Source organism: Molossus molossus, unplaced genomic scaffold (genome assembly GCF_014108415.1).
Source record: "Molossus molossus isolate mMolMol1 unplaced genomic scaffold, mMolMol1.p scaffold_m16_p_13, whole genome shotgun sequence".
In the NCBI taxonomy this organism is placed as follows: domain Eukaryota; kingdom Metazoa; phylum Chordata; class Mammalia; order Chiroptera; family Molossidae; genus Molossus; species Molossus molossus.
Window position 1 is genome coordinate 56,216,415 of NW_023425348.1, and position 288,358 is coordinate 56,504,772.

A 288,358-nucleotide genomic window follows, 5' to 3' on the forward strand; every position below is an offset into this window, starting at 1 on the left:
ATTGGAGGGTGAAAAGGAGGTTGAGAGCAAGGGGATGGCATTCCAGGTTGAAGGAGCAGCATGAATAAAGAAAGTAGAGCTGACCGTCTGGTGTTTTCAGAAAATAACTGAAGCAAGTGTGAGAAGGTCAGGGAGTGGCTGGTGATGAAGCTGAGAGTTAGGCAGTGGGTCATGGAATGGAGGGCCTTGAATGGCTTAGGAGAACTTCGGAATTTCTCTTGCAGTGTGTGTGGGGAGGGTTCCCTCCAAGGTTTGGAGGAGAGATGTGATCAGAGCAGTGTTTAGTAAGATCATTCTGACTGCTGGGTGGAGGAAGGACCCCACCCTCACCCCTGCCTGGCCTCTGTACCCCAGTGAGCTTAATGGGGGATAAGAAAAACACCAGTCAGCCTTTGCTCTTCCTCCACACCCTGCACACCCACCTTGTCATTTTCCCTAGGGATGAGAGGAATCGGGGGGTGGGGCTCTGTCCTCCCGCTGGCCCCTGCTCCGGAGGTGCCTGTAGGCTCATCTTAGGCTCAGACAGAGCTGAGACCTGGCTTCAGGCTCCTTTTTAGAGGGAGCAAAGAGGAGGCTATCTTTTATGTGCCCAGGAAAGAATCCAGTTTGGTGCTGGGCTATTTCCTAAGCTGAGCTTTCTTGATTAGTTTATATTTCGAATCGGGAAAGCCTCTGTCATTTAGAAGCTATTTTTCTGGCTGCAGATAACAGTGGCTAACATGGACACTGGGAACAGACCCAGAGTTGTCCAGAAATGATTAACATCCTGTGTTGTGAGAGGTCAAAACACACGGATAGCCAAAGCCTTTAGAGAGCCAGGCGGTGCAGCGTGATGGCAGCCAGCCCCTTGATTCACTTGGGGGAAAGATGCTCTAATTCCTGTACTAAGTCAATGAAATTGAATAAAGGATCTGGAAATAAACCTCATGGACGTTCACTTTCAGGAAATGCTCCAAGTTGGTTTGCTGAGCTCCAGTTATCCATGGATTCTCCAGGGAAGCTCAGTCATCCCAGGTTTATAGTTCTCTCATCATAGACCTGATCACTTGCTATGGCCAGTTGCAGCCCTGCCTCTCCAGACTTGCACTTTATCAATTGCTTTGTTTATCTAATTGTCTGCCTGTTTTGGAAACATTCTCCTAGACTCTTGTCTGACTCATAGGTTAAGGAACATGAGTAATTCTTCTGGAACTCACTTGGAACAGGAGGGAACCCTTCCCATTTGATTTCCGGTCCTAAAAAAAGACAAGATAGTTCACACAGGATGCTAATTAGTTTTCCTATTCAACAGTGAGCATGGCCTAGCCCTGCTTGGAAAACTGCCTTTGTACTATAGGGTTTACAAAGCTTAATACCTCCAGCTTTTATTCAGGATTCTAAAATGACGCCAGAATATCGTTTTTGTTGTGATTAGTTTTCCTGCTGAAGTTGTAGTTTTGCTACAGAGGAAACTCAAATGATATCTTTTAATGAGACGTGGAAATGAGAAGGAACGAACATTCAGATTTTGCCTCTAAGTTTTTCTGGTTTGCTTGTCGGTGGAGGTAACCTCTCATTGTCCTCTTCCTGCTATTTTTGGCCTATCCTTCAAGTAGTGATGTAAACTCCCTAAAGTTCTTTCACCCCAAATAGGTGTGGCTCCTTTTGCAGCCAGAACAATTTGGCATCCACTTTCAGCAGCAGCGATGGCAAGAAAGTGACTCCATGTTCCTCTGTTTCTAAACCAGCTTCAGAGAGGGCTAGGCCCTTCAGAGGATCTGGGAATCTAAGAACTTTTCAGTATTGCTCATGTGAAGTATTCCAGCACCGCTGGGGGCAAAACCATAGTAAAAGTTCAAAATCACATCTGAGAGGCAGTATTATGGGGAGCTGTAACTTTCTACTTTGTTCAGTTATGTACAGTGGAAATTTTCCATTAGTATGAACAACATTCGGGAGAAAAAAGCAATCAAAGCCTGACCATGTTTATTTGGAAATGATCTCTTTTTTTTTTTCTTAGCAGCTGTGTGACTTTGAGCAACTTAATCAACTTCTCTGTTCTCACCGTGAAATAATCATATATCCCTTTTTGAGCATATACATGTAAGTATTCATATAGAGTATAAATAGTAACACTCAATAAAGCTGTACTGTTATTAATGATGCTGCTGCTACTCATTACCAATGCCTAAGACCCTCTCTCTCTGAAACATAGCTATAACCCTTTGGGTAGAAGGGAGAATAGCAGTCCTAATTAGAAGGACATTCTATTAGAAAGATGCTAAAAGGTGAAGGTGAATTCGCCATTTCCCTCACTTCTCTCATTCTTTCTCCAGAGAACAGCTGGGAAGATCGATGTCCACTCCATCATTCCTCTGAGTGGGAGTTAGACGAAGCCACTCCTCACATGAATCTCCCTGAAGGCTTCCACAGCACTTTGGATGAAGTCAGACTCCTTGCTCGTCCTCCTGGTCCCACATAACCTTCCCCTGCCCCTTCTGTCCTGGCCCTCCATTCTCCCAACAGTTTACTAGGCCCCCAGAGGGCCTCAACCCCACCCTCCCCCACCCCCTGCTCCTCACAGGTCTCAGCTTAAATGTTGCTTTCTCGGAGAGGCCTTTCCTGGCTGCCCCCTTCTCTACATAGCCCCTGTTTATTTATTTCACTGCACTTGTCACCAGTTCATTAGTTTATTTGCTGGCTTGTTGGCTCTCTCTCTTTTCTAGAATAGAGGCTCCAGGAAGGCAAAGGTAATGCATGTGCTGTCATGTAGTAAGTGCTCAATACATTTTTGTGGCAACAAGAAGAGGAGAGAGAGGGAAAGAGAAAGAAAGGAAGGGAGGGAGGGCGGGAAGGAGAGAAATTGCAAAGGAAGAAAGAGATTCCATACTCAAGTGGGTAGGTTTGAAAGCCGATGACAGAAACAGTAATAGTTCGGGAGGGAGAACGAAGCTAGGGAGAAATCGGTGAGCTCAGTTCAAACATGTTGCATTTTAAGTGAAGGCAGGACACCGGGGAGGTAAATGCAGTAGTGAAACTCAAGGCCAGACCAGGGCTAGGGCGGCCAGTTGGAGAATCATGGACATGTTATGGAAAGCCTCAGAATGGAAGAAATCTTTAAAGGGTAGGGAAGGAAGGAAAAGAGGAGCCATTTCTGGGAACCAAAGTCTTTGGGTTCCAGGGGGGATATGATTTCAAACTGAAACGTAAAGGAATCCATGAAGGGCCACATCAGGCGTGGCGCCTGCAGCTTAATTTGACCCAGCATGGGAAACCACAGCCAGCCCAGCCACCGACAGGATCGGCAAATTGATTCAGGGTCAATGAAGGTAGCTGAGAAGGCACCTTCAGACAGGAGAAGATGGGAGATGGTGTGATGGCAGGGTGAATGGAAAGGAGGAGGGTTCTGAAGAAGAGACTAATAATGGTGTAAATGCTAAGAGCCATTGCTAACAGGTTAAAGACTGCTCAGCTCCGTGTCCTGACCAAATGTGTAGAAGCGATGGTGGTGATGAGAGGCAAAGTTATGGTTAAAACAGTTTGTCTTTTCCTTGGGTCTTTCTGTTTTATTTGGCCCCTCCCTGGCTGCAGGTGGTGTTCATTAGGGACAAGAGTAAGGACTCTGAAGCCAGAAAGCCCTGGTTTGTACCCCCCACCACCAGCGCTGTGGCTCTGGGAACACTCCCTCTCTGAGCCTCAGTTTGTTTGTTTTTTCCTTCATTAATTTTTTTTTTTTTTAGAGAGAGATGAAGGGAGAGGGAGAGAGACAGAGCATTGATGAGAGAGAACATTGATTGGCCGCCTCCTGCATGCCCCCCACTGGGGATCGGGCCCACAACCTGGGCATGTGTCCTGACCGGGAACCAAATCGGCGACCTCTTGGTGCATGGGTCGATGCTCAACCACTGAGCCACACCGGCCAGGCTAAGCCTCAATTGTCAGATCTTTCAGGAGAGGATGCTAATAGCTACTCCTGGGGTTGTTGTGAAGATATTAGAAAGACTCTAGAAAGCACCTTGCACACAAGGTGTTGAGTTAGTGCTCAACAAATGTTACTTCTCTTTCCTCCCAGGTCCTCTCACATTCTGCCCCTCCCATTCCTATCAGACATTTAAAATTTCATGGAATTCCATTAGTTCCTCTAGGAATATTGGCACTTGAGGCCTTCTACACACTTGTGGAATTAATTTTTTAAGTACCCATTCATTCTTTCTTCCTACAAACATTTATTGAACACCCACTGTATGTTCACTGTTGGCTTAGTGATGGGTGTACAAAGGTGAACAAGACAGATGCTTTTTGGAAATGAGCTCTACTGTTCTAAAGCACATAGAGAAGAGTAAGTGTAAGGTTATCAGACTCTGGCATGCATCATAACCTGGAGGGAGTATTAAGACAGCTTTCTGGGTCCCACTCAGAGTTCTCAATTCAGCAGATCTGGAGTGGGGTCTAGAACTTGCTTTGCTAACCAGTTCCCAGGTGCTGCTGATGCTGGTCCAGGACCCACACTGTGAGAACCACTGGAAAAGAGTATTAGGGAGGAAGGGGAACAGAGCATTAATAGAGTATTAAATCAAAAGAATCTGATACCTCTTATCTCTAAGATATGCTTTTCTCCTTGATGAGGACAAGCCAGCAGGTATTCCAGTGAAGCACACAAACTCCAGAAATGTGGGAGGGACAGAGGAATCTGGAGGCTTAGTAACATCAGCTTCCAGATGCTGGAGCCCAGCTGCCTTTGATCCCAGGCCGTCTCTCTGCCTGCAAACCTGTCCTTGTATCTTCAAGTCTCTACTTAAAACCCTTTTCTGACAGCTTTCCTCATTTTCCCTGGCATATTTTGGCCATTCTCCACTCTCACAGCACTTAATACATTTATTATGATAACTACCTTATAGGTTTATGAATTTGTTTATTGAGCTATTTTCCTTACTAGACCACGAATGCATTGAGAGGTGGGACTGTGTCTTACTGATCTTAGAATCTTATATAACACTCAAATGTTTATTGACAGCCAGACCAACTAATTGGCTCTATGGGTATATTTAACAAGTATTAAAATGTATGTGATGCCAGGAAAAACTGTCACAGTTGACACTGTGTGCAGGTGTTGAGAGTTGGGAGCAAGTACTTTTTTGTCTGACAAAGACAAGTTCAGATCTTAGCTCCACCATTAGCCATGTAATCTTGGGTAAATTAATCATTCTGAGCCTCCTTTTCATCATTGGCATAATAAGGACAATAATTTTAGCACATATGTAAGGACTAAATAAAATAATATGTATATACTTTTTAGCACAGTGATTGGCACATAGACAACATAAAATTCAATGTTTGATAAAATAAAGCAGAAAGGACAACTGAACAATGAAAATTGATTAGGCTGGGTAAAAAGTAATACTATTATCTACAGCTTTTTACAATATGCATTTAATATTTATGCCCAGTTACTGCACAGCAAAAATACTATTTTGAGTATCACTTAATATATGTCAAAGTAACTTTGACAATGATTTTTCCAACATTAAACTCTGTTCATGTTTGTTGTTAAGTCAAGGAGACTGAGGACTAAGGAAAAAGCCAATTTGACTTTAGGATGTCATTCAGAAAAATGGGTAGATAGGAGGATAAGGAAGGATTCTAAAGTGAATAACAGGAAGCCACAAATATAGACAACTTATTTTGAGACGTGTGCTAACAGAGAGAGAGAGAGAGAGAGAGAGAGAGAGAACCATTCTTTCTTGAACAGCGTATCTTTAGGAAATAAACGTTTCCATTAACATTAGTAATACACATACACCATAATTGAAATGGTTTTTAATACAGATTACCAGGCATTCTTAAATCTGAGCCTTACCATTTTTGTGTGTGTGTCTATATTCTGTGAAGTAAATGTCCAATACACATATAACTCATCTTAATGTTTCATTGCAAGGGTGGTTCCTTTACCAATGGATTGATTCCCAAGCATATTTTTTTTAACCAGCACTTAAAATGCTTCAATTTTAAGGTTTGTAGTGGTTTTAAAGGATAGATATTTTTAAATGGGCAGTACCTTATAAGAGGAAGAACACTGTTCAATAAATCAAATTTAATGACCCAGTCAGGAGAGAGCAAACAGGACACTTCCATTGGCTGAATTGGCCTTAAAAACAGTAATGCACAGGAAACGGTGACGGCAAATTTCAAAGCACAGCAAAAGCCTCTTTAATGCTGAACATGGAAGTCGCACTTCAGCTTAAAATGTGCTGAAACAGAAATAAAAACACACACGAGGCCCTTTGGGTCTTGATGTGTACAAAAAATATGAGTGATATGTTATTCCACAGGGTTCTATGATAATCAGGTTTGACTGCTTGTTTTTCAAGGAGCTTTTATCTTTAGATTTGTTCTCGAGGCAAGCTCGTGTAGTGCCCTCTCCCCAGTGTGTTCAAGTGTGCACCAAGGACTTTGCTGCGAACAGAAACTTGGAGAGGGAAGCTTAAAAGAAAAAAAAAAGAGAAAAGCTTTCTGTATTGCAGTTAATGGCCTCTCACTGCTTGCTTTGCAGAGGATAAGCACAGTTTAGAAGCACAGTAATGAATCAAAAAAATATTAAAGCATTATTTATGTTTTTGGTTTTTCTATTCTTTGTTTCATTTTAGAGAAAATGTGTTTTTCTCATTCAACCAACCTGATAGACCCTTTCCAGAATAAGAAACAAAAATGGAATGTTTGCCTTTCAAAAGACTGTAGTACCTAACATTTTAGAATAGGATCTTATTTTCTAGTCTCGATTAATCCATAACTTCCAGATGTAGTAAATTGCAAACAGTCATTATAAGGTGATCCTTTGGAAGTACAAAAACATTTTCTAATGGGAAAAAAAAAAAAAAGGTTCTTTGCAATGATTGGATTTTGACACTAGTCCACACAAGTCTAGTTAAGCCATGATCCACTTAAAAAGACAGTCAGAATAAAAAATGCTGAGGCAGTGTTATTAAGGGGATGAAAAGAACACAAATATTAGAGCCAAAAAGACCTGAAGCCTGGGTTGAAATCTAGGTTAGCTGCTTACCATTTTTACAAGGCTGAGTAAGTAACTCTGCCTACCCAAGCCTCAGTGGCCCCACCCATAAATTGTGGATAATGGTGAAATCCCAGGGTTGCTTCTGCAAGGACAGAAGATGGATTGAGAGCAGAAACTCTGAAACCAGATACCTGGTTTTGATTTCAGGTTCCCATTTACTTGCTAGTAACCTTGGACAAGTTCCTTGCCGTCTGTATGCATCAGTTTCCTTATCTATAAAATGAGGATAAAATAGAGACTTACCTGCAGAGTTGTTGTGTCAGTTGTGTTGGGTTGAGACCATATATAAGAGTTTTTAGAATAATACTTGGCATACAATAAGCACTATAAAAGTATTAGTCGTTGTTATTCTTAGATATGTTTCCTGTTCTTTTTTTTTTTTTTTTTATCCTCACCCGAGGACATTTTTGCATGTATCTTCAGATAGAGAGGGAGGGAGGGAAGGAGGGAGGAAGAGAGAGAGAGAAACATCAATATGAGACAGACACATCCACTGGTTGCCACCCATACGACCCCAACTAGGGCCGGGGTCAAACTGCAACTGAGGTACGTCCCCTTAACCGGAACCAAACCGGGGACTCTCTGGTCTGTGGGTCGACGCTCTAACCGCTGAGCCAAACCAGCCAGGGCCTGTCTTTTCTTAATAATAGCAAACTATCCTAAACTTTAAAAAGATGTACAGATAGATAATAGAATTATTATTAAGTCAAGGAGACTGAGGAATAAGAAAAAGCCATTTGACTTTAGAAAGTCATTCAGAAAAATGGGTATATAGGAGGGTAAGGAAGGATCAAGAAATTGTTTTGGCTCCTAGTAATTTACCATCATATATGAAAAAGAAATTTTATCCCCCAGAATGTGCAAGTGAAGAAATGGAGAAAGAAGGGAGGATTGTGGCTAGCCAAAACCACAATTTTAGATGTACCATTCACTTGGTTTTAGAAGAATGTCAGTGTTACCTATTCTTCACCAGAAGCAAAGTAAGCAACAAGTCTCTGCAAACCGGACACAGAAAGCTATTGTTTTGAGAAAATGGAAAGAGATCTCAGGCATGCTTGGGCAAGGTTATCATTCCATTGCCTTTTATGTATGATTACCATTCTAAACATAGCTGCGTTGTACTTCATTAATTCATCGTTGTTCAATAGCCCCACTTGTGGAATGTGAAAATATCCAATGCCTTGCAGATGAAAACAGCTGGAGGCTTAAAACCCAGTCTGAAGAATTAGGTAGACTGGGAGTCAATGTATTCTCTTTCCCTGGTACAGTGAAATTATTGTTTATCGGGTATATCCTTAACTCCTAGGATTGGGGAGGGGGGCAGAAATGTGATTTTAGTAGGGAGGTTGCCAAATATTTTAGCTTCATCTACTTGGAAAGGTTTATTCTTTTTCTTTCTTTTATTTTTAAATCTTTATTGTTGAGAGTATTACAGATGTCCTCCCCCACCCCCATTGCTCCCTCCACCTGGTTTCCATCCTTCTCAGGCCTTCACCACCCTATTGTCTGTGTCCATGGGCAATGCATATGTGCATATACATTCTTTGGTTAATCTCTTCCCTCTGCCCCTGCCCTTCCCTCTGAGGTTGGTCGGTCTGTTCCATGTTTCCATGTTTCCGCGCCTCTGGTTCTATTTTATTCACAAGATTCCACATACAAGTGAAATCATGTGATGTTTGTCTTTCTTTGACTGGCTTTTTTCACTTAGCATAATAATCTCCAGGTCCCTCCATGCTGTCTCAAAGGGTAATAGATCCTTCTCTTTTATATCTTCATAGTATCCCATTGTGTAAATGTACCACATTGACCCAGTGATCCCACTTCTAAGAATATATTCTAAACATCCCGAAACACCAATCAGAAAGAATAAATGCACCCCTATGTTTGTAGCAGTGTTATTTACAATAGCTAAGATCTGGAAATAGCCCAAGTGTTCAATAGTAGATGAGTGGATAAAAAAGTTTATCTTTTAAACACTGTAATGAACCAGGAGTCGTGGTCCGCCTTCCCAGATGCCAATATGGCACGTGAGACAGGAGAAGAGAATAGAGGAGTAAATTAGGTGGGATTACATCAGAAGAGCTAGTCACCTTCATTTTCTAAATCCCGCTGTCCTAAAGAAGCATGAAATCACTGAGACCATGGTGAAATATACCTTCTTCTTTGGGGCCCAGACTGGACCCTTGGGTAAGTCAGTGACTTGATGTAGGGTGTGGAATTATGGTGTTATAGTGTGGACGTCTCTCAGCTTCAAATGCAGCAGGGTGTCATTCCCAGAAATAGGGCTTCAAGCTGGAAAATATCCAAAAATAAAAAATAACGCTAAACACCACTAATACACTAAGTTATTTTGCATTTCATCTTAAAACTAAAGCTCCACAATGCAACTGTTGGTTATTTCTCAATTAGTTTATTGAGACAAAAAGGGTCTTCAGGGCCTAAAATCAGATCACAGTGAAATTTTCCCGAGAGCCCAGCCCAACTAGGAGACGTTCTCAAGGCTGTAGAATTTGAAGGTGAATAACTGGTGACTTGCAGGGGAAGAAACCAGAATAACATAAGGTGATGGCAGAGAACAAATGAAGTGTCCCAGGACACTTGGCTCTACTTTCTTTTTAAAATTATTTTTATTATTACAAACAACTTTGCAGAAAGTGTATCCCATAACCTATTCAATAAATTATTAATATGTCTCTATGAACACTTACAACTTTGTTTACATGTATATATCTTACTTATAAAATTTTAGTCACTCTGTATACTGGGGCATGGGGGGCAGTTTATTCTTCATGTGGCATTATTTATAATGTTAAAAAAAACTTTTTCTATATATTCAAGGTCAAAAACTTCATACTTAACATTTTAAAGGTTGGCATAATATCTTATGCAGTTGATATAACTTATTTTCTCCAATGGTGAATCAAATTCTTGTCCCTTACTGTTGGACTCTCTGACCAAAAGCATAACAAAACAAAAACCAAAAAACAACAGTCTCACTATAACTCACAGGAAAGTTTGTCGTTTGCTTCTTTTTATACCCATGAAATATTTCATTTGAATATACTGTCAACTCACTATCAAGCAATAAAACATAAAAATATTGATAGTGGCAAGGCAACTCTAAAAATGGCTAACAAATGGTAAGAACAGTGCAACTAATTAAAGGGAAAAAAATGAAGAGCCCTGGCCTGTTTGGTTCAGCGATTAGAGCTGCGGCTCGTGGACCAGGGAGTCCCGGGTTCGGTTCCCGCTAAGGGCATGTACCTCGGTTACAGTTTGTCCCTGGCCCAGTTGGGGTTGTGCGGGTGGCAGCCACTCAATGTGTCTCTCTCATATTGATGTTTCTCTCTCTCTTCCTCCCTCTCTCCCTCCTGCTCTATTTGAAGATAAATGCAAAAATGTCCTTGGGTGAGGATAAAAAAAAGAAAAGAAAAATTTGTTTATTCTTTTAGCCTTATATAATACTATAGTGAATTTTGCTGAAGTCTGATGAGAGCACTAGAAATTGGTCCAATTGTGTTTCTGTCTGGAATCTCATTCATTCAGCTAATATTTACACACCTATTAAAGCTAGAGACTATGGTAGGTGTGGGAGATATAGCAGTAAAAATACCCCTTCCCTCACAGACCTCGTTGCAAGGAAACATACAATAAATTAATAGATGCATAACAAAAGGTCAGGTAGCAGGTGTTACAAAGAAAAGTCAAGCAGGGGAAGGGGGTAGAGAGTGATAGGGTGGGCTGAAATTGTGAGGCTGCTATTTTAGAAAGGGTGGTCTGGGGAGTTTTCTCTGATGAAGGTTAATTGAAGGAAGTGATTCCTACATTTTTCTATGAAAGGAATGGTCTTTTGTGTATCTATGGAAGAAGCACAGCTCACTTTTACATCTCTTCATTGTTTTTAATTTTTTTTTGTCTCACCAGAGGACACTTTTGCATTTATCTTCATATAGAATGGGAGGGAGAAAGGGAAGAAGAGAGAGAGAGAAACATCGATGCAAGAGAGACACATTGACTGGTTGCCACCCACATGACTCCAAATGGGGCTGGGGACAAACTGCAACCGAGGTACGTGCCCTTAGTGGGAACCGAACCCAGGACTCTGGTCCGCAGACCGACGCTTCAACCGCTGAGCCAAACTGGCCAGAGCTCTTCATTGTTTTTTATTCATCATTCCAGCAATATTCATTTGTGTTAATGAACTACTACTTTGATAGCTATGAAAGACACGAGTGAACCAACCATACAGGCATGATTTATAGAAAGACATGAAATTACAAGGGTGATAGTGCTTTGAGAGAGGAAGTACAGGGTGCTTTTTATGGCTGGGAGGTCAGGGAAGGCTTCCCTGAGGAAGTGACCTTTAAGCAGAGAAGCAGGTGTGAGCCAGATTAATGTGGACATAGGCACCGAGAGAGTGAAATTTATAATCATGCGGGTCACTGTACAACCTTGTTTTGCTGATGACTTTCACCTTTGTCGCCTATCCAATCTCCCAAAGGCTAAAAGTAACATCATTTGATCATATTTCCTTGCCTCTCTCTGGCAGATGTAAAAATGTACAAAGAAATGACTTAGCAGTAGATAAATAAAAGAAAAGACAGCATAGGGGCAAAAATAATAACAATATGATTAAAACTAAATGACTCTATTTGTACTGAAGCTTTGTATATCTCTATTTACAGTAAGTTTTATTGCCAATCAATCCTTTTGCTAGCTGGAGTGCCCTTTGAAACACAGAATTGGGTAATAAATTTTCAAAACACACTCATCAACCTGTAGTCATTTCTGGTTTTATTTTTAATTGGACAGCGCCATACATTTTCTTGTGTCTTTAACGTAAGATTTATGATAGAGAAGCAGTAGCAGAACACAAAATCCTTAGAAAAATATGTAAGTTGTATTTCTTGTCTGGACTAATGGAGTCTTTGAAACCCAGTATGATAATCATGTAGGGTGGGAAAGCTGTGTGAGCCCATCCCATAAGCCTATGCTCTACTCAAAACTGTTCATAATAGAGAAAAAGTAGAAACAATGTGAGGGTTTTGTATAACAGTGTATGGTTCCTTCATACAATGGAATATGCTGTGGCATTTAGACATCATGTTGTAGAAAAAGGATGAATGTCTTAAAGGAATGTTCACAATAGATTAATTTTAAAGAGCAGGATGTCAAAAAAATTCAGTATGATAAAAATTAGATCACAATATAAGTACAAAGAAATCTTGACAAAGAAAATACATCAATATTTTAACAGGGGTTCTATATGCTTAATAAGATTATAAATTATTTTTAGTTTCTTCTTCATGTTTGTGTTTTCCAATTTTTTTGTCACAAGCATATTGATTTTATAATCTGAAAAGAGGCAATGGATGTTGTCTTTGTTTCTTAATTGCAAAGAGAAGGGAGGGATTTGTGTGCAAGATGAGAGTTTCCCTAGGGTAGGTTTTGAATCAGTAGCTTTTCTATGAGTCGAATGAAGGACCCAGAGTTGCTGCAGACAATCCAAATGGGCTTTGTTGCATGGGACAGTGCTTGGAGAGTTGGAGTATTGACTTTTATTGAAAGAAAGAAAGAGGGAAGAGGGGAGCAAGAGGGGGGGGGGGGGGAGAGAGAGAGAGAGAGAGAGAGAGAGAGAGAGAGAGAGAGAGAGAGAGAAAGACAAATGGGTGAATGAAATAAAACAGCTTTATAAGAAGTAATGATTTATAACATATAATTCTTCTATTATGAATGACAGGTTTAAAATAGCACTTCTAGAAACATCATTTACATCTCACTACCCTCATTTCTGACTTTTTAACTAGAATGTGTATGGTGCATTCTGTGTGGGCCTGTTTGCTGGTTGTCCCTTCTTTTGTTCATGGTGTGTGTGTGTGTGTGTGTGTGTGTGTGTGTGTGTGTGTGTGTGTGTGTGTTTAATTCACCTTTATTTTTATGGCTTCTAAATTTTGTTATGCTTAGAAAGGCCTTCAAGGTTATAAAAATTTTACTCACATTTTTTTCCAGTGTTTTTATAGATTTCACTCTTTACATTTAAGTCCTAAATAACAGTGAGTTATATTTTAGTGTAAGGATTTGGATAGAGAACAAGCTTTACATGTTTCCAAATGGCTAGCCAGTTGTTTTAATAGCATTTATTGAAAAACCCATCTTTCCCCCAAGAATTTAAAATTCACTTTTATATGATACTCAATGTTTATGTCCTTTGGGTCTGGATGCTATCGATGCCTTTTCATTCATCTATTGGTCTGTTTCTAAACCAATACCAGACTATTTTAATTACCACAGTTTTGTAGTATACTTTGATAATGTTAGGTCAAATCCTGCCCCTCCCCACCTCCAGTCCATCTATCCCCTCTTTTCTTTTTTAAAAGCACATTGTAATTTTTTTTTTTTTAGGTAATGAATTTCTTGCATGGCTTGACTTAACACCCCACTTTGCTTTACTAACTAAAATGAATTCTTCTCTTAAAAAAAAAAAATATCCAGAGAGCAGATTTTAGTGCTGCTCATTGTAGTGCAGTAGGGCAAAACTCGGCCAGTTTTGTAAAGACAGTGTCTTTTTGTTCTCCAGGACTTCTGTTGAGAAATGATGTGGTCACTGGTGCTTTAGCTCCCTCTAGCAAACACCCATCAGCCAAATGGAAAAGCCCCTTTGACATTTGAGCACCCAGACTTCTGGAATCTTGGCCTTGTCTGCAAACAAGATCTAGTCTAAAGCTTAATTACATGGTCTAGGGCATATTCCAAGTGAGGTGCTACTGCTCTCTCATTCTGAGTTGCAATGACCTTCCCATTAAAAATAAAAAAGAGCCAAGGAAGGTCTTTTAAAAAGCAGCGAACCCTGGCCAGTTTGGCTCAGCGGTTGGAGCGTTGGCCTGCAGACCAGTGAGTCCCCAGTTCAGTTCCCGCTGGAGGCACGTACCAAAAAAAAAAAAAAAAAAAAAAAAAAAAAAGCAGCTAAAAGAGTTATAAACAGTGGCCTATTAGTCTGTTTTTTAAAATTCCCATATTTGTATGCCCAGATATGTCAACCTTGATTTTAAAAAATCAAACTACACATACACATATAAACATAAACTACCTTCTACTGGGCTGCTATGATTTGTTTTCTAATTGTCCCTTAAATAACAGATGTCTTCCAAAAGTGATCTGTACTCTCTGGCACCATGAGGTCTTCACTTGTTTCTGTCCCTGATTTCCCCAACATCCTCTGCTAGATCTTCTGGCTTTAGAAGCAGTTCTAGTAAAACAGCTTTCTTACAGTCAAATCTCTGTTGTTCTAACCAAAACCTTTTTCTCAAGCGTAAGTTTCCTTTATCGTGTTCCAAACTTGTCTGTTGAGACTTTCCTCCAAAATTTTCCAAATCTGACTTTTCACTTCTTGCTTCTCCTTCTTTTGCTCTTATCCCTCTGTATTTTCTTCTGTTAGCACCTTTGGAAACTCTTGCTCAGCCCATGCCCCCCATTTTGAGAATTACCTGTCTGAGCTTCTCCTCTCCTCTCCTCCCCCTCCCTTCTTCTCCCCCCTCCCTCTCTTCCTCTCCCTCTTTGCAGTTGACAGCATTCATGAAGACCCATGTACAAATGGCTTGAAGGGTGGAGACCTACAGAAAAAGAGAATCATAGCATAGACAAGCAGAGAGACAAGCCCAGAGGCCACGTGACCCCAGAGAGATGAGATGGGAACTGCTTCATACCCACAATGCCACAGTTCCAGTAGTCCTTCCTTTGTGAGGACTTGCTGGGCTTCTTCCTCTAGGGTTCCATGAGCTACCCTTGTCTTCTCTCATTAAATCTTCCCTGTTGGGCTTAAGTTCATTGAAAAGGCTTCTGTTTCTTACATTCCCTAAATATGCGACAACACCCTTATCTTTGGGAAATAGTCTCATATATTCTTCTTTTCCTCTACTTGAAACCACAATCAATTGGAGAATTTTTTTAAATAATACTATTACCACCTTTGAATTGACGACTCCTGAATATATAGGGTGGGGCAAAAGTAGGTTTACAGTTGTTGCTATGGAAAATAATATAATAATAATAATACAAGAATAAACTCTGTTTTGCATACTCACAACTGTAAGCCTACTCCCCCCTCCCCAACCATATGTCTCTAAAGTATTAAGTTTCTTTGTTTTCCAGAGGAATTGTCCAAAGGATGAGGCAAACAGAAGTAGGTAAGACAGTGAGCTCTGGGGTCAGACTGCCTAAGTAGCCTGAGACCTTAGGACCTCTCTGCGCTTTCATTTCTCCATCTGTAAAATAGTTTGTGAGAACTGAATGAGGTAATGCACATGAAGCTCTTAGAACAGTGCTTGGCACATCATAAACCTGCAGTAAATATTGTTGTTATTTATAGCAACACATTCCTACTTAGTTTTCCACAAGCACTTTAACGTGTCCAACTCAGGACTTCCCAGCTTCCTTCCAAAGAGAACATAATTGCATAACTCCCTCGCCCCGCCATGGGCTTCTCCATTGACCTCAGGTCTGTTGGACTTCAGATCCTATGCTTATTCCCTTAGACCAGCAGTTCTCAAATGTTACTGCATCTCAGATCCCAACAATATTGAATCCCAATCTTCCTGACTGGGACTTTGGAATCTGGAGTTTCAAAAACTGCTCAGTTAATTCTAATTGCCCTGACCATTGAATCACAGTTTGGGGAACTACTGTGGATTGCACTACTTTATCCTCACTTTATGTCTAAAATGGTGCAGTAAAAAAAAAAAATAACAATGACATTTCATATCATTGTTAAACTAATAAATATTGAATCTTTACTGAATGCCAGGCCCTATGCTAAGGGCTATTATTTCATTTAATTCTCACAACAGTTTTGTGAAATAGATACTAGATTATTCCCATATTACATGGAATAATTATATGAATAAACTGAGGTACAGAGTGGTTAAATCAATTGATAAAAGTCATTTCAGCTAGCCTACGTGGAGAACGAGCATGTCAACTGCTGGGGTTATTGTGAAGATTATATTAGATAATGTATTTAAAGTACCTGACACACAGTGGGTGTTGATAAATGTTTTATTTTCCCCTCATTTTATCCATGTGATTCTGTTTATGCTCAGTGAATTTTAGATTGAGGACAATATTATGACCTTTAACAGTGCCCAAAGAACTGAAAATTCAATATTCTAGAAGGCAGATAATAAATGAGAATTAGGTACCAATGGGATATGGAGGTGTTTGGGATCTCTAACATAGAAAAACACAAAGTTAAAGTATAATTATATATGGGAGAACAGGTGCATATGAACAGAAATAGCAGCATGACCACTGAGGCCACAGGATTATTATGAGGACAGAAAAAGAGGGAAATCAAGGTATAAGGATAAAACCACATCATCTCAGGGGGCAGAGTCCTAAACAGACACCTGTTCCAGCCTCACTCCTGCCACATGGTGATCGAGTTCTTACTTGGGTACTTTCTGTGACAAGAAACTTAACTTGTCAAGACAGAGGAAGCTCTAGTTGTTAGAACATTCTTCATATTTACTCATTCTAGAGTTTCTACCTACAGGCCCCCTTTACACCCCTAAGGGCCATGAAGAGTAAGTCTAATTTCTGTTCTATTTGACAGCTCCTCAAATATATGAAGACAGTTACCTTGTACTCTTTGGGGCAAAAACTTTTGCTTCCTTTAATGTTTCCTCATATGACATTCTTATATCACTCTCTTTACATCCCAACCTCTTTACATTCCTCTCTCAGTGCATGTAGAATATTTCTCTTTGCCAAGCCTTAATTGAAGACAATATTCCATGTGCATAATGACCAGCACTGGGCAGCACTGTAACACCCATCTTGTTTTACATATCACACTTCTATCAATGCAGTCTAAGACAGTATTCATTTATTTTGGCAGCCACACTTCACTGAAGACTCAGATTGAGTTGTCTGTCACTGAAGATCCTTTTTAGTCTTGCTTTTACATGCAACTATTAATAAACATCAACCCCCGGTTTATCTTTCAGTAGTTGGTTTACCAGGACAGGACCCCCAACATTTATCCCTGGTAGAGTCAGTCCATTGCTACAACATTGCATTTGGCTTATGTTGTGTAATGGTGTCTCTTCCCCACCTGGCTTTGTGTCATCTGGAAATGTGATGCAAATCCTCCAGGGTTTCATTCAGACCACTGATAAAAGTCCTGACATCTGGGCCCTGGAGAGAGCCTTATGTCATCCTGATGGTAACTGATGTGGTATGAAGGTTCTGAAGTCAAATAAACCTCATTTGAATTATGGCTCTGCCACATACTGTGTGACCTTGGGCCATTTGGCTAAACTCTGAGTTTCAGTTTCCTCATCTGTAAAATGGGGCTGTGAGGATTAAAGGAGAAGATGCAGGAAAAGCATTTAGCACAGAGCAGATGCTGCACAAATGTTGATTCTCTCCACATGGATTTATTAATCAGTATCTCTTGGTTATGGTTACTTAACCAGTTATTCATCCATCTAATTATACTAAAATCCAGGCCCATATTTCTTCATCTTATCTACAGTATCTTTAAAAGTGCATTGCTAAAATCCAACTTACATAGAGTAGTCTCCTCTTGAAATCATGACAAAGACAAAGTAAACAGCAGTGTGATTCCACTTGCATGTAAACTTAGGAAAAATAATAAGCTACCAGTGAAGCTGGTTGGCTTTTAAAACTGTCAACACTCAGGCCATAAGCACTCCTGGGCAACCAGTCTGTGCCTGGCAATGAGCTGGCAATATGCAAAAGTTTTACAATGACTAAAATGTGTTCAAGGAATAAGGCTAGAATTCTAGTCATCGGGCTAGTCTGGGTCACAGAATTGAGTGCAGTGATTTAGTTTCATTTGTTCACTATCCAGTCAACAAACATTTATGGAGGGAGCTCTTACTCAGTGCCATCTCACTCCTGTTAGGTGCTAAAAGGGATATGGGTGAGTATAACAACAAAGAAACCACCCTGGTATTCAGGGAGTTTAACATCTGGAAGGGTTTCAGCTCTTTGTGCCAAAGGCCCTCTGCTAAGTGCTTGAGATGCAGAAATAAGACAGATTCTGTCCTCTCAGTACTTAAGTTGTATCTTGTTATGAAATATTTATTCTCTGTAACTATTTATTTCCTTCTGTCTCACTCCGGGTACGGATGTTTGCGGTAGAGACTGTGGCTGCTGAGATGGTGGCTGCCACACAGTAGGTAGTCAAAATGCAGCTCCTGGAAGAAAATGCAGTGGTATGGCTCCAGGTTTCAGTTTACTTTTTGAACGAGAATGACAGCTCCAGCGGGACGCTTTGAGGTCAGAGTAACGAAAAGGAGGTAAGAACACTTGGATGGAAAAGCCTTCTAGAAATACTAAGTATTCATTCTTTCGTTTGGACTTTGGCAAACCCAGGGTGTTTTAGGCACTCGTGTTCCTAAAATTGATTTCCTAGATGTTGGAGGAAGGGGAGTGAGGAAATGCTTTTCTTCAGGGTGCCCCAAGTGAAGAAGGGGAAGGAGGAGAGGTGAGAGCAGTGAGCCAGACGCAAGCCACGGACCCAGGGAAGAGGTACATCCCAGGCGACAGCAAGGACCGCGGAGTCTGCACTCGCAGTGGTCAACGCGAGTGACAGACCTGAGGGGAAAGGGAGAGGGCAGGGGCGAGGAAATCCAGGGAAAGCGCACAGATTGGCCCTCTGCTCGGGGCGTGCGCTTCTGTGTGCCAAGCGATTGGTGGCGGGAAAGTAGCAGGTAAACCAGCCCCCGCCGCCTCGCCATTGGCCAGAGGCCTTTTCAGCAGCCACACAACTGGCTAGCAGGACGCCAAGCCGCTCGCGGATTGGCCGGGGGCGACGGCCGAGCCCGGCTCCTTTCGGGTGCTCTGATTGGCTGGCGGAAAGAGGCAGGTATCCGGGCCTCGCGTCTCCTCCATTGGTGGGCGGGGAAGGGGGGTTGGGCACAGCGATTGGTGGGCGGGGGGCCGGGCCTGGGCCGGCGGGGAGCGGATTGGTCGGAAAGTAGGTTAGTGGTGCGACATTTAGGGAAGGCAGAAAGTAGGTCAGGGACGGAGGTGCCTGTTTACCCGCGCCGGACTCACCGCCGCCGCCGCCGCGGGATCGGAGTGGGGGAGCGGGCGCGGGCGCTCCTGGAGAGCCACGGTGAGTGTCGGGCTGGCCGCGGTCAGCGGCACGGCCCCGAGCACCCCGGCGGGGGCCGTTAACACCTTGGCAGGCTCAGCGACCTGCCGCCGCCCGGGTCGCTGCCCGGCCGCTAGGGAACCTTGCCCGACGTGCCCGCTGCCGGCCTTAAAGGGCCCGTGCCCGCTCCCTGCCCCCACCCGGGCTGAGGGGAGGCTGCGCCCCTTAAAGGCGCCGCGCCCATTCGCCCTCATCATCCCTCGCGGGGGCTGGCCCTGCTGGGTAGGGAGGGCAGAGGTACCGCAGGCGTCCCTAAAGTACCTATATCTTCCTTCCGCGGGCATCGCTACCTGATGCGGAGAGGGAGCAGCCGGCTGCCTCTTAAAGGAACAACTCCGCCTTTTGGGAGCAATGACCCGCTGAGGGCGAGTCCTTGGATGTATCCCTGGGAGCTGCGGGGACGCCGGAGGGGACTATCCTTGACGGCTGCACCCCCAAGGGCGTTGGGCGAGCGATGCTGCTTCTGTCTTCCCTCCTTCTCTCCTTCACTTCCCTTTTGGGAGCCTGCAGGGCTGGGTGGGGGTGGGGAGGGCGTCTCCGTCGGGATTAGGGAGTCCGAGCCTACCCGCCCCTTCGGCCCCATCGCGGAGACTGGCGATGCACCCGGGAATCCCCGGCCTGAGCCGTCTGGGTACTGGGCAGCCCCGGGAAGAGCCCCCATGGTTATGCGAGCAGGTGCCCCACGGCGCGGGGATGTCGCCCGGCGTCCAGGTGTGGTCCCGCCGCGGGTCCTGGAGCCCGGGCCCGCCGCGGAGGGCGCTGCGAAGCTGGTTTTAGCACCAGATTTGACAGATGTCAGAGAATAAAAAGGTTTCTGCTCCTGATTGCCGGGCGTTGACAGCCAAAAGAGCTTTCGTTTGCTGGGAGTAAGAAGTAGAAGAATAGAAATTAATGCCGACTTTATGGGGCACGAGTCAACCACCCCGAAGCCGCTGCAGGGCACACACAGGTGCAGGAGGGCAGGCGCAGGGGAAGGACGGGCTACACCGGCCTTTGGCGTCTTTTGTCAAGTTTATCCTGGCCAGCGGAGGAAACCAGGCTGACACCCTTTACACCACATTCCTTGTCCCCTTTTCCCTCGCTCACGGGCTAGGCTCCTTCCCGGGCATCTAGCGTTGTTTTGGCATTTTGGCGCTTGCGGTCTCTTCTCACCGCTTATATAGTTGCTCCTCAGCAAGGAATTATTAGCCAAGTATTATCTCCCAGCTTCCAGAAATAAGATTCGATATTTATAAAGAATCATTTCTTGATTGTACCTGTATTTCCAGGGTCGTCTTCTTTTTTTTTTAATCCATAAAAAATGTCGATTAAACATTTCCCCAACATTGCTTGTCATTTGCCCTTCTGACATCTGCTGCTGTTTCCCCCCACCCCTTTAATCTATTTTTATGTGACTATAATTTTAATTCTTCTGGTCCCATTGATATCAAGATCTGTCACTTTTGGTTGGTGGAGTTTTTAATGTACTGGTTGAATCATGAGCTTAAAATAATCATTGCTGCTCCTGAGCAGTTTTGAATAATCTCATGCTCTCTGTGCTTGCAAGAAAAAAGAAATCACTGCTGTTAAATTTGATTTTCATATCAATGAAATTCCAAAATTATTTTTAAGCACAAAATGGAATCTTGCAATCCATGTTCTGTTACTGGGTTCACTTTATTAATAAGTCTTTAAAGCAGTTTGTTGAACATATTAGAAGGCTTTAAAATTTCCTGGGCATGATTTGAAATTGTCTGTATGATCTGAAGTTGGATCTGTAGAGGCATTTTGGTTTAGATTGTAAATGTAGCCAGTGAATAATGATAATAATAAGTTAAAATTGTAGTTAAATAATGTACATTATTCCAACCCATAAAGTTTAAAACGAGGGAGAGAGAAAGGAGCAGGTGTGGTGGAAGAGCACTAGCCTGAGAGTTAAAACATCCTGGTTCCAGCCCAGATGTGGGCTTTCATGGCTGTGCCGTTTGCGGCAAGTTGCTGAACCTTTCTGGGTTCTAGATGCCTCAGATGGAAAGTAAAGCAGTTAAACTAGGTGATCTGAAAAGTTCCTTCTGCAATAAAGTTCTATGTGTCTCTAAATATTTAATACATTTGAATTTAGGCTGGTATTTTAACTGCTAGAACCTCTGGAATATCTGACCTGAAGTCTTATTTTTATTGAAACTTAAACAGATAGTTTTAAAATGGTTTATAAAATGATGACTTCTTAGGAATTTGTCTGCTATTTGCCAAAGAGGTTTGCCTACCACAGGGAGGGAAAGGAAGTGGCCGTGCTTTCAGATTTATCCCTGCACAACAACAATCTCTACCTAATTTATATACTAAATGATGGGCAGGCACTGTAGAAAGACTTAGCTATGTTAACAAAACTCTGCAAGAATATGTAAAAACTAAATACTTAATTTCTCTTTGATCTAAGGATTTCTTTCCTTCTATGAGCTTACTTTTATTTGTGATTCCATAATCAACTTTCATTGTGGTAGAAGAAAGTCACTATTGAAGAAACATTGCCCCTTAAAATGTCACAATTACAGGCAGTGATTTTAGTTAGTGTCATGGTAAACATTTGCAGGGAAGTAAAAAAAAAAAAATCCATTGTAGACAGTAAGGTTTAGTTAGGAGCCCAGAAACTAAGGCATGTTGCCCTTCTTTACAGTCCTTTCTCTCCTCATTGCTACTTTATCACATTTCCCAGACTTACTCCAGACTTCACCCTGGTTTCTCTCCCCTCCCCTCCCCTCCCCTCCCCTCCCCTCCCCTCCCCTCCCCTCCCCTCCCCACCCCTCCCCTCCTCCCCTCCCCTCCCCTCCCGTCTTCTCTCAGAACTGCTCTGACTTAAGTACCCTCCCTATCTCTTTCTTCGTGCCCATAATGTCCTGTCTTCTTCTCCCATGTCTCCTCTCATCTAGTTCAGAGAAAGCAGGTGGATCTCTCCTCTGTTTCTTCTTCTTGGACCCTCACATTGAGTGGGAGCCCAGAGTCTGGTAGCAGTACCTAGGACTTGGGTTCAGGCTGTGTGGCCTTGGACAAGTGCTTGACTCCTCTGACTGCAGGCTCCTTTTCTGTGGTGTAATGCAGTGCCTGCCTCGAGGATTCTGTGTGAAGATTAAGGGAGCAAAGGAGATGATGCATGTAAAATGCCTGGCACACAGAAAGCTCTCCCTCAGTGCCTGCTGCCACTCCCTCCCACTGCTGCCAGAGTCCTCTCACCCCAATATCCTTTGTACTGTTTTTCTCCAGCCTCCTCACCAACCCCAGAAAAACCTTTGTCTTGATTTAGGAGAGGAAGGATGGAAGGGAAAGAAACAGTTATGTTATGGGCCTGCTTTCACATGTCTACACTTGGTCCCCCAAGTCTGTATGTTCCTCACCCTCCTCCCTGCCTGGCAACCTCTTACAGGGCTGTGAACATTCACCTCCTCCACTCTGTCATCTGCTCCATCCTTAGCTCCTGCCCTCTGGCTTCTCTCTCTACCACCCTTCTCTATTTCTTCTCAAAGATCTCTAAAAATGTTAAATCTTGAATTCCAGAGGCAGCTTTAGTCCAAAATGGTTGTTCTTGGCCCCCTTGCAGCTTTTGCCCTGTCTGTCTTTTCCTCCTTGTAATCCCTTCCTTCCTCTGCCTTTGGGTCATGATGCCATTTTTGTTGTCGTTGTTCTCTTCCTGCATACCCTAAAGGTAGGTGTCTGGCCTCCACTCCTCACATTATCCCCCTAGCCTAGAGTCCCATTTCTAGTCCTGATCTGTCTCTCCTGCTTCAGCTGCCAGCGGATTCACTGCGCACACTAGAGCAGCCTGTAGCCAGCACTGTGGCCGTGGGGTTACAGATGGGAAACTGCGTGCAAGTGCCCGCATCCCCCTAACATCCTGGTGCCTGTACCCTTTCACCCCCATGCTTTTCTGAGAGGTAGTTTGGTTGGGTGGTTAAGAGTGTAGACTTTGGAGACTTATTTCCTACACTGTTTCATACTAGGCTTGTGATTTGTGGTCAAGTTGCTTTGTTCTCTGTGTCTGGGTGTCCTCATCGATAAGATGGATCACTGTAGTCCCTATTTCAATGAGTTGCAGTGTGGATTAAATTAGTTAAAACATTAAAAATATGTGAAACTATTCATAACACATAGTAAGCACTCAGTGAATGTTAGCTGTCCATATTGCTGCTGCTTCTTGACTCTGCATATCCAGCCTGCCTGTCTACCAGGCTTTGCTTTGTGCATAGGACTGTCCAGACAAACTGAAGGACTGTCCATTCCCTGGACTGGCCCTTGGCCCATTCCACACCCCAAACTTCTCATGTCCAAATCCTTCTCCGCTTTAAAACCCGGCTCAAATGCCTGGTCCTCCACGAGCTATTTCTTCATTTTGTTTTTCTTCCTCCCTCTGCCCGGCAGAAGTGTGCCTCAGCCCTTGATCTACCTAATTCTCTTAGGTACTGCTACATTCCATGTTGTGTTGGGCTGTCTCTGGGAATATCTCACCAGTTTGCTCAGGGCAAGCAAGCACCTTGGGGGGAGTCCATCTTGGTTTCCCAAAATGACAGGCACAGAGAGCCTTCAGGATATGCTTGCCCAATTCTAATGAACTATCTGGAGAAGGAGATGGGGTGGGATAGGCACACAGGGACTAAGCAGGTAGAGGGAAGGGGGTATGCCCGTGGACAGGTGGGAGCATGAGATGAGGAATGTAACAGGGGCACGAGTGGACATGGTCAGGAGTAAAGAGGTCTACATGGACAGAGGGTTTGAGTTGGGGGCTTAACCTCTGGGGAGATGGAATAGGATAAGCTTTAGTCATTTTTGTTTCAGGAAAATTTTGAGTGCTGACATTTGAAGACAAATGATTTTTATGTTAGTACATGCTGTTCTTTTACGTAGTATAAATTCTTGTTTATCCATCCTGGTTAAAGAAGGGGTTGGATGGTCTGCCTAATTTAATATTCTGGTTAATACTCTACCCATTGGATTTTGTACATTTACTTGTTTTGAAAAGGCAAGAGAAATCTTATAGAGCTAAATGCTTCTAGCTGCCAACCACTAGTTTGAAATGTGTGACCTAGGCAAATTAGTGGGCTTCTTTGAGTCTGATATACCTCATTTGCAAAATAGGAATAATAATAATGATGGTGATAGCAGCTAACATTTATTGAACACTCTCTATGTTAGTCATCTTATGTTTATTAACTTGTTTAATCCTCATAACAACCCCATGAGGTAGGTGCGATGATTATCCTCACTTTTCCACAAGTGAGGTGGTTTTGTAAACTGCTCAAGGTCACTCAGCTGGTGTGGGGTGGGGCAGGATTTGTTTGTGTGGACTCCAGAGTCTGCTTTCTAACCACGGTAGCAGATGTCTCCTGGGAGGAATCATTGGATTAGATCCTGTATGTGAAACGCCCAGCACCATGCCAGGAGCCTACTAGGCCTGCATTAATTGATGACCAATCTAATTGTTGACAAATGTGGCACACATCTCCTTTTAGGCAGGACTGAAGTCCTTGGCAGTGGGACACAAGGGGTGCGTGTTTGGCTATCACCCTAGTAGCAGTTACAAGGGCTTATGAGCATTATTCACACATCCTGTTGTACATTTCTGTCTCTCTTGCTTATTCCTGCCATTCTGCAGTATTGCTCTTGCACGAGCCTCATGTAGCTCAGCCACCCCTCCTCAGGCAGCTTCTCCTGTGAACGCAGCTCATTACCCCCACCCTTTGGCCCCCATCATAGCCATCCTCAGAGCTCCTCACTGGGGAAGAGACCTTTTCAAAGTCTCTCACCTTCTTCCTCCTCTCCCCAGCCCCTTGCCTAAAGACAGACATTTACAGCCTTGGGTGTGTGTGTGTGTGTGTGTGTGTGTGTGTGTATGCACGTGTGTGTATGTATATATGCATGTGCATGTGTGTGTATATATATATAGGTGTGTGTGCGCATACATATATACATATACATATGTAATTAATGCCAGTTGTTCCCCAAATACATTTACATTTAGATAATAAGGGAAACATTGTTTTATGTCAAGAACCTGTTACATAAAAGTGTGTTATATAATGTTCAAATATATACTGCACAGGGAAATTAGATACCACTTTTTTTTCCCAAAGAATAAAAAGACAGTCAACACAGTCTATACTGAATATAATTCATCTTGGATTTGGGAGGCATGGAGAGTCATGCTCTGCCCTCACAGCAGTCCTTTCAAGCCTGTTGTCCTCCTCGAGTGCTCCAAGGGTAGGATGTATGGGAAGTTGACCTGAATCTGCTGTGGAATGTATTGTGAAATACTCTGGAAATTCTCTTTTTAGGGGGAAAAGTGCCTTGACATCTTGCTCACTAACATCTCTCTCATGTCTAAGCAGAAGGAAGAAGCTCTTTTTATCCTTCTTACTTAGACCACGCAGGTCATCTTCTAACCAGTTTTCTGCTCTACCCTCGACTTCCTTCAGTTCTTCCCACACACTATGGCCAACTTTGCCTTTCAAGAACAGCCCTGTTGCCAGCGGCTTGTGATTGACACCCCAGTGTCCAGTCCCCCAGCTTCTCCAGTCTGACCCTGTTTCTCCCAACCCTCCCCCCACTCTCCCCACATTCCCAGAAGGAGCCTGGTGCCCGAGGTTCAGTTCTGCTCTTTCTGCCCTGGCTGGGCCATCCCATGCCATACCCTCTCCTGCTGTATGGATTTGTTCACATCGCTATGTTGACCGAGAGGCTCTCTTCTTTGCCTTAGTCTGCCTTGAGTCTCACTTCTTTGGAAGCCTCTTCTGATGGCATTTGTCTCTTTTGTGCATTCTCTTTTTCTTCTTTCGATTGCCAGCCATTCATTCAGAAGCATTGGTACTTCATATTTAGCAAATTACCATATTGTATCTAATCAGGATGGCCAGTTCTCTCATTTTTAAATTGTATCTCTCATGAATAATTATATTATCTTCACTTCCCACTCTCCAACTCTACTCATTTACTCATTCAGTGAAGTTTATTGGATGCCTACCATATGCATAGCACTGAGAATACAGCAGTGAGCAAAACAGTTCCAGGAGGAGGAGAGAGACAATAAACAGTTAAACATGTTAACTCCTGGCAGTGATAGATGCTAAGAAAGCAATCAAATAGAGTAAAACAATAGTGACAATGAATGGTAGGAAGGAGGTTGCTTTAGCTGAGTCTTTCAGGGAGGCCTCTCTGAAGAGGTAACATTTGAGCTCAGCTGCAGGAATATCTAGGGGAAAGTATCCCAGGAAGAGGGAACAACAAGTGCAAAGGTCCTGAGGTTGGAGATAGCTTGATTGTTTTTGAGGAAAATAAAGGCCCATGTAACTGGATTTTGAGTTCCTATGTATAGATGTTTTATGCTCCCTGTAACCCTTGGTCCAGTGCTAGAAAGGCCTTGTAACTACTTGCATACAGAATTGGAGCATTTGCCCGTGGTTATACATTGTATAAATAGCAGTTTACTGTACTCTGTTCAGAAGACTTTTACTAAAACAGTGCGTATAAACAAATTAAGGGTTTGAAGGGCTTTCTTATAAATGTACTCTTAGCATGTATCACCAATTATTACTGTTTTAATTATGTTTCGTGAAGAGCTTCAGACATTAGAATTCTATCTCACATGCGCAGCCATCTTAAAAACGGGTTTGGTTCCAAAAGTTCATTTGTAAGGCAGTTGAAGGAAATTTAGGATACATTTTTCTACAGAAATAAAAATAACTAAATGGTGGTTTAGTTCCCAGGCAAGCTTACAAAAGCCATTTAGTCCTGACTGTAGCTGAAACCATACTGTTTAATACTAAAGCATTCCCAGAACTATTTAAGCCTTCTGAACCTAGACCCCCTCATCGACATAGCATTATAGGTCATTTGCTTTTAGCATTAAGGGGACTCATTTACCTTTGTCTCATCTCCTAGTCTTCCAGTTTGTCAGAAAGTTTTATAAAAGGGATTTTACCTTCGTGCCTCTAATCTTTTATTTCATATATTATCTATAAATGAGAAAGTGGTGTGGAGGGCAGGGAGAGGCCAGAAACTGGGAGCTGGCAGAGGCCCAGGCTCCATTCTTGGCCGAGTCACCAACTTGCTGAGTAACTTTGACTAAGTTGCCCTCATTGAACTTTGATTTCTCAGGTTCTTCTTGGCTATAAAATCTTGTTTTCTGACTGTGAGAGGAGAATATATATTATATTATAATATCATATAAGTATATATATATATATAATATATTATATATATAACTTCATCGTTTAAGCCTGCCTTTATATGGCTGCCTCAAACTTCTTTGTGATGAAGGAGACAGCACACAAAAATGAGGAACCCAAGAAGTTCGCATGCATAGTGCTCAGCAGTTACACATTCAACCTGAACCTTGATTTTGATTTGCTATCTTTCTTGATGAGTTGAAAGAAATTTTGTCCTAGAACTTTTGGTCCAGATAAGATTCCTGTGTTCTTGGCCAACTTATCATCCATATAATTATGTAAATTATTTTTATTATGTAAATCATTTTTCTTTTTCACTGTTCAGGATAAAAATGGTGCCGATGGTTTGTTGATTGTGAAATATTCTTATAAGTGCCCTTAGGGAACAGAATGAGTTTGCAGGAGAGAGCAGAGCTGAAAGAGTGTGGGATCAAAACAATCTTAAATGTTAAATGCAAAGCTATTTTCAGTATCCTGCTGGAAGGAAAAAATAATTCTTTTAAGGCTTTAGATGATACAAGAGGTTTCTGCACCAAAGAAAAAAGCCTGACATTTTGCAGTGGTGAAAACTACCTGATCCTTTAACTCACTACCACTCCTCCCGCTTTTGCTACCTCCTAGTTTTGCTTTTGGCATCAAGTGCTGCATTTGCTGTTCAAGAGGTTTGATATTTAAATAACAATAGTGGCGGAGCTCAACTGGGACTTAGGGTGTTAGGAACGTAGAGTTTAAGTGACTGAGGGTGCAGGATGTGATGTTGTGAACTTCTCCCAGAGATTCCAGAGTGAGGGAAGCCTCTTTGGGAGGGACAGAGCACTTTTAGCACTGCCTCTGTTTGGTTGGTCGAGAATGGTACATTCCATTATTTTCTTTTTTCTTTGCTTGAAGGCATAGCAAGGAGTCTGTGAAAAAAATTGTTGGTCTTTGGATCCCACTTTGGAGCTAGAAGGTGGCATTATACCTAGCCTTCCTCCTTAGATGCTGGAATATGAGCAGGTATTTTGTCTGGTTGCTGTATCCCTAGCAACTAAGACAGTACCTGTGCAGCATAGTCACTCAATAAATAGCTGTTGAATGAGTGAATTCAGCTTGGAAAAACCTCAACTCTTTTTCACTTTCTGATAGTACAGACTTGTGAGCTTGGTATTACAAGGGACTTTGGAGTGTAGGTCACCATTTCCTTTTGACATTTTTATTCTTTGGGTTGGCCGTATATCAGTATCTTTTATTGATGATCAGGAATTCACTGGCAGAGGTTGTCCCTGCCCTGCTGATGCTCATTTTTATGTGATCTTGACTTGGCTTCAGAGTACAGCAAATTAATCACTTACTGAGCCACATCAACTTAAAAACTTACTGTGTATTTGTTTGGGCATAGTACTACACATTTATTTATTCAGTCAACAAATATCTGAAGGGCCATCCATATACCAGGCACCATGCTAGACCCAGAGAAAGAGCAGAAATAGTTGTGGCCAAGGAGCCCGCAATTTCATCTACTGGTAGAAGATAATCCGAAGTCATGTATGATGCCAATAAAGTGGTCTAGACTATCTGTAAGTGCCACAGAAATTTAGAGACCAGAAGGAGTTTTGTGAGTTGTCACAGTAGGAAGGAGGTGATCGGGTTTAATCCCGACCTTTAAGGATGGATAGGATTTAGACTCACACACAAGGGAAGCACAGGTATTTCCTGGGAATGGATGGGTGGCAACATAACGCAATTAAAAGCCTGGAGGTCGGAATGACCAGTTGGTGTTCAGGGACATAGACTTACCTAGAATGAATTGTTCACATGATTGCAACTTAAGTTTGGAAGATCATTCAAGGCCTAAACAGGAAACATGTCATTTCAGATTATAATAATTGCTAATATTGAGAGAGTTTTTATCATGTTTCTAGCATTTCACATGTGTTATCTCATCTAATTCCTACAAAACTCCACAAAGTAGGTCTTATTATTAAACCTTGTTTTAGAGATGACAAACTGAGGCACAGAGTGACCTAGTAACCTGCCTAAGGTCACATAGCTGTTAAGTGGTAAATTCGGTGTAAAAACCAGGCCATGAAGGCTCTTGACCAATGGACTCTGCTGTCTCCTTAAGTCCTCCAGATGCAGGATTTGGGCTTGGTTGGGGGCAGTTTTAGAAGCATGTGCTGGAAGTGGACAAGACTATATTTAACCTACTCCTTCATTTTGTAGATGAAGAAACTCAACGAGGTTAAGTGGCTGGTAGGCAGTGGAGAGCTACTGAACTTTTTTTATTATGATTATTGTTAGTGACATGAAATAATTCTTTTTTTTTTTTTGGTACGTGCCTCTAGTGGGAACTGAACCCAGGACTTTCTGGTCCGCAGGCCGACGCTCCAACCTCTGAGCCAAACCGGCCAGGGCCTGAAATAATTCTTCTCAGAGCATTAGTCCAGTGTAAGTGTTCCTGCTGGATTGGAGCAGAGGGACTAACTGCAGCAGAAACCTGATAGGCTGCTAGCCGAATGCAGGCAGAGGGTGAGAGGGAGACAGAACCAGGAACTGATTGTCACTTATGTTAACCGGCAAGGCTGTTTTCAGTCACCCTTTAGATTTTAGAGTGCAGGGAGCATCTGCCTGTGTGAGTGGCTTTTAAGCATGTGAATCTGCACTGCACTGTGACTGCGATACCTTGGTTAATGAATTCTCCAGAAGTAAAGCACCATTATGACAGTCGAATGTTTAAAAGCAAATATACACATTTTCTGGGATGAGCATTGAATTGGGAACCAGATAACCTGCTTCCGCTACTTAAGTAACAGATAGCCTAAGCCAGGTCACCTAATGCCTCGGATTGGCTGATTCCTTATCTGTGAAACAGGTATAACAATTCTTGTCCAGTCCCTTACAGTGTGGTTCTGATGCTGGAGTGAGATAAGGAAAGGTTTTGAAATCTGTGAAGTTGCTCCATGGTTGTAGGGAGCAGCTTTAACCGGAAGGTGTACTGGCTTTACAGGGATAGCCTGGAGGGCGCAGAAGGAAGTGCCTGCCTCCAGGGCACTGCTAGGGACCTGGCGCTGTCCAGCAGGTGGGTGCTGACAGGCCTCACTTTGCTGAGTAGGGCCATATTTTAAGGGTGATACGACATTTCACCTTTAGACATGGGGAGCCACAGCCTGAGCATGGATGGAAAAGTTATACACAGACATCCAAGTTCATCTATTCTCCTCTGCGTATACTTCTCAGGATAGTAATGTTCCACTGTGAATCAGAAAAACAAGTGTTAGGATCTAGCCAGCTGGCCAGTTGGGCATTCTTGGATGTTTTACTTATCCTGGGGCATAAGACAGAAGTCCAGAAAAACCTTAATTAGCTTCAGGGATTAATGAGTGAGCCAATAAGCTGCCCAGGTAATATCTGGTTGCAAAGTGTGTAACAGAGTCTTGACATGAAGGATGGAAGATTTGCAAATCTTTACTTTTGTTAGTATTGCATGATGTATCTATTAGTATTATTAATGTTATTACTAACAACACCTAACCTTTGAGTATTTATCATCTGCCAAGTACTGTGCTAAGTGCTTACATGCCCTTTCCCATTAAATTCTCACCACATTCCTGTGGGGGAGGCAACATCAGTCCCACTTTCCAGTTAGGCAAACTGAGACCTAGAGGTGCCTCCAAAGACAAGTAGAAAAGCTGTGATTCAAACCCAGGACAGTGTCTTTCCTGAGCCTGCACTCTTAACAGCAGCAATCTCCCCCCCTTTTTCTGGCTCTGAAATACTTCCTGTCTCTGGTTTTGGGGTTTCTGACAGCACAGGGGGTCTTCGGGAGGCATTTTGGTTGATAGACATGTCGCCACACAGTGGTCTGAGCTCACTGCAGCTCTCTCTCCTTCACAGCCGAGGCTGACATCCGGCAGCTCCACTGGCTGCTCGGTGGCTCATGAGCAATGGACGCCAACAACAAATGCAGCGGATTGACTAACTCTTGCCAGCTAATGCACGTGGGGGGTCTTAAAGAGAGGAAAAGAGGACAGTAAGAGAAATTGCTTGGTCAGTTTTGCAAAGTGGCTGGGGGGTAGCTTGTAGTCTGCTCAGTTTTCATGTTGATGATTGTCAAAATCTCCCCACAAAAAGCCTTTTCAAATGTCATGATCCTGATGACACCATTCACCTCTGTGATTTAGAGAGCACTTTTTACTGCACTGTCTTGTTTGGTCCTAACCACAACCCTATGAGAAGAGGTGAAATAAAGAAATAGAGTTTAGGCTATTGTCCAGGATCCCAGAGCTAAGTGGCAGAGCCAGGATTTAAACCCTGTTTTTCTGACTTTAACTTCTCTCTTCCCAAGTTCCTCTTTGGTTCCTGTATTGAAGATATTCTCAAATGTTATGATTTACTGTATTTAGAAGTCATCATTAAAGTGAAGTATTTTTGGCTACACACTGTTACTGAATCAGGATTACTGATTCAGAATAAATAAAAAGTCATGTGATTGGTTGTTGTGTTGGGTTTAATTGCTTTGCACCTGCTTTATATGGTTCAGACTATACATAGATTCTTTGTGGTACATTATTGGGTCAACAGCCCTTCTCACATTAAAAGTCCCAAGGCTTTGATAGATAATAAAACATGGAGTTGACGTAATTTATTTTAAAAGTTGACCATGGAGTTCTTGGTTAGGAACACAAGCTCCGATTATCACATTGTTTCCATGGAGAAATTAGCCTTGGCTCACATCATGTCAGCTCTCAGTGCCTTTTCTAGGAATGAACTGCTGAAGGAGAGAGGACTGGCCATGCTTATTACTTAGAGATCTGCCCCCTCCTGTTACTGAAGGAGACTGATTTTCTTTTCTGGGGCCTCACAATTTTTCCTGTGACCTGAACGTAAATCATCTTTGAGGTCCTGGTTTCATTTTTAAAAAAAGTTTTCCATGAAATATACTTTAATGGAACCCTTTCTTATATAATTTTGAACATCCCCTTTAGAGTATTTCATTGGTGACAAGGGGCTTTACTAGGGGAATGTAAAACTGGTCTCACTCAAACTTCTTGTGTTAGTTGGGACACAGAGCAAGTTCCTGTATTAAAGAGATACACAGACACAATGGCTGAAACCAGGTGGAAGCTCACTTGTCTCTTATGTACCAGTCTAGAGTAGATAGGGATCCACTATCTACCTTTAGTGTGTGACTTCCATGTGGTGGGTAAAAGTAGAAGCTTTGGTTTTTACCATCTCCCAGAGGAAACGCCAGGGGGTCACATGGTCATTGCAGGGATGGGGAACCTTTCTTTCTGCCAAGGGCCATTTGGGAATTTATAACATCATTCGAGGGCCATACAAAATTATCAACTTAAAAATTAGCCTGCTACATTCCGTCAGGTTGATTTGGTGAGGTGTGTGATGTTAGCTGGTATTGATTTTGCTGGGGGCCTGACGTTCCCCACCCATTTTAGGGGCTAGACCTGGAAATAACACATTCTTTTATCCCTGTGACCAGAACGTAGTCATATGGCTACATTTACCTGCAAAGGAGGGTGGGAGATACCTTGAGTTGAGAGGCCATGAGTCCAGCAAAATCTCTGTTGTTAAAGGATGAGGAGGAGATAGGATGTGGTGGGAAGTGAGCAGTCTGCTACATCATGGTACCAGTGGGATGGAGTATGTCAAATTTGAAGTGCTGCCTGGATAGCTGGGAAGATATAAGTCCAGGGTCAGAATCTCAGCAGGCACACAGGGCATATGCAGCCATCTAGAGGTCAGGGCAGCTCATTACTCAGGAACTAGGCAGCCAGGTAGAACCCAGGTGCTGGAGGGAATATGAGTAATCCAGAAGACTTCAGTATTAGCAAGAGGAAATTCATCAGTGTGAGTGGTGTGGTAGGAAGAGCACTGGACTAGGAGTCAGAAGACCTTGGTTCGAATCCAGCCCTACCACAGAATAACCTGGGGCAAAATAGTTCAATGAATATTTGCTTTATCATCTAGAATATGGGAATAACGGTGATGGCCTTTCCTGTCTCCCAGGCTAAATGTGAGAATAATGGATAGGGAAGTGTTGTACCAACCGCAGCCCCATGGAAATGGGCATAGCATCTATGGTATTCACCTTTGTGTCGCCAGCACCCTGCTGAATGCCTGGCACGAACATATTTGTAGGATGAAGTATGAACTATTATGACAGGTGGGGGAAATGCATTGTACTGAGGAGATCTTGATCCCAGATAGTCTTCTCTGCTAGGCAGAAAGTTCTGCTCTCCACTGGCCAAGGCCTTGGGCCTACATGTAAAACCAGGTACCCCACCAGGACACGAGGACAACTCCTTGGCAAGACAATTTGCATATGCCACTGTTTAGGTGTCAAGTAAAACAAAACTGGTGATAGGACTTTCATTTGGATGTCATGGTCCATGAATATGAACTGATCATTTAAAAAATTTTTTAAAAATCCTCACCAGAAGATCTTTTTTCATTTATTTTCAGATAGAGGGGGAGGGAGGGAAGGAGAAAGATTGAGGGAGAGAGAAACACTGACGTGAGAGGGACACATTAACTGGTTGCCTCTCACACGACCCTAACCAGTGCCGGGGACAAACCACAACTGAGGTATGTGCCCTTGACCAGACTCAAACCCATGACTCATTGGTCCACAGGCTGACGCTCTAACCACTGAGCAAAACTGGCCAGGGCTGAACTGATCATTTTTAAGTGGTTTGGTCCACCTGCTGTTTGGAAATGAAATCTACCCAAGACAACCAAAACTTTATTTTGTACTTCAAAATAATCAGGTGAAATTATACAATTCTGTTGATTTGGGGGAAATGTGTGGCTTATTCAAAACAGTAAGTATCTGTTGACAACGTGATATAATAAGAGGATATAAAGACGAGCTTAATGTTTTTATCTTACGGGTTATTTCTGTTCTAGCAATAGGGTTTTTTTCTTTTGCTGGGAAAATTGGGGCTCAGTGGAATAATAAGGATTTTTTTTAACTTCATGAAGGGTTTCTTTCATTTATTTTGTTATTTAATTTGTTTATTCACTATGGGTGAACTTCTTTCTTGGAACTCATTGGAGTATTTTTAAATGGACTTCACTGGAAAAAAGCAGGAATTGAAATTATATTCACAGTACGCACTTGACTCTGTTAAACTCTCAGGCATAGAAGGAGGGAAAGGCACCAAGATGTTCATAGTTGTTCTCATCTTGTGCAGTTGGAGGTGATTTTATTCTCATGTCCTTCTCTGTGGTTTCCTGTTTTCCAACAATGAACACGTATTACTTTTATAATCATAAAAATTCAGTGAAAAAGTAGTCCCACAAATGAATACTCTCCTGCCAAAGCAAAAATCTTTATTTTTAGCAACCTGGCCTGGGCTATAAACTCTCATGTTAAGTCAGACCTATTCTGATTATTTTATGACTAAGGTATTCAGGAACTTGTTATAAAGAGGATGTTTTCCTTCTGAAAATCAACATAGAAAGCTAAGGGTTTATGATGTATGAGTAACTCGCCTCCTAAAATTTGACTAATTTTATTACAGTCACTTAAGGAAATGAACTTTGCAGAGCTTTCCCACTCACTGTGGGCCTGTGTTTTCCTTTATCCTGTCCTCCCGTGTCCCTCAGGTACCCCTGACTTCGTTTTCCTGGGACTGGGTGTCCCTGTCCTGCGTTCTTTCAGGCTCCTTCCATTTCTAGTGTTCTCAGTTTATATCCCCATCTGTTCATGACTCTATAGATTTGCTTGTGGCTCCTTCCCACCAACATTTTTATAGGCTGAAGATTGCTAATTGTTGTTCCTTGTCATTGCTCACGTGAGTAGTCTGAGCACTGCTCCTGGGATGCGGTGAAAAGCTGCGGTCAGGACTGCAGGGAGGGGTGGGGACACTGAGCTGGCTGAGAACCTTGGGGAAGGCACTGGGCCATCCTTCCAGCACGTGGCCCACCCTTGGCAAGGCAGGCTCAGGCATGGCTCTTGGAGATGACTGATTGGTATTTGAAGTCAGGCAACCTCTGAATCATGGATTCACCTGTTGAGATCCTGCAATGTGGAAGCCACTATTCTAGATGCTGGATAGGCACAGCGATGAGCAGGTCAGACCTGACCTCTGCTCTCAGGCTTATAACCACAGATTGAAGAAATGGTCCCAGAAGTGGTTATATGTGCCCACTTGTCATAGAGCAGGAGGGTCAGAGTTGGGATGATTCCAAGGCCTGGCTCCTTGTATGTCCCCAGTACTTTCTGTTGGGGAGGGAGAAAACCAAGGAGACCTCTTGGTGAAGCTGAGCCGCCTCTCACACGCAGTCAGCCTAGACCCAGCCAGGACCTGCAGGAGAAAGCAGAAGCTGAGGGCATGAGCTCAGGGGCTGGCTCTCTTGGTCACTCCACCTGCCCCTCTCTGACTGCCTCAGGAGGATGTTTGTCTCTTCTGAAGGGTGGCAAGCCAGTTTGCACACAGGGATCCAGATTTGTGCATGCTGCAGCTTTATCCAAAGGTGAGCTTATGTTATGTTTTTTCCCTTACTTTCAACTTCTAATGAGGAGCAGCCTCCCCGTGTCCCTCCAGTAGGATACTGGGCTGTTGACCCCTCCTTGCCTCCTCATCACCAGCCACCCCCAGCCCTTTTCCTGGTGGCTCTGAGTCTGGCATGTATTTACAATATTTTCCTGTGCTGTCGCCATTTCTAAAACTCTTGCTGATCAACTCTCACAGGTTCTTTCTGCATCACTGAATGCTTTGGCTTTTGACTACCCAGAAAAGCCGGAGTTGGGCAGATGTGAGTGATTTCCCTGAGCATCCTTGTTGAGGCTTCTTTGACATTATACTTCTCTGTCAGATCTAGGACTTGGCCACCCATCCTGCTCTTTGTGTCCCCCTCTCTGAAAACCAGGACAAATGGGACCTTCACCCCCATGGAGACGTAGCATCCTTTTTCCTATGGACATTAATGGCTGTGCTTTCCAGGGCCTTCTCCTCCCACCTTTCTATTCAAACAACAAAGTCTTAGAAGCTTGCCTCACCCGTTTGATGCAGTATGGAAAACTCAAGTCGTCTGCCTCCTGAAGGGGTCTGGGGACTCACTTGGCTCCCACAGCTCCCCACTCCCCACCACCCACCCATGAACTATGGCATTTAACCAGAGAACAGGCCATTCATGCAGTGATCACTTCACACTCCTACCAGGGCCCATTAGGAAGGCTCTTTGTTACTAAAGTTTCTTGGGTGGGTGGCGGGGAAACTTGTTACTATTCTAAGTCCTTTGGGGTTATTACCATTACTTTAAAAATAGATCTACATACATGCATGTGTATGTCTGTATGTTTATATATCTCCCTTTACATATAACAAAGGTCTTTAGAATGAGTGGCCCTCAAGGGCCTGGATTTCAACCCTGAGAGTGGTAGTGATCCTTTTGGAAATAAATTTTTTTTGTTCCAAATATTTGTCGGCTGAAATTTGTGAAGTTTTATTTCAGTTTCATAGCTCTCCCTGGTTTCTGAGAGAACTTTGGGCTTCACTGTATTCAGGATCCAGAAAAGTATGTAGTCATTGGATTCACCCTTTACATTCAGACGTGGGGAGGCAGGCCCGGTGCCTGTGGCACCATCGGCTTTTAGCAGCCCTTCCTCAGGGACATCGTCACATCGTCGTCCCTGAGAGTGTTGTCAGGAGCCATGGGGACCCAGAGGGCCAAGGCTCCTGTTTGCAGTGTGCCCATTGCAGGGATCACAGCCCAGGCACACCTGTGGACCACCTTTTACTGGGCCACAACATGATGAAGTGTGTCATCTGGCCCCGAGTAAGTTTATTTTTTGAAAGTTTAATCCAAAGGTTGTCCCTAAGGTGTTCTGAATGGCTGTCATCTCGTGTGTTTTGACTGGCTAATACTGTGGCCTAGCCTCGGTCTGCCTGGCCACACCTGGCTGGCAGGCACTCTCGGCGTGGGGTCACCTCTCTCTGCTAAGAAGAAGAGGACAAAGTGATTCTTTCCCGTTTGGAGGCAGGACAAGCCTGCATAGGGGAATCGTCCATTTATTTAACGTTAACTGAGGATCTGACATGATGGGAAATCACTGGAGTGTTGAGAGCAAGAAAATAATATCTGAGTTAGGATATTTTCAGGGTTCTTCTGGCTGCCTGTGGATTGATGTGGGGAGGACAGGCGTGGAGCAGGGAAGCAGATTAAGAGGTGATTATTCTGGTCCAGGAAACCATGCCGGCCTGAATGCCGCTGGGTGGCATCGGGCGAGCGTGTGCAGGGCACAGACAGTCCTTCACTGGCTGCCCTGGCTATCTGCCCCGGCTATCTGCCCCGGGCTCTAGCCGCCTGGACCACGAGCCTTCCCTTCCCCAAATGTGCCAGGCCCTGTTCCATGGCCGATGCTGTCGCCGCACCTGGAATATTCTCACCCCCTGCATCCCATCCAGGTGGTTCTGCCACTGCCTCACTGAGTAACCGTAGGCAAGTTACTAGCTCTCTCTTGAGCCCCAATCTCTTTTTCTGTGAAAGAGTGATCACTGAGCCTACCTCAGGGGATTGTGAGTGTGACACAATATACAGCCGAGTGTGATTGCTGCTGTAGCTCTAAAGTGATCTGCTTCCATCCTCGCCCCACAACCGTGTGCTCTTTGCTCAGTGAGCCCATGAAGAAAGGGTCAGGTCAGGGCATGCCTCCGGCTTAGAACCCTAGACAATGGCTTCCGGTCTTACTCAGAGGAAAAGCCAAATCCTCAGGATGGCCCACAAGGCTTCCCGGTTCTGACCTCATCACCCACCCCAAGGCTTAGGGTGTAGTCAAGTAGGCCGGTTCTGCACAGCTCGCTGTGGTGCATGTGAGTGGCGCCCCCTGGGGGATCAGTGCACGGCTGTGTGGCCGTATGCTGCTGCTGCCTGCCCCTCTCTTGCCCGACGCCAGCTGTTCTTCAGACATACCCGGCATGCTTCCTGTTCAAGCTCTTTTCCCTGACTGCCCCTCTGCCTCAAAGATTCTTTTCCCCAGTGTCTCACCTTCTTCAGCTCCTCTCTCAAACGTCAGCCTGTTTCAAGTTATACCACCCAGCCCACTGTCCCACAGATGTTCCCTATTTCCCTTGTCTGCTTTCATTTTTCTCTTAGAACTTATCGCCATCTAAACTTATTCTACAGTTTACTTATCTACTTTGTTTCTTATCTGTCTTTTCTCAATAGAACTAAGTTCGAAGGCAGAGACTAGTGTTTATTTTGTTCCCTGCTCCATCTCCAGTGCCTAAAACAGTGCCTGGCAAATAGGAGGGGCTCAGTCAGGAAGAGTGATCACATTTGCAGTCAAGCCGGTGAAGTGTTTGGCAGTGCTTAGCACACAGAAAGCACCCGATGGCTGCCTTTATTTCACTGCGCTGGTGATTACCCTGCGGGGACCAGCTCCACTTTGGCTTTCTCTGCGCCCTTGCTCAGTGCCTTCTCTCTCAGTGGGGCAGTTTTCATGCTGTGTTAGTGGGGATCATCTCCCTCCTTTCCCTGCTTGAGTCTGATTTCTGCAGGGCAAAGACAGGCTTGTTGGGATTTGTGTCTTCTGGTCGGCACGTAGTAGGAGCTCAGGAAGTGCTCACTTCGGGCAGCCAGGACAGAGGGAACAGCTCTGGACCCTGTCAGGACCCTTACTCGCGGTCCTGGCTCCAGCATCGCTGCCTAATGTTTGCTCCCCTCTCCCACGGGGGCGCAAGGAGAGTTTGACAACCGCTTAAATGATGGGATTACTAAGGTTATATTTAGAGCAAATTTTGGGGAGGAGAGGGCCTCCTGTGCATTGTTCTTTGAGTGACAGCGTCTGGGTGACCTGCTTGTTCCACGTGGGAGAGTCCAGCCCTTTGGCTGCTCAGGCCCCGAGGGGCTGGGGTTATTCAGTGGAGACAGTGTGAGCAATACCAATGTGTTTGGAAGAGGACGAGGAGAATGAGAGAGAGCTTGAGCTGGCTCTTAGGGGGCTTGGGGTTGGGGAGGAGAGCATGGCTTCTGGGGGTGACATAAAGATCAGGGGAGCAGCCCCTGTCCATTCTGGGGAGGGGGGTGAGTGCCTTGGGAGGCTTGATTAGGTAGGTGGTTTGGACCACATGAGGGAGGACCTTAAGTGCCAGGGCAATGAGTTTGGCCGTCTGTATTTGGTGGGTGTGGGGTGGGGGTGGGTTCCAGAGTGGGGATTCTGAGGGGGTAGGGGTAGGAATCAAGGGGGATGGGGGATGTGGAGAGGAGCCCTGGAGTCATTTTTCTCCTGTCCAGACATGAGGCTGGCATCGGCCATGCCATTAGGGACCTGCACTGGTGCCCACAGGCAGCAGCGCTTCAGCTGAGCCAAAAATGTGCAAGGGACGGAAGGGAGTTAGAAGTGGGGGTTTGACATGAGCTGGGGTGGAGGAGAGGGCTTTTCCCCTTTGGGGCAACCGTGGTGTCCTGACGTCACTGGGATTCTCCCGCCCTGCTCTGGTTGGGCTCGCCTGTTCGCGAGCCAGTGTTTCGCTGCATCAGTTGAGCCCTACACTGTGCGCCGGCCCAAGCGGTCCAAGTCATCAGTCTTGTACCTGGTTGCTCTCCAGAAAAGCTTTAGACCGAGAGACAGGCAAACTCAGATTCGAGTGTTAGCCCAGCCAGCAACTCTCTGTGTGGCGTTGGCCAAGATGTTTGTTCTCTTGGGGGTTCACTTTCTTTATCTGCCAGAGTAGTAGCAAGCAAACTAAATCCCTGGGTTCTAAGCTAGAGCCTCTTAAATCCCTCCTTCCTTGGGTCAGAATTAGCCCCGGAGGGTTGGGAGGGACTGAGCTTTCAGGTGGGAGCCCAGTAACCACACTATGGAAAGGACAAGGCTTGACATTGAGTGTCTTAAGGGTTATGAAAATTGTTTACTCACCCAGGGATTCATACATTCTGCAAAACTAGAGAGGGCTGTCTGCCCACTCCCCTTGTCTACTGTGGGATGGAATTCCTGAAATGACCTTGGCCAGGTGGAGCCTTTCCTGTCTCCCATGCTGCATTTCTAAGCAGGGCTCCTGCCCCATGCCAGCGGTTCTGATTTCCCGTGGCTGCCGCCATCCTCTTTAGCCTTGTTTTCTGAGATTTCATCTTAGCTTTTCCGTAACTTTCCTCGCATCCAACTGTAAACCCTGGGCCTAATCTGTTCAGCCGGGGCAACCCTGATGGCATGAACATGTATGCCTACACATTTGCATGCCCTTTACTCTGAAAATCATGACCTCAGCCTTTTTCCATGGGGCTCCCTAGTTTTCATTATGCTCATTTAAGACGGCTGCATAATATTCTATCAGGGGAACGTCTTCAATAAGCCATGAGCTGGTAATGGGGCATTTAGATTGCTTCTAATTTTTGCTCTTTCAGCTAATGCTGCATTAAGCCATCTTGTGTATTACAGAATCATTTCATTAGGTTGGCATTTATCTAGCTAATGGCAATGGCCCAAGATTAGATTGAGAATCAGAATTTTATTTTCAAGAAGAATGTCATGAGTCTATATTAAATTTTTACTTTAAATGCCAGGAACACCTTTGTTGTGTTTTCCATGAATGAAGAAGCAAGGTAACGATGATGTGAAATTAGCTGTAAGTGAAAGGCTGTGTACTTACAAGCAATGCATGACTTTCTGCTTGTTCCTAAGTGTGGAAGTGAGCGAATACATTCTCTTAAGGAGTAACCTACTTGATCAAATAGAGGAATTCTGTATCCCTATATTTTTGATGCTTTGATTCAAACAATAACAAAATATAATAAACAGTGATCTTTTCTTAAGGATGTTTTTAAGAAATGTCCTTAAAAAGGACAATTAAACAGAATAATGTGTCTCCCTAAACGAGAGTGAGCCTCTCAGAAAGTACCCTTAGCAGTGGAAGCAGCTTGCAAACTTGCTGAAAGGATTTGGCTTTTTCTTGGCCATTAGGAAATGACTAAAATGAAGCTGACAGACAAACGCCATTGACTTGGTCCCCAGCACTCTTGAGCTGAAATCTCTCTGCTGCTGATCTGCTGTTTCAGCCTCTGCTGTTGGCTTTTGCATTGTAACTTAATCTAGCACATGTTTACCGACTCTTTACATTATCAAAGTTTACAGGGAATGCAGATTTGGGAAGAAAGAGACCCACTACATCCTTGTTTCTGAGGAGCTCATGAACTGGGAGTGGGAAGGATAAAAACAATTCTAGCCCGGCTGGTATGGCTCAGTGGTTGAGCGCCGACCCATGCACCAAGAGCTCGCCAGTTCGATTCCCGGTCAGGGCACATGTCCACGTTGTGGGCCAGATCCCCAGTGGGGGGCGTGCAGGAGGTGGCCAATCGATGTTCTCTCTCACTGATGTTTCTATCTCTCTCTCTCTCTCCCTCTCCCTTTCTCTCTCTCTCAAATCAATAAAGAAAAAAAACGTTAAAAAAATAAAAACAAGTCTAAAATGGATGATTATTCAAGAGTGGTTAAGAAGAAGGCCCTTTAGAGAAGGACCCCAGCCTATTAGAGCTGGGGGGTGGGGGGCTGGATTTCATCTCACTGGGCAACTGGGACGGGGGATCAAGAAAGGTGTTATGAAGGTGCTTTTGTCAACAATACCTTTTAACAGACTGGCTGAGATGGAGGCTGGACATTCTCAGCAAAGGAAAAGGCCTGAGTAGAGGAAATGGAGATGGGAGGACATGGGGTATGTTTGGGGTTTGGCTGAAGCAATGGGCACATGTTTTAGTGGTCCTAGGTAGCACTTGATACCAGGCAGGGTTCTGAGAGCTTAATGTATATTAACTCATTTAATCCCTACAGTGATCCAATGAGGTACTATCATTGTTTCCATTTCACAGATGAAGAACTAGACATAAAGCAATTAATTAATTGCCCAAGATCATACTGATATAGGGCTAAGATTAGATCTGGTTGGCCTGACCTCAGAATCTGTTTCTAACCTGAGACAGAGGAAGAACAGGCCCTAGAACCACAAAGGTACGCAGACATTGTATTTTGTAGGCACTTAGCACCAATATTTAGGGGTGCAAAGATGGAAGAGGACCTCAGATGGAGGTGAGGGGCATTGCAGAGGTAGGGATGGGGGAGTTTGATGAGAACCTTGAGGGACCACAGGAAGAAAGAGTTTCATAGTCGGGGTTTGTCAGCAAGGCCCAGGGCTACAGTGAGTTCCAGGAGTTGAGACCAGAGCAGGTCTGAGCCAGGGAGAAAGCCAAGAGGCCTTTGGAGAGGGAGCAGCTGGGCCACGCACGCGAGGAGCTGCTGCCCAGGCTCTCCTGACCTCGCAGTGCCGCTCATTCTGGGAGAGTTCTATATTTTGAAGATGGTGAAGCAGGTGCAGGCTTTGGGTATCATTGTCTGTGTCCTTTTATCAGCAGAAAGAGGTGAGCATGACAGAGAGGGGCAGATGAGAGCTGGCACTGCGAATTTGGCAAACCCCATGGCTTTCCTGCAGCCTAATGATTTTTGAAAGCTGTTTGCTGTGCTGAGGCACAAGTGTGACTCTCTCATCTGAGCTCTGTGGCAATTGCTATTTTTCCTGGAAAATTGGGCCCATGTGGGCCCTGTGTGTGGTTTATTTGAGTTCCATTTTTATAGCCTTATTACCTTGTTCCCATGATGCAAGAGGCCTCTCTTTTCTCGAGCTTTGCTGTGAAAATCGTTTCTTAAAAGGCACAAAGTGATCTCTCATCATTTGGGTAGTGCTCTCGCCCCAGCAGCACTTTTCTGCAGACTCGACACACACTTTTCATCACCCAGACACCAGTTGTCATGTTTTTCTAATCGCTGGCAATTTACTGAGAACTTTTAGGCAGCTCTTGACTCTCACTACCTAGGTGTTTTCCACAATTTCTTCCCAAAGAGTTTGTGCATGTAAATATTCATTCAGTGCCTTCCTCTCTGAAATGTGGCCCTACCACATTTCAGAGAGGAATACCCAGTCTTGTCCTCTGGCCTTGAGTCGATGACAAAGCAGTTAGCATTGTGGAATCTGAGCTGTTACACGCACTGTGCTCAGGGACTTATGTTCATGATCTTAATTATTCCCAGTCTCTATAAAGAAGGTGCTATTACCTCCCTCATTTTACAGAGCCTTAAAGAGATGGAATAACCTGCCCATGTCACGCAGCTAGTAAATGCCAGAGCCAAGACTCAACTCAGGCCTTTCTGTCCATGGAACCCATGTACTTCATTCATTCATTCATTCATTCATTCATTCATTCATTCAACAATGGACGTTGTTTATGACATGCAAAGCACTGTGCTAGACACAGGAGACACAGCAAAGGGGGAAAAAAGCTCACATTCAAACTTGGAGATATAGAGAAAAATAATAAACAAAATATGCATTATGCTATATAGCAGTGATTTTCAACTGGCGTGCTATGGCACACTGGTGTGCAGCAAGAATTTTTAAAACATGCAATACCTTGTTATTTAGTCAGGGGCACTGACCTCTTGTCCCTTCAATCAACAAATAAAAATATGACAGCCAACCCAACAATAACCATCTGGTGTGAATAAATATAAACTATGCCTATTTTTTTGTCAGATTGGCAAATAATATATTTTTGGTGTGCTGCAGAATTTTAGTAATTAGTATATGTAGGCCATGTGATGAAAAATGTTGACAGTCACTGCTATATGGTACTAAGGACTATGGAGAAAACACAGGAGGTCTGCTTAGAGGTGTTGGGAGGATTTTAAATAGAGTAGTCAAAGAAGGCCTCACAGAGAGGGAAACAAAATTGTTAGGTTAAGTAGCAAAGCTCAGTGTATCAACCCAAGATAACTTTATTTCTTGTATAGAAAAAATCCAGTGTAGCTGTTCCTGGTTAGCAGTCATATTTCTTTATGATTATTGAGGGACCCACACTCCTTCCATCTTGTGGCTCTGCCCTCTTTAAAGCACTTACATTTCTTTCCATTCAGCTGGAGGATGGGGATAAAGACAGAAGGTTTTGTGGCAGAATTTTTATGGCCTAGTCTGGAAGAACTCCCTCCCATCCATTGGCCAGAACTCTGTCACATGTTTACTTTAAACTGCAAGGGAGGCTGGGAAATGTAGTCTAGCTGTGTTCCTACAAAAAAAAAAAAAAAAAGGAAATGAGTTTTGGTGAACTTATAGCAGAGTGGATGCCATAGTGAATGTGGTGAAGCAGTGAGTCATGTGTTTAGCTGGGGGAAGAAATTAGGCACTGGGAACAGCAAGGTAACAGTGGCCAGGGTGGCTGGAGTGGAGTGAGGAGAAGGTGAGGAGGAGAGAGGTAGAAGGTCGGGCCAAAGGAGTAATGGTGGCCAGGTCACTGAGTTATTGTCAGGACTTGGATCCATTGTGAATGATGAGGTGAGCCAGGAATGTTTCAGGATTTTGAAAGAGGAATGGCATGATCTGAGTTACATCTTGAAAGGATCAGTTTTGCTACTCTACTGAGAATAGACTGAGGGAGCAAGGAGGATGCAGGGAGAAAAGTCAGAGTTTATTGGCGTTATCCGGGTCAGTGATGAGAGAAGCCAGGTCCCAAGTGGTGGTAATGATAGAGACGGTAAGAAGTGGTTGGATTTGCGACCCATCATAAAAGTGAAACATCAGGCTTTACTGTGGGATTGGTGGTAAGGGTGTGAGAGAAGAAGAGGAATCAGGATAGTTCTGAGGTTTTGGCTTTTGCTTAATGACTATTATTCTCACTTTCTACCCTCAGAAGCAAGAAGAAAAGATATCTGAGTGTCCTCTGGGCCCTGACCTGTCTCCCATAGCCTTTTCTCCCCCACAGCACTTTCTTCCACACAGATAAGAACTTCTCATTGATAACTGAGCTGTCAGACTCCGCTGGGGCGGGGTAGGGAGCATTACTCCTCCCAGCACAGGGCACGGATGAGACAACAGTGGCCGTGGTCTCACACCATTCTCTGGGGTCTTGGGGCCAAGCCTTGGGGCCCCCTTGGACTGATGTACAAAGGGCCTAGTTTCCCCTCTGGGTGACTGAGAGATGCCTACAGAAGCCGCTTCCAATCCCTTTTGTCTGTATATAAGAACATAAGTGTGTTTGGGAGAGGGAGCAGAGAGTTTCCCTGTTTCTTCCCTGGCAATCGTGACCTGCCAAGATAGAAACTAGAGATGGCACTTTTTAATAGTCAGTGATCTCACTGGAGCACAGAGGGGAAGAAAGTCTGTGTTCAGCAGAGCAGGCTATGGGCTGTGGCAATAAATACTGCATGTCTAAAGTGCTGGGCAGTGGCTGGATATGTTGGTTTCGTTAGAGAGGAAAACAAATATACTGTTCCCACCCTCAAGACAGAGGTAGACTCATGTGCCTTGTTCACACAGATTTGTTGGAAGAAATTATATTTATACCTAAGCATTTAGTTCTTTATTTTTTCAGTGATAGTAAATGATACTGTATTTCTAACTTCAGTGTCCACATGTTCATTGCTAGTACATAGAAATACAAATGCTTTTTTTTTTTTTAATGGAAGAGAGGGGGTGGGAGAGAGAGAGACATCATTGTGAGAGAGGCACGTCCATTAGTTGCCTACCACTTGACCCCAACTGGGACAGGGGATCGAACCTGCAACTGAGGTACATGCCTTTGACCAGGAATCGAACCTATGACTCTCTGGTCCACAGGCTGATGCTCTAACTGCTGAGCCAAACTGGCCAGAGCAATTGCTTATTTTTATCTTGTGTCAGGACACATCCTTGTTACTCACTAATTAGCCACAGGCATTTTTATTTTGTGTATTCCTTGGGATTTTCTGCCTAGATATTCATATCATTTGCAAATAAAAATTGTTTTCTTTCTTTCTTTCCAATCTATATGTTTTTTATTTCTTATTGTTGCCTCTTCTGCTGGCTAAGACGTCCAGTACTATGCTGAATAAGAGTGGTGGACATCATTGCCTATTCCTAATTTTGGGGGGAAACATTCAGTCTTTCACCATTAAGTATATTGTCAGCTCTAGGGTTTTTTCCAAATGTCATTTGCACCTTGCTGGTAGGGGTGTGGGTGGGGCATGAGGTTTTCTGCAGTGTTTGGCTGAAATAGAGTACTTATCTAAAAGTTTTCTATCTTGCTGGAGGGAGCAAGCTTTTGTTGGGGCTTTTTTTTGTCTATGCCTGTTGGCATTCCCAGGTTGCCGGCTTCTTCCGCTTTTAAGTCTTGGATATGTGAGGCAACGAGAAAACGCAGGGAACTCACCACAGTGTTCTGCCTGGAGTCTGGAGTTCCCTAACCGGTCCGCCTTCTTCACTCTGTCTTTCAGAGTCTTCTCGTGTGTGTTTCATATAGAGCGTCCAGGTTTTTAGTTGTACATAGCAGGTGGAATAGAAAAAAGTACGTCTACTCCATCTTCCTGGAGGTAGAAATGGTTGTGAGAACTTAGAGAACATAGGTTGGGGCCAGTTTGTGAAGGGCCATAGTACCAAGGGTTTGACTCTGTAGGTGGCAGGAGGGCTATGGGCTGTTGCCTGGGTCCAGGTAGGAGATAATGAGGTTCTAGACTGTGACAGTGGACATGGGGCAGGAGGAAGACGAGGAAAGTCTATATGGGCAAAGTGGGAGTGCGAAGAGATGAGGTTGAGTCTGCAGTTTCTTTTTTTCTTTCTTTTTTTTTTTTTTGGTACGTGCCCCTAGCGGGAACCGAACCCGGGACTCTCTAGTCCACAGGCTGTCCCTCCAACCGCTGAGCCAAACCGCCTAGGGCAAGTCTGCAGTTTCTAGTGTGGGCAACTAGCTAGGAGGTGGGAAGGCGGGGGAGGAGTGTCAGTGCAACAGAGGGGTACAATCTAGGCATTTTATTTTTATTTATTTATTTTTAATTCTCACCCAAGGATATTTTTTCATTGATTTTCAGATCGAGTGGGAGGGAGGGAGGGAGAGAGAGATAAACCTTGATGTGAGAGAGACACATCCACTGGTTGCCTCCCACACGATGCAACCAGGACTAGGGATCGAATCGCAGCTGAGGTACATGCCCTTGACCGGAATCAAACCCGAGACTCTTTGGTCTACGGGCCAGCACTCTAACCACTGAGCCAAACTGGCCAGGGTTAGTGTAGGCATTTAGCGCACACCCAGAAATGTGAACTGTGCTCCCCTTCGGAAAAGGCTCCCCGGAGAAAGCCTGACTGCTATGTGCAAATCCAAGAGTGCGTCCTGGGCAGGAAAAGCACAGATCTGGGAAACAGCGTGGTGGGCCTGTGTGGATTCCAGCTGGGGTAGATGAGGGGAGTTATTGGTTCCCTAACTGGGAAGGATGCTGTAGGAGGTCACAAAAGAAAGGTTTCACAGTGGGAGCTGCTGCTGCTGCTGGTCTGTCTGGCTCCTTCCTTCTGTTGTGGGTATGTTGGCACAGTCTTTTCCACTACAAACAGGCTACCCTCTGTGGGGGGCTCCCTGCTAACAACCTCAGTTTAACAATTCCCGTGAAGGGAGAATTCCTTTCTCTGAATCCATACCTCAGTTCCAGAGGAAGGCTTGGTTGCCCCAGCTCGGGCAGTGTGCTTATCCTTCTGGACCAGTCACTGTTGCTAGGGAATGGAGTACTCTAACCTGGACTGGGTTATTGCCCACCCCTGTTGGGGCAAGCAAGGTCCTTTTAAGAAGGATGCAGAAGTAAAGCATCCAGGAAAGATTTTTTTTAAAGAATATTTACTGCCCTGGCCAGTTAGGCTTAGTGGTTAGAGCGCTGGCCTGAGGACCAAAGAGTCACGACGGGTTCCATTCCGGTCAAGGGCATATGCCTCGGCTGCAGTTCGGTCCCCGGCACTGGTCGGGGTCGTGCAGAAGGCAGCCAGTTGATGTGTCTCTCTTGCATATGTGTGTATCTCTCTCTCCTTCCCACTCTGTCTGAAGATAAATGGCAAAATATCCTTGAGTGAGGATTTAAAAAAAAGAAAAAGAATATTTACTATGGCTTACCGTAATCTGTTTTTGAAAAATACATAGCATGACAATGTAGGGACTCTTTGGAGAGTTTTTAAGCAGAGGACTTGATCAAATTTAGGTTTACTTAAAACCATCCCAGACACTGTATGAGGCTGTAGTTGGAATAAGTAAATGACTAGAAGTGGGGAGACTGGTTAGGAGGCTACTGTAGCTCCGAGAAGAACTGAGGAGACCTCAGTGAATTCATTTGGATTTCACCTCCAGCCACAGCATCAGTAAGGTGGAAGAGAGGAATAGAAACTGGAGACAGTAGGCACCCCGGGCTGGGTGACCCGCTGGAGGGAGCAGGGGGAAGAGGGGCTTAAGGAGCATTCGCCACCGCCAAGGGGGTAACGACTATTCTCTGGAAGGCTAGCCTTATCTTCGGAAACCAGTTATTAACTGGTGGCAGACTCGACATATCTTACTGCTTCTCGAGAAATGTGAGTGTTGCTGGCTTCTTGTGTGCACAGACTGAAAAAGGAAGCTGATTGATTGTATTCTTCTCCCTTTAAAAATGTTCCTTTCTATAAGATATCAGATAATAGGAGATGCAGTCAGGACTGTCAGTCAATAAATGGATGGATGGGAAGAGGACACTAGTCGGAAGACCCTACCCCCTCCACCCAAGCCTACCCCTGGGCCACCGTAGAAACATTTATTCCTTTGGCATTGTCCTTGCTAGGAAGACTTTGAAGAATGTTAAGCAAAGAAATTATATAATCTGACTTACTTGTTGCAGAGCCCCCCTTATTGAGAATAGACCATGGCTGGAGGTCAGAACGACCTCAGGTGTGGAAGCTGGGAAGCACGGACACCAGTTGGGTGGCTGTTGCATTAATCTAGGATGGTAATAGTGGAGGGGGTGAGAAATGGTCATACTCTGAATATATTTTGAAGGTAAAAAGCAGTTATAGTGAGGGTTGAATGTAGCGAAAGAGAGAAAGAGAGGAGATGAGAAAGACGCCGAACCTGTTGGCCTGGGCAACTGGAACACCACTGCATTCAACTGAGATGGGTGAGATTCTGGGAGGAGCAAGTCTGGAGGAAGGTCTGGGGTCTGTGTTAGACACGCGAAGCTTGAGACGTTGAACGTGTCTTAGACCTCTTGTCCACTTGAGATTTACCCGAAGCAGACAATAGGATATACTAGCCAGGAGTTCAGAGGGAAGGTCCAGGCTTGGAGAGCAATCTGGGCATCATCAGCATATACCTGATATTTGAATTCCTGGGACTCGATGAGATCATCAAGGGCGTGATTGAGGGTATTCAGAGAATAGATGAGAACAAGGATGGAGCCCTGGGACACTCTGACATTAAGAGGCAGGGAGATAAAGAAGAACCAACAAAGGGAAAGAATAGTTAGTGAGGTGGGTAGGAAATCAAGAGTGCTATCCTGGAAATCAGGTAAAGAGAGGAGTCAAACGAGGGAACGATTAACTGGTAGCAGAAGCTGTAAGGTGAGGACAAAAATCTGCCCATTGGATCCAGCAACATGAAAGATAGGTCTGTGTGTGCCTGTGTGTGCCTTTCAAATAAGTCCCGCCTTGAAGGACAATTCCCTTGTGCAAATAAGGGTCATTTAAGATTGATCGATGGGGAGAGTTGAGGTCAAATTCATTGATGTTTTTATTTGTTCATTCATTCATTCCACAAGTATTTTTGGGTACCAGGGACTAGGAGGAAGGGAGAAGGCAGAGTTATTATTAAAAGGTATAAAGTTCCGTTTTGCAGGTGAAAGTTCTAGAGATGAATGGTGCTGGTTGTACAACAAGATGAGTGTAGTTAATAGTTGTATAGTTAAGAAATGGCTAAGCTTGTCAATTCTGTTATGTGCGCTTTATCACAGTAAAAAAGAAAAAAAAGTATTGCTCGCCCCCACCCCCATGAACTTGGTTAGGAATATGATGTTTGAAATGGATGGCCTTTCAGTAGAAGGAAATAATGTGGAGAAAAGCAGAGGCAGACATCCAGTCAGAGGGAATGCTGCGACGGAAGGACTGGCTAGCCGTCCTTTTTGCCTGGATATAGGGTTCATGGTGGGAAGACCGTACAAGCTGAATTTGCAGAATCATGTTGGGCCAGTTGGTACAGGCCTGGCAGCCTGGCTCTAGAATTGGGCTTGCCTTCTTAAATTCTGGGAGCCTCTGGAAGCTTCTGCCCGGGGGAGTGTCATGCCAAAGGTGTGCATTTAGGAGATTAATCTCATTAATTCTTCCTGTTAAACCATTGCCTATTAAAAGCAGTGGGATTGAGGCATGCATTTGTATGGTGAAAATTGCAGGCTAGCAGAATGTTAGTGACCCAGGCATGTTTTAATGAATTGAAGAGGTTATTTTTCCACCCACTTTACAAATATTTATTGAGGACTATCTAAATGCCTGTAGTGTGCTAGGCAGTGGCGGAAAGGGAAGGGATGGATTTACTAAATGTCTTTTCTTGATAAGTCATTCCTAAATAATAAATATGCTACATTGTGCCAAAGTGTTGCCGTGAACATCTCCCCAGAGTTCAATGGGAGCTGAGAGGGGGGTGTGCCCAGCCTGCCTGGGACACTGGGGAGACTTCCAGGGAAAGACTGTTCAGTGGAGGTGAAGGATGAGCAGTGTTTCTAGGCAGAGAAGCAGAGATGGGCATCCTGGGAGGAAGGTAAATAAAAACTTATTGGGAATTCTAAGTTTAAAGAAAATGTGTACATATTTTCCTTTAAAGCTAAACTCTTATTTCATTGGCTTTTAGGTGGTGCTGACTAGAGTGCATGCTTTTGGACCCAGGCCTAATTTTTCAAATGTGGAATCCTAGGCATTCATTGGTAAGTTTGTTTGATGTCTTCTTACCAAATTGTGCTATCGAGGATCCATAGTTGTCATTGGTACTGCTTTGTGGAAGTTACCAAGCCTGGACCCCAGCGAAGCCTGTAGTCGAGGTGGAAAGGATCCACAGGAGAAGTGGAATCTCGGTGTAGGCTTCTGTGGTCGCTGCAGAGAGCAGGGCCAGAGGAGGCCCATCCAGGGAGGCAGAGGATGGGTGTAGCTGGCCACGTGGAGAGGTGGAGCTTTTTGGCTTTGGTGGAAGGAAAAGTCCGGGGAGGAGAGACATACGCTTTCTGGGCTTGAGACTGCAGGTGTAAGATACAGTGAAAGTGGGCTCCGCAGCGATGCTCAGGAGCAAGAACTTCATCCAGAGAAGTCGTGGGCAAGAACTGTAGCAGGATCCGCTGGTGTCTGATTCCTCTAGACCAGGGTCAGCAAACCTGTCTATAAAGGATGAAATGGTAAATCTTTTTGGCTTCAAAGGCCATGTGGTCTCTGTCATAGCTACTCAGTTCTGCCACTGTAGCATGAAAGCAGCCATAGATAATACGTAAATAGTGGGTGTGGCCGTGTTCCAACTCAGCTTTATTTACAGAACAGGCCGTGGGCTGGAGTTGGCCCCGGGCTGGAGTTTGCCCACTCCTTTTCTAATCCCCGAATGCCAGGCTAGGCACTTGGTCTTTTTCCTGTAAGCAGTGGAGAAACATTGAAGTTATTTTGGGCAAAGAAGTGAAATGGCTGAAGTGACATGTTAGGAACATTCATCTGATACCTGGACAGGAGGCATGGGCCCTTTTCAAAGGCAGCAGGAGCAATCCAGGCATGAGGTCACGTGGTTACCAGTGGTTAAAATGAAAGCAAAGGACCAATTGAAGAGAGATTGCAAAGGGAGAACCATAGGATTTTCAGTCTTCTTAGACTTTACAGACAGGAGCCAAAGAAGATGAAAATGTAAACTGGGGAGTTGACCGTGACACCATTGACAGAAGTGTGGATATCAGGTGTGGAGAAGAGTGGTCGATGTGTCTGGCTTTAGACGCATTGAATTCAAGATGACAGTGGTTCATAGGCGATGTCCAGCAGACCACTGGAGATGCAGGGCTGAAGCCTGGACTGAGAAGGGAGGTCTGGAGATGTAGAACAGGAGCCATCGGATTAAATAAGTTCTCCCCGTGATGAGCAGAGGCTGAGCCTTGGGGAGCGCACGTGACTCTGGGATGGAAAGAAGAAGGTGGAAGAGAACCAGAGGCCAAGGAGAAGAGAAGGGAAAAGGACCAGGGAGAAGGGACCTGAAGGAAGGCTGCCGCATTTGTGACAAGATGGCTGTAGATGGCCTTGAGGAATGTGATGCCATGAGAGGGGAGCAGAGGAGGAAGACGCGGGAAGGAAGCCGGGTTGCACAGGATTGGACAGAAATAAGGAACAAAGATTCAGAGATGTTAGTCAAGTAGACGACTCATAGAGTTTGGGTGGTAAAAGAAGGGGAGACACCTAAGATTTCATATTTGCATGTCAAAATAACCTGTTCTTTAGCTTTGAGGCAGGCAAAGCATGCTGTGACCAGTTCTCATTTCCTTCTCTGGAGCCCAGCGGTGTTTGGGAGTTTGTGTGTACATTGGGCTTGTGTTGTGTTATGCTCCCTTTGAGGTGTGGTGTTCACAGCTCTGCCACAACTTGCACTACGGAGTCCAGCCCGTGTCTGGACTCTTGCCATGAGACAAGATGTGATCTGTTGGGGAAGTACTTGCATTTGCCTAAGTTTGGAGGACCAAGAAATTGGAATAAAACTGTTTTTTACTACAGAGACTGCTCAAGTATAGTAATTTGAAATAATTCTTCAAGTCATTCAAGTAGATATCAGTTTATGCTCAGATTATTTCAAGTGCACCTTCTTTGATTTGAATTCTAAATAGTTTTTGGCTTGGTTTACGTGAATACAGCAGTTCAAAGATAGAGTAATAGCCCGGCCGGTGTGGGTCAGTGGTTGAGCATCGACCCATGCACCAAGAGGTCGCTGGTTTGATTCCTGGTCAGGGCACGTGTCCAGGTTGTGGGCCTGATCCCCAGTGGGGGGCATGCAGGAGGCCACTAATCAATGTTTCTCATCAATGTTTCTATCTCATCAATGTTTCTATCTCTCTCTCCCTCTCCCTTCCTCTCTATCTAAAATCAATAAAGAAAAAAACTTTTAAAAAAAGATAAGAGTAATAAAAGCAACGGGTGAGCCACCATTTACCCAACACTATGTACCAAGTACCGAGCTGAGTGCTCTCTAGCTGTCACTTATTTTTATCTTTGCAACAACGTGCGACATGTGAAGTAGTATTTTCATTTCAGCAATAAGGAAATTAAATCATAGGTTGAATAACCTGCCCAAGGTTACAGGGGATTTGAACCCAGCTCTGTGGGACCCCCGGTTTACGCTGCTCCCTGTTTTCTCCCATGTCCGTCTGGAATTTCTCCTCCTTACTTACAGAGAAGTACAAGAGACAGATTGAGCTCTTCCAGTTAAATATTCAGAGACTCCAGTGGGTGTTTCCACTTCCTCGGCATCTACTGAAAGGGTGGAAGGAGAGTGTGGGATCTCTGGAAGAGACCGAGACCGAACTTCACACTTACTTCAGCTGTTTCACCAGAGAAAGTTCTCCTTGCGTTGGGGAAGGTGGCAGCCTTGGGCTCGGAAAGGAAACATGACAGTCGGATTTCGGTCTCAGTTCTATTGCCATTATAGTCCACTTCCTGTCCAGATACTTGGTATTTCTCTCTGCTCACCTCCAACTTCCAGCTCGGAGCCCAGGGTCCTGTATTGTCTTGTTGACCTCTGAGCCCCCAGCATCTACATGGTATCAGACATGTCGTATGTGCTCACGAAATAGTTGTTGCTTTAATGAGCCAGGCGACGTGGAGCGAGGTGTTGAACCTCTCGGCAGTGTGGTTCTAGAAGTGACAGGGGACAAGTGCTCTGTCCTCATTAGGCACACGTCCCAGTAGGGGAGACAGACAGCGCAGATGTATGAGATGTGCAGTGCTGTAAGGGCCGGTAGGCCTGGGAATGCCCTGAAGTGAAATAAAGGGAGAGAAAGGGGTGGAGGGTGATGGGGCTGGTAGGTTGGTAGGTTCCTCCGGAAGTCCTCACCAAGAGCTGCAGTGAGACAGTGAGGCTGTTGGGGAAGGTATCGTAATGCTGCTGGATTTAACTCTTTTGCTGGCTGTGGTTGTTAACGCCCAGCTAACTGTTGCCCTCAGCAGGGGCTCCCTCCGGACCCCTGTCTCTGGCCGTGTTGGGGTTCCCTGGCGCTCCTTGTCTGGCCTGCCCGCTCCTGGTCCTCCAGCCTGGAAGACCTCAGCCTTGCAGTCGGCTTGGCCAGTTTTCTTTTCTTTGTCCTTAGCTTGCTCAGGTTTTGCGTCGTCCCTTTCATGCCACCTAAGTGTGCTCCCTGGGTGCGCTCATTCACTGCTTCCCTCCATCTGGAGTCACCCAGGTCCACACATTCAGCCGGGCTGCCCTGCAGGCCCCTCAGCCTCTCCCTCTCCTGGTGCTAAATGAGTCTGTCTGCTGCCTGCCTTGGGTGGGTCTACTCTCCCTCAGTCTCGTCTACTGTAGGAGGTATCCTTGGCGTTGTCCTTTCCCTCAGCTGTCATCGTCCACCAGTGACCATGTCCGTCTTCTGATTTGTCACCTCACACCTTCTCCCTTTGCGCACCTTGCTTTAGGGACTTATCGTAAGGATTTTTTTAAAACGGCCTCTTCATCGGTCTCCCTGTGTCCATCTTCGTCCTCCCTTATTCCACCCCCACATCCCTATCGTGAGATATTTCTAACTCACACATCTGACCATAGCTTTCTTCTGCTTAGAGCTCTCCAAGGGCTTCTCGTCGCTTCTAGAATAAGACCAAAGCCCTGTCAGCAGGCCTGAGTCCTTTCATAATCTGGCCTCCGGCACCTTCCTCATTTCACTTGTTCCTTAACCCAGATTTCTAACTCAGCCCACCCCTCCGACAGCCATCGGCCCCTGGTGCCTTTGCCGGTGCTGGGCCCTCTCCTGGCAGGGACCCACCCTTGCTCCCCACTTTGGCAACTCACCGAAGTTTCCATTCTTCTGGATACCTTCCTTCCCCAGCCTGCACTTCTCTGTGACCTAGAGACGACCTTCCTCCTGGTCGGTTCTCTTTCTCCCAAAGCGCTTATCAGCAGAACTGTTGATTTACTTACTATCTGTTATGTTCAGTAAACTCAGCTCCTTCAGGGTGGGGACCCCCCCCCCCTTTTGTGTGTGTGTGTGTGTGTGTGTGTGTGCGTGCGCGCGCGCACACCGTTTACCTGCCGCAGGAAGTGTTTGTTGAAGGAGTGAGAATAGCAAAGTCTGTTTGTGTAGCCAGCAGCAGGTTTATAACATGATCTGGAGGTTCACTGGCCATTGAATTTGGTGGGGCCCTTTCTTCTCAGTTTTGAGTGCAGCATAGGTTGTTCTGGGCTTGGGTCTGTGGCTACCTGTTGTGTCTCCCAGTGTACCGAGGCCTTGGGATTAGAACCTTTCTGTGTTCTTTATTCCTGTCTTAAAAAGACAAAAACAAACAGACTCCTGTTATTGATGGGATAGTAATAGCAATTCCAAATGAAAAATAATTCCTCAAGAAATGCTCAGAAATGAGGTCTGCCCAGTTTCTTCCTGGATGAATCCCACATTTTCTAAATTAGCTGAAATAATTCTTGCTAACTGCTGACAGCTCCCCCAACCCCACTCCCCACCCCCAGTTCAGCTGAGAGTGCTCTTCTGTCTGGGGGATGATGATAGCTAGTGGTCCCTGGTGGACGTGCCCAAGAGCCTCTGTATCTTCATTAAGTCCTCAGTGGGACTAGGGAGGAGGCTCTGGCCCAGGGATGCCAGGCCACGTCTGGGTCGCCATGGCGCTGGCACAGGGCACCTAGGACATAGCCAATACATTCTCACGTTTTCCTCTGGGGCCTTCTGCTTGATACTTGTTACGTCTTCTTCCCTTCCTAGTTCTGCCACAGAACTGGGAGATTGTGCAGAGAATGCTGCTTTTATTTGGGGGTTCACCGTAATCTGGGAAGACTTTCTAGAAGAGAAGCCCTTCTTAACACAGAAGTGTCCTGCTGACCAGGGCGCTCCAGCAGGCACTTGGAACGGCTGTCCTTGCCTGGAAATACTTACGATGTGTCTTTCCTTTTCAGGGACTTTCCATTCCCTCAGCATGGAATGCCTTTTCCTTCTGATTTGCCTGTTCACCCTTCAGATATCAGCTGCTTTGCCTCTTGTTGGGAAGCCTTTCCCACCTCCCTGATAACGTCTTATCATCACCGTTGCCGTTAGCATTTTATACTGTTGAGTGATTGCTCACCATGTGGCCAGGCTTCTTGGTGAGTAACCACTTAGTATTAGGGCCTCAGTAGGTGTTGGCTGAGGTGTTATCATTAATATCCCAAAGGTGTCATTTGAGGAAACTGAGGCCCAGATCAACTGAGGACATGTCATCCTTTTGTAAGGAAATGGCCCCTTTCTCCTCCCAGGACAGAGCCAGGCTTTCCTCTGCCCCTTTGGACTGGTACACACTCCCCGGGATGGCTCTGACCACCACGGGTCATCATGACCTGTGTGCCGGACTCCCTCGTCTTTCCGGAGCCCCTGAGGACCAGCCCTGGTGTGGTCTCTGTGGCGGGGCAGAAGCTCGTACAGCCAGGCTGAGGGGTCTGCAGAAGGGGTGAGGGCGGGCAGAGATACTGTGCCGTGCTGGCGAGTGTGTGCGTACGTTTGTGTTCCTTGCTCAATGTTTTACTGGCATTATTCATCCTTGTACACATTAGAGATGATGTCTCCCTCTCTGAGGGGTCTAATGTGGCACTTTGAATAACAGGTATTTCATAGCTGATAGCTAAATAAATATTTTCTCCTCATCCAAGCCAAAGGTGCCTCCTCATTCCCCCACCCCCACCTTGGTACTGTGGCGACCATTTCACAGGGTTGTTGTGACTGTCAGGACCGTTTTCCCAGACCCCCTTCAGGAAGCAGTGATGTGAAAGCCCTGTCTCAACTCCAGCAGGCTGGGCAGGGGACTGGCTACTTTGCTTCGCGGCCAAGAAGCCCGGGCCCCTAGAATCCTCTAGGGCCAGGCTGACTGAGCAACGAGTGACACTGGTTTTGAGTGGGCGAAATGAAAATTAAAAAATGGCTTCTAACCAAGTGGGGAAAGGGGGCAGGAGGGAGGAGCATTTGCCTTTGGTGCATTTGTTAGCCGCCAACTGAGATCGGCTTCCAGGGCAGATGGCCTCCGGGTGACGGTGTCTTTAAAGGGCACTCGTCACACTGTCTCCGTGGCACCTGCTTCCGAATGTCATCTCTGTGCCTGGTAGGGATGTGACTTAAGACAAACCACACAAGCTCTCAAAGCCTCAGTTTCCTCACCTGTAAAATGGGACGGTGATCATCGTAACCACCTGTATGAGGTTCTTGTGGGGGTGAAATGAAAACACACTTAGCATGGTACCTGACACGTAGAAAACACCAATATAATGTTATCATTATTGTTGTTTTGAAAAAGTTGTGTTGTGAATAGTAATTGTAAGAAGACTTTGCATGAGACACAGAGTCTGAATGCAGTTGGAGGCTGTGAGGAGTGAGGGTACAGGAAGAGCACCATGTGAATTTCAAATTATGTGCAGTATTATTATTAGCACAAAAATAGCTGTTACCATTTTGGCTTTGGGAAGAATGAGCACAATTTTATATGTTAAGTCTAAGTTTGATTTTTGTTTGTTTGTTTTGTTTTGTTTTGGAGGGAGATTTTTCAGATAGGCCTCTGTTGGAATCTTGCCCAGAGGCTGTGTTGATGATCCTGGGGGCCGGATGAATAGCACCTGGCACAGGGGAGCGTCCTCTGGGTGCTGTTAGTATTTTAAATATTTAATGATGAACATTTAATACATTGTAGTATAGTATGTTCTTGTAGGTTCACTGACAGTAAACTGGAGGAATTATCTCTGGACCTGAGAAGTTCTCAGAACTTTGTGCCTTGTACAGCAAATACATTTGAATGATTTGTTCAGAATTTGATATAGTCAATGACCATTGTTTTCTCAGTGTTAGAGATATTTTTACTATCAACTGCTCCTGTGTTTATCTCCATTCTCTACCCTGTCCTTGTCTCCACCCATCTTTCTGAAAATAATATTGAACAAAAATGATTGTAAAACATGTAGATGCTTTTTTTTTTTTTTTTTTATCCTCACCCGAGGACATTTTTCCATTTTTTGTTCAGGTAGAGTAGGAGGGAGAGAGAGGAACATCGACGTGAAAGGGACACATCGAGTGGCTGCCACCCGCACAACCGACCAGGGCCAGGGACAAACTGCAACCGAGGTACATGCCCTTAGCGGGAACCGAACCCGGGTCTCTCTGGACCGCAGGTGGACACTCTAACCCCTGAGCCAAACAGACCAGGGCCATGTAGATGCTTTTAAGCGGAGGTTGAAAACCTCCTCACTGGCTGCATCTGGCCTGCAGATGTATTTTGTTCAGTACTCAGTGTTTTAAAACTTGTAAATTAGTGCTAACATTTAGAAGTTGGTAGATCTTGTCTAGAAATCTGGATTTACAGATCTTCATGAGAAATCGAAGGTCCTGCAGCACGGGGTCCACCCTCCCTCACAGCAGAGCTGAGGATGCTCCGGTGTCCCGGCCCCGCCCGGCTGCTGCACCTTTACCTGGCCCGAAGGTCATCGAGTCTGTTCATTGTAACCGGCACCTCGTGGACACTGTGCATTAATTTAGAACATACTCACTATAACTTCGATCACAGAGAGGAAGATTGTTTCACTTGCTAAGTTGACGTTTTCATGATAGCCCGAGTGGCTATTACAGTGTTTTATGTAGGACCTTTGGGGTTTAGTGGAGTCACCTTCTCTCCTCCCTGTGGGAATTTCTCATTAACAACTTTTAAGAAGTCTTCAGCAAGACATATAAGCCAGCATAAAATGTTGGGTAATGCAGGGTATAAATTTTGATTGCCTCTATTTAAGGGAGGTTGAAAACGTGTACTGCTTTAATTCAGTAATTTATGATGCTATAAATTTGAGCAGTTAAAGACACTTAGCCCTTTTTATTAGCCATCTCGTTGACACGGTTTTAATTTGGCAGAATCCTTATTGAAATAGGTGAGGAGCCTGAGGTTCTCCTCCTGGCTACCACCCCGTAGCGTTTTCTCAGGCCAGTGCCTCCCTGCTCCAGCCACAGGCGCTGGCGCCCCACCGTGGCTCCTTCAGGGAGTCCTGGCAAACACTGCAGTTTGAAAGCATTATTATCCTATGAGCTTTTACATGTTTTTGTTTTTGTCATCATGAAAGAGCACACACTTGCAACAAATTCAGGCAACACTGAAAGTGCATTAACTTAAAGGAAGAAAGTCTCCTGTGACCGCCCCCCTCCATCTGCCCTCACATTGGCAGTTTTGCGACTTTGTTGGGTACCATTCTGGACTTTTCCATTTTCTCGTGCCCCCTCCCCCTCTTTGCCCTCACCCGCAACATGCTGGAGTTTACTTCTGCTCTGTAATAAAGCCTCTCTGCACACTGCTCTGCAGCCAGCGTCCAGCCAGCCTAGTACCCTGCCAGTGGATACGCACAGATAAATGTGCCTCGTTATTTTAGCAGCTGTGCTCCATGGTATGGGTGCGTTTTAAGTTTATTGACTCGGTCCCGTGTTGGTAGACTCCCGGGTTGTTTCTGACATTTTGCCGTTGCAACCACGGCTGCTGTGGACATTGTCGCACACACCTGTGAGCTTTTGCATGAGACTTTTTGTGCTGTAGATACCTAGAAGTGGGACTTTTGGCTTCACTAGTTTGCCATTTAAATTTTAAATCAATATTCCCTAATTGCCCTCCAGGAAGGCTATAGCAATTCATGCTCCTCCCAAGAGTGTCCAATAATCTAGTTTTTGCTTAGACATGTAAACTTTAGAACTCACAAATATGCTGTCAAAATGATACCTTCATCTTAGGAAAGCATTCAAAATACATAAAGCTGTAGATGTAATCAAATGATTTTTGTACCTTGATTTTGGTGATGATTATCATCTTGTAAGGGGAAAAAAGTGTTCCCCAACAACTGTAATCAGGTATGTTACTAAATACTCGCCTAAGGGTCACACTTGCATGGGTAGCCTTTGGAAGAATAACAGCCAAATCGCAGCTTCCTTACAACAGCTGTCCCAGCGCTGCCTTGTCCTTCCTCCCAAGGCGGGGTCAGCATTTCAATGGCTGCACCAGAGAGTGCCAGGCCTTAGGCCCAAGAGACTTGGGGAGAGGGAGGTGGCAGGTGATGGAGTGAGGTACGCAGGGCTCCCTACGTCACCTTACGCCAGGATGCCAGGTTCTTCCCATGAGTGTTCCTCACAGCATCCCTATGACCTCCCTGTACAGCAGGCACTCCCCTCACCTTGTATGTGGGGACACTTGAGCTCGGAGGCCTGAGTCACTGAGTGTCACACAGACAGTGCACTGATTCCGGAGGTATGGAGTCAGACCCTGTGGGCTTTGTGCACGCGGCACGCCGTGGGTGTTTTCTTCACCAAGCTGCGGGTGGGGAGAGGAAAGGGAAGTGACATGCCCAGGCTTCCTGTGGCCACTTTTATCTACAGCTTTCTCCTCAGAGTACAGTACTGACAATTGTGGTCATGTTTTAGAACATTTCCTCAGCACTTGGCAAGGGTCTGTGGATTCCTGATGAGGGGCCTTAGATGATCACACGTGGTTGAGAACCACTATCTGGAATATCTTTTTCTCCTTAGAAAGGACAGGGCTCTGGAGATGGTTAGCTTACCACCTGCTGACTGCATGTGAAATGTTGAAATTCTGTCTTCTCCAGAGGCCCCCTCTCTGCTTCTCTGACCTGGTGTCTAGCTTCTGTTAACAGGTCAACCTGTATTGGCCAAAGCTCCTTAGCACTAACCTCGCTTCCACGCCTGACAGTAGATTTGATGCCCGTCTCCACCCAGGTTGCCTTCAACTTCATTAGACCCGGGCAAGGTGGTCTGGTCTAGTGAAAATGGGGATCTGGGGTTGGATAGACCCAGGTTCAAACTCTTCACTTGTACTAGGAGCATGAACCTTTGGCTGTTGACCTCACCTCTCTGAGACGCAGAGTCCCTTTTCTAGAAAATAAGGATAATTCCCTCATAGGGGCATTTTGAGGAATACATGAATTATGATTCGAAAGGCACCTCTGAGATGTTCAGCACAGAATAGACACTTTATAAATGTAAGTCCTCTCTCATTTTCTTGCTGTACAGAGAAGCTTCTCCTCTGGGGATGCCCTGAACTGGTAGCTGCTGGCTGGGGATCCTGGAGCCAGGGGAAGGCCACCACATGAGCCCTGAGATGAATCATACACAATGTGTACTCTCAGGAGGTCCTTGGTAGGGGATCCCAGTGAGCAGAGATGGTATAATATGTGAAATAGTAAGAATCAATTAATAGAGCGAAGATTAATTAAGCCCCAGGTGGGGTGGGATGGAAGAAGTCACCAAGCAAGTAGGGTATTGAAGGTTGAATAGGAGCTTGAAAGAGAAGATAGGACCATATATAATTAATAGGCAACTTTATCCATTAGTAATAAAGTTACATGTTTTTATATATATATACTTTAACTTCTCTTGACTCTTACCAATACACTGATGCATTCAAATTCATCCTCTTTTCTCTTTTCTCTTATTCTGCCTCTCCTTCTCCCTACCCTTAAGATACTCAGACACTAAAAGCTTCTTTAAGAATTTCTGTATGCTTTAGTAAGTTCTCAGATTATGGTGCTACTTCATTCTGCTAAGTTTTTCACAAGAGCTTTGTTATAGCTAATTTTTTCCATCCCTTTTTACTACAGTATGAGTAAGTTCCTTTTCTTTCTTGGCAGTGGACAAACTGCCAGCCACTTGATGTTTACTGAGTCACTCCTGTATAGCAGGGCCATGTGTCACCCCACTTAGTTGCCAGAACAACGCTGTAAAACAGGGGCTCTTTATTCTTTCCTACAGATGAGGAAACTGAGGCTCAGAGAGGTTACTATACTGAATATTACACAGGAGGGGAGCCATAGTTCAACTCAGGGTTCTTTTTCCTTTCCTCTGCTCAGGGTCTTGCACACAGTAGGTGGGCAGCAAACATTGGCCTGAAGGATTGAGAGGGCTGCCACATGCTGCTGGTTCCGTAACCCACTCGGTGAGGTGACCGCCCATGTCACTTAGCTTCCTCCCTGTAAATGGGGCCCCAGACTCACACAGCAGTAATAATAGGTGAAAAATACAATTTTCCGTCCTCTCGCTTTTATTTCTAAGGTACTTGTAAGCAGATAAATTAGATCATTAAAACATTATTTGTTTGCTCTGTCTCTGCCCCGTGAGGACTGGATGAGGGGGTCAGGCGCAGTGCTCAAGAGCCGGCCTGGGAGTCAGAGACTCAGGTTCCGGTGCCGGTTCTGCTGAGGGCTTCTCAGTCACCGGGTAAATCACACCCCCTCCGCAGAGGGACATCCCCGTGCAGTTTGGGGTTCGGGTGGTTCCTAAAGACCCTGCTCGCCATATGACCTCCTCATGGAGTGTGCCGGGAGGAACACAGGCATTGGTGCTGAGAAGACTTGAGTGTGAATGCTGGCTCCTGTCTTTGCAGTTCCGTGACCCTGGGCAAATCACCTGACCTCTCCGATACTTGTCCACATCTGTAAAGAGGGCAAATAGGATCTACCTGCAGGATCACTCTCGGGATTACGGGAGGCTATGTAGACAGCCAGTGTCCTTCCCTCGGTCTCCAAGTCCTGAGTGCTTTGACTTCGACTCCCTGGGTGTTTGTGCAGTGAAACCTGCAACACCTTCATCAGGGGCAGTTACACCTTGCACCGCCCTGAGATACTCAGTTCTTAGATTTCTTGAAGCTCTTTTGTGTTGTTAAGAAACTCCTCAAAGGAAGATACCATTCTGCCCCACGGAGCTGTATTGGTGCTTCAGAGACAGCCTTGTTTTTCCACCTTTCCCCCCTTGCACCCAGCACCTGGAGTGTGAGTCTGTTTGCATGTATATTCTTTCTTTTGCACTTCTTTGCAAAGAGAACTCTATTTACTAAGCCGGTGTTCGCCACGCCCAGGCCTTATGTTGGGAGGTGGGACACAGAGGGGCATAGATTTACATCACTGCCCTCAAGGACCTCTCAGGGAGCAAAGGTGCAAACAGACTGTGGCGAGACTTGGGCCCATGACATCATCAAGGCATGCAACAGGGGCTGTGGGGAAAGGAGACCAAATGGCTGTCTACTGGGGGAGCAGGAAGGGCCTCGTAGACAAGAGGTGACTTTGAGCAAATCCTAAGAGAGGAGCAGGAGAGAGAGATCAAATGATTGTCAGTCCAATGACGAATACCGTTTAGTGATTTGTAACCAACCTCTCCTCTGCTTTATCTATCACTTAGGACAAAGCGTGGCATACCGTACACCCCAATAAATAGTTGTTGAAGGAGAAAAGAAAAACCAAACCCTTTCCAATCAGAAATCCAGTGAAAAGTGTTGACTTTACATAATCAAGACACCATTTCACTAAGTATTCAAGGTCCATATAGAAATGTACCATATCTTAAAACAAGAAAAATTTGACAATTTGAAAAAAATGAGAGAGGAGGAGGAGTCTGTGCTATGAAAGTTTAGGTGAAGCATTCCAGCCAGTCGGAGCCACAGGGGAGGCCAGGGCCCTGGGGAGTGGCACCTGGGCATGTGTCTGGAGCTGGGGCCACGAGGTGGAGGACCTGAGGTGCCATGTCCTTGTGGTCATACCTACACTGACGACTCCGGACCTTTCTCCCGAGCCCGCAGCTGACGCACCCATTGCCCACTCAACGTCCACACTTCCATGTTTAAAAGGCATCTCACACCCAACATAACTAAAGAGAAGTTTAGTTTTTTTCTTAAAGAGAACAAAAAGGCAGAAATATAACCCTGCTCCTCCCCAGTCTCCCCCATATTATGGGCACACTACTTACCTGGTTACTCAGGACCACAATGTAGGTATCTTTTTTTTTTTTTTTTTTTACTGCTCCAGTCAACAAAAGAGAAACTTTATTGAGGTCCTAGAGTCACAGGGTTCAGACAGAAGGCTGTCCTGTGGGCCCGAGAGGGGGTGGAATCTTATTTAACCTTCTTGGGGCGAAGGTTGTTGGTGTGGCTACACTTCTGCGGCAGCGGACAGCACGGGGGGGTAGCGGGCATAACACTTGCGGCAGATCCTCTTGTCGCAGTTGTTCTTCTGGGCGAGCTGGCGGAGGGAGGGTTCAGTGATGCCACCCCTCAGACGAAGCACCAAGTACAGAGTGGACTCTCTGAATATTGTAGTCTGAGAGAGTACGGCCATCCTCTAGCTATTTGCCTGCAAAAATCAGACGTTGTTGGTCAGGCGGGATGCCCTCCCTATCTTGGATTTTAGCCTTGACACTCTCAGTGGTGTCACTGGGCTCAACCTCAGGGGTGACGGTCTTGCCAGTCAGGGTCTTCACAAAGATCTGCATCTCTGCATCCGCTGGGGAGGCTGCCCTACCGCCTCATTGAAAAGCAGGTATCATTGTTGATCCTGCTCATTCCTTCAGTCCTCACACTCTCTGTTTGCAATTCTTGATAGCTGTTCCATCAGAGTTCATCTTAAAAGCTATCTCACCTCCTGCCCTCGTCCAGATGCCCCCATCTCGTAGCAGGTCTCCCTATTTCCACTCTGGCCTTGCTGCTTCAGTCTTCCACACGGTCTGGCAGAGTGGCCTTTTAAAAAGTAAATGAGATTGGCCCTGGCTGGTGTGGCTCAATTGGTTGGGCATTGTCTCGCACACTGAGAGATCACCAGTTCGCTTCCCAGTCAGGGCACATGCCCAGGCTGCTGGCTCAGTGCCACGTAAGGGGTGTGCAGAAGGCAGCCAATCAATGCTCCGCTCTCACATCAATGCTTCTCTCTTTCTTTCTCCCTTCCTCTCTCTCTAAAAATTAATAAACTAGTCTTTAAAAAATAAGTAAATAAGATCACATCACTTCTTTGCTCAGAACTCTCCAGTAGTTCCCTAGCATCCTTGGAATAGACTCTGAACTCCTTGCCATGGCCTGCCGGCCCCTCCTATGTCTCATCTCTAGGCACTTATCACTTTGCTCACTCTGTTCCAGCCACTGTGCTTCTTACCTCAGGGCCTTTGCACTTACTGTTCTCTGTCTGAATTACTCTTCCCCAATATTTTTGCCTGGCTCACCTTTACTCCATTCTGGTCTCCCTTAAAGTGGTCTTTCACCTATCTAAAGAACACCCTCTTGCTCTGGCCGGTTTGGCTCAGTGGTTAGAACGTCGACCCGTGGACCGGAGAGTCCCGGGTTTGGTTTCCACTAAGGGCACGTACCTCGGTTGCAGTTTGTCCCGGGCCCCGGTTGGGGTTGTGTAGGTGGCAGCCACTCGATGTGTCTCTCTCACATCGATGTTTCTTTCTCTCTCTTCCCCACTCTCTCCCTCCTGTTCTATCTGAAGATAATGCAAAAATGTCCTCGGGTAAGGATAAAAAAAAATTAAAAAAAAAAAAGAAAAAAGAACACTCTCTTACCCATCCCTTTTCCCATCACTCTGTCTTCTTACCCAGCTTTATTTTCTTCATCAGTACTCATTACTACCTGACTCTACATTATATGTTTGTCTTTGTTGTTGTCTTACCCCCTAGAATGCAAATCTTTGAGGATGGGTCTTGTTTTATCTGTCCTGTTGACCACTCTGTCTCCAAGGCCTGAAACTGTAGGCAATTATCATACATTAGACGGGTGAATGAAAAAATGAATGAGTGTATGCAAGTTAAGGCTTTGGTGTTTATCCCGTGGGCAGTGCGAATCTAGTAGACATCTTTCAGCAGGTGAGTGACGTGGTCAGCACGTTTATTTTAGAAAGCCAGCTGGTGTCAGTGTGGGGGCTGGACTGGAGAGGAGGCAGCAGAACTAGTTAGAAGCAGTTAAAATGGTCCAGGAAATTGCTACTGAGCCCTGGGTAAAGCTGTGGGGATGGAGAAGAGGGGACCAATGCCAGAATGTAAAAATCTTTGAGTATCTTTGGTTTCTATTCAGAGAACTTGGTAGAGCGATTCCTTTATAAGAAAAACAGGAGGGGACTGGCTAGTCTGGGGAGAGGCTGGCAGCACTCCACGATGAGTGCCCCCCTAGGCAGACGTCAGCCCCAGGATGCATGTCCTGAGCTGTGCTGCTGGCTCTCAGGGGTGACAGCCCCCACTCAGTCTTCAGTAAGAGTGTTGTCAAGGTGGTGATTGTCAGTGAGTCTGATTCTCTTTCCTGCAGATGCTCCCTGATCTTACACGAAACCACACTAAGTCATTGCAATGGGCACATTTCTCCATATTTAACATCGAAGAGCACTTGCTCTAACAAAAGCTCCTTTTTTTTTTTTTTTTTTTTTTTTAGAATGCCTAGGCTTTGCCAAGTTTCAGCCTAGGTTTACTGTAACTTGGGGACTCAGCATCTCCCTTACCACAAACATGCACAGGAACTCTTGTGCTCTGCAGGGTACCAGGGAGTCAGACGACAGTGGGTGCCCATCCCTAGCCAGGCACAGGCACGTGGTCTGGTACTGCCCCCTGAACACTGTTTTCTTGAGCTTGAGTTATTTCTTCTTCCAAAAGGCCCCAATCCTCTCCAAGTTTTGATGAAGAGCCTTTCATCTTGGAGGAAACGCATTCTGCCCATCTTGCTGAGGTGCCCGCTCTGTGCCTCGCCGTGTACGCCGTCCCAGGCCTTGGTCCACAGTTCCCAGTCCTGTTGCTGCGCCCTGTGAAGTGAAATGCTGTCCATCTGTATAGCCAGATGCCCACCTCCCACATCTCCCCCTCTCTTCCAAGGTCCAGATGTCATCAGAATAATATTAATAGTGACACTGTGGAGCTTCTTGTGTGCCAGGCACTGTGCTAAGCACTTTACATGCATTCTGTCTAGTCGTCCCCACCCTGCGGGGATGCATCTCATTCTCCTTTTTGCAGATGAGGAGGCTGGGGCTCCGCACGACAGTGGAGCCTAGTGGTTAAGAGCGTGGACTTGGAGTCACACAGACCCGGGTTTGAATCCCAACTAGCTGTGGACCTTGGGCATACTGCTCAATCCTTTTAACCTTCTTTTTCCAGATGTAGAAAATGGAGATAATATAGAGAGGGTTCGTTGGGTTGCTGTGAAAATTAAATGAAATAACATGTTATTGTATAAGTACATAGTACTTGTTTGCTGTACGCTAGACTTTGTGCTGTCAGTAAATAATAGCTCGTCACAGATCCTGTCGTCTTCCCCATCCACGGCCACGTGGCTAGTGTGTAGGTGGAGCTGGGGTTTGAGCATAGCCCTGCCTCGCTCCCAAGCCTATGTTTTTCTCCTTCTTATACTCACTAAACTCGTGCCTATTGACTTTCTGGTCCCAAGTTTGCTCTCTCGGTCTTTTCTGGTTGTGCCTCTTGTTCCTATCTGCGCGGTGGGGTCGTGCGAAGGCTCAGCAGTTCTTTGGTCCCTTCCAGCCAGTGCCCTCTTCTCGGTCATTGATGAAGCTGTCCCAATGGCAGGGCTGTTCAGACAAGAGCTTGGACACTGTCCCCTGATTGTCCATGTCATCTTGCCTACTGTGAAAGCCAGCAGGGCTTCCTACATAGTTGTTTTTGTCAGCAGGATTGTTCAAAGAAAGCAGGAGCAGCAACAGAAGGGGCTGATGGGTGTCCCTGTCTTTTGGGGTCACAGATCGCCTTGTAAATCTGGTGAAATCTATGGAGCCTCTCTCCAGAAAAATACACCTGACAAATGCCTCACATGTTTCACGAGCGATCTTCCCCAAAGCCCACCCAGAGGTCCCAGCTGAGAAACTCAGCTCAGGAAGGATGGCTGATGTGCTCTCTTGTCATCCCGCCGCTCATCATTCACAGCCACGAAGGGTTTCTGTTTCAGTGGGACGTTGTTTCCAAAGGTCGTCAGGCCATCCTGTTTGTCATTTTTGTCCCTTTCCCGTATTTGAGATCTGTATTCACACACTAGAACTAACCTGGCTGTTTGATGAGACCAACCTGCTGGTTTGCACATACGTTCAAGCCATAGCCTGCATCTAGCAGGCAGAGAGGTGTCTTGGGCCCCAAATATCAGACTCATAGGAATTTCATTGTGATAAATAGATTATAAAGGTGCGAAGCTTAGTCCAGCCAGCATGGCTCAGAGGTTGAGCGTTGACCCATGCACCAAGAGGTCGCTGGTTCGATTTCTGGTCAGGTTCACGTGCCCAGGTTGTGGGCCCTATCCCCGTTGGGGGGCATGCAGAAGGCGGACAATCAATGTTCTCTCTCCTTCTCATTTCCTCTCTCTCTAAAATAAATAAAGGGAAAAAAATTTTTTTAGAAGTGCATAGCTTAGCTTCATAGGGGTTTACTATTCTAAATTCAGGTACATGTAAATCTCTACTCTTCAATTTAAAATTTTTTGAAATTTCAATACTAAGAAATATGCTCCCCTCCCCCTTTGAAAAAAATTTCAGTTATTAAAGTATGGGTGAAGGCAAATTCCTCAGGGGAAGCAAATTCCTGGGAGAAGGTGAACCGCGCACCTTCACTCCCCAGCCTTCTGACTTGCCTGTGGGTCTCTCCCTGCAACTTGTCCAGCAAACCGCAGAGTAAGCCTGCTGTTCTAACAGCGAGGAAATGCGGGTGTTCCTGCCGGCATCCGTTACCATCCCAGCCTGGCCTTTGGGGTCCCACAGACATACTCCGTAAAGAGGCTCCCAAATTCGTCCTTCTGCTCTGGCTGCAGTCCCAGTGGCCTCTGCAGATGGACGTGACACTTGGATTTGGGGCACAGGCACTGAATCCATCACATATAAGATCATTTGATGTAAAGCCTTTTCTGATGGTGTAGTTTTTCCTCTAAAGTTTTTCTTTGCCTTTCCTGAATTATAAAAGCAACAGATGCTCACTTCAAAGTCAGGATTAGAACTCTTCACGCCTGGGTTGGAATTCTAGCTCCATCAACTTGTTAGATGTGTGGGCCTGGGAAAAACACACACCCTCTCTGGGCCTTGATTTTCTCCTTGTACAAGAGAGATAATGATTTCGCCTGATAACACCGCTGTGAGGATTGAGGGAGACAGGGATTTGTGGACTCGGTGCATATTTATTGAGCACCTACTATGAGCCAGTTGCTGGTCTAGTTGCTTTAAAAACACTGGAGAACAAGATAGAAGAGGCTCTCTGTTCTCGCGATGCTCATGTTCTAATCAGAGGAGACACAAAGAAACAAGGTCATTTCAGAAATTAGCAAATCAGAACCCACAGGTGTGTGAGTCATTGGAACGGCCACTTTAGGCTGGACACCTGGAGGAGGGCTCTCCGAGGAGGCTACGTGCTTTGTGACCCTCAGGTCTCCAATTTTTCAGGACAGTCCTGCTTTTAACAATTCTGCCCCTTCAAGTAGAGGTGCCAATTTTGAGTTTGGAAAAATCTGACCACAGCACATATCAGTTCTCTTTTGGGTGGTACTTGTTTAAAGATTGGCTCCCCATTCAGACTTTGAGCTCCTGGGGCTGAGAACCATGTTGTAGGGCCTTTTGAAGAAGGCTTCTTGGCAAGCCAGGGGTTCACAGTCCTCTGGGAGCACTCGCCCAAGTTCAGCCGACACTGAATGAAGGCCTCTGTGTGGCGGGGGAGGGCGGGTAGTCTCTAGCCAGAGCCATTTTGTTCCAGGGCTGCTGTGAGCATTCTGGAGTCTAAGGAGTTGGAAGTCATCTCTCTCGGCGAGACTGGCACGCTGCAGTCTCCTGCTTCTCTGTGTGCATTTTTTAAGGGCTCGCTGAAAACTGGGCTGCCGGGGACAGTCCCAATTTGTGCATTGGCATTTGAGCCACAAAGCACGCAGTTGGACACCAATGCCAACCGCGTCGCCCTTTGTGGAGATAGTATAGATTTTTAAACGACCATTCCAGCCTGCTGCATTGGGCAGCAGTGACCCAAACCAGTGAGGGAGGAGGCCACTGAGCAGAAGGGCAGGCTGCCTCTGACTCACATGTCATGTCCACAGCTGACCTACTTTTGTGTGACCTTGATTTGCTCAGTGCAATTAAAGACACTGTTGTGAATGCGCTCCTGCTGTCTGATTTAAGTCCACCGTGGGACAGCCCAGGATCCTAACACTCACGTGACCCAGACATATGGGTGGATGGATGGGTGGGTAGTTTTCACTTACCGCTGAATTGGAATTCGACTGCAAGGAAAGGGCTTAATTTCAAGAACATGGAACAATTATTTGAGACTAGTACAACGCCAAAGCAGCAGGCGTTGATGCCTTGCTACAGGGCCGCTTAATCAGGAAGTGGCCTAGATGGCTGCCTTTCAAGTAGGTCCTTGCAGTAGCTTGGCAACTGGCACAGGGTCATAATTGGAAGAATTTGGCTCTGAGTGTCTGTGGGTGTTTACAGTGCATTATAGGGCAGGGTTTCTTTTATTTATAGAATACTGTGAGCAGCGAGCAGCAGAAGGCTGAAAAGCCACTAAATCTCAATTTATTTTTAACAAATTCCATTTTCCCCCTCATCCCAGAAGGAGAACTGAGTTATTAAAAAACAGTAAAAAAAATACATCATCGCAGAGCATGCCATATCTAATTATGGGGTTGCCAGCGTCAGCCTGTAGCCACACGTTTCAGGGGCTTTGTGAATCAACCAGCCATTCAATTGTGAACTTATATGACTCCTTTCTTCATTTGGATGCAGAGCAAAATTATTGGCAAGTGAGGGCTGATCAGAAAAAGTTCTGCATTGTCTAAATTAGGCGCTGGAAGATGTAAATATAGAATCGTGTACTTATGTTCCCTGAGGGAGCTAAAATCATTCTTCATTGTCCATTATACTTAGCTATACATGCACACTTTCCGGCGCACTAAGTATCCACTTGAGGGTGGTTCACGGATTCAATGGCGGCTCTGTGCCACTGTATTGTAATATCTCACCGAGCCCAATCCTGAGTGATTGTTACCCATGTAGTCATGAAAAGACATGAATCCAGTGCTTTTTGGTCTGTGTTCTCACAGTGCATTAAAGCTGGATGAGACTTCAGAGACCCTCTCGTTCAAGTACATCTTTCTGGAGGTGGGGAAACTGAGGCCCAGAGAAAACAGTGACTTGCCCAGGGCCCAACAGTAAGTCGTGGCAGAACTGGGCTGGGGCCATAGTCTCTGTGCTTTTCTCTGATGGTGCCCTGATGTGCTGAGCTCAGAGCCAGTCAGTTAAACCGGTCTGGTTTCTGCCCCTCAGGGTTCACAGTCGCAGGTAGGCAGGCATCAGGAGAGTTGAATAATGTCCATATGCAGAAGTAGACCAAGTTACATGTGTACAACAAACCGCTAGTTGAGCGGGGGAGCTGGAGAGGATGCAGAATGTTGGCATCTGTGTATCTGGATACCAAGGCAAAGGTAACATCGGTTGCTCTCTGACCCACTTGGGAAAAGCTTTACAGATGCCGTAAAGCTTCTAACGGAGAAAGGTGAGCACATTTGCGGAGTGCTGGGGGAGGAAAGTGTGGTGCCGTGATGGGTGCCAGTGAAGGAAATACGGCAGTTTGGGAGGAGCCTGGAAAGTGGCTCATTGAGGACCTGTCACGGGAACACCTAAGGGAGTGAAGGACTGGGCACGGGCCCGGACAGCTGAGTTCTGTGGAATGCTCTGCCCTGGGCTGGGGCAGAGTGTGGGTGGTGCTAGGGCTGCCATTTCCAGTCCTCTGGGCCCAAATAGAAGAGTAATAACTGTGACCTTAGAATCCTTCCTTGAGCAGCACTCTGAGCAGCCAGCCTCTATGGAGAGAGCTTGCACGGGAGCTGGAACCTGTCTCTTTATTGTCTGGGCTGATGCCCTGGGTGTTAGTTCTCTTTCTGAGGCCGGGAGGGGGCAGAGGGAGTGAGAGAAACCTTTGAGGAAGGATAGCCTGTGAAAGCTTCTGGAAAAGTCATCGCTTGGCGATGCTGGAGGCCAGTGGTTTTGGAGGATGTGAGGAGGCCAGCAGGAGGTGACCCGGGCCTAAGTTAAGGCTGTCACAGTCAGCGTGCAGAGGAGCAAGTGGGAGAGGAGCGATTACAGGCGGGGAAGAAGCCGTGGGAGTTAGCTACAGGCAGACAGCCAACTGGAGGGTAAAGGACGGTGACGTCCTGGGACAGGAACCTCCTGCAGAGGGGGTCTGTGGCAGGCAGGGAGGACTCGGCCCATCAGATCCGGCAGCTCGGGAGCCCGAGTTTCTGGAGCTGGGCCTTTGGGTCATTGAGCACATTCCCTCTGAGAAGAGATGGTCTGTCCTCCTGGCCAGTGAGTTTCTAGCCACCCTGGACAGTGGTTAAATATGTTGCCAGGTGTCTTCAGGTGGTGAAGAATGAAATCAGTACATAGAGTGTCCTCAGTGTCATCTTTATGAGTTTTTTTCTTAATCTTTTTTTTTTTTTTTATCCTCACCCGAGGACATTTTTCCATTTTTTGTACAGATAGAGTGGGAGGGAGAGAGAGGAAGAGAGAGAGAGAGGGAAACATCGATGTGAAAGGGACACATCGAGTGGCTGCCACCCGCGCGACCAACCAGGGCCGGGGACAAACTGCAACCGAGGCACATGCCCTTAGCGGGAACCGAACCCGGGTCTGTCCGGACCGCAGGTGGACGCTCTAACCGCTGAGCCAAACCGGCCAGGGCTTTCTTAATCTTTTGATACCTCCAGCCACTTTCCTGCTTTTGACTTCTCAAAGTTGAAAATATATCAATTTGCAGTTTCCAATACTTAGAAAATGGATGATGAGCTTTTAGTGTGAGAATTTTATATTTTTTCTTGGATTTGTATTATAGTTTTAATACAGTCTAATAATATTTTTGTTAATAAAATCGATTCTAGTTTTAAAAATATTTTTATTTCATTTAGCATAATACTCTCCAGGTCCCTCCATGTCATCTCAAAGGATAAGAGATCTTTCTTTCTTACAGCTGCATAGTATTCCATTGTGTATATGTACCACAGCTTTTTTATCCACTCATCTACTGATGGACATTTGGGTTGTTTCCAGATCTTAGCAACTGTAAATAGTGCTGCTGTGAACATAGGGGTACATATATTCTTTCTGATTGGTGTTTCAGGCTTCTTAGGATATACTCCTAGAAGTGGGATCACTGGGTCAAATGGCAGTTCAATTTTTAATTTTTAGAGGAAATACCATATTGTTTTCCATAGTGGATGCACCAGTCTGCATTCCAGAGAAAGACAAATACCACATGATCTCACTTATTTGTAGAATATAATAAACAAAATAAGCTGATGAACAAAATAGACCCAGAGACATAGAAAGGAGTATGGTTCAGACTGACAGACCTCAGAGAAGGGGGCGGGGGGGGGGGGAGATAAACCAAAGAACTATGCATGTTTGCATAACCAATGGACATAGACAACAATGCTGGGGTGGGGGTGGGGGCGGGATCAGGAATGAGGGTGACTAGGGGGGACAAAGGAGAAACATCTGTAACAAAAATTAATAAAAAATAAAATAAATACATTTTTTAAAAAAGACATACCTTATGACTTGTCAATAGTTACTTCTAGGTACTTATTTTATAGAAATCATTAAGCCAATGTATAATAAATAAGTAAATAAAAATATTTTTATTTTTAGTTTATAATATTTAGGTGATATTTCATGGCAGAGGATACCTCCTGGGTGTCCCACCTCTGAATCAACTTTCAAGGAGCAGATTTTCCTGCTTCTCTCTCCTGTCTCCTGCTCCCGGTCACTTCCATGTCCTTTGGTCTTTCGCTGTGTGTGGCTGGGCCCAATACACCAAGTTCCCAGGTCAGGGGGTTGTGTCAGAAAAGGTTCGGCGGTCAGAAGGCTGAAACCTTTTCCTCAGAGGAGGTGGGAAGTTGCCTGTGAACCGAACTGACCCCCAATCTTCCTGTCTCAGCCCCAACTGTGGAGTCGGCCGGCCCGATCACTTCATGTTTTGTGTCCCACGAGTAACTGATGCTGCCTCTAAATTCTCCAAAGTAAGAAAACGTTGATAGCTTGTTGCCACGGCCCTGTCCTCTCACACTTTCTCTGAATGACTTTGCCAGGCACCCAGCAGGTGTTTAAGAAACACGTTTGGTCAACTGACCCACTGCTGGTCACAGCCCACCTCTGCCACCACCTCAGATGGTGTTCTGGGAGCATTCAGTGACAGTCCTGAAGGTGTGTACGGTAGGACTCGTCCAAAGTGCATCCTTCTTCCTTCTGGCTAATCAGCCACACCCTGGCTATCAGCACTTATTTGCTCATTATCAGAGTAGATGGAATGGTCCAGTGGGAAGGGACATCAGAGGTCACTTTCTCTGGCCACCCTCCTGTGCAGGAAACTCCCATCAGTACTGTCCATGACAGGTAGACCCTCACCTCCTCAGGCCCCACACGCCAGGCATCCTGTGCCCCCTTTAGGGACTGGTCTGCCTGCTAGAAAATCCTTCTTTATTCTAATTCAAATCTGCCTCTTGGCACTGTTTCTTCATTGACCTAGTTCTGCCCTTTGTAGCAACACAGAGCAAAGGTCTGTAGGTGTGGCGTGATTCATTCCACTTTCGAAGTTTGGCAGTCAAGTTGGGCTCATGGACCCCCTTTCTCTTCCCCGCTCTCTTTATCTTCCTGCCCAGGGTTTATGCTCTTCAGTGCCTCCAACACTCTTTAGGTGACATACACTCAATATTCATGTTAGTGATAGGTGACATTAACTGGGTGCTTACCCTGTGCCAGGCGCTGTTCTGTGCTCTTTGTATAAATGGTTGTATTTACTACTCACAACCACCCAGTGAGGTGGATAATGTCAATATCCCCATTTACTAATGAAGAAACTGAGTGATAGACGTCAGGTCTTGTCCACAGTCACACGAGTGAGTGGCAGAACATAGGTTTGGTCCAGACAGTCTGACTCCGGCACCCGTGCTCTTGGTTGTGGGCTGCATCTCAGGGCCTTAGCTCTAAAAGTAAGCCCATGTGCATTCGACTGGGCCGGCCCGGCTCCCACTTATTTTGCAAGAAATCATTTGATGGGAGCCTTAGTTGAACCATTTTCCTATGAACCTCCTCAGAGTTTGTTTTGACAGAATAGACTGTGGGGCAGAGGACTTTGCTCTGCCACCAACAAATGGGTTCATCCTAGCCCTGCCAGGCCCTGCAGGGTTTAGATCAGGGTGACAAATACGGGTATCAGTGTTTATTGTCCTGATGTGCATACATCAGCAAGTGTTTGTTTGTTTGTTTGTTTATTTATTTTTATCCTCACCCAAGGACATTTTTGCATGTTATCTTCAGATAGAGGGGGAGGGAGAGAAGGAGGAAGAGAGAGAGAGAGAAACATCAATGTGCAAGAGACATATCGAGTGGTTACCACCCACACGACCCCAACTGGGGCCGGAGACAAACTGCAACCGTGCCCTTAGAGGGAACCGAACCCAGGACTCTCTGGTCCACAGGCTGACACTCTAACTGCTGAGCCAAACCAGCCAGGGCTCAGCAAGTGTTTTCAAAGGTACAGAAGAGGGAGGCTGTTGGGCCGATCGCACCAGGGCTTGAGTGTTGGCCCTGCCCCTCACCAGCTGTATAACTAGGTGCCAGTCCCTTGTGGTCTCAAGTTCCTCTTCGGTGAGGTGGAAATAGCCCTCTCTTTCCATAGGGATGCTTTAAGGGTTAAATGAGCAGCGGTGGATGTGCCATGAGGCCGCGGTGACTGTTGTGGACTGTTCCCCATGCCTGATACCTCAAGGTTTGGTGGCCACGTCGTCGTCCACTGTCCAGCCCTTCCTGCATTTGTGGCGCGGGCCCCAGCCCTGTGCTGCCGCCGTCTTGCGGAGCCGGAGGGACTGGGGAGGCACGGGCCTTCCGGCGGGAACAGCCCTGCAGTCACGTTGGCCGTCCTTCCCTGACCCCTGGCAGCTCAGGCCAGGCTCTCCCGGGAGTCTAGGGAGAGATGACCCGTGACTTCATCAAAGTCTGCTTCCTGTGCTCGGGGGCCCTTGGGCTTTTTTGGTCAGGGCACTGGCCCCAGGTTGGCTGAGCCGAGAGGGTTGAGAGGCTGGGGCTGACCATCTTTCTCTCTGTCAGTTGCTTTTCAGATAGCATGCGTCCCAGTTACTGTTTCCTAGAGATTTAAGCCGTGAAGTCAGGAGCCTACTGCGTGGGCCCAGAGGCCTAGAGGGAAAGCTGTTCGAAGTGATAGAAAAACGACTGGATAAAATCTGGTTCTATCATTACCAAAAGTGGGGCCCTGAGCAGTAACCTGACTTCCTGAAATGCAGTGTCTCTATGAAAACTGGGGATGGTAACAACACTAGCACCTAAGGTTAATAGGAGGGTTAGATGAGATCCTGTATGGGCATAACACATGGCCTAGCAATTCATAAAGATAAATATTAGAAGGACATTTTCTGCCACTGTCTGCTCTCTCTCCCTTTCTAGTCCTGACTGCTGTTGATTTTCTATACGGCTTTGGGTAAATATCTTAACCTCTCTTTGCCCCTTCTCTCTTGGCAGTAAAGAAAATTGAACCACACTAGGGGTTCTAATGGATACATAGTGCCCCCTATAGGACATCTTGGGAATGTGCGGGGTGATTGGCTGTCACCATGATGGGGACAGGGCTTTCACTGGGGGGCCGCAGGAATGCTCGAAGTAACATGTGGAGAACAAAGGATTGTCCAACATCCCACACAACTTCTTACAGTTCACTGGGCATTCATGTAGATGAAATGCTGTTTATCATTTTCTGAGCCTGGAATCTGACTCCATTTGTACAAATGAACATAAATCATTTTATTATACATTAAGTCCTCACTTAATATCATTGATAGCTTCTTGGAAACTGTGACTAAGCACAATGACCTATGACAAAACCTATTTTGCCACAGGCTAAGTGATAGAAACAAGAGTTAAGTTCCGATAGCATATATCTGGTCACAAAAAAATCACTGAACTTCTAAATAAATACCCCAAACACTTCTATTATTAAACATTGAAATAAATGTGAACTGTATATACCTTTAAGAATGGTTAATAAAAACAAGTAAGAGAATTCTTCTCCAACCTGCTTATTCCAGTTCAGGGTCGCAGGTGGCGACAGCCTCTCCTGGCAGCTCAGGGCACAAGGTAGGCACCACCCTGGACAGGACACCTCTCCATCGCAGGGCCCCTCACACGCAGTGAACGGGGACAACGCAGACCAGCCAGTTCACCCCACAGGTACAGTTTTGGGATGCGGAGGAAACCCTAGTACTGAGGAAAACTCTTGCGGACATGGGAGACGGTGCAGACTCCATGCAGACAGCCAGCCTAGCCAGAAGTTAATTTTGTTTTTCTCATCAATGTAGTAACGAAATGACATTGAACAAAATGACGTTATTCAAGGACATACTGTATATGGAATTTTCCAGGAACACAACCACCAATTTATATGAGGTTTACTTTTTGTTATAAATAGGTGTAAGTATCCTGGCCGATTTGGCTCAGCGGTTAGAGTGTCAGCCTGTGGACCAGAGAGTCCTGGGTTCAGTTCCCACTAAGGGCACGTACCTCGGTTGCAATTTATCCCTGGCCCCAGTTGGGGTGGTGTGGGTGGCGACCACTCGATGTTTCTCTCTCTCTCTTCCCCCCTCTCTCCCTCTTGCTCTATCTGAAGATAAATGCAAAAATGTTCTCAGGTGAGGATTAAATAGATAAATAGATAAATAAATAAATAGGTGTAAGCATCTTTCATTGTCCTCTGGGTTTGCTGTGTGCTTATTGACAGACATTATCTTATTCTAACTAACTTTATTTTCTTTCTTTTTTATTATAGTAAGGGTATTACATGTGATATTTTAAAAATTATAAGTGTTGGTAGGTTAAATTATTTACAAATTTCATTTCAAGAGTGAAAGGAATGTTAAAACTATATGTAATGAATCTCTGAAAGTACAAGAAAGAGAATGTGTGTGTGTGTGTGTGTTAGCTTATAAATTAGTTGGAGAAACCTTAATATAAATTTGAAATTAAGAAATGGTTTTATGTCTCTTAGATGTGTGATGGAAATCAGAATTTTTATCTACGTGCATTGTCAGAGAAATAGTGTTTTGATGTTTCCCGTCTCTTTTAGAAAATGCATATCTTAAAGAGTCTGAAACAGTTTTTATTCTCATCATCTCTGTTTTTTCACCCCACCCACCTGCACATGTACTTTTTAATGTTCACGCGTGGATTCTTATGGAAAGGAAAACCAGCCAGGCTCCCTGCTCTGTACCAAGTTTGCTTTGGTTGTTGGTGGCCTCTGCCGGCACAAACGAATTGTGTGAATTTCATGCATTCCCTGTTCCTGTTCTGTCCTTCTTTGTCCACTGAGGTATTTGTCTTTTTATTGATTCATAGGAGGTTTATTTTTTGTCTTAATTCAATTCAGAAAGAATAATACTCCTTCACTTGCTCCGGAGTCTAACAGACGTGGGCTTGGATCCTGGCTTTCCCGCTCAGAGCTGAGCAATTTCAGGCCGGTTACTCGACCCCTCTGAGAATTAGTTACTCCTCCTCTGAGAGCAAGATGGAACAACACTGACTGGCACAAAATAAAATCCCAGTGTGCAGTCTCTGCTGCTACTGGTTTTGCATTGTTGTTTCTACTGTGATTCCTGTACTGAATATTTTCTCAGAAAAAGCATCTGGAGCACTGATGCCCATGGTTTCTAAGATCTTAAGATGTGTAGCACTTGCTGGAACCAAAGCTCAGGAAAACGAAACTGAAATCACCGAACTATTTTTTTAATTTCTCCTGTAGGAAGGAGACAGATGAAAGAAAACAAGTCAGTTTCGTTTCAGTTAAGGAGGAACTGGCTGGGTTGTTCCTGGGGTCAGAGCACACTCGGCTGAACATCTTAGGTCTGGGGCCCAGCCGGAAGGGCTTGAGACTCGTCACAAGATTACATCGTCTTTCTCACACTGTGCTGCCAGGGCAGGCAAGTGGGCAGACGCGTGTCAGAAAAGTTTCCAGTCGCTCAGAGTTGACGCGGAAAGGATCATCTGGTTAACTGTGCGTCAACCAGTTAAACACCTGTCATCCCCCCAGCTCTTCTGGTTGATTCGTGTCCTTGTTATCGGTTTTGGCATCTTTGCAAGGTAGGCAGGGGGTGGATGGGCACAAGCCTGCCCTGCCCTTTTTCTCCTACTTGGGACAGAGCTTTTGCTTTTTTTTTTTTTTTTTTTTTTTTTTGCTGAGTCACTGGGGCAGCAAAGCCTGTGTGGAGTCTCAGCTGTGGAGGTGGTCACATCTGGGTTCAGTCCCTCTCCCTCATCTCCTGGCTGTGTGATCTTGGACAAGTTGCTGCATCTCTCTGAGCCTCAGTGCCATCTCTTAAACAAGGTTGATAATAATGCGTTCCCATAAAGGTCATTGGGAAGACCAAATGAGCTGTGTGAGGGCCAGCACCACCCCTGGCACGTCTGAGGCTCGGTCAGTGGGAGGTAGTCTCTGCTCCAGCAAGGCGGATGGCAGGTGGACTGCGGCCGTGTGGTCTGTGATGCAGCTGGGATGTCTCACAGGCACCTCTCACTGAAGCCGTTGTCCCAGACCAGCAGCTCCTGCCCCTGCTGGATGAATCCCTCCAGCTGTCACACAGGGCACACAGCCTGGCGAGTCCCGTGGGCTGCATCCCGCCCCCCGCCCCCCGCCCCATCGTCCCCTTGCTGGGGGCCTTTGTGCAGTTCACAGACTGGCTGGCCCCCTCACGTCAGAAAAAAGCAGTCAGGAAATCCCGTTGGCTGTTCCTTCAGAGAATACCAAGAATCAACAACTTCTCATCACCCTACCACGGCCGCTCAGCCTGGGCTCGGTATACCTCATTCCCGTCGATCAGCCCAGCCTGCCCGAAAATACGTCTAGAATTCAACGGCTTCTCACCACCTCCACTCCCAGGCCGGGGCTGAGCCGTATCATCTTCTCCCCAGACTATTCTAGTCATCTCCTTCACGGGTCTCCTTGTGTTGCCTTTATCACACCGCCACGTATACACGCACTGGCATACCCCACACGCGTAAACATACAAGTCCCCCCAACTCATGCACGTGGTCCCTCCTCCCCTCGTCATACATGGCCCCCTTCGGAACCCCCCTCTGCACAGTCTCTTCTCAACAATCTAGTCAGGCTCAAATGCAAGTGGGATCAGTCGCCGGTCCTCTCTCCGCCACTGCCTTCGCCTGGCCCTCCGAGGCCTGACCTGCTCCTTCCCTGACCCCTCACCTCCTCGTGTTTAGACTGCTTTCCTCTCCGGTGCGCTTCCTGCCCTGTCTGGCTCTCCTCCCAGCACCTACACCTCCCAGCACTAGTCACTCATGTGTCGTCTTTGCTCGCCTTCCTCACCAGAATGTGCGAGGAGGAGGACCCCTGCCCGCCCCCCACGTGTCCCCTCCCCCGCCCCAGCCCGCCATGGACAGCAGTTCCTGGCACTTGGACGCCCTCAAAATATTTGTTGAAAGATGAAAGAATGGTTGTAGGCAGCACACTAACAATGCATTCTTTATTACAAAATTGTCCTGAATTGGAATTTGACTGCTGCGTTCAATTTGTGCTGGAAATCTACTCAAATGACCAATTTCTTCACCATAGAAATTGCCTGGCATGTATGTATGGGTACTCAGTAGATTGTGTTAGATGGATTGCTTTAGGGCGTTGGGGTTGTGGTAGCCTCTGAGGCCTCCTTACCCATCAGCCAAAACCTATGGTGGGCAGGACATCAGAGGGACACAGGACATCTCCCTGTGTCCCCAGTACCTCTTAGCCAAGTGTTGCTGTTTAACAGAGCCCTGGGTGCAGCCCAGCTCCAGCCAGCAGCTGGCTTTTTCTTCTCTTGTGGGCTGCATTTCTGTGGGGAAATCATGGTCCTTTGCTTTCGCCATCTCATCTCCCTGGGCAACTCCATAGTTCTGTTATTATCACCCATTGGGTCAGCGTTTTCATTATCCTATTCCCAGCTTTCCGTAGGAGGAGGTTTCTCCATATTTTAGTTTCACTGACCATAAAATGAAGGGATTGGACTTTTAAAATACCACGTCCAGCTCGGGCCGGTTTGGCTCAACGGTTAGAGCATTGGCCTGCAGTTCGGAGAGACCCAGGTTCGGTTCCCGCTAAGGGCATGTACCTCAGTTGCAGTTTGTCCCCGGCTCTGGTTGGGTCGTGTGGGTGGCAGCCACTCGATGTGTCCCTTTCACATTGATGTTTCTCTCTCTCTCTCTCCCCCTCCCACTCTATCTGAACAAAATATCGAAAAATGTCCTCGGGTGAGGATTTAAAAAAAAAATACCACATACATCTGGCTGGGTGGTGCCGTTAGTTGGAGCATTGTCCATACACCAAAAGGTTGTGGGTTCGATTCCCAGTCAGGGCACATACCTAGGTTGTGGGTTCCCTGGTCAGGGCATATACAGGATGTTTCTCTCTCAGATCGATGTTTCTCTCTTGTGATCTCTCCCTTTCCCTCTCTCTCTAAAAATCAATAAAAACATATCTGGGTTGATGAGGGTTAAAAGAAAAAAATAAAAGTAATTAAAATACCGCTTACTTTTCAAATTCTTAACGTCTTCAGTACTTCCTGCTACAAAATGCTGAGCTCTGGGATGTTCTCCAGCATCCCTCCAGCCTCTGCCCCGTCACCCTCATCAACTCCTCCTGGCCCGCAAGCTCCCTGTCCTGGAGCCCCTCAACTTTACGTTCCTTCACATACACTCGCCAGTCAGTCTCCCCCCTCCCCATGCTTCTTTCTCATCATTTCTGAGCCCCTTTGTCCCAAGATTTCTTTGACATCAGTGCTTACCTTCCCACAGCCTTCTGCCCTCCCTTTTTCACCAGCCCGAGGTCATCCACTTCGGTGACCAGTTACCCTGACGAGCGTTCTAAGTGCTTTTCATATATTGAGCTCATTCAGTCTGTGAGGAGGTCCCCTCCCCCTTTTACAGGTGAGGAAACTGCAGCTCCCAGAGGTCGCAGAACTGGCCCGGGACACACAGCCAGTAAGTGACAGAGCTGTGCTTGAACCCGGGCTGTCGGGCCCCAGAGACCCTGCACTGACCACCATTCTGTCCTGCCTCTCTTCATGGGGATCCTTCATCCTCTAGCCCTCCTCTCCACACCCCGCCTGCCCTGCTCCAGGGAGAGAATCCCAGCTCTGCCTCTGCTGCTTGTGGAGGCGCCAGGGAGGTCACAGGCTGCTTGACAGTCTCTGCCTAATTGCCTGCCGTGTGGCCTCACCTGTGAGGCTCTGCCGCTGTGCACCCCTGCCCCCTGCACCCCTTCCTGGCCTGTCCTCAGGGCCCTCCCCTGCTTCGCAATTGGCCTTGCTCTCTGCTGTGACACAAGGCGAAGGCTGCTCCATATACGATTCCCCTCGGTATCCCTGTTCTCCACTGCCTAATATTCTTCCCATTTTCTCTCAGTCTTCCCCATGATCTCAAAGAAGGCCGATCTCTTTCGTCTCTGGTCTCAGCCCTCCTTGGGTCCACCCCCTGCTGCCTGTCCCAGCTGCCTCTAGCCGCAGCCCGGCCAGCAGCACCGAGCACCTGTCAGGCCGCCCACTCTTGACTCCGCTGTCCCCACCGGTGTTTCTCTTTAACAGCAGTGCATCCTTTTGTTTCCCTTAGAACAAGATGCAGATGTTTCCCAGAACTTTCTTCAACTTCAGGCAGTAAGTGTTTTGGTGGAAAGTGTTCTTCTCCTGAGTCTTTAGGACCAGGCTCTCTTCTCTTATTCTGTAGCATTTTAAAAAAGAAGAAAGGAAAAAATAAAAGAAATCAGGAGCCAGGCTGATCTGTCTTTGGTCAATGAGCATGACTCACTGATCCTTCCTGGAATGGGGAGGGGTGGGCCATCTTTGAATGCGGGGCCATGTTGAGGCTAAGGGTCAGGAGAGCTTTGCCCTCGGGGGGCTGCCTTCCAGAAAGGACATGGCAGGATAGTCAAAATGTGGCAGATACAGAATACACCCCGCCAACACACACACACGACTTTAAGCATCTCTGTGCCAGGGTCTGTGCTGGACCCTGGGGTGCAGAGGAGATAAGGCCTGGACCCTGCCTGGGAGAGGCAGCCCCTGTGAGCTCCCTTCTGATTGCATGCCATCTTGCAGGTAATGAGGAGAAATCTTGGGTCTAGGCTGGAGGAACAACCCCTGGGGCACAGGGAGTGAGCTGAATGCCCATGGGCGCTGAGAGGAAGAGGGCAGCTTGAGGCAGGGGTCATGCACGGGCAGAGGATGTGGCCAGAGACCACTCATGGGAAAAATTGGAGTAGGGACCTCAGATCTCAGGCTGGTCTCGGAGGAGCCGAGAGGCTGATAAGGCCATACAAGCACCTCCTGGCAAGGAAAGTGGCAGGGAGGGAGGGGAAGCAGGGTCACAGGGAGGGGTCCTTCATCTGAATGGTTCTGTAGAACAGGTTCCCTGCCCCACCGCACCTGTGTGTGCAGATGTTAGAGGAGAAAAGGCGTGTGAACAGGCATGTGCGGGGGATTGAAGACTCCGCAGCTCCAGGACCTTCAGGGCCATGTTTAAGGTTCCGAGAAACCCTGCAGAAGAGAAACCTAACTATTTGAGCCAGCATTCCCCATACTGCTTTGGCCACTGATGTTATTCCCCAGGTAGCATCACCACGGAACCAGTGTTCCATGGCGGGCCTTTGGGGAGTGCCTGCTTTGGAATGTGCCCACTTCTTATTTTGTGCAGGGCACCATGCCGTTTAGTGGAAAGATGATGGGCGTTAGAGAGGACTGACTTGGTTTAAATCTACCTTCCTGTAAAACCACCAGCCTCGATGAAGTTATTAAACCGCTCTGAAGTTTCGTTTCCCATCTGTACAATGGGAGTAGTGACGTTAGCCATGCTGGAGGGCTCTTGTGGTGGTTAGATGAGAAAATAATAATAGTCAACACTTACAGAGGGTTTATTACATGCCAGACGCCATTCTAAGCACTTTGTATACCCCCAGCACAGCTTCGAGGTAGGTGATGTCGTCTTCGTGTCGCACAGGCGGGAGACTGGTGCATACAAAGTTCAGTGTCATGCGTATGTTGGAATGAGGTTGCTCCCCAGGCACTAGTACACGGCGGGGTCAGGATTTGAGACCTGACCAGAGCACTCTTCACCACTGTGCCATAAAGGGCCTGGTACATTAAAAGCAATAAGTAATATCAGTTCCCTCCAAAATATACTCATACAACTCAGCACCAGGAACACAAGCAATCCAATTAAAAAATGAACAAAGCCCAGCCGGTGTGGCTCAGTGGTTGAGCATTGACCCATGCACCAAGAGGTCACTGGTTCAATTCCCGGTCAGGGCACATGCCCAGGTTGTGGGTCCAATCCCCTGTGAGGGGCATGCAGGAGGCGGCCAGTTGATGTTCTCTCTCATCGATGTTTCTATCTCTCCCTCTCCTTTCCTCTCTCTCTCAAATCAGTAAAGAAAAACTATTAAAAAAAAAAAAGAACAAAGGACCTGAATAGACACTTCTCCAAAGAGGACATACAGATGGCCAACAGACATATGAAAAAATGCTCAAGGTCACTAATCAGCAGAGAGATGCAAATTAAAATGACAATCAGGTACCACCTCACACCTGTCAGAATGGCCGCCATCAATAAATCATCAAACAAGTGCTGGCGAGGATATGGAGAAAAGGGGACTCTAGTACACTGCTGATGGGAATGCAGACTGGTGCAGCCACTATGGAAAACAATATGGAGTTTCCTCAAAAAATTAAAAACGGAACTGTTTTTTGACCCAGTGATTCCATTTTTGGGAATATATCTTAAGAATCCTGGAACACCAATCAGAAAGAATATATGCACCCCTATGCTCATAGCAGTGTTATTTACAATAGCCAAGATCTGGAAACAGCCAAGTGACCATCAGTAGATGAGCGGATAAAAAGCTGTGGTACATTTACACAATGGAATATGACATGGCTGTATAAAAGAAGGAACTCTTACCCTTTGTGGCAGCATGGATGGACCTGGAGAGTATTGTGCTAAGCGAAATAAACCAGTCAGAGAAAGACCAATACCATATGATCTCACTTACATGGGGACTCTAGTGAACAAAATAAACTGATGAACAAAATGGAACCTGAAGCATGGATACATGGAACAGACTGGCAGGTGCCAGAGGGGAGGGGTTTTGGGGGTGACTGAATAAAGAAGGTGAAGGGATTAGCTAAAGAACATATATGCATCCCCCATGACACGGACAACAGTGTGGTGAAAGCCTAGGGAGGGGGAGGCAGAGATGGGTGGAGGTGGGCAAAGGTGAGGGAAACGGGAGACATCTGCAAGGTCAACATTAAAAAGTTTTAATACAGAAAAAGTAATATTGGTGCCCTTCTCAGGTGGTGCATGGATGGTTAAAGGGGCTTAGTCTTCCCTGAGATTCCAAGCATATCAAAGGAATCATCTGTGTCTGCTTGCCCACATCATTGTTCCAGGTCTGAGCCTTCTGTTTGCTCCACCTCCACATCCTGAATCACCTCAATGTGGACAGTGGCTCCAGTGTCAGCTGGAGTTAGGTTACTTCCCACTGGTCCCATCAGTGGTCTGTACCTCCCCATCCAGGACCACTGAAAGCCCACAGGGACCTTTGCTTATTCCAGGTTGTTCTCCTTCCTGTACTTCAGGGATAGACTTGGCAAAGGTCTAAGAAGGCATCCCTTTTATCATTCATTCAACATTCACTAAGTGCCTTTACTAGGCTAGGTGCATGCCTTGTTTTGTCACTCTTAATGCACCCCTCTAACAGCCCTTAGTTGTCCTCCAAGACTGGAATTCTGGGGACTCTCCTCCACCAATGGTATTAGGGGGTCTTTTCCACAAGGACCGGCCTTGTTTGATTCACAAAGTATTCCAGGATTCACAAAGTATTCCAGGATTCACAAATCTGCCCCGTGAGACCCCCTCACTCAGCCCTCCAAGCCCTGTAATTCCAAAGGTAATCTTGATTTATGTTTGACTGCAGGACTCCCAAGCATCCAGGGTTACCAGTAGGGCTGCATGCACAAGTGCCACAGGCAGGGTTCTCCCCCAACCACTGACAGCCACCACAAGCACTGCTGTCCTCTGCTCAGAATATACTCACCCCCATCCAGTCCACCGGGCACATATCTGCAAACCTAATTCAAGTCTTACCTCCTCCCTGGTCCCTTCTCCTTCCATTACTCCCCAGCACCCCCCCCCCCCCACACACACACACACACACACACACACACACACACACACACACACAGGAGCCAGTGACTTATTTTCTCCTCTGTTCTGCTCCTATAATTTACATATGCCCCTCAGCTAAGACAAAAAGGCACACTTCCTCAAAACACTTGACTGCCACCTGCTGGAAGTTTGTTATAATGGCTCCACAAATCGCCGCCGCTTACAAAGAGGAAGAAGGCACATGCTGGATTCTGGTGCTGCTCACAGCTGTGAGCACGGCCCTGCCTGTGGCAGGGATCATGCCACCACGTCTTTACTCAAACACTGTCTCTCCAGCCAGACTGGGGGGATCCTAATCATAAGGACTCTGATTCCTCTGTGTGTTTCCAGTGCCCTGGTTTCCACTAGGGGCTAGAGAAATGCTTGTTGAATAATCCTGGTGCAGACATCTAGGCTCACGGCACCTGGTCTCACGGGGTGATGTTCTCTCAATCTGTCTGTGGCAAAGGCAGCCACACTCCCACAGGCTGTCAGAATAACCAGAGGGTCAGGGGGCCTTGCAGACGGGACAGGGCCCCTTTAGCCTCTGCTCCAAGGCCACCAGCATCTGCACGGACCCGAGCAAGTCCGCATCCATCCCTGCAGTAAATGTGGGAGTTTGGGGTGGTGTGCGGAAGTAGATCGACTCTCACACAGCTACTAGACAAGGGTAGTCAAGATGCTGATTCACCATCGTCCCTTTTTTCCTAAGCCACATCATCGAAAGCCATTACTCCAGTGACATCCTGGAGCTTCACAAAGTGGTCTTAACAGAACTCTATTCAGCTGTCACACCTGGGAGTGGGGGTGAGAGGGTGGGGCAGGTTTTCCCTGAGGCCCCATTTTAAAAAGGGGGAACACTGGCTGGCTGGTGTGGCTCTGTGGATTGAACGTCCTCCCATGGACTGAGAGGTCCCGTTTGATTCCAGGTCAGGGCACGTGCCCTGGTTGCAGGCTCAATCCCCAGTTGGGGGCATGCAGGAGGCAGCCAATCGATGTTTCTCTCTGACACTGATGTTTCTATCTCTCTCTCCCTTCCTCTCTCTCTAAGAAATCAATAAAATATATATATTTAAAACCAAGGGGAGGGACCTGTGTTCTCTCCCGGATCATGTTTCTCCGGAGCCAGTCCACACACAGCACTGCTCGGGGCCCGTGGAGACCCTCCCTGCAGACACGCCTCCTTGCTCATGCTGTTTCCGTGAACCAGCTGATACACTTCAGAGCTGGGTGGGGCAGAAGGCAGCCTGTGTGAGGACGTGTGTTTCCCCAGAGACAAATTGTTTGCTGGTCCCTGTGGTATTCCTGGACCAGCATTGCTCCTTCTCACTTCCCCTCATTCTGTCCCCAGGAGTCCTTGTTTGGGGGTCTCGTGTGTTACTCTGTGGGGTGGTTTAGGAGGCAGGACCAGCAGCAGCGTGGTGGTTAGAACCAATGGCCAGACACACCTTGGGCCGGTCCTCACTGCCAGCTGTGTCAGCATAAGATAATGTGCTCTCTTCAGTCCCTAGTTCCTCCCCTGGAATACTGGGATAGAGATCAGTTAGTGGGTAGGTTATCGTGAAGATTGAACTAGTTCGGTGTGAATGCCGCTGCTCCCTTTGGCTCCTCCAGGTCAGCTGGGTCTTGGCTTCGGGATCCTGGTCTGTATGTCCCTCCTCCTGCCCGTGTCGGGCGGCTTAGGAGGAGTGGTACAGCGGTAAGAACCAGGTGCCCAACCATCCCAATTTCTCTGGGACAGAGAGGTTCCCTGGGATGCAGGACTTTCGGTGCTAAACGGGTAGGTCCCAGGCAAAAGGAAGACTTGGTTACCCCAGTGACCGACCTCAGCATCTCAATGGTGTACGGTAGCAAAGGTTTATTTCTTCCTCGTGTTGTTATCCATCCAGAACCTGGGCTAAAGGAGGAGCCTCTGTTCAGAAAATTGTTGGTGCGGCACAAAGAAACGTGTCAAAGGTTCTGTTCCAAACTCGCGGCTGTCCTGCCCAGTCGTATTCATGGGTCAAGTCACAGGGCCGGGCCTGATGCCGGCAGCCTGCAGACTCTCCCCACAGGGAGGGGCAGCTAGTAGTTAGACCTCAATGTAGCCTACACAAGCCCCTTCTCTTCTTGCAGCGTCTGGGGCCCCAGGGCAGGGAGAGGGAGCAGAGAGAGACGCCTGGTGTGTGACTGGTGGTCATCTTCCTGGAGACAGCGTGTGTGGGTTTCTTAGTTGCGATCAGCCTCGCCCACCTTGCTCAGAGGAACAGCTGTGTCTCCCCTGGGCGTAGGTACCCCTCATCCTTCTCAGCTGCTCTGACATTGCTGCAGGGGCAGCCTGAGCTGACTCCTCTTCCTGCCCCCTTGCTTCTTCGTGGAGCCCCTGAGATTCTTCTCCCTGTGCTCTGAGGAGCTCAAGGGGACTGGGGTGCCCCAAGTTCCTCCCAGGCACACGGCACACGTCCCCTTGTGCCTTGCTTTTTCTGGCTGGCCATTGAGCCTCCCCCACTTCTGGACTCTCTAACTCAGAAGTGGACACACATGTGGCCCTGTCCCCCTTAACAAGGGCCCTCTCATAGGTACCTGTCAGTTGGAGCACCCTCCGTTGGGTCAAATCTCTTTTGGAAGTAGGTTGCCCAGAAAGAGGGTTTTTTTTTTCTTCTTTTGTTGTTTCTTTTATTGTCTTACATTTAAGAATACTTTCTTGGAGAGAATACAGTTTTCCAAAAATAATTGTTAAGTATCGCAGCTGATTTAGTTTCCTTATCTTGTCCAACTATGTAAGAAAGGTCTTTTGATTTTTGTTTTGTAAAATATAGTGCCAAAATTCGTTAGCATGTATTATTTCTATAAAGTAAATGTGAGCATTGAAAAAATTGATCAAAATAAGAAATTGTATATGGTATTTAGTGCTTAGAACCTTCATCTGAGTCTCAGAGTCGGGAGAGGGAGGGGGGGGGGGACTGGGAGACACCTAGCAAGGAGACCGCAGGGGGCGGGGCAGAAGGCAGAGCAGAGGTGCGGGTGTGCAGGGAAGGGCAGGAGCAGCATGGGAGAGCGAAAAGGTTTCCTAGGAAGTGGCACGTGATGCACTCGGAAGGAGAGCAGGAGTTCACGAGGTGATGGCGCGGCTAAAGGGAGCCTCACTGGCAGGGCAGTGTGGCCACAGCTGTGGCCACGCGCTCTTGGGAACTTCAGTATCTCCGTGGCCTGGAGCAGCAGATGAGGAAGGTTAGGCTGGAGAGTGAGCAAGCCACGGCGGAGGCCTGGCATTTCCTGCAGGGAGCTGGAGGTTTTCTCTGGAAGGCGTGGAGCAGAGCATGAAGCCACTGAAGCGTTCTGAGCAGGAGGGTGTCCCATCTCTGACCACAGTGAGGAGGGCTGGGGCTGGAGAGGAGAGCGGTCTGGGCCCATCCATCGGGGCTATGTGGGGGCTGTGAGGTGTGGGAAGGAGAGAGAGGAGAATGCCCAGGGTGGACCTGGGATGCTCATTTGGGGGGTGGGAGGATGGTGTGGGACCTGGACTGGGAATCGGACGCAGATGGAATCATGTGGTAAGCCTGCCTCCAGCAGCGCTTCCGGGGCCTCAGAGTGCATCTACCGCGGCTGTCCCCTGAGGCTCGGGGACTCAGGTGCAGAGCTCCTGGTCAGGTTGTTTGCACAGGCCCAGAGACGAGTTATCAGTCAGTCAGTGCCGGCGTCTGAGTCAGGCTGCAAAGGGAATCAGTGCTATTCCTGGATATGCATCCGAAGGACTTTATGATGACCAAGACAAAGACAGATAGTCCACAGATGGCACGAATTAGCCAGGGGAACGCGAACTCTTGCTTTAGCGAGGTCAGGGCAGAGCGGGGAGGGAGGAGGAGGGTGCCTGCCCCTCTGGTCTTCCTTAGAGCCACTTCCTCCCGGCGCAGGAACACGGGGCAGAGAGGAGACCCTCTGTCCTGGAGCAGGACACGGGCAGGACAGCGCCCGGTGAACACGAAGGAGCAGGCGCCTTTTCCGAATCGATTTCTCCCTTAGCTTTGTGTGTGTTCAGACCTGCCTGAGCTTTGTGGCCATTTTCCAAACCTTCTGGGGCCAGCTGAGATGCTTCAGGTATTGGCTCTGCTGGCCTTTTGTTTTGGCCCAGTGTTTTCTGAAGACGTTTCCCGTTCTCCTTGTCTGTGTTGGGTAACTAACTCCCGTGGGAGAGGGGAGGGACGTCATCAGCAGGGAGCGGAGCCTCTGGAGTCCCACCACACCTGCTGTGTGACCCCGCCTCGCTCCCTCACCTCTCTGTTCCAGCCTTCTCCTCGGTAAAATGAAGAAGACAACAGTATCTGCCTCGCAGAGTTATTTTCAGGTTTGAGTGAGTTAATCTACATAATGCAGTAAGACCAGGGCTCAATACAAAGTACACTCTTAGTAAATGTTCACTGTTATTATTGTTCGTCCCAGAGTGAAAAATGAAAAATGTAACTCTCTTTCTTCTCTTTAGGCCATATCCCGAAATCTGTGTTTAGTCATTTAAAAGCCCTTGTTTTTCACACAAAATATCTCCTGCTAAAAAAATCTCCTGTTAAACCAGTGGTTCTCACCCTTCCTAATGCCGCGACCCTTTAACAGTTCCTCATGCTGTATGTGGGCGTGTCTGCATGTGGGTGGGCCCCCCTGAAGACCGATAGAGGAGCCGTGTCTGGGTTCCTACGACCATCGGAAATATGTGTTTCCCAAAGGGGTCGTGGCCCACAGGTTGAGAACCGCCGTGTTAAACTAAACCACCAACACGCTGTCCCTTCCTGTGTCTTCAGTTTTAGTCTAACAGGCAGCTGAAGGATGGGATTGAGCCGTCCAGTCACTCCCTGTAATTCAGTCACGAGCTAGCTCCTCCATCTCCCTCAGCTAACATGAGATTATAAGACTTATTAACCCCATGCCCTGGCCGATTCTGCTCAGTGGTTAGAACATCGGCCCACGGACCAAAGAGGCGCAGGTTCGATTCCAGTCAAGGGCACGTACTCGGTTGTGGTTGGGTCCTCAGCCCTGGTTGGGGTTGTGCAGGAGGCAGTCAATCTATGTGTCTTTCTCACATAGAAGTTTCTCTTTCTCTCCCTTCCCTCCCTCCACTCTATCTGAAATAATCAGTGGAAAAATATCCCCGGGTAAGGATAAAAAACAAACAAACTTATTTACCCCAAAGTGAACTGTCTTCTTCTCCCGTGGGTCTGCTGTAGGTTTCTGAAAGAGGTTGACTGCCTGAAAGCGAACTGCAAACCATGAAAATCGCTCTGAGGTGACCAACAAGTCCAGTGGCTCCCTACTCCTCCCAGGGTGCATCTGAGGTTGAAGAACTGTAACTTCAGGTAATAAATCACCATATTTCCTGCCAGCCCCCTCGCCCAGCTGACTCATCGGCAGCTTCCATGGTAGTTCTTTCAGGAAGTGTGGTCGCTTCCAGGACCTGAAACGTCAAATATTCCACCTCGTGCAGTTGTCCAACTGTTCCAAAGGAGAGGGTGGGCGAGAGGAGGCACTCGTGTCTGATGTGCAGCCCAAAGGGCCACCAAGACCCTGGCGGTAGGGCTGTTCTCATTCCTGCCCTCCTTCTCTTGATGTCAGTAGTAATGTAATGGCAGGCACCCAGCAAGGCCTTTAACATGATTAAATGATTGTAAATGCTTCTGGAAGAATAAATCAGAATAGCCAGGAAATGCAAAGTAATGAGGGAAAGGATTTATTCTTCCAGATAGTAAAATGTCTTATCAAGCCACAGTAATAAATAGTGTGGATTAGAATGGGAATAACTAGATCAAAGGAACAGAATAAAAAGCCAAGAAATAGGCAATGAATTAGTAAAGGTGGCATTTCAAATGATTGGTAACAGGGTATGGAGTCCAGTAAATTTTGTTGGAACACTTTTCTATTCATTGAAGTGAAATAAGGTTGGGCATTTCTTAGGTAGTGTACCAAAAATCATTTCCAAATGGACTGAAGAGCTGAATAAAATAAAATTATAAAAATATTAGTAAAGAGTTGCAGGCTTGGGCCCCAGTGGAGAGTATGCAGGAGGCAGTCGATCGATGGATCTCCCGCACACCGATGTTTCTGTCTCTCCCTCTCCATCTCTCTCTCAAATCAATAAAAACATATTTTTTTTAAAAAACCACAATTTTCATCTTAATGTTTTCTGAGGATCAGGAGGCAGCTATTGTTTAAAGCTGAAATACATAGAAATTTTCTCTAATGAGTCTCACTTTTTATATTGTCACATGCCCTGAAGCTCCTGGGATGAGAACATTTTTGCAAATCTAAAATAAATAACTGGAGTAGGTCTGTAACTCACAGAAAAACCGCATGTTTACATGAATACCTCTTCTAGTTGATTCCTTTAATCTGAGAACATGAGTGAAACTGAAAAAGCTAATATATATATATATATATATATACACACACACACACACACACACACACACACACATATATATATTAGAAAGAAAATATTCTTATGATTTGGGGGTGAGAAAACGCTTTTTTGAATGTCACTTTTATAATCACATACAAATACCATAAGCAAAGTTAAAAGGCAAAGCTGGGGGCTAGTATTTACAACATCTATGATGAACAAAGAATATATTTCTGCCCAGCTGGTGTGGCTCAGTGGATTGAACATCATCTCATGGACTGAGACGTCCTGGTTCAATTCCCTGTCAGGGCACATGCCAGGGTTGTGGGCTCGATTCCCAGTAGGGGGTGTGCAGGGAGCAGCGGATGAGTGTTTCTCTCCTTACACTGATGTTTCTTTTTTTTTTTTTTTTTATCCTCACCCGAGGATATTTTTCCATTTCTTGTACAGATAGAGTGGGAGGGAGAGAGAGGAAGGGAGAGAGAGAGAGAAACATCAACGTGAAGGGACACATCGAGTGGCTGCCACCCGCACGACCAACCAGGGCCGGGGACAAACTGCAACCGAAGTACGTGCCCTTAGCGGGAACCGAACCCGGGTCTCTCCGGACCGCAGGCCGATGCTCTAACCGCTGAGCCAAACCGGCCAGGGCTACACTGATGTTTCTATCTCACTCTCCCTTCCTCTCTCTAAAAATAATAAGAACATAAAAAATAAATAAATAAAAGAAAATATTTCTAATATACAAATTTATTCATTCAACAGCTATTCATTGAGTACTTTCTGTATGCTAGAAAGTGTTCCAGGTACTAAGGGTGGAAGCAGTAAACCAAACAAAATCCCTGTTCTACTCATGCTTATAGTCTAATGAAGAAGAAATAAAGCAGATTATGGTAGGCCAAATTTGGAAAGGGCTATAGTAAAAATTAAGCAGGGTAGGGGTGGTTAGGGAGGATTGGCAGGGGGTTGTATGATATGGATATCCAAGGAAGCATCATTGATAAAAGTGATATTTGAGCAGAAATAAAAAATTAAAATAAAATGGAGAAGTGGTTGAATTTTGGATTATTATTATTATTTTTTAATGTTGAGCTAATAGGATTTGTAATGGATTGGATGCAGGTTGTGAAAGGAAGGAAGAAGTCAGGAGTGACGTCTAGGTCCGGGGCCTGAGCAGCCCGAAGGATTGAAGCAGTGTTTACTGACACGGGCATGACTGAGAGGGTTGGCGGGGGAGGGCTGGGGGCTTGGTTATGGATGTTTCAGTTTAAGATCTTCGTTGTATATTCACAGGAAAATGTCAGGGAGATGGTTATTACGAGCTTGGAATTCAGGGAGAGGTCTGGGCTGGAGATACAAATTTGGGGGTTGTCATAACATAGATAGTATTTGAAGCAATGGAACTAGACAGATCTCCGAGGGAATGAGTATAGACAGAGAGGAGGTCCAAGGACATCCATGGGACCCTCATTTAGAGGTGAGGGAGATGAGGAGGAACCAGCTAAAGAAACCGAAAAGGAGAGGCCACTGCAGTAGAAGGAGACCATGAAGACAATGAGGAGGGAAACATCAGATCGATCAGATGCTACTATTGGGTCAGATAGGGAGTGGATAGAAAATCAGCCATTGGACTTAGCAGTGAGGAGGTCACTGGTGACAGCAGAGGCTGTCTTTTTGGAACGATGTGGACAAAAGCCTGATTGGAATTGGTTTATAGAGACTAAGAGGAAAGGAACTGTAAACAGAAATGGGGCAGTAACTGGAGGGGAATGGAGTTCAAAGGTTTCTTTTCCTCCAGTTCAGGAGTTGTTGCAACCTGTTTATATCCTCAGGAGAACGACCCGGGAGACGGGAAAGCGGATGGCGCAGGACTGGGGGAGGGAGAGCCTTCTGGAGTGATGGCTGAGTTGTGAGAGAGGGTGAACTGGCACAGGCTGTGTGGGGTTCCTGCCTGCAGCTCGAGGTAGGCCGGCCTCTTTTCTCAGTGAAGCAGAAAGCCAGGTTCTCAGCTGAGATGAGGATCTGGGCGATGTCGGAGGTCTGAGGAGCAGAGAAGGTGTGATGTCCTCGATAGCAGAGTGGAGAAGAACTGGAGCACGGAGTCCAGGACTGCTGGGCAGCACTGGGCCTCTGGGCGAGAGGTGGACGGAGAGGGAGAGCCGACCGTTGGCTCAGGTACCCAGGTGAACAGGTCAGGAGGTCCATCGATACTGAAGACAACTTGGTCCAAAAACAGGACATGAGTTGGCACAAAGGAAAACAGAAATGCCTGTAACACAGGAACACCATCTGTAGTAAGTTAAAAATTCAAGTAAAAACAGTGAGGTTTTGTTACCTTCAGATTGACAAGAGCTCTTGCTGAGGATATAAATTCCGGAGTTTTCTGGAGCACATCGCAGGGCGTACCCGGCATACAGTGTGCGTCCCCTTTTGCTCTGTGAGGCCTAGTTTTAGAAATGTATCCTGAGGTCAGAGCTCAAATGCATGGTGATAGGCGCACCGAGATGTCCACTCCAGCAGTGACTGTGGAAGGGAAAGCTGGCGCACACCTCACCGGGAGGGCCTGGTTCCCTCGCTGTGAGCATAATCGTGGTAGTGAAAATAAGCACTCACACTGATCTGTCGCTTTGCAGATGAGGAAGCTTGGGCCCAGAGAGAAGGAGTGAGCCCCAGTCACACCACGTGGAGCTCAGACCCTGACTGCGGGCAGCACACGGCCCCTTCAACTTGGTTTGGAGCTGGAGTTCCTTGTAAGGTACTTGTCAGCCTCTTTTTGGGGGCCCACTCACTTCGTGCTTCTAAAATATAAATTCGCACCTGGCCGGTGTGGCTCAGTGGACTGAGCATCATCCCATGGACTGAGAGGTCCCTGTTGGATTCCCGGTCAGGGCACATGCCTGGGTTCCGGGTTCAATCCCCAGTAGGGGGCATGCAGGAGGCAGCTGATCGATGTTTCTCTCTCACATCAATGTTTCTATTTTTCTCCCTCTCTAAAAAAATCAATAAAAACACATTTAAAAAAATACATATATACATATATAAAAATTCTCAAAATGTTTTGCAAATATAAAATTTATTTATAGTGTCTTCATGTCATTATGCGGGGTCTTCCTTACAAGGTGTGCTGGGTGAGAAAGGACAGTCAGAGAAGACAGGACAGACATTTTTCCTGGGCCGCTGATAGAGAGGGACCATACCAGTAAAAGTAGGTTTACAACTGTGCGTACGTGAAACACAGAGTTTATTGTATTGTTATTCATTAGTTATTGTATTGTTTTCCATAGAACAGCTGTAAACCTATTTAGCCCCACCCTGCATAGTCCGAGGAAGTATGTGTTCTGCTTTCCTATGACTTTTAACAAAAGTTGTAACAAAAATACAAAGATAGCCAGTAAATCATGTATTTCATTGATTCAGTTTATTGGTTGGAAGAAAATGAAATTAGAACTGTCAGAGAACATCTGGGACACATGGTCCCTCGGGGAGAAGCACGGGGCTGTACCTCCCCACACCTTGAGCTCCAGTTTAGTCCTTCCAAGCTCCTCTGGGCTTTTCATCAGATAAACGAACGGGCGAGCCTAAATGACCTACGCTAACCCTCGAGGAAGTGCTCTTCCCTGCCCTTCCGTTCCTGCGGCGGGTGAGGCGTTGGTGCGTGCACAGCGCCCTGGCCCTGCCCAGCGCCACCCGGGCCCTCCACCACTGTAGAAGAGCGTGTAGAAATAAACACGACTGTGTCTCCTTTACCAATTGCAGACCTCCAATGGCGGACCAGAGGATGGACATTTCTTCGACAATCAGTGATTTCATGTCCCCGGGCGCCGCCGACCTCCTCTCCAGCTCGCTCGGCACCAGTGGCGTGGATTGCACCCGCAAACGGAAGGGCAGCTCCACCGACTACCAGTAAGGCCGGCAGGCTCATCCCGGCAGGCTCATCCCGCTCTGGCTTAACCTGGTGTCCGTCCACGGGCGTGGCGCGTCCAGGGCCAGCCGCTGCTTCTGGAAGAAGGGGTCCCCTGTGGAAAGGGACGGGAAGGAAAAGATGCAGCTCCAGGCGGCCACACAGTTGGCTTTTTCTTTATCTGTCCCCCTGGAAGCAAGCAGGGGGGCCTCCAGCTCTGCTGAGGCATTTACTCCCCCTTTCTGTCCCCAAACTGTTCCGTATCAATAGAAACAGAAGAGCCCTAGAGCCGAGCTCTGCCTTTACCCCGCCTCTGTCTTCCTTTGCCCCTTTGAGCAAGATGGCTGAGCCCGTGGATGTAACCTCAGTGGTTTCAGAGAGAGCTTTGCCCGAGGGCCTCTCCCTGAGGAAGACATCAGTGGCTTAACTAATATTTGCAGAATAAGTAAGTAGTGGTCATCTCTGAAAACAGTATAGGGACATTGATACTGTCCTTAAACATTATTGAAATTAGTATGTTCCTGTTATATTAAATAGTATTTTTGTTTGTTTGTTTGTTTTTTAGACTTGATGACTTTTCTTTTGAGTAAGTAAACTTTCACACTTACAGTCAACCCCCCTCTATCCGTACGAACACTAGGGAATGAGGCAGGGAACGCAGGACATGCAAAGGCACATTTTGTTCGGTGGAGGCCTCTGCGTGGAATCTTGCCCGAATGTCCGTTCCAGAGGTTTACTTTTGTTTAATGAGAGAAAATCTCCAAGGAGGTGTCTCCCCTACAGCAGATGTCCTTTCTGCTGAAGTTCACAGGTCGAATTTGGGGAGCACAGTGGCTGGAGGTCAGATGCCCACTAGGAGATGCTATGATTAATATGTAAGTTATCCCAGATGACTCAGAGAGCAAACACCCAGGGGATGGAGAGTGGGTGTGAGGACCAGAAGGGTGTTCCTTCGCAGCAGTAGCTCCCCACCAGAGAGCCCAGGAGATGTGTCCTATGGACCATTGACATGTTCTAAAATCTCCGCTATCTGTGATTTCCAACCTTGTCACCACCTAACCTTCGGGTTTGCCTCAGGACCCCAGTTTGCAAGTCTTTTGTAATTCATGGAGACCCTATTAATTGAGTAACCATAATCCCTTTCCCTATAATTTTGCCATATTAAAGCCATAGCAGTGAGGCAGAGGGTCTCTGTACCAGAGATGACCACTCTGGCCTCAATAAGCAGACATGAGTCTAGACAGAAGGGGAGGGGCAGTTTTCATTTGCCTGTGTGGCCTGTAGGATTTCCTCCAGACTTCAGGACCAGTTACCGACACTCTCCCTGCAAGGAAATCCGAGGTTGCCTGGTTGGGAACCGCTGTTCTAGAATGCCCATGATGCGATCCAGCGCTCCCAAGAAAGTCGCTTTCGCCCTTGATTTACATTGTTTGTATACTGCCTCCTTTCTTGTGGGAGAAAGGAGAAGGGGGAGAGGTCCAGGTGGTAGTCAGTGCCCAGCTGAGAAATTTAGGAGTTGAAGAAGGCTGTGAGCTGACCCTAGGGGGATTTGGAACTCCTGCCTCTGAGAATTTTAATTTTAATCTGTCTTCTACGGAAACACGTGATTCCATGAAACCTGGATTTCTGGAGTCTGTTAAAGGGAGGCAAATTCCCGCTGTGACCCCAGCACCCTCTTCAGAGCCAACCCGGGTTCCATGCCCTCGCCCCAGTCCTCCGTTCTGTCCCATTTCTCAGGGCTTCCCACTTGCTGAGAACTGGACCACTGGGCCACAGCCCTTGACAGGCTGCCTGGGGCTTTGCTCAGCACTTTGTTGGTACCTGGACTCCCCTCCTCACTTCAGGATCCCACACACCCAATGTATACATATGCACACACGTTTGGTGCTTGATGTTTTGCAAATGAATAGGCTCCATTTATCCAGAATGATGGGGGAATGAGGTGTTGCCGATATTCAGATACTCTGGTTAAGGAAGTTACCGTTAAGTGCTATGTAGTCCCAATTTTCACACGATCGAAATATGGTAAAATATGTTAACATGGAAACTCTATTGAGACTATATATAAATTTTGTTTGATAATCTGGAAAACCAGTCCCAGTTTCATAGTAGCTGCAAGTTGTTTTCCTTTCTTTGTTTGGTTATTATACATCCACAATCAATACCATGCTAATTTGAGCTTTCTAACTGACATCTGGATAAATGAGAGCCTTCCGTATTATGATCAGAAGGTATTTTGTATGCCTTTAATGGTCACGTTCTCTTTTGTTTTTGTTTTTTCAGGGAAAACATGGACACAGACAAAGATGACCCTCATGGAAGGTACCATGAACCTAGTCATTTGAACTTCAGGGTCCTGATAGCCATCTCCTTGCATGAAGACAAATTCTGTTATTTGGGGCAGGTCCCACCATGTCCTGCGTGGGGGATAAACTAGGAGGCCATGAGCCTGTGGGCTCAAGATGGTCTCCCTCTAGCCCCCAGTTTGGTTAACAAACAATGTTGTGTGTTGTAGAGAGATGTCAGATAGTAATTAAACAGGGAAGAAAACAGAGATATATAATTGCCACGAATAATAATCTCCAGGGGACTGTGTTTTTATCTTTTGCTTTTTCCGCCCCCCCAGGTTAGAATACACAGAGCACCAAGGAAGGATAAAAAATGCAAGGTAAGGAGAGGCCCTCGTTCTGTTTATAAACTGTCCTGGTTCTTGGTTTCTTTGAGTGCAACCAATTAGGCTCCACATATCTGTCCCTGTCTAACAGTTCTTTAGACACTGTCACATCCGTAAGGAATAAAGGGGGCAGTGGACTGTGCGTGAGGTGGCCTTTCGTCCCTCACTCTCTCCAGGCCACACTGGCTTTCACTCTTTTTAACCTGAAGAGGACTTTGGAGGGAGAAGAAAAGAAATCAAGGCTAAGGTCCCCCCGCCCTCAGGCTTTGGCAGGTTACTCCTTCCTGACTCTAGGGCCCTCCGGAGGAAACTGGGCTGCGCCTCCCCTCTGAAAGGGGTCCTTATTGTCCTGAAAATTGAACTGAAGACTAAACGGGGGACACCCTGCTCCCTTGAGTAGATTCTCTAACTTGGTCCGTCCTGCCTCCAGCCACACTTGCTGACCCCTTTCCATGTGGGTCCTCAGCCCTCCTGCTCGGAGGCTGTGCCATAACCCAGAACCGAGGGCTGCAGAATTCAGCTAACCTGAGACTTCCAGCTTTTCTCTCGCAGACCCACCCTGGCAGGAGCTTGCATGGTTCTGTTGCTATGGCAGCAGCAGCAAACTACATTTCCACCGCAGATGCTCCTCTTTAGGGGTACTGTCACAGATGGCAGGTGCAAACCAGTCAGGGAGAGTGTGTGCCAGTGGCACCATCACGCTGCCTTGGAGGAAGTTCTGGGGACACAGGTAGCATCTGCTTTATCTATGTGGGTCACGTCTGATCCAAGGATGGCAGCGTTAGTTACCTGGAGACTCAATCAGTGAATCTCTAGCAGGCCACACAGCAGGCTCCTCCCAGACATCAGAGATCGCTCATCTTGGACCACAGGACCCTTGCTGACGCTCTTTAAAAACTCCACCTCCCGCCCTGGCCGGTTTCATTCAGTGGTTAGAGCGTTGGCCCTTGGACCAAAGAGTTGCAGATGCGATTCCAGCCAAGGGCATGTACCTCAGTTGGGTTGGTCCTCAGCTGGGATCATGTGGGAGGCAACCAATCAATGTGTCTCTCTCACATCAGTGTTTCTCACTCTCTCTCCCCACTTCCCACTCTATCTGAAGATAAATGGAAAAGTATCCTCAAGTGAGGATAAAAAAACAAAAACCTCTGCCTCCCTCCCTTTTTCTCCTGCCCCCATCATCAATTCCAACTTTACAGAGGCTGAGAGGAAAAATAAGTGAGAAATTAAGAATGTAGTTTATTCTGAAAAGACTGTTTTTGTAATATTTCCTTTTAATTCTGAGCATGAGGTAAGCATTTAAAAAAAGCTAATACTGACCTGGCACTGAGGCCACGTCTTTAGTGACTTCGGTAGAAAAGTCTAGTTTGAATCAGCCTGCAAATTCTGAATTTTTCTTGTCAGGTGAATTGTCATTGTTTCCTTGGCACAGGGTTACATTTGATCAAATTCATTTTTCATATTGTTGTTCAGGGAAGCTCACAGTCAAATTGAAAAGAGGCGACGGGATAAAATGAACAGTTTTATTGATGAATTGGCTTCCTTGGTACCAACGTGCAATGCGATGTCCAGGAAGTTAGATAAACTCACCGTGCTGCGGATGGCTGTTCAGCACATGAAAACATTGCGAGGTGAGACCCCAGGTGTTACTGTCCCTGATGCCCTTGCCCATAATGTACCTCCCTTGCCTAGAATGTTCTCCTAAGTCCCAAAGGCAAGTGTTTATGACTTGCAAATGGTAGCCTTGAGTAATATGCCTGTAATTTTCAGCAATACACACGATGCCAAATGAAGTGATTAGTGAGTTTATGTGAGTATCACGATGCAGTTTTGCAGCCCTACCTCCCCAGAGGGTAGAGGCCGTGAGCATGTCTGTGTGTGCATGTAATCAGACTATGTGCACACAAGAGAGGGCACCACTGATGTCCCATCTTTTGGGTTGTGTGCCTGGACTGCACCCGTACAGTGATAAATATCAGAAATCCAGGTGCACTTATTGACCCAGAAAAGTCAGTGTCAGTGTTTAAGAGGAAAACCCATCCTGGTTCCTTTGAGAACTGAAGCACTGGTTCGTGGTCTTGCTGCGTTTTATTGTCAGGAACGAACACTGACATATTCATCTTCCTGGAATTTTCCCAACCTGGCTACACCCTTTATGAGGGAGGCAGTGTATTTTTCTTCTTTTCTGAGGTTGAGAAAACTGGGGCAGAAATGTGGAAGTGACTTATCCAGACCGCAGGAGGAATCTGAAACATATCGGGCCTCTTAGTGAATGCTGTTCCTGGAATTTTCCATAGCTAGTCTCGGACTATTTGAGGAAACTGGAAAGTGGGCGCTCAGTCAGATCTCTGAGCTGTGTGGTAAAAGAATTGCATCTTTTTATTCCTACAAAGCCGCCAGAAATAAGAAGTGGCTGGTTTTGTCCGACTTTTGATCATCATTCAAAAATACAATTGTTGTATCCTATCCCTGGAGAATGGCACTTAAAAGTGCACATTAGCTAAGATAGTAGAGACTAAATTACTATAAGCCAATTTCTACTCAATTGGAAGGGAGAGGGAACATCTCAAGTTACCACAAAAGCAGGGATATGGATCAATCATCCTTCCTTGTTGGTTGATATGCAGGTCACAGACACCTTCTGTGTACCTCCTTCCCCATGGGACTTTGAATTGTTATGGACCCGTTTCATTTTATTTCTCCCCTCTTCCACTAACCATTCTGCAGATCCCAAGTCATTTACTGCTGTCATTTTTCTCTGTTAAGTTATTGTTCTTCTGAAAGATGCCAGATTGACAGCCTTTTAAACATAAGTCTTGTTCCATTTCAGTCCCAGGAGCTAGAGTTGCATTGACTGAAGTCATGCATTCCGCCAGGTTGCCAATCGCCACTGATGAAGGGGACCTCACACTGCATGCCTTCTGCAATAGAATTACTAGGGCTTAGCAGGCTGGACGGCTTTCCAAGAACGTCGAGCGTGGTGATTGGAGGGCCTGCTAGGCAACCCATTAAATATACCTAGGAGGGAGCCCCCCTGGTGCCTCTGCCGGTTCGCCCCTAGAGCTGCCCTCTTTCTTAGAAGCAGATGTGTACCTCCCTTCGGTTAGCTCTCGGTTTTCCCCGTAGTGATGAAAGCAAGCTTGTTACGTCTCCTGGGAGCAGCAGTGTCCTCTTTTCAGTGTTCTCTTCGGCACTGCAGAATTCGGTTCAAAACCAGGCTTTGCCTTGTCGCAGTTTAGGGAGAAGGAGGTGAAACGGAAATCCCAGGAGGGAGGGACGAGGCTGGAAGGGCTGAGGCAGTGATGTGCAAGGAGACATTATCTGAACATAAAGTGAGCCAACTCTTTTTCTCTTTCCCCCGAAGGTGCCACCAATCCATACACAGAAGCAAACTACAAACCAACTTTTCTGTCAGATGATGAATTGAAACACCTCATTCTCAGGGTATGTTGCAATGATGGGGTGGTTTTACACAACATTTACTTTGACAAATTTCAGAGTTAAGTACCAGCATGTGGGAATTCCATGTCTCAACACTGAATTTTTTGTAGGCCTACTTCCTCTTTATCTTACTGTTTGGACAGGCTTCGCATTCCTTCCCGAGACCCATCTCTTCCTCTTCTGCCCTTTTGCTGAGGCAAACATTGAAGATCTGTGCTACTGTGGTTTTAAGTCAGAAGAGGCAGCATTTCGTTAAAAATAGGAGGTAGTTAAGAATCACATTCCTGCAGGAAGGTTTTAGAAAGGGACTGAAACTGAGAACAATTGAGAATGTCTCTGATTCTCACTTAATCACTAGCACAAAGCATCCACCAAAATCTTGACACCAGAATCCCTTCAAAATAACAAAACTTCCAAAGACTCCATGACCCAGCGAGGAAGACAACTGGAGGAGGTGATGCTTTCACCTGCTTGACTGGGGCTCTTCATCCGCCCTGCAGAGGGCGCTGGAGGCGGCACCATAGGACCGGCCTCCCTGCAGACTTGGTCTGCACAGGCTTCCAGGCATGTTCCCAGCAGAGCGAGGTTCAAGTGAAGGGAAAGAAGACGAATTCAGAAACATGTTCTCTTGCAAATTGTAACAAGAAAAATAGAAAACCATGCTAAAAGGAAAGACACCTGCCGCCCGGCCCCACAGCCAGGGCTGACTGGCTTGCTGAGGTGGACTCTGAGTGGACGTTTGCCAGGCCCCAGGACTGAGGACAGTCAGGTAGATGTTTATGTCCTCACTACCCGTTTTCCGCTCAGCCTGGCTGCACTGTAGGTCTGGCCCTCCCTTCGCGACATGTGCTGTACTGATTGGACAGCTTTCACCTGCGAGGAACAGAAGTCCTGGTGAACAAGCAGGGTTGGGTGAGGGTATTTTCTTTTTCTTTATTAAAAAAAAAATTTTAATTACACTTTGCATGAAATATTATTTTGTATTAATTTCGGGTGTATAGCATAATGGTCTGAGTAGCCAAGCCAGCTAGAAAAAACAGGCAGGGAGGCTCCCGGCCCCGGTGTTCCTCTTTATCAGGAAAGGAGACGCTTCCTGAAGCCTGTGAGTGGGCCTCCTCTTAGCACGAAGGTTGGCCCGGTCACCCGAGCAGCAGGGCAGGCGGCAGAGCAAGGGCTTAGATTTCCCAGCCTCCCCAGCAGAGGCGGGCAAGGGAGAGGGGGGTTAGGAATTGGCCCCCCAGCAGCGTTTGCCACACACACTTTCCAGAGCCACCTCTGTTTGCTAGATTTCCCTCCAGAAGTGGCTCTCACAGCCCCAACAGGACCCCAGGGTGGCCGGCCGGTCTGGGGTTGAATGGGCCTGGTTGGTACCTCCCTCGCCGTGGGAGCCGTCTCAGTTCCGCCTTCGGGCAGCTGAGATACTGCCCCTCCCCAGCTCTCTTGTCCATGAATATTTTGGGGCCAGGTCTCTCCCACCTCATATAGATGCTGTTCATTTTTTGGAACTTCTTTTATCTCTGTCCAAGCGTGTTTATTGGGTGGTCCTGCAGTCTAGCTCGTCACTGAAGATCCTTTGAGGCTTCATGTGACTTATACATCTGATAGGCGTGCCTTTTGTGTCTTTCACTTTGCACTCATTCACTCGTTCAACAAACATTTTTGAGGACTTACTCTACAGGCATTGCACTATTCTAGGAACATCACTCACTGGTAAACCTGTTGAGTAGGGCCGAGGTGCCCCTGCACCCCAGTGATGATCTGTCGTGACCACTCTCAGGGCAGTTATTCAGACCCAACTCTGCCCTCGCCTCCCCGGCCCTTTCAAACAGATGTCCTCATTCTCAGAGGGTCTTCGCTGAAGTTAGGTCTACACCCTGTCTGCTGCATCTCTAGAGAAACCAGCAGGCCGGCCTCCAGGCCACAGGACCGGCCCAGTCACACGGGCCCAGCGCTTGGCTTCAGGGCTCTGCTGTTGCCATCTTGAAAATGGTAACTTTTGTACAAGAGGTCCTGCGTTTTCATTTTGTGCAGAGCCTTACGAATGATGTTGCTGGCCTTGATTGCCATACTGGTAATGTGATGTTTTTAAGGAAAAAATAATTGTATATATAATTTGTTATATATAAAGCCAGCTCCTTTGATAGTGACAAATGCTTAGTAATTTTCTTGTTGCTGCATTTCTAAATAATTTCCCATCAGATGTCCAGACTATCAGGGTATAAAACAAGGATTTTAATGCCATTCAAGCCAAATATTCATCTCGGGGTTCCTCTTCTGCTTTTCTGTTTCATACAACACTCGTGACGACCTGTCTTCCCATATGAATCCCTTCTTCTCTAGCATATTTCAGAAGCTGTGAAGTCCTGTCCAATCCCCTGCTAATTCCAGGTCTCCAGGCCCCAGGAATTGGCTTTAACAGAAGGCAAGGGCCGCTCGGCTTGTGTTTGAACAGTCTGGCAGCAGAGACTGGGCTTCTGCTTGTCCTTACACTGCACATCTGACAATCGCCTGCTTCACTAAGTGCTTTCAGATTATCTTTAATGGTGTGCCCGGCAGCAGCCCACCTGATCACTTTGTAATGTCTAGATACTCCATTTCCCCCTGGTTTGAAAAGTAGGCAGACCCTCCCAGGGCTCTGTGTCCCTGCTAACACCGTCGTCCCCGAGGACAAGCCGCCCCAGTTCCAGCGTCCCCACAGCGCTCGGGAAGGGGTCCGTCGGCCCGGTGAAGCAGGGTCGCAGTGTTCTGAGCCTCCCCACACTGACTGTTCACTGGCCTTTGGAGACCCCGGATGCGTTGGACCCGCGTCCCTCATGTCGTCGGTTCAGGCCTGACTCTGCCCAGATGTCGGGATGTGGCCCCTCTCCACGGGCACCTTTTGTGCCTCGTCACTTCATCAAAGTACTTTTCTTGTTGGATATTAGACTGCCTGCAAGGCAAATGAGGAAGTTATTAATACCCTATTTTTTGACAGAATGAGTCTTCCGGCAGATGGTGCTTGGAAAGTCGCTTCCCCCTCCCGTCACTCCTGGGCCTGGACCAGCCTAGAGGCCTCACTTAGGAAAGGGTACCCCTGCTCCCTCCGGCCGGTGGCCCGCCGGCTTCCCTCACAGCCACTGCTGTCGTTCCCCTTCCTTCACGCTGCCACCCCAGCACCAGGGCACGCACTGGTCTGTAGCCTCCCGGCACATGAATTCATTTCCTAGCTCTCTGAATTACACCGTATGTATCCCAAGACCCTTTTGTGGAACAGAGAATGGAGCTTCTCTTTATTTTTCCAAAGAACAGACTGAGCGTTAGTGAATAAAGCAAGATGTTGACCCATTGTGTTAGAACTGTGGGAGCTCAGTAAAGAGCAGGGATGTGATAGACTGGGGACACTGGTCACTAGAAATACCCCAGCGGGACTTTGAGTAGTTGCCCGTCTGAAAAGTTGTGGACAGGAATCACGCATACAGACGAAATAGTCTAAGCTCTCAGGTATTACAGCTTTGGTAGTTACCTGCTTCCGTCTCTCTGACAAGTATTGTCCTGTCTCTATACCTGTTTTTATTGGGACTTTAAATTTTTACTTGTATTTAAAATGAAAAGTGGTAAAAAGAGTCTAAGGAGAAATTTTTGCTTTGCGTTTCTTATCTCAGGAACAAACAGCCTGGCCCTGGGTCAAAGGGTAGGATTTGAGAGTAGTAGCTTTCAACCCTGTGTGCATTGGAGTCACTCTGGGCAGAAGGCAGGGTTAAAACAATAGCAGGATGCAATCCTACTCCCGATGTCAGCACAAAACAAAGCAAACCCCAGCTCCGAGTGAGAGAACCACCGCCCAGTGCTCCCTGAACACGGAGCGGTTCAGGTTGAGGACAGATGTAGCCAAGACATTGGAGAGGGCATTTTGACCTTCAAGGTTTCTTCCAATCTCAGATTCTGTGATTCTACATAGAGCTATTTTCCTTAGCACAATAAAATATGACTTCTCTGGACCTTAATGCAATCAAAAGAAAATTCTTAAGCTGAATTCTGCTTTGAAATGGAATTTATATAATTGGGCTTTCCCCGTTACATGATATAGAGATAGAGATATAGAGATGAGATAGATATAGATGATATAGATATAAATATAAATATATAGATCTGCCTTAGATCTTATTTTCTCATAAGGCATTTGTTTTAAGCATCCTATTCTCAGGATAATTAGGAAACTGTCCATGAGAGCAACCCTATGCTTTGGTTACTTAGAACACAGATCCTTATTTGCTATCAGTGATTGCAATCATGTTTCTCGAAGTGTGATAAATTGATTATCCATTTCTCCTGATTAGGCAGCAGATGGATTTTTGTTTGTCGTAGGATGTGACCGAGGGAAGATACTCTTTGTCTCAGAGTCTGTCTTCAAGATCCTCAACTACAGCCAGGTATGGCTCATGCTCCTGTCGGTGGTGGGCAGCCACAAGCAGCCTGAAAGGTCTCCCCACTTTTCAGAATAATTGTAGCATACGAGTCACATGTAAAATGCTTATATTGCCCCTCGACCCAATCCTTCTTCCAGAAAATGCTTTACTTGTTAACAGAGAAATGAATTAAACCTAGAAAAATCTTTTAATATACGTATGATCCACGTTTCTACCATTTGAAAGGCTCGACTCTGATCTCAGCAGCAGCTTTATAAGTTTCTTATTGCTGCAAAATAAATATCCCACAACTCTGGGGTAGGAGTGGAAGGGGCTGAGGGGCACAGGAGAGAGGTAGGCAGAGAACAGGAAAATTGGGGGCCCACCCATGCTGTGCTTGCAATGACGTGTCACTTGGTAGCTCTGTTGAACCTCAGCTTCCTCTAAAAACTGATTGTACCGATCCATACCTTCCATGCATGTTCGTAGGATCAAATAAGATCAACATTATGAAAGTGTCTAGAGCACAGCTTTTCACCTGTTATGTCCCTCGTTTTTGTTCACTCGCTCATTCATGCCTTCATTCCTCACATGCTGCTGTTTGCATGAAAACTGGGTAAGGCAGAAGAATGAGTCAAAATAACATTTGTATGAATTAGACTTAATGTAAATGTCACGTTTCCCAAATGTTTTACTCACTTGAGTCTTACAAGAAAGTCATGGAGGAAGTTTTTTATGATCTCTGCGAACAGAATAGGCTATGGGAGCATACGGACGACCCGACTTGCTTAAGAACAGGGAGGCTTAGAAGAGGGAGAGGCAGAGCCCATGCTAGATCTTCCTCCTGGGGTCTCAGAAGGGACTTGGTGGGAATCAGAAATAAAAAGGAATGCACAGAGCCGTAAGATCCTTGCCTTCAAGGAGCATGGACTGTTTATATAATTGAGCCCTTCTGCCCTCCAGTGTTATCAGAACCAAACTCCCAACGCCTCAGTCATTGTGTTCATATCTAGGCAAAGTGATTGCACACATGTGCGTGTTCACACATGAAATGTTTGACGTTGTCATGCTTAAAAATACAAAATAAAGGCAAAGCACTTAGTTTATATTCTACATGCTGTCGACTTGCCATTCTTGACGTTTCCTCCCCGCAGAATGATCTGATTGGTCAGAGTTTGTTTGACTACCTGCATCCTAAAGACATTGCCAAAGTCAAGGAGCAGCTCTCCTCCTCCGACACGGCACCCCGGGAGCGACTCATAGATGCAAAAAGTGAGTACAGAGGGGCTGCTGCTTCCTCAGCGACCGCTGCCCGCTCAGGCCTGCGCGAGCGAAGATCGCAGAGTGCTCACGGTGGTCTCAGCTTCGGTCCCTGCCTCCTGCCCTTTATCTGGGTCCTACGCGCTGTCTTTGGCCAAATGGAATTATCTACGTTCTTTTGTGTTTGTTTTTGTTTTGTTTTACATAAAGAAGAAAAAACTCAATGTCCAAATTCATTGAGAGGAAAAACAGCTACTTTGATTTGATTCTTTCTGATTTGTAGTCGCTTTAAAAAAAAAAAAAAAATCAGGAAATTCCCAGCTGTATGCCTTTAAGTTTAAAGGTCTCATACCAGTTTGGTTTGTTTCCCTGTCCTCCCCCCCGCCAAAATCTCTGTTTTTCTGAGTTGCACACACATAAACTCACAAAAGTAAGAAAACTTAAAATGTAGATAAGACGTTTCTTTGACTAAAGTGGTTCCTTGTCGGATTGGCTGTCCTTCCAGGCTTCCTCCTTGCAGCAGTAGAACCACTGTTCACATTGTCCCCAGCTTCCTGGTCCTGCCTCCTCTCCCGTGCCTCCCATGTGAGGCCCCTGTGGGTCCCTTCTCCTGAGCCCTGTGGCGAGGCTGCGCACCACAGCGCTTAAGAGTGTGGGCTCTGGAGTCAGATTGCCGGGCTCCCGTCCTGGCTCCACCATGGACCAGCTGTGTGACCTTTAGCAAGTCACTTAACCTCTCTGTGCCTCAGCTTCCTTATATGCAAAACAGTACCTATTTCATTGAGTTCTTGTGAGGATTAAACATGTTAATCTACTTAAAGCACATGGGACAGACAGTTCCTGGTACATCTAAGCACAATCTCAGTGTTGGCATTCACCTTGGCCCAGGGCAGTCATGGCCTAACTAGTGTCCTGCTTCCAAGCTCCCCATTTTAATTCCTGGAGGGAAATACCACCAGCAGAATCTCCTTGAAACCATCCTTTCATTAAGGCACTCCTCTTTGTCCTAAAAGTACAGTGCAGTTTTGGGTACTTGTCCTTTACAGTCTGGCCCTTGCAACGTTTTAGTGACCTCAGGAGAAAAAGAATGGTGTTTGGTCCCTGCCTTTAAGGCTCTTACCATCCAGTCACGGAGACAAGGAGTCAGACAGCTCCCTGCATAATAGGTGCAGCCATAGAAATAGTGCCAGGCATAGAGAGCAGATGATTCATTCTCATGTGGGCGCCGGGACAGGCATCACCGAGCAGGTGACAGCGGAGGTGGGTTTGCAAAGATGAATTAATGCTTGCCAGGTGAGGAGAGGACGAGAGGAAAGGAGCCGAGGACGTGATCTGTGGGTGGCGCAGAGGTGTGACACCCCCGTGCGCCTGCTTGATGCCCCTGGAACAGGACATGCAGCGGGGAGGACGGGCGGGAAGGTGAAGACCCTTCTGTCCGTGAGGACACAGCAGAGGGCTCTGAGCCCGGTGGGACGGGCTCGGGTTGGCATTCTGGAGGCAGGTTGCAGGGGTGAGACCCAGGAGGAGCCCAGGGCAACAGCCTTTGCCCTGCGGGCTGCTCCCGAGGGGGCAGTGGGGCACACGTCACCCCCAGGCGTGATCTGCAGCACCAGCTTCTGCAGCGACAAGTAGCCGGCGTTTGTGTCAGGATCGCAGTCATGCTCCCCTCCACAGTCTCTAACTCAGCTGGTTTAACAGGGCACAGTCCTACGGAAACACAATGCAGACCTCAAATAGGGGCCCCGTTTGTAATCTAAAATTTTCCGGCAGCCACAGTAAAAATAGTAAAAATAAACGTAAAACTAGTTTTACTGCTATATTTTATTTAATTCAATAAATCCACAGTGAGATCTCTTACCTGTTTTTGCACCACGGCTCTGAAGGGCTGTGTGGGTCCACACAGCGCGCTCCTCCGGAACACCTGTTTCAGGTGTGCCACAGCTGCACCGGGCTGGTGGCTGCTGAACGGGACAGTCCAGATCTCAGTGGGGCCCAGCAGCCTGGGCTGAGAACTGAAGGCTGTTCTGCTTCATCCTTTCCATTTAGGATCCAAATCCTGCCCACCCTGCACAGGTTGTCTCTGCCATTCGCTTGGCACGAGTCATACATCACCTTGTCTTACTAATATTTTCGTGCTGAACTTCCATTCCCCTGCTCTGCCGTGAGCTCCTGCTAGACAGGAACCCTGTGCTGTACTTCTTCTTGTCCCCAGAGCACCCAGTGCATCCTGCGGTGGCTGCATTCCACGTGACCTAGAAACACGCCCAGACAACACACCTGTCCATAGCGCATCTTGTAAGGTCTAACCTGAGGAGAAATGTCATTCTCCTGTCGTTATAAAACAGGGAGGCAGGAAGGAAAAGGCTTTCTTCAAGGTCACACTCCCCCTCCTGACAGACAACACTACTCTCAGTTTATCACATTTTGTGTATTGATTTGCAGCTGGACTTCCAGTTAAAACAGATATAACCCCTGGGCCATCTCGTTTATGTTCTGGAGCACGACGTTCTTTCTTCTGTAGGATGAAGTGTAACAGGCCTTCAGTAAAGGTTGAAGACAAGGATTTCCCCTCCACCTGCTCCAAGAAAAAGGGTAAGCCTTTCACAGTTCTGTAAAACCCTCTCTCAGGTGCGGCTTGCTTTCTACACGGGAGCGCTCAGAGGTGTGGGCTCAGCGTGCCCCAGCTGCCCAGCGGCAGGGCCCAGACTGCAGCCAGGACCCTGCCATCCCCCCACCTGCCCTACAGGACAGTGACAGCCCCAATGTGCTGTCATGGTGGCAGAGTCATGGGAAGCCTTCCACTGTTTCATTCTGCTTGTTGTAGTTGTTTGGGAAAGAATCTTCTCATCCACAACTCTCACTGCCTCTTGAGCAACCCACCAGTCCATCAAAATTACTCTTGCTAAATTCACCAATGGCCTTCATGCTACATGAAGTGGTCACTTTTCATGTTCCTTCCACCTTGAAGTGTTCTCTTCCTAGGATTCCAAGAAACCACCCTCTCCTGGTCTCCCCGTCCTCGGTCCCTGCAGGCTCTCGTCTTGGCCTCTGTCGCCAGCTCCTCTTCTGTCCTGGGTGGCCTCCTCTTTTCCCTCTCTTCTCGAGCCATAGGTGACATCGTCAGCTCCCTTAGCTTTCAATGCCGTTTCTATGCAATAACTTCCAAGTTTATATTTCTAGCCCAAACTTCTCTCTTGAACTCCAGAGATCCATAAATTAACTACTTAGTAAATCTACCTGCTTAGTTAGGGCCCTCAAGGGCATCTCAAACACGGTAACAAAGACTAAGCCAACATGTAAGCTGCCATCCATCTAGTGGTACTTACTAGAAGCCTGTGAGCACCCTCACCCCACTTTCACCCCCCAGCCCCAGTCACGAAGCCCTGACACAGTGAGTTCCTTCTGCAGAAGGGATCTGAAATGTGAATCCACCTCCATGTCTACCGCGATCACTAGACCCAGGCCACACTCGGCTCTGCCCCGGGCTTTGTAAAGCAGGCTCCTCACACTTTCTATCTCTCCACACAGCAGCCAGAAAGATCTTTTTTAAAGCAAATCTTTTTATCAGTTCCCTGCTTAAAACCCTTGGGTGTTTCCCAGTGCTCTTGAAGAAAAGTTTAATGCCTCACAGGCTTTGTTTTCCACAGTGCCCAGTAACTCGCACAGACCCGACCAACCCTTGACAAGCACTCCGTAAGGATTTTATTGTTGAAATCCAAGGTGCTCCACACTCCATATGTCCCAAAGTGAAATCCTGTCTTCCTCTCCCTAGCACATAACTTTCTTTCCTGAGTCCAAGGACCGTTCCAGCAACCACTCAATCTAAAAAAATTGGGGTCGTCTTCATTGGCTTTCTTTCATGCCAAATATTTGGATATTCACACCGAATCCCAGGAATTCTCAGAAGTCCATCCCGTGTCCTCCCCTGCCGCCTCCTCACGGCACCGCCAGGGTGCAGTCCTCAGCTCGCTGTGATTGTCCTCGCTTCCGTTTACCTGTCCCTCTGCTTCTAGGGCCTCCAAACCCTGACTGGACTGTGCTGCGTCCCCACTTAAACACCCTTGGAAGCTCTTATGTCCTATTAGAAGAGACTAAACCAACTGTTGCAAGGAATCCAAGGCCCCCATCTGCCTTTCCAGCTCCACCCCCAACCCCTCCCTGTCACGGAACTGCACAGAGCTCCACTGGTTCTCGTCCAGGATGTGCGTCTGTGCCGTGTGTGTCCTCGCCTCTTCACACCCTCGGCCCTTCGCTAGTGCTCATCCTTCTTGATCGAATTCCTACATTGTGTTTCTGGGCAGCCTTCCTTTCCCCAGGTAGACTCAGGTACCCCTCCCTTGGTTTAATTAACCAGCTCTTTGAAACACACGTGACTGGGTGCTAGTTGTTTTCCGTCTCCCTATCTCACTGGATGCTCACTTTTATTTTATTTTATTTTTTTTTATCCTCACCCGAGGACATTTTTCCATTTTTTGTTCAGGTAGAGTGGGAGGGAGAGAGAGGAACAGAGAGAGAGAGAGAAACATCGATGTGAAAGGAACACATCGAGTGGCTGCCACCCGCACAACCGACCAGGGCCGGGGACAAACTGCAACTGAGGTACGTGCCCTTAGCGGGAACCGAACCCGGGTCTCTCTGGACCACAGGCCGACGCTCCAGCTGCTGAGCCAAACCGGCCAGGGCTGGATGCTCACTTTTAGAGAGTAAGGCCTCGGTTTTAATTTTTTGACTCCTGCCGACATCCCAGCCCACCACAGGCTGCCCATGCCTCCACACCCCAAAGCCAGCGGGCACTAACCGTGGACTTTGCTTTCTAGCAGATCGAAAAAGCTTCTGCACAATCCACAGCACAGGCTATTTGAAAAGCTGGCCGCCCACAAAGATGGGGCTGGACGAAGACAACGAACCGGACAACGAGGGCTGTAATCTCAGCTGCCTCGTCGCGATAGGACGACTGCATTCTCACGTGGTTCCGCAGCCGGTGAACGGGGACATCAGGGTGAAATCCATGGAGTATGTTTCTCGGCACGCAATAGATGGGAAGTTTGTTTTTGTAGACCAGAGGTAAGCGTCTGCATGTTCCTCCTGAACAGTAACGGGAACTTTTCTACCCTAAGTAAAGCAAAGACAACTGAGCAACCAGCTGGCTTTCCTAAGAACAGAGAGGGAAGGACGTGATGGGGATTGCTGATAAAAAATGAGATCCATAAGAATATCACTATATGTACAGAGATCTTTCTCTCATTCTTTGGCATGTAGAGATGGTTAAGTGGGGTGGTTCGATGCCCGTGGCCAAGAGAGAAACAGCAGGCACAGCATATGCGGAATGACTGGAATTCTGGAACAGAGCACTTGGAAAGGGCATCTGGTCCTGAGGCCATGGGTAATTCCATATGGCTAGTCAAGGTTTAATTTAATCAATTAACACTCAATTCTTCAGGCACTCTGGCCACATTTCAAGTCCTCAGTAGTCACGTGTGCTCATGGCACAGATACGGAACATTCCCATGGTCACAGAAAGCTCTGTCGGGCGACACTGACCTGGTCCGGCCTCACTTCTAACGATGGAGGACCTGAGGCCCACCTGGACTGCTTCTCCAGGAGTCACACTAGTTGGTAGTAGACCTGGCCAGGCACCCAGAGGCCCCGGGTTTCCCGCTGCTCTCTGCTGCCCTTGAAGAATATTCTTGGCCTAATCATTTTTTGAGCTACTGGAAAGTCACTAAATGCTGGAAAAGAAGACATCCATTTTCCAAGGTCCTTCTGGCTCCTGCTGCTGGAGCCTTGGTGTGTGGTTATCCTGAGAAGAACTAGGCAGTAAAGTGGAGAAGCTCTGCACATATATACATATGTATATATGTGTATGTATGTATGTATATAAGTATGTATGTATATATGGTATTTATTTATATACATAAGTATACATAAAATCTTCACAATGTAAAACCCTCTGAAAATCCATCCAGCTTTGACCTTGTTCTCATTGGCTGCAGCAGGGTTAGGGTTCATCCACCACAGAGATGCCATTTTCTGAATGGCTTTTTTTTTTTTTTTTAATATTCCCTTCTAGGGCAACAGCTATTTTGGCATATTTACCACAGGAACTTCTAGGCACATCATGTTATGAATATTTTCACCAAGATGACATAGGCCACCTCGCAGAATGTCACAGGCAAGGTAAGCTGGGCTGTGCAAAGGGACTTGTTGACAGTGTCCCCCTGCTTCTAGACCAGCCCACACGGTCTCCCGGAGAAACCTGCCCCGGTGCGGTGGGAGTCAGCGGCCCAGGAGTCTCCAGGCCAGGACAGCAGGCAGGACGGGGGGCGGCCCCGGCCCTGTTCATCCCCTCACAGATAACCAGCCCTGGCTGCCTGCCGTGCCTGCGCGTGGGCCAGGCTCATTTCTCCAGGGCATCTCTTATTTGGGGGATGGATGTGCCTGGACCCATAAAGATGTAATCAATTGAAATTAAATTTTAATTTGATTTTGGTACAGCCCAAAGAGCTCTGATTCTCTTTTCCATAAAATCCTGCATCGCTGCCTGTATTTTCCTGTTGGTTAATGGCACAGGCTCCTCTGGGGCCTCCTCAGAAACCCGTATTGACGCCTTCCTTCACGTCATCGCCCACCAGACCGGTTCATTCACCTCACACGCGAATGCCCCAAGAGCACCCTTCTTGCTACCTGCACTGTCCTAGTTCCGGCCCTTGTGCCCACCTGATGGTTGTGAGCCTCCCAAAAGGCCCCCCTGCCCCCTTCTGCCCCAGTCCATCTTTTGTCTTCCATAGCTAACCCACCTCTGTTCTGGTAGATCGAGCCTGATAATGTCACATTCCTGCTTAAAACTTGCTTTGACACTCAAAGCCAGGTGCCTTCAATAGGCATTGGAGACCCTTTACCTCCTGGCCCCGACCTACCTCCTCTCACCCCCATCCTACCTCCTCTCACCCCCATCCTTGCCTGCAGAGGCCTGTGCTGCAGCCCCTTGACCATCTCACCGGCCCCACCCCAGCCACACTGCTGCGTCCCTCTCCCCCTCCTCCTGGCAAACTTGTATTCACCCCTCAAGGCCCCAGTGTCCTCTGCATAGCCGCCTCTCATTCCTCTCCTGAGGGCAGGTGTCAGCCTGTCTCCTGTCTCCAGGCCTGGCCCAAGAAGGCTGCTCGTTAGCTGTTTGTTACATAAAAGAATAGGTTTGAACAGGCGCGGGACTCCTTGGACGCAGGCGCCTGAGAGTGCAGGCCTGCCTCCGGCTTTGTGATGGGGCAGAACAGTCCCCTCGCGCCTTCTCGTTAGCGGGTGCCCACCCCAGACTGAGTCCAGCTGGATGACATGCAGCCGGGCGTCTCCTGCCGCCTTCGTTTCATGCGCGGTGGAATGGAAAGGCTCTGAATGAGCCCTCAGAAGTGACCTGCCCTCCGAGGGGCCAGCTCCCGTGGCTTATTGGAGAGGGAGGGGCGGCTCGGAGCCTGATGCACTTAGCACTTGGGGAGTTGAATACCCTGATCCCAGGAAACAACAATGTTCATGGTTTCTTTGCATTTCCAGTTTTACAGACGAGAGAAAAGATTACAACTAACTGCTATAAGTTTAAAATCAAAGATGGTTCTTTCATCACACTGCGGAGTCGATGGTTCAGTTTCATGAACCCTTGGACCAAGGAAGTAGAATACATCGTCTCAACCAACACAGTTGTTTTGTAAGTGTTTTTCCTGTATCAGAAGTTCCTTCGCTTCCAAATGGAATGCCCTGGGCTCCTTACCTGGGCAAGGGGTACAGGCAGCAGCCACATCACACGCCACTTTGCTAATATCCCACGAAGCCTCAGGTTTGGCAGAAGCCAAACAGTCCGGGGTTGTTAACAAAGGACAAGTTTCAGTACTCATACCACGCAGGCCCCGGCCTGGGGAACGGCTCCAGGAGCGGCAACATTTCCTTCCATATACAGCAGCCAACCTTTGAGTTCTGCAAGCCCTGCACCCCGGCGTCCACTGGTACTCTGGAGGGAGGGTTGGCAGCCCATGAAAGGCTTGTACAGGCAGCAGCTCAAACTGGCCTTGGCTAATGGTGGGCGGCTGTCCATGCCCACTAGGCTGGTGGCTTGAGCATGGGCAGCTGGAGTGCCGGCTCCAAAGCTGCCACCTGCTAGGTGAGCAGGAAGGGAAAGACCTTTGCGTTGGCCGGGCCTACTCCCCACATCTCCTTTCCCCTGGTGTCCAGACTCCCACCTGTGGTGAGAGCTGAGTGAGGGGTCGGGCTGGTGCCCTGCAGGCTGGCAGGAGGCCGGCCCTGCTGCCGTCCCCGCCTCTGCTGGTCTGCGTCCCACATGGACTAGGAAGGCCCAGCCAGGCAGGGAGGCCAAGGCCAGGATGCTGTCCATCGTGTTATCACACAGCGAGAGACCTTCTGAGCCACTCAGACAGACACTTCATTTTCTGGCCTGTCCAGGTCCAGAGTGGACACCGGGCACCTTGGCCAAGGTGAAAGGTGCACGGTTCTGAGCAGGCCTGACTCACGTTTCCTTATTGCTGGGATGTTCACAGAGCCAGCGTCCTGGAAGGCGGGGACCCAACCTTCCCACAGCTCACAGCGTCCCCCCACAGCATGGACAGCATGCTGCCCTCTGGAGAAGGTAACTATGCACTGAGGGGCATCGGGCTTGCCCGCGAGAAGCTGCTTGTGACCAAAAGACTCTCCCCCAAGTATCCGGGGTCCCCAGCCCCCAACCATATTCTGTGGAACAAGGGAGGCCTCTCAGGGATAAGCACTAAGTACGCAGTCTCCTCACTTTCTCTGTTGAGCCTGGAATACCAGGAACTCGATTCTGTCTCTCCCGAGGCTGCTGGCTCCTGGAAGCTCTCGAAATAACAAACGCCTGCTCCTCTTGTGCTTTTCCTCCCTTCCTGTTGCCCACTGGCTGTGACATGACGTGCTCTTTGATGACTGTCACTGGCTCCTGTGCTGGGAGAAGGGTCTGTCAGCACTGGGGGTGCCATACCTGGGGGCTCCCTCCCAGGGCTGGCCTCGGCCCCTGCTCTCTGTGCCTACGCGTCCTCTGTGGGACCGCCTCTGCTCACATGACTGTGTCCCCACCTCTCCCCACGGGTGACTCCTCCATCCAGGCTCTCGCAGGCTCCAGATCTGTCTCTCCAACCGCCTCCTGGGAAGAACCACCCGGAGTCGCAAAGGCACCAGACATCCAGCACATCCAAACTGACACTCCGCACACCCCATCTGGTTGGTTAGGCCAGACACATCTGCCTCTCTCCCATCCCCCTAAACACGAAATCTGTCCTTCTGTCCAAACCTCTGCACCACCACTGTTGCTGTTTGACCCTGTCCACCGGCTGCCTGGGTTATTGGAGGTAACTGCCCAAGCCCAGTCTCACCCTCCCTGCCCCCATCCGCACTACAGTTAGTGTCCACGCAGTGGACTTTCTGATGACCAAATCCGAGTCGCTGCCCTTTCTGTGTAAAGTCCTTTGGTGTCTTGATCCCTTTGCGGGTCTGTCCAGATCTGTAGTGCGCCATCCAAGGCCCTTCATGATCTGACTGGTACCCGCCTCTCCCATCTCACCTATTACTGCTTCAGTTTCTTGGAGTAGTCTCCCAAATTTTGTCCTGCCTCAGTGCTCTTGCACATGTTGGTTGCTATGCCTCGAATACTTCCCCCTCCTTCCTTACCTCTCTGCCAAGCTAATTTTTACTCCTGTCTCAAGACTTGGCTCAAAGTTGAAATCTTCCAGAAAGCTGCACCTGGCTTGGCTGAGTTGAGGGTCTCATGCTTACCTGTCAAATGTACCCCACTTTGCTCCAGCCATTGTGTATCTCGTCTGTCGCCCGTTATACTGTGAGCTCCTCGGGGGCAGGGACGCTGCCTTGTCTCTGCCGCACAGTGGTGTTCAGTAAGTGTATGCTGAGCGCTTGAGGGGCCTTCATATCGACACCCTGGCCTCTGGACCTGGAAGGAAACTTGAGCCTTGTCCTGCCAAGCTATGGCTTTCGCGTCCCTCAAGGCACAACCCTAAGGTTGAACTTCCAGTGGATCATAGGATGAACTGATTTTAATGTAACATATGGCAGCATCTCTACCTTGTCCCCTCTCACTCTGATTCTCTTGTTGTAGGTGGCCCAAAGAGGGCCCACCCCACTGTTCCAGGGATTCCAGGGGGAACCAGGGCTGGGGCAGGAAAAATAGGTCGAATGATTGCTGAGGAAATCATGGAAATCCACAGGCAAGTAACATTTTCCAGTTGCCCCCTCAACCCAGGCCCCCCTCCCCCCATCCCACCCCTGACCCCAGGGGACGGTTTTGTAATGTCTGGAGACATTTTTGGTTGTCACAACTGGGTGGGAAGTTGCTAGTAAACATCCCTGGGTAGAGGCCAGTATGCTGCTTTCTACACATCCTACATCGTCGGATAATTTCTAATTACTTGGTCTATGACCGGTGACGAGGAGCTTCCCAGTGAGGAGGAGGACCACAGGGCTGCAGGGGAGAGCCGGGAGCTGCCTGGGCGGCTCTGAGCCTTGCCAAGCATTGGCCTCTTCCCGTCACGAAGCTGCCTGGAGACCGGGCCGCTCAGCCCCTAACAGAAGCTCCCTTGGGCAGGCCTTTGCGAAGGGGAAGTTCACCTGAGTTCGAGTCCTGGGCCTCTCCCTCAGCAATTTTCACCCTTTTTCATCTCGCACACAGAAACCCATCACTAAAATTCTGCAGCACACCAAAAATATATAGAGTGTCCCCCCAAAATGTATACACTTTGAATAATTATAAAGCCAGGGTTTATTAAAATACATTTCATTTTCAAAATGTAGTAGAATCTACAGACACCCTGGGTACATTTTGGGGGGGACACCCTGTATTTTTTGCCGATCTGATAACAAAAAATAGGTTTAATTTTGATTCATTCACACCAGATGGCTACTGTGTTGGCTGTTGTCATTTTTTTTTTTTTAATTTGACAGTTGAAAGGAAAAGAGGTCAGTGCCCCTGACCAAAGTCAGGTGTGCATGTTTTAGAAATTCTTACGGCACACCAGGTGAAAACTGCTGCTGTGCTTGGCTGTGCTTAGGAGATTCGCTTCGCTTCGCTTCTTGGTCTCCGTTGGCTTAAGCCATAAAAGGGAACCAACAGCTGTCTCACAAGGGTTGCTTTAGGATTGTGAGGGAACTCAGGAAGGGTCTTGGAACAGAAACCGACGTAGAGAGAGAGCTCAAAAATTGCTAAGTCTAAGTCGTGAAGAGCAGTCATTGAGAGGGAAGTTGTTTTAAGTCCATTTGAAGTTGGGGAAGGGAGAGGGTGGTAACCAGGTCCTTAGGAATGCAAACTCAATGGAACATAATCATAGGAAAAGGGAACATGACCGCTATTTCTTGCTGCCACTGGATTCTCTTGGGAGAATTGGAAGTTGGCCTCGTTCTCTAGTTGGATACAGTGGGGCTCTTATCCTGGGGCTCTGTTCCAGCCCAGCAGGAACGAGGGATGTGACTTCAGTCTACTTCAGGAAGACTGGGGTCGTGTGCAGTGGTGACCAGGTGGTCATCACTGCTGCACACCCTGCGCTTTGCTAGTGACCCTCCAAGAACAGTATAAAACAGTCCTTTACCTCAAGGACCTTATGATCTTTGACAAGTCTATTTTTTATGGCAACAGAAAAAAAGGGGAGAGTGCACGGGCTGAAGAAAGCAAGCAAGGAAGATTCTGTACTTGGTTGAAGCTGGGGTTGGTGAAGAAGGTGGGCATTCCTTCTAGAAAAGACAGGCATACGCTGGGGTGGGATGTGAGTGGCATATTCGGGGTCAAGAAGTGGGCCACCTTACTGGGCAGTCTCTTTATAGAAAGGAGCTACAGAGCTACGATGGGAAATTTCTAATGTTATTAAGAAATGATGCTGAGTAGTTTAGACTGGAAAAAAATTATAATGCCCCGTTCATTATGGGATGCTAACCAGGTGTTAATAAGCATGTGGAAGTTGGACTGAAATAGGAAGAGATGAAGGTGAGCCTGTTGATAACCGAGGGATGAGGCCTATCCTACATTGATGATACTCTCCAAAAGAGAAATGAGTAATGTAAGGACTGCATACTAAAGATGAAACAAGAAACAATGAAAAGGCAATTCCAAGATGGGGAACCTGGGGAAATGTTGGTTTCACAAAGGTAAGGGAGGAAAGGTGGGAGACACTCGGCACTTTTCAGTAAGCAATTAGTAGGCCTCTGTATGCCCTTCCAGGGCATGGTATGTAGTGTATTCTGCCTTTGAGATGCTTATGGTCCAGGAGAGAGAGAAAGCTTGTTCACTCACAATCTACAGAAGTAGGCAGTACAGGCCAAGAGCCGAAAGGCTGCTGGGCAGTGGGAGAGAGATCCCTGGGGGCCCAAGAGCCGCATCCATCGAACGCAGAGCTAGGAGCCTGGTGGTCACACAGCTGCCACCGTTCTCGCCCTAAACTCGAGCTTCGGTGCCAGGCCATGGCCACTTCCCGAGCTCCTCCAGCCGGACAAGGGTTATGTGGATTTGTAGTTCTAAGTCTTTCCCTCCGTAAACTGTGACACTGAGAAATGTGCTAGCTGAGGGGGGCCTGGGCCCTCTTTCACCTCCTTTGCCTTGGAGGATGATACTACTGCAGCGCTCCCTTCTGCGGTGGCCGAGCCACCTCGGCAGCCCGTTAGCTAAACGGTGTTTGCAGGGAAGAAGGTAAATCATTTGCTTTGGGTTCTAGTTCATGGTGTCAAAGATAGAGACTGAACTTCGAAAATCCCCTCCAACTCTGAGATCTGGATTTTGTGAGGAAATAAAACTGGCCGCTTACTTGAAATTCCAACCTGAATTCCAACCTCTAATCCAAGGGCTGTGTCAGTGAGATGCTTGACTCCAGGGTCCACATTCTAAATCAGGCCCCTATGGGGTAAATCCCGTTCCTCACCTGTTTTTGTAAGTAAAGCTTTGTTGGAACACAGCTACACCCATTCATCTACAAATTGTCTATGGCTGCTTTCAAGCTACAATGGCAGAGTTGAGTGATTGTGACTAAGAGCATAGGACCTAGATAGTGTAAGGTAGTTACCATCTGGCCCTTTACAGAAAAAGTTTGCCGATTTCTATTCTAGAGCTTCATCCTTCTTTTTATCTCCACCCCTCAACAAAACACACACACACACTCCACTGAAAAAAGGGAAAGGCAGTGTAACTAACTCCTCTCTTTTCTGACAGGATAAGAGGGTCGTCGCCTTCCAGCTGTGGCTCCAGCCCACTGAACATCACAAGTACACCCCCGCCTGATGCCTCTTCTCCAGGAGGCAAGAAGGTAAGGCTGATGGCTCTCAGGCTAAGGGCCTTCTTAATTTAGAGAACCTCTTACCCAAGTTCTGAAATGTTGGGGTGAGAGTATATAATCACTATTGTGGTTGCTAAAATGTTTTTCCTCCTTGAAGTAAATGCATGATTGTGAGGCTCGGTACAAAGTGTACTGATCGAGCTGGGTGGCTTGCTGACATCCTGTAATTCCCTGTGAGGGGGGAAAGCAGAAAGATCATTCTAAGGAATGGGGGGCTATCAGTCCACTGCATTGGGGGAGCAATTCAGGAGCTCCCATGAGGGCAGGATTGGTGAGTACCACACATAGAAAACTATCCAGTTCTCTGCCAGGAGTTTTTCAGGGAGAAAATATCATTAGTGTCTAGTGCAGGGACTGGAAACAGCGATACCACCAGAGGGCTTTGGAAGGTTGCAGAGTGCTTGGGGCTGTGCCACCTGGGTGTCCTGTGCTGTGACGGCATGGATGCGCATAGTTGATCAGTCGTCAGTCCTCAAGGCTACACTGGGACCAGGCTTAGAAACCACCCATCTCTTTCATCTTTGCCAGAGTTTACAAGTCTATGCCCATGTTACTTGTAAATCATAAATCTGTATATAGTGCCTGATGTTCTTACACATTAGCATAAGCCAAGGGCCAGCATCTTTAGACATAAAGTTTTCCTTCCCCTATCTTCCAAGACAGACACAGAAAGAGTATTAGTAATTTACATAGATGGGACTCCTAGGGCACAAACTGTAGCAAAAGCAGGACATGGGTTTTTAAACTGGGCTCCTCAGAGGCTCAGGCAGCAGGACTGTGGTGCTGCCAGGTGGAATGCGGGCAGGGCCAGCTGGTGAGAAGAGGGTAAGGTCAGGACTCCTGTGTCTTCTACCAGGGCAGCTTAGTTCTATTATGTATGAACCTTCTGTAAAAGCTTGAAACTTTGCTACCACCCTCAAAAAAGGAAAAGTTTTCCAATTAATGGGTAAGAGCATGGTCAGGGTAAGATAGACCTGGGTGTGAAGTCTGGCTCTGTCATACGCTAGCTCTGGGATCCTGTACAATTTTTAAGCCCTGGTTTTCTTTATAATGGGGCTAATATAGGTCGGGACAGCCAGAACCTTTGCACGTGAACTCCTACTATGAGATAACATGTGAATGGGCCTGGCCCTTGCTGATGACACAGAAAATAGCACCGATTAGATGAAGTCTGGGCTGCAGGCTGAGCTCTTGGCTCCATTCTCCTGCTGTACCCCTGGGTCCCTCCTCCACATTGGACCCACTGTCGTCTCAGGCTGGTTTCCCCTTCTCGACTTCTTAATTGAACTTTTAGGCACTTGACTTCCTAGTATTACCAAGAATCCCACTACTCTATCAATCCATCATAATGCTTAAATATTACTCAGGGAACTTTCATATATTCTCGCATCTTATCCTGACAACTTTATAGAGTACAAAATCCAGGCTCCCAAGTGTTATATGATTAGCCCAGCATTTCTTAGTAAGTACGGTTGCAAACTACATTCAGGTCTCTTGATTTCCGATTCTTTTCACACCAGTAACTGCCAGAGGTGAAAGAGCCCCATGTATTTTTAAAGCATTTATGGGGGGAAAAATGTTCCTTTTCTTTGAGCTTATAAAAGTGGGTGTGAGAGAAGAAATTCTGAATGTATTCTGAGTCCTTGGCAGCAAGACTTGTAAGAGCAGTCTAAACAACATGGAGTTAAAATGACAGCAGCAGTAAAGTGCACCAAAGCCACAGTGCTTCCAGCCCTTCCCCGTCACTTGCAAAGCTGGCAGGTCTGAAAATGAGCCATTGAGCTAGTTGTTCCAGTGGGGGCTCAGTTGAGGGGGGGGGGGGGGGCTAAGTGAGCCTCATGGTTTCCAGGCGAGTCTGGACATCCAGAGGCAGTAGGTTCAGACAAAGTAGCAGTTCCTTAAGGGTCATCTATGGCCTTTTTGGGGGGAGTGGAGCAAGACCCTTTCGGGTTCTGCAAGGTCCGAAGTCTTCGTAATAATGCTAAAATATTACTTTTTTCTACGTTGATATGGGAACTGATAGTGCAAAAGCAATGTTGGGTACAACTGCTGGTGCTTTTGCAAAAATCAGGGCAGTGACACCAAACTGCGTTAGCAGTAGTCACTATTTTTTTCACCGCCATTCACTCGCAATAAAAAAGGTAATAAAAATTTTTTAAGTTTTATTTAAGAATGTCCTTAATGAAGCAGTAAAAATAACTGCTTTTATAAAACCCCTGAGTAAATCTTTTTAATACTGTGCCACAGTGGGAAGTACGCATAAAGCACTTGTGTGATCGTGAAAGTTCTGAGCTGGACAAACTGCTTTCTCTACAGAACACTATTTTCCTGTTGTAAACTGTGGCTATTCGGGCTTGGGTATTTAGCATATATCTTCTTAGAAATTAAGTGAACTGTGACTTCAAGGAAAACCTGACAGTATTTGTTGCCAGTGATAAAATTACATCTTTTAAGCAAAAATTAGAATTTTTGGAAAACTTTTATCTGCTACTTTGAGTTTGACAGCTTTCTAAAACTTAAAAGGTATTTCTGATGACTTAGGTAGTATTAACAATGGCGATATTTTGATGTTGTACAATGAAATCTATCAACATTTGGACGATCTTAACAATTCAGTGAGCCAGTATTTTCCAAATGACCATGGAAGGTGTCTTGATTTTTACTCTGAGTATGTTTATTAAAGCTAGGGATCGTGAAACAAGGAAGGGCTTAGGACAGAAGCAGCAACAGGAGCGCCTAGGCAGGGCTGCTGTCAGCTCCCTGGAAAGTCAGAGAAAGGGGGCCTTGGAGACAGGCGCAGGGGGTTGGCCTGGGACGAGCTGCCACTGGCCATTGCTCCCCTGGTTGCAAGTCTCGTGGGGTCCCTCCGAGTTTAGGGGGAAGGAGAGCGGGATAGGAAAAGGTGCGGGCTTGCTCCCAGGAGGGAGAGCACACCCAGTGCAAAGTATTTTAAAATTATGTAAAGGTAAAAAAAAAAAAAGATCCATCTTAAGATGGATATATCAATGGATTTTAATGTAAATGTACGAAAATTTCATTGATACGGTTTTAGATTCCATGGTGCAGCTAACCTTTTGAGAAACTTCCACTTACTGAGTTTAGATGTAATACCAAAGATTAATACCACAATTATTTGAAAAAGCTATTAAAATGCACCTTCCTTTTCTAACTATGTAACTAGGGGAGGCCAGATTTCCTTCATGTATTACAATCAAACAACATATCTGAACAGACTAAATGGAGAAACAAATATAAGAATCCAGTAAAATTCTATTAAGGCAGACACTGGATTTTATTAAAAAGTTAAAACAATGACACCTCCACTAATTTTTTTGTTGTTTTGGAAAATATTTTTCATTAAAACGCTATTCATGTTTATTTAAAATTTTTATTAGTTTTAACTTTAAATACACTAAATAATAAATATGGCCTACATAAACAAAAGTTATTTGACGTCCTCAATTTTTAAATTGTGTAAAGGGGTCTCTAGAGCAAAAATTTGAACTGCAGAGATAAGGTTGTAACACCACCTACTGGCAAGGCCTGAAACCACCGCCTCACCTGAAATCCAAGGAGCTACCACAGTTGTTTCCTCACCAGCATCCAAATACTTCTCCAAGATGCTTTTCTGTAAGACTCAGACAGGAAAGGAAGCAACATTATTGGCAACATCTGTTGCTATAAAAAGGTTTACTCCCTTGCAGGGGAACTGAGGTTTAGTCCTTGGCCTTAAAGGAACATGTGAGCAGCATGATCTAAGGTAACTGGATGCTCTAGGGATTTTATTCAGCCTATAAACTGCCTGAGTGGGTTGAATCTAATGAAGAGAAAAGGATAGTTTTGGGGAAAGGTTTTTTTCCCTTACTGTGACCATTCTTAACAGTTTCTTGTCTGAAATCACCCAATAGGAAACTGAAGCCACTTGAAGCTGTTTTTCTCCTACTCTCCTCTTTTCAACATGATTCATATTCTTGGTGACATTGCATGTGATACTGATTGAAACTGTTGGTGATGTGAAAACTTCACTTTTGTTTGTAGATTTTAAATGGAGGGACTACAGACATTCCTTCCAGTGGCCTATTACCGGGGCAGGCTCAGGAGAACCCAGGTTATCCATATTCAGATAGTTCTTCTATTCTTGGTAAGTGGCTTTCTTATTCTTTCCCATTACAATGAGCCTGCAACACACCTGGCACAGATTCAGTTTTAATAATGTGAATGTAAATGTACCATATAAGCTAGTTCTAGATAAATCCAATAAGAACAAAGTAAAAGTTTGAAATTTGTTTAAATCTTTACTTCAAAGTCTAGTTTAATAGTTGAGTTCTGATGGAGGAACCAAGTTTGTCCCTGGAGTAGTCTAGACACAGGCTTTCTCCCATGTTAGGATATAACCTCTTCAGAGGCAAGGCCGATGAAGGTTTAGAGATAAAGCCTAGAAGGATAATCAGTAAGCATTTCAGAGATATTAAAAGTTATTTAGAAATGAGGCATCTGCCTTCTCCCATCCCACCCATGTTGTTCTTTAATTATCTTTCTATATCTTTTTTCCTAATCTCTACCTTATTTTTTATATAACTCCATCCTTATCATTGGTTATATCAGAATATTAAAATGAAGTCAACTCAAATGCTTTTAATCTTTATTACATTTTAAGTACTGTGTTTCTAAAAATTGGTTCTTCCCTCTGAAAACCCCAAAGGTAAAAAATATATATATGGCAATGTAGTACCAAAAGTTGCTGTTCTCATCCTCCTGTTAAGTATAACTTTCTTAAAAGTGTGCTTAAGAATTGCTTACTAACCAGTCTTTATTTCCTCCCACAGGGGAGAACCCTCATATAGGCATAGACATGATAGACAACGATCAAGGCTCAAGTAGTCCCAGTAATGATGAAGCAGCAATGGCCGTCATAATGAGCCTCTTGGAAGCAGATGCTGGGCTGGGTGGCCCTGTTGACTTTAGCGACTTGCCATGGCCGCTGTAAACACTACATGTTGCTTTAGCAACAGCTACAGTATCAAAGTGCATTACTGGTGGAGTTTTACAGTCTGTGAAGCTTACTGGGTAAGGAGAGAACAGCTTTTATGTACTGTCTTCATAAAAGCCATTTCAGAGCCATTGATACAAGTCAATCTTACTATGTGTAACTTCAGACAAAGTGGAACTAAGCCTGCTCCAGTGTTTCCTCATCATTGATTATTGGGCTAGCTGTGTATAGCTTGCATTAATTGTATATTTTGGATTCTGTTTGTGTTGAATTTTTTAATCATTGTGCACAGAAGCATCATTGGTAGCTTTTATATGCAAATGGTCATTTCAGATGTATGGTGTTTTTACACTACAAAGAAGTCCCCCATGTGGATATTTCTTATACTGATTGTATCATAAAGCTGTTTATTCTTCCTTGTAAGAATCCTTTACTATAAATATGGGTTAAAGTATAATGTATTAGACAGTTAAATATTTTTAATAAATGTTTCCCTTGTTCTATAAATACTGTCCACATATCAAATAATTAGAAAAAAATGTCTACATGCTACAGGGCTAATCAATTTTCTCTAGTGGGTATTAAGAAAGATCCATGACAATAACATTTATACCTTTCTGGCCTTCATAACAATTCTGGGACTAACATCATTCCCCTGTGTAAAAAGCTTAGCTATTTTGCTGAAATGGTTATCTCCAAATTGTTGCAATTTTTATTTATGTGAGAACAAAGATGTTACTGTTTAAACATCAACTTCAGTCCTCTTAAATTAGAAATTCAAGACTGGATGTAACAAACTGGCTTCTCTACTACAACTCCTCTCTACCAGTACTCACAGCTTGGCTTCTAGCACTGTGACCCCAGACCCAAAGCACCTCACTACTTCTGATTCCTTCTTGAATTGGGTCACAGAATATTTCAAAATAGCATTTGTATGAGTAATATGCTATGCAGAATGGCACAGTATAATGGAAAAAGCACCCAACTAGTGTCAGCAATTGGCTCTGAAACTTAAGCTTTCTGTATAACCTAATCTAGTCAAGGTATTTCACCCTTCATATCTGGTTGAACTAGAAAGTGTTCTCTTCAAATATAACATTGTTTTGGATTTATAGTACTTTATAATTAGTAGAGAATCTAACTGCCTCATCACACACGTACCAAATCTGTGTTCATGAGCTATTTGTTTTCTAGTTATATTGACACCAAGAAGACAAGAAGTCTGCTAATTATGAGACTAAAATGGTCAAGGTTATAAAGTTGATCAGAAACATTAAAACAATGGAATTTTATTTTGATGAAAAACTTGAGTTTACAATCATTTAGTAAATGAAGAGCAAACACTTCATTTTCCTAGCTCATAACTCAAAAAATCATTAGTAAATAAATATCTGTGAACGGATTAAGGGTAAGGCAGACTGGATAATAAACCACCCCTGATGTTCACACTCCCTGCGTGTGACTCACTCTAAAAGGGTGAAAACGGCACTGGAGATAACTGAACTGTTAAGATATGGGCATTGAATCTCATTCTAATCATTCAAATAAGCCCAATGATAAATATTCATTTTTTGCTCATCATGGGCAGTAAACTATACACATTTTACTGAAGGAATACTTTGATAGAAGCACTTATTTAAGTTACATTGTGCATCACAACTATAAAAATGGCTTGAGCAGTTCCATTTAACCACCATTTATAAAGTGCAACTATATAAAATTCTGCATTTTATCTGGGGTATGACATATCAATCTAGACTGAAAGTACCACAGCTGCCAATTTCCACCACTTCTGAAAAGATCTAGATGTGTGAAAAAGGACTGTCCCCCATACAAAGAACCAATTTCACAAACCTACTGGTAAACAAATACATTTATATAACTGGAACCTCAGTATGCTAGAGTTTTACTCATTAAAAAACCATTCAGCTACCTTTGGTCTTTAAAAAAGCCTACACTGCAATATCCTAAACATTGTTATGTGCATCTCACGATGAAGAAAGTGGCCTTGCAGTGCAGAATGAGGAGAGTGCAACGTCACTGTGAAGAGGAGCATGCTATGGTTTCAAGGAACATCAGCATCTCACAGCACTGGATTCTGTGCATCAGGATCGAGGTCATTGTTGCCCGAAGGGGGATGGATGGGGAGAATATCCAGTTCATCCACTTGCGGAGTTGGGTGCATGACTACCAGCTGGTCCTGGGGAATGTCTGCAGCAGCTGCTGCAAGGTTGGTGATAGATTTACTCTTTACACACTGAAAGTCTACATGCCGACTCTTTCCTTCTTCCTTCTCCCAAGACATTCGAATAAAGGGTCTTTGGACATAGTTGTAAATCACTTCTGGGCGGCCCCCAGGCCTTTTCTTTATTTTTTCTTTATAGGTAGGATAACCTGGAGGAAAAAAAGGTTTTAAAAACTGAGGATACACACTCGCACACCCACACCCCCCCCCCCGACACACTTCTCATCCAATCACCTAGAGGGCTTTTTTGCTGTAGCTTCTGAACAAAACAAAGAAAGGAAACCAATATTCCATCCCCTTAGTCATCAGTTCAACAGCCAGAAACTGAAATCCTGGTATAATTCATAAAACTGTCTACCATCCTATCTGAGCTACTTAATTCACCAACCACCAGAAAAACATTCTTTAGGAGCATGGAAAGGATGGGTATGTAAAATAAAGTGGTATGTAAGCTAGTGCATCTTGGGCTGTAGCTGTGTATCCTTAATATCCCTGAACCCTTCCTCCTCTTCACAGGATTATCTGGCCTCAAGACATGCCATACACTGCCACATTTACCTTCTACTTTCCTTAAACCTAATCACATTTTCATATTGCTCTGGTTTTTTTCTTTCTTTTCTGGTTAAATGACAAAGAGCTGTAGGGCTCTCCGGCTTCACTGGTTCTAGGTACTCCTGCACCTACGTAAGCAAAGCCAATATTTAAACCCCATATATCATTTTAATGTTTCTACTACCAACAACCAAGCAGTTCATTCAGATTGGCAATTCTAAAGCAGCTCTTCCTAACTAATTATACCTTCCTTCTCTTGAATCATAATCACTGAAAAGAAACAACTAGTAAGGACAATCCTGGTTTTGGGAAATTTTTGGTCATTCTCCAAAGACATCATATTCTTAGAAATTATTATGCATCTCTTTCTTCCTTCCTACTATCAAGAATTGCTAGTTTAGACCAGGGACTGGCAAACATATCCTGTAAAAGGCCAGACATAAGTACATATTTGAGGCTTGAGGACCATACATTTGCTATCTCAACTACTCAACTATGCCACTGTAAAATGAAATCAGCCACAAGCAATACATAAATGAATGAGTATGCCTATGTTCCAATAAAACTTTATTTATTAAAAAACAGGCAATAGGTTGGATTTGGCCCATTGGCCACAGTTAGACCATAGTTAGAATCAGAAATAAATAGAAAGGCCTCACATAATGGGGACTCAATTAATGATTATTGCATAAGGGGATGTACATAGACAGCACTAGAAGCTAGTACATATATTTAGCCATATGTGGAATGAGTGTATGTGGTTGAGGTGAAGAGGGCACAGGGGCAAGCAGAGCTAAAAACCTTCTGAAGACTCGGAGAATGTCTTGTATGTTTCACACTTCCAATCAGCTACCACCTGAAGGACAGCACTAGAAATCAGAAAGCTCTCCCTCTCTAGTCCCTTGTCCTGAATTCCTCTTGGACTATCACAAAATCTTTAAATTCCCATCTTATTCTCCACACAGAATCACCACTCAAACACAAGTGTAATCGTATTACATCCTTGCTTAAAAACTACCAATAGTTTTCTCATGCTTAAAGGAGAAGGTACATACTCCGTAACGTAGTATATAAAGCCTTTTTTTTCCTTTATTGATTTCAGAGAGAGAGAGATAGAAACATCGGTGAGAGAGAACACTGACTGGCCGCCTCCTGCATGCCCCCCACCGGGGATTTAGCCCACAACCTGCGCATGAGCCCTGATTGGGAATCGAACCGGCAACCTCTTGGTGCATGGGTTGATGCTCCCCTACTGAGCTACACCGGCCGGGCTATAAAGCCTTTTTTCACCCCTCACCCGAGGACATTTTTTCATTTTTTGTTCAGATAGAGTGGGAGGGAGGGAGAGGAAGAGAGAGAAACGTTGATGTGAAAGGGACACATCAAGTGGTTGCCACCCACACGACCAACCAGGGCCGGGGACAAACTGCAACCGAGGTACATGCCCTTAGCAGGAACCGAACCCAGGTGTCTCTGGACCGCAGGCCGACGCTCTAACAGCTGAGCCAAACCGGCCAGGGCTATAAAGCCTTTTTTATAACCTGGTTCCAACCTCCTTACTATCAGACTTCAACTGAAATGCCTTCCCTTACAGAGGCCATCCTTGTCTTTCCAATTTAAAGTAGCTCCCAGTTGCTTTCTCTCTAGCTCTGAGACCAAGCAGCTAAATTCCATTGTTTGCAAAATGCAGAAGACACACACTGGTAAAACTAATGAGTCACCAATTTCACCCTTTTTTTTTTTTTAAAGCCCAAAGTCTCCTCCTCTTCCTGCAAAGACCCTGCAAAGGTCATTCTTCCCCATATGTCTCAGCAGCCCGTTTTTAGTAAGTCTTCACTTAACAGTGTCTATAGGCTAATTGATATAAACAAGAGTTAAGTTCCTCCAGCATCTCACCAATGTTGTGATAAAACAACAAAACAAAATTGTTCAAGGATCTGCTGTACTGTGATCTCCAACAGCTTGACTGGGTCAATGAGCAACACCATTATCTTCATTATCACCATCACAAACATATACTGAGAAATTAATACATGCCAGGCTCTGGTTTAAGTGCCTTTCATGTATCAACTCATTCTATTGTCACAATAACCTTATAAAGTATTTATTAATGCCCCAATTTTAGATGAGGAAATTGAGGCACAGAGAAGCTAAATGCCTTGGCCAAGGTCATACAACTATTAAATCATAGGATTTAACACGAGCAATCTGGCTCCAGAACCTTTATTCTTTGTTTTTTTTGAACCTTTATTCTTTTTGTTTGTTTTTGTTTTGTTTTTCATTAATTTATTTTTGTTACAGATGTTTTTCCTTTTTCCCCCACGACACCCTCCTTCCAATCCCCACCCCACACCCGCACCGTCCCCAGTATTGTTGTCTATGTCCATGGTTATGCATACACGCATATCTCTTCTCTCCCCCACCCCCCTCCTTCTGAGGTTTATCAGTCTGTACCCTACTTCTATGTCTCTGGGTCCATTTTGTTCATCAGTTTGTTTTAGAACCTTTATTCTTTATACTATGCTATGTTATGCCAAGAAAGATATTTTATTCTTACTAAGGACACTTTAAAATAAATGCAGCATCTGACATGACATCTGGAAAAATTCATTTAAGTCATAAAGTAAAAAGCAATCTATAAATATATGGGCTCAGTCAAAAAATCATTAGGGTGAGCTATAGCAGAAAAGATAAATTCATATATCTTATAATGCTAGGGAATCTTGTGGAATAAAAATTTCTAATGGCTGTTTTCTCAGATAAAGGATGATGATTTTTGTTATTTGTAGACCTACTGCATGATCATTCAATATAATCATTTATCTGAATTTTTCTCACAGTATTCAAACTATATTCTAAATGAGATTCAATTTTTTAACCTTGTTTTCTCCAAAAGAAAACTAACATAAAATACTGAAAATGTCTTACCTTCTATTCCCAGTCTAATCTTCTTAAGACCCCTCTCCTTCAGAACTGATTTGGCCACATCTCTGTTTTCAATGTACTTGAAAAATCTATATAATTTTGTGCTATAAATAACTGAAATCAAAAAGATAAAAATATTATTAAAATCAAAGTACTTGGATATGAAAAATGTATAATAATCATCAAATGGGGCTGACACCCTAAAAGCCCAAGTAGTGGATGCAGTGATGCCAAAGGATGACTAGCCAACATGACAGGACAATTCAGTACAGTTAATGTATAAGCAATACTTAAGTTGAAACAAGAAAAGCTTTAATAACCAATCAGGTAACCCAATCCATAGGAAGAATCTCCTTCTGAAAGATATATCATATATAAGCTTATTGGCATAGGATCTACCCCAATTTCTTCAAATAAGAGAACCAAAAGAAGATATCAGGATCACATCATTATCAAACAGGCAAAGTCAAGTACTTTGCTATGATGCCTACAAGGCCTCATCTGGAAAGGGGGAAAAATGCCTTGTCAGAGACTACCAAATGGATACATCTTACATTTCATGGATTGAGCAACTATTAATAGCTCCCCCAAAAGGCAAAGACCCTCCCCACAAACTGTTTTCCATTCAGGCGAACAGCCCCATTTAATACTGATGTTAAAAATGGCAGATTCGAGCATGTTCTGCCTAGGTTAGTCTGTTTAGAGCAAACTGCTTTGCAAAGGACAGACATTCCACTGACAACATGTTGAGTCTTCCAAATGTGCTCGGAACTTCAGGGAGTTAGATTGATGGACCTTCCTCGCCTTCTCTCTTTCAGGTGGAGTTATCTCCCTTAAAAGGTGAACTGCAAAGGTTTTTTCAAAACAAGAAAAAAATACTCACAAACCAAACATGCTGGTTTAAGAGCCAATAAAAGGAAAATACTTATACAGATGCTACTCATGGAGTAAATTTGTGGTTATTAACTACATCCTTAAGATTAGTGATATTTTAAGATAAATATTTTTTGACATCTCAGAATGAATGGTGTCATAATGTCACATTTAGGAAAATCAGGCTGAAGAGGCTATCTCTATATCCTCCAATGAATCTACTTTAGGTTGGAAGATCTTGGCATGAAATGAAACATATTTAGACAAAATAAATAAAAATGTTTTCAGTCCTTTTAAGCTTCAAAGCTTATGATAAAAACAAGAAGGAGAAGAAGAAGGAAAAAACACATTGTAATGGAAAGCTCACCAATTAAGGAAAAGCCAGATATATTACAATCCCTACATCCCTATAATGTCATTTCTGTGTTCTATGTTTGCTGTACTCTCTTTGAGTGAAACTTTTTGAAAACTAAATTACAAATATTAAGTTTGTTCATTCCGGTAGTTCTCTTAATTTTTGGTAACCTTTCATTTTTCCTTGTGTTTTGTTCAACTTTTTATTTCACATATTATTATAGAAAACCATTGTCAGCAAAGGGCCTAGGAATGAAGAAATAGCAACAGAAATGTCTATTACTACAACTGTTCACAAAAGAATCACTCATTTAAGAACATCATGCAATGAAAACGTCTCAATATAAACTCTAAAAAGTGCTACCATGATTTGTGTTAAAATAATCTTTGAAAATCTTTAGAAGTCAAAAAGAATACCACTTGGAGTCTGTTTTGTTTTGTTTTTACAGAAGGGTAAGTAAAACAGAAAAATCATTAAAGGGTTTTGGTACTTTCTTTATTGTTGTGCTTTTTATTTAAACCCTAATCCTTACTGAGTCAACCCAGACTGGAGTACAGAATAAGATGCTGGGCTATTACCTAGCTCATCAAATGATTCATCTGACTCTATCTTTTCTCAATCTATGAAACTGGTCAAAAATACTCTATTGGGTTCATCAAGATAAACAATGTAAGATAAATTTTCTAACAAAAAAAAAAAATCAAAAAGCTCTAATTAGAAAAAGTCTGAAAGTGCAGTAAAATAAAAAGGTTGATCACTGCTATTCAAGATATGCTGTTTTGGTCAAAATACCTAACTATAGTTCCATAAAACTTTCTGAAGGCTCACTGTATCCTCCAAACATATATATATATATATATGTTAAATCTCAGAAATGAAAGTCATTCTCGAAATCAATGAGTTGAAGCTTCTGATTTTATATACAAATAAAAATTCACCTTAAAAAAGGGCTTATTTTTTATGATGTACTCCAGGATCTACTTCTCTAGGATGCTTCCAAATTGAAAGAAAAAAATCCATCAAGATCCAGATATTCAACAAAGAGCAAACCATCTCTGTGCATGTCAGGAGTGGGCAAACTCTTCCTGTAAAGGGCCAGATAGTAAATATTTTGGGCTTTGCGAGCCATGCAGTCGCTGTTGCAACTACTCAACTCTGCCATTGTAGCGCAAAAGCAGCCACAGACAATACAGAAAACTTTATAAAAACAGGCAATAGGCTGTATTTGGTCCATAGGCCATACTCTGCTGACTCCTGGTATAGTTAAAAGTTTCTTTATAAAAACTGTCCTTTAGTCAATATTATAAAAAACAGAATTTGCAATGATTCAAGAGAGAGAAAACATGCCATAATACTTACTTTGTGAATATTCTTCTCCCATCTGGGGTGGATACTCTTCATCCCAATCAACCACATCATCGTCCGTAAGCACCACTATGTGACATTCTCGTTCCCCACTCTGGGCACTAGCTACCATGAGAGGCAGGATCATTTCTTCTAGATAAAATTCAAACTGTCTACGAGCACCATCATTTGATAACTCATGCATTAGGGCACCTGAAATTAAACCCACAAAAAAGTTCTTGATGTTTTGGGGGCTGCTGACTATAAGTAAAAGAAGAGAAGAAGCAACACACAGAACATCACATTAGTTCAGCATCTATTTTTAGACCCTATAGACAATATTGTGGTTATTCTTTAGTAAACAAAACTTTTCCTAGGAAGAGTTCTTATGGAATTTTAGAATTATACTTCAAGAAAGGGCCAATAAAGGCATCCAACAACAAGCCCCTTCATTTTATACATCATGAAGTAATCTGCTTAAGGTTACAAAACTAATTTGCAAAATCAAAACTAAATCCACCCACACCCCCATCCCTAGCCCAGGGCATTTTTCTTTTTCCTTTCTTTTTAACTATATCATGTTGTCTTACATCAGTATATGCAATTTTATCTTAAAGTAGGTATTGAGGATATTTTTCAGATCATTAGTATAAACTAAAATAGCTCCCTTATTATTCTACCTTCCACATGTTTTCTTTCTCAGAAATTATTCACCAACAGCAAATACCACTAATATTTCAGTGTAGAAAGGGGTTAGATGAGAAGGGTCAACTGGCTTGGGATAAGGGAAGGAAAGGGCCAAGCAAAATATAGCAAGGTGCAGGAATTACACAGCAGACCTTTTACCCTTGAGAAATGTAAGATACACTTCACTTCATCCTCCTTACATAAAGACATAATGAACAACTTCAACTTCCCAAATACACAGCCACACAAATTTACCTTAATTGACCTAATGTTTTTTCTTTTATTCCTATATCAATGGCAATGTCCTATCTCCTACCTAAGGCTCTACCACCTCAGGAACTACTGGGAGGGTTAGAGAAGGACACTAGAACTCTAATCTGCAGTCTCTCTCGAGTGTGTTTCCCCACCCACAACATGGGGTCTAATTATATAATAAATATTAATAATATATAATTATAATATTGTACATGATTGATCAAATAATTAATCTATATTATTATTTTAACCATGCCTCTCTCTAGGCTAGCTACTTCCCTTTTTTGCTGCTGCTGTTGTTAATCCTCAAAGATATTTTTCACATTGATTTTGGATAGAGTGGGATGGAGGGAAAGGGGAGGGGGGGGGAGAGAGAGAGAGAGAGAGAGAGAGAGATCTACGTAAGAGAGACACATCAATTGATTGCCATCTACACGCTGATGTGCCCTGACCGGGACCATGATCAAACCTGCAACACCCATAAGTGCCCCCGTCTGGGAATCAAACCCAAGACGCTTCGGGTGCTGACTCTCTAGCCACTAAGCCAAAGTAGCCAGGGCATACTTCCCACTTTTTAAAATTTCATTTGCAGCCAAACTCCTAGATGTATCAACACATTCTCTTTGACCTCATTTCTGAACCAATTCCAATCTGGGTTCCATACTCATTACTCCTCAAAACTGCTCTTACTTTTAGTCTTAAAATTTAGATTGTTAAAGACAATGAACCTCCTTTCATCTCAGTCTTATCTGGCCTCAGGTGAATCTCTCTCCCTCGTCCTTAAAACGCACTCATCCCTAACAATCTCTGCTACCTGGTTTTCTTTCTTCTCTCTGGCTGTTAACAATTTTAAGTTCTTTTCTCCTCTCACATTATGCTGACAATTCCCAAATCTATTCTAATTCTGTCTTCTGTATTCTAGATGCATTATATTCAACTGCCTTCTGGAAACCTCCACTTGGATGCCACCTCACAGGTACATCAGACTCACTCGATACATCCAAAATTGAATCGAATCATCTCTACATCTTTCTGCAGTGTTTTCAAAATCAGTAAATAGCATCACCATCCACTGAAGTTTTCAGAATCATCTCAAAAGAGTGCTGGGCATTGACAGGCACAGACACTTAAATAGTTGTGGAATAAATGAATGAGTCCTTGATTCTTCTTCCATCTCTTAATTCAATCATTCCCCAAGTGCTATTAAGTTCACCTCTTAAATTATGTAATTTCCTTCTCTGGAAGATGATATTTTCCAAAGATGCCAAATAATCTCCTATGTCACATGCTTTTCTACAATGTGACCTTCACATCTCCCTGAATGAAATCTAATTATCCTCCCCTTTACCTAGGCAGGTCATACTGACCTGCTTGCAACCAGGGGAGCATGGCAGAGATGATGGTATATGACTTGCTGTGGTCTGGGGATTGCTCCAGATGCTTCCTCTCTCAACCCAGTCTCCAGGCTAGGAGAAGGCCAAGATATACTGGAGAAGGCCTAGACACATGAAGAGGCCACATATAGGTACTTTGATAGTCCTAGCTGAACCCAACCTTTGAGTCACCTCAGTCTTTCATTTTTCACAAGAATAAGGCCTCTGTTGTACCCTGTCTGAATTCTTGACCCACTGAACAAAAATGATTATACTTTATATAACTAAGTTTGGAATGGTTAAATAGCAATAAACAAAACACATTCCACCCCTACTGCCCCTACCACAGATCAAGTTATTAACTTTCACACAAACTACTGTAAAACCTTCTAATTACCCCCAATATTTGCTTTTGCCACTCTATACAGTAGTACTCCTCTATCCATGATTTCACTTTCTGCGGTTTCAATTACCCCAAGTCAACCATTGTCCAAAAATATTAAATGAAAAATACCAGGAGCGTTTGAGATCTTGCTCTCTGACATGTGTCATCAGTTTAGTTCAAATAAACTTTAAAAAAATAAAGAAAATTCTAGAAATGAACAATTCATACATTTTAGATTGCATGCTGTTCTGAGCAGCATAATGAAATCTCACACTGTGCAGCTCTGTCCCACCCAGAATGTGAATCATTCTTCTGTCCAGCATATCCACACTGTACATATCACATACCCATTAGTCACTAGTAGCTGTCTAGGTTATCAGGTCGACTGTTGCAGTATCACAGTGCTTGTGTCCAAGTCACCCTTATTTTACTAAATAATGGCCCCAAAGTACAAAGAGTAGTGATACTGGCAATTCAGATATGCCAAAGAGAAGTCATAAAGTGTTTCCTTTAAGTGAAAAAGTGGAAGTTCTTGACATAAGGAAAGAAAAAATCACATGCCAAGGTTGGTAAGATCTATTGTAAGAACAAATCTTCTGTAAAGAGGGAAAAAGAAATTCATGCTAGTTTTGTTGTTGCACCTCTAATTGCAAAAGTTACAGTCACAGGGCGTAGTAAGTGCTTAATAAAACGGCATGAAATTTGTGGGTGGAAGACTTGAACAGAAAATGTGTATGTGTGTGTGTATGTGTATGAAGTTCAGTACTACCTTCAGTTTCAGGGATCCACAGGGGATGGGGGTGGGGATCTTAGAATGTAGCTGCCTCAGATAAGGGGGGGAACTAGTGTAATTCACTTTCCCCACAGCAGTCAAATCTAATTATGTGCCTCCTAGTTTAAGCCTTTTGTGGCTTGTACTATCCTTAGAATAAGTCCCAAATCCTCAACTTGATCCATAAAGTCCTATTATTTGAAAGAGGAGGTTATAGATAAGTATGTACAGTCCTTTTAAAAATATATTTTCTCTAAATACTATTCATATATTGATGACTCCCACTTATAAATATCTAGCCCACATCTCTCTCCTGAACTTTAGACATGTATATGCAATGTCCCACTCAACAAGTAGCCGCCACCCACATGACCCAACCAGGGCCGAGGACAAACCGCAACTGAGGCACATGCCCTCAGCAGGAACCGAACCTGGGTCTCTCTGGACCGCAGACTGATGCTCCAACTGCTGAGCGAAACCGGCCAGGACAGGCATCCACTTTTATAAGACTATTTCTGTCTGTTTACATTCTATATAGTTTTGTTTTAATAAAGTCTATGAGAATCTCTAAATTTTTAGTAACATATATGACAAGTAATCTAGAAACAATTATAAGTATGATTTAAAAGTCAGAAGTCTAGAAAAACCATACTACGTATATTCTTTTAAATAAAGACCTTTACCTTTAATCCCATAACAAAAAAATGAAACTTCACAGTGATGACAAGGTAAACTATGTCCAGAGGATTACAGAACTAAAATCCAAATCATCTGTAATAAATTCTAGTGTTTTTTTTAATCTGACAGTCAACAAAATTCAACATCCAATTATATGAAGTTAAATTAAAATTGTCCATGAAAAAATACACTGAACTTAAAGTCTACAATCTATAATTAGAATAATGAATCCTCATGGTTTCAACTAAAAAACTTCTTTTTAAAAAAACATTTTTTCTTTACTGGTTTTAGAAAGAGAGGAAGGGAGAGGGAGAGTGTGAAAGAAACATTGATGAGAGAGAACATCGACTGGCCGCCTCCTGCATGCCCCTCACAGGAGATTGGGCCCACAACCTGGGCATGTGCCCTGACCGGGAATCAAACCAGCGACCTCTTGGTGCATGGGTCGACACTCAACCACTGAGCCACACCGGCTGAGCTAAAAAACATTTTTTAAGATGTGAAAAATGGCAATTTTGTTCAAGTTTACAGCAGTATGTTCCAGCTCTCCAACTATTTTACTTTCAACTTTTAAATATAATTTACAGAGAAATGGACTCAGAGTTAGATCATCCATGGCTTTATCCCTACTAATATTTTTATAGATACTTTAAAAAATGTTTGGCAAAAATAAAATGGTACTGCCCTGGCCAGTATGGCTCAGCAGTTAGAGCGTCGGCCCACGGACCAATGAGTTGCGGGTTTGATTCCAGTCAAGGGCACATACCTTGGTTGAGGTTCATCCCTGGCCCTGGTCAGGTTGTGCAGGAGACAACCGGTAGATGTGTCCCTCTTGCATCAATGTTTCTCTCTCCCTCCCTCCCTGACTCCCACTCTATCTGAAGATAAATGGAAAAGTTATCTCAAGTAAGGATTAAAAAAATAAATAAAATAAAATGGTATTTAGGGAGAAAATAAGGCCACTCATTTTCAGAGCTAGATGATAACTAAGCATGAAGGAGGACAATTATATTTTAAGTACACAAGAGGTGCCTTAAAAATTTTAAATAAAATTCCCCATTCACAGTTCTAACACACCAATCTTTCAAATGGTGACACCACTCTGCCAACCTAGTGTTGAGTTTAGGTGATAAAGATACCATTATGTCTGGGCCTAACACAAGTCTATAACCACGTATAGGAAATTTTAAAAACAGCTTCCTACAGTATATAAAACAAATGTAAGAACATTAGTTTAGATTAAAAGCCTTACATAATCTGGCCCACCTATTTCTTTCTATTTCCCTTTGGTCCTGATTTAAAGTCTCTGCTCCAACTAAGTTATTTGCAAAGTATATATTTTGCATCTTTACTCCTAAAATTCCAGCTCTCAGAATGACCTCTCTATTCTTTCTAAATCTTTTCTATTCATTCTTTACTACCTACATCCTTTGAACTCATCCCCAAGCCCTCTTGCTCACAATAACAATTCCTTCTTTTGAAATTCTCCAACCACTTAATATCCAAGTCAACATTAGCTAATTCTCATATACTATTTTGACTTTTCTGTATATAATCATCTTTTCTTCTTAGGCATGGCATAATGGTGAAATGGCAGGGGCTGAGAAGGTTGTGATCTAAGATCTTTAATGACAAATAGTGTTTTTGAGAATTATTTGTATCTTCCATAGTGGCTTAGAATATATCTTACATGTTAAGTACAGAAACTCTATAAAATTTTGGTTGATGTGATCTGAGAATAAAGCCAAACACCACACTTCACCAAAACCAGGGCTCTCAAACTGGGAGACAAAAGAATATAGAGGAAACAGTCAATTATAGAGGAAACAAATTATAGAGGAAACAGTCAATGAAGAAATCTGGAAAAGTCTATCAAAAAAATAAATTATTAAAGTTGAAGAAAGGTTTTGGAAAACTGCACAAGGGGTTTATAAATATCTCTGTAAACCTCCGTAGGTGATCTTCATGGTACTAGAATGTTTTATAATTCTGTTAAACAAATATTTGAAGTCCAGGTAAACAACAATATTTCAGCCATTCCATTCCAATACAGTATAACTCTACAAACTATTCACACACAAAATAGCATACTTACTGAGATCTCTACATTTAATAGTACTATATTCAAAAGAGATACAAAGATAGTCACATGCTTCTCTCAGTTCAGGAATAGATATGCCATCAGGACAGCGGATTACTCCTGTTTTATAGTAATCCTAAAAAAAAGAAAGAAAGAAAAAGCAGGAATATGCATAAAACATTTGGAGCATTGGGTAGCCAAAATTTATTATTAAAGTCCAATTGGCTTACTGACTCACCCAGTCATGGAATTATTTAATAGCGGAGGTAAGATAAAAACCCAAGTCTCCCCATTATTTATACATCTCTTCTCTCTGCTATATCACGCTAATTCATTTGTATTTTCCCCCTACAAGTTATTTTTCTATATAACTACCAAAAATATTTAAAGCTTTTTTGAATAATACATTTTAAATTACCTTAAATATTACCTAGAGAATGGAGCAAATTTAAAGTTCTTGGTAAAGAACTGCAAAGTCATATATCCATGTATTAAAATATGTATAACAGAAGGCACAATTAAATATTAATCTTCCCAATACTATTCTTTGGTGTTTCCCACATTACTATAATCAATCAATAGTAATTATTTCCAAAATCTACTTAAAATGTTATTAGGGGCTCACCCCAGAATCACAAATTAAGTTACTCCATAGCTGAGTTATAAAAATTCCCTTGTCAATTCCACTGGGGGTCAAATGGAAATATGGGCAGCTGAAAGAAGCACTCCCCCCCCCAAATTAAGATCTGCCTCAAGGTTCAGAGCCACAGTAACACAATTTCTAAAGCTGCTGCATCAATGGAAACAAGATATTGTCTGGTACTAACAATTGGTTGTCTGAGTACTAACAACTCAATCACGATCAATTACAGTTGATCCCTGAACACCACCAGACTTAGGGGTACCAACCCACTGTGCAGTTGAAAATCTACATTTAACTTCTTTTTTTAAAATTTTTTCTTTCTTTATTGACTTTAGAGAGAGAGGAAAGGAGAGGGAGAGAGAGATACAAACATCAATGAGAGAGAACATTGATTGGCTGCCTCCTGCATGCCCACCACTGGGGATCAGGCCCACAACCTGGGCATGTGTCCTGACCGGGAATTGAACCGGAGACCTCTTGGTGCATGAGTCGATGCTCAACCACTTAGCCACACCCACCGGGCTGCATATAACTTTTGACTCCCCCAGAACTTAATTAACAATAGCCTACTACACACCCAAAGCCTTACCAGTAACAGTCAATTTACACATATCTTGGATGCTGTATGTATTTATACTGTATTCTTATAATAAAGTAAGCTAAAGAAAGTAATTAACAGCCCTGGCCGGTTTGGCTCAGCACTTAGAGCGTTGGCCCGCGGTCCTGAGAGACCCGGGTTCAGTTCCCGCTGGGGGAGCATACCTCGGTTGCAGTTTGTCCCCAGCCCTGGTTGGTTGTGCGGGTGGCAGCCACTCGATGTGTTCCTTTCACATTGATGTTTCTCCCTCTCTCTCTGTTCCTCTCTCTCCCTCCCACTCTACCTGAACAAAAAATGGAAAAATGTCCTCGGGTGAGGATAAAAAAAAAAAAAGAAAGTTATTAACAAAACCATAAGGATGAGAAAATGCATCTACATTATCTAATGAAAAAAAAAACCACCCGGGCCGGTGTGGCTCAGTTGGTTGGGTGTCATCCCATGCACTGAAAGGTTACTGGATCAATTCCTACTCAGGGTACATGCCCAGGTTTCAGGTTCAATCCTCAGTAGGGGGCGTGCAGGAGGCAGCCAACTGATGTTTCACTCTCACAAAGATGTTTCTCTCTTTCTCCCCCTTCCTCTCTCTCTAAAAATCAATTTAAAAAACCTTTTTAAAAATCTGCATATAAGTGGAACCAAATTTGTGTTGTTAGGGGTCAACTATATTTTTCCCGTCTTGTATCTCAGAATCCTCCCTCTTTTCCCCCCAAATTATTTGAGGAAACGGTATTTTCAGACTGTAGCATACACTGTCACACACTATAATCAAATCTTTATCATTTATTTGAAATTACAAGTAGGGACTCTTTAAGAGTAATTCAAATATTCCTCAAAAATAAAAGGTTAAAACCGCAAAATAAAAATAAAGGTTTAAAACACGGATGCTAACAAATATATTTTAGAGATTAATTATAAATGTCCATATTGCTGATTATGTACAATAAAATATCAGAATTCAAGTAGCTACATTCATTCTCAGGTAGCAAAAAATGACTGACTTATTTGAGAGAATTAAGGAGAGAGGAATAACAAGACTCCATTTTTGTTAACATTAACTGCCTACATAGACCTAAGAGGTGAATCATCCACTATCCTATCTCCTCAAAGGTCATAAAATTCATTTATTTATATTATTTTATTTTTTTGTAGTAAAATATAGATGAATTAAATGTTATTTTTTAAAATATACACACACAGTATCCTGCATACTTACATAAAGATATCCAAATAGAACTCTGATTTCAATTCAAGTACTTACCAAAAAGGTGTCATATGATTAAGTAAAAACACAAAAGAAACAAAATCTTACCAGAATAGCTCGAAATACAGTGGAGCCAATTCCCTCTGCCACCTCATACTCTCCCTTCTCATTGGGACGTGTAAAGTTATGTTCTCTGCCAGATCCAAACATCCTATAATAGCAAATAATTAAGAAATATATCAATAGGACACTTCCTTCAAAAGGAAAAATTGATTTCATGCATAAAACTAAAAAGGAATTACAATTTAAGTATTAAATTATATCATTAAATTAAGTCAAGAATTTTTATCAGAAATTCATTCTGGCAAATGTAATTAACAAAGGAATATTGAAAATACTTCCTTTTTGATGGGGTGGGGCAAAAGGAGGTTTACAATTATACATATGTGAAACACAAAGTTTATTCTTATATTATTATTTATTAATTATTATATTATTTGTATTATAAATGTAAACCTACTTTTGCCCACCCTTATAGATTCCCTATAAGCAAATAATATCAACTGATAAAATTCAGAAGCTAAAGAACTTTCCAGCAGCTCCTTCTCCTTGGGGTGGGGGGGTGGGGGAGGTGGGATCAATTCATCGAGGGGGAAAGGTCACTTTTATACTAATCTTACAAGGAAGGAAAAGGAAAAGGAAAACTATATTGTTGATGCCTTTTCCTTAAAACTGTCTTCTTCCTTGCAAAGTTAACACTATAATGCAGCACATACAGTAATCTAAACTAGGAAAAAGCAAATAGTATGAGCAGGGTTAGTGGTTTTACTTTTCACAATCTTAACTATAGATATAAAAAAGTTTTGCTCAAAATTCTTACACTTGCATCCTAGAATTGAAAAATAAGTACTCAAATGCTGGAGTTAGAAAGAAATGAAGTTAAGAGGAGAAAACTACTTTTTGAGTAAAAAGTTCTTAATATTAATTTATACATTAGAAAAATACAAATGGACTTTATTTTTTCAGGTCATATTATTGGCCTTTAACAGTAACCATTTAGAAAAGAGGCAATTTTTAAAATAAGTCCTTTAAAAAAAATTAATGCATTACTCCCAAGAAAAAAATGTAAATGTGATTTAAAAAGGTAAAGCCTCCTGCCTGGCCGGTGCTGCTCAGTGGCTGAGCGTCAACCCATGTACCAAGAGGTCGCCAATCATGGCACATGCCCAGGTTGTGAGCCAAATCCCCAGTGCAGGGCATGCATGAGGCAGCCAATCAATGTTCTCTCTCATTGATGTTTCTATCTCTCTCTCCCTATCCATTCCTCTCTCTCAATAATATAAATAAAAAAAAGGTAAAGCCTCCTCCAGAAACACCTAGTCCAGAGATTTCCAGATTTGAGCATTTCACTGATCACAAAATTTTGGAACAAATTTAGGGTATTGCCAAAGGACTGCTAATGTTAAATTAGGTCATTATGTACCATCTGCTATCACTATATTTTCATTAAAAACAGGATATGCTGCCCTGCCCGGTTTTGCTCAGCAGTTGGAGCATCGGACCACAGACCAAATAGTCACGGGTTTGATTCCGGTCGAGGGCACATACCTCAGTTGCGGTTTGGTCCCCGGCCCTGGTTGGGGTTGTGCAGGAGGCAGCCAGTTGATGTGTCTCTCTCACATTGATGTTTCTCTCTCTCTCTCTCCCTCCAACTCTGTCTGAAAATAAATGGAAAATATCCATGGGTGAGGATTGAAAAACAAAAACAAAAAACAAAACAAAACAAAAAAAACAGGACGTACTAGTAAGAAAAAATTAGTAGGACATAATCTCTGCAAAAATGATAGTCTTTAAATTGTACTTAACTACATAAAAAAAACAGGAGACCCTCTGAACCTGCTATCACCATTACTAAAGTAAAGATGTCTGATCTAAGTATTCTACTCAACAATTTCCCAATTTAAATGGTTTTCCATTTTGTTATAACACATAAACCTATAAAGAACAAAGCTTTTTTCAGTTTTCAAAAGAATGTAACTGCTTTTTACAGTTCCCATGAATATTAATTTTCATCCCCAAAGATACTTTCATTGATGTAAAAAGTAGTCTTTCAAGAATCACGTCATGCAATTTTCTCAAATACTTGAACTTTTTACAAAAAGAGAAAATATACTTTTCAGATTAATATGAACACACAAACACACAAAAATAATCTTTGGAAGTTTTTAAAAAGAAAACCACTTAAGAGCTGAAGCAAAATATCAAATATCTACTTATTAACTGTGTTTCTTTAAAGTGCAGGTAAAAAGTAAAGTATTAATAGTGTCAAGTCATCCTCCTAATAGCTTACATCAAATAATCTCCGCCATGCTATTAAAAAATACACAAAAGCCTATAGTTCAAGTATTTTTCTCTCACAGATGCAAAGCCAATGTTAAAAAAATATTTATCCGCTCAAAATGTAGTGTCATATGCTAGCATTTATTCTGTCTTCAGGCACTGACAAATCACACACATACACACACACAAGCACACAAGCATCCAAACACTCATATATAACCTAGAAAAAAAATTTTTTTAACCTCATGTAAACTTCTACTTCATATCTATACCCCTTCATTTTGTATTAGAGAGAACAGAAAAAGATAAAGACTTTAAGTTTTGGACAGGTTGAAAAATCATGTCAAGTATTATTCTTAGCTTGCAGTTCCAATAATCACAAACTTTACATTAATCTGTTATTCTAGATGAGCACAGCTTAGAAGACAACTACTTCTAATGACTACTTCTTCATTCTATTTACTGTTGTTAGGAACATTTCTTTTTTTTTTAAGTATCGACATCAAACTGACAAATGCTGACTTTTTGATAACCAAACTGTTGGGGTTTTTCCCCTTCCAACAAAACTGATACCTGCTGTATTCGATGGCTGAATTGGGGAATCCCAAGTAAAGGAAACATTACCAGTGTTAAATTCACCTTGTTAGATGCACTCTATGGGTTTAGCCTGTAGAAATCTTTTAGTATTTTACCTTCATTAGCTAATACATTTGCTATTCCCACTGGTACAGCAACGATTGTTAAAAATAAAACCATGCTCAAAAACTGACTCTACCACTTTCTAGCTGTATTAACGTGAGCAAGTTATTTAACTTTCAAAAGCTCAGTTCTTTCATCTGTAAAACAGGAACACTATATTCCAACAGAGAATTATTATAAATATAAATGAAAAAAAAATAATGTGAAAGTGCTTTAAAATTAATAATACAAAGAACTGCAATTATACAAACCTGCCCAACATCGTATTTGGCTGTGCAGTAAAAATGGATGGGTCTACAACAAATCTAGTATTATCCACTATCAGTGTCACTCGTTCTGACGTTCTTACACTCCGGGCTCCTTCTTTTGCATTTTCATATACAAACACCATCTCCCCAGATGTCTTACAGCTACCATCTGAACTTGACTGACTACTATTTCTGCTGCTATTCCCAGCACTGCTACTGGAACCATTTGGAGATGTTTTCTGAGGACGAGGACTGCCTGGACGAGAGGAACTGTGATCTTTTTCTCGTTCTGAAATAAAGATGTTAAAGAAAGTCATGCAAGTTTTCTTCTAAAGAATTCAGAACCATATATATGTCTTTAAATTTTTTATTTAGATCACAGCATTCCTGCTTTTTTTAAATCTCAAGTAACATTTTCATAGAACACCTTAAATATTAATTTATTTCTCAGGAAAAATAAAATAAAATGTTTCCTAAAATAATTAATCTTGCCTGGCCAGTGTGGCTCAGTGGATTGAGCATTTACCCATGGACTGAGAGGTCCCGGTTCAATTCCCAATCAGGGCACATGCCCAGGTTTTGGGCTTGATCCCTGGGAGGGGGGCATACAGGAAGCAGCTGATAGATGTTTCTCTCTCTCATTGATGTTTCTCTTTCTCTAAAATAATTAATCTTTGTGGACCAAAAAAAAAAGTCTAACTTACTATATTGTTGACCTAAAATAAGATTAAGCCCTGGCTGGTTTGGCTCAGCGGTTAGAGCGCCTGCGGTCCAGAGAGACCTGGTTTGGTTCCCACTAAGGGCACGTATCTTGGTTGCAGTTTGTCCCCGGTCCTGGTTGGGTCGTGCGGGTGGCCAGCCACTCGATGGGTACCTTTCACGTTGATGTTTCTCTCTCTCTCTCTCTCCACCCCCCCTCCCCACTCTATCTGACCAAAAAATGAAAAAATGTCCTCGGGTGAGGATAAAAAATATATATATATAAACTAAGATCAAAATTAAGGTAAATTTTATATTACTCTGCTTAAAAATATATAGAAACCCAAGGAGCAGAATCACAAGCCAAATAATAAGCACTGAAAATTAGTAAAAGATTAGTAAGAATACCAATTTAAACTCTCCTAAATACTAAAAATATTCATACTATTCTGAGAACACAAAGTACAAATTTTGGAATCTCACTGTGTTAATAAAGGCATTTCAAAACCAGTAATTTATCTCACAAAAGGAAGGTGTGAGTGAAGGAAAAAAAATTAATAAGGCTAGCAAGAAGTATTTATTTATTTATTTATTTATTTATTTATTTATTTATTTATTTATTTATTTTTATCCTCACCTGAGGACATTTTTCGATATTTTGTTCAGATAGAGTGGGAGGGAGAGAGAGAGAGAGAAACATCGACGTGAAAGCGACACATCGAGTGGTTGCCACCCACACGACCCAACCAGGGCCGGGGACAAACTGCAACCAAGGTACGTGCCCTTAGCGGGAACCGAACCCGGGTCTCTCCGGACCACAGGCCGACGCTCTAACCGCTGAGCCAAACCGGCCAGGGCAAGAAGTATTTATTTTTTAAATGACTTTTAATGTCTACCAAATTAAGTGGCTTTAATAGCTGATATGTTACTTTCTTTTCATTTTCACTTTTGTTGAATAAAGCACTACTATAAATTTTAGAGGATCACATAGTTATTATTTATAATTTTAATAGGTAGGTTCCAATATTCTATAAAGGAGATATCAAAACTAAGATTTTGTGATTAAAGTTTCCTTTAGAGGCTAGATCACTAAACTTTAAAGGTGAACTAAAAATGTACCTCTATCCCCTCAGTTTCATCAGCTTTTGCCAAATTCCTCCATGACTCAGGCTACTTAGAACACTCTGTACAGCAGCTTTACTGATTATATAATTAGATTAGCAGTATCTCCAGAGATAGTCTGACACCACCATTCTATTGCCTGTTTCTAGAATGCTGGTAGCATCCCCAAAGTAGAATTTACTAAAGTAATAAAATAATTACATTCTTCTAATACCTTCCCATATGAACTTTGTATATAGCAAACGAAATTTCTTATTTATTCTTTTTTTTTGGCTTATCAGTATTAGTTCGACTGTAAGGACCTACTTAGATAATGACAACTTCTACACATACTTAGACCCTAATAGAAATGATTTTGCTTTATAATAATCATATAGTAAGTCAAGGTATTTAATTTGCCCCTTCCCAGGGGAAAATGACAATCAGCAAGTTCACATTGATTACACACCTCTGTTTCAGACTAGTGCTTTATAGCGACACATAATTTACCTGGGGTAATAACATCCATTTATAACAGTGGGTAGGAAGAGAAAGACCTGAGCTAGTTGCCAAGAAAGCAAAACATTTCACACCTTCTCTTTCATCTTCTATTTTTATTATTAAATATATTGTCAAAAATCAAAATAAATTACTCTGATGCTATTCTAGTTTTCAATTCCTTTTTCCACGATGATTAACCAAGAATTCCTATCAATAATTACTATTGATAATATTTATTACAATAATTCACAAACTATTTTAAAATAAACTGCTATATATCTCATAAGATAAAAATCAACTTGAAAAATTTGAAATCTATGTATCATAATTATAAAGGCTTTTCAAATTACTTCTTTCATAAGTCTGTCTCAGATTCTTTAAAAAATTCGTTTAGGTTTCATTTAATAAGTTATTTTCAAGAGCAAGAACCAAGCTAAACTAAAATAGAAGCAACTGAATAAAAGTAAAAAGTTAATTTTACTCTGAAATATTAGATACCATTCATTGTCATTACTACTTTTAAAAGGTAAATACATGCTTTAAAAATTGTTAGGAAGGTTAGTTGATATACATACCAACATTGTGCTGTCGTGTTGGAGAAGTAACATTTCTAATACAAGGAGTGAGCTGAGACTCTGTTCTTTCATGAGATGAATCGCGTGATCTGTCACTTGACCTTCGTCTATCTCTTGATCTCTCATGTCCCCCACTAGCACCATGTAGGCTCATTTTGGTGTGGTCGACAACTCCTTTAGCAACACGTGTGGGAGTACTGATAAGTTACAAAAGAAAATAAACCATAAAAGTAGAACATGAGATAAAAACATTTTTTTAAAAATCAGTTAACATAAAACTACTAATATTTTGAAAAACAAGAATCAAATGCTACTTTACAATTCTGAAATAAACCTAATTTACCTCAAACTTCTAGGTTTTATACAATCTGGAGCACTATATCTTAGGGTCACATAATCCAACTCAGTTTTAAGGATAAGAAAACGAAAGCCAAGAAAGGTTAACTTTTGAGTAAGTAGCAGTAGTAGCAGCAGCAGCAGCAGCAGTACTAGTTGTAGCAGCAGCAGCAGTAGTAGCAGCAGCAGCAGCAGCAGCAGCAGCAGCAACCACCCAAATCACATAATTATTACTCAAAATGTTCTTTTGATTTAATTGTGGGAGAAAAAGAGAGAAAAGAGCACCAGCTCTGGAACTCTTACTGAGGTATGTATGGGGCAAAGTAACTGGTCTCTCTGCCAAATAAAATAACTCTACATGCTAACTTCAATCAACTCATTTTGATTTTGATTGAACTCTTTTTAAAATTTTTAAAAGCATTTATCTAAAAAGCTTATCAGCATCAGCTGTGTAAAGTCACAGAATTAAAAATTTTAAAACAGCATGTGTAAAGTGGTCCATGAGAAGTTAATAATGGAAATGATGATTAACTCAAATTGTCTAGTTGACAGAATTCTTGCACGCTATTATTTCTTAAGCTATATGTACTATGTGTACAATGCTGTACTGAGAAACTTCCTCAAGGAGCTTGATTTAAGTGTAGTAGTAACACATGAACATGTGGAAATTTAAACAATTCAAGAGTTATCCCAAATTTCAAATATAAAATGACTAAATATATCTCAAATACATATATAACTAATAAATAAATGATGGATAATAAACACTTCAAAATCTCAGAAGAAGAAATCACTGTAGATTAGAGTTAGTCACTGCTGAACTAGGAGGTAAGATTTTTAATAATCAGAATAAATTGCAGGTAGGAAAACTGACAATAACAAAAATGAGAGAGCCACACTTAAGACATTTTAGAAATTTACCATTTTGGTTTATACCATGGTTCATGGTTTTAAAATAGTAAAGTGTTTATAGAAATAGAAGAAACAGCCCTGGCCAGTTTGTCTCGGCGTTTAGAGCATCAGCCTGCGGTCCACAGAGACCTGGGTTTGGTTCCGGTTAAGGGCGCGTACCTCGGGTACAGTTTGTCCCCAGCCCTGGTGGTCATGCGGGTGGCAGCCACTTGATGTGTCCCTTTCACGTCAATGTTTCTCTGTCTCTCTCTTCCTCTCTCTCCCTCCCACTCTATCTGAACAAAAAATGGAAAAATGTCCTCGGGTGAGGATTAAAAAAAGAAACAGAAGAAACTTCATGGCTTTAGTATAATAATGACTTAGAATCAAATCATCCTTTAATAGATAACTGCTCGACATTTTGGAAGCTTTTTTCTTTATTGATTTTAGAGAGAGAGGAAGTGAGAGGGAGAGAGAGAAACATCGACTGGCTGCCTCCTGCATGCCCCCCTATGGGGATCTGGCCCACAACTTGGGCATGTGTCCCGACTGGGAATCGAACCGGCGACCTCTTGGTGCATGGGTCGACGCTCAACCATTGAGCCACACCAGCCAGACAATCCTATTTATTTTCTAACATTAATATGAAGATTAAATGGCCTGGCAGGTGTGGCTTAGTGGTTGAGCGTTGACCCATGCACCAAGAGGTTGCCGGTTTGATTCCCAGTCAGGGCACATGCCCAGGTTGTGGGCCTGATACTCAGTGGGGGGCATGCAGGAGGCAGCCAATCGATGTTCTCTTTCACTGATGTTTCTATCTCTCTCTCCCTCTCCCTTCCTCTCTAAAATCAATAAAAAGAAAAAAAAAGATTAAATGACGTATATATAAGTTGAGCAGCCTTTTGATTTATTCCAGTTCCCCCTCCATAATATTACTCTGCTCTCCTTCACTATTTAAAATTTAATCTTCCACTAAAATGTAGTTTCTTTTATTATGAAAATCAGTTGTCACTTCACTGTAACAGACTACAAAGACAAAAGACTGGGATGACTTTTTATTTACTTTAAGTTTACTTCTAGGGAAATAAAAGCAACCAACCTACCAGCCTTTATCTGTCATTTGTTTCTCATAAACCTACAAGAAAAATTCTACTCCCACCTACTTTCTGGTGAAAAAGATCAGAGTAGGATTGTATCTTTGTAACATACTCTTTTCTTGATATAGAACAAACCAGAAGATCCTACTGCACTTACATTAAAAACTTTAGACTAGACCTGGCCAGTTTGGCTCAGCAGTTAGAGCGTCAGCCTGTGGACCAGAGAGTCCTGGGTTCAGTTCCCGCTAAGGGCACGTCTCTTAGTTGCGGTTCGTCCCTGGCCTCGGTGGTTTGGGTGGCAACCAGTCGATATGTCTCTCTCACATCAATGTTTCTCTCTTTCTCTTCCTCCCTCTTTCCCTCCTGCTCTATCTGAACATAAATGCAAAAATGTCCTCAGGTGAGGATAAAAAAACAAACAAAAAAAACTTTAGACTACAAACAATGGATTTTCTGGTTCCTGTCCTAAAGCAGGAAAAAAAAAAAGAGATCCATACAAGTATAGCAGGAATTAGATATTAAAAAAATAACGCCTCAAATTCTTCTGGCTGCTAAGTTATAAATATGCTAAAGCACATTTTCTAAATATGAATCTAATGATGATTCAATGTACAAACACAACTACAACTAAGGCAAATGCAGGATAAATGTTCACTCTGAGGGCCAATCAAACTGATTAATTGAAAAGCATTTCCACCAGACATCTCTGTGTATGTGAAAGATTAAGTACTGTTCTGTTAAAATATTGGCTTCATTTCTAAATTGTTTAGATTTTAAATGGATTCAAAAGATATAATGCACTTCCATGCTCTTTTCATTCCCACATGGAAAGCACTCTGAATAAGACCTTGAAAATCAAATTGTCGTGAAAGACTAATTATGTCCTACTCTATTTAATTAAATAATTTTAGATCAGGAAAGCATTCTAAGGGTAAAAATAATGTGTGCAAAATAAAATGAGGACAAGCACATTTGGAGGAGATATTTCTGCTTCACTGTGCATATAAAAGAATTTGAGATATATGAATTGAGGACAGGTAAGGAGAAGAAAATTACATCAGCTCCAAAATCTACTTCTAGCCCACAAAAGGTAACAAAGACAGTGGTTCTTCACCTGGTGCGGTGACCTAAACCCTCATTCCTGAAGCATCAGGGCAATTAGTAGTGCTGCCTGGATTGGTTTTTTATAGTTTTCCATTGACCTTAATTACAGGGCACAGTAATACTAAGAAATGCCCTAAGGGATGTTTTGTATTCTTCCGCACCTCCATTGTGGAGTAGTAGTCCAATCCCCCCTTGTGAGGAGCAATTACCCTAGCCAGCACAGTAACTCCCTTCTTTGCCTAGTGATTCAGAGGAATGAGGATCATGAAGTGGCCAGCAGGAGAGCAGTGTTAACTTCCAACTCAATGGAGTCACTGTGGTGTCTCTGATAGAAGCACTCCTTCACCTCTGGAATCAAATCCTCTAGGCCAGCAGAGCATAAGGTTGAGGGGACAGAAAGCAAAACTTTTGCCAATGGTTCACTAGGGGTAGTACAGTGAGTGGTACCACTCCCGTTTCTACTCCTTGATTCCTGGATCCCATGAATCTAGGCTATAAGAGAAAAAACACTGTATACTGGATATTGATTCAGTATGAAAGTTGTTCAAAAAATTAAAACTAGAACTACCACAAGATCTAGCAATCCCACTTCTGGAAGGATATCTAAATGAAAAGAAATCACTGTCTTGAAGATATCTGTACCTCCAGGCTCACTGCAGCATTATTTACAATAACCAAGACATAAAATCAACCAAAGTGTCATTAACAGATGGATGAACAAATAAATTATGGTACTAGATATATGGATAACATGGATGAAGCTTAAGGACATTATGCTAAGTGAAATAAGTCAGACACAGAAAGGTAAATATTATATGATCTCACTTATATGTGGAATCTAAAAACTAAACTCATACAAACAGAGAAGAGAATGGTGGTTGCCTGGTATGAGGAGTAGGGGTATGAGAAATGGGTGAAGGGGATCAAAAGGTACAAACTTCCAATTATAAGATGAATAAGTTCTGGGGATATAATATACATCATGGTGACTTTGGTTAACAATAACACTGTAGTGTATATTTCAAAATTGCTGAAAGTGGATTTTAAAAATTCTCATCACCACCACCAAAACAAAACAAAACAAAAAAAACTATCTACATGAGGTGACAGATGTGCTAACTAACCTTATAGTGTTAAACATTTTTTATATTAAATACATGTACACTTTAAACTTACACAATATTACATGTCAATTATATCTCAATAAAGCTGAGGGGAAAAAAAAATACCAAAATTACCTAGATGCCAAGTAAATTATGGAACATCTATACAATGGTAAAATGTTCTTCAGCCATTAAAAATAATGCAATAGACAAAAGAATATATGCACCTCTATGTTCATTGTAGCATTTTTTACAATAGCCAAGATATAGAAGCAACCCAAGTGTTCATCAATAGACAAATGGATAAAAAAAAGTAGTGGTATGCCCTGGCTAGGTGGCTTGGTTGGGTGGAGCATTGTTCTGTACACCAAAAAGTTGCTGGCTCGCTTCCCAGTCAGAGCACATACCTAGGTTGTGGATTCAGTCCTCGGTTGGGGTGTATATGGATAGATGTTTCTCTCTCTCTTTTTCCCTTCCTCTCTCTAAAAATCAATAACCATATCCCCAGGTGAGAATTTTTTTAAAAGGGTGGTACATATACACAGAAAAAACAACAACAAAGTAACAAGAAATTTACTTTACTGTCTGAAACAATCCCCCAAAGTCAACAAAAGATATGAAACAATGGTTTGCACAACATAGTACATCATGCAAAGAGACAGTGACGCTTCAAAGATGAAAAACAAATAACATAAGCCCAACAATTGTCCAAATTATTAATCTGAGAGAGTAAATATAATGAGGCAAAACCTGGTGAACTCTGAGTTAAGGATATAGGGTTGAAAGGCTGGGACAATAGGTGGCTAGAGTTCTCAGGAAACAGTACCAGAGAGGGGGAAGCAGCACAGACAGAAAATCTCAGAGATCTACAGGGAGTCTTCCTCAAATATTGAGCTTAGTCCCAATTAGCACACACATGTGAAGAAATTACATGAGGCTGGGAAAAAGAACCAACTCAAATAATTAGAGGAAAAGGTGCCCGGGACTCACAAAGAGCCCATTCTTCCCAGTCAGGCTGGAAAACCTCATAATTCATAGGACACTGGGGAGAGAATCTAAAGGGTCTTGGCTCTGAAACAGGATATAATTACACCTAAACTCAGCACTGCTCTAGTCACATCTAATAAATCATTAATAGCAAGACTTGAAAGACGATTTCAAATAGTCTATTTGAAAGACTATTAGTTGTTTCCAAGTAACTAAACTGAGCCTTAACAAAGTTCAAAAGTATTTTTAGGAATACACAAATATCCAGCACACAAACAAGATAAAATTCACATTGTATGGTGTCCAATAAAAAATTACCAGGTATGCAAAACAACAGGAAAAGAAAACCTATAGGGAAAAAATATCCATCAAAATAAACCCAGAATTGACACACATCTTACAATTAGAAACAAAGACATTAAAACAGTCAATATAACCACATTCCTCCAAAACATTATGGAGCTATAGAAAATTTTTTAATTATGAAAATTACACTTCCAGAGATAAAAATGAAGAGATCTAAGATGAAAAATACATTAAATGGAATTAATGAAGATTATACATTATAAAAGAAGAGATTGGTGAATTTAAAGACATAGTAATAGCCCTGGCCCATGTGGTTCAACTGGTTAGAGCATCAGTCCATACACCAAAAGGTGGTGGGTTCAATTTCCAGTCAAGGCACATGCCCAGGTTTCAGGTTCACCACTTGGGGGGTGTGTAGAGGCAACCAATTAATGTTTCTGTCACACTGATGTTTCTGTTTCTCTCTCTCTCTCTCTTTCTCCCTCTCACTCCTTCCCTCCCTGTATAAAAATAAACAATAAAATAAAAAACATTAAAAACAAAAAAACAAAGAAACAGCAATAGAAAATATTTAAATGAAACATAGACAGAAAGTAGAAAACTAAAGAGGGGCATGAGTAAGCTTGTGTAAGCTATGGGTCAACTTTAAATGCCCTAATATAGGTATAAATGGAGTGTATAAAGAAAAAGAAGTGGGGAAGAGAATAAATATTTGAACAAATAATGTCTTAAAATGTAATGAAAACCTCAAAACCACAGATGCAGCATGCACAACAAATCCTGAACACATTTAAAAAAAAACACACACACAAAGAAGAATAAAATAAAACCTGTCAATCTGAATTTGTTATATCCAGTGAAAAACATTTTTCAAAAATAAAGAGAAAATGCCTTTACAGACACACACAAAAATAAAATGAATGAATTAATCATGTGCAGACCTGCACTATAAGAAAAATTAAAGGAAGCCCTTCAGGCAGAAGACAAAATAATGGTAGATGAAAATATGAATCTACACAGAGGAATGAAGAACATTGGAAATAGTAGCTACATGGGAAAATAAATAATTTTTTCTTATTGATCAAATATTTTTAAAAAGATTAGTTTAATAATTATCACAACACAGTAAAGGGTTTATAACATAAAAGTACTGTTCTTTGAAAAGATAAATAAAATTGATAAACCTATAGCTAAACTGGGTAAAAAAATGAGAAGATACAAATTACCAATATTAGAAATGAAAAACTTGATGTCAACAAAAAGGTTACATATATTAAAAGAATGATAGAAGAATATTACAAACAACTTTATGCAAATTCATCAACTTGAAAGAAATGGACAAATTTCCAAACTACCAAAACTCATGCAAGAAGAAATAGATAATGCAGCATGCACAACAAAACATTAAATTCGTAGTTAAAAACTTTTCCTCTAAGAAAATGTAAGGCCAAGATGGCTTCACCTATAAATTCAACCAGGCTTTTTTTGTTTTAATCCTCACTTGAGGATATTTCTCCATTTTCCTTCAGATAAAGTGGGAGGGAGAGAGGGGGAGAGAGAGAGAGAGAAACATTGATGTGAGAGAAACACATCAATTGGTTGCCTCCCACATGACCCGATCAGGGCCAGGGACAAACCGCAATCAAGGTACATGTCCTTGACTGGAATCGAACCCGCGACTCATTGGTCAGCAGGCCAAAGCTCTAATTACTGAGCCAAACCAGTCAGGGCCAACCAAGCTTTTGAGATAAAGTAATACCAATTCTATACAAACTATTCAGAAAACTGTAGATATTTTCTAACTCATTCTCTGAAGCCAGCATTACCCAGATACCAAAACCAGACAAAGACATTACAAAAAACTACAAACCTACATCTCTCAGAACACATATGCAAATATTTTATATATAATTTTAATAATTCAAATACAGCAATATATAAAAATGTCAATATATCATGACATAATAATCTTTACCCTAAAAATACAAGGTTAGTTGAATATTCAAAAATCAATGACCCTGGCCTCTGTGGTTCAGTTTGGTTGGGTGTCATCCTGCGCACTAAAAGACCGTCAATTTGATTCCTGGTCAGGGCATAGGCCTAGGTTTTGGGCTACATCCCCAGTAGGGAGTGTGTAGGAGGCAGCCAACTTATGTCACATCTCTGTTTCTCTGTCTCCCTCTCCCTTCCTCTCTCTAAATATCAATTTTAAAATCTTTAAGGAAAAAAAGCAATCAATGTAATTCACCACATTAAAAACTAATAAAGAAGCCCTGGCCAGTGTGGCTCAGTTGGTTGAGCGTGTTCCCATGCACCAAAAGGTCATGGGTTTGATTCCTAGTCAGGGCACATGCTCAGGTTGCTGGCTTGATCCCTAATATGGGGTGTACAGGAGGGAGCTGATCAATGTTTCTCTCTCATATCAATGTTTTCCCCTCTCTCTCCCTCACCCTTACTCTCTCTTAAAAAAAAAAAAAAAAAAAAACAATAAAAATATTTTTAAAAATAAAGAATTTTTAGCTCAATATACATAGGAAATGCATTTGACAAAATCCATTCCTGATTTAAAAGGAAAAAAAACAAACAGCAAAATAGGAATATAATGGAATTTTATCAGCTGAATAAAAAATATCTATGGAGCCCAGCCAGTGTGGCTCAGTGGTTGAGCATAGACCCATGCACCAAGAGGTCGTCAGTTCGATTCCTGGTAAGGGCACATGCCCAGATTGTGGGCCAAATCCCCAGTGGGGGTCATGTAGGATGCGGCCAATTGATGTTCTCTCTCATATATGTTTCTATCTCTCTCTTTCCCTTCTTCTCTCTCTAAAATCAATAAAGAAAAAAAAAATCTATGGAAAACCTACAGCCAACATCACAGATAGTGGTCAAAGATCAAATACTCTCCTAAGATTAGGAACACGACAAGAATTTCTACTCTCTCCACTTCTATTCACAAATGTACTGAAGATCCTAGCTAGAGCAATATGTATGGAAAGAAAGATATAAAAGGCATCCATATTGGGGGAAAAAGTAAAACTGTCCCTAACATGATCATTTAATGATCATTTATTATTGACTCTAGTTCAAAAAGTGATTAGAACAAATGAGTGAGTTTAGCATGGTCACAGAATACAAGATCAATATATAAAAATCAACTGTATTTCTATATACTAGAAAATCTGAAAACAACATTTACAATGGCATCAAAAAACAAATATTTAAGAATAAATCTGACAAAATGTGGAAGACCTGCATGCTAAAAACTACAAAACATTGCTGAGAAAAATTTTAAAAGACCTAAATAAAATGTACTATGTTCAGAAGTCAGAAGACTCAACACTGTTAAGATGTGAATTCTCCCAGAGGTGATTTATAGATTCAACATTATTCCAAAAGAAAACTTAGTCGGTGTGATTGTCAAAAGCGACAAACTGTTTCTAAAATTCATATGGAAATGCAAAGCTACAGAAATGAATATAGTGTGCTTTGTGCTACTGGCATAAAGACAGACAAGTAGATCAATGGATCAGAAAAGGACCCACCACATATATATGGACAACTCATTTTCAACAAGGGTTCAAAGTCAATTCAAGAGTCTTTTCATCAAATGGTGCACCTCTTAGGAAACAAACAAAAAGAGCAATTATCTAATCTAAAGCTCACATCATATACAAAAGTTAACTCAAAATGGATCACCAACTTAAATTTGAAAACTAAAACTATAAAAACTCAGGGGAAAAAGTTACAATTCATTAAAACATAAATTGATAAATTATATAAAAATTGAAAACTTTTGTTATTTAAAAGACACTGTTAAGAGAATGAAATCATATATCTGATAAAGGACTTGTTATCTAGAATAGATAAAAAGCTCTCTCAAAGAAATTGACAACATATTTGAGATATACAAGTGGGGAAAAAAGTACATGAAAAGATGATGAATAGCATTAGTCATTAAGGAAATGCAAGTTCAAACCACAATGTGACACCATTCCACATCTATTTAAATGGTAAATAAAAACAAGAGCCCATATCAAGTGTTGGTGAATATGTGTATGAAATAAGAGTTCTCATATACCCCTGGTGGTAAGGTAAAATGGTACCACCACTTTGGAAACTTCTGGAAAACAGTTTGACAGTTTCTTAAAAAGTTAAAAATACACTAGCCATATAATCCAACCATCTCATCTTAGGTATTTACCCAAAGGAATTAAAAGTATACCTTCCATGAAAAGATACAAGCATTGTTAGTATCTTTATTTGTAATAGTCCCAAACTGGAAATAAACTAAATGTCAATGAACAGGTGACTGGATAAACAATTTGTGGTATATTCATACAATGGAATAGTATTCAACAATAAAAAGGAATGAACTGTTGATACAAGTTATAACATAGACCAAGCTCAAATTATGTGGGTAAAAAAAGCCAGATCCCCTCCCCACCCAAAAAAGGGTATACTTACATCAAATTCTAGGAAATATGAACTAATGTACAGTATCAGAAAACAGATTGGTGGTTGTGTATGGAGTTTGGGTGCTGGAAGGGAAATAAGGAAAGGGTTACAAAGGACCCCAAGGAAACTTTTGAGTGTGACGGATATGTTCTTACCCTGACTGTGGTGAGGTTTTATGAGTGCACACATGTCAAATCTTAATCAAATTAGACTCCAGAATAGGCCCCTTGGCCTCCTTATACGAAGAGGCTACCCTTCCAGGATGTTGCTACTTAGTCATTTCAATTACATTTAATAAAAGCCATACCTTTCTTCTCCTAACAGTTAATATTTTTCTCTCATGCTTTCTTCACCAGAGTTCACTAAAATCCCTTTTACCAATCTACAGAGATTCTTGCATCCCCCTCTTACAGCATGGTTCATGTTCTCATGAAACCAAGTCTTCTATAATCAGATTAAAAGCAAGTATATTCTCCAACTGATCACCACTTGAAAACCTCACAGATCAACATTTATTATCTAATTAAGTTATTACAGAAACCCAAATCAGAATCCAGAATCATGAATCCTCTAAGATCACAGTTTTCATCAATTAAAGAACATCACTTCCAGCACCCCTAGTTATATAAGTAAACCCACCTTAAACACACACAGACACTTATTACCAAAAAGAAATGTTGCCATTTTTAAATTCAGCAACTATATGAGCTAATAATTCTTATTTCTTTATCTTATACCAAAATTAAGCTTTGAAGCATAAAGCAAACCAACAGGTGATAAGTCTTTCCAAATAATTTTAAATTTTACTAACATGGTCACTTTAATAAGTTAACATCTCTTTGCACCAAACTCTAGAACAATAGTTTTTGTATGAATTTATGCATATGATTTTGCCACCTCATTTGTTAAAAAATTCTAATTATGGAAGAGCTTCCAATGGCAGGCAGGTTCTTAAGGACTAGAGAAAAATGTAAGGGTTCCTGTCATTTTGTTCAGTGAAACTACAGACTCTATGGGGAATAAAACACTACTAAAATAATATATGTAGAATTTTAAAAATCCAACATTACAAAGCTTGTAACAAAAAATATGCCACTCTCTGAAAGGGTAAATAAACTGTGGTAATCCATACCATGGAATACGAATCACAAATAAAAAAGAACAGGAATTCCCAGTCAAGATGGCAAAATAGGTAAACCCTGTGCTTACCTTCTCCCACAACCACATCAAAATTATAGAATAACCATCACTGAGAACTACCTGAAGACTAAGAGAACAGAACTCCTCTAACTAAAAATATAAAGAAGCCACAATGAGAACGGGAGGAGATGCTGAAACACGGAACGGGCAAGTCCTACACCCATGGTGAGGTGACCATAATTATGAACTGAGAGGGATGTCTCAGCATCACTAAGGAGCAAGGGGTCCCAGCTCCCACACCAGAATCCCCAGACCAGGACACTAGTACCAGGAAGAGGAATACCCACAACATCTGGAGGTGAATACAAGCAAGAACTGTGTCTGAGAGGACAGGTGGCTGGAAACTGAGATGAACCCATCAAGGGTCCTGCACACAGGCCAAATCTGTGCTCTCCATTCACCTGGCTAATACCATTTACCCTGCCCTTGTAATTCCAAGACCCTATCCCATCCAATTTGCCTGCACAGCACAAACCTCTTTCAGAGGCTCTTCCACATAAGCACCCTGCCTCAGCTGGTACTGCAAACTTTCCCAAAATCCCTCAAAGGTCCACAAACTCAAAAACAAGCAATGGCATGCCTTCCAGCTCTTGCTAAGTAGCCCCACGCCCAGCATAACTCGCAACCAACCACAAACACTTTGTAGCTCCTACCAAAAGTCACTAAGCTTGACACAAGTGGCAGCTGACCTTAGCCTGCACCAAAGAACCCCCCTAAGAGATGCCAGAACTAACATAGCCAATGCTCACCTCAGGCCACACCAGATCACCACACAACCAGCTCCACAAATTACACACCCTAAAGGCAGACTCAGCTGGCATCAGAGCCCCACTAAAGTGACCCCTGCTCCATGGCAACAGCCTCTACACAACAGCACATCCGCCCCTCACTGTCAGTCAGCCTGAGGGGCAATCAATCACACTGACGTGCCAACAGCAATCAAGGCTCAACAACAACAAGAGGGCACACACAACCCAAATAGGGACACCTCTGGAGAACTTGGCTTACATGACCAGGAAGACTGCCTCACTGATCCCCACAGAATACCTTCTACATAAGGCCACTCTGTCAAGACCTGGAGATGTTGCAGACTGACCAATAAGTAGAAACAAACACAGGGGGTCAGCCAAAATGAAGAGACAAGAAAAACTTGTTCCAAATGAAATAACAAGACAAAAATCCAGATAAAGAACTAAACAAAATGTAGACAAGCAATTTAGCAGACATAGAGTTCAAATCACTGGTCATAGGATACTCAACAAACTTAAGGGAAGGATAGATGAACTTAGTGGTAACTTCAACGAAAAGACAGAAAACATAAAAAGACAGACACCATAAAAAAGGCAGTCACAAATGAAGAACCTAGTAACTGAAATAAAGAATATATTAGCGGAATCAACAGCCAATTAGATGAACCAGAGGATCAAACCAGTGATCTGGAAAGAAAGGTAGCAGAAAACATCCAACTGAAATACCAAACAAACAAACAAAAAAAACATAACAGAATTTCTTAAAAATGAAGATAGTTTAAGGGACCTCTGGGACATCAAGCATACCAACATCTGCATCACAGGGGTACCAGAAGGAGAAGAGAGAGAAAAGAATTGAAAACTGATTTGAAGAAATAATGACAGAAAACTTCCCTAAATCCAGAAAACACAGAGTCCCATACAAGGTGAACGTAAAGAGGCCCATACCAAGACACATCATAATTTATATGTTAAAGGTTAAAGACAAAGAGAGAATATTCAAAGTAGCAAGAGAGAAGCAATAAGTTACTTACAAGGTAGCTCTGATAAAACTGTCAGATGATTTCTCAACAAAAACTCTGTACACCGGAAGGAACAAAAGGAAATATTTAAAGTGGTAAAAAGCAAAGTCCTACAACCAAGATTACTCTACCCAGAAAGGTTATTTAGGGTAGAGTCAAAGGCAAGATAAAGAGCTTCCCAGACAAGAATCAGCTATAAAAGTTCATCACCACTAAGCCAGTATTACAAAAAATGTTAAAAGAAACATCTTTAAGAAGAAAAGATAAAAAATATGATTAAGAAAATACAGAAAAGGAATTCTTATTGACAAAGATAAACAGTAAAAGCAGTGGACCAACAACTATAAAGCTAGCACAAAAATTAAAGACAAAAGTAGGAAGATAATGTGTAAATATAACAAGATAAAAAGATACACACAAAAGAGGTAAAAAAGAATGACAAAAACATTAACATGGAGGGGTAAAACTGTAGTGATTTTAGAATGTGTTCAAACTTAAATGACCATCAACTTAAAACAGACTGCTATAAACATTGCTTGATATATATATATATCAAGGGTTGCCTTTCACACGACCCTGACTGCAGCTGGGGATTGAACTTGCAACCCAGGTACATGCCCTTGATCGGGAATCAAACCAAAGACCCTTGGTCCATAGGCTGATGTGTAACTGCTGAGCCAAAGTGGCTAGGGCAACAAAATAGACTTTAAAACAAATGTTGTAATAAGAGACAACAAAAGGCATTTCATAATGATTAAAGGGATTGTTCCAGCAAGATAGAACTCTTGTAAACACCTACACATCCAACGTAGGAGCACCTAAATATATAAACACAGCCTTACATGACACATTAGACCAGATTGACTTAATTGATATCTTTAAAGCATTTCACCCACACAAAAAATACACTTGTTTTTCAAGTGAACATGAAACATTTTCCGGGATATACCACATGTTAGGGCACAATATAGTAAATTTAAAAAGCCTGAAATCATATCAAGCATTTTCTCCGATCACAGTGGCATAAAACTAGAAATCAATTGCAAGAAAGCTGAAAACAAAACAACACAAACCCATGGAAGTTTAATAACAAGCTACTAAACAATGAATGGGTTAACAATGAGATCAAGCAAGAACTCAAAAGATACCTTGAGCCAAATGAAAATGAAAACACAATAACCCAAAATCTATGGGACATAGCAAGAAATTCTAAGAGAAAAATGTGTAGCAGCAGTACAGATCTATCTCAAAACACACAAAAAATCTCAAATAAACAAATGAACCATACACCTAAAGGAACAAAGAAAGAAAAACAAAACCCAAAATGAGTAGAAGGAAAAGAATAATATAAATCACAGCAAAAATCAATAAAATAGATTTTTATTTTTTACTTTTTTTATTCCTCACCCGAGGATATTTTTCAACTTATCATTAGTTAGAGTGGCAGGGAAGGAGAGAGAGGCAGAGAGAAACATTGATGTGATAGAGCCACAGAATGATGTGATTGCCTCCCACAGAATCCGACCAGGGCCAGGGATGCATTGCAACTGAGGTACATGCCCTTGGCTGGAATCAAACCCAAGACACATTGGTCTATGGTCTGACACTCTAACTGCTAAGCCAGATTGGCCAGGGCTGAAATAGAGATTTAAAAAAAAAAAACAACAGAAAATCTTAGTGAGACCAAGAGCTGGTTCTTTGAACACATAAACAAAACTAATAAACCTTTAGCCAGATTCATCAAAAAAAAAAGAGTTCAGCCCCAGCCGGTTTGGCTCAGCGGTTAGAGCATTGGCCCGCGGACCAGAGAGGCCCAGGTTTGGGTTCGCTAAGGGCATGTACCTCGGTTGCAGTTTGTCCCTGGCCCAGTAGTCATGTGGGTGGCAGCCACTCGATGTGCCTCTCTCACATCGATGTTTCGCTCTCTCTCTTCCTCCCTCTCTCCCTCCTGCTCTATCTGAAGATAAATGCAAAAATGTCCTCGGGTGAGGATAAAAAAAAAAAACAAGAAACAAAAAGAGAGCTCAGATAAATACAATCAAAAATAAGAGAGAAGTGACAATGGATATCACAGAAATACAAAGGCTTACAAGTCCTAACCACAATAATCACATAAGAAAAAGAACTAAAAGGCATACAGACTGAAAAAGTCTTTATTTGCAATTAACATGGTACTATATAAAGACGCCTTACATTCCATCAATAAACTATTAGAACTAATAAGTGAATTATGTAAATTATCAGGATACAAAATTAATATTCATGAATCAGTTGTATTTTTACACACTACTAACAAACTATCAAGAAATTTAAAAAATCTCATTTAGAATTGCATCAAAGAGCCTAGGAATAAATTTAACCAAAAGGGTAAGGGACCTATATCTAAAAAACAGTACAACATTGAAAAAAGAAAATGAAAAAGATATATAATAAATGGAAGCATATATCACTGCTCATAAACAGGAAGAATTAATATCATTGAAAAGGCTCACACTGTCCTGGCTAATTTGGCTCAGCAGTTGGAGTACCGGCCGGCGGACCAGAGAGTCCTGGGTTTGGTTCCCTCCAAGGGCACATACCTTGGTTGCAGTTTGCCCCCAGTCCCGGTTGGGTTATGTGGGTGTCAACCAGTCAATGTGTCTCTCTTACATCAATGTGTCTCTCTCGCTCCCTTCCTCCCTCTCTCCCTCCTGCTCTATCTAAAAATGCCAAAAATGTCCTCGGGTGAGAATTGATTAAATAAATAAATAAATAAATAAAGTAAAATGGCCATACTACACAAAGCAATCTACAGATTTAATGTGATCTCTATCAAAATGCCAATAGCATTTTTCATAGAACAAGAACAAATAATCCCAAAATTTATATAGAAACATAAAAGACCCCAAATAGCCACAACAATCTTAAGAGAAAATAAAATTGGAGGTATTAATCATAAGACCTGATATAAAACTACACTACAAGGGTATAGTAATCAAAACAGCATGGTACTGGCATAAAACAGACATATAGATCAATGTAACAGAATAGAGAGCCCGGAAGTAAACCCACAACTATATGGTCAACTAATCTATGACAAAGGAGGCAAGAATATACAATGAGGTAAAGACAGTCTCTTCAATAAATGGTGCTGGGAAAACTGGACAGATACATGCAAAAAAATAATAATAATAATAGCCAATAGACATATGAAAAGATGCTCAACATCACTAATCATCAAATACAAATTAAAACCACAATGAGATACCATCTCATACCTGTTAGAATGGCTATCAATAAATCAACAGACTAGTGTTGGTGAGAATGTGAGGAAAAGGGAACCTTTGTGCACTATTGATTAGTTTAATTGTAAACTGATAAAACCATTATGAAAAACAGTATGGAGGTTCCTCAAAAACTTAAAAATAGAACTACCATATGACCCAGAAATTCTACTTCTGGGTATTTATCCAAAGAAATCCAAAACATTAATTCAAAAAGATATAGGCATCCCTATGTTCACTGCAACATTATTTACAACAGCCAAAATATAGAAGCATCCTAAGTGTCCAATGGTAGACAAACGGATAAAGTAGAATACAAATATACAATGAAATATTACTCAGCCATAAAAAAGAATGAAATCTTAACATTTGCAACAACATGTAAAAACTTAGAAGGTATAATGCTAAGTGAAGTAAGACAGAGAAAGACAAATACCATATGATTTCACTTACATGTGGAATCCAGAAAACAAGATAAAGGAACAATAAAACAGAAACAAAGTCATAGATACAGAGAACAAACTGGTAGCTGTCAGGCGGGAGGGGTATTAGTGGACCAGGTAAAAAAGGTGAAGGGATTAAGAAATACAAATTGGCAGTTACAAAATAGTCTCAGGATGTAAAGTACTGCACAGGGAATATAGTCAATAATACTGTAATAATTGTATATGGTGTCAGGTAGGTACTATACTGGAGGATCATTTTGTAAGTTATATAAATATCTAACCACTATACGTACACCTGAAATTGATATAATAGTGAATGTCAACTATAATTTAAATTTTTTTTTTAAATATTTAAAATGCAAGTTGACAGTTATTAAAATAGGGGGATGTAAAATATAGTAGAGAGGCCCTGGCCAGTTTGGCTCAGCGGTTGGAGCGTCGGCCTGCGGTCCAGAGAGACCTGGGTTCGGTTCCCGCTAAAGGCACTTGCCTCAGTTGCAGTTTGTCCCCAGCCCTGGTTGGTCGTGCGGGTGGCAGCCACTCAATGTGTCCCTTCACGTCGATGTTTCTCTCTCTCTCTCTCTTCCTCTCTCTCCCTCCCACTCTATCTGAATAAAAAATGGAAAAATGTCTTCGGGTGAGGATAAAAAAAATAAATAAATAAAAATAAAATAAAATAAAATATAGTAGAGAGAATATAGTCAATCATGTTATAATAACTGTATGGTGTCGGATGGTTGGTAGACTTATCAGGAACAACACTTCGTAAAGTATATAAATGTCTAATCACTATACTGTCTACCTAAAACTAATATAATATTTTATGTCAATTTTAATTGTAAAAGAAATTTTTGAAAAATAAAGAACTACTGATACACAAAACAATGCAAATGGATCTCAAAGGCATTACACTTAATGAAAAAACCAAAATCCCAAAAGTTTATATACTATCTAATTCCATTTATATAATATTCTCAAAGTGATGGAGAACAAGTTAAAAATTGCCAGAGGTTAGGGATGAGGAAACGGTGTTATTCTAATGAAGTAGTAGCATGAGAGAGTTTCTTTGTGGTGATAAAATAGTTCTGTATCTTTACTGTGGTGGTAGTTACACGAATATATATGTGATAAAATATCACAGAATATATACCAGAAAAAAAGAGTACATATAAAAACTAATGTCTATAGTTCAGTTATAAAATTGTACCAAGGTCGATTTTCTGATTTGATAATGTACTACACATTTATGTGAGATGTTATCACTAAGGGAAGCTAAAGGAAGAGTACCTAAGAACTTACACTAAAATTTTTGTAACTTATTAATCTATAATTATTTCTCAATAAAAATTTTAAAAATATAAGTTATAAAGGCAATAAACAATAGAGAAATAAACAGTAGAGAAAGAAAGAAAGCAAAACTATAATCAGTAAGTTCAGTGATATATAAGACATTAAAACAAAAATGTGGTGCTATTTTATTTTTTAATTTACAGAATGTAAATGTTTCTATCTCTCCCTAAAAAACAAAAATCAATAAAAAACATATGTTTAAAATGCTTATAAAAAGCAAATGCAAATTAATTGCTTCAAAAATGTTAATATGAAATCATTTAAAAGGTTTAGTTAAAAAAGCTTGAACATAAGATATTTGTCATAGTAATAAAAACAGCTTATTTTTACCCAGAATAAAAACAGAATTTAAAATATAACTTTTTAAAAATATATGTGATTGATTTTTTAGAGCAGTAGCTCTCAACCTTCCTAATGCCATAAAATTATTTTTGTACCCTGACTGGAATTGAACCAGGACCTCTCAGTCCACAGGATGATGCTCAATCCACTAAGCCACACTGGCTGGGTTTTCTAAGCATTTTTAATGTAAGAGTTGGCAAACTATGGCCCACCAGCCAAATTCGACCCATTACCTAATTTTGTAAATAAAGTTTTATTAATAAGAACACAACCATGCTCATTCATTTACATAGTTTATGGTTGCTTTCACTCTGTAGTAGCAAAACTGAATGGATGTGACAGAAACTGTGTAACACACACAGTAAAAAATATTTACTATCCAGCCCTTTACAGAAAATGTAGTAAGAGGAAGTAATTGTGATGAAATAGAAAATGCTATCAAACGTCTATTTTCAACAGATTTATGCAAATTTCTCTCATCTTTTCCCTTTTTTTCAATTAGCCTTTTCTATAAGCTTTTTGTTCTGCTTAATATATGGTCAGTTTCCCAAGGAACTAAAGCTAACACTGAAAAGGGCAGTTCTCAAGTGAGCAATGGGTTAAGCTCTCAAAGGTCATCTGAAAATCTTTTTTTGATAGAAATATTTTAAATGTACTTAATCCCAGATTACCTCCACAAAAGACACCTTTAGCAAGAAATATAGCCTAAGAATAGTTTTACTACTAGTCCCAAATCTTGACATCTTTCTCTTCTTCCTAAAATCCCATTGTCAGATATGCCTGCAACTCTAGTGAGGGAGGAGCAGTAGCAGCAGCATGTTTGATATACTGCTGTACAACAGCTCTAAGAGCATCTGTTCTTTGAAATCAAATGAAGACCTAGGTATTAAAATTTTGACAGAAAAATACTGTTTAATTGTCAAACTGCAACAGTTTACTCTCAAGGTAAAAGTTTCCCAACTGATAAAAATTAATAAATTTCATGCAAACAGTAAAGGAGATATGTTTCTTTTGCTTTTAAATATGCCTATTACTGCCCTGGCCGGTTTGGCTCAGCGGTTAGAACGTTTGCCCGTGAACCAATGAGTCGTGGGTTCGATTCTGATCAAGGGCACGTACCTCGGTTGCGGTTCATCCCCAGCCCTGGTCAGGTCATGTGGGAGGCAACCAGTCGATGTGGCTCTATCACATCAATGTTTCTCTTTGTCTCTTTTGTGCACGCTCTCTCTCACTCCCCCCCCCCCCATTCTGTCTGATGATAAATGGAAAAATATCCTAAAGTGAGGAATTAAAAAATATAAAAATAAAAAATAAATAAGCCTATTACCTTGTTCTGGCTTTTGAACTTTTATAATAAGCAAAGACATTGCTAGGAACCTCTATAAATTGAGGAGTCTGTGAAATGAAGCTATAATATTTAATTCATCATACTGCTCACGTTTTTAGTTCTAAAATACTATAGTTTGAAATCAATAGGTATCAAGTGCTTGCAATGTAACTAAAAACCCTGTAATAACTAAAACTAGTATCCTCCCCACTAGCAAGGTTTTTAGTTTTATCATGCATTCACTCTACCAAATATTCACTGAACACCTATTTAGCCCTGGTGGATATAACCAACCAAGTCTCGCACTTCTAAATTAATAAATTCTAGTAGAGAAAAACATAGAACATATAAAATAAATACACTAAATATCATATGGTGATAAGTACTATGAAGTTAAATAAAGCTAAGCAAAAAAGGGCAGAGTCATCATTTTAAGGTGAGAGATTCTATTTTACAAAGAGTGGTCAAGGTAGGACTCTCTGATGAGACGATGTCTGAGCAAAGACCTAAAAAAGTGAGAAACAGAGAGGGAAAAGTAGGTTCAAAGACCATGGCCAAAATAATTGTCAGCTTTTCTCAAGGCATTCCAGAGGCCAAGATAGCTGGAATACAGACAGCAAGAATAGTTTTAAAAGATGAGCTCTGGGAGACAAGATCAGAACGAGATCATGAAGGACCTTGAAGTAATATTTAAAGAGGTTTTGCTTTTGATCAGTGAAATGGACAACACTGAACTATAAATTAGATCAAGTGGACAATAGAAAAAAGGGGGCAAAGGTAGAATTCAATAACCAATTTGGAGGCAACTGAAAATAATTCAAGTGAGAGCTAAAAGTGACTTAAACCAGGGTTGTAGCAGTAGTATGTGGTAAAGAGTGCACTAGACTATATATTGAAGAACAAGACTGGAATTTGATTAATTAAATGTAGGAGTGAAAGACAGGAGTGAAGAATGACTATGATTTTCACCTGAGGAAATTCTAGTTACTGAATAAGAATGAAAGTGAAAGGATTAGGTTTGGAAAGTGTAGGTATATTCTTTTGGTTGCAATTGCAAAAGGAATTTTTCATTTCTATTTCTCAAGTTTCACTGTTAGTATATAGAAAAGCAGTGGATTTTTATAAATTGATTTTGTACCCTGCAACATTACCCTAATAGTTTTTTGGTGAAGGCTTTAGGATTTTCTAAATACAGAATCATGTCATCTGCAAAAAGTGACACTTGCTGCAGTTAGTGTTGGCCTACGGACCAAAGAGTCACAGGTTCAATTCCAGTCAAGGGCACGTACCTCAGTCCCCTGTCCCGGTCATGCAGGAGGCAACCAATCAATGTGTCTCTCTCACATTGATGTTTCTCTGTGTCTCTTTCTCTCCCTCTCCCATTCTGTCTGAAAATAAATGGAAAAAAATATCCTTGGGTGAGGATTTAAAAAATAAAAAAAGGGCCAGTACCAGGCTGTTTTGATTACAGTGGCTTTGTAGTCACTATGGAAGACAATATGGTGTTACCTCAAAAAATTAAAAATTGAACTGCCATTTGACCCAGTGATCCCACTTCTAGGAATATACCCTAAGCCTGAAACACCAATTAGAAAGAATGTATGTACCCCCATGTTCATAGCAACACTATTTACAATAGCTAAGACCTGGAAACAGCCCAAATGTCCATCAGTAGACGAATGGATAAAAAAGCTGTAGTACATATACACAATGGAGTACTATGCAGCTGTAAGAAAGAAAGATCTCTTATCCTTTGAGAGAACATGGAGAGACCTGGAAAGTATTATCCTAAGCGAAACAAGCCAAACAGAGAAAGACAAGTATCATATGATCTCACTTATTTGTGGAATATAATGAACGTTAACAGTCTGAGGAATGGGGTAGTCCCAGAGACGTGGAAGTGGGGTACAGACTGACAATCCCCAGAAGAGGGGGTGGTGGGAGAGAGATAAACCACAGAATTTATATGCATGTATGCATGAACAATGGACATGGACAACAATGCTGGGGAAAGGGAAGGGAGGGAGGGGGAGGGGGGAATCAGTGGGGGGGGAAAGGAGAAACATCTGTAACAAAACTAAATAAATTAATTTAAAAAATAAATAAAATAAAAAATAAAAAAAGTGACACTACTTCTTCCTTCCTGAATTTGGATGCCTTTTATTTCTTCCTCTTGCCTGGTTGTTCTGGCTAGGACTTCCAGAACTAAGTTGAATAAGAGTGGTGAGAGTGGGCATCCTTGTTTTGTTCCTGATTTTAAAGTAAAAACTTTCCGTTTTTCACCATTTGAGTATATTGGCTAAGGGTTTGTCTAGCCTGTATCATGCTAAGTTACTTTCCCTCAATACACATTGTATTATTAAGTGTTTTTAATCATAAATGGATATGGTATCTTATCAAATGCTTTTTCTGCATGTAAGGATAAGGTCATAGGATTTTTATCCTTTGTTTTGTTAATGTGGGGTATGACACTGATCGATTTGTGAATTTTGAACCATCCCTGTGCCTCTGTAATGAACCCCACTTGACTGTAATGTATTGTTTTTAATGTATTGTATTCAACTTTCTAATATTTTGTCCAGGATTTTTGCATCTGTATTCACCACAGATATTGGTCTGTAGTTTTCTTTTTGTGTGTTATCCTTGCCAGTTTTGGATATCAGGGTTATGTTGGACTCATAAAATGTGTCTCTTCAATTTTTTGGAAGATTTTGAGGAGGACAGGTATCAAGTCTTCTTTGAATGATTGGTAGAATTCAATACTAAAGCCATCTGGTCCTGCACTTTTATATAGACCCTTCAGTGGGTCTAGCCAGGTGGTTGTCAATTTTATTAATCTTTTCTAAGAACCAGCTCTCTGTTGTATTAATTTTTGTATAGTCTTTTTGTTCTCTATTTCATTCCATTCTGCTCTAATTTTTATTATTTCCTTTCTTTTGCTGACTTTGGGTTGCTTTTGTTATTCTTTTTCTAGTTCTTTAAGATGTAATGTTAGGTTGTTTACTTGGGATTTCTCTTGTTTCCTGAGACAAGCCTGTAGTGATACAAACTTTCCTCTTATTACTGCTTTTGCTACTTCTGAGAAGTTCTGGTATGTTGTACTGCCATTTTCATTTGTCTCTATTTCATCTTTTATTTCTTCTTTGACCCAGTCATTTTTTAGTAGTATGTTGTTTAATCTCCACATATTTGTGGTTTCTTTACTTCAATTTTGCAATTTATTTGTAATTCCAAAGCATTTGAGGTCAAAGAATATGCTTAGTTTCATTTCAATCTTGAATTGGTTTGTGACCCAACATATAACACCTAGGCATAAACCTAACAAAGAATGTGAAGGACAGCCCGGCTGGTGTGGCTCAGTGGCTGAGTGTCCACCCATGCACCAAGAGGTCGCTTTTTTGATTCCCAGTCAGGGCACACTCCCAGGTTGTGGGCCAAATCCCCAGTAAGGGGGCGTGGAGGAGGCAGTCAAACAATGTTCTCTCTCATCGATGTTTCTATCTTCTCTCCTTCTCCCTTCCTTTCTCTCTCTAATATCAATAAAGAAAAATTTTTTTAAAAAAAAAAAAAGAATGTGAAGGACATATATACTGAAAACTTCAAAACATTATTAAAAGAGATTGAGCCCTGGTATGCACGGCTCAGTGGTTAGAGTGTCAGCCCATGCACCAAAGGGTAGCGGGTATGATTCCCAGTCAAAGGCATGTACCTGGTTTGCAGGTTCAAATCCTGGCCCTGGTCAGGGTGTGTGTGGGAGGCAACCAATCAATGTCTCTCTCATACTGATGTTTCTCTCTCACCCCACACCCACTCCCTCCCTCCCCTCCACTCTCTCTAAAAAATCAATGGAAAAAAAATCCTCAAATGAGGATTAACAAAAAACAAAAAAGAGCCAAGCCGGTGTGGCTCAGTGGCTGAGCATCGACCCATGCACCAAGAGGTTGCTAGTTCGATTCCCGGTCAGGGCACATGCACAGGTTGTGTGCCTGATCCACAGTAGGGGGCATGCATGAGGTGACCAATCGATGTCCTCTCTCATTGATGTTTTTATCTCTCCCTCTCCCTTCCTCTCTCTCTAAAACCAATACAGAAAAAAAAAAATTTTTTTTAAAAAGAGTGAAAAGAGACAATGAAATGGAACGATAGTCTGTGTTCATGGGTTAGAAGAATCAACATAATTAAAATTGCCATATATATAGATTTATTACAATCCCCATCAGAAACTCAATGTCACTTTTAAAATAAAAAGAACCACAAAACCATCAGATTTGAATGGAACCACAAAGACCCCAAAACAATCCTGAGAAAAAAGAATGAAGACGGAGGTATCACAGCACCTGACTTCAAATTATACTTCAGAGCTACGATAATGAAAACATCCTGGTATTGGCAGAAAAAGACACACACAGTCCAATGGAACAGAACTGAAAGCCCAGAAAAAAACTCACATGCATATGGGTAAATAATTTTTGACAAAGGAACAATAAACGCACAATGGAGATAAGAAAACCCCTTCAATAAATGATACTGGGAAAATTGGAAAGCTATATACAAAAGAATGAAACTAGATTACAGTTCATCCCCATGTACAAAAATTAATTTAAAATGGATCAAAGAGCCCTGGCCAATTTGGCTCAGCAGTTATAGCATCATTCTGCAGACCAGAGGTGCAGGTTCAATTCCCGGTCAAGGGCACATACCTTGGTTGCGGGTTTTATCCCTGGCCCCAGTCAGGGATTGTGCAAGAGGCAACCAATCAATGTGTCTCTCACACTGATATCTGTCTGTCTGTCTGTCTGTCTCTCTCTCCCCCTCCCTCCCACTCTATCTTAAAAAAAAAAAAAAAAATCAATGGAAAAATATCCTCAGGTGAGGATTAAAAAATAAGTAAATAAATAATAACAAAAATAAAATGGATCAAAGACCTAATATAAGATCTGAATAATAAATTTCATAGAAGAAAATATGGGTACCAAACTTATGGACCTTGATCTTACAGAACATTTTATGAATTTGACCCCAAAGGCAAAGGAAGTAACAGCAAAAATAAATGAATGAAACTTTTATCAAACTAAAAAGCTTCTGCACAGCAAAGAAACTGCCAACAAAACAAAAATGCAACCAAACAAATGGGAGATAATATGTATTTGCAAACAATAGGTGTGACAAGGGGTTAATGTCCAAAATATATAAAGAACTTATACAACTGAATAACAAACTAATAAATGATCCAATTAAAAAATGGGCAGAAGAGCTATACAGATATGTCTCCCAAGAAGACAGACAAAGAGCCAACAGATACATAAAAAGATGTTCAACTTCACTAGCTATTAGGGAAATGCAAACCTCACACCTGTAAGAACGTCTATTATCAACAAGACAGGTAATAACAAGTGTTGGAAAACTTGTGGAGAAAGAGGAACCCTCATTCACTGCTGGTGGGAATGTAACTGGTACATAGCCACTATGGAAAACAGTATGGTGGTTCCTCAAAAAATTAAGAACAGTACGATATGATCCAGTAATCCCTCTTCTGGGTATCTACCAGAAAAACTAGAAAACATTTATTTGCACCCTGGCCAGTTTGGCTCAGCAGTTAGAGCGTCAGCCTGCAGACTAAGGGTCATGGGTTTGATTTCCAGTCAAGGACACATACCTGGGTTACAGGTTCGATCCCTGGCCCTGGTTGGGATCATGAGGGAGGCAACCAACTGATATGTCTCTCTCACATCAATGTTTCTTTCTCTCTCGCTTGCTCGCCCGCCCTCCCTCCCTCCCTCCCTCCCTCCCTCCCTCCCTCCCTTCCACTCTATCCAAAAAAATCAATGGAAAATATCCTCAGGTGAGGATTAACAAACAAACATAAAAAGATATATGCACCCCTGTGTTCACAGCAGCATTATTAATGGTGGCCAAGACATGGAGACAACCAAAGTGTCCTTCGATAGAGGACTAGATAAAGAAGATGTGATACATATATACCATGAAATACTACTCAGCCATAAGAAAAGATGAAATACTGCCATTTGCGACATCATGGATGGACCTCAAAATATTATGCTAAGTGAAATAAGTCAGTCGTAAAAAGCTAAGAACCATATGATTTTATTCATATGTGGAATATAAAACTGAAACTCACAGACACAAACAACAGTATGGTGGTTACCAGAGGAAAGGGGGTGGGGTGGGTAGTAAAGGGTAAAGGAGGCCAAATATATGGTGACAGAAAATGATTTGAGCCCTGGCCGGTTTGGCTCAGCAGTTAGAGCGTCGACCTGCAGTCCTGAGAGACCCGGGTTCGGTTCCCGCTAAGGGCGCGTACCTCGGTTGCAGTTGGTCCCCGGCCCTGGTTGGTCGTGCGGTGGCAGCCACTCGATGTGTTCCTTTCATATCGATGTTTCTCTCTCTCTCTCTGTTCCTCTCTCTCCCCCCACTCTACCTGAACAAAAAAATGAGAAAATGTCCTCGGGTGAGGATTAAAAAAAAAAAAAAAAATGATTTGACTTTGGGTAGTAGGCACACAATGCAATATACAGGTCACATATCACAGAAATGCTCACTTGAAACCTATATGATCCTATTAATTAAGTCACCCCAATAAATGTAATTAAAAAGAAAAAATAGAGTATAGTATATCTTAGACATGTTAAGAATGAGATGTTTATTAGACATCCAAATAGAGATAATAAATAGGATGTCTAAAGTTCAGGGGAAAGGTTCAGGCTAAAGATAAAAATTTGGGAGTTGGAATCACTATATACTTAACATTCTCAAACAAATCCTCACCGTAGAAAATAATAAAGTATTTCTAAAAACCAGCTAACCACTATTAATAATTATGAAAATCTAAATTAATGGTCAGACAATATTTTGTAACTACTGATTAGTCATTCATTCAGCAAATGTTTACTAAATGATACTTTGTGCCAGTTATTGCTTTGGGTGTGTCTCATGATTGAAAATAATATTATAATGCATATATAATCAAGTACTTTAATGGTGCTTTTAAATTTTATACTTTTTTAAAAACCTTGTGGAGCATACTTTCTACTTATTAAAGGGGGGGATAAAATCAATTAAAAAAGATATGAGGTACAACTAAAAGATTTAGTTTTAGAAATATTTATCAAATGATTGTGAATATTTTGACAAATTAGTTTCACAAAACAGGTTTTTGGAGAGAATTACATCAATCCCACAATCACTCATACTTCCAAATGGTCTTTTGAGAATATAAACTGACTTGTTCCACTAAATTCCTGCTATGCTTCATACTAAAATTTTAAGCATTGTAAAAGAATTAAAATTAAAAATCTAAGCTATACTGCAATTGGATTGATCAAATTAAATGAGAGAATGTTGTTGGTCATTCAATATGCCTAACTATTCTCAGAAATACCCACAGAAACACAAAATCTAAGTTTAGAAAATCTAGCCCTAACACCTAATTTCTGAATCTCATCTACAAAGTCCCCATGAATTAGCTGACCTATTGCTGTTAATGACAAGGAAGGGTAACTTGTTTTTTTTTTCTTCTTCTTTTTAACAGTTTAGTTCTATCTTTGGAAAGCTCTGACACTTGGGCAGTTTTTTCTTAACATTACAGCTTAATTCAACTTTCTAACCTGACCCCAGTTCGGCGTTTTGGCCCAGTTGATTCTTTGTTGTGTGAGGGGAGCTGTCCCGTGCACCAGAGGACATTTAGTAGCTCCCTGGCCTCCACCTATCAGATGCTAGTAGTACTCCCTCCCCCAGTTGTAACCCCCAAACTGTCTTCAGACATTGCCAAATGCCTAGTGAGGGGCAAAAATCACTCCTCTACTTGAGAACCACTGCTCTAGTTGTATTTGGTCAGATCAAGTACCAACCCTAACATTTGAACATTTGGTACAAGCCAGACACAATATGAAGCACTTTGCGTATTATTTTCACTTAACCCTCAAAACCATCCTAATTTCACAATTGAGAAATGGAAGCTTAGAGGCTAAGCAACTTGCCTAAAATTATATAGTTAATTAAAAGGCAGGACTGAAATATGACTTAAAAGAGTTCATTTCAGAGCTCATACTGTTAACCTCAAATACTGTCTGACTCAAACTAACTCTAATTCTACACATATTTGAAGACAGTTTTATTGTGAAATTCCTTAATATCCACCAGAGCTGCCCCCAAATCCTCTAACTTCTCAGTTCGTTAAGCTGACAAGTCTTCCAGTTTCTTCACATCCTTCCCATTGAATATATACAGAACTAAGGACAACATACTTTGGTGTATAGCAGAATGTCTCTAGTTTTCTTTTCCATTAATTATGATGGGGTTCTTTAGGGGTGTAAGATTGGGAAAAAGATGGGCTGATGGCAGCCATAGTGTACTTCTGTTTGACATCATTTACTGCCAAAAACCACCCTCATGTCTTTTCCATACATGATGTTGTAAAGCCATGCTAACTTAACATATATTAATGTTTTGCAGGCCTTATGTATACTCCTTAAAAGTTCTTTTAAATGTATTCCAACAATCCAAACTCAGAGATCATATTAGATAGTTTAGTATATTATTTATTATCCTCATTTCTTCAATGTCACCTATAAATTTGATAATTTGGCTTCTCGGATGAGTATAAGACAAAACACAGAACAAAGCCACTTTCCACGATCAAATAATCTTTGGTAGCATCATTCAAAATCAAAATTTTGTTGATTAATTAACACAAGCAACTAATGGCTAATTCAATTTTCCTTCATCATATACCCAAGAATATATAAAAAAAAATTGTACCAAAAACTAAGCTTAAGTCTAAATACATTATATTGCTACTAGTCTACCACCTGCATGACAGAAAAATCGAAGTTGCTCTGATCATCTATCTATTTTTAGCAAACCCATTCTAGTTTCTTTGTTTTTCTGGTTCATTTTTAACCAGTTTTCTTCAAACTAGTCATAAACTATCCTTTCCATTTCTTGTCCTAAAATGTTCCACCTTTATATATATATATAAAATTTTTTTTTCCTTTATTGATTTTAGAGAGTGAGGAAGTGAAAAGGGAGAGAGAGAAACATTGATGAGAGGGAACACTGACTGGCCTCCTCCCGCATGCCCCCCACTGGGGATTGGACCCACAACCTGGGCATGTGTTCTGACCAGGAATCGAACTGGAGACCTCTTGGTGCATGGGTCGAGGCTCAACCACTGAGCCACACCGGTCGGACTGTACTACCTTTTTCTTTTTTTTTTTTTTTATTGAATAATTTTTGTTACAAATGATTCTCCTTTTTTCCCCCAGTGGTTCCCCCCTCCCCCTTCCCTCCCCGCCCCTTCCCCCGATTGTTGTCCATGTCCACTGTTCATGCCTATATGCATATAAATTCTGTTGTTCATCCCTCTCTCAGCTCCCCACTCCTTAGGGGATTGTCCTCAAACTGTTATGTTCATTATATTCCAGAAATCAGTGAGATCATATGAAATTTGTCTTTCTCTGTACTACCTTTTTCAAAATCAGTCCTAAAATCAGCACTTCCTGTATTCCCCTAAAACCTTTTAAGACTACAAATAATACCAATAATGTTAAGATTTTGTAGGCAGTTCCTTTTGTAAGATGTTACAACTTGCCCAGAAGACAATTCACTTAACCAGATGCAAAGATTCTTTCTCCATACCCATGTTGGATTTATGTCCTTCCTGGCAATGTTTGATTTGTTGTTACTATTATTGGTGGTAGTGGTGGTGGTTTATTCTTCCTAAGTAAGGGGATATTTTTCATCATTTAATAGATGCCAGTCATTATTACTACACTTTCCTTGTTTACCTTTTTAAATGTAATATAAGAAACCCTTTTCACTGGTCTTAGTATTTTTTTAAGTCTCAGCTCATTTCAGCTCATTTTCCTGATTTTTAAAATGATTTATTTTCTATACTTTACTATAGCAATCTTAGCTATTTGCTTTGTTTTTAAAGTAATATGCGTATCTTTGGAGAGTTCATTGTGTAATAACACTAAGGATCTTTTATAATCCAAAAAATACCAAAATCACCTTTTTAATTAACCTCCTAAAATATTCTTCCTTTTTGGAGAAATTTATACTGTGGAGTCATGCTGATACTATCTTTCCTCTGATCAAGAATCAGAAAAACTCAGATTGGTGAAAAATACTATAAAATATATGTAAGAACACACTACGCAGTTCTTAAGAATTATGCTATAGAAGACTATTTCACAATGGGGTGTTGAAGTTTTGTGTGTGTGTGTGTGTGTTTAAAGGTATGATTATATAATAGTATATGTAGTAATATCCCAAAATCATTTTAAGTACATATGTATAATTTTGTATTTTTAAATATACACAGAAGAAAGAGATTACATGCAAAAATATTTAAAGTATTTTTCTCTGATCATAACAAATTTTATTTTCTTCCATGTGCTTTTCTATATTTATCAAATTTATGTGATAAACGTATCATTTTTACAACACTAGCATTATTATTTTAAAGAATCAGCAGAACTAGAGGAAAATAAAAGAAAAAAAAGGTCTAGCTTGAGATTTCTGCTTTTATAACTCAATTACTAAAACAAGCTTAGAAAACCATTTCTGAACACCAAACCACCAAAAAAAGCCAATACTAGATAACACTAGTTAGTCTAACTATATAAATAAATGATGACAACCATCAAGCTGGCCATTCAAAGTTCTAAAAATTAAATTGGGGAAATCACAAGAACTTCCTGACATTTCAAGGAAAGGATATAGTTATGAACTGTTTAATATTTAAATACATTAAGAATAAAATAATTTTTAAATGTATATCCCTACAAAATAAAGGATCAGTAGAATAGAGATAATAAAGATTTAAAAAACACTAGAAATGTTTTAAATTGTGCTAAAATTTCCTAATAAAGTAAGCAATGTCACTTGTTAATATTTAAAATATCACAGCAAGAATTATCTTTATTTAGAAATACTGTCTGCTTGAAGGTCAATTTGCAATAATCCAAAAACTTAACTGATCCCTCTCGGTGGCAGTATGTAGTTAATCTATTCAAAGTCTATGTCTTATAAACTAAAAAAAAAAAAAAAAGTCATTTTAACCAATTAAGACTTTATCATTCAAATACAGTTAGTTCTGTAAATACTACCACATATAAGTGGTTCAACTAATCCTAATTCATCTAAAAGTAAAAATACATTCACCTTCTTCTTTAGGAAATAATGAAAATTATTTCAATTATTCTATATCTCTATATAAAACTTCTTCAAATATATCAAAAATATTGTTTCAAAATTAGTCTTTCCTTAAATGTTTTAATATTCATAAAAAACAATATCAAATATAATACATTCTCAAGTTACATGAGGATTCTACTAAGACTTTACACAAAATAAAAAACAAAACATTAAACCCACAAGAACAATGTACACATTTTAAATAATTTGCCATTAAACTGACCATCAAGACATATGATCTTTTCCATCCAGAAATGCAAATGAGCATAAACAAAGGCCAAACACCTCTCAATCTCACTCATCTACATACATGTATAGAATTATAACCCAGCAATATCATGTAATAAATGAATACACACCTTACTTTAGTATATGCCAGTGTAGACACACCAAAACAAGAAAAAAAATTTGAAATCAGAGTATAAAGGGACTCTGCTTTTTCAAACAATGCAGCACTGAAAGCCAGGTCAGCATCCTTGGGCATTACTAGGAAACTTTAGCACATCTGATATTTCCATCATCTTCGATTCCTCTGAATAATCAGAAAATTTCCCAGTCTCCCCCTACCTCACCTGTCCACAGACTTCCTTTGGCTTTCTTTCCTCTACTGTTTAATAACGCTACTGCATTTACTTAGGCTTTAGATGTTCAGAGATACAACCCCCTCTATATATTAATTCAGTTCATTTTCTCAGACACTGACTCAGCCGTGGGTTGTGCAGCACTGACGTTTCTAACCAAACAGCATCCTGTGAGCTGTGATCATCCCATTTCCCCATCTCTGTGCAATGATTGGCTATTGTAATTGATGGACAGGCTGAAGAAAATTCAGGAGATGAGAGCTTAGTGATATGTAGATGTGTTGCCAAATGCCATCTGTAAAGCTAATTCTAGCTCTGCCAGCTTGCCAGGTTTTAGAATATTAGGATGCAACTAACTTTCCTTTTTCCTTTCAATACTTTATTGTGTAGCCACTCAGGGAAGTAAAGCTACTCTTTAAAAACCAAAGAGAAAATATTATTTGTACTGTAAGAAACCACTCAATAACTACTGTAAAACGATGAAACTTTTCCATTTATAAACTGCTGCTGGTACTACAGAGTGACTTAAAAGGGAAACTGAAAAGCTCAATCATCATGCCATCTCAGAAGAAGCAAGCATGCGTATTTCTATGTGGAAATGACACCTTGCGGCAAAGTCTGATATTGAATGTATGATGCATTTATCTTTAGTAACCTGAGCAGACTGCAGATCTGAGTTTTAAATAGTCAGATTTGACCCAATTAATATATTCAAGAGCTTTTAGCATACTGTCAATCTAGGCATTTTAACATTAATTTTACAGAAAGCGTGCTCTTTCTTTTTCCTTTTTAAATAGCAAAAATGTCTCCAATTTATAATTTTTAAGAAGCTGTGGTAATTCAGGCCAAATATACTTCAATTAAAATGATCTTTAACCTCTCAGCAAACTACCACAGTTAATGCAGGTATTAACCATAAAACTACTAAGAAAGAAACAAAGTTCAGTAACTTTTTAACTATGTAATTCATTTGCATGCACTTGCAGAGGGATCACAGGCACCCTGAAGTCCATCCATGTCCAGATTAGTTTCCAGCCTTGCCTTTTATATCACAGTGTTATAAATATCAAATCTACATTAAAAATAAAATTCAGAAAAAAAAGTACATTAAAGTTTTATTTGATGAAAGAGAAATCATAAGGCAATGCCCACCAAACTCTGAAAACTAAATGATAGGCAGATATAAAATAGTAAGTATTGTCACTCTCATTATTCGATAAATTTATTTTATCCTTGCCAGTAGGAAAGGGGGGGGGAGGGGGCAAAGGAAAAAAGATGGAAAAAGGAGGTTATTATAAATTGTGAATAGAACAAATATAAAACAACTGTAAACAAGACAATTTTTAGATTAACTACAAAAAATGAATCAATAAACTATTCTTATTTCTGTACTGCTAAAGACAATGTTTGTGTCCCTCAAAAATTCCTAAGTTGAAACATAGTCCCCCAATGTGATGGCATTTGGAGATAAGGTGATTAGGTCATGAGGGCAGAGCCCTCCTGAATGGGATTAGTGCCTTTATAAAAGAGACCCCAGAGAGATCCCTAGTGAAGACACAGCAAAAAGAGGGCTCTCTGAACCAGGAAGCAAGCCCTCACCAGATACCAAATATGCCAGTACCTTGATCTTGGACTTCCCAGCCTCCAGAACCAGGTGAAATAAAATCTGTTGTTTATAAGCCACCCATTCTATGGTATACTGTTATACAGTATACCTGAGCAGACTCAGACATTTACTTTTTGTACATTTAAGTTCCCAATTCTATTTGAGGTACCAATGTGCCCACCTATATTTCGCAGCCTCCCTCATCCAGAGATGACCATATAACATAGTTCTAGACAATGTATAAACAGATGCCCTGTGAAAATTACTAATAAATTTAATTTCCTAATATAAATAAAACCCATTTCCTATTGTCCCCTTTCTCCTCCTCCCTGTCTGGAAGGTAGACGTGATAGCTGAAGCTATAGTAAGTCATCTTGTGATCATGAGTAAAAGCCAAGAAAAATAAAAGATTTTTGACACTAACATCCTTAAGCTACTGTATCTACATTAGGCATTGCCTAACTGTGGAATTCTATGTACAAGAAAAATAAACCCCTAATTTAAGTGAGTGTTTAGTCTGTTTTTCTTTTACTCAAACATCCTTAAATAAAATACACAAAATTCAAATAAAGGATGAGTAGGTAAATGCATTAGGTGAAACAAAATCAGCCATGAATTGATAACTTAAAGCGAGGGTGGTGGGTACAAAGGAGTTCATTATACCTGTTCTCTACTTTATATGTATTTAAAATGTAGCATAGTAAGTTATTTAAAAGTTTATAAATCCTAGGTCTGCTATTTACAAGTTGGATAGCCTTGGGCAAGTTTATTAACCTCATTCTTTTCATCTGTCAAATGGAAACAAGTAATACTATTCAGAGATCTCCACCTTCAAATCCAGTCAAGATAATCTCCAGAAGGTCCCTGGCAGGAATGTCATCCATCCAAGGATTAGCTCAAATCTCATTTTCACCTACTCAAGCCAACACTGATTCCTTCTCTGAACTCTAATTTTACTATAACTCACTCATGGCTTAGTGCTCTACTACCCTCTAACTGTTCCATATGTGGTGGTTATTAAAGCATCCCATGATGATACCCTGACAAACTTCTGAATCTTTCTTGAACTGAACACAGGTTCTCAATGACATTTGCTAATTGTTAGTATTTAAAACCTCTCAGTCAATTAATTTACTATCAATTCAAAAAATACCGTTTTTAAAAAGTCAAACTGTATATTTTTAAAGTAACCTAAATATGTTCCTAAGTACACAGAACAAGAGGTCCCTAAAAGCTATTTCCCCTTGAGCAGATTTCCCATAAATGAGGTTAAAATAAGCTCAAAGGATTGCATGACATTTTCATTTTTTTGAAATCAATGTATTGGTATTTATTTTCTATTTATCTTTAATATTTTCACTTAAACAACCAATACTGCAGCAGTCTACCTAAAAAGAATACCAAAGAGTTACTAATGCTGCAGATACCAAGAGCTATATGTGTTACTGAAATAACAGCAATAAAAAAATACCATTAATTTTTATAAAATTTCCCCATTGTATGCATGTAGCTTTTATAAAGCAAACAGCTTATTTTCACTGTCACCACTTCATATATTCACTATTGTACACCGACAAAAAAATATTAATAACTAGAAAGGATAACTTACAATTCACCAGAAAATAGGTATACAACATAGATATAAATACAGCCCCACACTTAATGAGATAAAACCAGTTATCTTCTTTAATCTCAATTATCTATGTAAGCAGGACAGAGATAAAGAACTAGAGCCACAAGCTGGAGAACACACACACCGGAAAAAAAAAAATGAACAAATAAAAAACCACTCATACCATTGGTGTGTATTATAAATTAATAAAATCAACCTAACATTTTCATTTTAGATCTCACCACATTAAAAGTCCACAATAAAGGTAGACATCTTGCCAGGAGACTTAAACCAATCACTCATATTTTACTAGCTATATAGCATACAGTTTAAAAGTACCTGAATCATTTCTTTAAAATTACAAAACAGATTCCAATATCACAGCATTTTTTAATTCTCTTTCAAGAAAGCTGGTGTTATTTATCAATATCAGGAGAATTTTACATCATATAAGTTAAATGTCCAATATGTCCTAATATTTATAAAGCACAATACTATGAAAACATGCTTACATACCTGCAATAAATATGTCAGGTTTACGAGCTGCTAATTAACACCTTAAAATATCAGATCATAAAGTGTTCTAAATGAGGCGCTCCTTATTAAGCCACACAGCACAAAAGAAAAGCTTTAAAAAGTATAAATGGGCTAAAACTTTTAAAATAAATGCATCAAACTTTAAATGAACCCAGTAGAGTCATTGCAGATAGACTCATTTTACCATTAGTATCACGATGACAACACAATATAAATTCATAGTTAAAAATGTATGGAGGCAAAGACTGACAAAAACCTGTAAATTATCATGTATAATCTATACACAATGTATTTAGAAAACAAAATAAATTCCTAGTAGAAAGTTTTAAATACCAAGGACTAAGGTGTCTTGCCAGAGTTCCCAATTAAATTAAATATTGCATTTATTCGTGGGGTTAACTAAGGAGTTTTAACGTTACTTACAAACAAAAATAAAAATTCAAATAAATACAAATATAAGAAAATTAAAAGGAAAGAAATGTTTCTCTAACAGTTATTTAAAGAGAAATGCAAACATTCATAATATTTTGTAAACCCAATCCTCTGACAGGGCTCGTTACAATTAAATGGTTTGGTTCTTTATAAAAATCAGTTTTATCAGAGCTTTGATATGTGAAATACATATTTTCTACCTACCTTGAATGTTTATAAAGTTTACGAGGTCTACTATGCAATTTCCGATCCCAATTCTCTGGATCACTGGAGTTACTGTCATAAGGATGAGGCCGTCCTGCCATCCCACTTCAAGCTTTCTCACACTACTGCTCTGAAAGCACACATGTAGCACCCATAACCTACATAAAAAAGTAGTGTTGACCTTTAAGTCTATTCCATGCAGAATAAAAGAGTCACAGAATTTTAATTATTTTCTGATATTACTGTGACATTTAAAAAATAATAATAAACAGGATTAAAAAGACTAGACATACAAAATACCACAAATTAGATTAAAATAAACACCAGAAGTCTTTTGGAATACTTTTCATTTGATTTTTCTATTAAATTTGCTACCACTATGCAACAGTTTAATAATGTGCTATTTATATTTAGTAAATATATTTAACTGCCATATGGGTACTTCATATTTCAAAACATCAAAGTAGTACCAAAAAAGGCAAAAGCAATTCTAGAAAATGGTTCTTTCAGACAAAATTTCACTTGGAATACACTGCTTACTTACTCAAGTTTAACAAAGCATCTAGTAAGCCCAAATACCAATATTGTTATTTTATTAGCCAAGTTAAAGACCTTGAACAGAAATTTAATGTTTGCCCAAAATAGCCCAGCTGGTGTGGTTCAGTGGTTGACCCATGCACCAAGAGGTCGTCGGTTCGATTCCTGGTCAGAGCACGTGCCCAAGTTGTGGGCCCAATCCCTAGTATAGGGCATGCAGGAGGTGGCCAATCGATGTTCTCGCCCATCAATGTTTCTCTCTCCTTCTCCCTTCCTCTCTCTAAAATCAATTTTAAAAAAGTTTTAAAAAAATTTTCCAAAATAAACGTAGGTAAGCATCCTGATGTTTCCATTTACTGTAATTACCACAAAAATATTTTATCAATATATTCATATATCTTTATGCTTTTTCACTTGTAAGGTTTGTGACATTTCTACAACAATCATATGAAATTATAAGAAACTCACCCAATAACTTTACAAAATACTTGGACTATGCACTTTAAAGTATATTCATTTTACAGTTAAATCTTCACAATCATCTTACATGGTAGGCATTATAATCCCTATGTACAGAATAGAAAAAAGTCTCAGAAGTTTAATAATATTGCCAAAGGTCACAATGCTTATAAATGGCAGGATTATAAACAACAATGAGAAGTTACTATACAGAGTCTTGATCTTGAAAACTGTTCAGAGTGGAGTATTTTGTTTAGAAATGGTAGGTCAGATTTGACTTTTAGAGATTGCAAACCTCAAAAGAAAAACCAAACGTATTTAAACAGTTTGAATAAAGTTATATTAAGTAAGACTGGAATCCAGGTTTCCTGATACCTGTATACTTTCTACAAACTTTTCCAAGCTGGATTTGATAGGAGGAGTGAGGAGGAGTTGTGCATACAAGTCAAAGAGAACCCGAACTGGGAAAAGACTATAAACCTTCCTGAATTTTATAAGCTATTCCAGTACAATTCCACACAAAAAATGCCAAAGATAAACTCATTAAAATTGTAAGTCTAGCCCTGGCCGGTTTGGCTCAGCGGTTAGAGCGTCCGCCTGCGGTCCGGAAAGACCAGGGTTCGGTTCCCGCTAAGGGCACGTACCTCCGTTGCAGTTTGTCCCCGGCCCTGGTTGGTCGTGCGGGTGGCAGCCACTCGATGTGTCCCTTTCACATCGATGTTTCCCTCTCTCTCTCTTTCTCTCTCTCCTTCCCACTCTGTCTGTACAAAAAATGGAAAAATGTCCTCGGATGAGGATAAAAAAAAAATTGTAAGTCTATCTCAGGGCTCATTAAATAAAAACACTTTCATTTTAGAGAAACTATTTTGCTATATTTCTACATTTTTCCTGATAGTTACTTAGTACTTTCTTTACAAAAATAACTGAAAATCTTAAGTAACATTTTAATGTAATAAATATGTAAATAGGTAGATCAATGAGTGAAATAAAAATAATAGAAAATGGAAAGGGGAAGAACTGCATAATGGCTAATTTAAATCCTAAGCAAATGCTACATAGTTCATTTGCTGAATGACTCTGAAAAAGAAACCTATTTCCTTAAGGATCCCTGAATAATTGAAAATCAAGTGTGTATTAGATGAACATAAAAACTATAAAATTATTTTGAAAACAAAAAACTCCCAAACTCATTTGAGTTTTTAATTATAAAAATAAAAATGTATTTACTAAAAAGGAAACTCTTAAAACTTCAACTGAATACTATAGCTAGTTATCTACACTGAACAGATGAGGCAGAAGAAAAGGATAAGAACAAATTAAAGACAATAAAGAAAATCAGATTTAAAAAAAAAAAAGTGGTCACAGAATGAGAGAGACACAAGGTAAAAAGAATAGTAGGGAAAAACTGATAAGGAGGGAAAAGAAAAAAGATGTGGAGAAACTTAGCAGATTCTGTAGGATAAGATTTAGAGAATTTTCTCCTTATTTCATTGGACTTTCAGTAAGCTATTTCAGGTATTAACATTTCTTTACAAGAGCATTTTTTTTCTCCTCTTAACCCATAACTATAAGATATTCCCCTGTGGACAGGACAGCCACAAATGTCCATTGAGGAAGAAGGGTTCTAATCCATGGGATGCAGTGACTAAAAACATACAACCACAAGAAATGGATAAGGAAAATTCAGATTCACATTTTCCACTGTTTTACAGTGGGTGGCTCATATCTAGCATCAGAGAAATCCAGTATATCTTCCTATTCAATCTTATTGAAATTAATAAGCATGTATTGTACAGCCAGCCACAGGAAACTAAAGAATATTGAAGGCTATAAAAAAAAAAATCAATTGGAAAATCATATTTTTATTTTGTCAATAAACCTTGGTTATCACCATGTGAAGCTTTCTCCCCAGTCCTCACTCCCAATAGTCAGGGATACAAGCATACTAAAAACAAGTGAAATTAAAGTTTAAGGTATCTGAAAAAAATATGCCTGTGTTTGCCTATACATATTAGTGAATTTCAATTATTATCAATAAGCTATAGCTGTAACTACAAATACATAAGGCAAATCACACATTACATACTATCTTGAAAGGTCTAATGATCTATTTTAACCACTCTCTGATACCACACTACATGACTTTATATTTATCATCATTCATTCATTCAAGCACTTACTGAACACCTACTGCAACATTAAAAGCAATTTACAAGATGCTGAAGCAAGTCAGACATTGCTCCTGTTCTCAAAAAACTCACTCTAGTAAGGGAAAAAAGACTCCACCAATGGCTCCATATGCCACTCCACCATGTCTTTCTCTTTTGCCTGGACAGTTCTTGCACTGTTACCCCACCTTGAAGTCATCCCTGACTTCTCATTTCCCTTTATCAAATTTACTTCAAAATTCTCTTTGACTCCTCTCCCTTTTCATTCATAAGGCTACTGCCTTATAAAACAACCTGATAGTATAAGGAGACAAGTTACTCTGTTCTTACTATGTATCAATATATTCAGTGGGGGTGGGAAGGAGAAACATCTGTAACAAAAATAAATTAATAAAAATTGGGAAAAAAAAAAAGCAAATAAATGGATGATGCAAAACTGTGGACTCAGAAATGAGGACCAAATCTCTCTCTCTCTCTATCTCTCTCTCTCTATCTCTCTCACACACACACACACACACACACACAAATAAATAAATAAAACCCTTAACAGCTATCAGTATCTTTACCACCCCATTCAATTCTATATTTGCTCTGCTATAATGAGAATTATCTTTCCAAAAACTTTAATGGCTCTACATTTCCTCTAAACTCCTTACCATAAAAAGTTCCTTCAAAATCTAACACTTGGACCCCCAATATCTAATTCATATTAGGCAAACTAAAGTTTATTATTGTTTGAATCTTGTACTCAACAAAAAATAATTACTGGACTACTAAAAACAAAGTTCTTTTAAAATGTCACAGTCCACTACTATTTTTAGGCATGATTTAAAAAATCTAAATTTTAAGTAGTGATACCTCGGTTCTCGAACATAATTCGTTCCAGGAGGACGGTCAAGAACCGAATTGTTCGAGAACCGAAGCAATGAAACCCAATAGGAAAGCGTGACTCCACAAAGTGTGACTCTCTCTCTGCACTCACACTGATAACGCAAGCAAGGCGCGCTGGGCCGAATGAACGCCATTCGGCTCAACTCAGCTCATCTCGGAAGTTCGAGTTCCAAATATTTGTTCGGATTCCGAGACAAAAGTTTCTCGAATCTCCTGGTCGAATACCGATTTGGTCGAAAACCGAGGCGTTCGAGAACCGAGGTATCACTGTAACTAGAAATAATCCTTTATAGAGACTGGAACAATTAGGCCTATTGGCTAAGAACATTCATTCAGGAGACTACCAAAAGTCAACTGTAAAAAGGTGATTGAATTACTTCCTCTTCTCTTGGACATTACTATCTAAAAAAGCGGTAGGGGGAGAATCTTCAGAACTACAATAACATAAATAAGTGTACTCTGGGACACTATTTCCAGGTAGTATGAATTATCACAATGACTTATAGAAGGATAAAACAACCTGATAGTATAAGGAGACAAGTTACTGTGTTCTTACTATGTATCAATATATTCAGAAATTTATATACAAGGTTTCCCCACTATCCTAGAGCTAAGGTGCCTAGCTAAAAAAGGGTCTGTCACTGGGGCAGCCTCACGGCCATTCTTGTCCATGCTGTATCACCATTAAGCTGTATGTCCAGAAAACAGTTTCTTTCTTCACTGCACCCCAAATTGAGGGTTCCTGTTGGTGTTGAGTTGGCGCAAACAGCAACTGGTTGACAAGAGGAACCTAGGTGAAACATTTCTGAAGGTCCAGACTTGAGGGATCATTTGATAAGCCTTGAGCTTCAGCAATAAAGAGACTATACAACCCTGCCATGTATAAAATAAATGATATAGATATAATGACCATGAAAGCTTTAAAAAAGTTCTACAAAGTTTTTATAATTTCCTCATGATTGCTAGCTAACCCACTCTAGGTGTAAAATAAATCCTTAAATTGATAAGAAACTGAACAACATTTTTAGCTACATTAGAACTGAAGAGACTGGAGGGACTGAATACTACCACAGGAAAACATCAAAGAAAAACAAATGGAAACAATTTTTAAGAGGAAAAAAAGCCAGCCCAGCCATTATGGTTCAGTGGTTGAGCATCAACCCATGCACCAAGAGGTCGCAGGTTCTATTCCCAGTCAGGGCACATGCCCAGGTTGTGGGCCCCGATCCCCAGTGGGGGGCATGCAGGAGGTGGCCAGTTGATGTTCTCTCTCCCCCTTCCTCTCTCTCTAAAGTCAGTAAGGAAAAAACGAAAGAAAAATTTTTAAAGAAGAAAGAAAGCCAGAGGAACCTCATGCTAATACACTCAAGTGAAGTGATCATGCAAGCCCCCTACAGACAATGACCAAAACAACATATCTGAATAAAATATTTTAAAAACACACAACTGTTTGAAAGCACTGGAAAGTGTCCCAAGCTATGGAGTAATGAAAGAATAGTTTACTCTTGAAAAACTACAACTGGAAAGTGAACAGAATCGTGAGTTCAGTTTGAAGTTTTTACGCTGAGTGCCCTCCTCCCATCGCCCACAAATAAGATGAAGGAAACCAGGCAGCCACACAGCTCAAAGTGGTTAAGAAAGTAGTGGACCCGGCCAGTGTGACTCAATGATTGAGCATTGACCAATGGACCAGGGGGAGGTCTTCCATTCGATTCCCAGCAGATGGACAACAAAGAAAGAAATCAGGGAACTTGAAAATATCAACAAAACTTACTCAATCCAGAGAATAAAGAGAAAGATTGAAGAAAAATGAACAGATCTGCAGACACAGGTAAAACATCTGCCATATGGTCCAACACATTCTACCCATGTATTACACTAAAAATTTAAGATTCTGCTCAGCCCTCGTTTTAATTATACATGGTACTACTATATTAACACACAAAACACATACATCTCTTTTCTCTCCTTGACACACATACAGCATTATTTGTCATAACAAAAGCCTAAAACCAATCTAAATGTCCATAAAAATGAATTTAGCCCTGGCCAGGTGGCTTATATGGTTGGAGCACTGTCCTGTACACCAAAAGGTTGAGGGTTCGATTCCCCATCAGGGGACATACCTAGGTTGCAGGTTCAATCCCCAGTCAGGGCACATATAGGAGGCAACCTATTAATGTTTTTCTCTCACACTGATGTTTCTGTTTTTCTTTCTTCTCTCTCTCTCTCTCTCTGAAATCAATAAAAAACATACCCTCGAGCGAGAATTTAAAAAAAAAATGAATTTAATAAAAATCACAGTATCATGCAACTACTAAAAATGAGATGGACAGACAGATATATATGATAAGGAAAATATTCCAAGATACACTATTAAGCTAGAAAGCAAGGTACAGATACGCATTATGTACTCAAATACTCTTAAAAATATATATGCAGACTTCAAGATGGCGGTGTAGGTAAACGTGGTATTGTGTCCTCCCAAAACCACCTCAAAGTACAACTAAACTACAGAACAACCATCATTCAAAACCACCTGAAATCAAGCTGAATGGAAGTCCTACAACTACGGAATTAAAGAAGCAGCCACATCGAGACAGGTAGGAGGGGCGGCTGGTCCCACACCCATGTGTGGCGGATAAAAATCAGGAGGATACCTCGGCTGGGATGGTCCTCCCTGAGAACTGAGGGATCCCCGTCGCACACCAGGCGCCCCACTCAGGGTTCCAGTGCCAGGAAGAGAAGGCCCCATAACTTCTGGCTGGAAAAACCAGTGGGAACTGAGGCTCAGGGAGGCTGACGTGGCTGGAGCCCTAGGCAGCAACTCTTAAAGGGCCCGCGCACAGACTTAATCGGACTTACTCTGTCTAAGCTTGGAGGGAAGGCAGATCAAAGGGCGCCAGAGACATACAGGGAAGAAATGAGCTGCTTGGCACTGGAGCGAGGGCTGGAGAAGGGGCTTTCTCCGGGACAGACTTGCTGTTAGAGGCCTTTGTTCCTTTGGTGAGCCCTTCCCTGGGGTGGAAGACAGCCGCCACATCTGGGACTCCAGCAACCAGGCTCACACTGGTTGCCCCGCCCTGGTGATTCCCTGAGGCCCCACCCTACCCAACATCCAGGCCCACCCAAGCTGTTGCCAGTTGCTTAACCATAGGGTTGGCCTGTCTTGGATACTGCTTCAGGTTTTCTTAAAGTCTTTCAAACAAACAGCATCTGGTCTCAGATAGCCCCACACTTCTCGTTAAGTAATACACAGAAACAAATACAGGGAGGCAGCCAAAATGAGGAGACAAAGAAACAGGTCCCAAATGAAAAAGCAGAACAAAACCCCAGGAAAAGAACTAAGCGAAATGGAGATAAGCAACCTAACAGATACTGAGTTCAAAATGCTGCTTATGAGGATGCTCAATGAACTTAGTGAGAACCTCAGTGAACTTAGTGAGGGCCTCAAGAGCATGAAAAAGGACAGTCAGAAATGAAGGAGGCACTAACTGAAACAAAGAATAATTTACACAGATACAATAGTAGAATAGGTAAAGCCAAGAAGCAAACCATCGATTTGGAATATCAGGAAGCAAAAAACACCCAATCAGAACAGCAAAAAGAAAAAAGGATACAAAAAAATGAGGATAGCGTAAGGAGCCTCTGGGACAACTTCTAGCATGCCAACATTTGCATCTTAGGGGTGCCAGAAGGAGAAGAGAGAGAACAAGGAATCGAAAACCTATTTGAAACAATAATGGCAGAAAACTTCCAGGAAGCACAGAGTCCCAAACAAGATGAACCCCAAGAGGCCCACACCAAGACACATCATCATCAAAATGCAAAAGGTTCAAGACAAAGAGAGAATCTTAAAAGCAGCAAGAGAAAGGCAGCTAGTTACCTACAAGGAAGTTCCCATAAGACTGTCAAAAGATTTCTCAAAAGAAACTTTGCAGGCCAGAAAGGAGTGGCAAGAAATATTCAGAGTGATGAAAAGCAGAAACCTACAACCAAGATTACTCTATCCTGCAAAGCTGTCATTTAGAATCGATGGCCATATAAAGACTTTCCCAGACAAGAAAAAGTTAAAATTCATCACCACCAAACCGTTATTATATGAAATGATGAAGGGTCTTTTTGAAGAAAAAGATAAAATATGTGAACAAACAAAATGGCAATGAATACATATCTATCAACAATGGAATCTACAAACAAAATGAACAGGCAGAACAGAAACATTCTCATAGATACAGAGAACATTTTGTTGGTTGCTAGATGGGAGGGAGGTTGGGGGAACGGGTGAAGAAGGTGAAGGGATTAAGAAGTACAAATTGATTGCTAGACTGATAAACCTCAATGGGAAGGGGGTTGGGGGGTGGGAAGAAATAAACCAAAGAACTGATATGCATAACCAATGGACACAGACAACAGTGTGGGAAAAGGCGGGAGGAAAGCGGGAGGGGGGCGGGAGGGGGGCAGGAGTGGAGAGAAGGGGGTCAATGGGGGGGGATGAGGAACATCTGTAATACATTCAACAATAAAGATAAAAAGAAAAAAAAGGAATAAATAAAAATAAAAATATATATGCAGAAACCTGCCCATGCTTGTTTATGTTTTAAAAATGTCTACAAACATCACATAAAACTTATGACTAGTTGCCTCTGAGGGAAGGCTAGAATGAAAGAGACTTTTCATTGCATCCCTTATACTATTTGATATCACATGTTCTTTTCATGATGATAATATGGAGGGAAGTTCCACAATAAAGTATTTGGAAGTGGCTTTATTACAAAAATGTTTTCCCCTTGTTTACCTGTACTACTTACATGTAGTTTTGCTTTTGTTTTTAATTGCTTAAATATGGTCAATACATACTGTAGGGGAGGAATATCTTTTTCCTCTACCCTTCTAAGTTCTCAACAGGGATCCCTGCAACAAAAAACAGATTAACAAAAGAAAAGCATACAAATGTATTTAATATAAGTTTTAAGTGACCTTTATAAGGAAATGAAGCCCTGAAGAAGCTATTAAACCTGAGTGTCCTTATGCTAGATTTGATGAAGAGTAGAAAGTCATGGAAAGATAAGATCAAGAGTATGAGCTAAGTGTAGTAAACAGAGGGAACCTTAGTAAGACTTGTTGTTCAGATGCTTCTGAGATGCTTCTGTGTTCCTTCATCTCTGGAGCTAAGGATGCTCCTTGTCTTCTGGGTATGGGGAGGACACCTCTCACATGAGGGTTTTACGACCTGTTTCAGGGGTAGGTCAGAGAGCCCTTCCTGCACATGCCATTTCTCAAATACCTTTAACTTTAAATATTCAATATGCCAAACTGCTATATTTTGGGGTAGCATTTCCTAGACCCCATCATTATGCATTGGTAGAATGTTTCTGCCACACATCCCCCATTTGAGGGCAAGAACAAAGTACAATTCATATTTGTGTTCCCACAGCTCAGCACAACTTGTATGCAAGCTTTTACAAATGTTTTAATTAATTAAATTAAGATGAAATAAGCAAAAACATTTAACACATTCCACTAGTGGAAAGGAAACAAATTAGGATGGTTTATAGGCACTCTTTAACTTAGTTGCTTATCTTAAAGAAGAATAGTATCACATAATTATACCCATGTTTTAGTTATCGTAATTTTAAATAATCACATGGTGCTCTCATGAAAGAGCACCAATCATGAGAATCTCACCCTCAAATGTGCAAAAATTCTAATAATTCAACTTCTAGTATTAATACTTGCTCTCAGGAAATATACACCAAAAAAGTGGCATTAAAGGAGGGAAAGTATAACAAATACCCCTGAAATCTTTAAAGAAATTATCAAATGGCCCTGGCCAGTGCTCAGCAGTTAGAGAGCTGGCCCGCAGACCAAGAGGTCTCAGACTCAATTCCTGGTCCGGGGTGTGTTCCTGGGCTGCAGGTTCGATCCCCAGCTCCAGTCTGGGTCATGCGGGAGGCAACCAACTGATATATCTTTCTCACATTGATGTTTCTCTCTCTCTTCCTCCCTCCCTTCCACTCTATTCGAAAATCAGGGGAAAAGTGTCCTCGGGTGAGGATTAACAACGACCAAAAAAATTATCAAAAAGAACTCTGTTTCCCCAAAATACTTCTCAAGCTGCTTGTCTAAATCTTACAGAGTCCCTTTCAACTGTCAAATCTTGTCCTTTTCTCGTTTGCCTTAGTTAAAATAAGGCAAGTAAATAAAGCTAAAAAGTTTATTCAGGATATTTCTATACTAGATTATATCTGACTAAATTTTATGTAACTGGTTCCATGATACCAAATTAAATTGATTTATGCTTTCAAAATCTATTGAGTGCTTAGTACATTGTTTGGCATTTTGCTAACTGCTAGGGATACTAAACAGATTTAATAAAATTGCATGGAATTTCCATTAAAAGTAAGGTATTTTGTTTATTAAAGGGCCTCCTTATCTAATCCACCAAAATGTAAGACTTCCAAAGTCAACTCATATTCAGTACTTTGATCTTCTAGAGGTGACTTGGAAATCAAATCTCAGTTAATTGGTTTTATTACTTTTATAGAATTTTTATTCAGATTTTGCTGACTTCTTATTCAAAGCATAAACACTTCAAGAAATGGTTCATCCCTCCCTACCCTCCCCACCCCCCGCAACTTAAACAGCTTAATAAATGTTTGAAAACCTTTCCATGGCTTATACATTTTCAAAGTACTTACATTATCTGATTAGCACTGTACAGAACTAGATGCTGTTTATGGTGTTAAACTCTTAAAACTCAGCGTTTTGTTTTCTGTGTAAATGTTCCTATTTGTTCCTATTTTTTCTTTTCTTCTATGACTAAACAGTATTGCCTTCAAAACCAGAAACATCTTAGTTGAAGCAAATCACCTTGACATAAAATTTAACATAGGTAAATCTCAAAGTGCCTAAGTCAAAGGAAATTACTTTCAGCTCCTAAGAACCAGCACCCTTTAAACAAAGTCACACTCTTAAATGATGTTTTCTTTTTTCCCTCTATGAGGTTTTTAAAATAAATTTTATATTTTTTTATATAATCTTTACCATGCTGTTCCATTTTAGCCCATTCATCATTCCCATTACCTTCCATGTCTTTCAGATTTTTGCTTGTTTATCTGACATCAACTCAATAGGCTAGAAAAGAACCTAAGTATGATTTAAGTTCTAAACTACAGTGTTGCCCAATAGAACTTTGTGTGGTAATGGAAAAATTCTGTGTCTGCACTGTGCAAAAAAACAGTCACTTATCACATGGGGCTCTTAAACAGTTAAAGTGTACTACAACTAAGGAAATGAATTTTTAATTTTCCATTTTAATTAATTTAAATTTAAATAATCACATGTGGCTGGTAACTACCATATATGCCAGCACAGTTAGAGGCAGAATATCAGCAGCACAGTTAGAGGCAGAATATCAGTACCTTTCGTACCAAAAAAGTTGTTTTTCTACTAAATGCTTCCTTTTAAGAAATCTAAAATTTGCCTTGAGACAAAATACTTGCTCACAAAGGACGGCTCTCAATACTATAGTGTTCCATTTTAATAAAACTTTTCTTATATTCAAAGATCACTAAAGCTTATTTCAAAAATTAAGTCTGTGCTACTGGCACATGGATAGGTAGAAGAACTAATAGAAAAGAATAAAAGGTCCAGAAATAGGTCTCTAAAACATAAGAAAATCTGACATATGATTAAGTGGTTTCTCAAATTATTTGAGAAAAGGACATTAATAAATGGTACTGGAACAACTGGACAAATATTTGGGAAAGCATAAATTGAATCCATGCCTCACACATATACTACGGTAAACTCCAAATGGATTGGTTATTTAAAAGTAAATATTGAAATCACAAATACTAGGGGAAAAAATTAGTAATATCCTTTAGAACCTGAAAGAAGAAAAAGCTTTTCTTATTTAACTTTTAAAAAATACCTTTGCCCAGGCCGGTTTGGCTCAGCGGTTAGAGCATTGGCCCATGGATCAGAGAGGCCCAGGTTAGTTCCCGCTAAGGGCACGTACCTCGGTTGCAGTTTGTCCCTGGCCCTGGTTGGGGTCGTGTGGGTGGCAACCACTCAGTGTGTCTCTTTCACGTTGATGTTTGCCTCTCTCTTCCTCCCTCTCTCCCTCTCACTCTATCTCAAGATAAATGCAAAAATGTCCTCAGGTGAGGATAAAAAATAAAGTAAAAAAATAAACACCTTTCATTGCAAAAAGCAGAAATAAACACAACAAACAACAGCAAAATACAAATATTTTATACTATATAAAGAGCTCTTTAAAGAGGGGGACTGGGATGGTGAACACACAATACAATATACAGATGATGTATTATAGAACTGTACACGTGAGCCCAGCCGGTGTGGCTCAGTGGCTGAGTGTTGACCCATGCACCAAGAGATCGCCAGTTCGATTCCCAGTCAGGGCACATGCCCAGGTTGTGGGCCAAATCCCCAGTGGGGGCCATGCAGGAGGCAATCGATGCTCCCTCTCATTGATGTTTCTCCCTCTCCCTGTCTCCCTTTCTAAAAATCAATAAAGAAAAAATTTTTTTTAAAGAAATGTACACCTGAACCCTACATAATTTTATTTGTCAATGTTACCCCAATAAATTCAATAAATAAATAAAAATAAAGGAGGGGAGACACTTCCCTAAAAAAACAAACATACAGAATGCACAAAAGACATGGGCAATTCTCAGAAAAATAAAGGCAATGGCCTTCAACATATCAAAGTATGCTCAACCAACCTCATAAGAGAAATGCAAATTAACACCTCCAATTTTAACCATGTATTACTCTGTTGGTGAGACTGTGGAGAAACAGACATTCTCTACATTCTCATACACTGCTAATGAAAAATACAACATGATATGACCACTGTGGAGAGGAATTCTGCAATATCTAACAAAATTACACAAATGTTTACAGTCCCACTTCTAAGAATCTACCCTGAAGATACAATTGTATACTAAACAAAATATTCAAGATACATTCACTGTGGCATTATTTGTTATGGCAAAAGACTAAATACAATCTAAATTACATCCAAAGAGACTAAATGAATAAACTGCAGTACATCCACACAATGAAATACCAAGGATCTATAAAAAAACCAATCAGGAAGATCCCAATGTATGAATATGGATTTAGATCAAAGATAATGTTCGGTGAAACAAAAAGAAACAGTATATAGTTTGCTACCTTTTGTGAATAAATCAAACATACATATACATATATAAATACAAATATACATATGTTTTTGGAAAAAAAAAAAAACACCTCTATAAGAGTAAACAAGACACTAATAGATATGGTTACCTATAAGGGCAGGGTAAGCATGGGGTGAAAGTAATACGGATGTAAGCAAGACTTCTGAACCATGTAATACTTTATATGTTAGTAATTAATTAATTAATTTTAAAAAGGCCTACTACTACTATGTTCTAAATTATACCATTTTATGGTTCTTTGGTGTTATTCTTATTCTTATTATTTTGGTACGTGCCCCTAGCGGAAACCGAATCCAGGACTCTCTGGTCCGCAGGCCGATGCTCCAACCGCTGAGCCAAACTGGCCAGGGCAAGTATTTTTTTTAATCCTCACCCAAGAACATTTTTGCATGTATCTTCAGACAGAGCAGGAGGGAGAGGGGGAGGAAGAGAGAGAAACATCGATGTTGAGAGAGACACATCGAGTGGTTGCCACCCCCACGACCCCAACCGGGGCCGGAGACAAACTGCAACCTAGGTACATGCCCTTAGCGGGATCTGAACCGGGGCCTCTCTGGTCCGTGGGCTGAGGCTCTAATCGTGGCCCTAACCGCTGAGCCAAACTGGCCAGGGCAACTTTGGTGTTAAATAAAGGAAACACTATGTATGAAATTGCAGGTTTAGTAGCAATGAAAAGGGTTGCCATGTCACTCAAATTCATTCACCTCTTATTAAATGCTTCCATCTAGAACAGTAAGCAGTGACCAATAAGTATCAGGATGGGTTCCTGATGAAAAAAGTCAAGCCAAGCCATCCTCCTTTGAGAAAGTTACCATACTGGCGGTAGATGAGAAATATTCTTCAACACTAAGTGAACTATAGCAAAATATTTAGCAAGATATTTCAATCAGGATGAAGGCATAGGGGTTTAGATGCTAGCATCTAATTCAGGAAGCCTTGGATAATAAGTTGGATTTTAATATATACAGGGTGGGCAAACGTAGGTTTACAGTTGCAATACAAATAAATAATGCAATTATTAAAAATACAAGAATTAACTCTATGTTTTGCATACTCACCTATGTTTGCCCCACCCCTGTATTATCTATGCTAATCCACATCAATCACACAAGACATAAGAGGTATCTTTTACTATATAAAAGCAATCCCTTTTTAAAAATGTGAAACTGGCTTAAAGGAATTATATTATTTGCCTAATATCACATAGCTAATAAATAAGCTAGAACTCAGATCCATGACTCCAGAGTTATTCAGTGTTTTTCCACCCTACTATATTATATTGTCCCTCAGATTTAATACACAACCCATCATAATGCTATACCTAGAAAATAAAAAGTATTAGTGGTTAGCATTTCAAATCACCAAGATATAAGCAGATAGAGAGATTCAAGGTTGGTTAGATAGGTTCTAAAAAATTAATTGGCTAACTGTTTGAAAAGATCCTTTCCTTCCTCAAATCTTATATCGCTCAAATTCCATATTAAAAAATTCAAAGTAGAACATAAAACCACAAAAAAAAAATCAAGAATGAAATATAAAAGAATATTTATCTGACTCTCAGAATAAAAAAAAAATTTCTTAACCTCAAATCAAAGATAAACATTATTAAGCCAAAGACTTTTAGTATGAGAAACAGGATTGTGCAACCAGCCACTTGAAGCCAACATTCTCAACAAAGGCTAGTGAAAACTTCATTAGGGGTCAGATGAAGAATCTGCAGACCAGCTTTCAAGAAGCATTAGATTAGACTACATAAAAATTCAAACTACAAAAGATAAATAAAAAACTATAAAATAATTTTTATAGTAAAAAACAAAAAATTAATATCTTAAATATATAAGGAATGGTTATAAATCTGTATTTAAAAAACTGAACACTATGGTGGAAAAATAATCAAAGTTTATAAACAACTTACAAAAAAGAATACTAGTGGCCAAAAAAGAGGAAAAAAATTATTCAGCCTTACTAGTAACATAAAAAACCTAAATTAGCCCTTGGCTGATTTGGTCCTCGGACCAAAGAGTTTGATTCCTAGTCAAGGGCATGTACCTAGGTTGCAGGTTCAATTCTAGTCATGCGGGTGGTAACCAATCCATGTGTCTCGCTCCCATGGATGTTTCTCTCTCCCCACACCCTCACTCCCTTCCTCTCTCTCTAAAAAACAATGGAAAAAATACCCTCCGGTGAGGACTAACAACAACAAAAGAAACCCAAATTAAATCTGAGATGTTTAATTTATCAAACTGACAATAGTTTATCAGTTTGTTTAATGACAACCAATAACAGCTAAAGTACAAAATAAATAGTATTCAAACTTGTGAGAGTATAAACTGTAAAACTTGGGAGGGTATCATACATTTTGACACAAAACCCTTACTTTAAAATTTTTATCCTAATATGTTTATCGAAGCATCCAGGGTAAGTGGGAAAAGGGGAAATGAAATGAAAGAAGGAGGAGAGAAGGAATGTTAATTTTTAAATGGAGTTATCTGTTATATCAGCAATTTTCAACCAGTGTGCCACAATAATTTTTTAAACATGCAATACCTGACTATTTAGTCAGGGGCACTGACCTCTTTTCCCTTAGATTGTCAAATAAAAAAAATTACAACAGTCAACACAAGAGCTGTCTAATGTGAATGAATCAAAATCATACCTATATTTTGTCAGATTGGTAAAAAATATATATTTTGGTGTACTGCAGAATTTTAGTAGTTTATGTGTGCCATGAGGTGCAAAAGGTTGAAAACCAGTGTCATATTATTTAAATTTTATTTTAATTTCTCAAAATACAAATTTTAAGTAATTACATACAGAAGAATCCCAATACTGGGTTTGTGTATGAGTGCATTTGTGACTTGGAGCAATTCAATTACCATGGGGTCATGAATTATGGTGCCATTTTCTTCTTTGATCTATAATTACTCAAAAAAATCTACTTTTATAAGTAATTTTCTACGTACTCATTATAAAACAATTTCAAAATCAGTAAGTGTTCAAGGCTACTGCTAAATAATATCATTCAGTAGGGAAGGAAAGATGATCAAAAACGTCATACCACTTTTCTTCTAAAATATGACACTTTTTCCCTTTCTTAATGTTTTGAGTTGAACTAACTTGAACAGCTGCTTACATAATATATATGAAGAGCCAATAGGATGGAGCAGATTGTACTGCTTGCTCTCTAGATGTGAGACAAATCAAATTCAATCCTCCTGCATTATATAAAATAAACTGCCCTGAATGAAATAATTACCTTCAAAAAATAATTTAGCACTATTTGTATGACCATCCATGAATTTTAAAAAATTATAAAAACATTCTGTTGTCCCTGGTCAGTCTGACTCAGTGGTCAGAGTGTAAGCCCTCAGACCAAAGAGTCTCAGGTAAAGGGTACATACCTCAGTTGAAGGTTTGATCCCTGGTCCCGGTTGGGGTCATGTGGAAGGCAACCAATCCATGGGTGTCTCTCATATCAATGTTTCTCTCTTTCTCTCTCTCTCTCTCCCTCCCTCCTTCCCACTCTATCTAAAAATCAGTGGAAAAATATCCTCGGGTGAGGATTAAAAACAAAAACAAAAAAATGTTCTGTTGCACAATCTTGCGCCCAAGATTCTTTTTCAGGCATCTGAGCTCTAAGATTTATTTTTAAGATGACATTTCATGTAGTCTACAAATAGAAAACTCAAGATAATTTTCTACTTATTTGCAACTAGCAATGACAATCAAAGACCTTAAAGGAAAATAATCCAAATTAATAAAAATAAAATGGTTTTATGTTTTAGAAGTAGATATTATCCCACACCATCTCCCTCTTCCATTTATTCTTCCTTCCCTTTTTTCTACTATTCCACCTGGCATTCAAATTACATAGAACAACATCTGTAACAAAAATAAATTAATAAAAGAAAAAAACAACAACAAAAAATAGCAATGCCCAGGGGGAAAAAAAAAGAAATTATATAGAATACCAGGTATCAGTCAATGGATACCAACATGAATAGCAAGAAAAATAACTTCCTACTGTTCAGTGTTGACTAGAACTTTTTAAAAATATATATCTTTTTAATTTACAGTGAAAGAGTCATACTGACAAGGCTATAAATACTACACTTTGAATTTGTTCCCTCCAAAAGAAACAGATGTAAATGTAAATTTACTCGATGGATGTGTTTCAAGATCGCTGGCCAGAATGCTATTTTCTAAGCATAAATAAGAACAAAGTGCTAACAAGTTTTTTTATTTTACTATTTACATAGCACTTTTACATATTTTATTTCATGTCATTCTTAAACTCGTGACAATTGTGTTCTATATCTCCATTTTTTTTTTCTTTAATCCTCACCCAAGAATATTTTTTCCTTTTATCTTCCAATGGGGGCGGGGAAGAGAGAGAGAGAGAGAGAGACATCGACATGAGAGAGACACATCAACTGTGTCTCCTCCCACATGACCCCTACCACAGCAGGAGACCCAACCACAACCAAGGTATGTGCCCTTGACAGGAACAGAACATGCACCTCTTTGGTCCATGGGCCAACACTCTAACCACCGGGAGAAACCAGCCAGGGCTATATCTCCTTTTTTATGGGCGAAAACAAAGGCTCAGGAAGGTTAAGTAACTTTTATGTCATAAAGCTAATGACATAAAAGTTGTCTTTAAAACCAAATCTAAATGATCCCAAATGAGGTATTCCAAACAGAAAAGTATGATTACAATATTATTTAGTTTCTAACCAAGTAGTACTACAATCTGTGACAATGACAGAATCTCACCCCCAAACTGTGTTAATTTCAGTTTGTGACTAAAAATACTAATAGATCACTCAACTACAAAGATAAAAATGAATGTCAAGTAATCAGATATCTTACATTTTAAACAGAAGAAAAAATTAAACGATTAAGGATAAAGAAAGATGCTTTTATAGGCAGACACCTTTCAGCATATTACGATCTTCAAAAATCTACTGTGACATAAGATCACATATTTGACATAAAATCTTTCCTCTTTTCAAGTATAGCAGTTCCCCCTTTATCTGCAAGTTCACCTTCCATGGTTTCAGTTACCTTCGGTCAACACTCAGTCCAAAATATTAAATGGAAAATTCTAGAAATTCACATCTTAAATTACACACCATTCTAAGTAGCATGATGAAATCTTTCACCACCCTTCTCTATCCTGCCTGGAACGTGAATCATCCTTCTGTCCAACAGAGTCACGCTATATACACTACCTGCTCATTAGTCAATTAGTAGTAGCCTTCTTGATTATCAGACTGACTTTATCCAGTGCTTGTGTTCAAGTAATCTTTATTTTACTTAATAATGGCCCCAAAGTGCAAGAGTAGTGATGCTGGCAATTCAGATATGCCAAAGAGAAGCGGTAAAGTACATCTTTAAGTGAAAAGGCGAACATTCTCAATAAGAAAAATTGTATGTTGAGGCTGCTGAAATCTACAGTAAGAATTAAATCTTCACCCAGCCAGTGTGGCTCAGTGGTTGAGCATCAACCCATGTACCAAGAGGTGGTTGGTTCAATTCCTGGTCAGGGCACATGCCCAGGCTGCGGGCCCAATCCCCAGTGGGGGGCATACAGCAGGCGGCCAGTTGATGTTCTCTTTCATCGATGTTTCACTCTCCCTCCCTCTCCCTTCCTCTCTCTCTCGCTCTAAAAAATATTTTAAAAACAGGCTTAAATCATTAAAAAGAAGAAGAAGAAGAAGAAGGAAATCTTCTATCCATGAAACTGTAAAGGAAAAAAAATTCATGCTGTCACACTGCAAATTACAGCCAGTTAAGATGGACAAGGCATTAACTTGTGGGTGGAAGACATGAATAGGAAACGTATGTTTGAGAGAGAGAGAAAGAGTTTGTTACTACCTGAGCTTTCAGGCATCCACTGGGGGTCTTGGAATGTATCCTCCATGGATAAGGGGAGACTACTGTACTCAGTTCACTCTATTTCCACTGCCTACAACTAATGGTAACCAACCACTTAATCCTCTCCCAGAGAGCATCTCTTTTAATGCTGAATGCTTACCTTCCATCTCTAAATTCTAGATTGCTACCTGCTTAGCAAGGTAGGTCTCAGTTTCAAGGATGCTAAACTAAACCACAGCAAACCAAAGCAGGGGAAATGCAACATTAGCTTGAACCCTCATAAACATTCTATCCAAGAAGAGAAAAAAGCCCTGACCAGTTTTCTCAGTGGTTAGAGCGTCGGCCTATGGTCCAGAGAGACCCGGGTTTGGTTCCTGCCAAGGGCCCGTACCTCGGTTGCAGTTTGTCCCTGGCCCTGGTTGGCTTGTGCAGGTGGCAACCACTCGATGTGTTCCTTTCACGTTAATGCTTCTCTCTCTCCCCCGCCTCACTCTATCTGAACAAAACATGGAAAAAAGTCCTCAGGTGAGGATAAAAAATATAATAATAATAAAAAATAAAAGAAGAGAAAAAAAATTTAAGTAGTTCTTCCTCTATTAATGAACATCTATAACAACCTTTTCCTCCATTACTGTGGGTTCTTAACCAACAAAGAAACAAAATAATAAAGGAGCCAGACAGATGAAGATAAAAATATGGCTGAAACCAGTGACCAAAATAACTTCCTATTATATTCAATTGTAAATTAAACATAGAACTGTAAATGTTCCATTTGCGTCTCCCCCCCAGAGTCCAGTCTGCTCAGATATATCTACCATTTAGAGGAGTAGACAAATGTATATCCTAAGAATTGGGAGCTCCAAAAATGGAACCAGAGGCACTGAACAAAAGCACGATCAATTCCTTCTCTAACCTCACTTAATCCTCCCTTAGGAAGGCATCTGAGTGGGGTATAAAGAAGGGGGAAAGACACCCTGGCTGGTTTGGCTCAGCGGTTAGAGCATAGGCCCGCAAAACAAAGAGTTGCGGGTTCGATTCCAGCCAAGAGCCCGTACCTCAGTTGTGGTTCATCCCCAGCCCTGGTCGGGGTCATGCAGGAGGCAGCCAATAGATGTGTCTCATATTGATGTTTCTCTCTCTCCTTCCCCTCCCACTCTATCTGAAGATATTTGGAAAAATATCATTGGGTGAGAATTAAAAAAAAAACAGAGGAGGAGGAAAGAAACTTATCAGAAAGAACTTCCTACTTCACAAATAGTAGAAACATTTGGGGAAGAAAATTATGGTTCCCCCTAAACATCACCTCCACAAATATACAACAAATTTTTCATATATATTTTTAAATTCTTAAACAGGAACACCTCATAAACATAATCTCCTCCCATTTCACTTCCTATACCAGAAAGGTTGGGATTGGATGAAGAGATATCAGACTAACTTGACCTGTAAAGACTGGGCTAAAGAAGAAAATCAAGGCTGTAAACTCCCAAAGTAGTCCTGATTAAAAACCAATGTTCCATGTAGTTTTTGCATGCATTATGATCAATGTAGTTGTAAAAAGTAGAGCTCTCTGTAAAACTGCACAGTAGACAAAAAGGTATTTTACCATTTTATCTTCCTTTTCAAAACTTTCCCTCACCTAGCCTCCTTTCTCACCCTTATACCCATAGAAGACCTTTACCTCGTCCCCTATATCCTATAGTCCACTTTTTTCTTAGGTATAACCTCTAAACTCCCATTTCCTACAGTCTGACTACGTATAAATTAAATTACTTAAAGTACTTCACACTAATAGGTAAATGTGTTTTAATCCACCAGGGTTCAATTGCACAAATATCATTAAGCTCTACTATGTATAAGGCACTGTGGTTAGTCTACCAAAGTACCTATTCTTCTTATAAGAAAAATTAGTTAAATCAATCTTTTAATGGACAATGTAAGAAAGAGGCACACGAGTGCCTGTTTCACATCACACTCTCCCCATCCCATTTCTTTCCATCCTGATGACCCTTCCCCCACCCCAAGGGCCAGGGAATAAAATCCAAGGAATCAATACTGCTTTCAGTAAAAGTCAATTACTGGGAAGATGTGGGACGGTATAGCAAACATTAAACATTCAAAACCACAGCTGAGTTGTAGACAGTCTCCTGGATTTAATTTTACATATTAAGTACAATAAAGGGCTTCTCAATAAATCAATCTCCTTACAAGATACCTTTAAATTACCTCTACTCAGAACCCTTAGTTATTAAACCATAAACACTGAAAGGTCTTTTCCTTCAGTTATATCCAGTTAAAATGTTAATAAGGACCAGTTCAATTTACCCTACTGTATAAGGTTATTAAACTTGGCTATTAGACTTATCTGTTTTTAATCCTCACCAGGACATGCTTTCACTGATTCTAGAGAGGAGGGAAAGAGAGAAACACCAATCGGTTGCCTCCCGCACCTGTCCCAATCTGGAATCGAACCGGAAACCCATGCAAAGGACGATGCTCCAACCAACCGAGCCACCTGGCCAGGACTCTACTGCTTTCAATTAGACTTGACATTTCTTCAAAGTCCTTCGAGGTTTGAATTCCAAACTAATTGGCATATTAGCTTTAAATCATTTGTTTTGTGTTTTTCAGTTGTAAAATTTATTAATTCTCATCTGTAACAGAAGTCCTAACTTGGAGAGCAGGATACAACTACTGACAGGTTTGGATTTGGTTAGGCTACATGAAGCTATTTTCAGTTGTTTTAGTTCATTGTCAATATTTTTAAAAATCAAGAGGCTTCAAGAAGAAATCTGGATTTCCTGTGTTCTCTAGAAAAAGCTGAAGACTGGGAACATATTCATGTAGGGCACTAATCAGGTAGACTTGATAACTGAAGTCTCTCTTAGATAAGGCATAAACTCTCTAGCACATTTCACTCATTTTTATTTTCATCTGTCTAGTGTCTGAAAGCATGTGATTTTGCTATTGAGAAACGATTTCTTTGAAAGGGTGCATAATATCTTCCAGATCACTTCCACACTTCACCAAGTCACCTAAATGTAAAAATCCACAAAGCAGACCATAGCAGTTTGCAACTTCACTCTAATCGCTGAGCCAAACCAGCCAGGGCTGCAACTTCGCAGTTAAAAATTTTAAAATCTCATAAGGCTTAGAAGGGTGAGAAAGAAAAAAATTCAGACTGGTGTAAAGGTGACAGACAGAAAGTAAAAAGTCCATCTGAAAGCTTTTTTTGAGGAGTGAGAGAAAATAAGGTGAAAGAACTCAGAAACATTTCTGAGACACTGAAAGCTGTCACGACATTACTCCATGGTTCTTCCTACCTACCCGCTCCATGCTTCGGAACCTCCCTTCCCACATTCTCCTTACGTACAACAATAGCAGGTAGGTCATACACTTCGAGAAATGTTAGAATCGTTTATGAAACACATTCAGACCTTCAAAAATAATTCTCCTCACACACTTTTTTAACAGCCTTAATCCACCATCAAATCCTTTCCCAAGTATTTTCTACTATTTTCTGCTTTGTCTTCAAATGACAACTGCAGTCCTCATTTTCAATGCTTGGACTTCAATCCTGGGTGGGCTTTCCAATACAGAAAAAATAAAAATAAAAAAATTTTTTTGGTCCTTACGGTTTCATTCCTTATATAGCTCTTATTCCAAACTCCACAATCTATTTCATTCCAAATGTATCCCTAACCTCCTCTCTAAAAAATGTTCATCATATTTGTGTACTTGGGGAAGGGAGGAACATGTCCAATTGTCCAAATAAAATCAGTATACCGTGCTGCTTCATCGACTGTAAATTCAAACAAAAATCATAGACTTTCAAAGATACAAAATTTAAGTGATTTTTGTATACTAAGTACACAAGGTGACAAACAGGTGAGGCTCTATCTTTAGCATGTCTGGATTAGTGTCTTTTCATCATGGGCTCCGAACACCGAGGAGAAAGGGGAAGTACGAAATCTGTGAGGACCAGGGACGGCCACCCCCATTTCAAATCACTACGTGGGTCTCACCTCCCCACACCCCATTTCAGAAGATAAAGCGTGCTAGGAAACTTGCATCTGAAGGAAAAAAAGAAGTTTTTCTGTGCAAGTTTTGGGGAAACAAAGCTTTACCACACGTGATGCCATGACAGCATAACAGCACGCAGCACACGGCGAGGGTCTCCCTCCTCGTCACCCGAAGGGCGACTACTTGCCACCTTAGCCCTATTGTGACGTGCCCCCTCAGGAAGGCGCCGCGCCACCCAGGACCACAGAAAGGGGGCGGGGCACAGGGCCACTCGGCGCCGGGAAGGAGGGATGAGGTTAACGCCTTCACCCCTGGGGAAAGGCCTCGGGGTTCCCAACCCAAAAACAGCACCGCCGGACCCAAGCCCCATCCCGGCCTCTCAGAACCGGGTGCCAGCGACCGGAGCCCGGAAACCCACCCACGGTCCCCTAGCAGAGTCCGAGACGCCCAGACCACCGCCAGAGCAGCCCAGACCTCAAGCCCTGATTCGCCCTCCTCCCCTTCCTCCTTCGCCCCCGCCAAGCCCAGCCTCCGGCGCCGCCCCCACCGAGTTCCCCAGCTGCGTCCAGTCACCCCCGAACCTGTAGTCCTCCTTGAGCGCCCACGGAGGGCCTAGGCAAAGCCGGGGCCAGAAACACCTCCGCTTCCTCCTCAACGGGACCCCTCTGGAGGTGTCTGTAGTGACGGCCACTCAGGCGACCGCGGCTCCCAGAGCCGCCAGGCAGGTTACAGGCCGGCTCCTAATCTTCTCGCGAGAGCCCGTGGTCCGAAAGGCGAGGCTTAGCTACGTTCTCGCGAGAGCCGTAGCTCACCGCCCAGAAGTGGGCGAGACGCCGAGCGCGGGGCAGATGAGGGAGTTGCAGCCGGGTGGGCGTTCAGCCTGCTGGCTGGCGCTGCAGAGTGGTAGGTGTGGCGGTGGTTAGAGTTATACCTCCATAACCTTTGTACCCAAGTCTTTTCCTTTGCCCTCCTACCCCCGTTAGAAAAGAGCAGACCTCGTCTCCAGCCCAAGTTACCAGAGTTAGAGAAATACGTCTGGGATCCAGAGTTTGTTCAAGGAAAGCGTTTCCTTCAACTGAGCAAACTCCAAAATCGCCTTTATCAGCTGGGCTGCAGGATGTTAACCTACCAGGGTTCATGAAAAGCGGTTGTCCCCAGCTGTTTGTTTTTATTTTTAACTTATCTTTATTGTTGAATATATTACAGATGTTCCTCCTTTTTACCCTATTGCAGCAGTTCTCAACCTGTGGGTTGCAACCTCTTTGGAGGTTGAACGACCCTTTTATAGGGGTCGCCTAAGACTTAACAGTAGCAAAATTATAGTTATGAAGTAGCAACAAAAATAATTATATGGTTGGGGGTCTCCACAATATGAGGAACTGTATTAAAGGATTGCGGCATTAGGAAGATTGAGAACAACTGTCCTATTGACCCCTCCCCCCACTCCCACCCACCTCCTCCTTTACCCACTCTGTTGTCTGTGTCCATTGGTTATGCATGTGTGAGTATAAGTTCTTCAGTTTATTTCTTCCTACCCCCCACTCCCCTTCCATTTGGGGTTTGTCAGTCTAACTACCAATTTGTACTTCTTAATCCCTTCACCTTTTTCACCCATTCCCCCAACTCCCCTCCCATCTGTCAACCAACAAAAAGTTCTTTGTATCTATGAGAATGTTTCTGTTCTGCTTGCTCATTTTGTTTGTAGATTCAATTGTCGATTGATACATATTTATTGCCATTTTGTTTGCTCATATTGTTTATCTTCTTTTTCTTCAAGAAGACCCTTCAGCATTTCATATAATAATGGTTTGGTGATGATGAACTTCTTTAGCTTTTTCTTGTCTGAGAAACTCTTTATATGTCCATCGATTCTAAATGATAGTTTTGCAGGATAGAGTAATCTTGGTTGTAGGTCCTTGCTTTTCATCACTCTGAATATTTCTTGCCACTCCCTTCTGGTCTGCAAAGTTTCTTTACAGCTGACAGCCTTATGGGAGCTGGCTTGTAGGTAGCTAACTGCTTTTCTCCTGCCACTTTTAAGATTCTCTCTTTGTCTTGAATCTTTTGCATTTTGATGATGTGTCTTAGTGTGGGCCTCTTGAGGTTCATCTTGTTTGGGACTCTCTGCTTCCTGGACTTGTATGTCTGTTTCCTTCATCAAGTTAGGGAAGTTTTCTGTCATTAATGTTTCAAATAGGTTTTCAATTTCTTGTTCTCTCTTTTCTTCTGGCACCCCCATGATGCAAATGTTGGTATGCTTGAAGTTGTCCCAGAGGCTACTTACACCATCTTCATATTTTTGGATTCTTTTTTCTTCTTGCTGTCCTGATTGGGTGTTTTTTGCTTCCTTATATTCCAAATCGATGGTTTGCTTCTTGTCTTTACCTACTCTACTATTGAATCTGTGTAAATTATTCTTTATTTCAGTTAGTGCCTATTTCATTTCTGACTGGTCCTTTTTTTATGCTCTTGAGGCCCTTACTAAGTTCCTTGAAGTTCTCATTAAGTTCACTGAGCATCCTTGTAAGCAGTATTTTGAACTCTGCATCTGTTAGATTGCTTATCTGTATTTCATTTAGTTCTTTTCCTGGAGTTATGTTCTGTTCTTTATTTGGGACCTGTTTCTTTGTCTCCTCATTTTGGCTGCCTGCCTGTGTTGTGGTGTGACAGAGTCAAAGAAAGACCACTAGAGAATTGAAGTCCAAATTATAGCCGTTTATTAGCCAGCCGGCATCTTATTCCGAACACCCTTGTGACAGAGTCTTCAGAATCAGCCTCGATATGCTTTATTATATTCCTTTTATACCGTACAACAAAAGTTCAATGATATAAGAAAATAAGATCTTCTTGATATAATGTCCAGGGCTACAACAATGCTGTTTAGAATTAGTTTGCCTTGCGGATAACAGGAACACCCAAGCAGGGTCAAACTTAGCTCTGAGCTGCACAAACACAATGCAAGCCCAATTCCTTGAGATTGTGGGGGAGGTCGAGTCTCTGACTCAAATCCTCCAGGCTCTGTGCACTCTGTCAGACACATAGCAGGCTCCCAACAATTTCTTGGTTCACGGGGTCTTTACCAAACAGGTTCAGCTAGAGGGCACACAGTGACTTTTCCAAATATCAATTATGGAGCTATAAAACAAGTTAGCACAATAATTTACCAATCATCAATTATGGGGTTATAAACATGCAAGCATGTTTTTATGTATTAGGTAGAGTTGCTGTGTCGCCTAGGCCTCCAAGGTGGCCTGTTGTAGTAGGTTTCCTGTCCTGTAGGGTCCAGTGGCACAGCCTCCCTGATATCCCAGCTGGGCCCTCGAGGTGCACCCCTCATGTTGACTTTATACCCTTCTGTTGTAATTGAGTCTTGATGACTGCTGGCACATCAATGAGAGTGCTTTACTCAGGCTGATCAGCTACAAGGACTGGCAGTGCCCACACACCACCGACCTCTGACTACCTTGGATGAGCAGCTGTGTAGGGGCCCACTACACAGAGCAAGACTTATTTCAGTAAGGCTCTGGTATCCACTGAGTCCACTCATTGAGTGTGTCACTTGTGGAGGTGGTTGGGTAGTGGTGTTTCAATGTGATCTGAAGCTGTCCACATGGTGTGCTGGCTCTGGGGCCAAGTCAGCCACTGTCTGTGTTCTACCTGGGGCCACCAGGCATATGCTACAAATCAGTCTGCGGATGGCTGCTTCTTATGCTGGGCTTGAAGGTGCCCAGGCAAAGCCAAGTTGTGAACCAAGGCTGGCTGCTTCTAGTGCTAGGTCTGGGGCCACTTAACGAGAGGTATGGTTATTGCTATTGCCAGATGCTGCTTGGTTGAGAGAATTTAGGAGAATCTGAAGCAGCATCCAAGACAAGCCTTTCCTCTGGTGAAGCAACTGTTGACAGCTTGGGTGGGCCTGAAATTTGGGTGGTGCAGGGCCTCAGGGAATCACCAGGGTGGGACATAGTGTGAGCCAGGTTGCTGGAGTCCCAGATGTGACTGCAGTCTGCCTGGCCTCATGGGGAAAGGGCTAACCAAAGGAAAAAGGCCTCTGACAACACGTCTATCCAGGAGAAAGCTGCCTCTCCAGCCCTTGCCACAATGCCAAACAACTCAGTTCTTCCTCGTATGTCTCTGGTGCTTTTTAAGTTACCTCCCCTATGCTGGAGCCTGGAGGGTACAAGTCTAAATAAGTATGTGTGAGAGCCCTTTAGGAAGAGCTGCCTGGGGCTCCCTCAGCCTCAGTTCCCGCTGGTTTTTATTTTTTTTTATTTTTATTTTTTTATCCTCACCCGAGGATATTTTTCCATTTTTTGTACAGATAGAGTGGGAGGGAGAGAGAGGAAGGGAGAGAGAGAGAGAAACATCGATGTGAAGGGACACATCGAGTGGCTGCCACCCGCACGACCAACCAGGGCCGGGGACAAACTGCAACCGAAGTACGTGCCCTTAGCGGGAACCGAACCCAGGTCTCTCCAGACCGCAGGCCGACACTCTAACCGCTGAGCCAAACTGGCCAGGGCAGTTCCCGCTGGTTTTACAGCCAGAAGTTATGGGGACTTTTCCTGGCACTGGAAGCCTGAGCTGGGAGCCTGATGTGGGAGGGGGACTCCTTACTCCTCAGGGAGGACCTTCCCAGCTGAGGTGTCTTCCTGATTTTTATCCACCACACATGGGTGTGGGACCAGCCATCTGCACCTGCGCTCCTCCATTTTGTAGTTGTAGGACTTTTGTTCAGCTTGATTTTAGGCACTTTTGAATGATGGTTGTTCTGTAGTTTAGTTGTAATTTTGATGTGGTTGTGGGAGGACGTAATACCATGTTTACCTACACTGCCATCTTGACCGGAAGTCCTACAGCTATTTGTTTTTAAATGTTGGGTTGGCGGGACCCATTGTGCCAGCAGGAACTCCTGCAGTTGGGCCTCCTGCCAAATGTCAAGAGTAGCTGGTTCCCTGTGGGTAGAAAGTCACCAAGTAATAGTTTCAGTCATTCAACTTGACTGAGCCTACCATGTGCCAAGTGCTGGACTATACAACTGGGGAAAACACACAAGACATGGTCTCCTCCCTGGAACACTGTGATAACCCTTGTACTGAGTTGCTCACTGTGAGCTGTGGGCACAGAGGGAGTAATCGGCTCTGCATGCCAGGTTGAGGAAGCCTCCACCAGGGAGTGACATTTGAGCTGAATCTTGAAGGATGAGTAAGAGTTCCCTAGTTTTTAGAAGAGTGGGTGGGGCATTGCAAGCAGAGGAAGCAGAGAGAAAGAGGGCCTGGTTTGAGTAATTTGGTATGAAAACAGATTTTGTGGGATGAACTTTGATTGAAAAAAAAAAAAGACTTCGAATCCTTGTTTTTAGTTCAGAAGAGAAAAAACTCTCAAGCTCCCACTTGTCATAACCACAGTGTTTTCCAAATCAATGTTTATGCTAAGATGAACCGTTGAACTTAAACAATTTAGGATAGTGAACATCCTCTTGTCTAAGAACACTTGGATATCAGAGATATAAGGGAAACAGGTTATTGTTATAGTATAGCAAGTTGTTATTATTGCCAACATTTTGCTAAAGAAATTGTCAGTGATCTTTGAAGATTTCTAAGAAGAGCAACCTAAACAGGAATGTTGTAATACAGGTAATCTCATGGAGAAAATTTTTAAAAATCTTCAGGCAACAAAACAGCAACAAATACCTCACCAATCTTGACGTATAACATTTTTTTCTGTAAGGTAAGATCAAGGGAGGTAATTCTATAGTGCAAGTTAGGGTTAGTGAGGTCTGTCAAGAAGTATTTTCTTGCATCAAAGTAGATAGAGATAATGTGCTATGGGGGGTCAGAGAAAGAAAAGGTTACTTCTAAATTAAGAGATGAAGAAGGGCCTTAAAGAATAGATAGGATTCACACATGTTGTATAACTCTGTTAGATGAACTGTCCAGAGAAGGCAAATTTATAGAAACAGTTGATCCCTGGTTGCCTGAGGCTGGGAGTAGGAGAAAAGATTAACTGTATATAGGCTCAAGAAAACTTTTTGGAGTGATGGTAATCTTCTAAAACAAGATGAGTGCTAGTTGTACTACTTTATAAATACTAAATATTATTGCATACAATGGGTGAATTTTATGTAAGTTGTACCTCAAAGACCTATAAAAAGAAAAAAGAACATTAATTCTATTGGGTTGCATATCTCAGTCAATTCTTTGGGTCCCATTTTTTTTTTTTTTTTTTCATTTATCTTTATTGTTGAAAGAATTACAGATGTTCCTTTTATCCCCTATTGACTCCTCTCCTCCATGCTCCCTGCTTCACCACACTATTGTCTGTGTCCCTTTGTCATGCATATGTGTATAAATTCTTTGGTTTGGCTCCCCCTGCCCTCTGAAGTTTATCAATCTGTTTCCTACTTCCTTGTCTCTGGGTCTATTTTATTAATCGGATTCCACAAATAAGTGAAATCATGTAATACTTGTCTTTCTCTGGCTTATTTCACTTAATCACTCTGTTTTAGTTTTTAAAACATTTATTAAGAAAAAAATTTGAAACTTGAAAAGGTTAGTAATGTTTTAATCTTTAATGTTTTAATCTGGTTTTTTTTTGGGGGGGGGGGTACGTGCCCCTAGTGGGAACCAAACCCGGGACTCTGTGGTCCACAGGCCAATGCTCCAATTGCTGAGCCAAACCAGTTAGGGCAAAAAGGTTAATAATGTTTTAAATGGTAAAGGTAAAAGTTTGCAAAGGTGGAAACTGGAAATTGTGTTGCTTTCATGGCATTTGCACGACCTTTTGTTGAGTACCAATAAGTTTTATCTGAATTATCTGCAAGGCAATGGATAACCCAGCAGAAGTCGAACAAGATACCAGACTAGTCCTACTGCAAAGTGGACAATGGGCCAGATAAAGCACATCAGCAGGAACTGCTGGAAGCTAAAAGTAGGGCATATAACTGACACCCCAACCCTGATTTGCCTGCACCCAAGCATATACAATAAAGCCATATTGCTCTACATTGGCCTTGCTTGTGGATGTAATCTCCTGCTAGCTCAGACCTTTTATTTGGTGCCAAAATCCGGGAGGTCTGGGAGGATCCCACATGGAGGCAACCGCAGGTCCCTGGAACCTTCCAGACCTCCTGTCGGACCGGGATTGATCACATCTTCAGCCGGATACTGGACCTCCAACCTTTCCTGCTGATCCAGCATCAACACCGGACACTAATTCACTGGTGAGTGTTTTTTTTCCCTACTGGTCTGATTCTCTGGGTTGTCTCATTATCCCCTATCCGGGACATGAGAGCCAGGTCTCTCGGTCATGTCTGTGTGATCATCCCTCTCAAAATCCAACGCTGGTTGGGACACGCTCCTTTGTGAACCAGGTTCCCTCAGCTCACCATATATCTAGGGACGCCTGATAATGGTGAGCTGCATATCTCTCTACTCGAGGGGAGGAGCAGAGACGCCTTCTTCTTCCACTAGTGCAGTGGTTTTTAACCTTCCTAATGCCGTGACCCTTTAATACAGTTCCTCATGTTGGGGTGACCCCCAACCATAAAATTATTTTTGTTGCTACTTCATAACTGTAATTTTGCTACTGTTATGTCTTAGGCAACTCCTGTGAAAGGACTGTTCAACACCTAAAGGGGTTGCGACCCACAGGTTGAGAACCGCTGCACTAGTGTAATCCGCCGAACCGCTAGGCCATGACATCTCACACCGCAACATGGGAAACGTTCAATTGTCCATATCTCGTGCAACACCACAGGATGTCTCCTAAAAAATCCACAGATGCTAGGGCTCGCTCAGAATTTATGTCCCAAGTGAGTCACTTTTCACTGCAACACTGTGTGACCTCAGTACAAATAAGACAGTGGGTCACAGTAGCCTGAGAACGGCATTTTTGACATTCCCACTGACCTAAACAATTTCTGTCAAAGGCAAAGAAAATGGTCTGAGTTCCTTACATCCAGGCTCCTTTGCACTCAGATCACACCCCTCTTTATGTGATTCTTGCTCACTCCCCCAAATCTTCCTACTCCACTTTCATCCTCCCAAACGGCCCTTTGAAGACAGCATGCCAACTTCTGTTTCCTCCTTGACCAGCGATCTCGCTCCACCACCTCCTCCTCCAGCCCCTTCTGTGGGCCTCCCTTGAACCTCCTTGAACCTCCTACTCCGGCTCCCACTCTTCTACCCCCACAAATGACTCCCTCACACACAGGATCAATCGGGAACCATCTCTGGTCCCTATTCGTCCCCTACTGTGGCCCCCATTTTAGAATGTCCCCTGAGGGCAGCAATGGGAGTTGAAGCGACTGTCAAAGTTCATGTCCCCTTCTCTCTCTCAGATTTGTCCCAAATACATAAAAGACCAGGATCCTTTACTCTGAAATAATCCAGGAAAGGAATGAAAACCCTGCAACCTTTCTATCCCGCCTTACACAGGCTATGAGAAGATACACTAACTTAGATCCTACTAGCTCAGAAGGGACTATCATTTTAAACCTGAGATTTATCTCTTAGTCAACCCCAGACATTAGGAGAAAGTTACAAAAACTTGAAGATGGCCCTCAAACCCCTCAATGGGAACTTCTAAATCTAGCATTTAAGGTGCTCAATAATCGTGATGAAGAGGCTAACTAGCAAAGAATAGCAGAATTCCAAATGCTTGTCTCTGCCATCAGAGCCCCTACTAATCAAAGGGGTTGACAAACCCCCTTCAGGGGACAGAAGAAGGGCACCCACCAAGATCAGCAGAGCAGACCCCCAGGTACCTGCTTTAAGTGTAATCAGACTGGCCACTGGGTGAGGCAGTGTCCCAGTCCTTGACCACCACCTAAGCCATGTCCTCAATGTGGAGGACCCTACTGGAAGTCAGACTGCGGACAGACTGCTCAGAGTCGGTCCTCATCTCTTCCTCAGGCTGCAGGCAATCCAGGCCTTGATCTGATTGGCCTGGAGCCTGAAGATGGAAGGTGCCCAGGAAAGGATGCCCCAACCTTCATCTCAAACTCCGAACCTCAGGTAAGTCTGATGATAGCAGGTAGGCCAATTTCATTGTTAATTGATACCAGGGCAACCTACTCTGCCATCCCCAAGTTCAGGGGATCTCTTCAATGCTCTGGGGTTTCAGCTGTGAGAATTGATGGCCAAATATCACAACCCAGGGCAACCCAGACACTCACTTGTTCTTTAGGCCCTTATATCTTTCTCCACTCTTTTCTTGCATTACCAGCCTGCCCCACTCCTTTGTTAGGGTGGGACACTCTATCTAAACTCCATGCTACTTTAACCTTTACTCCTACCCTACCCACCAACCCCTTTTATTCTTTACTTTGTCTCCCCCAAGAATCTGCTTCCTCTCCTAATATAAACCCTGGTGCCCCTCCGTCCCCTTGAGGAGGCAGGGTGGGGTCCACTGGCCTTGCTCACCTCTGGTGAAATACCACAACTCTTATTTTTTTCACTGACCCAGTGAGGCAGGGGCTGGGGGGGAAGCCCCAGGGTCTCTCGTTTCTGGCACTATGCATTCAGCCAGGTGGGCTGGGCACCACCTGCTCTGGGAACAGTGCTAGGTGGGGAGCTTGACTGGGACAGTACATCTGTCAATAGATAACACAGGTGTCCTAAGGCGAGCTCAGGGACAGAAACCTCCTGTGGAGCAGAAGGGCAAAAGCTCTTTTGATCTTGATTCTCAGTATGAATACACACTGTGAAAGTGGGCACCACTTACAATATCTCTCACTGTAACCTTACGAGGGGTACCTGTAATCTAACTATTCATGATGTGTCTACCCCTGCAATGGGAATTTATATGTGCAAGCTCAGAGGGACTTGATGCAATACCAAAAAAGTAAATTATACCAGGAAAGTTAGTCACTATCCAGGATGTGGTTCTGCCAGTGGCACTAGCCCTCTTCTCTGTCATGGTTTAATCATTCGAGCCTTACTATGGGTCTGTCAAACACCTCCCGAGGCCCAAATATGACTGGACTACTTGGCTTATCAGTGGGAATGATGTTTTTAGGTACACTAAACATTTCTGCTTCCAGGAGAAGAATTGCTTTTCACTGCCTAAACCCAGAAAAACAGTGGCTTATGGGCAGGAGGATACGTCACCCCAGCCAATACCTTAATCCATTCCTTCATTCCTAATTCAACCTCATCAAGCCCTGAGCTCAGAAGACATCATAGGGCAAAAAGGAAGTCGGACTCCTCATATCAGGAGTCATAGCTGCAATCACTACTGCGGGCCTCATGGGAGGAATTACTTATAACACCATAACAGCAAAACACATAATTGGCAAATTATACACCATTGGCAAAAAACACACCATGGCAAATATAGGTAGAGATACCAGTGAAAATTTCAAGCTTCTTTCCAAATCCTTGACTCTCTTGCTTACGTGGTAATGGATAATCGCATTGCACTAGATTATTTACTAGCCAAAAAAGGAGGTGTATGCATGAAAGCAAATACATCTTGTTGCTTCTATGTTAACTGGAGAGGTCAAGGAAAGGACACAACGAATTCTAGATAATGCCCTGTTGGTAAAGGAATTTAGTCAGGATCACCTAGCCCAATCTCTCTGAACAAGTATAAAGGCAGCCTTGCCTAAACTAACCTGGCTTTCTCCCTTCATAGGGCCCCTAGTATTAGCCATCTTATTATTTCTTTTCAGACCCTGTCTCTTGCTCCTGATTACTAGGTTTGTACAAAATCAACTTCAAATGTTAGTCAACCAGACAGTTGGACAATTTGTTGTAGCACAAGTAAAAGGACCCTATCACCCCATTCCCCAAGTAGTTATCTAACAAATTCTTTTTAGGAGTCCATGATGAGCTCACACCTGCAGGAAGTAGACCAATAACAACTTTGCCCCTTTTCCCTTTTTTATCATCATCATAAGGTGGGAATGAAAGGGTTAATAATGTTTTAAAGAGTAAAGGTCAAAGTTTGTAAAGGTGGAAACTGGAAATTGAATTGCTTTCATGACATTTTCATGGCCTTTTGTTGAGTACAGATAAGGTTTATCTGAATTATTCGCAAGGCAATGGATAACCCAGCAGATGCTGGACAAGATAGACCAGACCTACTGCAAAGTGGACAATGGGCCAGATATATTACATTAGCAGGAACTCCCAGAAGCTAAAAGTAGAGCATATAACTGACACCCCAAGCCTGATTGTAGGTTGACCTTCTCGGCTCAGCCTGCCTGCACCCAGGCATATACAATAAAGCCATTTTCTCTACATTGGCCTTGTGTTGTGGATGTGATCTCCCATCAGCTCAGACCTTTAAAAACTCATACAACTCATAAAACTCAAAAACAACCCACCCTATTTACAAGTGGGCAAAGTATTTTAATAGATATTTCTCAAAAGAAGACATACATTAGTATTTATGGTCCTCAGGTATATGAAAAGGTGCTTAACATCATGTACATTCAGAAAGTACAAAACAACAAAATATCATCTTACTCCTGCTAGAATAGCTATTATTAAAAAGACAATAGGTAACAAGTGTTGGTAACAATAGATAACAAGTGTTGGCAAAAATATGAAGAAAAGGGAGCCTTCGTACACTGTTGGTGGGAATATAAATTGAAACACCCACTATGGAAAACAGTATAGATTTGTCAAGGAGAAATATCTATTCAGCCAGAGACTACATTTTCCAGCTGCCCCAATCCATCCCAATATTATACTATTCGGTATGACTATATTATAGTCAATGAAATGTGAAGAGATGATGTCACCTTTCTTAGGCCTAGCCAATAAAAACTTCCCCCATGGCATTCCTGTATTTTACTTCCAGCTAACTGGAATGGAGACAACCCTGGGGTTATGTTGATAGTAACTGAGTTCCTAGCCACCCTATAGACCTCTTACCCTGCCCAGTAATATAACATTCCAGCACTGTTATGTGAACCAGAAATGAACTATTTAATTTAGGTGGTTATACATTTGTCACAGCAATTTTCACACCTTAATGAATTTGGAAATGAATACTTTTAAATTAAGTGCTGATTAGCAAAAAACAAAATATAGAGCAGGGGCTTAGCTATAATGGATGGTAAGAAAATAGATATCTCGAGCTAGAAAGACAGAGCCCATGATATAAAAAAGCATACATTTAAAAAATTATATTAAACTGTCCATCTTGACATTCTATAAAGAAAGTCAAGAGAGCCCTGGCTGTTTTTTCTCAGTGGTTAGAGCATCAGCCCATGAACCCGAGTCCCGGGTTCGGTTCCTGCTAAGGGCATGTACCTCGGTTGCATTTTGCCCCTGGCCCTGGTTGGGTTTGTGTGGGTGGCAACCACTCGATGTGTCTCTCTCACATCAATGTTTCTCTCTCTCTTCCTCCTTCTCTCGCTGCCGCTCTATCTAAAGATAAATGCAACATGTCCTCGGGTGAGGATAAAAAAGAAAAGCAAGAGAGTCCTGGCTGGATGGCTCAGTTGGTTGGAGCATTGTCTCGTACACCAAAATATTGTGGGTTTGATTCCTGGTCAGGGCAAATACCTAGGTTGTCAGTTTGATCCCCAGTTGGGGTGTGTAAGGGAGGCAACCTATCAAAATTTCTCTCTCACATGGATCTTTTTCTCTCTTCCTCTCTCTCTCTCTTTCCCTTCCTTTCTCTTTAACACACCCTTGTGAGGATTAAAAAAGAAAGAAAAGAAGAGAATAATGATAAATATAAAAACAAGGTAAGGATGAAGAGGGATGGGATTGAGGAAAGGCTAACAATTTCTAAGGTACTGACAATATTCTATTTCATAATCTGAGTAAGTAATGGTGTTCATTTTATTATTTTTCTTGAAAACCTACATACATGTTTTGTACATGCTTTTGTATATACAATAAAAAAAAAGTACAGGACTTCCAGTCAAGATGGTGGTGTAGGTAAAGGCAGTACTAAGATCCTCCCACAACCACATCAAAGTTACAACTAAACTACAGAACAGCCATCATTTAGAACCACCTGAAATCTAGCTGAATGAAAGTTCTACAAATAGGGATTTAAAGAAGTAGCCACATCGAGACTGGTAGAGGAGGAGTGGAGACACAGAACAGTCTGGGCCCATAGCAAAATGTCACAGATAAAAATCAGGAGAGGCATCTCAGTTGTGAAGGTTGTCCCTGAGGACCAAGGGGTCCCAGCCCCACACACCCCCAAACCAGGGTTCCAGTGCCAGGGAAAAAAGTCCCTATAACTTCTGGCTGTCAAAACCAGTGGGGATTGTGGCAGTTCCTCTTAAAGTGCCCATACATGGACTTACTTGGACCCACTCCCTCTGAGCTCTATGTTGAGACAACATCTTGATAGGAACCAGGGACACAGGGAGGAACTGAGTTGTCTGGCATCAACATAAGAGCTGGGGAACAGCTCTCTGCTAGACAAAAGTGCTGGCATTAGCCATTGTTCCTTTTCTGAGATTCCCTCACCACCCTCTCCCCCTAGCTGGCAGGTGTGCACCGTATCTAAGTCTCCATCAACCTGGCTCACACTGCTCACTCCACCCTAATGATTCCCTGAGACCCCTCCCCACTCAGCTTGCAGGACCTACCAAGCTATTTCCAGTCCATCTTGGCTCATGCTTTAAATCTTCCAAAACTCTCTCAAATAACCAGCATCTGACCTCAGCATGCCCAATACCTCTCATTAAGTGGCCCCAAGCCTAGCACTAAGGGAAGCTGGCCTTAGTTCACAGCTTGGTCATGCCTGGGCCTCTCTAGGCCCAACACAAATAGCAGCCATCTGCAGATCACATTATATAGCTCATGCTGGGTGGCCCCAAACAGAACACAAGTGGTAGCTGATCTTTTCCTAGCCTCCCAGGAGGCCCCTGAGCCAGCACACCTGGTAGACAGCTTCAGACCACATCCAGCACCACCCAACCACCTCCACAAGTGACACACAAAAGGCAGACTCAGTGGACACTAGAGTCCTGCTGAAGTAAGTCTTGCTCTGTGGGGTGGGCCGGCCCCTACACAGCCGATCCTCCACAGTGGTTAGTGGTCACCACCAGTTCTTGCAGCTGATTGGCCTAGGGGTAAATCCCTCCTATTGATGTGCCAACAGCCATCAAGTCTCAACTACAACAGGAGGGTGTACACAGCCCACACCAGGGGAAGGGGTGCACCTGGAATGCCCACCTCAGGTGAATGGAGAGACTGTGCTACTGAACCCTACAGGACACCTACTACCATAAGACCACACTACCAAGCCCAGGAGACATAGCAGCTCTACATAATACACAGGGAGGCTGCCAAAATGAGGAATCAAAGAAACATGTCCCAAATGAAAGAACAGAAAAAACTTTAGAAAAAGAACTAAACGAAATGGAGACAAGCAATCTACTAGATGCACAGTTCAAAACACTGGTTACAAGAATGCTCAATGAACTTAGTGAGAACTTCAACAAAGAGATAGTTAGCACAACAAAAGAACATGAAAGCCATAAAAAAAAAAAAAACTAGTCAGAAGTGAGTGATACACTAGCTGAAATTAAGAGTAATTTATAACAGTCTTTGTGGGGAGTCACCATAGTTTTCTGCTTCAACAGTGCATGGATGGAACCCAGCAGTTGTCCCATCCCAGCCAGCCACTCAAATATAGCCTGCCATCTTTTCATGGTGCCCTTGGACAGGCCCAAGCCTCCCCACCACTGCTCCAGTGCCACACAGCCACCTCTTCTTAGCCACCCACCATAACAATGACTGCATCCATCTCACAGGTGTGCCAAAACTACCACAAGGACTCGGAGGCCACCATCAACCACAAGATCAACCTGGAGCTCTATGCTTCCTATATCTACCTGTCCATGTCTTACTACTTTGACTATAATGATGTGGCTTTGAAGAACTTTGCCAAATATGTTCTTCATCAATCTCATGAGGAGAGGGAACATGTGAGAAACTGATGAAGCTTCAGAACCAACGAGGTGGCCAAATCTTCCTTCAAGATTTCAAGAAACCAGATTGTGATGACTGGCAGAATGGGATGAATGCAGTGGAGTGTGCATTAGACTTGGAAAAAAGTGTGAATCAGTCACTACTGGACTTGTGCAAACTGGTCACTGACAAAAAATGATCCTCATTTGTGTGACTTCATTGAGACTCACTACCCAAATGAGCAGGTGGAATCCATCGAAAAATTGGGTGACTGTGTAACCAATTGGCATAGGTTGGTGCTCCTGAAACTGGCAAGGCAGAGTATCTTTTTGACAAGCGCACCATGAGAGACAGTGATGAGAGCTAAGTCTTCAGCTGGCTTCCTATAGCCATGGGGGTGACTATCCCTGGTCACCAAAGCAGTAACGTGTATGTTGGAGTTTACCTTTACCTTTTTCATAACTTGTACCAAATTATCCACTTATTCTTTCATTTATATCAAATAAAATAATGTCGTACCCAGAAAAAGAATAATTTAGAGAGAATCAACAGTAGAGTACATATCCTGGTCATTGTGGTTCAGTGGATTGAGCCTTGTCCCATGGACTGAGAGGTCCCAGTTCAATTTCTGGTCAGGGCACATGTTTGAGGTTTTGGGCTCGATCTCTAGTGAGGGGCTTGCAGGAGGCAGCCGATCGATGTTTCTCTCTCATCAATGTTTCTATCTCTTCCCTTCCTCTCAATAAATAAATAAATAAAAATGTATTAAGCCCAGCTGGTGTGGCTCAGTGGTTGAGCATGGACCCATGCACCAGGAGGTCGCTGGTTTGATTTCCGGTCAGGGCACATGCCCCGGTTGTGGGCCAAAACTTCAGTGGAGGACATGCAGGAGGCAGCCAATCGATGTTCTCTCTCCTTGATGTTTCTTTCTCTCCCTTCCTCTCTCTAAAAATCAATAAAGAAAAAAAAACATATTAACATTAAAAAAAAGTATATAAAGCTGAGAATCAAATCAATTTGGAATATAAGGAAGCAAGAAACAATTAATTGGAATAGGAGAAGAAGAAGAGGAAGAAGAAGGAGGAGAAGAAGAAGAAATAAAACATATGAACAATAAAATAGCAATAAATAAATAAAGTATTACTTGAATTTCAATTGCACTTAAATTAATGAAATACTGAATAAAGAAAAATAAGAGTGGTAAGTTTCTAGTCCATATGACTAAGCAATACAAATGTTCCTCCTTGGTGATCTTAGTGGGGAAAATTGTTCAGTGATCCCAAATCCTGTTTTTTGTCCTCTGAAACTTTTGGCTGGGTACATGAGCATATAACCAAAAACTGCATTTCTTGACTAAAAGTATCCATGAGATTTTGGTCTTGCCAGTAGGATGTGAGCAAAAAAATTTTTTACTTTGTTAGTTGCATAAAATAAAATTGCTTGTTTTCCTTTTCTGCTTTTTGCCTTTCCTGTGTGCCATAATACATTTATAATAATATATAATATAGCTTCAACCACATATACTAGGACAATACCCTAAGGTATGGTGGAGGAAACTTAATCTCTGAATGACATAGTGGAGCTGAGTGACACTACACTACTGGCTTTTGCTCCAGCCTGTCACTAGAGTGCTAGATGAAGAGTGAGAGGAATGAGTAAGAAAAATTAAAAAGAAAACTCTTCTTTAATTTATGTGGCTGTAATTTTGATAACTTTGTTACAGTCGTTTTGTCTATACTCTAGTGGATATATTTGGTAAACCTATTATTTGTATAGAAATGTAATGAAAACTTTGTATAACACAGACGAAAAGAATAAATGTAGTTAGATGTAGTGGAAGAAGTAGCCATGTCCTCTTGTATCGTTTTGGATAATTCTGTTAAATCTATTGTGATTGATGTTATTGTGATAGTTTCTTTTTCCAAAAAATTGATGTTTCATTTAAAGGAAATATAATAATATAGCAACCATTAATAGTCCCTTAACATTTTACATGATTGCTATGATCTGACATCTATCTGGACTGTAAAGCAATTCACCATATTTTTGTTGTTTTTCAAGAAGACCTTTCAGCATTTCTTATAATACTGGTTTGGTGGTGATGAACTCCTTTAGCTTTTTCTTGTCTGGGAAACTTTGATGAAGCTATCCACTGGGTGTGATGGCTCTGGGACAAGGTCAGCCTCTGTCTGTATTCTATTCAGGGCCACCCAGCATAAGCTACAAGGTGATCTGCAGAAGGCTGCTTCTTGTGCTGGGCTTGGAGGTGCCCAACAAAAGCCAAGTTGTGAACCAAGGCTCGCTGCTTCTAGTGCCAGGCCTGGGGCCACTTAATGAGAGGTATAGGGCTCACTGAGGCCAGATGCTGCTTGCTTGAGAAATTTTAGGAAAATCTAAAGGAGGATCAAAGACAGGCCAATCCTATGGTAAAGCCAATGGAAACAGCTTGGGTGGGCCCGAAGGTTGGCTGGGGCAGGGCCTCAGGAAATCACTAGGGCAGGGAAAACAGTGTGAGCCAGGTTGCTGGAGTCCCAGATATGGCTGCCGTCTGCTGTCCCAAGGAAGGGCTCACTAAAGGAAAAAGTCTATGCAGGAGAAAGCTGCCTCTCCAGCTCTTGCCCCAGTGCTGAACAATTCAATTCCTCCTTGTATGTTTCTGGTGCCTTTTGAGCTACCTCCCCAATGCTGGAGCCCAGAAGGAGTGAGTCCAAGTAGGTCCATGTGCAGGCCCTTTAAGAGGAACTGCCTGGGCCTGGCCAGTGTGTCTTAGGGGTTGAGCATTGACCCATGCACCAAGAGGTCGCAGGTTTGATTTGTGCCCAGGGTATGTGCCCAGGTAGTGGGCCAAATCCCCAAGGGGGGCATGCAGGAGGTGGTCCATCCTTGTTTTTTTATTATCAGTGTTTCTATTTTTTTCTCCTCTCTTCCTCTCTCTCTAAAATCAATAAAGGGAAAAAAAGGGACTGCCTGGGACTCCAGGGGTCTCAGTCTCCCTCAACTTCAATTCCCACTGGTTTTACAGCCAGAAGTGATGGGGATTTCTCTTCCTGGCACTGGAACCTTGAGGAGGCCTGGTGTGGGACAGGGACCCCTCACTCCTCAGGGAGGACCTTCACAGCTGAGGTAGTCCTTCTGATTTTATTTTTCTTTATTTAAAAATACATATTTTTGAAAGGCGATGGCAGGCAGGACGAAAGGGAGGGTGAGTGTGTGAGAGAGTGTGAATGGATGTGAAGGTGGATAGCCAAACCCTAGCAGTGCAGAACCATAGAGCAGAAGGTTCCTGTGCTGTGGACAGGAGCAGCCGGCTACCACAGTAAACAGCCCTTCAGGATGCTTATCCCTGTGCCGCGGGGAGGTCCCAACATTTTGGAAGATCCCAGGTCTTCTGTGGGAGGAGGCAGTGGGAGCAGCGAGGGCCCAGCAACCTGAGCCCACCAGCACACCTGGCACCATCAGACCAGTAGACAGTCTGTGTATACACAGACGAGTGCACAGTAGTGGAGCCCCCAAGGTGCTGCTCGCGGAAGCCGCAGACAGCCCGGAGCCCAGCACAATTCCCCACAGTAGCAGCCCAATCAGAGTTGAGATATACCCCCAGCAACAGAGGCTGGGGAGCAGACATCCATCCCCAGGCAACAGAAGCACAGACCAGCAGCTGAGACCCATCCCCAAAAACTACAGCAAAGGCTGAGCAGGAGTTGAGCCTCACAGGGCAGCAGCACTCCCCAGCCACCAGCAGCAGGACCTGGGGCTCCACAGAGGCCTGTGCAGTCCAGTAGCTCACAAGAGCAGTGGGAAGCCGGAGCCTGAGAGAAAGACTGGTGCTATCCAGCTGCCCGCTCGCAGGAACTGCAGGGTGCAGAGGGCAACAGAGAGGCCTGTGTGACCCAGCACAGACTGTGATCCAGTTATCTGCGGGACCTGCGGGGTGCTGAAGCACCAGAGAGGCCTGTGAGACTCAGCAGCCCATAACATGGGCATAGAGCCTGGTCCCCATAGGGACTGTGCAGTCCAGTTACCCACAGGACCTGCAGGGTGAGGGGGCACCAGGAAGGCCTGTGCGACCCAGTTGCGCAAAAGATAGGCATAGAGGATGTGAAAATGGAGGCGGAGTGAATAGAAGCTATGCAGATGATCTCCCAGGACCAAACAGGAACTACAACTAAAATAAAGAAATCCTTGGAAAAAAGCAACAGAAAAGCAGCAGGACAGGACCATATAACCAAGGACAGTGGTAGGATCTGTGGAGGCACCAGAGGTTGGTGGGCTGGGAGCCCACGGACAGCAGCATTCTTAGCTGTGAGCAGCGCCCTTGGGGAATAAAGACCAAGCCCGCTCCACAGGGCAGAGAGCCGGGACAGAGCACTAAAATAGCCACAGCCACTCCCCTGGGCTGGAACTCTGTGGGGACACCCAGGATTTGGAGGGCATGCAGAGATTTTGCTAAGTTGTGGCCACAAAGGACGGTGGCCAGTGTGCTCCTTCCCTGAGCTGTGGGGGAAAGCAGCAGCCACTCCCACCCCTCAGAGATTCAGCCTTTCCCAGGTGAGGCGAGTAGATCCTTTCAATATTATGTAGTGGCCATCTTTGTCTCTAGTTATGGCCTTCATTTTGAAATCTATTTGATCAGATATGAGTATTGCTACCCCAGCCTTTTTTTCATTTCCGTTTGCTTGGAAAATTTTTTTCCATCCCTTCACTTTCAACCTATGTGAGCCTTTTGTGAGTTGGGTCTCTTGTAAACAACATGTATATGAGTCATGCTTTCTTATCCAGTCAGCTACTCTATGTCTTTTTATGGGAGCATTCAATCCATTTATATTTAAGGTGATTATTGATATGTACTTATTTATTGCCATTTTTGTTTAGTGTGGTTCTATTTTTCTTCCCATTTCTCCTGCTAACTATAGCAGTCCTTTTAACATTTCTTGACGTGCTGGTTTGGTGCTAATGTATTCCCTTAGCCTTTTTTTGTCTGGGAAGCCCTTTATTTGACCTTCTATTTTGAATGATAGCCTTGCTGGATAGAGTAGTCTTGGGTTCAGATTCTTGTTTTTCATGACCTTGATTACTTCATTCCATTCCCTTCTGGCCTGTAGTGTTTCTGCTGAGAAGTCAGCTGAGAGCCTTATGGGGTTTCCTTTGTAGGTAACCTGTTGCTTATCTCTTGCTGCTTTTAGGATTCTCTCTTTGTCTTGAATTTTTGGCACTTTGATTACTATGTGTCCTGGTGTGGGCTTGTTTAGGTTCTTCTTACTTGGGGCTCTCTGTGCTTCTTGAATTTGAATGCCTTCTTCCTTCACCAAATTAGGGAAGTTTTTTATCACTATTTCTTCAAACATATTCTCTAACCCTTGCTCATTTTCTTATTCTTCGGAGACTCCTATGATGCAAATGTTATTACGTTTCCAATTGTCCCACAGTTCTCTTAAGCTATTTTCCTGTTTTTTAATTATTTTTTCCTTTTGGTTTTCTGATTGGTTGATTTTTTTCTACCCTATCTTCTAATTCACTAATCCAGTCCTCAGCTTACTCTATTCTGCTATTTAGACTTTCCAAAGTGTTTTTCATTTCTGCTATATCATTCCTCATTTCTTCTTGGTGGTTTTTAATTTCCAACTGGTTGATTTTCAACATTTCTATGTCTTTACTCATGGCACTCATGTCCGTACACATGCTGTTGAGCTTTCTCAAGATCATGGCTCTGAATTCTAGTTCTGTTAACTTGCTTAACTGCACCTCATTTATCTCATCTTCGGTAGAGGTCTCTTTTTCTTTCATTTGGCTTTTGTTTCTGTGTTTCACCATTTTGGCTATCACAGTGGGCCTTAGAGCCTGCCAAATTTTCCCTGTGGGTGTTGGTATTCTGCTGTTTGTGGCTCCCTCTCCTGGGTTTGGATGAGCCAGAGAGGACCCACGTTCAACACCACTGTCAAGTCTTACTTTCCTGTTTAGAGTTGCTAGCCCAGGAATGGTAGTTATCCTCTAGCTATTTTGCCTGGAGGCTATTAGTAGTGGTCACCTGAAGAACCTTGGTTTCTGAGTTGCCTGAAAAACTCCCTCAGGTGCTCAGTGTAAGAGGATTTCCTGAGGGTGGGGCAGATGCTGGTTGTTAGTAGGCCTCAGTTAGCATTTCAATGGCCACCAGGTGGGGTTGAATCTCTGAGGGAGGGGCCGCCGCCTCTCCCCAGGGCCCTGGGAAGGAGTAAGATGACCACAGTCCTGCGTGGCTGCACTTAGCAAAAGCTCTGAGCACCCTCCAAATCCCGAGTGTCCCCACACAGTTCCAGTCCAGTCTGCCTTCCCTCTGCCGGAGCCCAAGGTGAGTGGCTGCTGCCAATTTAGCCTCTGTCCGGGTTCTGTGCCACAGATCCGCCTGAGACTTTAACTCGAGGGCGCTGCTCCCAGCTAAGGGCAGCTGAGGCTGCGGCACCAGCCGAAGGCGTAGCACCCAGTTGAGGTCACAGGACCCAGCCGAGGAAGCTGGTGGTCCCAGCCGAGGCCAGAGGACTCAGCCGAGGGCACAGCTTCCAGCTGAGGCCGCTGGTCCCAGCCGAGGGCATAGCACCCAGCCGAGGGTGTAGCACCCAGCCGAGGTCACAGGACCCAGCCAAGGTCGCAGGACCCAGCCAAGGTCGCAGGGCCCAGCCGAGGGCATAGCACCCAGCTGAGGTCGCAGGACCCAGCTGAGGGCGTAGCACCCAGCCAAGGCGGCTGTAGGACCCAGCCGAGGTCGCAGCAGGTCCCAGCCGAGGCCGCTGGACCCAGCCGAGGGCGTAGCACCCAGCCGAGGTCTCAGGACCCAGCCGAGGCAGCTGCTGGTTCCACCCGAGGCCACAGGACCCAGCCGAGGGCATAGCTTCCAGCCGAGTCCGCTGGTCCCAGCCCAGGCCGCTGCGGACCGTGGGCTCTGGGCCCCCTCTTGCGTCTTTGCAAGCCTACCAGGATTGAGTCAGTGTCCCTGGTTATATGGTCCTCCAAGCTGCCTTTCTGGTGCCCCTTCCCGACGATTTGTCTTTATTTTTGTTGTAATTCCAGTTTGGTCCTGGGAGATGGTCTGTGTAGCTTCCATTCACTCCGCCACCATTTTTTCTCTCCTCTTTCTTTTTTTTTCTTGAGTTGTATGAGCACTCTATATAATTTGGAAATTAACCCCTTATGTGATGCATCACTGGCTATTATGGTCTCCCATATAGTGGGATTCCTTTCTGTTTTAATGGTTGTTTCTTTTGCTGTGCAGAAACTTTTAAGTTTGATGTAGTTTCATGTGTTCATTTTTTTCTTCATTTCTGTTGCCTTAGGTGATGTATCAGTAAAAATTCTGCTGCATATGATGTCTGAGATTTTGTTGCCTATATTCTAGAATTTTTATGGATTCATGAGTTACATTTCAGTCTTTTATCTACTTTGAGTTTATTCTTGTTTATGGTGTAAGTTGGTGTTCTAGCTTCATTTTTTTGCAAGTATTTGTCTAATTTTCCCAGCACCATTTATTGAAGAGACTGTCTTGATTCCACTGTATGCTCTTGCCACCTTTGTCAAATATTAATTAAGCATATTGTCTTGGGTCAATTTCTGGGTTCTCTATTCTGTTCCATTGATCTATCTGCCTATTTTTATGCCAGTACCAGGCTGTTTTGATTACAGTGGCTTTGTAGTATAACCTAAAATCTGGTAATGTGATCCCTCCTACTTTGTTCTTCTTTTTCAAGATTGCTGTAGCTACTCAGGGTCTTTATTGGTTCCATATAAACTTGTGGAGTGTTTGTTCTAGTTCTGTGAAGTATGTCTTTGGTACTTTGATGGGGATTGCATTGAATCTATAGATTACTTTGGGTAGTATGGACATTTTAATGATGTTAATTCTTCCAATCAATGAACAAGGTATATGCTTCCACTTTTTTATATCTCCCTCTATTTCTTTTTTCAGCGACCTATAGTTTTCTGTGAAGAGGTCCTTTACTTCTTTGGTTAAGTTTATTCCTAGGTATCTTAATTTTTTTTGCTGCCATGGTAAATGAGGTTGTCTATTAAGTTTTCTTTTTTTTTTTATCCTCACCCGAGGACATTTTTTGTTCAGGTAGAGTAGGAGGGAGAGAGAGGAAGAGAGAGAGAGAAAGAGAGAGAGAGAGAAACATCGATATGAAAGGGACACATCGAGTGAATGCCACCCGCACGACCGACCAGGGCCGGGGACAAACTGCAACCAAGGTACATGCCCTTAGCGGGAACCGAACCTGGGTCTCTCAGGACCGCAGGCTAATGCTCTAACCGCTGAGCCAAACCGGCCAGGGCCTATTAAGTTTTTCTTTCTGTGATTTCATCATTGGTGTATAAGAATGCTGTTGATTTCTTGACTTTAATTTTCTATCCTGCTACTTTGCCAAATTCATTTATTAAGTCTACTAGATTTTTGATGGAGTCTTTAGGGTTTTCTATGTACAATATCATGTCATCTGCAAACCTCACAACAAAACACTCACACAGGATAAAAGTGAGGGGATGGAAAAAATTTTCCAAGCAAATGGAAATAAAAAAAAGCTGGTGTAGCAATACTCATATTTGATAAGATAGACTTCAAAACAAGGGCCATAATAAGAGACAGAGAAGGTCAGCACATAATATTAAAAGGAGCAAACTAACAAGAGGATATAACCCTGGTAAACATGTACGCACCAAATATGGGAGCACCAAAATATATTTAAAAACTTCTGGAGGACTTCAAGGGAGAGATCAGTAGCCACACGGATCATAGTGGGTGACTTTAATACACCACTGACACCACTGGATATATCTTCTAGACAAAAAATTAACAAGGACATAGAGTTCTCACAAGACAAACTAAATCAGTTGAACTTATTTGATATTTACAGAACACTTCACCCCAAAGCTGCAGAACATACATTCTTCTCAAGTGCACATGGGTCATTCTCAAAGGTAGACCACGTGTTAGGACACAAAGCAAGTCTCTACAAATTCAAGAAAATTGAAATCATATTAAGCATCTTCTCAGATCACAGTGGCATGAAACTAGAACTCAGTTTCAATAAAAACACACATAAACATTCAAACACTTGGAGGCTAAATAGCATGTTATTAAACAATGAGTAGGTTACTAATGAGATCAAGGAAGACATTAAAAACTCTCTGGAAACCAATGAGAATGAACACACAACACAAAATCTATGGGACACAGTGAAAGCAGTCTTGAGAGGGAAGTTCATAGCACTACAGGCTTACCTCAAGAAACAAGAAAAATTTCTAATTGACTTTCTAACCCTACAACTTAAAGAACTAGAAAGCAAACAAAAAGAAAAACCCTGAGCTAGTAGGAGGAAGGAAATAGTAAAGGTCAGAGCAGAAATAAACTACATAGAGACTAAAAAAAAAAATTCAAAAGATCAATGAAACAAAAAGCTGGTTCTTTGAAAAGATAAACAAGATCGATGGACCTTTAGCTAGACTCACCAAGAAACAAAAAGAGAGAACCCAAATACACAAAATCAGAAATGAAAGAGAAGTAACAACTGACACCACAGAAATATAAAGGATCATTGAAACATACTATGAACAATTATACACCAACAAATTGGACAATCTAGGGGAAATGGACGAATTTCTAGAAACACACAGCCTCCCAAAACTGAACCGGGAAGAGATAGAAAACTTGAACAGACCAATAACAACTAAGGAAATTGAAGATGTAATCAAGAAACTCCCAACAAACAAAAGCCGAGGCCCAGATGGCTTCACGGGGGGGGGTTACCAAACATTCAAAGAAGATCTAATACCCATTCTCCTCAAACTATTTCAAAAAATTCAAGGAGATGGAACACTTTCAAACTCATTTTATGAGGTTAGCATAATCCTAATTCCAAAACTGGATAAAGACACTACAAAGAAAGAAAACAACAGACCAATATCCCCAATGAACACAGATGCCAAAATCCTTAACAAAATATTAGCAAATCGGATCTAGCAATACATCAAAAAAATTATTCATCATGACCAAGTGGGATTCATCCCAGGCATGCAAGGCTGGTACAATATTCAAAAATCAATAAATGTGATACACCACATAAACAAAAGAAAAGATAAAAATCATATGATCATATCAATAGATGCTGAAAAAGCATTCGACAAAATCCAGCACTCATTTCTGATAAAAACGCTCAGCAATGTGGGAATAGAGGGATCATATCTCAACATAATAAAGGCCATATATAAAAGACCTACAGCCAACATCATACTCAATAGGCAAAAACTAAAAGCATTCCCCTTAAGAAAGGGAACAAGACAGGGATGCCCACTTTCACCACTCTTACTTAACATAGTACTGGAGGTCTTAGCCACAGTGATTAAACATGAAGAAAAAATAAAGGGGATCCAAATTGGAAAGGAGGAGGTGAAACTGCCATTTTATGTCTCAATGCCACGGATGGTTTCCATGTATACACCTTCACAAATATATCTACTTTGGAACCTCTGTCCACCCTTTTGTCCTGGTATACTACACAAGGGTAAGAATGTGCAACCCATGAAAATCTGTTCCAAAGAAGCTACAGATGTTGCAGTGTGGTCACAGTCCTTCCAAGGAGACGTGATCTCTGTGCAAAAAGAACAGTATTTGTGGTGAAACTGATAAATCATATATTTCTGAGCTCTTCTAATACTACCAGGAGTTTATACAGTTGAGAAAAATCATCCAATTTCTTTTATTGTAAATGAAGCCTTAGGATAAAAATTACAAAAATAAATCATTGATTTTAAAACTTGACCTGATTTTACATGCTAGGCTTTGCTCTGAATAAAGTTTAATTAGCCAAAGAGGTCCACAGTTTAGGGACAGGTTGTTCTTTCTTCTAGCATGTTGCCAACTCCATAAACTGCTGCTTCAAGATGGAACCAAGAACTTACTTCTATAGAGTTCTGTAGAGCCTGGTTTGGATATTCAAAGACTCAATCCCTGAGGATTTGTAAGAAAGGTGTCCTGTGTATGGGCCACATGAAGAAGAGAATAACAGGGCCAGAGAAATTCAGAGGGACACAGGGTCCAAGAATTAAATCAAGAAATGGAGGAGACTTCCGGTCAAGATGGCGGCGTAGGTAAACGCGGCATTGCGTCCTCCCACAACCACATCCAAGTTACAACTAAACCACAGAACAACCATCATTCAGAACCACCTGAGATCAGGCTGAGTGGAAGTCCTACAACTACAGAGTTAAAGAAGCTGCATCGCGACTGGTAGGAGGGTCGGAGGTGCGAGGGGCTGTGGCGAGACGGCGGTGAGACGAGCTGGTCCCACACCCACGTGTGGCGGATAAAAATCAGGAGGATACCTCGGCTGGGAAGGTCCTCCCTGAGGACTGAGGGGTCCCCGTCCCACACCAGGTGCCCCGCTCAGGTTTCCAGTGCCAGGAATAGAAGTCCCCATAACTTCTGGCTGGAAAACCCAGCAGGAACTGAGGCTCAGGGAGGCTGAGGCGGCTGGAGCCCCAGGCAGCTCCTTAAAGGGCCCGTGCACGGACTTATCGGACTCTCTCCCTCTAAGCTCGGAGGGGAGGCAGCTCGAGGGGCACCAGAGACATACATGGAAGAACTGAGCTGTTTGGCACTGGAGCAAGGGCTGGAGAGGGGGCTTTCTCTGGGACAAACGTGCTGTCAGAGGCCTTTGTTCCTTTGGTGAGCCCTTCCCTGGGGTGGCAGACAGCTGCCATATCTGGGACTCCAGCAACCTGGCTCACACTGGTAGCCCCGTCCTGGTGACTCCCTGAGGCCCCGCCCCATCCCACCCAACTTTCAGACCCACTCAAGCTGTTGCCACTTGCTTAACCATAGGATTGGCCTGTCTTGGATCCTGCTTCAGGTTTTTCCTAAATTTTTTCAAACGAGCAGCATTTGGTCTCAGCTAGCCCCATATCGCTCATTAAGTAATACACAGAAACAAACACAGGGAGGCAGCCAAAATGAGGAGGCAAAGAAACAGGTCTCAAATGAAAGAACAGAACAAAACCCCAAGAAAAGAACTAAGTGAAATGGAGATAAGTAACCTAACAGATGCTGAGTTCAAAATACTGCTTATAAGGATGCTCAGTGAACTCAATGAGGGCCTCAAGAGCATAAAAAAGGACCTGCCAGAAATGATCTATGCACAGTTAGAAACGAAGGAAGCTTTAACTGAAATAAAGAATAATTTACACAGATTCAATAATAGAGTACATAAATCCAAGAAGCAAACCATTGATTTGGAATATAAGGAAGCAAAAAAATGCCCAATCAGAACAGCAAAAAGAAAAAGGAATCCAAAAAAATGAGGAGAGTGTAAGGAGCCTCTGGGACAACTTCAAGCGTGCCAACATTCACATCTTGGGGGTGCCGGAAGGAGAAGAGCGAGAACAAGAAATTGAAAACCTGTTTGAAACAATAATGGCAGAAAACTTCCCTAAGTTGGTGAAGGAAACAGACATACAAGTCCAGGAAGCACAGAGAGTCCCAAACAAGATGAACCCCAAGAGGCCCACACCAAGACACATCATCATCAAAATGCAAAAGGTTCAAGACAAAGAGAGAATATTAAAAGCAGCAAGAGAAAGGCAGCTAGTTACCTACAAGGGAGTTCCCATAAGGCTGTCAGCTGATTTCTCAAAAGAAACTTTGCAGGCCAGAAGGGAGTGGCAAGAAATATTCAGAGGGATGAAAACCAAGAACCTACAACCAAGATTATTCTGCAAAGCTGTCATTTAGAATCGATGGCCATATAAAGACTTTCCCAGACAAGAAAAAGTTAAAGGAGTTCATCACCACCAAACCGTTATTATATGAAATGATGAAGGGTCTTTTTGAAGAAAAAGATAAAATATGTGAACAAACAAAATGGCAATGAATACATATCTATCAACAATGGAATCTACAAACAAAATGAACAGGCAGAACAGAAACATTCTCATAGATACAGAGAACATTTTGTTGGTTGCCAGATAGGAGGGGGGTTGGGGGAATGGGTGAAAAAGGAAAAGGGATTAAGGAGTACAAATTCATTGCTAGACTGACAAACCTCAAAGGGAAAGGGGTTGGGGTTGGGGGGTGGGAAGAAATAAACCAAAGAACTTATATGCATAACCAATGGATACAGACAATAGTGTGGGAAAAGGCGTGAGCCGGGCAGGAGTGGGGAGGAGGGGGTCAATGGGGGGAAAATGTGGAACATCTGTAATACATTCTACATTCAACAATAAAGATTTAAAAAATAGCCCTGGCCAGTTTGGCTCAGTGGTTAGAGCGTCGGCCTGCGGTCCGGAGAGATCCGGGTTCGGTTCCCACTAAGGGCACGTACTTCGGTTGCAGTTTGTCCCCGGCCCTGGTTGGTCGTGCGGGTGGCAGCCACTCGATGTGTCCCTTCACGTCGATGTTTCGCTCTCTTTATCCCTTCCTCTCTCTCCCTCCCACTCTATCTGTACAAAAAATGGAAAAATATCCTCAGGTGAGGATAAAAAGAAAGGGAAAAAAAAAAAAGATTTAAAAAATAAAAAATAAAATAAAAAGATACCTAATGAAAAAAAAAAAGAAATGGAGGGAAAGTCAAAGAAGTATGACTTCTGGGCCCCACCTGAGTCTGACCTTTCATAGGCTAAAACTTGATTCAAAGAGAACAATAAAGCATATTTTCACTGTCTAAAAATAATGTAAAATAATAAACCTATCTTTACATAGGAACTTAAGATATAATTTTTTAAATGTGCTTAACAACACTATGGACAAATAAAGAATTGTTGGATAAATGGTATTTGAAACACTGACTGTCCATATGGGGAAAAAAATAAAGTTCAAACATCACATTTTGTCATACAAAGTTAGACTTCAGAAGAATAAGCACCTAAAGTGAAGGTAAAACTCTAAAGCAGATGTAAGAGATAACTTTGTGTCCTAGGGTTGGGAAAGACTTCTTCAACAAGACTCCTTAAAATAAGGTGTAAAACTGATGTAACTGCATCCATCAAAATTAAGCATTGCCAGTAAATACACTGGGAAAAAATATTTGTGACATTTAAAATCAAGGAATTTGTACTAGAATGTGCAAAAAATTAAAAATGAGCAGGGCCAGAAAACCGGAGCTTACTGCTCTGTCTTCCTCACTAGAGCACAAACTCTTTGAGGCCAGAGATGGGATCTTATTTCGTTCTCAGTGACACAAGCCACATTTTATTTAATTTTTTAATTTTTTTTATAATCCTTACCTGAGGATATTTTCCCATTGATTTTAGATAGAGTGGAAGGAAGGGAAGAAGGGAGAGAGAGAGAGAGAGAGAGAGAGAGAGACAGACATGTGAGAGACACATAGATTGGTTTCCTCCCAGACCAGGGTTAGAGGTCAAACCAGCAACCCAGGCACATGCCCTTGACCAGGAATTGAACCCATGACCCTTTGGTCTGTTGGTTGATGCTCTAACTTCTGAGCCAAACCAGCCAGGCACAAGTCAAATTTTATTTTTATTTTTAAAAAATATGTTTTTATTGATTTTTTAGAGAGAAAGGAAGGGAGACGGAGATAGAAACATCAATGTGAGAGAGAAGCATCAACTCGCTGCCTTCTGCCTGCTCCCTACTGGGGATCCAGCCTGCAACCTGAGCATGTGCCCTGACCCAGAATCAAACTGGGACTTCTCAGTCCATGAGATGATGCTCAATTCACTGAACCACACCGGCTGGTACAAGCCACGTATTAAATGCACATGTGGCTATTGTATTGGACCACACAGAATATAGAACATTTCCATCATCATAGACAGTTCTATTGGACGGCATTGACCTAAATAGATCGGGGCTGTGTATTTTACTGTCCTGAAGTAACTTGTACTTTTCTTTTATAGCACTTATCAAAGTTAATAATGAATTAATGTCTGTCTTTCATACTAAACTCTTGGTCCCATGAAGACAGGAATTGTCTGTGTTTATTTTGCTTACCAGTGTATACCCAGTGCCTAATACAGAATATGACAAGTAATGGATACTAAATAGATAAGTGTCAAATGACAAATAAATGAACTTATATTCTAAAATATGCAAAAATTCTATTCCTTGAAACTTGGGATTCAGACTAGAAATATGATCAGTATAGGTTTGTGTATAGGTTTGTGTATTTCACATTCAAGTTTCAGACCACCTTCTGCTTTTCTTTGCTGAGCATTTTATAATATTTACTGAAATGAAGAGGACAATAAGATTTGAGGACCTGATACTTAGGTGATATTAAAAGGATGATGTTCAACATATAATTATTTCACAATATATGTTAAATCACACCATCATGTTAAACTTATATAGTGATGTATATCCATTATTTCTCAATAAAACTGGAAATAAATCCATTTTATGTTGTTTTTCCTAGTCATGATCCATTTAAACATATTGGTGTTACAATCTAAAAGACATTCTTATACAAGTGAAAAATACTTAACTTTATTTAGAATCATGCTCATTAAATTTTTATTTTGTATTATAAAATGGGAGACAGGGTAAAGAGTGCAATTTTATTCTTTTATAAATTATTCAGTAACATACTTTAAAAAGAATAAACAATAGATATAATTAAGACTCTTGAATGAAAATAGAATCAAAATAATCAATTAAAATTATAGCTATCATGACCAGCAATAGATTATATGTAAAGTTTGGTAATTTTAGAAATATTGGCACTTGGTAATAGAGCTTGAAAACATTAGCAGCATGTAATATTGTTACCCTATGCTGTCTGCAGCAGTGCTCTGATAGGTGTTTTCACTGGGGTTTAGTTTTGGTTAATACATCCACATCAGCTTTGTCTGCTTCTCCAAGATTTTTTTGATACTTCTCAAACAGGCCATTGTCTTCCCTTTTTAGGGGTCTCTCGGAACCACCATTCTTGTCAGAAATAAAATTTCGCACTTCCTCCAGTTTCTTCAGCAGCCATTCCACCCTTTCCACCGTGTTTACATATTTAGCAAGGCTATGCATAAGCTCTATTTCACTCACAGATCTCCTCCTGGAGGGAACAAAAACAGAGAGGACACTCCATTAGCTCCCCCTCTTCTAATCATAAAGCCAACCATAAAATTCCAATTCCCATGCCCTTGCCACGCAGAACAGTCTATACAGTACTTACTCAATGGGTTTCCCATCTGATTTTGCAAAAAAACAAATTGCAAACATGACGATCATTACTTTAGCCATGTCTTTTGCAAACATCATCTTCACTACAAAGGAAAAGCAAAATGCAGGTATTTAAAAATATTTTTTAATATTCCAAACTATACAATTCAATTCAGTAGTTTACATTTATAACTATAAAACTGTGCACAGAGTGTTGCAGTAACTAATTGGATTGATTTTCATGGGAGACTTTGGAATCAGCCTCTTTATTTTACAGATATATTAATATATGTTATATATACACATAATTTGACTTAGAAATTAGACAGATTAGTTTCAGTTTCTAGGTAAATGAATTTTACTGTTTAGGGATCTTTTTAAGAGTTCTTATGCAAGTTTTAAGCCACATGAGGAATAAAAATGCTTACATTTTAGAATTTCATCCTACATTTTATGTTGCTTATGACTAAGTGCTTATAATTTGCTTGAAAATGGCTAATTATCTTAATTAGGTAAATTATTAACCCTGTTATGTACTTAGCAAATTTCTGTTTTTATAAGTCAAGTTCATTTCAGAAACTGCAATAATAACCATAAATACCAAATTAACGGGCTCTGATTTAGAGATTTTTTTTTTACCTAATTATTGCACACTTCTACCATTTAAAAAATGTGTCAAAGTATTTAAAAATCATCTAATTAATTACTTGTTATATGGATTTAGAGCTTTGGCTTTATATAAAATGCTTGTCTATCTTTTTATCTTCAGCTTTTAAAAAAAACAATCTTGTTTGAGTATAATTTATAGTACTTACCTCTTTTGCTCATAAAGCTTTTCATCTCAAAATAGAATAGTCTTACCTTAATCTGCACTTCAGTAATTGCAAAGCCTATTATTATAGAAGTGCTTTTTCTTAATGTTTAATGTTCTCTGTTTTAACATACACATAGAGTGGCTATGCATTTATATTTTAAAGGGAAATGGCTTTATTTATTTATTAATTTTTAAAATGGCAATTATTTAGAAGTAGCATAAGAAACATAATCTACTACATGTATTTTTACTGTGCAATATAAAGCTTCACAGTGCAATATAAAGTTATTGATGGAGCAATAAATGCAAATACTTCAATTTTGATTTATGTTATTTTTAAAAAGGTACTGCAGCTAGAGGACAGGAGCATTGGTGTCTAATCTGGCTTTGTCACATTCACCTAGTGGCTTCAGACATCTCTGCTTTTCTTCCTATTCTTACTAGAGATGAGCTTCTTACGAGAATGTCATGAAAAAGTTGAAAAACAGGTGCAAAATACCCTTAAAATTCATGTCGTTTTCAGAATAGAAAATTAGAAAGGCTTTATGTAAAAGGAATAAATATTCAGCAGTAAAACTGTTTCTTCAGCTCTAATATACAGCTCAAGCTCTCCATGACTCATAAAACAAACAATTTAATAAGAATTTTCAGCAGAAAACATGGAATATTAACTCAATTTAATAAATTTATATTGGTTATTTAAATCAGAACTATTCATTCTCATTAGTCTTTCATTTCAAAATTCCTCAGAATAAGATGATATTAAAGCATATCATGCCAAATTATAATTTTTTGTGTGTAATTTCAGATAAATTTAGAAAAAGCAAGGCCCTTCAAAATACTTTCATCACAAAATAAATGATTTGAGAGTATTTTAGTAGCATAAATTTATTTTGTGTTGTGGCATTTTATATTAAACATATTAGACATAACTCAAACTCTCCTTTAACATTTTAACTTGAACAAACAGCATGGTATTTGTAGAAAATGATACACATTAAATAATACCTATATTGTAAAAAATATCTTATATGAGATTTAAAAGAGAAAATAAAGATTACTCACCACACAATGTCTTAGGACAAGATCTTTCACGTGTATTAGCAGCTGGTCCTCTCTTAAGGTTGAGTAAACTTGAGAAAGCTGATGAATTGGACTGTAGACTCTTAAATGTGACTTTTATATATAGGTCTTCCACTCACCAAGAGAAGCTGTTTTATTGTTACAGATGACATCACTCCCAATTCTCTGGATCACATCTAGGATCAGAGCAACAGACACCGCCAATGGGCGGTACTCATTCCTCTTAAGTTTTAGATAACTGGATAACTGGAGGAAAACAGTATGGGCCTGGGGAAAAGATGTATGCAAAGATTTCTAACAAATATTAAATTGTAATTCTGAATTCTGACTGGATTAATGAATTTATATTATAAAAAAGACTGGTTTCAATGATTTATGGTAAAGTAATCATTTTACTTGAAAGTAAAATCTGAAAATAAGTATATTTTTATAACCATATTATTGGTACAATTATGAGGATTATAGCAAATCATGGTATGTTATTCTTACTTTAAAAACCATTTTTAGCTAATCTACATCAGTCCTGGTCATCTTTGAAAAAAAATAGATATAGTGCTTTTCTTAAAGGAGGTGTTAAAAATATTTTGAGAAAATGGTCTTAGTGTGTAATGAATTTTAAAGTCTTCGAAGTTGAAATTATTTAAAATTTTATTTAACTTATAATGCATTTTAATTTATAATAATAAAACATTTGACAAACACTAACTATATGTAGATTCTCTCTATAGATTATTCCACTACATTTTCACAGCAATCCTTTAAATAAATTCTGTTATTAGCCCCATTTTCACATGAAGACACTGAGATTTGGAAAGTAAAGAAAATGGAATTCAACAAAGGTTTTTATGACTTCAGAGTCATTTTTATTCATACTACCTCAATTTCCCCCTAGAAACACAGCCCTTCTTTGAACTCCAGTCTTCTTGACTTTAAAACTGCCTAGCTCTTTGCAGCCCCTTTGCCCAGGTCTGGATTCTTGTGTTTCTTAGCTGATGACTGAGGACCTGCTCCAACATCTAATGGAGGCTTAATGCTGCCACCTATCTGATTTCAAATATGGCTACACCCTGGTTGCCATCTATCAGATAAAAACCCTTTGAATGCCCTTGATATATTTTGGATTCATTTAGGTAGCTTGTCTCCCAACTGAAGTCCCAGACTTGGATCAGTTCTCTTAACTCTGATCCTATCCAGGCTTCATGTTATCCCTTTTTCTGCTAACACTGCCAACGTTAGACTCGATACCATGTAAGAGCCAGTCCAAGCTTGAATAGTACCTGTATGAAGTCCAGAATGAGAGATATTTGTTAGTTCTGCTCTGGGAAATCCTCTACACTAGGCAAATATCACTTGCAGTACATGTTCAGAATCAGTTTTAGAAATGTTAGAGACAAACTGCAACATGTCTGGGGGATATGAACCAGGTTCTTGAAAATGTTGGAAAACATGACATGTGAGTAGTTGAATGAAAATGGAAAAGAAAAATTAAGAAAAGAAAAGGCTTGGGGTGATTATATAGCTATTTTAAATTTTTATAGGGTTACCATAACAAGGAATATTTTCTGTGGTCTCAGAAGGAAGGACTGGCTTCAATGGTTAAAGATTACAAGGAGGCAGATTTGGGCTAAACTTGGATATTATAATTGTTAAAATAAGGAATCAAGTACCTTATAAGAAGTGAGTTACTTCATCATTGGGAGTGTTCAAGTAGAGACTAGGTGAACATTTATTAGGGATATTATAAAGATTCATATATAACAGAGGATTGAGTTAGATAACCAACAGGTCTCTTTCAACTATAAAAATCTATTGTTTTGATCTTTTTTTTTTTTCCTTTAATCCTCACCCGAGGACATTTTTCCATTTTTTGTTCAGATAGAGTGGGAGAGAGAGAGAGGAAGTGAGAGAGAGGGAGAGAGAAAGAGAGAGAGAGATCGAGTGGCTGCCACCCATACGACCACCACCCATACGACCAACCAGGGCCGGGGACAAACCGCAACCAGGGCACATGCCCTTAGCGGGAACCGAACCCCGGTCTCTCTGGACCGCAAGCCGACGCTCTAACCACTGAGCCAAACCGGCCAGGGCTGTTTTGATGTGTTTTTTTTTTATTTTTTTTTATGAATTTTTATTTATTTTTTTGTTACAGATATTTTAACTTTTTACCCCATTGGCACCCCCCACCCCACCCCACCTCCGCCCCGTCCCCGGCTTAGTTGTCCATGTCCATTGGTCATGCATACATGCATATAAGTTCTGTGGTTTATCTCTTCCCACCCCCCCAACCCCCCATCCCCTCTTCTGAGGGATATCAGTCTGTGCCCTACTTCCATTTGTCTGGGTCTACTGTATTCCTCAGACTGTTATGTTCATTATATTCCGTATATAAGTGAGATCATGTGGTATTTGTCTTTTTCTGCTTGGCTTCTTTCACTTAGGATAATACTTTCCAGGTCCCTCCATGTCGTCTCAAAGGATAAGAGATCTTTCTTTCTTACCGCTGCATAGTACTCCATTGTGTATATGTACCACAGCTTTTTTATCCATTCGTCTACTGGTGGACACTTGGGCTGTTTCCAGATCTTAGCTATTGTAAATAGTGCTGCTATGAACATGGGGGTACATATATTCTTCCTGATTGGTGTTTCAGGCTTCTTAGGGTATATTCCCAGCAGTGGGATCACTGGGTCAAATGGGAGTTCAATTTTTAATTTTTTGAGGTAGCACCATATTGTTTTCCATAGCGGCTGTACCAGTCTGCATTCCCACCAGCAGTGTATTAGAGTCCCCTTTTCTCCACACCCTCGCCAACACTTGTTGTTTGTGTTTTGATGTTTTTAAAGACCTCTTCTGATGCAGTCTATACATGATATTTCTGTATCTTTTTTTCCCCTTATACCTTGTTGAGAGAAAGAACTGGAAATGGAAGCGGTTTTATAAACATACTTTTCATTGTTATTATAAAGCCATGTTTAACATTGTAATTTGTAGATTTTGTTTAACATAATTTGTTAACATAATTTGTTTAACATAATTGACAGCCTTCCGGGAGTGATGTAATTAGTTTGTTCACTGTCTTCCTCCTATTATAATTGTTTAAAAATAAATTACCATATTGAAGACAATCGCAGTATTAAACTAGTTTCACAGAAAAATAAAGCAAAAAATTTAGACAATGTTCATTCAAAAAATGCATTATATATCTATGTCTGCCAGGGGTTGTGTTAATCACTGTATGTTTAAGACATGATCTCTGCCCTCAAATTTAACACATAATTATAGTATAATGTGATAGGTATTATAATAAAGAAATGAACAAAGGTTTATGAAAGCACAGATGAGGAAGTGACTAAATTTCCCTGGAGTTGTTGGGAGACATTTTACAGAGAATCTGAAATGTTCTAAAAAGTGGTTATGAGTTTTCCATCAGAGAAGGTGAGAAAGGACAGAGGGAACAGCATGTGCAAAGACATGGAGGCAATAAAGACAGAATATGTGTTAGTGGAAGGAGAGGGGAAATGGGGGAGGACCCTAAAGAAGGAGGTTGGATACAAATTATGGAATGCTTTTGTATGTATGCCAAGGAGTTTTATCATATAGTCCTCTCTAAACCCATATGTGCATTAGTAATATTTTTGTATTCAGATTTTTTTTTAAGGGACTACTTGACCTTCCCACAAAGAAAAGATATAGCTGCTAAGATTTGGCACATGATTTATCTGAACCATCAGGCCATGGGACTACAGGCATTAGATAGAAGGAAATCATTTAAGGAGTAAAAAGGCTAAGGGTTATGTGGGCACAAGAGGCTGATTGATGTCAGAGTGATAGAGAGAGGAGCTGAGCGCAGCTTTTTCTTAGCACTCTCAAGATCTCTGAAGCCAGGTTCAGACAACCTCCTGTATTCCTCACATTTGGGAAGGATAAAGGGTCATGTGTTATTTCCTCTTGCATTATGGGAGTTTTAATTTGAGACAGATGTGTTTTTCCTTCTACTTGTTCAACTAGAATTAGTATGGCTTTGAGGACTTAGCATCAAGAAGAAATCCAGGGCTTGAAAATACAGCTACAGTTCACTTAATTCCCTGTTTTATTGATAGGTTAAGTGGTGTCTATCTTAACAGTTGACTTACATTTTTCTTTCTTCTTTTTTTTATCCTCACCTGAGGACATTTTTGCATTTATCTTCAGATAGAGTGGGAGGGAGAGAGGGAGGAAGAGAGAGAGAGAGAAACATTGATGTGAGAGAGACACATCAAGTGGTTGCCACCCACACAACCCCAACTGGGGCTGGGGACAAACTGCAACTGAGGTACGTGTCCTTAGCAGAAACCGACCCCGGGACTCTCTGGTCTGCAGGCCAATGCTCTAACCACTGAGCAAAATTGACCAGGGCACATTTTTCTTTATTCAGGAGGGGCCTGAGAGCAGGGCTTCTATCCCAATGGAGTTGAGATGTATCACCCTTCCAGCCCATGGATGTATTCATCAACCAAGAAGCTCTCTAAACTCCATACTTTAGAGATTTTATGGATACTTTCTTATGTAGCCATAATTGGTTTTTAACTCAGTCTCCAAACCCTCTCTGCTCCCTGATGGATGGGGGAAGTTGGCTTATATTTTTTTTTCATTTTTATTTAATTAATTTATTTTGTCATAGATTTTTCCCCCATTAACACCCTCCTCCTGTTCCCGCCTCCCCCACCCCCAGCATTGTTGTCTGTGTCCTTTGGCTATGTTTATATGCATAAGTTCTTTGGTTTATCTCTTCCCTCCTTTCTGCCCCCTCCTCTGAAGTTTGTCAGTCTGAACCCTACTTCTATGTCTCAGGGTCTATTTTGTTCATCACCTTATTTTGTTCATTATATTCCACAAATAAGTGAGATCATGTGATACTGTCTTTCTCTGACTGGCTTATGTCACTTAGCATAATACTCTCCAGGTTCCTCCATGTCCTCTCAAAAGGTAAGAGATTTCTCTTTCTTACAGCTGCATAGTGTTCCATTGTGTATATGTACTACAGCTTTTTTTATCCACTCATCTATTGATGGACACTTGGGCTGTTTCCAGATCTCAGCAAATATAAATAGTGCTGCTATGAACATAGGATTGCATATATTCTTTCTGATTGGTGTTTCAGGCTTCTTAGGATATATTCCTAGAATGGGATCACTGGATCAAATAGCAGTTCCATTTAAAAAAATTTTTTTTTATTCTCACCCGAGGACATTTTTTCATTTTTTTGTTCCAATAGAGGGAGAGGGAGAGAGAGAGAGAAAAAAACATCAACATGAAAGGCACACATCAAGTGGCTGCCACCTGCACGCCCCAACCTGGGCCGGGGACAAACTGCAACTGAGATACATGCCCTTAGCGAGAACTGAACCTGGGTCTCTCTGGACCGCAGGTCAGTGCTCTAACTGCTGAGCCAAACCCGCCAGGGCCCATTTTTGAATTTTTGAGGACTGTTTTTCATAGTGGCTGCTCCAGTCTGCATTCTCACCAGCAGTGTACTAGAGTCCCCTTTTCTCCACACCCTCGCCAGCAATTGTTGTTTGATGATTTGTTGATGGCGGCCATTCTGACAGGTTTGAGGTGATACCTCATTGTTGTTTTAATTTGCATCTCTCTGATGATTAGTGATGTTGAGCATTTCTTCATATGTCTCTTGGCCATTTGTATGTCCTGTTTGGAGAGGGGTGTATTTAGGTCCTCTGCCAATTTTTAAATTGGATTCTTTGTCTTCCTTTTGGTGAGTCATATGAGCACTCTATATATTTTAAAAATTAACCTCTTATCTGATGTATCATTGGCAGTTATGCTCTCCCCTACAGTGGGTTCCCTTTCCATTCTGATGGTTGTTTCTTTTGCTGGGCAGAAGTGTTTTAGTTTGATGTAGTCCCATGTATTAACTTTTTCCTTTGTTTCTCTTGCTGGGTGTTGTATCAGTGGAAATTCTGCTGCATGTAATATCTAAAATTTTGTTGCCTACGTTTTCTTCTAAAATTTTTATGGATTCACGAGTCACATTTAAATCTTTTATTTATTTGAGTTTATTCTTGTGTATGGTATAAGTGTGTGGTCTAGTTTCATTGTTTTTGCATATAGCTGTCCAATTTTCCCAACACCATTTATTAAAGAGGATGCCTTTACTCCACTGTATGTTTTTACCACCTTTGTCAAATATTAATTGAGCATAGCGTCTTGGGTCAATTTCTAGATTCTCTAGGTTGGCTTACTTTTTTGCTTTAAGCTCCTCTGTGGGATATTGAGCTACTGGGTTCTTCTTCTTCTTCTGTTAGAGAAAATCTTCTTCCTTCCCTCTCACCAGCCCCTGAATTTATTCATAGTTAGAGACAATTAACAAAAATGCTTCAAAGGACAACATATAATAACTTGAATTTTCCTGGTGTTTTTTTTTTTTGTAACATACAGTTCCTTATTTTTATTTCTCCATAACTTTTTATTGATGGATACTGTGAGTGTGGTTCTCTAATAGGCAGCATTTAATAAGCCATTGATCTCTTCACATTCATGAGCTGTGTTGTAAATCCTGGGATCCATTATAGCTGAGTAGACCTTTGATAATAAAATACACAGCTACCCTCACAAACAAAATATTACTTGTTGCTTTTTGTTCACTTTGTCAATGAATGTTCATCCCTGCATGTATTTTGAGTCTTCTGAATGTTTATGTGGAATGGGGGAGTGTTAAGTTAGAAAGGTCTAACTCTTTCACAGTCAGAAAGAGGCATTTCTATAGGTGGGGTCTGAGGGTAATAGTGAGGTTCTGCATGCCTGGGGTGAGGCAGTCATTCTAAATACGGCAAGGAATGTCTCTGTCTTGTCACATCCTGAAACCAGGATGTCATTTAGGAAAACCTTTGAATCTTTATGTGATTGAAAAGATTTCTAGTTGTGCAGATGCCTCTGTGATATACTCTGTTACCTCCCTGAGCTTTAATCTACGTTTATCTTGTTTCTTAAAGAAACAGTAGGGGAGAAGTAGGCTTAATTGAGAGTTTTTCTTTTCTTTTTCTTTTTTTAACCATAAGGAACATGGGCTGCCACAGAAATTTAATTGAGAAGTAAGTCTCATATTTTTGGTGACCTTTTTTCAGTGAGCTGACCAGACCACTAATGTCATCACTCCTAATTCTAAAGAATACTTTTTTTTATTGTCTCATGAATGCACTCATACTTTTCAGAGCAAGTGCTCCAGTTTGGAGTTCAGATAATATGTTTTCCTCAGTTAATGTGGATCCTCCTTTGGATTACATAGATTCTTAGTTCTGTGCTACTCTCCCTTTACTGTTGGTAGAATATCATTTATAACTTATGATACTAGAAAAAAATATAATATCTTTCACATTCCTTCCTAATGTTCAACTAGAGCCAATAGGCTGTGTACTCTGACTCTTTCCTATATGTTTTAGGAATAGTGTGAGAAAAAAGCCAGACAGGAAGTATTAGTTTCCTGTCAGTGAAGCTCTAAGTCAAAAGATCTGGGTCTTCAGACTGCTAGTTTAGCAATGCTGACACTGCGATCTAAATAATGGATTGTGGGCTGGGACAGGAGGAACCTCTGGGTCCACATGTCAGTTGAGCGATGAGGCCGAAGTCAGATGAAGTATCCACGCAAGCAGTGGAGCCCAGTTTGTTTATTTATTTATCCTTGCCCGAGGACATTTTTTGATATTTTGTTCAGATAGAGTGGGAAGGAGAGAGAGAGAGAAACATTGACGTGAAAGGGACACATGGAGTGGTTGCCACCCACACGACCCAACCAGGGCGGGGGACAACCCACAACAAAGGTACGTGCCCTTAGCGGGAACCAACCCCGGGTCTCTCCAGACCACCAGCCGATGGTCTAACTGCTGAGCCAAAACAGCCAGGGCAGGTGGAGCCCAGTTTAAAACCTGGAGTGAGGTTCTTAAGGTGGGTGAAAAACCTTAAATTTTCTCTTTTCCTGATATGTGTGATTGATGCTGAGCATTGTTCTTTAAATTTTGTTTTGAAATTAATGGCTAGGAAATTGCTAACTTCTGAAAATGCTGATGCTGACAGATCATGAACCTCTGCAGACACAGTTCAGAAAATTAAAGTTCCAGGGATTCCAAAATGGTGATGGAGGGAATGGAAGCTACACAGACCATCTCCCAGGATCAAACTGAAATTACAACTAAAATAAAGACAAATCGTCAGGAAAAAGCAACAGAAAAGCAGCTTACGAGGACCATATAACCAGGGACACTGAACTGATCCTGGTAGGATTGTGGAGGTGCGAGAGGGGGACTGGGAGCCTACAGACAGCAGCGGCTTAGCTGTGAGCAGCACCCTCAGGGTTAAAGCCCCAAGCGGCTCTATAGCCCAGAACCAGGATAGAGCACTAAAGTAGCCACAGGCACTCACCTTGCACTCTAGCAGAGGGAGGGTGTACTGGACTAGAACTGTTTGAGGACACTCGGGATTTGGAGGGCATTCAGAGCTTTTGCCCAGTTGTGGCCGCGCAGGAGAGTGGCCATCTTACTCCTCCACAGGGCTCTGGGGAGAGGCAGCGGCCCCTTTCTCAGAGATTCAACCCTACGTGGAGGCTATTGAAATGCAAATTGAGGCCCATTAACAACCAACATTAGCCCCTTCCTTGGGAAATCCCTTTACACCAAACACCCAAGGGAGTTTTTCATTCAACTGAAATCCAAGGCTCTTCAAGTAACCATTACTGATAACCTCCAGGCAAAAGCTAGAGGATAACTGAACCATTCCTGGGCTTGCAACTCTCCCCAGGAAAGTAAGACTTGACAGTGGTGTTTAATGTGGGACCTCCCACGCTCATCCAAACCCAGTAGAGGAGCTACAAGCAGAAGAACACCAACACCCACAGGGAAAATTTGGCAGACTCCAAAACCCATGAGATAGCCAAAACTGTGAAACAAAGAAACAAATCCCAAATGAAAGAACAACAGACCTTTACCAAAGATGAGATAAATGAAACACAGTTAAGCAAGTTAACAGAGGTAGAATTCAGAGCCATGATCATGAGGAAGCTCAACAGCATGTGTAAGGACATCAGCACCAGGAGTAAAGATATAGAAACATTGAAAATCAATCAATTGGAAATTAAAAACCACCAAGAAGAAGTGAAGATTGACAAAGCAGAAATAAAGAACACATTAGAAGGTCTAAACATCAGAGTAGAGGAAGTGGAGGACAGGATCAGTGAATTAGAAGAAAGGGTAGAAAAAAATCAACCAATCAGAAATCAAACGACATCAGAGTAGAGGAAGTGGAGGACAGGATCAGTGAATTAGAAGAAAGGGTAGAAAAAATCAACCAATCAGAAAATCAAACGGAAAAAACAATTAAAAAACAGGAACACAGCTTAAGAGAACTGTGGGACAACTGAAAACAATAATATTCGCATCATAGGAGTCCCAAAGAAGAAGAAAATGAGCAAGGGTTACAGAGTATATTTGAAGAAATAGTGACAAAAAACTTCCCTAATTTGGAGCAGGAAGAAAGCATTCAAGTTCAAGAAGCACAGAGAGCCCCAAGTAAGAAGAACCTAAACAAGCCCACACCAAAACACATAGTAATTAAAATGCCAAACATTAAAGACAAAGAGAGAATCCTAAAGGCAGCAAGAGATAAGCAACAGGTTACCTACAAAGGATCCCCCATAAGGCTATCAGCTGACTTCTCAACAGAAACACAACAGGCCAGAAGGGAATCAAGGTCATGAAAAACAAGGATCTGAATCCAAGACTACTTTACCCAGCAAGGCTATTATTCAAAATAAAAGGTCAAATACAGAGCTTAACAGACCAAAAAAAAAAAAAGGCTAAGGGAATACATTACCACCAAACCAAAATTGCAAAAAATGTTAAAAGGTGGCAAGAGCATACAGTGGAGTAAAGACAGCCTCTTTAATAAATGGTGTTGGGAAAATTGGACAGCTACATGCAAAAAAATGAAACTAGACCATCAACTTACACCATACACAAAAATAAACTCAAAATGGATAAAAGACTTAAATGTGACCCGTGAATCCATAAAAATTCTAGAAGAAAATGTAGGCAACAAAATTTCGGACACCATACAGAGCAGAATTTTCACTGATACATCACCTAAGGCAACAAAAATAAAGGAGAAAATGAACACATGGGACTACATCAAACTAAAAAGCTTCTGCACAGCAAAGGAAACAATCATCAAAATGGAAAGGCAACCCACTGTATGGGAGAACATCATTGCCAGTGATGTATCAGATAAGGGGTTAATTTCCAATATATATAGAGTGCTCATACAACTCCACAAAAGGAAGACAAAGAACCCAATTAAAAAATGGGCAGAGGAGCTGAATAGACACCTCTCCAAACAGGACATACAAATGGCCAAGAGACATATGAAGAAATGCTCAACATCACTAATCATCAGAGAGATGCAAATTAAAACAACAATGAGGTATCACCTCACACCTGTCAGAATGGCCGCCATCAACAAATCATCAAACAACAAGTGTTGGCGAGGGTGTGGAGAAAAGGGGACTCTAATACACTGCTGGTGGGAATGCAGACTGGTGCAGCCGCTATGGAAAACAATATGGTGCTACCTCAAAAAATTAAAAATTGAACTTCCATTTGACCCAGTGATCCCACTGCTGGGAATATACCCTAAGAAGCCTGAAACACCAATCAGGAAGAATATATGTACCCCCATGTTCATAGCAACACTATTTACAATAACTAAGATCTGGAAACAGCCCAAGTGTCCACCAGTAGACGAATGGATAAAAAAGCTATGGTACATATACACAATGTAGTACTATGCAGCGGTAAGAAAGAAAGATCTCTTATCCTTTGAGACAACATGGAGGGACCTGGAAAGTATTATCCTAAGTGAAAGAAGCCAAGCAGAAAAAGACAAATACCACATGATCTCACTTATATACGGAATATAATGAACATAACAGTCTGAGGAATACAGTAGACCCAGACACATGGAAGTAGGGCACAGACTGATATCCCTCAGAAGAGGGGATGGGGAGTGGGGGGGTGGGAAGAGATAAACCACAGAACTTATATGCATGTATGCATGACCAATGGACATGGACAACTAAGCCGGGGACAGGGTGGAGGGGGGGTAGGGTGGGGGGTGCCAATGGGGTAAAAAGGTAAAATATCTGTAACAAAAAAATAAATAAAAATTCATAAAAAAAAAAAATGTTAAAAGGACTGCTGTAATTAGTAGAAGAAATAGGAAGTATAACCACACTAAACAAAAAATGGCAATAAATAAGGAAATATCAATAATCACCTTAAATGTAAATGGATTGAATGCTTTGATAAAAAGACACAGAGTGCTGATTGGATAAAAAGCATGACTCATATATATGTTGTTTACAAGAGACCCCCCTCACAACAAAAGAATCACATAGGTTAAGGGTGCAGGGATGGGAAAAAAATCTTCCAAAAAACAAAAAGGAAATGAAAGCTGGGGTAGCAATACTCCTATCTGATAAAATAGATTTCAAAATGAAGGCCATAACTAGAGACAAATAAAGGCCACTACATAATATTGAAAGGATCTATCCAACAGGAAGATATAACCTTGATAAACATTTTTATACCCAATATAGGAGCACCAACATATATTAAAAATCTTCTGGAGGACTTCAAAGGAGAAATCGACAACAATACAATCATAGCAGGAAACTTCAACATCCCACTGACATCACTGGATATATCCTCTAGACAAAAAATTAGAAAGGAAACAGAGACTCTAAATGAAGTACTAGACAAAATGGATTTAATAGATATCTACAGAGAATTACACCCCAAAACTGCAGAATATACATTCTTCTCAAGTGCACATGGGACATTCTCAAAGATAGACCATATGTTAGGGCACAAACTAAGTCTCTACAAGTTCAAGAAGATTGAAATCATATCAAGCATTGTCTCAGATCACAATGGCATGAAACTAGAAATCAATTGCACCAACAACATGCAAAGACATTTGAACACATGGAGGCTAAATAGCATGTTATTAATGAATGGGTTACCAAGGAGATCAAGGAAGAAATTAAAAACTTCCTGGAAACCAATGAAAATGAACACACAACAACACAAAATCTATGGGATGCAGAGAAAGCTGTTCTCAGAGGGACATTCATATCATTACAGGCTTACCTCAAGAAACAAGAAAAATTTCTAATAAACTATCTAACCTCACAACTTAAAGAACTAAAAAGCAAACAAAGGGAAAACGTCAGAGCAAGTAGAAGGAAGAAAATAATAAAGATCAGAGCAGAAATAAATGACATAGAAACCAAAAAAAAAAAAAAAAAAATTCAAAGGACCAATGAAACAAAGAGCTTTTAAAAAGATAGACAAGATTGATGGACCCTTAGCTAGACCCACCAAGAAACAAAGAGACAGAACCCAAATACACAAAATCAGAAATGAAAGAGAAGTAACAATTGACACCAGAGAAATACAATGGATTGTTAACAAATACTATGAACAATTATATGGCAACAAATTTGACATTCTAAGCAAAATGGACAAATTTTTAGAAACACATAGTATCCCAAACTGGATCAGGAAGAGAAAGAAAACTTGAACAGACCAATAACAACTAGGGAAATTGGAGAGGTAATCAAGACTCTTCCAGCAAACAGAAGCCCAGGGCTAGATGGCTTCACAGGGGAAGTTTTACCGAACATTCAAAGAAGAACTAATACCCATTCTCCACAAACTATTTCAACAAATTCAAGCAGAAGGAAGACTTCCAAACTCGTTTTATGAGGCCAGCATAATTCTAATTCCAAAACCAGAAAAAGACACTACAAAGAAAGAAAACTACAGGCCAATATCCCTGATGAACATAGATGCCAAAATCCTGAAGAAAATACTAGCAAATCCAATCCAGTAATACATCAAAAAAATTATCCACCATGACCAAGTGGGATTCATCCCAGGGATGCAAGGCTGGTACAATATTCGCAAATCAATAAATGTGATACACCACATAAATAAAATGAAGAATAAAAACCACATGATCTATTCAATAGATGCTGAAAAAAGTATTCAACAAAATCCAGCACCCATTTCTGACAAAAACTCTCAGCAATGTAGGAATAGAGGAATCATATCTCAACCTAATAAAGGCCATATATGAAAGACCTATAGCCAACATCATACTCGATGGGCAGAGACTAAAACATTTCCCTTAAGACAAGACAGGGATGCCCACTTTTGCCACTCTTATTTAACATAGTACTGGATGTCTTAGCCACAGCAATCAGACATGAAGAAAAAATGAAAGGGATTTAAACTGGAAAACAGGAAGTGAAACTGTCATTATTTGCAGATGACATGACATTATACATAGAAAACCTCAAAGACTCCATCAATAATCAACTAGACTTAATAAATGAGTTTGGCAAAGTAGCAGGATACAAAATTAATGTCAAGAAATCGATGGCATTCTTATACACCAATGATGAACTCACATAAAGAGAAACTAAAAAAAAATTCCATTTACTATCACAACAAAAAAATAAGATACCTAGGAATAAACTTAACCAAAGAAGTAAAGGACCTATTTGCAGAAAACTACAGGACATTGAAGAAAGAAGTAGAGGAAGATATAAAAACGTGGAAGCACATACCTTGTTCATGGATTGGGAGAATTAACATCATTCAAATGTCTATATAACCCAAAGCAATCTATAGATTCAGTGCATTCCCTATCAAAATACCAGAACTACTTCAAAAGTTCATATGAAACCAGAAAATTCCCCGCATAGCCACTGCGATCTTGAAAAACAAGGACAAAGTCAATGGGATCACAATACCCGATATTAGGTTATACCTCAAAGCTACTGTAATCAAAACAGCCTAGTACTGGCACAAGAACAGGCATTTAGACCAGTGGAACAGAACAGAGAACCCAGAAATAGACCCAAGACATTATGCTCAATTCATATTTGACAAAGGAGACAAGAACATACAATGGAGTAAAGACAGCCTCTTTAATAAATGGTGTTTGGAAAATTGGACAGCTACATGCAAAAAAATGAAATTAGACCATCAGCTTACATCATACACAAGAATAAACTCAAAATGGATAAAAGACTTAAATGTGACCCATGAATCCATAGAAGAAAGTGTAGGCAACACAATCTTAGACATCATGTGCAGCAGAATTTTCACTGATACATCACCTAAGGCAACAGAAACAAAGGAGAAAATGAACACATTGGACTACATCAAACTAAAAAGCTTCTGCACAGCAAAAGATACAATCATCAAAATGGAAAGGCAACCCACTGTATGGGAGAGCATCATTGCCAATGATACATCAGATAAGGGGTTAATTTCCAAAATATTTAGAGTACTCATACAATTCAACAAAAGGAAGACAAAGAACCCAATTTAAAAATGGGCAGAGGAGCTAAATAGACACTTCTCCAAACAGGACATACAAATGGCTAAGAGACATATGAAGAAATGCTCAACATCACTAATCATCAGAGAGATTCAAAATAAAACAACAGTGAGATATCACTTCACACTTGTCAGAATGGCTTCCATCAACAAATCATGAAACAACAAGTGTTGGCGAGGGTGTGGAAAAAAGGGGACTCTAGTACACTGCTGGTGGGAATGCAGACTGGTGCAGCCACTACGGAAAACAATATGGTGTTACCTCGAAAAATTAACAATGAAACTTCCATTTGACCCAGTGATCCCACTTTTAGGAATATACCCTAAGAAGCCTGAAACACCAATCAGAAAGAAAATATGTACCCCCATTTTTATAGCAGCACTATTTACAATAGCTAAGATCTGGAAGCAGCCCAAGTGTCCATCAGTAGACGAATGGATAAAAAAAAATTGGTACAGCCCTGGCCAGTTTGGCTCAGCGGTTAGAGCGTCGGCCTGCGGTCTGGAGAGACCCGGGTTCGGTTACCGCTAAGGGCACGTACTTCGGTTGCAGTTTGTCCCCAGCCCTGGTTGGTCGTGCGGGTGGCAGCCACTCGATGTGTCCCTTCACATCGATGTTTCTCTCTCTCTCTCCCTTCCTCTCTCTCCCTCTCTATCTGTACAAAAAATGGAAAAATATCCTCGGGCGAGGATAAAAAAAAAAAAAATTGGTACATATACACAATGGAGTACTATGCAGCTGTAAGAAAGAAAGATCTCTTATCCTTTGAGACATGTATGGGCCTGGGATTATTATCCTAAGCGAAACAAGCCAAGCAGAGAAAGACAAGTATCATATGATCTTACTTATTTGTGCAATATAATGAACATAATAATCTGAGGAATTGGGTAGACGCAGAGACGTGGAAGTAGGGTACAGACTGACAACCCTCAGAAGAGGGGGTGGTGGGGGAAGGGAAGAGATAAACTACAGAACTTATATGCATGTGCGCATAACTGATGGACACGGACAACAAAGCCGGGTATGGGGGGGAGCGGGGAATGGGGAGGCGGGTGTCTGGAGATAAAAAGGAGAAACATATGTAACAAATATAAATTAATAAAAAATTTAATAAAATAAATAAACAAATTACAGTTTGTGCCTGGCCGGTGTGGCTTAGTGGTTGAGCATAGACCCATGCACCAAGGGATCACTGGTTGAATTCCCGGTCAGGGTACACGCCCAGGTTGTGGGCTCAATCTTTAGTGGGGGGCAGCTGGAGGCAGCCAGTCAATGTTTTCTCTCATCGATGTTTCTCTCTCTCTCTGTCTCTGAAATCAATAATGAAAGAATATTAATCATAAATAAATAAATAATTGTTTGGATCCAATACAGTAAAGATTTGTTGAGCACCTAAAGCCAGACAGTCAAGAGACAGTAGCCTTTTTCCTGCTTACAATCTTCTTGAATTTTGTTTTCATGTGATTTTTTTTTAAGTTAGGACATTTAACTTTTTAGATCTCAAATTCCACATCTCAAAGTAGAATGCTGCCTTCCTTCATTTGAGTTATGAGCTTTTGGATATGAGCTATTAAATGTGAAAATATTTTGCATATATTTGGCATTCAATTAAATGCATGTTAAATCTAAATCTGAAAGGAAAGTATCCTTTGCCCATTTATTCAGATGGGTCCATCTCTCTCAAGGAGTTCCCAGTAATGAAAATGGAGAGTGTTGAGTTCTTGGATCCAATCTGATCTCTGCCAACAAGACCTGTCAGCCCAGCTCCCTAAAGTACAAAGAATTCTGGGACAGTAGACAGTTATTATGCTCATAAAATTCATTCTGAACTTGCTAATTGCACAAGGAATTGTGATTTTAAACTAAAATGAAGCATATCTTTGTACTGTAGGTAACACAATGTACTAATTGTGATTGGAGAGTGGACTCCTATACAAGTTAAACTGACAGGCAGCCCTAAAAGCTACATTCTTCTCACACCCAGCTAGCAACACTGTTCAGTGGAAACACTCGGGACCTGAGTATGAAAGATGAGGATGATGGTCATAGCTCTGACACTTATTAGTTGCACAACCCAGAATAAGTCAATTTATTACAAAAGCTTAATTTCCATAGAAAAACAGATATAAACCATCTCATGTAGTTATCATGAGGGTCTTACAGAATAATGGATATGAATGTACTTTGTCAACTGCATACATGGTATTGATTAAAATCACAATTAACAGTAGTAACATTTTCATGAATCCTGTTAGGGTGATATAATTTCAATTTGTAGCTTTTTTGTCCCCCTTTTAAGCTGAATGCTTGGCATTTCAAACATCATAGAGTTGCTCTAAAGGCTCAACCTAGAATGTTATCTTTTGACAATGAAGATAATTTTCAGCGTGGCTTAACACAACAAACTGTCCAGACGAATGCTCTAATGAGTACCAAGAGAGGCAGGAAGATGAGATTCTATATTTCCCCTGCAGGGACATTCTCCAGATGTCCAAGGTACCAACAAAGTGTAGAAAAGTCACTGTGAGACTTAATTCCAAACATGCTCATGTGGTTGGTATTTTAAGAAATCAACTAGAGGGAAGGTCATACTGGAAAGATCACTAGACTTAAAGCCAGAAGAACTTACTCAGCTTGCCATATTCATCAAATAAAAGCATTGGATATCACCATGTGTGCACATGGTGGGGACCAGACACTGGCTCTGACCTCATGTGCTGCCTCTTCCTTCCCTGCCAATGACAACTTCTCTCAAACAAACAAACAACAATCACCGGACACCAGTCAACAATAATATATTGTATAATTAAAGTGTTATTAAGAGGGTAGATCTCATGTTAAATGTTCTTTTCACAATTAGAAAAACAAAAGAATTAAGAAAACCCCACAGGATACCCAATTAAATTAGAATGATTTCTAATTACCAATGTATATATACACTGAAATAAAAGAAAAATATTGTACAAAACATATTTATACTAAAAAATTATTTGTATTTATCTGAAATAAATTGTAAGTATCTGAATTACATACCTCTTTTTATAGTTATATTTCCCTGAGGATTTGGCTTTCCTCAACAGTTTCTATTTTGTAGCATTTGCTTATAAGTTTTCCAGCAGTTATAGTTTATGTTTCAATTACATTGTAATATAACTTCTACATCTAAATTACTTCATTGTTTTCTGCAATGAATATGCATTAATAAAACATGCTCAGCATTATCATATAAGCTGATATCCTGAATATGTACTAGAATAAAATCCAAGAACCATTCTTCAAATTTAATTTGTCAAAGCATATAATGCCATCTATTGTGACATGCACTGCTTTCAGGATTATATTTCATCTCTGAATCAATGACTTTTTAAATGGTTATCCACTGACAAAAAAACAACCTCAACATAATAAATTTTGATTCCCCTCTTCTTCATTACTACACATGATTTCACTTGCTCCCATGCTAGATGAGTATTTAGAAATATTCATGTAAAAGAATAAAATTCTTCAAGATAGTCATGATAAATGCCATAATCACTGTCCACTTTGAGTGGAATTTCTGTTTCTCTTCATAAGCAATGTTATCCTTTTTAAGAACAGGTATTTAAAGGGATACATTTTTATCAATTTTTTCTTTAATATATTCAACAAGTTTTTTATAAGCAATGGAGCACTTTAATAACACTTCTTTTCTTTAAACTTGAGTAATCTTACTGCTTAGGAAATATTGAAAATCATGAACAAGAAATAAGTAGGCTTCACTCAATGAAATACTTAAAAAATCAGCAAGAATTTTAGGGACCCTTTCTTCAGAAACTTTGACGTCAATGCATCAAACAAACTGTGCATTCTCTAACTGTATTTGTTAAAGATAGTCAATGAGTTTTTAAGTGTGAGAGAATTGAATAATATTGAATGTCAACAAAAATAATTTAATTGTTTTTTTTGAATACAATAAAAATGGAAGCTTTGATGGCCATCTCTGTCCCAGTCATGGCCATGTGACCTACTGTCCATTAGAGACTGTGTGTGGAGGCAAGTTTTCTTTCTTATTGTTGACACTCTTACAGATGTCCCCCATTTTCCCCACCTTTGTGCACCTCCACCCTGCCCCTGCCACCTCTCCTCTGGTCTTCACCAAACTCTTGTCTGTGTCCATGAGCTATGCATATATGTTCTTTAACAAATCTCTTCACCTTCTTTTATTCAGTCCCCTATACCCCTCCCCTCAGGGCAACTTTTCTTACTAGGAGACCCGTCTGAGTAAGGCAGGCAATGACATACATCTACCTTATGGAATCAATTCTTGCACCAAGTATTTGCTGTAAAAAATTGTTCAGGAGAGGGAGCATAACTCTCCCCTCCCTAAGTATGGTCTATGTAGAGTGACTTCCTCCAAAGAGAACAGTATGAAGAGGGGGGAAAAAGCATAACTTTACAGTAGAGAAACCCGATAAACACAGCTTCAGTCAGGTGATCAAGGTTAACATCAACAGTGATAAGTCAGATATATACAATATACCCTTGATATTATGTGATGAAAATGACACTTTACCTCTGTAATTTTCCTCCAAAAAATTTATATCTAATCAAGAGAAAAACATGAGGCAAATTCCAATTGAGGGACATCCTACAATATATCTGAGCAGTACTCAAAATTGTTATCAAAATCAAGGAAAGTCTGAGCAACTATCACAGCCAAAAGGAGCCTAAGGGGTCATGACAACTAAGTGTAATATGGCACAACAGAAAAGGGACATTGATGAAAAACTAAGGAAATATAAACTAATCATGGTCTTTAATTAGCAAAAATGTATCATTGGTTCATTAACTATAACAAATGTACCATCTAATATAACATGTTAATAATAGGGGGAACTATGTATAGAGGTGAGTATATGGGAACACTCAGTACTATTTGTTCAATTTTCTATAAATCTAAAATTCTTCTGAAAAACAAAGTTTATTATCTAAAAATATTTATGGTCATATGGCAAGTACAACTCTCAGGTTGAAAAAAGAGTTTAGGAACTGAGTTAAGAATTAGAGAGGTGATTTGATACAGCAAAATTCAGAGTCAAATAAGATTTCTTTGATCTTCTATTGTCACTTTCCACAGCACTTTCTATTATGTATTGTCTTGTTTGATTCTCACTGTATCTGTGAGGTAAATATTATTTTTATCTGTTAAGTGAGAAGCTGAAGCTTGAACTTATAAAGTTACTGGTTCAAGTTTATTCAACTACTGAGTGGACACAGCTAGAATTTAAATCTATTTCTTTTAATTCCATGGCTTTTCCCTCAATGTTGTAATGCAGAGAATAAAGGTCAATAGAATGGAAGCAGGGGATTCAATTCAAAACATATCTGCTGAGGTTGAGGCCTTGTGTTGGAAGATATGGGATTAGAGAGAAGGTCAGGCACTGATCCTGACCTTGAGAAATGTGTGCTCGAGTGAGGGAGACAGACAAACATGATTTATGATAATACCAGTTGCATTGGAGTGGGGAGGACAGGCAGATGTTTAACCTGCACACCACCTTACTCCTGTGAGTGGTGAGAAGTTTCAAGGTCAGACTCCTACACTTACATGCAGTCTCTGCAGATTAGAAGATTACTTCTTTTAACCTGAGGGAGCATTGAAGGATAGGATTCTCCGTTTCTTTTCAGGTGTGAATTAGATGACACTCACAGATGATAAAGCTGACAATCTTTTATCTAGTATAAAGGTCTCTGCCTATAGTTTTTCAACTGTAAATGCTTTCCTTGCCACTAAAAGCTCATCTGACAATCTGATTATAAGCTTGGATTAGGCAAAAAGGACTCTTTTTTTTGTTTGTTTTGTTTGAAGAAAACCACTTTTTTTAAAAAACATTTTTTTTTAAATTGATTTTAGAGACAGAGGAAGGGAGAGGGAGAGAGGGATAGAAACATCAATGAGAGAGAACATCGATTAGCCACTTTCTGCATGCCCCACACTAGGGATTTGGCCCACAACCTGGGCCTGTATCCTGACCAGGAATTGGGTCAATTCTCAACCACTGAACCACATGGGCAAGACTCTTATTTTTTATTAATCAGAGTGCAATAATATGATGATAGCTATCCTTATAGAGCACTCACTTACTGTATAACAGAAAGTATTCTAAGTGTTTTAAAAATGTTATCTCTCTAATCTTTACAACAATCCTAAACTGGGACTATTTTAACCCCAACTTTGTAACTGAGGAATCTGAAACAAATAAGTTTAATACTTGTCCAGGGTTAACCACCTATAGTGGCAGAAACATAATTTGAACAGGAGTGTGACTCCAGAAACCATCTTATAATAATTATGTTTCATTGTCCACCTACCCCCCCAACACACATATATACCCTGAAACAGTATGTTAAAGTGTTTACTTATAGTGTAAATTATATGTAAGGAAATATAGTTCCTGTAATTTCTAAAATTATTTTGATCTTCTCAAGCTTCCCAACAGCTGATCAGCAAGGGCAAAAATATCCTCAATTTGATTTAGTTTAAAAATTAGTTCAGTTATACATCATCATCAAGTGAGATATATTCTTGGAATGCTAAGATGGTTTAACATATGAAAAATCAATTAACGTATTACATTACATTCACAAAATAAAGGGAGGGAAAACACATGATCATCTAAATTGGTACAGATAAGCATTTGACAAAATTCAACATTTTTTCATGATAAAAATACTCAGCCAACTAGGATTAGAAAAAAACTAACTCAATATAATAAAGTTCATACATGAAAGATCCACAGTTGACATACTCAATGATGAAAAACTAAAAGTTTTCCTCTATGATCAGAAACAAAAAGGATTCCTGCTTTTTCCACTTCTATTCAACATAGTACAAGAAGTCCTAAACAGAGTAAAAAGGCAACCCACAGAATGGAAAAAAATATTTGCAAATCACATACCTGATAAAAGACTGATATCTTGAATATATGAAGAACTCTTACAGCTTGACTGGTGTGGCTCAATAGTTGAGCATTAACCCATGCACCAAGAGGTCGCTCGTTTGATTCCCGGTCAGGGCACACACCCGTATGTTGTGGGCCAAATCCCCGGTTGGGCAGCATGCAAGAAGTGGCCAGTCAATGTTCTTTCTCATCAATGTTTCTTTTTCTCTCTCCCTCTTCTTTGCTCTCTCTCTATAAATAAATAAAAAAAAATTTTTAAAAAGGACTCTTACAACTAAAAAACAAAACAAATGGAAAACGAACTTGAGTAGAAGACACTTCTTCAAATAAGAGACAAATGGCTCATAGATACATAAAAAGATGCTCAACATTAATAGATATTAGGGAAATGTGAACTGAACTCACAATGACATACCACCTCAAACCAATCAGGATAGCTGTTTAAAAACGAAAGCAAAAGCAAAACAGAAAACAACAAGTGTTCATGAGGATGTGAAAAAAATTGGACCCTGTGCACTGTTAGTGAAAATATAAAATGGCACAACAAATGTAGAAAACATGGTGATTCCTCTAAAACTTGAACATAGAATTACCATATGATTCAGTAATTCCACTCCAGGTATATACCCAAAAGATTTTAAATCAGGGACTCAAAAAGATATTTGTACACCCATGGTCATAGCATTATTCACAACAGCAAAAATGTGTAAACAACCCAAATGTCCATGAATGAAATGAATGTAGTATATACATACTATGGAATATTATTCAACCTTAAAAAAAATGAAATTTGGATTTATGCCACAACTTGGATGACTCTTGAAGATATTATGCTAAGTGAAATAAGCTAGACACAAAAGGACAAATATTATATGATTTTACTTACATAAGGGACCTAGAATTGTCAAATTCATAGAGACAGAGAGTAGAATAGTGGCTTCCAGGTTCTGTGAAATAAGGGTCAGTGGGGAGTTGTTGTTTAATAGGTACAAAGTTTTAGTCTGGGATGATAAAGAGTTCTGAAGATAGGAGGTACTGATTGTTGTAGAACAATGTGAATATACTTAATAGCACTGAAATGTATGTACTCTTAAAAATGATTAAAATAGTAAACTTTGTGTTAGGTATATTTTTATATAATAAAAAAAAAGTTAGTTTAAGTCACTCATTTAAAGGGATTGCTAAGTTTAATTAAACTTTTCTAAATTCACCACCTCTCCTTGCCTTTGGTTTATTTCTGACCATTGGCATGAAATGTTTTTACTCAGTTTCTGGTGGCTTTTCCTTGCTGATTTAGTTTCTCTTGTCTCTAGGTATTAACAGTTTACTCTCTCAGTTTCTACTACATTTCTCAATGAAGTCCTGGCCTGTGCTGTCCACTGTCCATGCCTTTGCTGCATGATCATCAGCCCATTCCAGAAACACAGCCCCTCAACTCAGAGTTTCCACCACAAGGAAACACAGGGCACCTGAGAGAGCAAACTGAACCCTCTCTCAAAAAGTTCTGAGCCAGCAGGAGATCACATCCACAACACAAGGCCAATGTAGAGCAATATGGTTTTATTGCATATGCCTGGGCACAAGAGGGCTGAGCTGAGAAGGGTTCAGCCTCCAATCAGGCTTGGGACATTGGTTATATGCCCTACTTTTAGCTTCCAGTAGTTCCTGCTGATGTACTTTATCTGGCCCATTGTCTACTTTGCAGTAGGACTGGTCAGCTCTCTCGTCCAGCATCTGCTGGGTTATCCATTGCCTTGTGAATAATTCAGATAAACCTTATTTGTACTCAACAAAAGGTTGAGCAAATGTCATGCAAGCAACACAATTTCCAAAGTTTCCTCCTTTGCAAAATTTAACTTTTGCCCTTTGAAACATTACTAACCCTTTCATTCCCACCTTATAATGGTGATAAAAAAGGGAAAAGGGGCAAAGTTTCTATTGGTCTACTTCCTGCAGGTGTGGGCTCGTCATGGACTCCTAAAAAGAATTTGTTAGATAACTTATTGGGAAATGGGGTGATCTGGTCCTTTTACCTGTGCTAGAACAAATTGTCCAACTGTCTGGTTGACTAACATTTGCAGTCAATTTTGTACAAACCTAGTAATCAGGACCAAGAGGCAGGGTCCAAAAAGCAATAATAAGGCTAATGCTAGGGGCCCTGTGAAGGGGGAAAGCCAGGTTAGTTTAGGCAAGGCTGCCTCTGTACTTGTCCAGACAGATTGGGCTAGGTGATCCTGACTAAATTCCTTTAGCCACTGGGCATTATCTAGAATTTGTTGTGCACTTTCCTCGACCTCTCCAGTGAACATAGAAGCAACAAGATGTATTTGCTATCATGCATACGCCCTCTTCTTTGACTAGTAAATAATCTAGTGCAATGTGATTATCCATTACCATGCAGGCAAGAGAGTTGAGGATTTGGGAAGAAGCTTGAAATTTTCACCTCTATCTCTACCTATATTTGCCATGGTGGCAATTATGTGTTTTGCTGTTATGGCATCACAACTAATTCCTCCCATGAGGCCCGCAGTGGTGATTGCAGCTATGACTTCTGCTATGAGAAGTCCAACTTCCTTTTTGCCCTATGATGTCTTCTGAGCTCAGGGCTTGATGAGGTTGAATTAGGGGTGAAGGAATGGATTAAGGTATTAGCTGGGCTGACATATCCTACTGCCCATAAGCCACCCTGTTTTTCTGGGTGTAGGCATTGAGTAGCAATTCTTCTCCTGGGGCCAGAAATGTTTAGTGCACCTAAAAACATCATTCCCACTGATGAGCCAAGTATTCCAGTAATATTTGGGCCTAGGAAGGTGTTTGATAGACTCATAGTAAGGCTCGAATGATTAAACCATGACAGAGAAGAGGGCTAGTGCCATCAGCAGAACTACATCCTGGATAGTGACTAACTTTCCTGATATAATTTATTTTATTTTTTTTTTGGTATTGCATCAAGTCCCTCTGAGCTTACACATATAAATTCCCATTGCAGGGGTAGACACATCATGAATAGTTCGATTACAGGTACCCCACGTAAGGTTACAGTGAGAGATATTGTAAGTGGTGCCCACTTTCACAGTATGTATTCATACTGAGAATCAAGATCAAAAGAGCTTTTGCCCTTCTGCTCCACAGGAGGTTTCTGTCCCTGAGCTCGCCTTAGGACACCTGTGTTATCTATTGACAGGTGTACTGTCCCAGTCAAGCTCCCCACCTAGCACTGTTCCCAGAGCAGGTGGTGCCCAGCCTGCCTAGCTGAATGTGTGGTGCCAGAAACGAGAGCCCCTAGGGCTCACACCCCTCCCCCGCCTCACTGGGTTAGTAAAAAAAAATGATAAGAGTAGTGGAATTTCACCAGAGTGAGCAAGGCCAGTGGACCCCATTCTGCCTCCTCGAGGGGGCGAAGGGGCACCAGGGTTTACATTAGGAGAGGAAGCAGATTCTTGGAGGAGACAAAGTAACGAATGAGAGGGGTTGGTGGGAAGAGGAGTAAAGGTTAAAGTAGCATGGAGTTTAGATAGAGTGTCCCACCCTAACAAAGGAGTGGGGCAGGCTGGTAATGTAAGAAAAGAGTGGAGAAAGATATAAGGGCCTAAAGAATAAGTGAGTGTCTGGGTTGCCCTGGGTTGTGATATTTTTGGCCATCAATTCCCACAACTGAAACCCCGGAGCATTGAAGAGATCCCCTGAACTCAAGGAGGGCAGAGTAGGTTGCCCCAGTGTCAGTTAAAAATGAAATTGGCCTACCTGCTCCATCAGAGTTACCCGAGATTCAGAGTTCGAGATGACATTTAGGGTGTCCTTTCCTGGGCACCTTCAGTCTTCAGGTGCTGGTCTAATCAGATCAAGGCTGGACTGCCTGTTCTGCCAGCCCGATGAAGGGATAAGGACTGACTCTGAGCAGTCTGTCCACAATCTGACTTCCAGTAGGGCCCTCCACATTGAGGACATGGCTTAGGTGGTGGTCAAGGAATGGGACACTGCCTCACCCAGGGTTTTCATTCCTTTCCTGGATTATTTCAGAGTAAAGTATCCTGGTCTTTTATGTATTTGGGACAAATCTGAGAGAGAGAAGGGGACATGAACTTTGACAGTCGCTTCAACTCCCACCGCTGCCCTCAGGGGGCATTCTAAAACGGGGGCCAAGGTAGGGGACGAATAGGGACCAGAGATGGTTCCCGATCGATCCTGTGTGTGAGGGAGTCATTTGTGGGGGTAGAAGAGTGGGAGCCGGAATAGGAGGTTCAAGGTAGGGTGGGAGGCCCACAGAAGGGGCTGGAGGAGGTGGTGGAGCGAGATCGCCTGGTCAAGGAGGAAACAGAAGTTGGCACGCTGTCTTCAGAGGGCCGTTTGGGAGGATGAAAGTGGAGTAGGAAGATGTGGGGGAGAGAGCAAGAATCACATAAAGAGGGGTGTGATCTGAGTGCAAAGGAGCCTGGATGTAAGGAACCTCAGACCATTTTTCTTGCCTTTGACAGAAATTGTCTAGGTCAGTGGGAATGTCGAAAGTGCCGTTCTCAGGTTGTTGTGACCCACTGTCTAATTTGTACTGAGGGCATGCAGTATTGTAGTAAAAAATAAGTCGCTTGGGACGTAAGTCCTGAGTGAGCCCTAGCATCTGTAAATTTTTTAGGAGACATCCTAGGGGTGTTGCACGAGATATGGATGATTGTTTTCCATGTTACAGTGTGAGATGACATGGCCTAGTGGTTTAACGGTACACTAGTGGAAGAAGAAGGCATCCCTTCTTCTCCCCTAGAGTAAAGAGACGTGCAACTCACCATTATCAAGTGTCCCTAGATACATGGTGAGCTGAGGGAACCTGGTTCCCAAGGAACGTGTCCCAACCAGTGCTGGATTTCGAGAGGGACAATCACACAGATGTGACCGAGGGACCTGGCTCTCATGTCCCAGATGGGGGGTAATGAGACAGCAAAAAAAAAATTCACTAGTGAATTAGTGTCTGGTGTTGGATCGGCAGGAAAATTTGGAGGTCCAGTGTCCGGCTGAGAATGTAATTGATCCTGGTTGGACAGGAGGTCCAGAGGACTCTGGGAAGCCGTGGTTGCCCTTTATTCAGGATATTCAGAGACTTCCTGAGTTTTGGCACCAAAATAAAGGTCTGAGCCAGGGGTAGATCACATCCACAATGCAAGGCCAATGTAGAGCAATATGGCTTTATTGCATATGCTTGGGTGCAGGCAGGCTGAGCCGAGAAGGATTCAGCCTTGAATCAGGGTTGGGGCATCAGTTATGTGCCGTACTTTTAACTTCCAGCAGTTCCTGCTGATGTACTTTATCTGGCCCATTGTTTACTTTGTGGTAGGACTGGTCTGGTATCTCCTCTGGCATCTGCTGGGTTATCCATTGCCTTGCATATAATCTAGGTAAACCTTATCTATACTCAACAAAAGGCTGAGGGAAAAGGTCATGTAAGCAAAACAATTTTCAGTCTCCACCTTTGCAAACTTTTACCTTTACCTTTTAAAACATTACTATCCCTTTCACTCTACCTAACCAGGCCACTCGCTAGTTTACTATGCTCTCCCCTCGTTCTGTACAGAGCCATGCAAAATAGTGGTTTACTTTCAAAATCCCAAATGGTGTTTCAGGGCAAGAACTCCTTTGTTTTTATAGTTCTTGAAGCTGAAGGGTAGAAAGAGATACACATCAATTATGACTGACTGTTGCTCTTGTCTTGAGGCCACTTAAGTAAAGTCTTTTCTTTTGAGTTTATGTCCTCTTTCCCTAGATTCAATGACACTAAACATTATCAAGAATACATTTAATAAAACCTGCAGTTCTGGCCTGGCCAGTTTGGTTCAGCAGTTAGAGCATCGGCCTGTGGTCCAGAGAGACCTGGGTTCGGTTCCCGCTAAGGGCATGTACCTCCGTTGCAGTTTGTCCCTGGCCCTGGTTGGTCGTGCGGGTGGCAGCCACTCGATGTGTCCCTTTCACATCGATGTTTCTCTCTCTCTCCCTCCCACTCTATCTGAACAAAAAAATGGGAAAATGTCCTCAAGTGAGGATAAAACAAACACACCTGCAGTTCTGGTAGCAGCTCTCCAGAAAACGCATGCATTGAAATTTGCATTCCCTACCATTACAAGTCATTACATTTATCCTACTAGGCAGCCGTCCTAAGTTCTTAGCTTGCTGGTGTTAAGATTTATTTATCTCTCTATTTTTTGAAACACATCACTCTATTAACACAAAGTTAATGATCAATGAATCATGTGTTGAACTAAATTTGGAGAAAATAAATATCTTTCAAGTTGTCAGGTTTATCTTTTGAAAAGTTTCAGAATTTGGGATGAGATGGGAACTGGGAGGAGGGAACAACAGGGAAAAAAGGAGAGACATCTATAATACTCTCAACAATAAAGATTTAAAAAAATAAAAATTTGGCTCAGGGGTTGGAGCATCGGCCTGTGGACTAGAGAGTCCCAAGTTCGGTTTCTGTTAGGGGTATGTACTAAAATAAATAAATAAATAAATAAATAAATAAATAAATAAATAAATAAATAAATAAATAAATTTGGGAATAGATAAAAAGTCATTAGGAGTCAGATGTAATACTAGCTCTATTTAAAGGCATGGTGTGGCCATAAATTATTAAGTAATTTTCTTGCATAGCTCATGAACTGATGAAAAGGCAACTCCCAGGAAGGGGCTACTATCTCCTCAAACCCCTGAATCCACATATTAGACTGCATGCACTCTTTTACTAAACACTTTGCCTACATAAAAAACATCCACACCTGTAGAGAATTTTTATGAGTTTATTTGAGCCAAACTAACAACATATGCCAGGAAGCAAGATCTGAAATGCTCCAGAGAATGACAGTTTTGTAGCTTCTTTTATGAATTTGAATTTAAGGAGGGGCCTAAGGAAGACTGGAGAAAGCAAGGCGGGGACCAGATTACAGGATAGTTAACAAGATTATATGCTGTTTTGAGGGTTAATATCTCCTTTGAGGGGTATTGCTTCTGGTGTTTCAAAGGTGTGTTAACCTAGGTGCACAAGCAAAATGGACAGGGCTGGTTTAAGACCTTTCACTAAAGAACTTATATGCCTGGAGCATGACTCCCCACTGTGACCTGCCCATTTAGAAATTTATGACCAGATCACCCGTGAGGTTACTCTCCATAAACCCCTCCTTTTTTTTTTTGTCCACATTTAACAATACGTAGGGTACTTGCTGGGCACTGGACTGTAAAGCTGGATTAAAAATGAGCCTCCAAGAGACTAAGGTTACCCCTCCTACATAATGCATTTAAAGCAACCTGTATCTCCTCTATCAAAGCATTATGTTACCCACTGGAGTTTCTTGCACTAAACAAGGCTGATATGGTCCATAAAAGCAGAGATGTGTGTATTTTTTATTCACTATTGTATCCTGTGCCCCAAGCAGTTCCTGGCAGGTGGTACAGTGGTTGCCTTTACCTAGTAATTGTTCTTCCTTCTTCTTTGAAAAGGGGGTCCTCATTCCCCTAAAGTATCCACTCCATGTAGTTTCCTTAGCCCTGACCCCATCTGTACTGCAAAGGAGTTACACACATCAGAGTTCTCCCTGGAGCTTTTCCATCAGAGATTTAAGGGGAAGACTCTTTCCTCTGGGGTTAACCAGGCTACAAATGAATCTTGGGTTGCTGGCAGCCATTATACCTACATGGATGCTGTCTGTGCTACACCCAGATCTCCTTAACCCAGGAGATCAGCACAACACTTTCCCATTTCACAGCCCTTGACTGACTCCCAAGGAGGTGCAAAAGGCAGACTTCCTTGCCTCAAGGTAGGATCAACTCTGTGATGTAACTGATGCTCCAGGGTGGGGTAAACTCTGATATAATTTTTCACAAGGGAAAAGGTTGAAGCTCTTCTCAGCTGAGACGACATTCTCACTTAAGTTTCTTCTCCTGTTTTCCTTATACACCTTTTCCTGAAAGCATTCCCTCCATAATTCAACTTCATGAGAATCCTATGTCGGACTCTATTTCTAGGGAATCCAACCCTATCAGCCTGTACAAAACAAAGATGAATACTAATGACATTATTTGAATGCCAGGATCTCACCTTTTTTTTTTTTTTTTGTACTTTTTAGTTAGGTGAGCTAGTTTGTTTAAGCTATTTGGATTTGAGTTTCTGTCATTTGTATCTAAGAGTCCTGACATTTAGTAGCATTCTATGTTTGTTGACTAAGTATATTGAATTATAAATAGAATGAAATGGGAATATAGGTGAGGATAAAACATGAGCTAGTTTGTTTAAGCTACTTGGATTGGGTTTCTGTCATTTGCACTTGAAAGAGTCCTGTCTTTCAGAGGTTATTCTATAAATATTTGCTGAATAAATATAATAAATTATAAATAGAGTGAAATGGAAATAGAGATGAGGATGCAATGAATTCCATCCAGTGTTTTCAGAAGAAATGGTCATTTACATTTATCTAAGACTAAGTATGAATAATACATCAGCAGTAAGGTGAGTAGTGGGGACATACTAGGTCTAAGAAACCTTTGTAAAACCAAAGGTTCGGCAATGTGAAAGTACATGGTTTTTAAGTGGTAAAAAATGAGTTGTTCTACATGGATAGAGCAAAGGAGTGAAAAAAAAATGCTTATTTTGTTGAAGCAGCAAGTCTATAAGATTGTATAGAAGGGAAGGCAGACCATTACTGGCATGTATTACCATTGTGGGCTAATGCTGACAAGTGGCTGGTAAAAGAAGGTATGAGAAGTACAAACAACACTCTGATATGTTTGAGATGCAATGATAAAGAGGTGGCAGCCAGTGTAATTGAGCTCTGGCTGTTAGTCATGGTCACATGCAATCAGGGTAAAGATCTGCTGAGACCCATTGATTCTGAGGTGTGTTCTTCACCCACATGGGAGCTCAGTGTTCACACATCATTCTCCTTGGTGTCATTTTATCCTGATCTTTTCATCTGGGTGATGCAAGAGCCAATCTGTACAGGACAAAATTCACTTATTTTGATAATGCTAAGTCATCATCCAAGTTGTTAGTTGTTTTCAGAAAGCAATATTATAGGTATACAGTATTATTCTTATTGACTGGTCATAACACTTGCTCCACAGTGTATAACATGAACCTACATTTATATAGCCAGAGGCTTTTATATGAATCATTACATTTAATCTTCACAACCATCCAACAAAAATCAAATAAGTTAAAACTTTGCCAAAGTCACCAGACTTTAAACCATGTTTTCTCTCTTCAGGTTCATGCCTCATGGTGATTCCTAGGAAATTCTATAAGTATTTGCTAAGATGAACTGAAAAAGTACCACTAGTTCTTTTTAATACATTTATTTATTTATTTGAGAGAGAGAAACATCAATTTGTTGTTCCACTTATTTATGCATTCATTGGTTGATTCTTGTATGCGTCCTGACTGGGGATTGAACTCATAACATTGTCATATGGGTATGATGCTCTAACCAACTGATCTACCCTGCCAGGGCTACACCACTAGTTCTTGATTTTTATTTCAGGATAATGACCTCCTTTATCTGATACCTACCCCAGCACCCAGGGAGTCGGGCTTCCTTTGATAGTAAGCCTTCTTTCTAGGCTGCTTTTCTTTAAAAAAAAAAATTTTTTTCTTTATTGATTTTTAGAGTGAGAAGAACCCAGAGGGAGAGAGAAATTGAAACATCGATGAGAGAGAACATCGATTGGCTGCCTCCTACATGCCCCCCACAACCTGGGCCTGTGCCCTGACTCGGAATCGAACCGGCAACCTCTCGGTGCATGGGTCAATGCTCAACCACTGAGCCACACCAGCTGGGCTTTTCTTTTTCTTTTTTTAATGTGCAAAAGAAATACTGACTTGTTGAATTTGTTTATTTAAGTTGATAAATATTGATATTTTATCCTGGAACTTGAAGTCACATTTCGAAAAAAACTTAGCTTCAGTTTCTTAAGTGTTGTGCACAATATGACATTAATAAGTAATAGGTGTAAGTTTTAACAAAATTGTCCTTGTTTACTTTTTTTGCAGCTCTTTTAGGTCCTTAGTCACTAGCACAAGAGCAAAAAAAGATAAATTAAATCCTTCTTTCCTAAAATTAATCTTTAAGACGTCTCCCTTTTTCTTACCCTCACCACCACTCCCCACACCATCAAATACATAGAAATCTTGTTTAATGTTGTCTCTTCAGGCTCTCTTCCACATTGCTCCTTCTTATAAGAGCACAGTAACATTACCTGGAAACCTGAATGCAGCTGTATGGATGACCCCAGCCAACAGCAAGAAGTGATAAACCACCCAGCTGAGTCCAGCCACAAACTTGTTGCTCTTCCAACACCGACCTCCCCAAGATCTAGGCTGCTTTTCTTGCTGGAAGAGACTGACCCTCACTCTACATTCCTTTGGACATCTGATAGACATTTCAAACTTAACATGTCTAAAATGAAATTATTGATGATTTTTAAAATCCATATCTTCTCTAGTTCTCTCCTACTCTTCCCCATTTCAGCAAATGATACCACCATTCAGTGAGTTATTAAACCAGAAACATGAGTGTCAGCCTGTTCATTTCACTTCCAAATTAGCTCTAGAATCCATTCATTCCTCCCTCTTATCTCCACTAGTACCATCCTAGTCTAAGACACTCCTTTTTTCACAGCTAGAATAGCCTCCGAGTTGGATTTCCTAATTCTAGTCTTGTTCGCCCCTTCCCTTTGCACACAAACTATTCTATGCACATTAGCCAGAGTGAGCTTTAAAAGTGTAAATCAGCCCTGGCCGGTTTGGCTCAGCAGTCAGAGCATCGGTCTGTGGTCCCGAGAGACCCGGGTTCGGTTCCCACTAAGGGCATGTACCTCGGTTGCGGTTTGTTCCCAGCCCTGGTTGGGTTGTGCGGGTGGCAGCCACTTGATGTGTCCCTTTCACGTCAATGTTTCTCTCTCTCTCCCTCCTACTCTATCTGAACAAAAAAATGGAAAAATGTCCTCAGGTGAGGATTAAAAAAATAATAATAAAAAAAAAATAAAAATGTAAATCAGATCACATTCTTTGGTTTAAAATCCTTTAATGGCCTCCAATTGTACTTGGGATAAATTGCTTCTTTAAAAAAAAATTTTTTTTTCTTTATTGATTTTAGAGAGAGGGGAAGTGAGAGGGAGAGAGAGAAACATCAATGAGAGAAAACATTGACTGGCTGCCTCCTGCATGCTCCTCACTTGGGATCTGGCCCACAACCTGGGCATCGAACCAGGAATCAACCAGGTGTTCTGACCAGGAATCGAATCAGTGGCCTCTTGGTGTATGGGTTGACACTCAACCACTGAGCCACACTGGCTGGATGATGAATCAGTTCTTAAATAACCTACAATGACCACGAGGAATACAGTGAAGGAATAAAATAAAGCCACTATAGTCAAGCTGTTAAATTACTAAAATCAAGTAACTTGAGGCATGAGGAAACAATTCTATTTTTGTTTTCACTAGCCTGGAAACTTGCACTTTAAAATTTTTCAATCCTGTGCAAATGTCTGGCTATATATCAGACCTCCAGATAATCCTCTGATTATCCCTTGAAGGACTCACATATCCAGAACTCTTGACATCCACCTGACATATATTACCCATAACACTGGATGTGACCAGACACCCTGGTGCCCATCCTCCAGACCACCTGCATCTATCATCCAGACTTCCTGACACCTGTCTGAAAACTGCCTTGGACCAATTTTAGGACTAAGAAAGCAGGGCTAATTCTTTTGAAGAATGTACTTTTTACTATAAAAACTCTTAAGTTTTCTGCCCTGGGCAGTTTGGCTCAGTGGTTGAGCATCAGCCTGCGGACCAGAGAGTCCCAGGTTCGGTTCCCACTAGGGGCATGTATTACAAAAAAAACACAAAACTTAACTTTTCTTTCTTCTTTGGTTCTTTGGAACACTTCTGGGGTTTTTCCTAGTTGTGTTTCTGGTTTGCAAACCCTAAGACTTTTAATACATCTTTGTTACTTATTTTTAGCCAAGGCCTCTAGACTCTTCTGTTTAGTTTGTTTAAAAAATGTTTAATTGATTTTTAAAGAGAGAAGAAAGAAAGAAAGAAAGAAAGAAAGAAAGAAAGAAAGAAAGAAAGAAAGAGAGAAAGAAAGAAAGAAGAAGAAGAAGAAAGAAAGAAGAAAGAAGAGAGAGAGAGAGAAACATTGATATGAGAATAAACCATCCATCAGCTTTTGTTGTTGTTGTTAATCCTTACCTGAGGATACTTTTTCCATTGATTTCTAGAGAGAGTGGAAGGGAGGGAGGGAGGGGAAAAGAGAGAGGGAGAGAAAGATAGAGATAGATAGATGATAGATAGATAGATGATAGATAGATAGATAGATAGATAGATAGATAGATAGATAGATAGATAGATAGACAGACAGACAGGAAGAAAGACATTGATCTACTGCCTCCTGCATGCCCCCTACTGGGATTGAGCCTCCAGACTCTTCTTGAGTTGATTTTGTACCTTGCATACATTGCCTGCTTGCCTCTCCAGTATCACTGTCCTCTCTGCTCAGCACATTGTAATCACTTTGGATTTCTGTCACTTTCTAGAGTATATCTAGCTCTTTCTTGCCTCTGGGACTCTCTATTGTACTTTCTATGATTGGATGCTATTAGAACTAGTTCTTGTCATTCTTTATGACTTGATAAAATTTTAATTCTTCAAAAAGACTTTCCGGAAAACCTCTATCTACAGTAGTTGTCTTAACATTTCCAATTATGGCACATTGTTCTTTTCTTTACAGCAACCTGAAATTTTTTGTTGTAATTATTTTATTTGTGAGATTCCTTGTTATCTGTCTTCTGTACAAGAAAGTGAACTTCACAAAGGCAGTGACATTGTCTAGTCTTGGTTTATATCACTAATTCCTGGCACAGCAGGTCTTTAATAAACATTTTAAGTGAATACATAAATAACTGGTATTCCATCTAATTAAAAAGGCTGTAAGATCCATCTTTATCCTTGCCTGCATGCCATTCAGGTAGCATATATCCAGAATGTACAAAGTACTTGGTGCTAAGAAGACAACTCAGTAAGACAGGTAAAAAATGTGAACATATCTTCTTTGACTAACAAAGATTAATAGAGGGCAAATAAACACAAAGAAAGATGCTCAACACCATTAGTGATTAGGGGAATGCAAATTAAACCCACTGTAGGTACTTCTACACACCCACTAGAATGGCTAAAATTAAAAAGACTGATAATACCAAGTGTTGAAAAGTATGTGAAACAAATGGAACTCTCCACTTTGCCAGTGGGAATAAAAAATGGTATAGCCATTTTAGAAGACAATTGTAGTTCCTAAATAATTTGGCCCTGGCCAGGTGGCTCAGACAGTTGGACAGCAATACCACTTCTAGGTGTTTACCCAAGAGAAATGTAATATGTTCACTCAAAGACTTGTATATGTCTTTATTTATTTTTGTTACAGATGTTTCTCGTTTTTTACCCCATTGACACCCTCCTCCACATCATCCCCCACCCTGTCCCCAGCTTTGTTTTCCATGTCCATTGGTTATGTGTACATGCATATAAGTTCTGTGGTTTATCTCTTCCCTCCTCCTACAACCCCCTCTTCTGAGGGTTGTCAGTCTGTACCCTACTTCTACGTCTCTGGGTCTACCATGTTCCTCAGACTGTTATGTTCATTATATTCCACAAATAAGTGAGATCATGTGGTATTTGGTTTTTTTCTGCTTGGTTTGTTTTGCTTAGGATAATACTTTCCAGGTTCCTCCATGTAGTCTCAAAGGATAAGAGATCTTTCTTTCTTACAGCTGCATAGTACTCCATTATGTATATGTACCACAACTTTTTTATCCATTTGTCTACTGATGGACACTTGGGCTGTTTCCAGATCTTAGCTACTGTAAATACTGCTGCTATGAACATGGGGGTACATATATTCTTTCTGATTGGTGTTTCAGGCTTCTTAGGGTATATCACTAGAAGTGGAATACTGGGTCAAATGGCAGTTCCATTTTTAATTTTTTTTTTTTTTTTTTGGTACATGCCCCTAGTGGGAACCAAACCTTAGACTCTCTGGTCCACAGGCTGATGCTCCAACTGCTGAGCAAAACCGGCCAGGGTACAATTTTTACTTTTTTTTTTTTTTTTATCCTCACCCGAGGACACTTTTTCATTCTTTGTTCAGATAGAGCAGGAGGGAAGGAGGGAGGGAGGGAGGGAGGGAGGGAGAGAGAGAGAGAGAGAGAGAGAGAGAGAGAGAGAAACATCGATGTGAAAGGGACACATCGAGTGGCTGCCACCTGCACGACCAACCAGGGCCGGGGACAAACTGCAACCGAGGCACATGCCCTTAGCGGGAACCGAACCCGGGTCTCTCCGGACCGCAGGCCGACGCTTTAACCACTGAGCCAAACCGGCCAGGGCCAATTTTTATTTTTTTGAGGTAACACCACATTGTTTTCCATAGTGGCTGCACCAGTCTGCATTCCCACCAGCAGTGTACTAGAGTCTCCATTTCTCCACACCCTTGACAACAATGTTTCATGATTTGTTGATGGCAGCCATTCTGACAGGTGTGAAGTGGTACCTCATTGTTGTTTTAATTTGCATCTCTCTGATAATTAGTGCTGTTGAGCATTTCTTCATATGTCTCTTGGCCATTTGTATATCCTGTTAAGAGAGGTGTCTACTCAGCTCCACTGCTCATTTTTTAATTGGGTTCTTTGTCTTCCTTTTGTTGAGTTGTATGAGTACTCTATATATTTTGGAAATGAACCCCTTATCTGATATCATTGGCAATGATGCTCTCCCATACAGTGGGTTGCCTTTCCATTTTGGTGGTTGTTTCTTTTGCTGTGCAGAAGCTTTTTAGTTTGATGTAGTCCAATGTGTTCATTTTCTTATTTGTTTCTGTTGCCTTAGGTGATGTATGAGTGAAAATTCTGCTGCATGTGATGTCTGAAATTTTGATGCCTACAGTTTCTTCTAGGAGTTTTATGGATTCATGAGTCACATTTAAGTTTTTATCCATTTGAGTTTATTTTTGTGTATGGTGTAAGTTGATGGTCTAGTTTCATTTTCTTGCCAACACCATTTATTAAAGAGGCTGTCTTTACTCCATTGTATGGTCTTGCCTCCTTTGTTAATTATGAATTGAGCATAATGTCTTGGGTCCATTTCTGGGTTCTCTATTCTGTTCCACTTGTCTCTATGCCTGTTCTTGTGCCAGGACCAGACTGTTTTGATTACAGTAGCTTTGTAGTATAATCTGATATCTGGTATTGTGATCCCACCTACGTTGTCCTTCTTTTTCAAGATTGCTGTGGCTATTTGGGGTCTTTTTTGGTTCCATATGAACTTTTGAAGTATTTGTTCTAGTTCTGTAAAATATGTCGTTGGTATTTTGATAGGGATTGCACTGAATCTATAGATTGCTTTGGGTAATATGGACATTTTAATGATGTTTATTCTTTCAATCCATGAACAGGGTATGTGCTTCCACTTTTTTATATCTTCCTCTATTTCTTTTTTCAATGACCTGTAGTTTTCTCCAAATAGGTCCTTTACTTCTTTGGTTTAGTTTATTCCTAGGTATCTTAATTTTTTTGCTGTGATGGTAAATAGGATTGTGTTTTTTCAGTTTCTCTTTCTGTGAGTTCATCATTGATGTATAAGAATGCCGAGGATATCTTTTTCTTTTCAATTTCAATTTATTTTCTTTATTAATTAATTTTTGTTACAGATATTTCTCCTTTTTCCCCCACTGATTCACCCCTCCCCCCGCTCCCGGCCCTGTCCCCAGTTTGTTGTCCATGTCCATTGTTTATGCATACACGCATATAAGTTCTGTAGTTTATCTCTCCCCCACCACCCCCTCTTCTGGGGATTGTCAGTCTGTACCCCACTTCCACGTCTCTGGGACTACCCCATTCCTCAGACTGTTATGTTCATTATATTCTGCAAATAAGTGAGATCATATGATACTTGTCTTTCTCTGTTTGGTTTGTTTCACTTAGGATGATACTTTCCATTTTCCTCCATGTAGTCTCAAAGAATAAGAGATCTTTCTTTCTTACAGCTGCATAGTACTCCATTGTGTATATGTACCACTGCTTTTTTATCCATTCGTCTACTGATGGACACTTGGGCTGTTTCCAGATCTTAGCTATTGTAAATAGTGCTGCTACAAACATGAGGGTACATATTTTCTTTCTGATTGGTGTTTCAGGCTTCTTAGGGTATATTCCTAGAAGTGGGATCACTGGGTCAAATGGAAGTTCCATTGTTAATTTTTTGAGGTAACACAACATTGTTTTCCACAGTGGCTGCACCAGTCTGCATTCCCACCAGTAGTGCATTAGAGTCCCTTTTTCTCCACACCCTTGGCAACACTTGTTGTTTGATGAATTGTTGATGGTGGCCATTCTGACGGGTGTGAGGTGATACCTCATTGTTGTTTTAATTTGCATCTCTCTGATGATTAGTGATGATGAGCATTTCTTCATATGTCTCTTAGCCATTTGTATGTCCTGTTTGGAGAGGTGTCTATTTAGTTCCTCTGCCCATTTTTTAATTGGGTTCTTTGTCTTTTTTGTGGAGTTGTATGAGCACTCTATATATATTGGAAATAACCCCTTATCTGATATATCATTGGCAATTATGCTCTCCCATACAGTGGGTTGCCTTTCCATTTTGATGATTGTATCTTTCGCTGTGCAGAAGCTTTTGAGTTTGATGTAGTCCCATGTGTTCATTTTCTCCTTTGTTTCTATTGCCTTAGGTGATGTATCAGTGAAAATTCTGCTGCGTATGACGTCTGAATTTTTTTGCCTACAGTTTCTTCTAAGATTTTAATGGATTCATGAGTCACATTTAAGTCTTTTATCCATTTTGAGTTTATCCTTGTGTAGGGTGTAAGTTGATGGTCTAGTTTCATTTGTCTGCATGTAGCTGTCCAATTTCCCCAACACCATTTATTAAAGATGCTGTCCTTACTCCACTGTATGCTCTTGCCACCTTTGTCAAATATATATATATTTTTTTATCCTCAACCGAGGACATTTTACCATTTTTTGTACAGATAGAGTGGGAGGGAGAGAGAGGAAGGGAGAGAGAGCGAGAAACATCGACGTGAAGGGACACATCGAGTGGCTGCCACCCACACGACCAACCAGGGCCGGGGACAAACTGCAACCGAAGTACGTGCCCTTAGCGGGAACCGAACCCGGGTCTCTCTGGACCGCAGGCTGACACTCTAAGCGCTGAGCCAAACTGGCCAGGGCCCTTTGTCAAATATTAATTGAGCATATTGCCTTGGGTCCATTTTTGGGTTCTCTGATCTGTTCCACTGGTCTATATGCCTGTTCTGTGCCAGTACCAGGCTGTTTTTATTATGGTGGCTTTGTAGTATAACCTGAAATCTGGTAATTTGATCCCTCCAACTTTGTTCTTCCTTTGCAAGATTTTTGTGGCTATTTGAGGTCTTTTTTGGTTCTATATGAACTTTTGAAGTACTTGTTCTAATTCTGTGAAGTATGCCATTGGTATTTTGATAGGGATTGCATTGAATCTATAGATTGCTTTGGGTAATATGGACATTTTAATGATGTTAATTCTCCCAATCCATGAACAGGGTATGTGCTTCCACTTTTTTATATCTTCCTCTATTTCTTTTTTCAATGACCTATAGTTTTCTGCGAACAGGTCCTTTATTTCTTTGGTTACGTTTATTCCTAGGTATCTTAATTTTTTTGCCACAATGGTAAATTGGATTGTTTTCTTAGTTTCTCTTTGTGTGAGTTCATCATTGGTGTATAAGAATGGCATTGATTTCTTGACGTTAATTTTGTATCCTGCTACCTTGCCAAATTCATTTATTAAGTCTAGTAAAGTTTTGATGGAGTTTTTGGGGTTTTCTACGTATAGTATCATGTCATTTGCAAATAATGACATTTCACTCCCTCCATTCCAATTTGGATCCCCTATATTTTTTCTTCCTGTCTGATTGCTGTGGCTAAGATTTCCAGTACTATGTTAAATAAGAGTTGCAAAAGTGGACATCCTTGCCTTGTTCCAGTTCTTAAAAGAAATGCTTTCAGTTTTTGCTCATTGATTATGATGTTGGCTGTAGGTCTTTCATATATGGCCTTTATTATGTCAAGATATGATCCCTCTATTCCCACATTGCTGAGCGTTTTTATCAGAAATGGATGCTGGATTTTATCGAAGACTTTTTTGGCATCTATTGATATGATCATGTGGTTTTTATTCTTCATTTTATTTATGTGGTGTATCACGTTTATTGATTTGCGAATACTGTACCAGCCTTGCATCCCTGGGATGAATCTCACTTGGTCATGGTGGATAATTTTTTGGTGTATTGCTGGATCCAATTTGCCAGTATTTTGTTCAGGATTTTGGCATCTATGTTCATCAGGTATATTGGCCTGTAGATTTCTTTCTTTGTAGTGTCTTTTTCTGGTTTTGGAATTAGAATTATGCTGGCTTCATAAAATGAGTTTGGAAGTTTTCCTTTTTCTTGAATTCTTTGAAATAATTTGAGGAGAATGGGTGTTAGTCCTTCTTTGAATGTTAGGTAAAATTCCCCATAAAGCCATCCGTGCCTGGGCTTTTGTTTGCTGGGAGAGTCTTGATTACATCTTCAATTTCTTCTGTTGTTATTGGTCTGTTCAAGTTTTCTATCTCTTCCGGGTCCAGTTTTGGGAGACTATGTGTTTCTAGAAGTTTTTCCATTTCCCTTAGATTGTGGAATTTGTTGCCATATAATTGTTCATAGTAGTTGTTAACAATCTTTTGTATTTCTGTGGTGTCAGTTGTTACTTCTCCTCTTTCATTTCTGATTTTGTGTATTTGGGTTCTGTCTCTTTGTTTCTTGGTGAGTCTAGCTAAGGGTCCATCAGTCTTGTTTATCTTTTCAAAAAAACAGCTCTTTGTTTCATTGATCCTTTGAATGTTTTTGTTGTTGTTGTTGTTGTTGTTGTTGTTGTTTTTTATGTCATTTATCTCTGCTCTGATCCTTACTATTTCTTTCCTTCTACTTGTTCTGGGGTTTTCTTTTGTTTCCTTTCTAGTTCTTTAAATTGTGAGGTTAGATAGTCTGTTAGAAATTTTTCTTGCTTCTTGAGGCAGGCCTGTAGTGCTATGATCTTCCCTCTTGCTTTTGCTGCATCCCATAGAATTTGTGTTGTGGTGTGTTCATTTTCTTTGGTTTCCAGGAATTTTTTAATTTCTTCCTTGATCTCCATTATAACCCATTCATTGTTCAATAACATGCTATTTAGCTTCCATGTGTTAAATGACTTTGCATGTTCTTGTTGCAATTGATTTCTAGTTGCATGACATTGTGATCTGAGAAGATGCTTGATATGATTTCAATCTTCTTGAACTTGTAGAGACTTAGTGTGTGTCCTATCATGTGGTCTATCTTCGAGAACATCCCATGTGCACTTGAGCAGAGTGTGAATTCTGTAGGTTTGGGGTGTAATTCTGTGTAGATATCTATTAAAGTCATTTGGTCTAGTGCTTCATTTAGAGTCTCCGTTTCCTTGCTAATTTTTTTGTCTACAGAATCTATCCAGTGATGTCATTGGGGTGCTGAAGTTCCCTGCTATGATTGTATTGCTATCGATTTCTCCTTTGAAGTCCTCCAGAAGATTTTTAATATATTTTGGTGCTGCTATATTGGGTGCATATATGTTTACCAAGGTTATATCTTCCTGTTGGATAAATCCTATCAATATTATGTAGTGGCCTTCTTTGTCTCTAGTTATGGCCTTCATTTTGAAATCTACTTAATCAGATATGAGTATTGCTACCCCAGGTTTTTTTCTTCCCATTTGCTTGGGAGATTTTTTTCCATCTTTTCACTTTCAACCTATGTGAGTCTTTTGTTGTGAGGTGGGTCTCTTGTAAACAACATATATATGAGTCATGCTCTCTTATCCAATCAGCTACTCTGTGTTTTTTATCACAGCATTCAGTCCATTTACATTTAAGGTGATTATTAATATGGACTTATTTATTGCCATTTTTGTTTAGTTTGGTTATAATTTTCTTCTTATTTCTTCTACTAATTACAGCAGTTCTTTTAACGTTTCTTGCAGTGCTGGTTTGATGCTAATGTATTCCCTTAGCCTTTTTTTTGTCTGGAAAGCTCTTTATTTGATCTTCTATTTTGAAGAATAACCCTGCTGGGTAGAGTAGTCTTGGATTCAGATCCTTGTTTTTCATGACCTTGATTACCTCATGCCATTCCCTTCAGGCCTGTAGTGTTTCTTGTGAGAAGTCAGCTGAAAGCCTTATGGGGTTTCCTTTGTAGGTAACCTGTTGCTTATCTCTTGCTGCTTTTAGGATTCTCTCTTTGTGTTTAATTTTTGGCATTTTGATTACTATGTGTTTTTGTGGGGGCCTGTTTTTCTTACTTGGGGCTCTTTGTGCCTCTTGAACTTGAATGCCTTCTTCCCTCACCAAATTAGGGAAGTTTTCTGTCACTATTTCTTCAAATATATTCTCTAACCTTTGCCCATTTTCTTCTTCTTCAGGGACTCCTATGATGCAAATATTATTATGTTTCCAGTTGTTCCACAATTCTCTTAAGCTGTCTTCCTGTTTGTTAATTCCTTTCCTTTTGGTTTTCTGATTGGTTGATTTTTTTCTGCCCTTTCTACTAATTCATTGATCTGGTCCTCATCTTCCTCTACTTTGCTGTTTAGACCTTCCAATGTGTTCCTTATTTCTGATATGTCATTCTTGATTTTTTCTTGGTGATTTTTAATTTACAATTGGTTGATTTTCAACATTTCTGTGTCTTTACTCATGGTGTTGATATCCTTATTCGTGCTGTTGAGCTTCCTCAAGATCATGGCTCTGAATTCTAGCACTGTTAACTTGCTTAACTGCTCCACATTTATCTCATCTTTGGTAGAGGTCTTTTATTCTTTCATATGGCTTTTGTTTTTGTGTTTCACCATTTTGGCTACCACAGTGGGCTTTGGACCCTGCCAAAATTTCCTTATGGGTGTTGGTGTTCTGCTGCTTGTGGCTTCCTCCCCTAGGTTTGGATGAGTGAGGGAGGACCCACGTTAAACACCACTGTCAAGTCTTAATTTTCTGGTGCGAGTTGCTAGCCCAGGAATGGTTCAGTTATCCTCTAGTTTTTTGCCTGGAGGCTATTAGTATCCGTTATTTGAAGAGCCTTGGCTTCTCAGTTGAATGAAAAACTTCCTCAGATGCTTAGCATAAGGGGATTTTGCAAGGGTGGGGCAGATGCTGGTTGTTAATGAGCCTCAATTTGTATTTCAATGCCCACCTGGGTGTGGTTGAATCTCCGAGGGAGGGGCCACCACCTCTCTCCAGAGCCCTGGGAAGGAGTAAGATGGCCACCGTCCTGCATGGCTGCAACTCAGCAAAAGCTCTGAGCACCCTTTAAGTTCCAAGTGTCCTTACAGTGTTCCATTCCAGTCCACCCTCCCTCTGCCAGAGCCCAAGGTCAGTGGCTGTGGCTATTTTAGTGTTTGTCTTGGATCTGGGCTGTGGAGTCACCTGGGATTTTAACCCAAGGGTGCTGGTCATAGCTAAGGCTGCTGCTGTTTGTGGGCTCCCAGTCCCCCTCTCATGCCTTCACAATTCTACCAGGATTGAGTCAGTGTCCCTGGTTATATGATCCTTGCAAGCTGCTTTTCTGTTGCTTTTTCCTGACGATTTGTCTTTATTTTAGTTGTAATTCCAGTTTGGTCTTGGGAGACGGTCTGTTTAGCTTCCATTTACTCCACCACCATTTTGGAATTTGTATATGTCTTTATAGTAGACTTATTAATAAATGTTTCAAAAAACCTTGGGAACAACCCAAATTTTTATCAACTCAAAAATTAGTTAAAATTGCGAAACATTCAAATGTGGCATTTATTCAGCAATAAATAAATTACTTTGATGAATTTCAAAAACTTTATGCTAAATGAAAAAATCCAGACACAATATTTTTGAAAAGACAAAACTGTAGTGATGAAAGTTAGATCTGTGTTTTCCAAGGGCCAGGGATAAAAGAAGGAGATTGTCTACAGAGGAGCAGGAGGGAACTCTTGTAATGATGGAAATGGAATGTGCTGTATCATAATGATGATGGTGGTTAAAGGACTAGACACATTTCAGAACTCATCAAATTATACTTAAAAATAGTGAATTGTAGCCCTGGCTGGCTGGATCAGTTGGTTGGAGTGTTGCCCCATACACCAAAAGGCTGTGGGTTTGATTCTCAGTCAAGGCACATATCCAGGTTTTGGGTTTGATCTTCAGTTGGGGCACACATGGGAGATAACTGACTGATGTTTCTCTCTCACTTCAATGCTTCTCTCTCTCCCCCTCTTTTACTCTCTCTAAAATCAATTTTTAAAAATGATTAATTGTATATACAAATAATATCTCATTAAAGCTGATTTTTTTTAAAAAAAGCGTCATCCAAAAAGGCCATTTAAGTGTGCAAAAATTGCAATCTAAAGGTGAGTGATTACACAAATAGCAAAAGTTACAGATTTATCCATCATTAGAACAATCCCAGACTCCTCACCTAGAGCTCTTTGCTTTACAACTTCACCTGATTTACTAGAAAGAAAAGCATCAAATGTATCTTTATTTATTTAGGTCCTCCTTCTCTAGTATTTGCTGGATTTTCTTGGGATCATGGTAATTAAATGTTTAAATTCTCAGGTTTGTCTTTTATTTAGTTCAATTTGGGCTCAAATCTCTTTATGATAAACAATGTATTTGAGTCCTCAATTGAAGGATAGGTGGTCTTACAGTTTCTCAATCCTTTCACTAAAAACGAATTAATAATTCCCTCTGCCAACATTTTAACAAACTAAGACAATCTTAGACAGTGATTTGATAGAAATGAAATAGTTATTTTCCAGGCTTGTGACTTGTTTTGTGTTTTCTCTGTTGCTTTGTTCCAAAAGAAATCAAATACTCTACTTGAGAAATCCCAAGTATTCATTCAGGTTAAGAACGCTTTTTTTTCAGACTTCATGTGGAAAATGCAGGGGAGCCCCCTGGTGGAGCTTCTTCTTACTGCACTTGAGTGATACTGCCATCAAGTGGAAAGAAGAGAGCTGCAGAGGGTGGGGTAATAAAAGGGTTTTTTTTTTTCTTTTATTTTGGGAGTATGTTTATTAAAGCTGGGGACAGTAAAACAAGAAAGGGCCTCGGGCTCGGCTGGTTTGGCTCAGTGGTTTAGTGTCGACCCATGCACCAAGAGGTCTTCGGTTCAATTCCTGGTCAGGGCAGGTCCCAGTGCAGGGTGTGCAGGAGGCTGCCAGTCGATGTTCTCTCTCATTGATGTTTCTATCTTTCTCTCCCTCTCCCTTCCTCTCTCTCTAAAAATCGATCAATCAAGCAAGCAATCAATCCATAAATAAAATAAAATCCAAGGAGGCTTTAAAAAAAGAAGAAAGGGCCTAGGACAGAAGAAGCAACAGGAGAGAGCCTAGGCAGGGCTGCTCTGCTCTCTAGAAATGTTATGGGAAAGAAGTGAGCCAAAGAGGGCTTCTGTCAGCTCAGTGGAGAGTTAGAAAAGGGGCCCCTAGGGACCCTGGTTACAAGTCTCCTGGGGTGCCTTAGAGTGTAGGATATGCCTGCCTATGAGGGAAAAGGGGAAGAGGGGAAGCACAGGGCATGCTCCTGGGAAGGGGGGGGGGGCACTTAAAAGGGCTAATTTAGAATCTTGCTCATTCAGATGCTCCTGATCCTTTATGTTTGTCACAGTGGCCAGACTGGCTAATGCAGAATGTGTTAGAATTGGATTTAATTCCACAAGTCTTATTAAAAGTCTATCATTTTCTAAGTGTTAGTCTGATTCACGAAGAATGGATACTTGGAGACAGGCCACTTTAGAATCAAAAGTTAAATGTTACAAAAATGTATGGCTTACAAGATGCTTTTATGCAAAATAAAACATATTTAAATATATATTTTTTATAAATTTAGTAGGTTTAATTTCCTAAAGCTCTACAAGTAGGTATTAATATTCTAAATTTACAGATGAGAAAACTGGGGATCAGAATAGCAGAGATCTACCTTGGCTGGTTTGGCTCAGCAAAGCAGGGTCACAGGTTTGATTCTGGTCAAGGGAACATACCTTGGTTGTGGTTTGATCCCTGGCCATGGTTGGGGTTGTGTGGGAGGCAACCAATCGATGTGTCTCTTTCACATGGATGTCTCTCTCTCTCTCTCTCTCTCTCTCTCTCTCTCTCTCTCTCTCTCCCCCCATCCTCTCTCCCTTCCACTCTATCAAAAAAAAAATTGATGCCATCAAAGTTACAACTAAACTATAGAACAACCATCATTCAAAACCGCCTGAAATCAAGCTGAATGATAGATGGAAGTCCTACAACTACGGAATTAAAGCAGCAGCCACATCCAGACTGGTAGGAGGGGCAGCGGCGGACGGGCCACTCCCACACCCACGTGTGGTGGATAAAAATCAGGATTCCTTGGCTGGGAAGGTCCTCCCTGAGGACTGAGGGGTCCCCATCCCATACCAGGTGCCACACTCAGGGTTCCAGTGCCAGGAAAAGAAGTCCCCATAATTTCTGGCTGGAAACACCAGTGGGAACTGAGGCTCAGGAAGACTGAGGTGGCTGGAGCCCCAGGCAGCTCCTCTTAAAGGGCCCATGCACAGACTTACCCAGACTTGCTCCCTTTAAGCTCAGAGGGGAAGCAGCTTAAGGGACATCAGAGACATACAAGAAAG

At 42.0% G+C, this 288,358-nt stretch overlaps 3 protein-coding genes, 1 long non-coding RNA gene and 2 pseudogenes across 13 annotated transcripts; 3 read left to right on the top strand and 3 right to left on the bottom strand.

The window, feature by feature from the left end:
* Window positions 1–19,124: 19,124 nt before the first annotated feature.
* Window positions 19,125–127,302, top strand: ARNTL (aryl hydrocarbon receptor nuclear translocator like). Of its 8 annotated transcripts, none has more exons than XM_036257779.1 (21): window positions 19,125–19,190; window positions 51,056–51,128; window positions 91,636–91,764; window positions 95,438–95,559; window positions 96,561–96,707; window positions 97,271–97,291; window positions 98,989–99,027; window positions 99,332–99,373; window positions 100,853–101,010; window positions 102,744–102,823; window positions 107,137–107,229; window positions 108,360–108,477; window positions 110,908–111,057; window positions 113,283–113,529; window positions 114,536–114,642; window positions 116,014–116,164; window positions 117,009–117,097; window positions 118,592–118,700; window positions 121,682–121,775; window positions 125,844–125,946; window positions 126,632–127,302. In XM_036257779.1, exons 5-21 carry the CDS (start codon window positions 96,568–96,570, stop codon window positions 126,790–126,792), a joined length of 1,902 nt encoding a protein of 633 aa, XP_036113672.1. In that variant the 5' UTR covers window positions 19,125–19,190; window positions 51,056–51,128; window positions 91,636–91,764; window positions 95,438–95,559; window positions 96,561–96,567; the 3' UTR covers window positions 126,793–127,302. The 8 variants fall into 8 exon arrangements, with proteins under 8 accessions (XP_036113672.1, XP_036113673.1, XP_036113674.1 ...); XM_036257780.1 differs by having other exon boundaries at window positions 113,286–113,529; window positions 126,632–127,258; XM_036257781.1 differs by lacking the exon at window positions 97,271–97,291.
* LOC118627552 lies at window positions 64,306–64,685 on the bottom strand (annotated as a pseudogene).
* A 757-nt stretch (window positions 127,303–128,059) lies between the features above and the next one.
* Window positions 128,060–210,018, bottom strand: BTBD10 (BTB domain containing 10). Of its 3 annotated transcripts, XM_036258674.1 has the most exons (9): window positions 187,100–187,203; window positions 186,095–186,252; window positions 149,925–150,121; window positions 147,052–147,337; window positions 143,870–143,972; window positions 141,335–141,455; window positions 135,105–135,302; window positions 132,521–132,631; window positions 128,060–129,189 (listed from the first exon to the last, which is right to left on the bottom strand). In XM_036258674.1, the coding sequence occupies exons 2-9, from the start codon at window positions 186,193–186,195 to the stop codon at window positions 128,879–128,881; spliced, it is 1,428 nt and encodes a 475-aa protein (XP_036114567.1). In that variant the 5' UTR covers window positions 186,196–186,252; window positions 187,100–187,203; the 3' UTR covers window positions 128,060–128,878. The 3 variants fall into 3 exon arrangements, with proteins under 3 accessions (XP_036114567.1, XP_036114569.1, XP_036114570.1); XM_036258676.1 differs by lacking the exons at window positions 186,095–186,252; window positions 187,100–187,203 and adding an exon at window positions 209,867–210,018; XM_036258677.1 differs by lacking the exons at window positions 186,095–186,252; window positions 187,100–187,203 and adding an exon at window positions 181,482–182,287.
* A 6,102-nt stretch (window positions 210,019–216,120) lies between these two features.
* Window positions 216,121–220,357, top strand: LOC118629064. The gene is made up of 3 exons (XR_004959345.1): window positions 216,121–216,504; window positions 218,198–218,299; window positions 220,327–220,357. It is a non-coding gene; the product is annotated as an uncharacterized LOC118629064 (long non-coding RNA).
* A 3,601-nt stretch (window positions 220,358–223,958) lies between these two features.
* LOC118629077 lies at window positions 223,959–224,531 on the top strand (annotated as a pseudogene).
* Window positions 224,532–239,954: 15,423 nt separating this feature from the next.
* Window positions 239,955–242,367, bottom strand: PTH (parathyroid hormone). Its single transcript, XM_036257610.1, has 3 exons — window positions 242,322–242,367; window positions 240,319–240,409; window positions 239,955–240,198 (listed from the first exon to the last, which is right to left on the bottom strand). The coding sequence occupies exons 2-3, from the start codon at window positions 240,402–240,404 to the stop codon at window positions 239,955–239,957; spliced, it is 330 nt and encodes a 109-aa protein (XP_036113503.1). The 5' UTR covers window positions 240,405–240,409; window positions 242,322–242,367.
* Between the last annotated feature and the right edge of the window lie 45,991 nt (window positions 242,368–288,358).

What these genes read in the sequence shown, in the direction of transcription:
- PTH (XM_036257610.1), bottom strand. Translation starts at nt 240,404, where the DNA reads ATGATGTTTGCAAAAGACATGGCTAAAGTAATGATCGTCATGTTTGCA. An exon ending in TCAGATGGGAAACCCATTGA is followed by an intron (nt 240,199 to 240,318) that starts GTAAGTACTGTA and finishes TGTTCCCTCCAG; the next exon opens with GAGGAGATCTGTGAGTGAAA.
- ARNTL (XM_036257779.1), top strand. Translation starts at nt 96,568, where the DNA reads ATGGCGGACCAGAGGATGGACATTTCTTCGACAATCAGTGATTTCATG. An exon ending in GGAAGGATAAAAAATGCAAG is followed by an intron (nt 99,374 to 100,852) that starts GTAAGGAGAGGC and finishes ATTGTTGTTCAG; the next exon opens with GGAAGCTCACAGTCAAATTG. An exon ending in TTTGTTTTTGTAGACCAGAG is followed by an intron (nt 113,530 to 114,535) that starts GTAAGCGTCTGC and finishes ATTCCCTTCTAG; the next exon opens with GGCAACAGCTATTTTGGCAT.
- BTBD10 (XM_036258677.1), bottom strand. Translation starts at nt 181,606, where the DNA reads ATGCCCAAGGATGCTGACCTGGCTTTCAGTGCTGCATTGTTTGAAAAA. An exon ending in GGGAGAAGAATATTCACAAA is followed by an intron (nt 132,632 to 135,104) that starts GTAAGTATTATG and finishes TTTTGATTTCAG; the next exon opens with TTATTTATAGCACAAAATTA. An exon ending in GATTAGACTGGGAATAGAAG is followed by an intron (nt 129,190 to 132,520) that starts GTAAGACATTTT and finishes TTTTTCCTCCAG; the next exon opens with GTTATCCTACCTATAAAGAA.